General features: G+C 35.4%; 1 protein-coding gene and 1 pseudogene across 1 annotated transcript; one reads left to right on the top strand and one right to left on the bottom strand.

Annotated features, from left to right (window-relative positions):
• Positions 1-54,574: 54,574 nt before the first annotated feature.
• LOC105880945 (zinc finger protein with KRAB and SCAN domains 4 pseudogene) lies at positions 54,575-56,438 on the top strand (annotated as a pseudogene).
• Positions 56,439-65,323: 8,885 nt separating this feature from the next.
• On the bottom strand, positions 65,324-256,571 carry CPNE8 (copine 8). The gene is made up of 20 exons (XM_076007487.1): positions 256,276-256,571; positions 225,367-225,407; positions 224,041-224,087; positions 205,816-205,919; positions 196,719-196,758; positions 188,539-188,615; positions 164,640-164,703; positions 160,391-160,494; positions 155,514-155,618; positions 154,114-154,155; positions 127,476-127,551; positions 122,335-122,388; positions 121,247-121,308; positions 107,865-107,911; positions 98,496-98,677; positions 90,551-90,678; positions 84,317-84,419; positions 82,701-82,758; positions 77,976-78,049; positions 65,324-67,049 (listed from the first exon to the last, which is right to left on the bottom strand). Exons 1-20 carry the CDS (start codon positions 256,410-256,412, stop codon positions 66,861-66,863), a joined length of 1,734 nt encoding a protein of 577 aa, XP_075863602.1. The 5' UTR covers positions 256,413-256,571; the 3' UTR covers positions 65,324-66,860.
• Between the last annotated feature and the right edge of the window lie 31,787 nt (positions 256,572-288,358).

Below are 288,358 nucleotides of genomic sequence, written 5' to 3'. Positions count from 1 at the left end.
AAGGCACATGCAGAATCACATCCTGAGAAAGGTATAATTATCAAAGCCTTGGATCCCTCAGGAATAGAATTGTGGGTCACACCACCAGATACGTCATCAAGGCCGGCTATGGTCAGAGCTGAGGGTGAGGAAGCAACTGCATTGACAAGGGCTATGATTCATCTTACTAACTGCCTACTTGTAAGTCTCCTCTTACAAAGAAGAAAGGCCCCCAGAAACCACAGAGGAGTTGCCCCTTGAACGTGCACAGAGAAGTTGATCTGTGCAAGGGGTGGATTGTGGTGGCACATGAACTCTTCAGATCTTTTACAGTGGGAGGTAACTGCCACCCCTCTGGAATAAAGTAACGCATTCTCACAAAGGCTCTACTGTTGGGGGCTGATTCTGGTGTTACGCCTTATACTGATTATTCACTATAGTCTGTAGTGTACGTGTGCTGCCTGACGCAGCAGTAGTCGGCATTTTCTTCAGACACGGTTGCTGCCTTGTGACTTGATAAGAGGCCTGAGTTGTTGCATATAAGCAGCAAATGCTCCCAACTCCCACACGGAGGGCCCCCGTGGTGGGAGTCTGGAGGCCATAAAAACAAAAACAAAAACAAAACTCTCCCAAAAACTGGCCCCCGATTAATGGTCGATAGTCAATAACGGGTAAGACCCCCCATGGAGGGGGGCAACCTAAAACAGGCACAATCGTGGGGGTCAAAAAAAAAAAAAAGCCACCGCCTGGGATTAAGACCAAAAAGCACTTCAAATGGCTGCACTGTTTTATGTTGCCTATCTCGGCCTTGGCTTTTAAGCTCTGTCCAACATCTTAACTTTAGTAACCGTTTTGAGGTCTGAGACCAAAAAAAGTGTTCCCTTTTAATACAACTCCAAAATTAGCTAATATCGCTGCTATGCTCAGATGCTCACATACACAAAACTAAACTTGGGTCTGGGGGGTATAAAAATAAAGCCACCGGTGCATTGGTCACTCAAGTCATTGTCACGCCTGTGTGCGTCAGTGTCGTTACTTTATGTTCTGTGTCACCCCCTGTCCTATAATCAGGCCACGTCACTATACTTCCCCCAAGCTCCTGCCAGCCAAAGACTGGACAAGGTAAGAGATAGCAATGCTAGCTGCTGTCAGACCTCCAGTGAGTTCTGAAGGTGCCTCCTGCTTATTACTGTTTTCTCCTCTTTATCCTTCATAGACCTTTCTCCTACAAATTATCTTGCACATCTAAGTCCTTCTTGCTGTCCGTATTTTGAGGGCCCAGACCTATCCAATGCATTATTTCAATTAGCTATGATTACTTTGAATGATGACTCTCATCTTCCACTTTAGCAATCTCTATATCAAATCAAGTTATTGAGAATGGCTCTTAGCTACTCTCTTGCAGTTTATATCACCACGGGGGTGAAATTTCTTGTTGTTGGCTATTGGTTTTCAGCCAGTTGTAAATCCACTCAAGTGTCATATACTGCATTTATTTAACTTATGTCTAAAAATGTCATGAGTAATTTGTTAAAAAAAAAAAATCTGGAATGAAAATACAACCTATCTACAATAGGCCGTTAAAATGTCAATGCATTTATTAAAATAAATGTGGCTAGTTTTGCATGACATTTTCCGTAGTCCACTAATGAAAAGTCCTATTTATCATTGTATTATTTTCTACATCTTGTAAATCATGAATTGTTTTACAATGTTTTTGGTTTTCGTTTTTATTGGTGGGGAGGTGGTATTAGCTTATACATGCTCAAATTCAGAGAGTCTCAAAATTCTGAAAGAATAAGGGTGGAAAATCTCTCCTATATCTGTTCAGAGTCAATTACTTCCCTTTTCATGATAAAACAATGTTATTAATATTTGTATATTCTTCCTATTCTTACACACACACACACACACACTTTCATGCCTTGCTCTTTACTTAATTCTGTATCACTGGAAAATTTTCATATCAATACTTGAAGATGTTTCATCCTCATTTTCACTACCAAATGGTCTTCTATTGCTTAAATGTATCACAGTTTATTTAATGTGTTTTATGTTGGTAATATTTATATATTTATAATATATAAATTGTATATTTTTATAATATATAAATTGTTGTATATAATATATAAATTGTTATAATATATAAAATGTTGACAATATATAAATATTATATATTATATATTAATATATATATTAATAATATATATTATATATTATTAAAACACATTAAATTCACTATTTCACAATTATAAGTAATTCTGAAAGAAAAAACATTACATAAAGGTTATTTTGCATTTGCAAAGTATAACTACAGGAACTTGAAATAGAATTGTTTTGTCATAAGCAGTATATTTGTAATTTTGATTGACATTGCTAGATATCCTCCATAGCCGTTGTGCTGATTTACACTACTGCTGCCAATGTAAGAGAGCTTTGTTTCATACCTTCATGAGGACTTATCAAACTTTTGAATCTTTCCCATTCTGATAAATAAAATACATGTCATTGTATTTTTAATTTGCATTTTTCTTCCTAAGAGTATTATCGAACAGCTTTATGTGTATTTATGAGCCTTTCGTACATCTTTCTTTGAGTGCTCTATGTCCACAGTCTTTGCCCATGGTGATAGTGTTCTTTTTTAAATCAGGCTTTAGCAACTTTTTTCATATTTTAAGACAATTAGACTTTTATCAGTCATATGATCTATGCATATTTCCCCAGATTTCATGTATAATTTTTTCATATGTGTGTATTCACATTTATTAACCTTTTTTTCTTTTATGGCTTCAAAGTTTTATTTCATAGAACATATTTTCTCCCTTGAGACTATAAAATAATTTTCCAACAGTTTTTTTCAGTATTTTAATTGTTATATTTTTTTGTACATTTAAGTCACAGGTCCATTGGAAATTTTTCTCATGTAAGAATTGAGTATATCTTATCATGTTAAGTAAGTTTATCTACTGTATTTTATTAAGTTTTAAAAATACATGTTGGATTTTGGAGTCCTAGTCAGAAACTATGGAACATAGTTTTAGTTCACTAATTATTTTTTAGGATTTTAGCACTTGGATTTACAAGTAAGATCGTTGTTACTTTTCTTTTCAGTCAATTCTTTTTTGATTTGATATCAGCTATTTTGGCTTTGTAAAGATAATTCCCAAGGTTTTTTTCCTATGTTTGAGAAGATTTTAAATAATTTTGAAATTATTTGTTCTTCAAAAGCTTGTTATAACTTACTGTGAAACAATGTAAGCCTGTCGCTTTTTGGAAAGTTGTGGGATAGGGCATTTTTACAAATTCTCATTTTATAGTAAGCATAACCATTCGGGTCTTTGTTTTTCATTTAAATTTTGCCATATTCTTTGTAAATAAAATATATTTGTATACAGTGAGTGTATCAGTCATTTAGGACAGATTTGATATGGTTGTTTACCATTTCTTCTTTTGCGTATTTGTGCTTTCTCCTTTTAACAAATGAGTTAGTTTATTATTGCTTTATTTTATTACTACTCCTTTAAGAAATAACTTTTAGATGAATTGGTTTGATTGTTTTTACCTTTTGCAATTTATTAATTCATTTTTTCTTGTATTGCTTTTCTTTTGTTTTCATTAACAATTTTCCTCTAAATTTCCTTAGTTGGATATATAATTCATTTTTTCTTTGTCTTCCTTGGATTTGGCTAATGCCATACTTTAAATAAAGTATTTAAAGCTGCAATTTTTCCTACAAACACAGCATTAATAAATTATATGTGTTGGATAAGTAATATTTTCACTATTATAATTTTATGAATATTCAAAAATTTTGGTTTAGATTTCCTTTTTGAATAAGTAATTGTCTAAAGGAAAGTTTTTAAAAAAACTCTCAGGCTTTAACACTTTATTTTTCTAGTTTTTAAATTAATTTTGTATTCTTGCACAGTGAAGAAAAGATACAATCTATACTACTACTTTTGACCTTTGCTGAGCATTTCTTTTTAATATATAGGCAATTATTGCAAATATTCCATACTCACTTGAAAAGAGGGTCTATTCTCTCTTTTCAGGGCTCATAGTTTAATATAAATCGATTATATTTACTCTTTTACGTAATTTAAATGTCTGTACTCATATTTTCGTCCACCTGGACTGTGATAAACTAAGAGGAATGAACCAAAAATGTTCACTATTAGTAAACCTTTATCTATTTCCCATTGTATATAAGAGGCTTTTCCTTTATAAATGTTGATGTGTACTATTTGGTGAAGACATATTAATACCTTTTGTATCTTTACTTTCCACCTTATAAAGCATTCTATTTTGTCTCATCCAATGTATTTGGCTCTGAATTAGACTTTGCCTGATGTGAAGAACATGATTTCTGCTTTGTTTCTGTTTTTTTTTTTTTGTTTTTTTTGCTTTCCAGTGCACATTTGTCAATTCTTTCTAACTTTAATATTTTTGAGACATTTTTCCTTGGAATGTGTTTTTGTTCATCACAGTTGAGTTTTACTCTATATTCCATTCAGATATTTTTCTTTTAATAGGTGAACATAGCACATTAGGTTAAACAATATGATAAAAATGTTTGGTCAATTCTATTGTACTTTTAAAAAATTAAGATGATATTCACATAACATAAAATTAACCACTGTAAAGTAAAAATATAGTGGCATTTAGTACATTCACAGTATTGTGCAACTCCATTGTACTTTTAAATTTCCTTTGTAGCTTATTTTAAAATATGTTTTATAGATTTGATAAAATCCTTTACTGTGCTCCCTTTGCTTGTATGAGTGTATTTCTATCTTAAGAAGGTTTTAATTTTTGTTCTAATTGTACCTTTATAACTAAAAGTTCGTATAATGCATTAAATCTGTTTCCTATCATTAGCAACATTATATCACATTACCTCAAAATACACATATATTTATGTCTTACTTATGGACAAAGTCACCCAATTATCTTGGTGAGGTGAGCTCATCCTCTTAAGAAAGGCTCATAGGAACCTTTTATTACCTGGTTCTTATGTGATCACAATGGTTGATCTATAACATTTTTTTTTCTCAAAATACATGTACACTTGTTATAAAATCTTTGGCTGATATCAATTAGCCTTTGCTAATTTTCTGGTCAATTTTCATGGGGCACAGTATGTCCTTTCAATATGTGATCCACATCCTCTTTTGTTTTAGAAATTATATCTTCACAGATTTGCTCTGTTCAATCATTTCAGTTAACCTAATCCAAGACCAATTATGAGTACTTTTTAATCTCTTTTTTGCTGATCCCCATAGTTATTATTTTTTTCTCTTATCTTTTTAAACTTTTGTATTACTTTCATTTTAGTTTATCATCAATGTTTTTGTTTTCGGAAATGTTTATTTTCATTGTGTTTCTCAAAACTTGTCCTACTTTTCGTGATGGCTTTATTTTTTTTTCCTTTTATTTCTTCCCTAAGTTACATCAACTCCTTTTTATCTCCTGCTGTTATCATATCATTTTTCCTCGAGTACTTACACTTTTGTTTTAAATATTTGTTTTAGAGAGTGATTGCTTAATTTATGTATTTTAAAAATAAAGTCCTGCTAAATGAAAATTTGTATCTGTTCCATGAGAACATTTTTCTGTTGTGAGTTTGTTTCCAGCTGCATGTACCAGTAAAACCCCAAAGGACTGTAGTTCATATAAAATTTATCCCTTACTCGTGTAAAAGAAGATAGGTGGTATGCAGCCTGGAGCTGGTGACAGTCCACAAAATTGTCAGTTACCTGCAGTCCTTCTGACTCGCTGCACCTCATTCTGGCCAGAAATTCAACCAGGAAGACGAGGGGAGAAGGAAGTACCACTTTCCCTTCAAGTGACTTTTTGAAAGTTCCACCTAACACTTCTGCTTACATCTCTTTGACCAAACTTAGTCAAGGGGCCATGTTTACCTGAAAAGGAAATGGGGAAATAGGGAAATGTAGTTTCTTGGCTGGGTGGCCTTGTGGCAGCTAACCCTTATTGCTTACAAAGAATTTCCAGGAAGAGAAGAAAGAAATGCTGAGTTTTGTCACCATATTCAAACAAAGGTCCAAACCACTACTTTTACAATCTTTCCAACGGTTGTTTTGTTACAATGATATCAATCATTTTGTTGGCTTTGACAGTGAGTTTGCCTCTTTATTTCCACTTTTCTGGTGTCCTTTTCATTCTTTATCATTTCCTAACTTCTTGTCATGACTTTGAGCACTGTTTTGCAAATTCCCTCAGCAATCTGCATTTCTACTGGAATTAGATATCTGAATTCATTGAAAGCAGGTTCCCTCTTGATTCCTTGGCTAACTTGGATTTCAATTTGCTCTACAATATTTGTTCTATTCTTTCAATTATATTTTATCTTTTCTACTCCATTCTTTTGCTAGAAATCTCTTTGCTAGAAATAAAAGCAGAAGCAAAATAAGAACAGAGAGGTCCTGCTTTCTCTCTGTCATCTATTAACACTGTTATCTTTCCCTTGCAGGGTACAATCCCTGTCTGTGAAGAGAAAAAGAAACACTGATTTTAAAAAGGGAACAGGCTTTTCCTTTTCTTTCTTTTTTTTTTTTTTTTAACATTCTTACATTGTTTTCTAGGCACTCATAAAATGAAATATACAGCTTGAAATCAGCTATCCTCCTAAGTATTTATTCATTTTTAATAAATGCTAGAATGAGTATGGCGATTTAATATTTTATACAGTTGAATGCATTTCTACTTTTATCTCAGCATTCCTACCCTAGACCTTTAATTGCACAATGTTTATCATCCATTCTCTTTACTACACCTCTCACTGTCAGCCAGCCTCACACTTGGATTCTTTCCGGACATCAATGCCTTAAGACCCTACCTAAAACTATATTTCCTCGTCTTAATCACATTTCTATTTCTATCTACTATATAAATTGGAGCTCCAGACTACCCATGTTTGAACCACTCATTTGTATCTTTAGAAGTCTATTATGTTGCTTAACTTATGTTGTTTCACTCATGTTGCTAGAAATCATCGTTTTGACTTTCTATCTTTTGCTCTACCTCAAAAAACGCCCTAATTTTATTCACTTTTCTCTATATCAAATTTTTTAAACTGCAAAATCAACCCTTTCTTCACAGGTTTAGAGGGAAGCAAAAATGTGAAACAGCTGTATTTTGAATATATATCCCAAATTATATTCCTTATCCATGAGCAGGTTTGAACCTTTTCTTTCATCATGGTTTTAAAAAGGGGGAGAGAAGATGGTTACTACCTCAACAAGGAGGACAATATGGTGTAGAGGAAAGTTTTGACTACACTGGAAGAAAAAGCAAAGACCTATCCCTTCTGGCCAAGAGATCTTGTGATAGGATGACAGAGACAGAGAAATGACAGGAAGGGATACCTGAGTCTCATTGCCTGTGCAGACTTCAGCTTGGAGAAGTAGAGGCATGTTCAATAAGTTGGAGAGATTCCCAGAGCAGGATGCTTTCCCCTAGATTCAGGTGTAGGATTCTGCAAGGAAAGCTCTGTACCCAACAGTTCTCAATCAACATAAGGCAGCTTCGGAAGAGTTTAGGCAAAAGGAGTGTCTGTCTTGTATGATTGAACTTTCCCCAGTTCTCTGCATGTCTACATGTTGAATTGAGAGCCAGAAGGCCTACCAGGGATTCACAATGGTGGGAGGCACAGGGCTACACCATAGAGGCCTTAGCATTAATGCCCCAGGCCAGGAGGCTAAACCAAGTATGTGGTGGACACTCAGAAACATCTGGAAGACAAGAAGAGAGGAGAGTCAGCAGGATGGGGCTTCTGAGACCTGGCTGAGTCGGAGAACGCACCCTAGTTTCCACAACCACAGACTCCAGTAGCCATGCAAAAAGAATCCCCAGGTATTCAATCCAGCCAAGTGTAGTTCAGAGGATGCCATCAGGAGCTCAGAGCAAGACAAAAGCATCCTCCAATAGCTTGAAATCATGTATTCTCCTCTTTCCCACAGCCCAGTGCCATTTTAAAGAGGAGCAGGGGGGAAGGAGAGCTCTCTGACAGGCCAACCAATCATTTCACAGCTCCTACGTTGAACCAGATAGCATACTGAAATCATTAGACTGGGCTAAATTTTGAATGTGATTTGACTAATTTTGGGTGTGTGTATATGCATGTGTGTATATGTGTTTACTTCTGCCCTGTAGGTAGGAGCCACTCATGAAAAAGGTCAGAGAAATTTCAGAGAAACAAATGAGCCACTTTAAAAAAACATATGGGGTTGTAGTTTGAATAAGTTTGCAACATGTCTAAAAGGATGCTTTTAATCTGTGGTGATGGGTATTTATTTATTTCAATATATTTTTCCAGGAAAACTAAACTATTGCTTTCATTGATATGTACTTTTTAATTTAGATGTATTTTTAAAAGTTCATGAAATATTCCAAACATAAAGAAAACTGAATAAAAAACACATAACAAATACCAATCTTTGTGCTTTCATTTCTATCACTTGGCTGCAGCAATATTATCTTACACAACTTCCCATCAAGTTATCTTCACTTATTTCATTCAGGTAAAGTCATATTTCTCCCATAGTAGTTTTATATTTATTAGAAATCTATGTGTTCTTATTAATAAGTGTCCTTTTAATTTCTAATGCATTCATTGGGATAGTTATTTGTTGGGGTAATTTACTGGTTACATTTTTCTCAATTATGAGTAGTTTAGCCCAATCCTATTTTTTCTCACAAGCTCTGTTGTTTTTAAATATGTGATTTTATAGAATACACATTTGTTCAGTTTTTTTCCCCCAGGAACACTTACTTTACATCATTTAAGAAGTGCCTACATATACGATTAGAGAAAGGGAACTAATTAGGTTGGTGGCCATCTCTACTCATGTCCTAAAACCAGAAAGAAGTAGCACGTTACCAACTCATGCCTAGAGTCATTCCAGTTTGTGTTCCATGTGACTTCTCTATTCTTTTTTTTTTCTACAGAAGTGTGAGTTCCATTCTGTTTTGTACTTCTGTTTTTCAAATACCCCGACAAATGATTCATTTGCTTCTTGTCCTGTTGAATTGCATTTGTCTGTCACCTTCTTCTCTAGCTTACCAAAAGCATGTTTCAATTCATTATGATGAAATGAATATGCTTCAGTTCATTATGATGTTAAGACTCCAGAATCATGTTACAAGTTTTGTTTTAGTAGTTCAAATATTTGGTAAGACCTTAGAGAATACCCAGAGGAAAAAAAATAAGCCAAAGATCTCAGGTACAGACTTCAAGAACACTGTATTCCCGTTTGGTTGGTGTCAATCATAGTCATGGCTCTGGGGCAACAATGTTGCTTTCTTGTAAAAAGTGTGACTGTGGAGTGAGACACTTGGGTTCAAATTCTGGCCTCACTATATCCTGCCTGGGTCACTTCGGACTAATTCCTTATCTTCTCTAAACCTCAGCTATTCTTTCTATAAAAAAAAAAAAAGTCTTCCTCTTAAGACTATTGTGACATCCACTTCAAAATTAATTAAAATAATGCACATGAAACCTGGGAACATACCTGAAGCATAGTGAGGACCCAGAAATATTAGTTATTATTAACAGAGTATGAGCTTGGTTGGTTTAAACCCACAGTTGAGGGAAAAAAAGTTTCACAAACTTCTGAAGAATTCTTTCACTGCTGGGTAAGCCCCAGAACACAAGCACTCGTTAATATTCTAAACACTAAAACACAAATACATAGATTTGGATTGCGACTTTCATTTTATATATAAAATAATTTTCTTTTATGTATGGCTATATTCACTTAAGTGTTCCTTTCATCACATTTACAGAACTCGAAAAGTCTCTCGTGGCTTCATGCCCCCATGCCCCCATGCCCCCACTCATTGTTAAGGGTTCATTTCTCTCGTATACTTGCTTCTGGCTACACAGTGTTTTGCCCTCACCCTCACCCTATCTCTTACGAGCACTTACTCACACATAAAATGGCTTGCTGTCACACAGGCACACCCGTATTAGCAGTTTGAACGGCCGCTGTGAAAGCACGAATGGAAATTGGGGAGATTTTTGCAGTCTTTCACATATGTGTTACCAAGGAAACCATCTATGTGTTAGCTCACAGTCAGGTTGGCTTTTATTTTGTGTCTTCAATTCCGTAGGAAGAAAATAGAAGGAAATCAGATTTCCAAAAGATGCATCACGAACAATAGTTATGCTCTAATTTAAGAAAAAAAAAAAATTATAAACCCCACCAGTACTGGAATTCAAGTAATCGAAGTACAAGTAGATGTTTCAGTACCAACAAAAATTTGTTGTAAACCTTGATAAAAATGCATTTGAGATCTCGTGTACAATAGTCAGTTTACAGAGAGCGGAGAGTTCACATTACAAACAAGAGGAGATGTAACTGATTTATTTTCATCTCCAAAGTGATTGTTATCATGAAGATGCTGTCAGGGAGAGAAGAAAAGGCAAAAGACTGATTTTTATCCTGAATTCACCCCTTAGCAATCAAAGTCTCCATTACTGCAGGTTTAAAACGAGTGTAAGGCTACTTTCTTGTCTATCTCATGGGATTGTTTGGAACCTCAGATTAGAAAATGGATATGAAATACATTGTAAACTGTTGAATTACTATTTAAATATGTATGTTTATGTAACTTTTATAATATAATTTCCCAAGATGTTGGAAAAAACACAAAGTCAAATTATTTTTCAAAGGAATAAATTCGATATTTTAATCCACATTTTAAGAATGAGAAAAATTTGTTATGGGGAGTTCTAAGACCAAAGATTTCCAACTTTATGTTATGTATAATGAAACTGTCTCTAGAGCAGAGACAATTAAGACCTAGAGATCACATCAGTCTCTTAGCTGTAGTTTCAAATTGAAGTATTTCCCTGCTATGCATTATCCTAAATGTTACTAACAGAGCATCCTGTAGTTCTCTTGATAAATCACTTATGTTGTATTCATATATCTCAATGGATTATCATGGCTGTTTTTCAAAATTTTTATAATCTAATTTCAATCTATTCAGCCTCACATCTCTTTATTTTCAACATATATTCTCTGTTTCTCGCCAGATATAGTTTATCTTATCTAAAACTCAGGCCATAATCATGTCTCATGTCTACTTCATTAACTATGGAATATATATCTTTTAATTTCTCAATTCATTGCACATAGAAAATAGTGCTGAACATATATAGAATAGGGTCATCAAAATTACTTAGGCTGGCAGCACCTGCCTTCTCATACCCATTCATGTTAACACCTGATGAAGTCATTGTCAATTTGTCAATTAATATGTTTTAGAAACCTAAGTTGCATATTTAGAGAAAGATTTGTAGAATTAACGCTATAAAATGATGGGATGTATTTTTGCCCAAACTCACTAAAACAACATTATTTTTTTCTAGTGCTCCTTTCATTTTCTTGGATAACTAAAGAATTCTTATTACATATAACACTGGTGGTAGTCATCTTTACTTGCTACATTAATATTTGTTGATAAAGACAATAATTTATAAGCCTAAACAAACAAAATTAGTCACTATAGTATAATATTATAGAAAGAATTTGAAATCATGCAAAAGCATGTGTTCAAGTGTTGGTTCTATCTCTAACAAGATATTTATTTATCTTATCTAGATATATTAATCTCAGACTGGAAGAATAATACCAATTTGATTCAGTGGTAGTGAGCTTTAGTATATGATATATGATACATATATAATTATAATATATACATACAAATACATGTATAGAAAACCACAAAATATTTCATGGCACAAGTTACATAGTCAACAAATTGTGGCAAGCTACTCAAAAATCTTGAATATCAACTTAAATTTTAATCTCAGGATTTTCATAGCACTTGGAAGTTATCACCTTTTTGGAGAAAACTGGCTCTATTTTTTAAATTCTGTAAAAATTTACCCAGCCTCACAGTTTTAAACAATCCTATAGAACGTCAAGCCCACCTCCCCACTTCCTAATTTGGAGGAAGAGCTCATTCTTAATAAACACATCATGTAGTAACTATATATAGAATATGTTCTTATCAAAATGCAGTGAAGTAGTTTGTCATATTTCTTATGCTTTATATTTCCAGTTAAAACCATCCTTTGTTAATGCTAAACTTAACTTTTTAAAAACCATTTGAGTGACCCTGAACTCAAAATTCAGTCCCACTAAGAGGAAGATAGCAAGTCAACACACCACAGAAATACTTTAATAACAAAGCATTACTACCTTGCTCCTATACATGATGCATTCATTTCCTATTTACTGCCATAACAAATTACCACAAATTTAGTGGCTTAAAACAATACAAATTTATTATCTTACAGTTGTATGGTTTAGGATTTTGACATGGACCTCACTGGGTTAAAATCAAAATGTTATTCCTTCTGGAAGCTTTTTTCTAGCTTCTAGAGGATACCCACATTCCTTGTTGCCTGTCTCCTTTCCTCCACATTCAAAATCAGCAACATAGCAACTTTTTGACCCTGCTTCCATCATCACATCTCTTTCTCTTACTCTCTCTTCCACCTCCTTCTACTTTCAATACTCTTGTGATTATGTTGAGTCCACCCTGGTTAAACTAGGATTATGTCTCTATTTTAAGGTCAGATGATTAGCAACCTTAATTTGTCTGCTTTAATTCTGTTTAATTAATTCTTTTTTGCCATGTAACCAAACATATTCAAAGATTCTGGGGTTTAGGACGTGGACATCTTCAGGGAGCCATTACTCTACTTCACACACAGTAATGGAATCTTGGTTAGCCCCACCCATAAACAACATATAGGTGGCAGGAAATCAGGAGTTGAGATAGCCAATAATATTAGGAGGATTTCATTCTGGCCAGGGTCTGCAGCTTCGAGTATAAGGTAAATAGTTATCATAGTTTTTTCCTTTGTATTTGGCACAAAAGGAAAATGTTCCTATCAAATAATTTTTACCTTACCCTAGCTATCTCTTTTGAAAATATATGCCCCCAAAGAATATTTTTCAGGATCTTCGTCATATTTTATTTATTTATGTATTTTTAAAACAGCTTTATTAAGTTATAACTGACATACAGTTTACATACATTTGGAATAAGTATACAATTGAGTAAGTTTTGACTATACATACTAGAAAAACTATACATACACACACTCATACTTATGAACCCATTATCACAATCAGGATAATGAACATATTTATTATCCCTGAAAGGTTCCTTGTGGTCTTTTATAGTTTCTCTTTAGCCCCCTTCATCAGATAGCCATTGATCACTAAATGTCACTATAGATTAGTTTGCATTTTCTAGAATTTTATATAGATGAAATCATAGAATATTTCTTTTTAAATTTTTTTATTTCAAAAATTTATGGAAGTACAAACATTTAGTTTATAAATATTGCCTTTGCACCACCTGAGTCAGAGCTACAAGTTTGCCCATCCCAGACTGTGTGCACTGAACCCATTAGGTGTGCATTTGCCCATCCTCTCCTTCCCCCTCCCACCTGCTCAACACCTGATGGATGTTACTTCCATATGTGTATATAAGTGCTGATCAATTAGTATCAATTTGATAGTGACTACATGTGGTGCTTGTTTCTCCATTATTGTGATACTTCACTTATATGAAGAGTGGGCTCCAGTCTACGGCCATACCACCCTAAACATGCCCAATCTTGCCTGATCTCAGAAGCTAAACTGGGTGGGACCTGGTTAGTACCTGGATGGGAAAAGAATGAGCTCCAGTACCATCCAGGATAATATAAGGGGTGTTAGTTCACCACTGTTTTTTGTAGCTGAATAGCAATATCCCTTATGAATATAGATGCAAAAATTCTCAATAACATCCTAGCAAATAGAATTCAGCTGCTCATCAAAAAAATAATCCATAATGATCAAGTGGGCTTCATCCCCGAGATGCAGGGATGATTCAACATATGAAAATCCATAAATGCAATTCACCACACAAATAGAAGTAAATACAAAGACCACATGATCCTCTCAATAGACACAGAAAAAGCATTTGGCAAAATTCAGCACCATTTTATGATGAAAACACTTAACAAAATAGGAATAGACCAGGCTTACCTCCATATTATAAAAACCATATATGACAAACCCACAGCCAACAGAGTATGTTTTTAAATAAGCCCAATAAAATATTGCAGAAAGATTTTCACTGTTGCCTTAAATGATCTAGAAATGAACTTATAAATTGGTTCTAGTGCTAAGTAGGGCACAAGCAATCATAATTATATTTTCCATCTTCTTGACAGAGAAGTGATATTATGATCATCAATATAAAAATTATTTTTATTGAAGCCATTATTAATTTTGTTTACAAATCTGCTCTACTATATTAAATTGCACTTGAAAAGATTATAGAAGGAAAAAGAGAAGCTTGATCTTCGGAAAGAAACCACAGAGAATTAACAGGGCCCTCCTAAATAAAATCCAATATTTGAGAAATACTATTAAAAGCAAGTCCTAATGCAGGCATAAAGGGAGTTCTTTGGGAGAATTGTGATATAGTTAATCTACAGGGGCTGAGAGCTCAAAACAGTGGCCATGTTTGATCTTGGTTGGCTAAAATTGGATAGACATAGAGAAGGAAGTCCCAAAGGAAAAAAGATATTAGGTGCTGGGAGCATTAATCTCTGTGCTCTGACAAGTAGGCAAGAGCTGGAAACAAAATTTCATAGGTAAATACAATTTTTAAAAATTATTTGACAGATAATGAAATAATAGCTACCTTGAATTGAAATGCATTTATTCATTCAATCCGTCCATTTAGTAAAAGCTACCTAAGAAGAAAAACAATTATTGTAACAATAAAAATATTCACAGCATTTAGTAATTCTATAATGATACAATTATACCATTATACTCCACGTTTCAAGTTAACTAGACATTGGCCCTATCATCACAAAGCTTAGAGTTTAAATGATTTGACCTTAGCATGGAAATGTCATAAGAAAAACACGAAGCTTAATAATGTCACCAGAGATAATGTACCACGAAGAACACAATTTAATATAAATAATAAATATGTACTAGCACATTTCAGACTATACAGAGTCATGCTCTTACTAACTTATCAAGGAGCATTATTGCAGGGAGGAACAAGGAACAGCCTGCAAAGCTACGCATCAAGATGTCTTAAAACATTGAAAGCTCACTCAGATTAATGTAGTGACCTTAGCAACCCTCTAAACCCAGCAAGCTCCCAGAGAGACCTGTCATGTTCCTTACCCAAGTGCCACCACCATGATCCTGATCCAAGTGCTCTCTTTCTCTGCTTCTGTACCCTCTATTTTATCCTACACTGCTATCTTCTGCATGGCTTCTTTTTAGTGCCTTCTCTGCTTGTATCTGGACTTTTGCCTGTGTTATTTTTTAATATAAGCTCCATCATGGAACCAATGCTGTGGAGACAGCTCAAAATATCAGCAAAGTGTTTGGGAAGGATGTGGCTAATGCATAAATAGTATGTCGATGGTTCCAGAAGTTCTTCTCTGATGATCTTAATCTTGAAGATGAGCCAGGTGGGTGATTTGAGACCAAGGTGGACAATGATGAGCTGAAAGCTGTAATGGAAGCAAATCCATCTCAACCTACACATGAACTAGCAGCAAGGTTAGATGCTACTATTCCAACAATATTGAACAATTTGAAACAAATCAGCAAGGTAAAGAAGCTGGGTAGAGGGGTACCACATGAATTAGGTGAGCATCAGAAGAGAAATAGTCTCGAAACTTGCCTTTCTTTGCTGTCATGACATAAAGGCAAATCATTTCTACACTGTATTGTTACCTGTGATGAAAAATAGATTCTTTTTGACAATCCCAAGTGTTTGGCACAATGGTTGGATAAAGATGAATTGCAAAAACACAATCCAAAACCGAATACTCACCAAAAAAGGCTAATGGTGTTTGTTTGGTGGTCCAGTGTATTATCCACTACAGCTTCATGAAACCTGATCAACTGATTACAATGGATGTCTACTGCAACCAATTGGATGAAATGATGAGGATGCTTGTGATTAAGCAGCTGAGATTGGTCAATAGAGACAGGCCAATCCTCTTGCAAGGCAATACCTGATCACATATGGCACAAACAATGCTGCTTAAACTAGAGAGGCTGGACTTGGAAACCTTCTCTCTCCTTCTCAGTTTGATTATTCTCATCAATATTAAAAGACGCTCTTCCATCTTAAAAAAAAAAAATCTTCTCTGAATCTCACATCCCCTTCCAGCCGCAGCCCAAAGTCTATGCTCTCATTTACATCAAAATTCCTTCAAAGGATTGTGTGTATTCACGGTTTCTCATTTCTCTTTTCCTGCCCTTTCTTGCTATCCAGCTGACCTATTTACCATTTCACTGAAACTGTGCTTGTCAGTGTCACCAATGATCTCCAACTTGCCAAGTTATAAGGTCAATTTTGGTTTTTGTCTCATTTGCCTTATCAGCAATATTTCCCCAAATTGGCCACTTTTCTTCTAAAACATTTTCTTCACTTTGTCTCTGGCACACAAACTTTTCTTGGTTTTTCATATTGGACTAGCCATTCGTTCTCTGCCTACTTTGCTGATTCTCCTCATCTTTCCTGCACCAAGTGCTGGCATCCCTGTGGGTCTCTTCTTTGTCTGTACTCTTTGTGTTATGTGTGGTATGCACAGGGATGAAAGGAAATCTAGTGCCTCTCTCCAAGGACTTCATAGTTGAGTGGCACAAAAAGGAAAAATGAAGAATATATCAGGTATTAATGACCCAACTAAATCCTTGTCTATATCTTTACATATAGATTCTATTTTTTCCCAGAATCATCATGGTTTAGACCCCAAAGAAAAAAATTACATGCATATATACATTTGTGCATCTTAGTGAGCTATCTAGACTTCCCAAATCATTTTACAGGGAAAACATGGAGATCCAGATTTATAGTAAAACCCAAAAAACTTCTTAAAAGTTTTTGTTATACAGTTCAGTTTCCCCAAATCTCTTTCATTTGACCAGCTACATGGGCTTTGTGTTTTTGTTGTTGTCATTTGCTTTTATTTCTTTGGCTGTATTTGCATGGTTTTTATATCTTTTTCTTACTCTCTTCACTCAACCCCATTGCTTCCTCTTCTTTCTTTGATTTCCTCCCAAACCTAAATTTTCTCTCTTCTCTCTTATGCAAATATTCAAATCCTCTTGTATTCTTCCCCTGAAACTTATATACCCATCCCCCATCACCTTACACTTATAAAAAAATAAAAAGTATCAGAAATCCATACTCTTAGAAGACACTTTACCAATCACACTTTTCTAATTAAACATGTTTTGTTTTGTTTTGTTTTTTGAGACAGAGTCTCACTTTATTGCCCAGGCTAGAGTGAGTGCTATGGCATCAACCTAGCTCACAGCAACCTCAAACTCCTGGGCTCAAGCGATCCTCCTGCCTCAGCCTCCCAAGTAGCTGGGACTACAGACATGCACCACTGTGCCCGGCTAATTTTTTTTCTCTCTCTCTCTCTATATATATATATATATTCGTTGGCCAATTAATTTCTTTCTATTTATAGTAGAAACGCGGTCTCACTCTTGCTCAGGCTTGTTTCAAACTCCTGACCTTGAGCAATCCGCCCGCCTCAGCCTCCCAGAGTGCTAGGATACAGGCGTGAGCCACTGTGCCCGGCCTAAACATGTTTTTAGTAATTCATAATATTAGTCAGGCTTTTAGTATGCTGCATGTAACAGGAGGATGCACAATAACAGGATGTTAAATAAAATATAAGCTTATTTCTTTTGCTCATAAGGGAAATTTCTTATTTCAGTCCCAGCTGGTTTGCCATGGCGCAGTGATAGTAAACGAACTCCCAAATCTTAGTGGTCTGCCATCCTCCCCTCAGTACACGGCTCCAATTCCATGTTTAAAGATGTTTACTCCAACTACAACATCTGTGTTCCAATCATCAAAATGCAGAAAATACCCAGAGAAAGGCATGACCTCTTCTCCTCTCTTTAAAAATGCTTCCAAGAAATTACACATACAACTTCTGCTTAATTCTCTTTGCCAATATTGCTCATTTAGCCACACAATACCTTCAAGGGAACCTTGAAAATTATTCTGAGCAACCATAAGACCAGTTAAAACCTGAAGTTCTATTAGCAAGATAGGGAAAATGGATATTTGGGGATAATTAGCTTACTCTCAGACCATGTCACCATCCGCTCAAAATGACTTATTGATCTTTTATTCAAAAATTAATAATTTCCTGTGCAGGAAGTCTAGTGAGTGAAATTTTCTGCAGTCTATCTATCTCTGTAAAATCCATCTACTCACCGACACATTCATCTAACTATCAAGTTAGCTAACTATCTATTTATCATTTTTATCACTGCATCACCGCTTCCTGCTTTCTTTCAGTCAATCTGCTTCTAAGATTTTTTTAAAAAAATTATCAGCAGGTGGCAAAGTTGATTATAATGAGTGTAAGAGCTGTATAAACATTGGAACAGTAAGGGGCATTGTTGTTGCTTAATCAACAAAGCTTTGAAATTGTGTGGCAAAAGCCATAGACTTTTTGTCGCTGCATAATGTGCTTGGTACTAGTCATATAAAGGCTTTTGATAAAGCCAAAGCAGTGCATGTAAATCTGATGGGGAAATACAAGAATATCTCATCAGTACCAGAACAGTTCTGTGATGAGAGGCATGAATTTACAGTATTCCCTATTTTGAGCTGTGTAAAGAAATCAATTGATTTCCATTATTATCTGTAAATTTCATATCTCCTTTTATTTGCAACAAAATGTGAGTAATTGGAGGTAGAGATCATGGCTTCAGGGTGTGACTATTTTTTCTTAAAATTAGCAAGTAAGAGCTGAAAGCCTCTTTCCCCACCATTCCTCTGCTTGTTTCTGGCTCATTTAAAGTAAATAATAAATGCATTGGTACAGCCAGATGCCACAGATGCCATAATTCCAGATCACAAAGCATCTATCTAAACACTAAAGAATGAAGAAGATGAGTGAAATTAGTCTGAGTCCGGGTGTAACAGGTATTGTCAATAGAGGTGCTAAAGGTACCAAAGCTGATGGCAAGAAGTTGAACTGGTTCTTTGGATGTATGTCAAACAGAATGGGGACAGGAAGTCTTAAGCAGTAAGTGAAAAAGAGTATTCAAGAATGTGCCAGTCTGCACTCATGGTGAAGCAGAGGATAAAAGCTTTTTCAAGGTTTTCAATATTTCCAGGATTTATTTGCCCAAGCATTGTGCAATGCAGGATTCTAACTATTTAGAAATTTTTACAATAAGTCTGAGAATAATTTTGAAAACATTAATTCAAAGATACAAAGCATCTAAATTTCAAAGAAATGTTAAGAAAAAGAGACCTATCCCTACTGTATTTTTTAATATCATAAACACATTTTACCAATTTATTTGTAAAAAAATTCTTAGAGAGATCTGGACTCTCAAAGTTCAACGTTATTGCCTATGGAATACAATTATCAATTTTGTCTTGCTAATTAATAATATAGAATTCATTCTGTGGTCTTAACACGAAACTAAGTAATTAGCTTAATTGTCTTTATTAAACACAAGCATAACCAATTTATAGAGTCTTTTTGGTATCCCTCTGAAGATTATTAATTTGTCTTAAAACTTTGCATGTGAGAAATTTTGCTTTATGGTTGATGTATGAGAATCATTCTCTCTTCATTCTGCTATAATTCCCCATTTAGCATTCCAGAGTAGGAGCTTCTACTGTTTGAACTAAATGGGAAGAGAGTTTCCATCATCCTTTCCAATTCACTTCTCCCTAAAGAAAGAGAGTCTTTCTAATTGGAAAAGAACTAAGCATATAGAGTTCTGTCATTCATCTTTTTCTTTTGGATTTGCCAGCCTACATAGAGGTGTACATTTGGCTCAATTCCTGATGCTGTGTGATAAGTACAATGGTATCAGGACCCAGGACTATCTTCTAGAAATAGGTCTGGGGGTGTCTATCTTCCTTTTCATGGGCCCACACAGGTATAAGACAGCTTTCCTTAGTGTCCCCAAGATATAGAATTGCCATCACTAAGAAGCCTGATGTGGCTCATGTCTAAACCACATTGGGTACTTCATTATTAGTGGTTTGATTTCCTTTAGTTCCCAGTTGAGAATTATAAGAGATACTAATAATTTCTTTCTTATTTTATGTACATAATCACCAATATTATTTCCTTTTTCTCCCTTTTCCTTACTAATTTATAAAAAAGCAATTCAGTAATGATAAAATTTTTAATTTAATCCTAAGATTATAGGATTAAAGGTGTAATTGTGACAGAGATAGAGCAACTAGGCAAGGAAAAGAAATAAAAACCATTCAAATAAAGAAGAAAAGTAAAATTGCCCATTTGCAGAGGATATGATCTCATATATGGAAAATGCTAAAGACTCCATAAAAAATTAATAGCACTAATAAATAAATTCAGTAAAATTGTAAGGAACAAAATCAATATACAAAACTCAATTGTATTTCTGCACACTAAGAAGCCAAAACGGAAATTGGGAAAACAATTCCATTACAAATCACCATGTTATTCTTTTGAACAAAATACTTGGGAATAAATTTAAGGAGATGAAAGACTTATATACTGAAAACTACAAATTGTTGATGCAAGAAATTAAAGAAGACCAAATGGAAAGACATTCCCTGTATGTGGATTGGAAAACTTAAAATTGTTACAATGTCTATACTACCCAAAGTGATCTACAGATTCAGTGGAATCTCTAACAAAATGGTAGCCTGGCACAGTGGCTCATCCTGTAATCCCAGATTTTTGGGAGGCTGTGGTGAGAGGATTGCTTGAGGCCAGGAGTTCCAGACCAGCCTGGACAATGTAGTGAGAAGACATCTCTACCAAAAAAATAATTAAAAATTAGCCAGTTTGCTTGTAGTCCCAGCTACTTGGGAGGCTGAGACAGGAGAATCACTTAAGCCCAAGAGTTCAAGGCTATAGGGAGCTACAATTGCATCATGTTACTCCAGCCTAGGCTACAGAGCAAGACCTTATATCTTAAAAAATATTAAAAAATTCAAAAATATTTTCTATAGAATATAAAAAACTATTCTACAATTCGTATGGAAACACAAAATACATGAATAGCTAAATCAATATTAAGAAAGAGGGACCTCATATTATCTGACATCAAAACATATTATAAAGCTAAAATAATCAAAACAGTATGGCATTAGCACAAATATAGATATATGGACCAACAGGACAGAATAAATAAATTCAAGGATATATAGTCAACTGATCTTCAACAAGAAAGCCAAGAACATACTTTGGAGCTGGGTGTGGTGGCTTGTGCCTATAGCCTCAGCTACTCAGGAGGCTGAGGTGACAAAATTGCTTAAGCCCAGGAATTGGAGACCAGCCTGGGCAAGACAGTGAGACATTATGTCTAAACAAACAAACAAACGAACAAACAAACAAACAAAAAACCTTACACATTGGGGAAAGGATAGTTTCTTCAATAAATGGTGCTGTAAACTGGATATCCACATGCAAAAGATTGAAATTGGACCCTTATCTCACACCATACACAAATATCAACTCAGAATGGATTAAAAACTTAAACGTAAGACCTGAAGCTATACAACTCCTGGGGGAAAAAAAGATGAAAAGTTTCATGACATCAGTCTTGGCAATGATTTTATGGATGTGACACTGATAGCAAAAACAGATAGCAAAAACAAAAATAAGCAAATGGGACTACATCAAATTAAAAGGTTTCTGCACAGCAAAGGAAACAATCAACAAAATGAAAAGATAACCTATGGAATGAGAGAAAATATTTCTAAAATATATAACTGAGAAGTGATTAATCTACAATACATATAAGAAATTTTTACAACCCAATAAAAAGCATTAAAAACCTGTTTTAAAAATGGGCTAAGGACATGAAAAGACATTTCTTAAAAGAAGACATACAAATGGCCAACAGGTAGATGGAAAAATGCTCATCACTAGTCATCAGGGAAATATAAATCAAAACCACAATGAGATATCTCCTCACATATGTTAGGATGCCTACTGTAAAAAAGTCACATGGCAATAACTTTTGACAATGGTGTGGAGAAATTGGAACACTTGCACCACTGTTGGTAGAATGCAAAATGGTGCAGCCACTATGTAATATAGTGTAAATATACCCCCAAAATTAAAAATAGAACTATGACACGATCCAGTAATTTCACTTCTGGGTATTTATCCAAAAGAATTGAAATCAGGATCCTGAAGGGATATTAGCACTACCATGTTCATTGCATCATTATTCACAGTAGCCAAGATGTGGAAACAACCTAAATGCCTATTGATAGACAAATGGCTAAAGAAAATGTGGTAGCATATATGATGTAATACTATTCAGTCTTTTTTAAAAAATATTTTTTTATTTCAGCATATTACAGTGGTATAAATGTTTAGGTTACATATATTGCCCTTGTCCCACCAGAGTCAGAACTTCAAGTGTGTCCATTCCCCAGTTGGTGCTCACCACACCCATTAGGTGTATGTATACTCATCCCTCCTTCCCCCTCCCATCTGCCTGACACCCAATGAATGTTATTACTATATATGCACTTAAATGTTAATCAGTTAATACCAATTTAATGGTGAGTGCATGTGGTGCTTATTTTTCCGTTCCTGGGTTACTTCACTTAGTAGAATGGGTTCCAGCTCTATCCAGGATAATGTAGGAGGTGCTATATCACCAGTGTCGTTTGTGGCTGAGTAGAACTCCATGGTAAACATATACCACATTTTGTTCATCCACTCATGTATTGATGGGCACTTGGGTTGTTTCCACATCTTTACAATCGTGAATTGTGCTGCTATAAACATTCGAGTGCAGATGTCTTTAAAAAGCAGGAAATTCTACAATATATAGCAACATAGATGAACATTGAGGTCATTATGCTAAGTGAAGTAAGCCAGTCATAGACAGATAAATACTTTATGATTCCACTTATATGCAGTATCTAAAATTGTCAAATTTGTAGAATGAAAGAGTGAAATTGTGGTTTCCAGGGGTGGAAGGAAGGCAGAAATGAAGAGTTACTAATCAACAGACATAAATTTTCAGTTAAGCAAGATAAATAAGCTTTAGAGAGTGAATGTACAAGCTTGTACCTTGCGAATAATAATACATTGTACACTTAAACATTTATGAAGGTAGATCTAATTTTAAGCATTCTTACCACGATAAAATAAAATTAAAAAAAATTTTAAATTAACTTTAAAAAGAGGAATGACCACCACTCCAAGACAGACATAGACACAGATAGAATCTTTTCTATTGGGGATAGCATAAGTTACACGAGAGAGTTGTACTATGTTAGTTAAGATGGTTTACTTATTTTTATTTTTCTCATTCTTGTTATTGGAAACTTTATTGATAGAAAAGTATGCATGAATGCTGAGCAAACAAATAAGTTGACTGTGTTATAAAGTAGGGGCACATCCATTCCATTCTCTCTTATGTTCCCTCTGTATTACAGGGGTTGATAGCTTAAAGTGCTTTTCCCACACAACTGGAATTCTGGATGTGCTTTTGGTCTTGTGAATGAGATTTACTCACACAGGGCTGGGAGAGTTGAAATGAGATGGAAATAATCTTACTATGGCTTCCACAGGTAATAAACATGTTTGGACAGCACGAGTATGTGACTGCATGTGAGGCAGTCATGATGTCAGCAGTGACAGCAGAAACACCAACCTTAGCTTCCTCACCTCACAGCTGTGATCTGGAAACCATTTGTCCCTGGAAGCCCCTAGACTTGCATTTCTCCTACCTTTCCAACAATTTCGTAAGCATCTTTATTCTCTCTATTGTTTGCCTTTCTGCTTCAAACTCTTAATGTGTTTTCTATTTCCTGTATGCGATAGGGACATACTAGGACATTAACTTAATGACATTGAGGAAATGTAAAATGGTGACTATGATACGTTACAAGGTTTATTGAGCGTTAGAGAGAAGGCATATAAAGTGCTGAGCTCTAATCAGTACTTGATAAATCACTTCTGTTTTTACCAACACTCAATAATTGCATGAATATAAAGGACTTGACCATTACCTTTATTACATTGCTAGAACCAGAACAATACTACAGATAACTATCTCTTTAGTATTACAGTCCATTTCAGAAATTACAAGTAAACAATTTTATGATTCCCTATAGTATATTAAGAAGATATTTTCTTTGAGGTTTGTTTAATAATTTTCTGTCCCTCTACCTACCATGCAATCCTTCTGATTGTAAATCAGGTTAGAGAGATTATAAGTGTTCCTGTTTTCACAGGGATTTCTATTCACTTCTCCTTTGTTCCTGAGAAGGTTCTTACTGAGAGGAAAAGAAGACGAAAGTCTGTTATGCTATTCATAGATTTCGAATTTTTCCCTCAGGTAATTTATGTTACATAAATTTATCATATCAAATGGAAATGTCGTTGAATCTATGCTTGGATTGTGTGTGTGTGTGTGTGAGTGTGTGTGTTTATGTGTTCAATACCCACAAACAAAAATTTCCTAAATATATTCCCCTGCACTAAATGAAAGTGTGAAGTTGGAAAGTACAGTTTCTTAATCTTTAACATAATTTCTTTTGAGGAATGGGAGATCCACATTCCTCTGTAATGAAGTAAGAAAGAAAGAAATCTCTCTGGATGCTGCTGTAACCTTTGACAAGTGTCATAGCTAACTGGTCTTAGCGGCAGCAGGATTTATTTCTTTCACAGAGCTTTGTGCTCTGCCAGGTGGAAATAATCACTAAAAATAAATGCCTCAGGGGTTTTTTTCTAAGTGTTTGCCTTTTTTATTGTGCTCACTCTGGCTCTGAACAGTTGATTTGTTGGATACCCCTCCAAGTCTGAGTAAAAGGGCAGAGGAATGTTTGGGATGAGGTGAGCTATGACTAGTTCTAGATTTTGCCTCGTTTACACATTGATGTCAGCTTTGTAAACAAACCACCAGAGGCTTCAAGAATCTACTGGTAATTAAGCTTATAATTCTCATTTCAATGTGTTTTCTTCCTTTGCTCTTGCTTGCTCTGAGAACTACTGAGTCTTGAATTTCTATATACATTTGGTCAAACTGATAATCCAAACTTGTTTAAAGATAAATAAAAATCCGGGGCTCGGCTCTTTAGTTGGAACACATGACTGATGAAACTTAGCCAGATCCATACATTGTGATCTGCAGACGAAGCTATGACTTTGACTCACCCCAGCATTTACAAAAACTGGGATAGAAAGTCTCTGAGATTCCAGTCATAGAAGCAATTATTTTTAGGGTCTAACAAAAATTCATATGTACTAGCATCATTTCTTCATAATAACATCTTGGGTTTTTGCATATGTATAGTTTCTTTAGTCTCCTCATAAATATCACAGTAGTAAATAGAATCCTATATCTGACAAAACTACCCTTGTAAAGTGAGGGAGAAATTAAGATACTCCCACAGGGAGTTTGTTACCACTAAACCTACCCTGCAAGAAATGCTAAAGGGAGTCCGTCAGATAGAAATGAAAGGACACTAGATAGAACTTGAAGCCTTATGAAGAAATAAAGATCTTGGTAAAGGTAAATATATGAACAATTATAAAAGCTAGCATTATTGTAACTTTGGTCTGCGACTTCACTTTTGGTTTTCTCTGTGATTTATGAAGTTGGTGCATTAAAAAAAGTTACGAGTCTATGTTTTTGGACACATAATGTATAAAGATATAATTTTGTGATATTAACAGCTGAAAGAAGATGGGGCTGGAGAGGTATAGGAGCATGTTTTTGTAGGTTATTCAAGTTAGCTGGTAACAATTCAGGTTAGAATGTCTTAATTTTAGGATGCTAACTATAATGCCCATGGTAAGCCCCCCCCCCCCCACACACACACACATACACACAAATTAAGCAAAGTAAGAGGTTAACAACAATAAGTAATAATAAAATAGAACATTATAACAACGTGCCAGCCTCATTACTCTTGCACTTGGGGGATATTATTAAGTAAAATAAGGATTACTTAAACACAAACACTGTGATATTGTGACAGTTGATCAGATAACCAAAACTGCTACTAAGCAAATATGGGCAGGCAGCTTATATAGCATGGAGATATTGGACAAAGGGAAGATTCACATCACAGAAAAGATAGACTAAGATGGTGCAAGATTCCATCATGCTTCTCAAAGCAGCATGTAATTTAAAACTTATAAATTCTTTATTTCTGGAATTTTCCATTTAATATTTTTGGACTGTGGTAACCTTGGATACTTGAAACCATGGAATGCAAAACTGAGGATAAGGGGGACAAGTGTACAGTGAAAACTACAAAACACTGCTGCAAGAATTTAAAGAAGACGGAAATAAATGGAATGACATCCCCTTGGATTGGAAGACTTAATATTGTTAACATGTCAATACCACCCAAAGCATTTTACAGATTCAATTCAATCTCTATCAAAATATCAATGGTTCTGTGCATGTGGTGGAAAGGGACAGCAGGTACAGTGCCCAGAGGCCACTCTTATGATTTATCTGTCTACACCAGGAGTGAGATGGACATGCTCCAGCCATCTAAGGACCAAATCCTTACAGCAGCTATTTTAAATATATTTAGGGTTTAAAGAAAAATGGTCCCAATAAAATGGAAAAATGAATAATCATAGCAAAGAAATGGGAAGTATAAAAAAGAACCAAATGAAAATTCTAGATCTAAAAGGTATACTAACTGAAGTAAAATTACCTGGATAGCCTAATAGCAGATTGGAGACAGTAAAAGAAAGAATTGGTTTAATGATGGAGAATTGAAAATATTAAATCTAGAGAACTGGGTGAAAAGATTAAAGAAAAACTGACATAATCTCAGTAACCTATGCAATAGTATTAAACAGTATCAAACATGTAATTGGAGCTACAGATGGGAAGGAGAAAGAGAAAATGACAAAAGATATTTGCTTTCAAAATTTCATCTTTCTCTTAGATATACTTCAGTTTTACTAAGAGATGCTTGCATGAGAATAGATCTGTTTTTACTAACCAGGTTTTTGAATGTCATTCTGAAAACTCCTAACATTATTTACTATTAAAAATTATCAGCCATTATCTTTTCTTTATTATCTTTCCAACATCTTTTATTACTAAATCTGGAATTTCTATTACTACGTGTTAGACTTTTATTTACTATCTTTCACGTCCACAAGTATTCATCTCTTTATCTCACTGTTATTTTACTCTACATGAGCTGCTAAATCTCTATTCTAATTCACTGTCCTTCTTTACTTGAATTTAATGTTCTGTGTAATCTGTCCATTGCATTAATTTTGATGATTCTATTTTTTCATTCTTAGGGATTTGATTTACCACTGTTCCACATTTATGTTTTTAAATTTCCATACTGTTCTCATTATGAGTTTTATTCCTTCTTGTAACTCTTTAATAATTTTAAACATTGACATTCAATAGTCATGTTTGTACTGTTTTCTAATCCCTGGTTACTCATATATTAATTTTCACATTTGTTGCATTTGTTGATTCATTTTGCATGGTAATTAATTTTCATGTGGAGTTTTAATTGTTTTTATTGTATCTCCTCTTCAGTAAGGGTGGATTCTTTTGTGTGAATCTTAAATATTGTGGGCTGTGGCTCCTGCTGAAACCAATATCAACTTATTAATTTTTTTCCTACTGCATGGGTGGTAAACATTCAGAACTCACAGCCTGTGATTTCGGATTGGAGTTTTCATTTCTCCAAGGTTACATCTTTTTTTTTTTTTTTCCTTTATGGTTCTGAGTAATTGGCTTGTTGCCCGATGCTTCCCTGGATCTGTGGCTTTTCTAATTCAATTTCTGTGGACATTATAGCCAACAGTGACATCTAATTTTTTTAAGAGGGTTACATTCTAGTTAACCATCTTGTGTGAAGCCCAAACCACATCTCCTGTTCCAACATGAGTGAAAATACTCCAATCTCTCAATTTTATCTCAGTTCCCATACCTCCAAGCTACTTCAGCAACAGCTGAAAGTTCTGTCTATATGTTTCCCCTTCATTTATAGCAAAGAGAAAAATCCCTTTTCTTTCCTTCTGGTGCATTTGGCTGTATATTTTCATAATATACTTGTCCTTGGAATTCAGTATTTTTCCTATACAGTGTTTTGTAAGGGGAGTTTTGTAGCACTACATAGCAAGAGAACAATGTTAACTGAATTTCCCGTATTTAAACTTCTTTACCCCCTTAATAATTGGCATAGACATATTCCTATGTCATTGATCTTCTATTGTATCATTTTTACTAGCTTAAGACTGTTTAATTATATTTGTATGTCCTAAGTTATCCAACTAAATCCCTGTATTTGGACATTTTAGTTGTTTTCAGTGTTTCTGTCTCATAGACCTTTTCTCATAAAGAATAATGCATTATATAGTTAATTTTTTCACACATACACTAGGAAAAAATCAAAGGATATAAATAAAATAATAACAAAGTCAAATAGTGAAGAAGGTACTAGATTGCAAGTAACAAGAGTCAAGGAAAGAGTTAATAAATGTGAAAGCGCCAAAATTTTCCATTCCCTATGGCAATGTTTCAACTATCAAAAGGCTTTGCTTGTTTCTTTGTTTGTTGGAAATAAGTTTTATAGCTTGTTTTCTACAGCAATAAAATAGGTTTATTTGGTTTTTACAGCAATGAATGGCCCCCCAAATTAAAGAATTTGTAATAAACCAGAACCAAATTCTTTGGCTAGTACTGTATGCTAGTAGAATAAGAGCTGCTACACTCTTGAAAAAACATTATCACTGGAACAGACATCACTTTTTTATTTTGTGCTGCCTTCTTTCCATTTTTAGGTGCCTAGTGAATAGTAGCAGATAGAATCCTGAGAATCGTTATTTTATCAGTCTTTGAAAGGGGTAGTAATTGTGATTCGGGCATCTCAGCTAAAACCACTGTAAACTTGTTGGAACTAACCCTTCAAAGTGTTTCCAATACTATAAAAGTTGGAGTTTGTTATCAAAACTAAGGCATTCTAGCACTCCTTAAAGCTTCCAGTGTTCTCTTCTATCTCAGAAGAAGTCTATTTCCATTTAAGTTCCATTAAACTGAGTAGACATAGAGGTATTGGTAAAAACCTTCCAGAGGAAGCGAAATAAAATATTAAAAAATAAAATACATAGCAACAAGCTATAAGAAAGAAAACAACACACAGAACCTGAGGATAACATAAAACACTGAAGACAAAATTGCTGAAAGAGACAACGGAGGGTAACAATTTGATTCCTAAAGCTAATTTTCCTGGAAGTCAATGTCATTCATTGGGAACCAGTTCCATCATCTTTACAATCAAGGATTTCTTCATAAACTGACAATAGGTTGAAGGTCTTAATAACATTTTCGGATCACTGTGATCTATGGAGAGCAAATCTTCAATATATCTGAAAATAAAGATAATGTACCTTACTTTTTAATTGGAGGTCCTATTTTTAATCTCACAGATAAAGGAAAACTAAACTGCCTCCATGTCTCAATTGGTTTGATTGTCAGTCCCACAAAATGTTCTTCTTGCTGACTTTCAAGTTTAATTAGGTCCCTGTAGTATTACATGAAATGCAGCACTGCTTATTTCATAGTACAAGTATAAAGACACCAAACAGAACTGAGTTTGATAATTTTGATTTGGTCAATGAAGTTCAGCTAAGTTAAGTGACTTGGTTAAGTGACTTGCATAAATGACAACCAGGTCTATCAGGTTGTTTTCCCAGGTTATTCAGGAAAATTCCCATTGTGAAAATACATCCTGACCCATGTTTGACATGCTGGAAAATATATTTTTAAAGGTAAAGCAGACCATCATAAAAAGAAGAAATAAAATTTAACATCTCTTCAAAGTCAATAATTTTTTTCTAGAAAAAACATAATGAGTAGTGAAAATAACCACTTTAGCCTGAACAGAAAAAATAGCAGGAGAGACAACAATTTTCTCACAACTCACTTGTTAAGTGTGTGTGTGTATGTCAGAGGGTATCTTTGTATAATCTTAAATTGTATAAATTTCATTGGATATTAAATATTAAATATAGCTCATCAATTGGAATATTTGGAGAAAGTGCGGTGAGTGTGGTGGAAACTATTAAGTATTAGTGGAATCGTGTTGGAAATGTATTGGGTTCCTATTGCTGCTAGAACAAATTACCACAATTAGTGGCTTAAGATAACACAAATTTATTATCTTACAGTTCTGGAGAACAGAAATCAGAAATGAGTTTTGCAGAGCTAAAATTAGGGACTCAGCAGTGTGGTGTTTCTTCTGAAGGCTCTAGGGGAGAATTCATCTCCAAGCCCTTACCACCTTCTAGAGGGGATCTTGGTTCTTATTCCTTTCCTCCATCTTTAAAACCAACAATATGACGTCTTTCTTAGACCTTTGCTTTTGTTGTCACATCTTCTCTATCTGATGGTTCTATCTCCCTCCTATAAAGACCCTGGTGATTACATTGGGCCCACCTACATAATATAGAATAACCTTCCCATCTCGAGATGCTTAATTTAATCACATCTGAAAAGTCTTATTCCTATTTGAATGAAGTAACATATTCACAGGGTCTGGTGTTAGGACATGGATATTGTTGGGGAGCCATATTTGTATCACAGAAGAATAAGAGTGTTTAAAATGTTTTATGTCTATCATCAGATAAATAAACTGCTAATTACTTTGTGAATAACAACAAACGAGAAAGTTGATAACACTTTATTATTGCAACAATGTCAGGAATCTGTAGTAACTTAAATGTGTCTTTCAATCATAATCCTTATAAAAATGCATCAACTGTTGGTAGCATATATTGTGCACATCTTTCATTTCTCTTTCTTTCAGGGGTTTTTAGCTTCTTTATGCATTACAGACCACCTAGATAATGTGGCGAGATTCATGCAACCTCTCCACATGCAAAATGTATCTGTGGACACATTCTTTGCATTTCTATAGATACTACCCTATAAAGCCCATTCATGGACCATAGGGTTCAGGTCAAGAATTCTATTTTATCAGCTTTTATGGATTATCCATTAACTCATACATTTCAGGACATTTCTTCTCTTAGAATGAAAAAGATACATGGAACAAATGTCAAGAATGCAGATAATTAAAATCTATGGCTCTTATTTAGGGTCATTCCTTAAATAAAGGCTTTTTCAGAATTCTACATGTAAAATTCAACATCTGTGTTTGCTTTGAAGATTACTTTATCATGGCATACCATGTGGCATGTGTTTACCAGGTTACTCACAATGAAACAATCTAGAATAACACAATTATGGATAATTCAAAATCTGACTATCCAAATCTGTAACATTACAAATAGCTTTCCTGTATTAGCCTCCTTTTATTCCTCCTCTTTCCTCTAATTTCTCCTCTTTTTCCTCTTTCTTATCATTTCTTATCTCCACCTATTTCTCTGGCTTTTTGCTTTAGGGCACCTCCACTGTTTATTAACTTGTATATTGAAGAATAAATCCAGGAATAAAAAGCAATTGGAATGCAAAATTTCCAAATTGACCATTTAAGAATAGCCTGGCTGCATGTTTTAATTGGAGAAGGAATAGATGACATTAGGTTCAGCAATTGTTGAGAGAATATACCAAATAACAATTATTTAAGCATTAGGTTCAGTAATTGTTGAGAGAATATACCAAATAACAATTATTTAAGCAAGATTGAAGTTTGTTTTCATTTCACATAAACATCCTAAAAGTTGATCCAAAGAGGTTGTATTTCAAGGACTTACTACCTTCCATGTTGTTAAAGTTCTGTGCATAGCCTCGACCTCATGGGCCAAGATGACAATATCAGTAATCCTGGGAGTAGGTTAGATAAAGGAATAAAGAAAGTGAATAAAGAGAATGTGTCTTTCTTCCCTTAAGGAAGATTTCCAAAAGTTGTCCCATAATACCTCTGCCTGTATCTCATTGGCCACGGCAATAACTAAACAAAAGGGACACTAAGAAACGTAGTCTTTAATTCAAGAAACAACAGATAAAAACTCAGAATTCTCGTAATAGAAAAATTAGATAATGGATGTTGGGGGACCATTGTTAGATTCTGGAACAATAAACCCTTTTGGCTTTCCAAATACCCAGAACAGTACTCTTCCTTCTCCCATAACAAAATAAACTCCTCCTCAAGTAAAACATCCCCAGTGTTCCATCTTCATACTGCATCCAGCCCAAAACCCAGGATCCTGGGGTGATGCATATCCCTCTCGATTTAATTCAATAGTGTCCAATTCCAATCTATCCCATAAATTGAAAGACAGTATTTGCCCTCATTTCACCTAATATGTAATGCCATAGTCACAATAGAACGGTGCAATAAAAATTTGCACATGGAAAAGAGAAAAATAGGAAAAACATGCAGTCCCTCATCCTTACTTAACATTACCAAATTTCTATAGACAGTCATCACAAAGACTTCCTTCTATGGTAATCAATAAGTTCCTTAGTGATGCCATCTGGTAGCTTCTGGTTCATGCCCTGAGATGAAATCCCTTCTCCATTGCCCTTCATGATCTCTGAATCTGTCTCTGGAAGTTTCTTTCCATGCCATTCTTGGTAACTGCATAATCTGGGGACCCAGTGGTATTACTGGATGGTTGAGAGCTAAGGAATTATTTTAGTAATAAAACAGGCTATTCCAGGCATTTCCTTAGCAAAACAACTTTCTCAAAAATATAATGATCTCTTTGCTTCAACTAATCTCTCTGCTTCTGGTCAGTTCTATATGTGAGTAACTATTATAGTTTAGTTATTTGTTCCTCAAACCTCATGTTGAAATTTGGTACCTAGTGTTAGAGGTGGGGCCTCATGGGAGGTCTTTGGGTCATGAGGGTGTCACTCATAAATGATTTGGGGCCTTCTTCAAAGTAATAAGTAAGTTTTTACTCTATTGGCTCCCTGGAAAGATGATTGTTTTCCCAAGAGAAAGGCACTTCCTCCCCTTTTTTGCATCCTTTCTCACCGCATGATCTCTGCTCATGCTGGCCCCCTTCTCCTTCTGTGAGTGGAAGGTACCTGAAACACTCACCAGAAGCAGAAGCTGGTGCATGCTTCTTGTACTGCATGCAGAACCATGAGCCAAATAAACCTCTTTTATTTATAAATTACCCAGGCTTAGGTATTCCTTCATAGCAACACCAACAGACCAAGATAGTAACCAAATCCAAAGATTTTGTTAGACATCACTTACTATCCTTGAAGTCTGGTCTTCTACTTGTTGATCCCCTGGGCTCTGCCCATTCCCTACCCTCTCACTTAAATTGAGGAAATCTTAAGGCCATCTGACACCATAGACTTGGGTAGGAAAGCAAAAGATTTAATGTTCTTTCTGCTTTTTCCCCTTTTGTCAGAGAATTCTTAAAGGAAGTGACTTTGAAAAGCTTCTTCAGTCTGTATCACCCAGTAATCCATTTATAGCCACCATTTAGAACTGTTTCAATTTGAGTGCTATGGTTTGAATGTTTGTCCCCTTCAAAGCTCAAGTTGGAATTTAATTGTCATTGTAACAGTAGGGATAGCTGGGACCTTTAAGAGGTGATTAAATCATGAGAGCTACACCCTCCTGGGTGGCATTAATGCCAGTAGAAAAGACCGAGTTCAGCCCCTTTTTGTTTCTCTTTGCTCTTCTGCTTCCCACCAGGTAATGACACAGCAAGGAGGCCCTTGCCAGATGCCAGCCCCTTGACCTTGAACTTCCCAGACTCTGTAACTGTGAGAAAATAAATTTCTGTTTATTATAAATTACCAAGTCTCCGATACTCTGTTATGCAACACAAAATGGAATGAGACATTGGGGTACAGAGTAGTTGACTTTTTTAACCATATAAAGCCCCAAATTACAGACTCTCCATCAACTTACATGCAGGTTATAGGTTGAAAGTTTTGACAGTTATTATCTCCCCCATACCTACTTTGTTGATGTTAGAAAGAAACATCCAGCACAGACGATCTATTAATTTTTTCCTATTGTTTCTCAAATGCTACAATCTCAGGGGATATGTAGACTGACTTTTAAGATATCAATGGAAATAGTTTAACTACATTTTTTAAAAGAATCATGAATTTATTGAATTTTTTAAATTTCAGCGTGTTATGGGGGTACAAATGTTTAGGTTACGTGTGTTGACTTCCCCCCACTTCCCCCCTGGAATCATAGCTTCAAGTGTGTCCATGCCCCAGATGGTGTGGATCGGACTCATTATGTATGCATATACCCATCCCCTCCTTCCCCCTCCCATCTGCCCGATGCCTGATAAATGCTACTCCTATATGTCCACTTAGGTGTTGATCAGTGAAATACCACCTGTTGTATTTTCCTGGATAGAGCCCATTCTACTAAGTGAAGTATCCTAAGAATTCAAAAATACTTTAACTACATTTTTAAAAATTGCTATAATAACCACTAGCTTTTCAGTCTGCAATATCTGTGCCTTTACTACTTATTACCTGACAAAGCCAATGCCAAATATTTTAGGTTCTGTGTGGCACCCCACTTTGAAGTTAAAATTTGCTTTCTTTAGAATTAAGATTATCTATAAGTGACAAATAAAATCAAAATAATATGGAACTAACATGTGTTGTCTTACAAAGAACACATGGAAGGTGGTCTAAAGCTAATATGGCTCCTCAAAGTGTCATGGACATTTCGCTTTCTAATGGCACCTCCATCTGTGTCTACAACTTTTTGTATTTGTATTCTAGGTAACAAAATATAGGATGATTCCAGAAAGAAGAGACATAGAGAACATTCTTATGGTCCCTTATGGACATATCTCGTGACATGTTTACTTATATACCTTTTGTGTAATCACATGATTACACAAAGCTGCAAAATGTAATCTTTACTATAGGTGGGAGACATTTTTTTTTTTTAGCTAAAAATCAAGGATTATATTATGACAGCAAAAGGATAGAAATGGATATAAAGATTCAATTAGATATCTCTGCCACATGTTCTAAGACTGTTTAAACTTTAAGGGTTTATGGTTTTAAAATACATTCTGCTGTTCTTTTGAAACGATTGCTTGATCAAGATCTTAAAATATGGGCTAATGATTGTGCCTTGCTTGGGCTATGCATTCCTACTGTCCATTAGTCAGTCTTAATTAAACCCAAATTAATGCTCAATTATTTAAAAGAAAGGAGATAAACACTGACTCAGAACAAATACAATTATAATTTGATTAAGAGAACTACGTAAGTATTAAAGGAAACTTTTCTTTCTTTTTTTTTTTATTTCAGCATATTTAAAAATGTACTTTAGGATCAGATTACACAATACATGAGGAGGTACAGCTAAACCCAATCCACAATGGATAGGTTGAGTTTGGGGTGGTAGATAATGGAATGGCAGAGTAGAAATGCATCATTTCAGGTCAGCACCAGGCAAGTGTCCATATCTTTAATGTTTCCTTATAAAAAGCCATGGGATTAAGGAAATGTATGCATATTCCATCACAAACACTCCACTTTCATCTTTGATCTCATTTAGATTTCTTGGTTTTTGTTTTGATGGTTTATATACAGAGTCTCCCTCTCTTTATGGCCTTTTCACGCAGCAATCACCTGGACATCTATTTTACTTCTCCCCAAGCTTCAGCCTCAAGTTCTCAGACTCAAATTACATACATGCATACATGCAGTGAATCCAAGCCAAATATTGCTAACCTTTGTACCCAAACTACGTTCCCATGATACTAAAACCACCCACCCATTCCACCCCCCACATCCAGGTAAATGGAATGACATAGAAAAAGTTTTATAAAAAGCAAAATTCATCTAATACATAAAGTTTAACCTATAGATTATTGCAACTCTTTTAGTCTAGTTGACTTTATGCAAAGATTTTTTTTAAATGTATTTTTTCTTCTGGTTTGTGGTCTTCATTCTCCATAGACATTATTTCACTTTTATCTGTAGTACCACTCTTCATACTTTTTTCAAGTACCAGCTCCAAATTCCAATTATCAATTAAGTAGTACAGTGCAGGTAGAACATATTAGAAGAATTCCCAAATTGGTAAAACAACACTGTAAATACATCCTCTGGTTATCTGGTTGGCAGAGTATCCCTTTATTATATAGTCTCTGACTTAAGCTCAAAATTACCATATGACAACATCTACTATTTTCTAGAAGTATTTGAAATTTGGTTAATACTTATTTCAAGTAACTTGTTCTCAAAATTACCTTTCTTGTGGATTCAGGTCATTTCATATTTATTCTTTTTCAAATATGCTCCACATTAACTCTGAAATCTCTCCTCCAGAGCTTGGCTAAATAATTACGTTGATTGCATTCCCACTTCTTTATTTCCAAAGTGCACCAGGTAATTGTAGAGGTGCAGCAGAGTCTATGCTAGGTTCAGATTCATTTATTGCACTAATAAAAGGTTTAACCATTTGGCATTGACAGCTTAGTAGCTTTTTCTGTGTATGTGCCTAAATTTTGAAGCATAAAGAAAATTTCTATCACTAGGGGCTAATATAGTAATCAAAACAAATTTATTGATAGAACTATGTTTTAAAGATTAAGATGCTCAGATTTGCTGCTTTCTTTTCCCTTGCCAGCAGGGATACAGTCCCCAAAGCAAACTTAATCAGAAAATAGAGTATTTTATAGGACCAACCGAACACAAGAAAAATCACATTCCAAACATAACAACTTCTAGACTGTACCAGGTACGGTAGATATGACATATAATTTAAATAACAAGCTCTTGCAAGTTAATCATAGTTATAAGTACTGAATACCAGGAATTAATAAAAAGCAAAATTATCAACTATTTGAACTTTTACATATATGTGTTGTCTCTATAGAAGCAGATTATATATATATATATATATATATATATATATATATATATATACACACACTCTACATTCTGAGATTTGTATCAGTATAAAATCTGGCCAAAGAAAATATAACTCTTACCGTATTTTACTTGTAGAATTCATTCAAAAGTATAGGAGTCTAAAATAGTCAAACTCATAGAAACAGAGGGTGCAAGAGTGGTAGCAAAGGACTTGGGGTGGAGGAAATGGGGAGCTGTTCAATGGGTATAAAATTTCAGTTAGAATAGATTAATACATTTTAGACATCTATACAATACAACACCTATAGTTAACACAATATTGTGCAATTAAAAATTTGTTAATAGGTTAGTACAAAAGCAATTGCAGTTTTAGTATTGTTGAAATTTGCCCTTTGATATTGGAATACATTCTTAAATAAATGTGGTTCTGTTATACATCATTTTAATGTGCATTTCTTGCTTTATGATTTTTTTGCTAATGACTTATTGCTTGCTGTTTATTTTATATTTATTTTAGACTATGGAAATTATGTTAGACAAAAAGCAAATTCAAGCAGTTTTCTTATGTGTTCTAAATGAGTTCTAAATGAAATGTAAAGCAGCAGAGACAGCTCACATCAATAAACATTTGGCCCAGGAACTGCTGACAAACATACAGTGTAATGGTAAAGGAGATGAGAACCTTGAAGATGAAGAAAACAGTGCTTGGGCATCAGAAGTTGAAAATGACCAATTGAGAGCAATCATTGAAGCTGATGTTCTTACAACTACACAAGAAGTTGCCATAGAACTCAACATCGACCATTCTATGGTCACTTCGGATTTGAAGCAAATTGGAAAGGTGAAAAAGCTCAATAAGTGGGTGCCTCATGAGCTGACCAAAAATAAAAAAAAAAATCATGGTTTTGAAGTGTCATCTTCTCTTATTGTAAGCAACAATGAACCATTTCTCAATCAGATTGTGACGTTGGACAATAGGGGATTGTATGTGACAAGCAGTGATGACTAGCTCAGTTGTTGGACTCCGAAGAAGCTCGAAAGTTCTTCCCAAACCCAAACTTGCACCAAAAGAAGGTCATGGTCACTGTTTGGCAGTCTGCTGCCCATCTGATCCACTACAGCTTTCTGAATCCCTGCAAAAGCATTATATCTGAGAAGTATGCTCAGCAAATTGATGAGATGCACTGAAAGCTGCGCATGCAGCCAGTACTGGTCAACAGAAAGGGCCCAGTTCTTCTCCATGGCAATGCCCGACCATACCTCACACAACCAACACTTCAAAAGTTGAATGAATTGGGCTACGAAGTTTTGCCTCATCCACCACATTTACCTGACCTCTCACCAACTAACTACCACTTCTTCAAGCATCTTGACAACTTTTTGCAGAGAAAATGCTCCCATAATCAGCAGGATGTAGAAAATGCTTTCCAAGAGCTCATCGAATCCCAAAGCATGGATTTATACACTACAGGAATAAACAAAAACTTATTTCTTATTGGCAAAACTGTGTTGATTGTAATGGTTCCTGTTTTGATTAATAAAGATGCATTTGAGCCTAGCTATAATGATTTAAAATTCAGAGTCCAAAACCGCTGTTATTTTTGTACCAATCTAATAGAAGGAGATCTCATGTTAAGTCTCATGTTAAATGTTCTTACCACAATAAAACTAAATCAAAATAAAACAAAACAAAAACACCCTAAAGAGACACAAGGGAACTTAGAGAGGTAGTGGACATGTCTATTACCTTGATTGTGGTCATGGTATCACAAGCGTCTGCAGATGTCCAAACTATACACATTAAATATGTGCAGTTTTTTGTATATCCTTTACACCTCAATAATATTATTTTAAAAAGTGTAGGAGGCAGAAGCTTTGACTTAAGGCTTATGATCACACATGACAAATCTAGATACACATTTGTATTTATTTGTAGGCCCAATCTGCCATTTAGGAGTCTCAATTTTTAAAAAACAGTTTGTCTTTTATCTAGGCTCAGTATTAAGCTCTGCTATCTCTAACCTGATTTTAAAAAGAGAGAGAGAGAAACTGCAATAAAGGAAGAGTATAATCACAAGATACTTGAGCACATTAAAATGCCACTTCAATTAAGGAAGATTGGTACTGATGTAGAGAAACATAGAGAAATTAGATTAAAAGAAACATGCCCAAATATACTATATATGGAATTTAGCATATAAATGTCAGCAAGAAAAGATGAAGTATTCAATAAATGTTGTTGTGACAAAGAGCTAGCTAGTACATAAATCTGGTTTCCCTTGTCATCTATTACATAATATTAAATTTTACATGCATCAAATATTTAAATATTAAAAAACTAAAAGTACTAGAGAAAGCAAACATAACAATCTTCAGTGGATAAAATACCTACGATGTGAAAGAAAGAAACCAAAGCTATAAAGAAATAATTTTTACTGCATACACAGGTTTAAAGTTCTGTAGAGCCAAACACCATAAAGAAAAAAACCAAAAGTCTAGGAAAATTATTTCCAATATTTGTGGATGAAGCACAGATTCTCTCCCTATGTAAAGGGCTCTTCAAATTAACAGTAGTTGCATAATTTCACATCTAGGAATTTATCCTAAATATGCAAAATATTTAGGACATGCAAATATCCTAAATATCCTAAATTTGCATATTTAGGATAAATGTAGTGTGCAAACTAACTTCATCAAAGCATTATTCATGATAGTAAAAATCTGAAATAAATCTAAGTACCAATTAATAGGACACTGTTAAATTATGGTATAGCCAAACAGCCAAGGAAATAAAGTATTGGCAAATAAATTATGTTTTTTCAGGAGGTAAATAAACAAATAAATAGTGTTTATCTCTATGTGTAGATAGGAAAAGGTGTCCAATATATTCATTAATGAAGGCAAGTTTCAGAAAAACAAACATAATACAATCAAATGTGTGTGTAGAGGGAAAGGATATTTTATATCCTTGTAGAGGAATCGATTTTGTGAAACAATATGAAAGAAACTGCAAATAGAGATTTCCATCTGAGGAGTGAAACTTAAATGGTAGATAGAAGGTGGAGATTTACTGAGCTTCAAACCTACCTAGACCATTTGATTTTATTTAAATGATAAAAACGAATTGAAAAACTCCAAATAACAAGTAAGCTTATTGAGCCTTTCTGTTATTACCCAATGCATAATGTCCAGATATTTCACATAGATCCTCACCTTTTGCTGACCATATACTCTTTGGCCTTGGAACTACTTGTGAGTTGCACCAATGAAGCATGTTTTTGTAGAGACTGATACTTACCTTTCAAAGTTCATATCTTCATTAATAACTATAGTCCAGGCAAACTAAACCAATAGCTTGAGATGAAGGTGACCATAGAATGAGGCAATTAATTTTTGGCAAAACAAATGAATTCATTCACCCTGAGTGCTCAGTACAAGCTACCATTTGCCAAGCACATAACCACTGCCAAGGCTTTGCCCTCTTAGCCAAACCAATAGCTGCTTTTCAGCACCCTCTTGGCTGACATTGAGAATGAGAAAGTGTTAGATCTGGAAAAGACTTTGAAAATAATTCAGTCCAGACCTTACATCTGTTATATTAGGATTCTGAGATCCTTCAATAGTCTGGTCATTCAGCTGGGTGAAAACAGAGATGAAACTGTTTCCTAACTCCTAGCTGACTGCTATTGATACCAGATATAATGGTATTAGAGATCCAATAATTTTCAAAGATGTAGACAGATAACTATTTTGCCTCTTCCTTTTTTTTTTTTTTTTGTCTTTATCAACATGCTGAGTATTTTGAGTGCAATTTCAATTATCAATATGATGACCCATAACAGCTACCCAAGCCTATGCCTTCAGGACAACCCATGGTATCCATCCTTTCTATCAGGAATTCTTTTGAGGAATAATGATTAAGAGAAAGGACTCTAGAATCACAGTGTCTAATTTGAATCCCAGCTCCGTAAATTACTAGCTGTATAATCTTGGGCGTGTTAGCTTCTTAGTATCTCAGCTTCCTAATATATATTAATAAAACAGGAAAAATAATTATGCTATTTCATATGATGCTTATGAGAATTGAGTAAAGTCATTCATGTAAAGGTTAGAAAAGTGCCTGGCACTTGATAAGTACTCAATAAATACTAGCTAGTACTACCACTATTATGATTACTAGTACCTGGAATTTTTATCTCTTCCCCTCTTAGTAGTTTATAATCCAAACTTTCATCTGGATTTTTTAAATAACTTCCCAACTTTTCTCTCCTGACCACAATCTTTCCTCATTCCTTCTCATCATTCTCTCCACTGCTAGCATTGATTTTATACAATGTGAAGTCTGGTAATGTTATTTTCCTTATAAAACCTTTGAATGGCTCCCTCTCGCCTTGTTAAAATCTAACCCTTCTGGCATGGCATAGAAGGCCATTTGTGTTCTGAGTTAACAGATCATCATCAAATATCGGCCCTTCCCCATTCTCACACATGATAAAATTAGAAAGAAGGAAAAACGGTAGCTTATTGCACTTGTTCTATCTTATTATATAGTACTGCCTTTTAAAAAATGTGTTCTTAAAAGTATGGTCTTGTGTAAAACTTTCAAAGATATTCATATTTTAGGTACATAAGTTGTAAAAAAAAGTATACATTTTTCATTTAATTTAATTCAGTGTGTTTAGATTCAGTAGCTCTGCAGATACTGTACAATAACTCTAGTATGATAACACATTTGTTCAGTTAAATAGCAGGGAGGAGGGACAAACTGTATATTTTATAACCTCTTTTGACAGTTTTGGCAGCTAATGTTAGCCCTGAAACCCTTTATATGTTGATATAGTTATTTCTAGCCCAGAACTTCCTTCTCATTTCAGACCTTTATATGAATGACCCACTGGATATCTGCATATAGAAATATCACAGGTATTTTAAACTTGGCAATAAAACACATATTCTACCTCCTTTATTCTCTATCCAGTCAGTCCTCCCAGCCAACATCTGGGATGCCTTTGATATTCCTATTTTTGATTCACCACTCCCTCCAAGCCCAATCAGTCACAGATTCCTACCTGATTGCTTTCGAAACTGTTCTGTCCTCTCCCTTTGTCCAACCATCATTATTCTCATCACTTCTTTCTTTATTCCTCGCTTTTTGCCTGGATGATTACAATGACCTCTCCTCCAAATCTCCCTGCCTCTAGACTCATCCCACTTGAGTTCATGCCCTCCACACCTAGCAAAAGAAAATAACTAAAATATAAATTCGATCCTTTTACTTTCCTGCTCAAGATCCTCAGTAGTCCTCCCAGAAAGCTTTAAGAACAAAATTTAAATTCCCCAACCTCAATGTAAGATTTTTCGTAAATGTTCTCCTATCTACCCCTCTAGACTTAATTCTCTTTCCTTAAATATGCCCTTTACTCCATTTATACCTGAGTACTTGCATTTCCCTAAATGCTCTGTTTCAGGAGCTCTGTGTCATGCTACTCTAAATCTCTTTGGAGTTCTTGCATGTGTGTTTCTCTACTACCTTCTTCATTTGCGCAACTTCTCCCTACACATTTTGAAAAGTATAGCTCCAGTGTCCATTCACCTTTAGGAAGCTTTCCTTGACCTACATGAATTAAAAGATCTGTGCTTTGTTAATTCTCCTATAAATGGCCATTTATAGCACATTTTCCTGAAATAATCAGCTGTCTTGTCTCTCTCTCTCCTAAATGTAGGCTCCTTGAAGGCAGGGGCCATACATTATTTATCTTCGTACACTCTGTTGCATTCACAGTGCCTTTCATTTAGTCTATAAAGAAATCTGAAGGCCGGGCGCTGTGGCTCACGCCTGTAATCCTAGCTCTTGGGAGGCCGAGGCGGGCGGATTGCTCAAGGTCAGGAGTTCAAAACCAGCCTGAGCAAGAGCGAGACCCCGTCTCTACTATAAATAGAAAGAAATTAATTGGCCAACTGATATATATATAAAAAATTAGCCGGGCATGGTGGCGCATGCCTGTAGTCCCAGCTACTCGGGAGGCTGAGGCAGGAGGATCGCTTGAGCCCAGGAGTTTGAGGTTGCTGTGAGCTAGGCTGATGCCACGACACTCACTCTAGCCTGGACAACAAAGTGAGACTCTGTCTAAAAAAAAAAAAAGAAATCTGAAAGTCAGCGTGGCCGTGGCAGCAAGTAGGGAACAATTTCCAAAAGAAAGAGAAGTACGAACATCCCTCCTCTGTAGGGAGAATCTGGGTTTGATTTGTTTTAAGAAAACTATGAGGTTACATTTGTGTGCCTACACTGGCACTCAGGAACTACATGTTGAATGTGTGCATGCATGAATGGCAAGAATTGAGTTCTAGTGGGAAAGCTTCAACTCTCTTCCAATATAAAAGCCCCTTCCCAGACTACATGGTTTGAGGTTCTGCAAGAAGAAGGACACCTCAGAGGAGGAAGGGTGCAATTCTAAACCTATGACAACGCAAACTAGGAGCTGTTATGTGTGTTAATAGCACGTGGAATCGGGTGATTCTAATCCTCCACATGGGTGCCTCAGTGGGCTGCTGCATTTTCAGTCTCTCTCACAGATGACTGTGAATGAAAAACAGACACTATCTTCCTTTGCGGCAATAAAGCAAACCAGTATTTGTTTAGCAATAAAATACTGTTTTGTTAAGGCTCTGCTTGTTTCTTGTTTTTATGCCTACCCTCTCCTACACATAAAAATATCAAAACCTAGAAGTTTAAAGATATTTCTCATTCACCAGGGTTAAATGTGTCCTATTTTTATTTACCCAAGAGGCTTAGTAAGATAAGAGTGCTTTTATAGCAATTACCTAAGCCTTGCTTTGGCACAGATAGCCTTCTACATAAAGTAGAAGAAATAGCTTACGACAGAGTATTCCATCACAGATTTTATGTGATATTGGTACTGGTTAAAACGGACTGTTTCTTTTTATGTACATAAGCCCCTGTGTACTCAGAAAAAAATGGGTGCACTATAAACACTTTTGATGGACTTTATTCACTTAAAGGGAAAAAATGTAGAATTTTTGTCAAAACGCTAATACAGATATAATGTTCTGTAAAACTGACAAAAAAGTGGTAAGCTCCCTTTACGTGAAGAATCTATAGCTCTCAAATAAAAGATGTTAAGGAAAGGTCTGGGTAAGTTAGTCAAAACTTGCTCTTTTCTTCCCCATGAATTACCTAGTTAATTTCTTTATTTTTGACAAATTAATTATCCAAATAATAACTATGTGTCCCTGATATCTTGAAGTGGATCAGGTCAGGGGCCAGTTTTATGACTTCATTATTGTTCTCTGTCATTCCCACCAACAAGTAAGTTCCATGAGAGCAGAAAAATGTTTTTATTTTTTCTGTTTATTGCTGAATCTTTATTGCCTTATGCAGCTTCGTGAATATACAGATAGTAGGTTCTCATTAAATATTTGGTGAATAAATAAATGGCATCTTTTGAGATAAAAGATATGGAAGTTAGGAGAGTAAAAGTCAACCCATCCTATAGAATTAAACAGGCAATGTTCCTTTACCTATTTAACCCAGCCAAAAGGTTAAATAGGGAATAAACAGAAGGTACATAATGCTGTTGACACTAATATCTTCACGGATATGACCTTAGATTATTTGTCTCTCTTTTTGGAAGGGATTAGGCAGCCCCAGACAGGGGAAGGATAGAAGAGGAGAATTTTATTAGGATGTTTTAAGGAGTATTAGGGAGAATTATCTGGAAATACATATTTAACGAACAACCAGGAAGCAATGAATATTTTATAACAATAATTCCTGATTAAAAAGTATTCAGTTTTGATATGTACTGTGGTCTTCAACTGAGTCAGTCTTTGTTGAGTAACTACTGCACATGAAGAAGAGTCCTGGGTGGAACAGAGAGAAGAAAAAAATTATCCTCTACCAATCCATTCCAGGGAGGTTTTTGTTCACCTTTATTAGCTCACCTTTCTTCTCTTACATTGAAAATGTTAATCATTTTTCTTTCTTCTTTTTTTTTTTTTTAAAATTAACTTTGGCATATTGAGATGATGCAGCACTTCTTGAAGTCATCACAGAATTTTATATTAATACATTGTTGACTTCTATGATCAGGACCTTATTTTGATAGGTAATCATATCTGGAACACTTTCAAAGTAGAGACCACACAATACATGTGAAAAATATCATAACAAATTGAATTTTAAACAAAAAGGTTTTAAAGCATTCTTCTCTTCATTGGTGATGGATGTCAAATCTTAATGGATGGTCTTGCCGATCACTCCCTCCACAGTTATTTATGAGTTTGTCCTTTGGATGTGCAAGTGAAGACTCAGTGCCCTGTGACTATAGAGGAGATGAATTTAATTGTTCTGTTAAAGTTAGGCCACTATATAAAGTAATGACAAGCCACCTAACCAATATGGATTCTGAACCTTGAGCAGAATCATTCGTTTTTTTAATTTGATATGGGCTTGAGTACCTGGTATCAGGCCCTGACTGGTCTCTGTGGCTCAGTGGTAAAAAAAAAAAAAAAAAAAAAAGAAAGAGACTATTACTGTACAATGTGACAGGGTAGTTCAGAAGCTCTTAATAGGGTACCTTGGGAGCATCTAACAGGGTGGGTAGGGCCGGGGAGGAGTCCCAAGAGCAAATGATATCTGAAAAAGACTAATCATGCAAAGGGAGAGGAGACAAAGTGATGTCACATTCAAGAAACTGAAAGATTGAATGGATCACAGCATCAAGAGTGGGTTGTGTGTGCGTGCGTGCATGTGTGTGCGTGCATGTGTGTGCTTGAAAAGGAATTAGGGAAGAGGGTAAGGGTGGATAAGACTTGAAGCTGGAGACATAAGCTGGAATCCATTGGCTGTGATTAAAATATGAGATGTTTTCATGAGAGCAATGAGGAGTACTTGTTAGATTTAATGAGGGAGAACAATGTTATCAGACTGGCGAAAATCCTTGACTGTAGGGTAAAGAAAGGATTGTACCCACTGAGACAAAAGGAAAGGAACCAAATTAGGTAACGGTTGTAGTCACTCAAGTTAGAAATAACGGTGGATTTGTGTGGGATGGTGGTAGAGGAAAAGGAGAGGGGTGGTGGATTTGGGACACATTTAAGATACAGAATAGACAGGAGAGATTGAACGACGGGATGTGGGGGAAGAGGAAGGTTTAAAAGTGATTTCTGAGTTTCTAATTTGAACATATGTGCTGTTGTTTACAGAGCTGTTGTTTACAATTATTTCCTTAAATTTGGTGATGGGCAGTACTGACATTGTTCTAACTCTAAAGTCCTAACTAGGCCTCATCAGGAAAGAATAGACATGAACAGAGAAGCTTCAGAATATGTTCTTGTCTCTCTCACAAGTCACCTTTCCTGGATAGATGGCAGTTTGAAACAGTGCTAGGGGATGGCAAAAAAGGAAACTAGAGTTTCAACAAATCAGCTGAGGTATGAGGTATATGAGAAAGTTGAATTGACTAAGGCAATTAAAAGACAAGAAGGCAAATTTTGGGGAGAGTGTTTTTATGGATAATGTGTCATCTAATGATGTATTTCAAACATGTCTCTAGGGAATCCCTTAAGAAATTTCTATCAATCAGGTATTGAAGCACAGACAAAATTGACCTCTGTGTATCTTGATGCTTCAATGTACTGTTAGTATTTCAATAAATAATAAGAGATGTTGATTTAACAAATGACTACTTAATTTCTTACTTCATGTGAGAATTCTATGATTTGAATATTGGGTTTAAAACTAAGACAAAGGTTTTCTAAGCCTTATGAACATGGGAGAGAGGTAAAAAGAAGGTGAGAATGAGATTTGAGTTATGTTTTATTACAGTAACAATGGCTATAGTTCTAAGATATATTGAAAATGCAGATTTAGTTGATGTCGTTAGGATTGTTTTCTAAGAGTTTGGGATGATTGTTAAGATTTACTGCCCATAAAGTGGCTGACGAACTGTATTTTTCTATTAAATGAGCCAAGCACAACAAATATTCCATATTCATTCATTCATTCATTCATTCATTTGACAAATGTCCATTAATATCCAATATGAACAAACACTCAGATCTGAGGGCTAAAAGCAAATAATACATGGTATTTTCTCTTAACAAGCATATGTTTTATTAAAGGAAATCAACCACTGACTCAACAATGACAATGCTATGTCTTAAATACTGTGATCAAGAATGGCAGAACAAAAAAGGAGACTGATAGGAAAAAAAGGCCATGTTTTGGTAATAAGAGTCAATTAGATGAAGAAGAGGGTAGTGAGAAAGATAAAACTTCTAAAGTGAGAAAACTGTAGGTTCACAAGCAGAATGTCCAAGGGAACTACAGAAAGTTCCAAATGAGAACAAAGGCTGTGTAGGGATGATGGTAGTAAATGAGCCTGAAGTAACTTAACAGGCAGGAACTGGGCATGTACTAAGAGCCTGGTATACAAGCAAAGGGGCCAGATTTTATCCTGAGCCCTAGGGGGAATTATTGAAAGATTTTAAGCAGAAAAGTGACATAATCCCAATTGGCATTATTTTATGGAAGGCTGGCAATCCAGACATGAACTGGCAAGCAACCAGTTTTCCTAGATGAAGAATTGTGCTTGCAAAGATCCATCAAATATAATAATACGTGTAGGTCACATTTGATGAAGAGAAAATTTTAACTAAAGTGGAGTATGCAAAGTGCCAATAGGAATTATTCTGACTATGGAGCAGACCTATGTTCAAAAAGGAAAAAAAAAATTCTTAGTAATGGGAAAACAAAATGGAAATGGAAAACAGTCTTTGGGCTACATCCTGGGGTATGATAATTGGCTACAGTAAATGGTTTGAAGCTGATTTGTCCAGAAACTGTTATTAGGCCTGAATTCCCAGCAAATGCCCTGTGGTCTTGTTGTTAATCCAGACACGGAGGAAAGAAATAACTGAAGGTATATTGGGGTTTTTGTGGGTTGTTCCAATTTAATTGCTGGTGCAGAACACTTCCAGACACGATTTTCTACTATAGCCGTCTTGCAACACAAACACCCAAAGCAGTGAGGCTCTAGTTTCACATAATATCTAGCTGAGAGATAATGAGACTCCTTTTAATAATCACGGAAGCACTTATATATCAAAATGAGGCTAATTGCCTTTAATATAGGCTATACAATTATCCAAAAAAATGCTCTCTAATAATTCCATGCACTTATTCAAGCAAGTTACACTATTTAAAATTTTATGAAAACATTCCTGAACAAACACCACAGGCAAAAATGGCTGAAAGTGAATTCAAACAAATAGGGAAATATCTGAAAAAATTGTAAATCTCATATCTTTCGTTTTTCTCTTATTATTTTATTTTTCTTTATTTTATTGCTTTTCAGTTAAAAATAAATGATACTCCTAAATTGTTTAGGAAACCAGCGAAAAGTAACAATTATAAAGAACTGTGAAATTCCATGACGTAGCTAACTTACCAACACAGAAAAAATTGTCATTAGGGATGCTTGCCGTGGACCAAGCAACAATCCGGACAACTTGTGATCTCAGCACACTGGTTTTGTTTCATATCATGTATTTGAATTTAATGTTTGTTAATTTGCTTAGGAATTATACTTTGCTCCCTAATTCATTTTGTCCTTGAAAGTGGGCTACCATTTGGCTCTTTCCGCCAGGACCCTGTCTAAAAACCCTGGCCAGTACTTCTTTTTGCAGACTTTTAATGAATTCATCCCATAATTACTCAATTACAAAAGTAGTGGGCTAAAGAGCGATTTTTGATGAGGTGCTATCCCTTTCAGAAATTTGTTGGCCAAAAGTTTGTTGTAGAAAGTGTGATGGAAGTGGTAAGGAAGATATGCAGTAAACCAAGCAAACCGTGATTTATGGAGCAAGTGATGTTTTATATCATCTATGATAATTGAGACTTCAGGTAAAAAAAAAGGAGGTAATTCTTTTAGATTAATCTTTCCTAAAACACTGGTTCCCACAGAGTATAGCAGGCATTTTTTTCCTAGATTTTAAGAAAAACAGTATTATTGAAGTATAATTTTTATTCTATAAAATTCACCCATTATAAATGTAAAATTCATTGATGTTAGTAAAGAGTTAGAGAACTCACCACAATCCAGTTTCAAAACATTGTCATGTTTTGTTAAATTTATTATTTGACAAACTCAACATGTTTGAAAGCATTAATAGCCCAGGCCAAGTCTACCACTAGTTGCAACTAATACAAGGTTATCTGGTTAATGGGTAGATTGAACCACTAGAGGTTAGTTATAGGAGAAAATGTGGCATCTCCTTGAGGAAAACCATTCAGAAGGAAGAAGAATCTAGAAATAACTTATTTTACCAAATAACAGTATGTTGGTCAGTGGAGAGATCCATGATTCTGCCTCTAACATGGTGTATGTTCCTAGAGATTTATTGCTTGTTCCACTTCCGTATTGAATTTGTGCCCAGAAGCATGTTGCCTGATATATATCATTAGTCACTAAGTAGATATTTGTTGACTAAAATATATATTAAAGGAAATAATTTGATTTATATAAATAGATCAAAAGCAGTCCTGAGACAATAAAAAAAGTAACACAATTTAACAGAATATACAATAAAGGAAGGGGGAATTTTCATCCATTCTGCAATGGGACACTACTGAATGGCCATGGCATCTGTCAGTACTTTGATTGGCTGCAGTATGAAATGAAAGTACCTGCAGAAAGGTACTTTCTGTAGTAATAGCAGCACTGTGGATAAGTCAAACCCTGGAGGGATGGTTTGGTGAAGGATTATAAGAGGAAATGTAAAGAGTGTGACAAAGCATCTTCTTGAATGTATCAACATGTTTGATGAATTTCAAAAACCCGTGGATAATAAGACACCCTGCTCTCCTCTCCCACCTCTGAACCACGCCTGTCCTTGTTGGCTAGGTACCTGCCACAGTGGCCCTCTTTTTGATCTGCTGCTATGACAAAATTATCCCTCCTTAGGGCCTTTTTGCTAGCTGCTCCCTCTTCAAGGAATATTCTTCTCCTCGCTCTTGAAAGGCTGATATTTTTTGTCTTCAATTTCAGCTGACCAATCTAAAGTAACTATTATATACTCTTCTTCATTGGATTTATCAGCATAAGTAATGTAAGTCCAATATTAGAAAATGTCTTGTAAAATTTTATAAGCATTTTTATAAGCAATACAAACTTTATTTGGATTAGAACTTTGAGGTTATCTCATGAAAACACATTGCTAAAAACTTTCTATAACATTCCTCAGAGGTCATCCAGCTTTGCTGTTAGCAGGTTTAGTAAGAGAAGACTTACTGTCTCCCAGACCAAGCCACTCTCTAGTTGAAGGATTCCAAGTTTTTATAAAAAGTTGTTTTCGTTTTTACTTCTGACCTGTATTTTCAAATAGGCTGTCTTCAATCTTACTAATTCTTTCTTCCGCTTGGTCAGTTCTGCTGTTGGCTCTGATGCATTTCTCAGTTTATCAATTGAATTCTTAAACTCCAGAAATTCTGCTTGGTTTTTTTTTTATTATTTCAATCTCTTTGTTCAATTTCTCCGAGAAGCTTTTGAATTCTTTCTCTGCATTGCCTTGAAGTTCACTGAGCTTCTTCAGGATGGCTATTTTGAATGCTTTGTCTGAAATGTCACACATCTCCATCACTCTAGGATTGGTACCTTACTTAGTTCATTTGGTGAGTTCATGTTTTTCCAGATGTTCTTGATGGTTATGTATGTTCATTAATGTCTGGGCATTGAAGAGTTAGGTATTTATTTTAATCTTCACAGTCTGGGCTTATTTGAACCTATTCTATTTGAGAAGGCTTTCCAGATACTCAAAGGTATTGATTCTTGTGGTCTAAGTCTTTGGTCCCTGCAGCTATATCAGCACTAGGGGGGAGGGCGTGGGCAACCCAGTAACCCTATGACTCTTGCAGACTTCTTTTGTTACTGCCTTGGTGGATGTAGGTAAAATATGCAAGAATTCCCTGGATTACCAGGCAAAGTCCCTCATCTCTTCCCTCACTCCCTATGCTAGGCTGTTGGAGTTGAGGAAGGAGTGACGTGGGCACTCCCTCATGGCCACCAGCACTAGGACACACTTGAAGCCAGCTCAGTATCACCCAAAGCCCATGGTGACTGCTGCCTGTCTACCTCTGATGTTTATTCAAAGCCCAGGGGCTCTTTAGTCAGCAGGTGGTGAATCCTGCCAGGACTGGGTCTTTCCATTCAGGATAGCATGTTTCCTTCTGGCCCAGGGTGAGTCCAGAAATGCCTTCCAGGAATTAAGGCCTGGACTCAGGGGCTTAAAATATCTTCTTGGTACTTTATTTTACTGTGGCTAAGCTGGGAGCCTGGGACCTAAATGGCAAAACTAAATCCTCTGAATTCTTCCCTTTCCTTTCCTCAAGTGGAAGAAGTCTCTCCCTGAGCTGTATTGCCTAGAGTCTGGGGCAGAGGCAACACAGGCCTTGGCTTGGCTGATGTCTCACTGAGGCAGCTAGTGTCTCATTGGGTCATGTGCACCCCAAACCCGTGGCTCTGAGCCACCCTGGCTGTGAGAATTGCCCAAGGACTCTAGTTTTTTTTTTTTTTTTTTTTTTGCTCAACTACCTTGTGAATTTAGTCCAGGCCCAAGGCTACTTTTTGTCAACCAGTGATGGTGCTAGCCAGAAATCAAGTTTTGGGGTGGAGGATTTCCCTCTGGCTGGGCTTGTCTGAATGCTCCCTCTGTGGGCATTGGCAGAATTGGGCTTTCTACTGTGTTCCCCTGCACCAGGGTGGCCCTGAGTTTCAATGCACAGTCCCACAATAAGTTTATTCTCCCTCCCTTGGGCACACACATTCTATTTTTACTAGGTGTGCTGGTGGGGCACCGCAGGCAGATTGGGAAGGGGTGGTGTAGATAATGCAAGATTGTCTTTTCTGCCCTCTTTTTAGTGCCTCTTTCCTCGATATGATGTCAAAACCAGGCAGTATGATTGCTCACCTGATTTTCGGTTCTTTGTAAGGTGCTTGCTCCTGTGGAGAGTTGTTGAATTTGGTGTTCATGTAGGGGGATCATTGCTTGAGGTTTCTATTTGGCCATCCTGCTCTATACCTTCCCTTAGCCTTTCATGGGGTAAGGAGAAGTGGCAAGACCCAGCTCAATGTGGGTCTTGAAGGCCATGTGCTTCATATAACTCAGAAGACCAAGCTTAGCCTCACTTCAGAGTTCAGCCATGGCTGGCTTTCATGCAGACTTCAACTGCCCTTGTGGAGATGGTGTCTTACCTCCAGCATGCACTTCATGTATTTAACTTTTCACCCTGGAAAGGTTCCAATGCTACAGACACCAGAGGAGCTCATTCCTCAAGCATTCATTAGCAGCCCCGAACACAGGCAACTCTAACCAATAGAAGATTCGTGTTTACAGATGAATACTCCTGGTCAGTCCTCAGTGGACAATTCTTGGAAGCATTCCATATGATGCTCAGAAATTTGGGGGACAAGGGAGAATCTTGTTACCTTCATTGTGACCTTGATGACCTACTCTTATGATGGATTTCACTGTTTCCTCCCTCTCCAAATCCCTTACTCCCAAGCCAGTAGATTGCCTCACTATTAAACTACATGCACTCGAGTATTTGTCTTGGCCTCTGCATTAGGGGAAAGCACAAACTAAGAATTGTGGATTCTATCCTGTAAGGAAGGGGAAATCCCAGTCAAGGATGGCTGTACAAAGCCTGGCAGGAGAGTAACACTACAGGCAGGGGACTCCTTGGCAGATTGTTGGGGTCTTTAGAGTACAGATAAATCACCCTTTCCTCTCTGAAGCAATGAAAAATAAGACAAAGGAGCAACACAAATGGGAGATAAGGCATTGCGTTTATTTCTGATAAAGATCATATTAGAGAATGTGACTCACATTTTTTTTTTTTTTTTTTTTTTTTTTTTTGAGACAGAGTCTCGCTTTGTTGTCCAGGCTAGAGTGAGTGCCGTGGCGTCAGTCTAGCTCACAGCAACCTCAAACTCCTGGGCTCGAGTGATCCTACTGCCTCAGCCTCCCAGGTAGCTGGGACTACAGGCATGCGCCACCATGCCCGGCTAATTTTTTATATATATATCAGTTGGCCAATTAATTTCTTTCTATTTTATAGTAGAGACGGGGTCTCACTCTTGCTCAGGCTGGTTTTGAACTCTTGACCTTGAGCAATCCGCCCGCCTCGGCCTCCCAAGAGCTAGGATTACAGGCGTGAGCCACAGCGCCCGGCCTGTGACTCACATTTTTAAGCAGATGGGCTTCCTGTTAATGAACTTCAACCAATCATATAGATTTACTCCTGACAGTTTTAGGGCAGCAAGACTTCTCCACTGCAAGCACCAAGCCTGCCCTTAGAGGGGCAGACTAGAATACCTACTTATAAGCCAGGGAAAAAAAGAGGAATTGATCTTAATAAGAGAGAGAATATAGGAAAGCTTTGTTGAAAAGCAGTAATAGAGCTGAGCCTTGGTGAGTGAGCAGAATTTTGACAGGTGTAGATAGGAGGTTGCAGGTGAACTAGTGCTTTCTGAATGATTAAATGCTAAACCATAGCCATTACTATACTGATAGTTATAGAAATTGATTATTCTAATGGAGGATATAAGTAGGATTCTGAATATTTATTCTTTCCTTCTCAGAAAGTTACATAGAATTCAGAGATTATTAAACTGAGCATGCCAATATAGTTCACACTGTTATGAAGACCACAGGGCTGGAGAAAGAAAGGGTTTCAAAGACCTCCATCCTCCCTTATCAAAGAGAGACAAGGAATCTGCCCACACACATAGCTCATCACCACTACAGGCTATAAACAACTAGTAATTGAGAAAACCACCACACTAAGCATATCTATAACCAAGGCGTTCCTCCAAAACCTAGATTGCCATCAAAGAATCCACAAGCAAAGCCAAAAGTTCTCATCTAACATATGCTATAGACACACTCTTATGAATGAGCGCAGAAAAAAAAGCCCCATTTAATCAATAGAAAATCCAAAAATAAGAAGCAACAGCTGCTCAAGATGAAAAAGATCAGAGCAAAAGGACACCATTAAAGGAAACACCATCTCTCTAGCAATGAATACAAACCAAAATGAAAATATTGAAATGACAGATGAGGAATTCCAAATATGGATTGTAAGGAAACTCAATGAAATCCAAGAGAAAATGGAATACTAACTAAAAGAAACCAGAAAAGACAATTTAAGAAATCAATGAAAAATTCACTAAAGAGATCAACATATTAAAAAAAAATGGAACTTCTGGAAATGAAAATTTTCAAGGAAATACAAAACAGTGTAAAATTTTAAGATAGACTAGACTAGACTAGGCGGAAGAAAGGATGTCAGAGCTTGAAGACAACTTTTTTAAATTGACTCACTCAATAATAAAAAAGAACAGAGAGCCTCAACTTTTCTCCTGTGTGTGGAGAGTGATCACTTTCGCCCCGAGGACGTCCTCTGGGTATTTTCATTGTGGGACTGAGTGTGGCGTGCAGAGGACGACGCTGCAAAGGCACGGACGGTGGAAGAGATCTCTACAGCTGCGCCCCACGGGTACCCTGGGCCCCTGGGCATGAGAGGAGGGGACCACTTGCAATTTTTCTGGCTAATGGTGATTTCTCATCTTTCAAGAATCCCTTGGAGATATATAAGTCGCAACTAGAGTGAGGCCCGGGTACGGCCGTGGGTCAGGATGGCTAGAGAACTGAGAAAAAACGCAGCTCTGGATGCCCAGTCCGCAGAGGAGCAGACGGGGCTCCTGACCGTAAAGGTGGAGAAGGAAGAAGCCTCCGCCTCGGTGGCTGAGCCGAGCTCACCCTGTAGCCCCGCTCGAGGCACCGAACGCTCCCGCCAGCGCTTCCGAGGCTTCCGACACCTGGAGGCTCCGGGGCCCTGCGAGGCGCTGAGCCGGCTCCGAGAGCTCTGCCGACAGTGGCTGTGGCCTGAGATGCACAGCAAGGAGCAGATCCTGGAGCTGCTGGTGCTGGAGCAGTTCCTGACCATCCTGCCCGGGGACCTGCAGAGCTGGGTGCGGGAGCAGCATCTGGAGAGCAGGGAGGAGGTGGTGGTGCTGTTGGAGTATTTGGAGAGGCAGCTGGATGAGCGGATGCCGCAGATCCCAGGTGGTGACCAGGGTCCAGAACTGCTGTGTTGCAAAGTCGCAATGTTGACACCAGCTCAGGGGTCTCAAAGTAGCCAATTCCAGCCAATGAAGGCTCTGCTGAAGCATGAATTTCTGGGATCTCAGCCCTTACAAGACTGAGTTTTCCAGGTTTCTAGGCTTGCCCAGAGAGGGCGCTACAGAGAAGAAGCAGTGGTGGTTTCCAGGCTTACTCCAGAGTCCCAGGGGTTGCTTAAAATGGAAGATGTGGCCCTGACCCTCTCTCCTGGGTGGACACAGCGGGATTCATCTCAAGTGAACCTCTACGGAGATGAAAGGCAGGAGAACCGTGGCAGCCTGGTCTCCTTGGGTAGTGAAATACAGACTAAGATCAGGGACTTGCCTCCAGCTGAGGAGCTTCCAGGAAAAGAGCCTGGGCAGAGACCATGCCACCTGGGTGAAGACACTGCCCAGATGCCTACATGTGCAGAAGCTGGTGAACAGGAGGGCAGGTTACAAAGAAAGCAGAAAAACGCCACAGCGGGGAGGCGGCATTATTGCCATGAATGTGGAAAGAGTTTTGCTCAGAGTTCAGGCCTGACTAAACACATGCGAATTCACACTGGAGAGAAACCATATGAATGTGAAGACTGTGGGAAGACCTTCATCGGGAGCTCTACCCTTGTCATTCATCAGAGAGTCCACACTGGTGAGAAGCCATATGAGTGTGAAGAATGTGGCAAGGTCTTTAGTCACAGCTCAAACCTTATCAAACACCAGAGAACCCACACTGGGGAGAAGCCCTACGAGTGTGACGACTGTGGGAAGACTTTCAGCCAGAGCTGCAGCCTCCTTGAACATAATAAAATTCACACTGGGGAGAAGCCATACCAGTGCAACATGTGCGGCAAAGCCTTTAGGCGGAATTCACATCTCCTGAGACATCAGAGGATCCACGGCAATAAAAATGTTGAGAATCCTGAGCATGGAGAGGCCTGAGAAAGTCAGGGTAGGGTAGAAAGTCAGTGGGAAAATGTTGAAGCTCCGGTGTCCTATAAATGTAATGAGTGTGAGAGAAGTTTCACTCGGAATAGAAGCCTTATTGAGCATCAAAAAATCCACACTGGTGAGAAACCCTATCAGTGTGACGCGTGTGGAAAAGGCTTCACCCGAACTTCATACCTTGTTCAACATCAGAGAAGCCATGTAGGGAAAAAAATTCTGTCACAATGACCCATGCTGTACATGGCAAATTTGATGCTCAGGCACCATTGAACTGAAGCCACCCAAGGAACCCTTACTAACTATAGAAGTTGCGGGCTGGGGCTTTATTTACCACTATCATCAGGTGTTAGAAAATATAGTCTGGCTGAGTTGAATTATCTTCTACATTCTAGAAAGTGATTGGGAAATAAATTATTTGGTAGGAGGTCATGGAAGAGTTATCTGGAAGAGGTAATACTGAAATGGTTTGTTCTGACCCATTGGACTTAAATGGCCTTCCAGAATGGCTAATTGTCCTCAGCCAACACTTGGTGATATCTCCTAGTTGGATGGCTCTGATTTGGGGGGCTGCTGCTCTGACCATTCATTTTGCCTATACTGAGTCCTTCACAAATTGTCAGATTCCTTTACCCCTCTCCCTCTGTGCCTTGCATATAGGTGCTAAGAAACATTTATTAGATACTAGTAAAATGACCTTCAGAGCTCTGAAAATCTAATGTTGTCTAGATTTCTGAGGGATTTCTAACTTTAAAAAAAAAAAAAAAAGAACAGAGAATTAAGAGGAATGAAAAAAGCCTACAAGAAATATCCGGTTATGTGAAAAGGCCAAATATAAGAATCATGCACATTCCTGAGGGTGAAGAAGAAAAGGGCTAGAAAACCCAATTAAGGGAATAATTGTGGAGAACTTCCACATTTTAAGGGAATAACTTGTGGAGCTATATAAATATCTCCAGCAAGAACAGGGTACAAGAAGTTCAATGAATACCTACCTGGGAGATTCAATGAAAAGAGGCAGTCACCATAACATACAGTCATCAGACAGGTCGAAGTCAATATGAAGGAGGAATTTTACCAGATCTACAGAAAAAAGCTGCTATGCATACTGCAAAAACAATTCCATAACATCGAGAAGGAGGAAATCCTCCTCAACTCATTCTGTGAAGCCAGTATCACCTTGATATCAAAGCCAGGAAAGGACACAACAAAAAAGAAAACTATAGATCAATATCCCTTATGAATATAGATGCAAAAATCCTCAATAAAATAATAGCAATCTGAATTCAACAGCACACTGAAAAAACAATACACTATGTCCAAGTGGGCTTTATCCCAGGAGTGCAAGGATTTTTCAACATACATAATCAGTAAATGTGATTTACCACATAAACAGAAGCAAAAACAAAGACCATATGATCCTTTCTATAGATGCAGAAAAAATATTCAATAAAATTCAGCACCCTTTTATGATTAAAAATCCTCAACAAATTAGGCATACAAGGAGTATGTCTCAAGATTATAAAAGCCATATATGACAAACATACAGCTAACATAATACTTAGTGGAGAAAAGCTGAAAGCATTCCACTAAGAACTGGAACAAGACAAGGCTGTCCACTGTCACAACTTCTATTCAAGATAGTGCTGGAAGTCCTAGCTAGAGAATTCGGGCAAGAGAAAGAAATAAAGCAGGTGTCCTCACAGGCCACATGCAGGCCGCCTAGCATATTTATTCAGCCCTCCGGGTGTTTTTGCTGCCGCTGCCTATCCTGCTTAGCAGCCAACTCGTCCCGGGCCCACAGTACACACTCTCCAACGGTCTGAGGGACAGTGAACTGGCCCCTTGTTTAAAAAGTTTGAGGACCCCTGAAATAAAGGGTATACAAATCAGGAAAGAAGAGGTCAAACCTGCTTTTTGCTGACAACATGATCTTATATCTAGAAAACCCCAAAGACTCCACCAAGAGACTCCTGGAATTGATAAATTCAGCAAAGTCTCGGGTTACAAAATAAATGCACACAAATCAGTAACCTTTCTATACAACAATAACAGTCAAGCTGAGAGGCAAATCAAAGACTTGATACCATTGACAATAGCTATTATACAAAAAAAAAATACCTAGGAATATAGAATATACTTAACCAAGGAGGTGAAAGATCAGTACAAAGAGAATTATGAAACATTGAGGAAGGAAATCACAGATGACACAAACAAATGGCAAAATTTATCATGCTCATGGATCAGTAGAATCAACATTGTTTAAATGTCCATACTACCCAAAGTGACTTACAAATTGAATGCAATCACCATCAAAATACCAATGTCATATTCACAGATCTAGAAAAAATAATTCTATGCTTTGGAAGCAGAAGAGAGCCCAAAATAGCAAAAGGATTCTTAACCAAAAAAGAATAAATCTGCAGGCATCACATTACCAGACTTCAAACTATACTGTAAGGCTATAGTTACCAAAACAGTATGATATTGGCACAAAAATGGAGACATAGACCAAAGGAACAGAACAAAGAACCCAGATATAAAACCATCGACATACAGCCAACTCATCTTTGACAAGGCAGACAACAAAATACACTGGAGAAAAGAAGCCCTATTCAATAAATCATCCTGGGAAAATTGGATAGCCAGATGCAGAAGAATGAAACAAGATCCATATCTTTCACCACTCCCAAATATTGACTCAAGATGGTTAAAAGACTTAAATATAAGGCATCAAACCATAAGAATTCTAGAAGAAAGTGTTCAGAAAATTCTTCTAGATATTGGCTTACCCAAAGAATTTATGAAGAGGACCCCGAAGGCAATTACAGCAACAACAAAAATAAATAAATGGGACTTGATTAAATTAAAAGGCTTCTGCACAGTTAAGAAAATAATCAACAGAGCAAATAGGCAACCTACAGAATGACAGAAAATGTTTGCAAGCTATACATCCAAAAAAAGGGCTACTAACCAGAATCTACAAAGAACTCAAGCAAATCAACAAGGAAAAAAAAAAAAAAACCCATTAAGAAGTGGGCAAAAGACAAATAAACAAAAAAACAAAAAATAAAAGGAAGAAAGTTAAATAGAATTCAGTCTTATCAACAGGGGTGGGTGAAATTTTGAGCTAAAATGTCAATATGTAATAACTACCATCCTCCACATTTCTTCCCCACAGTCAAATTCATATTCATTAAATCCTTCTCCCTTGTTGCTAAGTAGAGGATGCAAGAATACATTAAAAATAATAAATATTAGCACAGCAGGATTTTCAAGTTAACCTATCCTATTAGGAATGCAGTTGCAAAGTTTTAACCGTCTGAAATCTTGTCCACATTCTGTACAGGCCAAGAACACTTCCTCCAGGATAGATAATCAGCATCAGGAAAGGCAGTTACTGCTTGTAAAGCATTGCCATTTCTTCTCTACCCCATTTCTTGTTTACTGTTCCCACATGTAGTGTTGTCTACACAGAAATGATGGCACATGCATGAGTGAAGGCATGTGTTCATCGCCACACACGTACACACCCACTTAAGCCACTCAGAAATACACACAGGCACAGCTAAAACGCAATAAGTAAGGATTCAGTATACCTTTCCAATACCTAAAATATAAGTTTTTGGCACTTTCATTTTTAAGGGAAAATGTAGGTGAATATATGCTTAAAAGAGTCTTTCCTCTTATTTTGCTTGGAAAAATGGAAATTTCAGAGCTGACATAGTAAAAGATCCTGGCATCATTTGCATACTTTTTTCTCAGCTATCCTGAGTTGGAGCTAACTGGCTCTCAGATAGTGTCAAAGCTTCATTAATCTCTTCTCTCCTGCTGCTTGCCTGCCTTTTGACCATTTTACTGCTAATTAGCCCTGAGAGCAGGTGGGGAGAGAAAAGCTGTTGATCTCTATTCATTTCACTTCACAGGCTGGTTTGGAAGGAAGGATGAATATGGAAAAAGGGAGGTTTGGTGCTGCTTTAAGATGTCGCAGATTTTCCTCTCAGTCTGGATACACTGAAATTCAGCATTAAAATCTTAAAATATCAATTTACTCATGTAGCATTCTTATTGATTAATATTTTGATTCAATTCACTTTCACAATTCAATTGACGACCTTTCTAGAGCCAGCCCCTGTGTTGTGTGTTAGAGACAGATGAGTGAACAAGACTTGCCTGCTTCCTGCTCTTCTGAAGTTCACGGAGGAAATTGAAATAGACAACAAACAAGTAATTGCAGATGTGCTGAATGACAGGAAGCTAACAGCAGGGTGTTGTGGGAATGCAGAGCAAGGAAATTCAATCATCTGACTTTAGGGAAGGCCTTTATGAGGGAAAGGGGAGGCTCAAGAATAAGCAGCAGTTAGCCTAGTGCAGAGGGTTGGATGAGCATTCAGGGCAGCTATCATGCAATCAAGTAAGTTAAATTACCTAATAAGAAACACCTGTTTTGAGGCAACTTGGTATTCTCTAGGGCAAGACCTTAAGAAGTTTTGGTGAAAATACCTGCTGAACATCCAGACGATCACCTCGTTTGTCCAAGGGCCCTCTTTTTGAAGGACACAGGCATGGAGCACATACAGATAGGCTCAAAGACCTTCACAGAGCAATGGGACTTTGACGTTTTTCTCCCAACTTTCCCATATCCTCGGAGTTCTCAGGTGCAGAGAATGGTGAGACTATGTAGCTGACTTGGAGGAATGGCTAAGCCAATAACCTGCCTTTTTAAATAAAAAGCTGAGAGTTTTCACTTGCTACATAATCTTTCAGAAGGTATTTTGATAGCTTTGTACCTCAAGTTCATTTAATAACCTCCTCCCATCTGGCTATTAAAGGGCCAATCTTCAGGGTGTGCTCCAATTAAAGTAACTTCTGTCCTTGAGAGAATTGCAGAAAGGTAGTGCTTTAAGAACCCTTGGAAATGTCACCATATTGTATGGATGATAAAAATCAGGTTTGGATATTTACATGATACTTTCCCAAAATCAGACTGTCAAGATGGAAACTCAGGTCTTTTCACTACCAATATTTGGCATGCTAATGAGTCACACTCCTTCTGGTGAAGCTTCTGGCAGTTTTATAACTAGCCTGTGGAAGACACCAAGCACATGTACAACTCTGGATTTAGGTCAAATCATTGATTTAAAACTACCAAATATTTTCAGAAAATAAATGAAATATAAAAGGTACCTATAATTCTTCATCTTATAATGCTGCCATTTGATGGCCTAATTCAGAGCTTGCAAACTGACATCACAGGTTTTTGTTTGTTTGTTTTTGATTAGGTCCATATATAATGTTTAGGGACTTAAAAGTTGATTCTTGATGAATCCACAATGGTTTCCTATGATTGTCACATTCACATTGTTTTCTCAGGGCTCACCTACTTTCTTTGACACCTTCTGCAGAATTCTTATCTAAAGTGCATGCCAAATTTGCTAAAACCTAAATTATAGAACATGCCTTTTGCTATTGTTGAAAATAATAATGAAATAATTTTGTTAATTTTAAGTAGATTTTCCTTTGAATATTTCTTAAAGATTTGAAAGGTGCTTTATTTAGTGTTTCTTGTACTCTTTAGAGTACTGACTCTCCTGTGGAAATTGTATTAATAAGAGTTAACAAACTCATTGTTCTGTCAAAATTACTGCATCCTTCACTTATGTTGTAAGGTGAGGAAGTTCTCTGAAAGGGTAGCTATTTTTAAGCCACCCCTAAGCATATTCCTTCCTCCTTCCTCCTCATTTGTAAGGTCAATGATATCCACCACCCCTTTGACTGATAGCAAATCCTATCTGTATGAAATCAGCTTATCTAAATACATTAGGAATGCCCAGCAGGCCTGTTTCATGGAAATTAAATCAGTGAATAACTTTGTGATGAGAAAATCATGAGGTCATGGCCAATGTTGCTTAAAAACTTTAAAACCGAGCAAATCTTTGGATCAGTTTGCTTTTGCTTTTTCTATGATAAGAGATCAGGGGTCATCTTTCTCTTACATTTTGATATTCAGAGCATCTCCAGGGCTCAGGATATAAGAGCAAGGTTAATGCTGGGGATGGGAGGTGGATTGATGGCATATGAGGTAAGCAACAACCCTGCCTGATGAGGCTTGAAGATGTTGCTTCAAAAACCGTTCAGTAGTTTGTGGTATGAATTATCACTATTATGTCTTTGAGATAAACTTGGTACATTATTTTTAGAGATTTATGTGTATTATGTTAGTATATTTTGTTTAAATACAAATCAATGATTCTACCCAGTAAAATTATTGCTGGAGAGGGGGGATCATATCAATTTAAAAAAAATAATTTTGTTTTGGGTATTTACCCTACTCTGTATTAGACATGAACTTCTATTTGGTGCATTCTTACTCCAGGTTGTAAAACTTGAATTCTGGGATGTGATCATTGCTAGGATAATCATCTATTAAAAGAGTTCTAAACATACTTTAGGCAATAACTCATGGAGGAAGAACTTACATTGTTGGATCTCTATTTCCCCTTCCCATCTCCAAAGGAAGCTCTTTCAAGCATTTGTATGCTCATGATGTACCAAGTTTTCTCTTTTAAAGCTATATCTTAGGAAAAGATCTGATGAAGAAGGGATTTTTAGAATAAATTTCTTGGTGCAAAGAATTATGTCAATATGTCCTTGTTTAGTCTTAAAAAATGCATGTCTTTTATCTCAGCACAACCTTATATTTTGTGATGTGAGAAAGACTTTGCCTATTGTTAGATGATGTTCAGATATCAGTAGAGCAAATGAAAGAATGTTTGGTGGGAGAATGGAGGGAGGGCCACATCTACGATGAAGAGAAGGGAAAGTCTTCTAGAATTGTCTTTATTCTAAAGAAAAAAAAACAACTTTGAATCCCTTTGACTTTATACTTTGATGCCCTCTTGGTCACCTGGCAATACATGGATTTCTGTGAGTGGTAGGATGTTTAAGAAGAAGGTGATGGAAAAGGCAAGAAAATTTCTCAGAAATTCTGTAATGCAATGTAAAAATATGTACACAGTTAATGTAAACAGAATTCTCATCACACTCATGCCATATTCTTCTGGACCTCACTTTCCATAATACATCTGTCATGGAATTGTATACAGAATACGATTTCAAATTAATTTTAGAACAAATATACTAGGAAAAATAAGTAGAAAAAAACTGAAGGTGGAACCTGTTGTCAGTAGAGGTTATTTCAGAAATAACCTCTGTAATGCAGGACTTCCCTATCTTTCTTGGTCAAGCAATATATAAAAAATGGGAATATTTGTAGGACATTCTGAAGTTAGCCAATGAAGATGCTGGAGACTGGTAACCCAATTACCCCAGGCATTATGCACCATCCCAAGGTGCATACTTGTAGCAAATCTGCAAGGTGTGCATCTATAAACCATCTGTAACACACTGATGAGAAAGCTCTGTACAAGCATGACTTCTTACAAGTAGATTTCCATCCCTTTCGATCTTAATTAGGTGATACCACATGCACTCAAAGGAAACTTATTTGATCTTCAGCTCAGCTGTTTTATCAGGAAATATATCTGATTTGTGCTAATGACAAAAATTATTCTTTACTGTAAGTGAGTTATTATCTTGCCATTTGGGTCAATTCCAAATATAATTAAAATTCATACAAGCCAAGAAAGGAAAAGGCCTGCTCGTCAGTAAAATCTTTGGCAGCTGCAAGTCCTCTAAGTAATAATCACATCAACCTTGTCCTTGTGAGAGATCTCTCTTTATGTCCTAAGCTGATGATAGGTCACAGGAATAAAAAAGTGCATGAATCCACCTAATTATCTTCACTAATTCTGAAGAACAAAATAGCCTATAGTCCAACCCTAATCCCAATGCCCTCCCCTCCCACACATACCACAACCATTCAGAGTCATATCCCTCTTAACTCCTGGTATTGCATGTTGGACGAGAGAATTTTAAAAGTAGCAATTGAGTCATCTGATAGTCTTTAATTGCAGCAATTACACACTCTAGTTGCACATTAAAATAAACTGGGAAGCTTTTAAAATTTACCTATATCCAGGTGCCATTAAATCCTATTCTCTAAGGATGGAGAGACACGATGCCCCAGATAAAGTAAAATAGTTTATAAATAATATCAGGTAATGAGTATGCCAAAATGCAATGAAAAGATAAGCTCATAAAAGGTACTGATTATTGTTAGCTGAAGTTTTAAAAGAACGTGGTTAATAGGAGTTGGGACTTGGGGTGGAACACACAAAGGACATCCTCAGGTGGAGACCAGAGGAGAGGGCCTGCTGAGGGCCAAGAGCATGAACACAGTATGGCCAGACTGCAAATTAACTCAGAGTGGTTGCGGAAAAGGAATGAGGCAGACCTGCATAACTTTAATATTTATTTGAAAAGCAATGGGAATTGATATTATTAACTGGGCAAGACCAGATGATGGAGATACTTGAATAGAAGGCTGAGCATTCATCCTAAAGTGAAAATGGTAAGTAATTAGAAGCTTTCATCTTAGAGGAAGGAATGGCATTAGAAAGAGAAGCCAGCACCCAAAGTCTTCAGGATTCTTGAGAACACTCATTAGAAGTCTGCTTTCCCCCATATGATAAAATTAAAAAAAAAAAAAGTCTGCTTTCTATGGTTTGACAAATCAGATCTATCACTCTCTCAATAAATATCTTTCTTCTTGCTCATTACCTAAAGTCTGAACACCCTGATGCTTGGTTTGTATGTGCAACTATAGGCATTTGTGGCTATTGGCATTTGTGGAAAATGCCTCTGCGACTATTGGCGTTTGTGGAAAATGCCTCTGCGATTTTTTGTTGCACAGTACCTAACAGCGACTCTCACAATTCAAGTGGTTACAACAAAATTTTCATGATGGTAACGAGCTCTTCTCTAGTTATATAGTCCTGGATAAATCACTTAATCCCTTAGGTCTTGGTTTCTACATTTATGCAATGAAGAGACAAGACTAAGAATTTTCTAAACTTACATATAAAATTAACATCACATAAGTTTCTGATTATTATTCTCAGCCACGCAAAGGACAAGATTTGTAACTGAGATTGCTTCATCCCTGCCCATTTATCCCCACTAGATTTGGGCACACTATTCTTTAGAAAAAAATTGTACATCTTTCACTTTCTCTGGTAACTTCAAAGAAAAATAACTGATGTTTGACAAGCAGGAAAGAATATTGATCTTATTTATTTTTGTTTTTCGGGCAGATGAATAGAGATAAATTTTAAAAAGCTGTAGGTAAATAAACTATACTGACATAAATATGTAAGTTCAGCATAGGAAAGATCAGTCATTCATACATGAAATGTACAAAGCGAATAGTTATCCTTTTAAAGATTTTAATATATACTTAAAAATGGACAATTTAGTATTACATAGTTTTGTAACACTGATACTGTTAGATATGTGGACGTATATATTTTTCTTTCCAGTAAAATAGTTTCATGCTTATAAAAGTCACCCTAGGTCAACTTGGGACAAAGAGAACAACATACAGTAGAAATAAACCAAGTAGTAAATAGGGTATTGGTAAGGAAAAAATATTATAAAGCAGTTACATTGTTGACATACACACACACACAAATAAATACACTTTTCTATTATTTGAAGGCAATTCACAATCATTTCCAGGAATTCTGTGAGAATTTAAGGCCATTTGTTCTAAAGAAATGCTTTAATTTAGACACAACTTCACAAAACTGTATTCTTGTAAAAACTGTACATGCAAAAACTCTTTACAATTAATTGTGAACAGGCAGGTCAGTATATAGGAGTAGGTTATTTCACAAATGTGCTGTGCACTAAGTCACATGATCGTATATATTTAATTGGGAATTTCACAAAAAGACTTCCAGCCTGTGCACCCTGCATGGCAACGTGGAACAGTGATAACATGGAATCCCAATCAAGAGAGCCAGTATCCCTTTGAATTAAAATATCCAGACAAGATAGAATGGAGTAAAAAGTTTAAAACATCGGCTACATGGTTCACAGTTAAATATTCTTGGTTTCAGTCTTTCTAAATAACATTATAATATAAGGATGCTACTTTTTACACAAAGTATTTTCTGTGCATTTAGAGTTCACTATGTTTGACTTTTTAAAATTTCCACTTAGCTTTACAAAACACAAACTGGCTGCAGTCTAAATTTAGAACCCAAACTCTATGAAAAATGCATGTTCTTACAGGATACACATCTGCCAAGCTTAAACTCCCAGACTCGGCAAACACTGCAGAGAAACTGATTACTAAGCAGATGTGGCCTCTTAAGACAATCCAGTTACTGAGAAATATGAAAGCATTTTTCCCTCCCCTTATTTGCAATTGTTATTTGTCTAGACAGTCATTCAAAGAGATATTGCTCTTGTGATTATAGCTATTGCAATTTAGAAGACAAAGGATTCAATATGCAAAACTCTTATTCTTAAGAACAGTTATAAAAGTATTGAAATTTAAAAAGTAGTAACATGTAAACATTGATACAGAGAGACTGCTTTCCTATACACAGAGCAGTCAAAAGACAATATTTGAGTTAAAAACATAGCTTGTGCTTTTTCCCAACAATACATTGGAAATTAGCTGTTTCTGTCAAAAGAAAAATTTAAAGATTCAGAAGACATCCATACTTTTCTTCAAGCATTTAAACAATTTTTCTGTTGCTCATGCAACAACCGTATTTACAGTTTTGGTTTAGGAAGAGAGTTAATTTTGGATCCAAGAAAGCACATTAACCAGTACTGCTGAAACCAAACTGAGAAAAGTGTCTTATTCCCTGGTTCATTGCAGAGCACCAGGCACAAGGCATTAACTCAGCAGTTCTAACTGATGTGTAGCTAACCTTAGCATTTGGGAGCACAGTCATATTTGAGTCTGTAACACGTGTGTAGGTGGAGTGTATGGGGGAGGCGCAGGTGATGGCTTGATTCCTCGGGCCCTCATATAGGAGAGAAACTGCTCCGGGATCTCAGCCAGGACATCTTTAGCCAATCTAGCCATGCTCAATATGTGGTTTCCGCTTCTGTCAATATAATCCCTGAATGGCACAAACTAAAACAGAGGTTAAAGAAAATTATTTTATAGACTTTAGCAATCTAGGTAATAAACACAAACATCAGCACATATAAATGTTTGGTTGTAGAAGAATCAGGGAAGCCCAGAGTAATGGTGAGATGGATAACAATTATTATACATTTTAATGAATATTTCATACACTACAAGTAGCTATAACAGTGACCAAACTTTTGTAATTTATGTTTTATGTAAAAAGAAATGTGATTCTTTTCTATGTTTTCTCCCCTAATACCTCATGTCACCTGATCCTGATATGCCCATTATGTTGGTAAATGTGTTTTGCAGTTTTGGGTTCTATATTTACTTAACTCCTAACAGGATGAAGCAGTTAACCTCTTCAGGGCTTGGTTTCTTGTTAAATGGAGTTGACACATGCCTAATTCAGCTTTTGATACAAAAATATTACCCAGTGCTGGGTAAGAAACAAATGCTACTCAATTCGGGGTAAGAAATACAGTGTGTATTATTGAAGAGTCCTAAACACATTATTTTAAATTATTGCTAAGACATGAAATCACATGGAGTATGAATATAAAATTCACACAACTCATATTAAGAGGAGCCTGAAATATTTAGTACGGTGAGTCTTGCCCCAGATGTTGATCTTTTAAATCTATTTTTTAGAAAAGCAAAAAAAAAAAAAAAAAAAAAATCTGGGCATAAGAGTTTGATATATTTCTTATTGAAACATCATCATTCTTATTTTTACATCATATAAAAATGATTTCTCTATCTTTATATGAGAAATTATGTGAGAGCCCTTATCAGCTCAACACCAAATGCTCTTGCAATAGATTGCCTGATTCCATTCTCATTTATAATGCTTACTTAAGTTAATAAACACTGTGCTATTTCAGGGCATTAGTTCAATTTCCCCTTAGGGACATGATGATTCTTGAAGCAACGTGGAAGTGATTGGGACCGTTAATGTTGTGATAATTTGGGAGCACAGTAATTTGAGTTCTTCGGAGAAAAGGCACAGTGAAGACATTAGGATGTTAAACAATTTCTGAGTATAATATTTAAAAGTTTGAATTAAATCATTTTTTTCCTCCCAGAGAAAGAAAAATCCCATCTCATAAAACAGCCATTTTAAATTTATTTTGGAAAACTTGCTTTTGATTTAAAGTTATTCAAGATGTGCTTTGAGAAGATAATTATTATTAGAAAACAGCCTTTTAAGTGGTCAGGTTGCTACAGGTAAACCAAGTCAAAATTTTAAGAAATCAAAGAGAAGGTAAAATACCTTTTATGCAGTAAATGTAGTCTCTTTTAAAGGAAGAGTAGAAAATTATTCCTTTCTTTTTAAAATAGTGTTATAGGCAGAAGAGTATCTATATGACTGAACTTTTCCCTATCTGCCTTGCTACCAGTAGAAAAACTCAGAGAAGCTTTTAGAAATATGTGTTAAAATGGTGACACATCTTTCTCTTACCCTGGGAGGTAGCTAAGGGCAAAAAAATAATAAAAAAATGAAAATAAAAAACCCTAACAGCAAATATAATCTTCAGCTGAGAAGAGAACAAGGAAGATATGAACTTTTTTTGTAAAGTCATACAATCTAGCTATGGATAAGACTTGACATTTTTAACAAAAAAGTAAAAGAGGTGTAAAAAAAAACGTTGAGGTTTATTTTATTATTTTCTCTCTTTAGAAAAGTGAGAAAATAAAAATCAACATAGTTAAGGACTAATGAGAAAAAGGTATCTAATTGTAACATAGTTTACTTCATTCTTATTTTAAAAGGCATAATGCTTTGAAAGTTAACATTTAGTGATGTTGGTAAAGTCAGTAAACATGTAGCTTTCTTTAAACTATATTTTTAAAGAGTTCATTTTTTTCAAAATGTGTATAGCTAATATACACATTTCAGGGAAATGGCAATACCTATGGCAAATAGTTGTTACTTCTCCATGGAAAGAGAAGATCTCATCTGCTTTTGTTTTACCTTTACCTTAACTTTGGTCTTATATTTTATTTGATTCTTTACCTTTCTTGTATATTGTGGACATTAAAATCATTAAATGTTTTATCCCCTATTGTCAAAAACTCAGGCATGAGACTTCCCAGTTTCAAAGCCTGGTTCTGCCACCTATGGCAAGTTCTTTTCTACTCTTTGCCTCAGTTTCCTCTTCTATAAAATAAAGATAAAGACCAGATAGCTTCACTGTTGATTTTTACCAAACTTTTAGTGAAGAACTAACACCAATTCTCCTCAAACTATGTTAAAAAATTGAAGGGGAAGGAATTCTTCCAAATTCATTCTATGAGGGTAGCACTATCCTGATACCAAAAGCAAACGAGGACACAACAACCAACTGCAGGTTGACATTGTGAAGAATATAGATGAAAAAAAAAAACACTAGGAAACCAAATACAATAGCACATCAAAAAGATTATACACCATGATCAAATGAGATTTATCTCAGGGACACAAGGATGATTCAACAGATGCAAATCAATAAATGTGATACATCATATCAATAGTATAAAGGACAAAAAACACATTGTCATCCAAATAGATGCAGAAAAAGCATTTGATAAAATTCAACATTGCTTCATGTTAAAAACTATCAGAAAATCGGTATAGAAGGAATATATCACAACAAAAGCCACATATGACAAATCCATAAAAAATATACTGAATGGTAAAAAATTTGAAAAATTTTCCTCTAAGAACTTGAATAAGGGTGTTCATTTTTATCACTCTTATTCAACATAATACTGGAAGTCCTAACCAAACAATTAGGCAAAAGAAAGAAAGAGTATCCAAACTGGAAAGGAAGAAGTCATATTGTCCCTGTTTACAGATAACATGGTCTTATATTTTGAAAAACCTAAATACTCTTAAAATTGATAAATTCAAATAAAGTTGTAGGGTACAAAATCAAGAAACAAAAATCAATAGTGTTTCTTTATACCAACAATAAATTAGCTGTAAAAGAAATCAGTAAAACAATCCCATTGATAATAGCTATAAAAAATTACCTAGGCATAAATTCAACCAAAAAGGTGAAAGACCTCCACAATGAAAACTATAAGACATTGATGAAAGAAATTGAAGAGAACTCAAAAAATTGAAAAGACATTCCATGTTCATGGATTAGAAGAATTAATACTGTTAAAATGAACATAGTACCCAAAGCAATCTACAGATTCAATGCAACCCCTATCAAAATACCAATTACATTCTTCACAAAAGTAGAAAAACCAATCCTGAAATTCATATGAAAGCACAAAAGGCACTGAATGGCCAAAGCAAGACTGAGCAAAAAGAACAAAACTGGGAGCCTGACTTCAAAATATGTTACATAGCTATGTAGCTACAGTAACTAAAAGAGCATGGTACTAGCATAAAAACAGACACATAGACTAAGAGACAGAATAGAGAACCCAGAAATAAATCCACATATTTACAGCCAACTGATTTTTGAGAAAGGCACCAAGAACATACATTCAGGAAGGATATCCTCTTCCATAATTGGTGCTGGGACAACTGGATATTCATATACAGAAGAATGAAACTAGACCCCTACCTCACCATATAAAAAAATCAAGTCAAAATGGATTAAAGATTTAAATGTAAGGTCATATACCAGTAGACTATTGAAACAAACATAGGAGAAATGCATCAGGACATTGGTCTGGGCAAAGATTTTATGGATAAGACCTCAAAACACAGATAACAAAAGCAAAACTAAACAAATGGGATTATATCAAGCTAAATAGCTTCTGCATATCAAAGGAAATAATCAACAGAGTGAAAAGATAAGCTGTTGACTGGGCAAAAATATTTACCAAGTATTCACTCAGCAAGGGATTAATATACAGAATATATAAGGAATTCAAACAACAGCAAAAAACCAAATAATCCCATTAAAATGGGCAAATGATCTTAATAGATATTTCTCAAAAGAAAACAAACATATGAATGGCCAAGAAGTATATAAAAAAATGCTGAACATCACTAATCATCAGAGAAATGCAAGTCAAAACCACAATGAGGTATCATCTCACCCCAGTATGGCTATTATCAAATAGACAAAAAATACCAAATGTTGGTGAGGATGCAGAGTAAAGGGAGCTCTTATATACAGTTGGCAGGAATGTAAATTATTATAGCCATCATAGAAAACCGTATGGAGATATCTCAAAAAACCAAAAATAGGACTACCACATGAACCGGCAATCTCACTACTGGATACATAGCCAAAGGAAAAGAGATCAGTATGTCAAAGAGAGATATCTCCACTCTCATGTTTGCTGTAGCACTATTCACAAAAGCCAGGGTATAGAATCGACCTAAGTGTGCATCAACAAATGAATGGATAAAGCAAATGTAGTATATGTACATGAAATACTATTCAGCCATAAAATGAAATACTATTCAGCCATAAAAAAAAATGAACTCCTGTCATTCATAGCAATATGAATGAGCCTGGAGGACATTATGTTAAGTGAAATAAGCCAGGCACAGAAAGATAAATACTGCATGTTCTCATTCATCTGTGCAAGCTAAAAACATTTATCTCTTAGTAGTATAGAGTAGATTAGTGGTTATTAGAGGCTGGGAAGTGTGGTGGGGGAGGGATTGGGAGAGCTTGATTAATAGATACAAAATTACATCTAGATAGGGGGAATACGTTCTTGTATTTTATAGCATTGTACAATGACTAGAGTTAATTATAATTTATTTTTTGTTTTCAAATAGCTAAAAGAGAGGATTTTGAATGTTCCCAAGACAAAAAAATAATAAATGTTTGAGGTAATGGATATGCTGATTTGATCATTACACATTGTGTACAGGCATCGAAATACCACACTGTACCCTCTATATATGTACAATTATTGTGAGCCAATTAAAAAATAATAAATAAAAATGATAATAATTACAGCTACTTTGTTGTCTTGTATTAAATAAGTTAACATATAGAGTACTTAAAACAATATTCGACTCATAATATGTACTATATACAATAGCTATCATCATCATTACTATTTCTATTCATCAATTTATACATTTATATAGTCAATATAAAGCTATTTTCATAGTAGTTTTCTATTACATTCACATCAAACATTAAACACAAGGAATATGATTATCCATTTTATCTCTTTCAAATTTAAGGATAATACCAATTAATATAAAACAGTAATTCCTGGACTTTTGTTATTTTAAAACACTTATTTTTCTTTTCCCGTAAGTCCTACACCATGTGCTGATGGTATTTTATTGAGGTAAATTGAAATTCACTTTTAAGAATTTTATGATACTATGGAATGTCAAAACGAAGGCTCACAACCACTGTTCTCATGATACATACAGTTCTACTCATCTTAAAATCATGTTTATAAATAATGGGTAAGAAAGAAATATCAGTTTTAAACCTAGGATGGCAGTGTGTAGCACACTTAGGTTTGTTAGGTGGGGCACGGAATCCGATATGCCACTTGAACATTAGGGGGTCTTGCCCCCAGGTTGGGAATCACTGTCATAGTAAGCCACTGTTACCAACAGTGGGTTGAGTATACTTCATCCCGCATGCATATTTGGAGTAGGAATAAAAAGTTCAGAACTTTCTACTCACTAACTTAGATGATCTAAACATTTTCCAATGGAACATGCATTTCCTCCACCATGTCACAAAGTACTTCATAAGTGAGAAATGAAAAAGACAAGTGACTCTTCATTTCCTTTACCTATTATTAATGTCAAATCTTACAGTTTCATGACACAGTATTCCCTCTTTCTCGGAAGTCTGTTCATATCCTACCATTACAGATTTCCACTCAACTTCTCAGATTACTCTATGTATTGTCTCATTTAATCACACATTTTTGATCCCTGTACCTATGAATCTCTTTTTCAAAATAATTCCTACATACTTGTGAATATATATTGACCAGAAGTTAACTCTGACCTTTATAATGTTCAGTTTAGAAGAATAAATCAATTTTCACTTTGCAGTAATTTATCACATTCATATGAAGAATATCAATAAATGCATTATTTTCTATAGAAAATATGGTATCTTATTACTCTACATCTTTTTTTCATCATCTACCCAGTGTAATGAAAATGTTCCAAATGGCTGCCCTAACGGTTCACTTTGCCTATTTGTGAAAACAAATTTGAATCAGTTTGGGCAAAATGGGCTTTTAGTTGCTGTTCTGCTCAATTTTGCTTGATTGTTCCTACTGTGCAGAGCTCCATTAGTGATTTTCAAGTCTAAGCCTTTAAGGTTATTATTCTCCTTTTAATGGAAAATATGATTTAAATATAATTTTTAAGGAAATGATAGGCTGGCCCACAGCTACATGCAGCCAGGTGGAATGGCATTACATTACACACAATGGCCAATCCATAGCACAAACAAACAAACAAACAAACAGAGAGCCTTTACATACATTGAATTAAGAAAATAATGCTCTTAATTTTAGAATAGCAACCATAGGAACTCATCCTGCTTACTATTTAAACTATAGTCATATGAGATTAAATCTTAGTACAATGAAATATAATCGCACATAAGACTGACTATAGTGTCGCATGTGAAGGCACAGCTACTGTGAAATAGTGACATAAAAAACATCGTCCCATTGGATTGTGCCAACATACTGTACTGATATTAATGCATTTATTGAGCAACTGGCAGTTGGGTGGCCTTTTGCTAAGATATTTAGCATATATTTTAATATTCATAAGTATCATACATATTTTGAATTTACATAAAAGGAAACTGAAACTTAAGAGTGTTTAATTAACTTACCCAAGATCAGATCTTAATAAGTGTCAGAGTCATTATTTGAACCCAAATTAATTAATCTGACTTGAATGCGCCAGCCACTACCATAATATAAAAAGGAGAATAGATCCTAATAATTTTCATTAGAATCTTGCATTGTATGATAGTAGGTGTGTTATAATAGGAAAAAACACAGGTTTTGGAATCAGAACTCAGTTGGAAATCTGCATCTACCGACTTTTGACCTAAATAACTTTGTATAAGTTGTTTAACTTCCCATCTTTGGTCTCAGTTTCCTTTTCTGTAAATAACTACAAGATAAAAAATAGCCAGTATTTTTAGGAAGATATAAAGTGATATGGAAAGAAAGTGAAGAAAGAAAAAATTTGTTCAGGTATGGGGAGTGAGGATTTTAAAGAGGACTTTGTGAAAGGCTGCACAATGGGAGATTTCAAAATGTAGGATTTCAATCAGCACAAATGAGGAAGAGAAGGATTTCAGGTAAACTGAAAAGAGAAAATAAAATCAAGACCTATGGAAATGTGTGATGTAAAGTTCATTGTGTAGTGTGTCTGTATGTGTATTAATATTTAGCTAAAGACAAAGACTAAGTTCAGGTCATAGAAAATCTTAAATGCCATGTCTAGGTTTTAGAATCAAAGTTAAACAGAATACACGTTAAGAATTTTAAAGTCAGATTAAATAGTAGGAGGATTAAATACTAGTTCCAACTTCTCATTAGCTATGTGACGATGGACAGAGGAACTGAGCTTCATTTTTCCTCTTTTGCAAAATGCAGTAATCAATGTATCTGTCAATATGTTAAGGACAGAGTGATGTAATGCTACAGCTCTTAGCCTGCCTAGCACATGAAACACTTAATATACAGTTCAGTATTACTATTATATAAAAAATTGGAAGCTGTTTAAGATTTGATATGATAATAAAAATCCCATCTACTACCCCCAATTTTCTGCAGAACCTCAGCTACCTAACATTATTTGCAACCTTAAGCTTTTATCTGTCCACTTGAGAAATGTGGAATTTCATTTGTGGCGTATTAGCTTAAAAATATAAGAAATGGAAAATAGAGAAAAGATAAAAGAACCTAAACAGACCCTATTCTCTAATAATGTTTTAGCCAGTTTGTTTACAGATATTTTCTGACAATGGGAAGATTGACAATATTCTTGATGTGCTTTTATAAACCCAATATTCTAAATATTGCAACTCATTCTATTCTTGAAAATATCTCACTTTAAAAACGTTTTAGTGACAGGTATAACATGGAGAACTTTGATGGTGGAATGTTTAACCTTATTTAAGGTAAGAGAGAAGGTGCCAATTCTGTTATACAATGTGATATGCAGATAATTGATTTGCTTACTATTTAGAAAGGAAACAATCACCATTTAGAAACTTCTCTATGAGATTAGAAAAGAGTGCATCAAATCTCCTTAACTAAATGTAGCACTGTAAGTCAAGATGTCACTGCCATTCAGGTGACTACTAATTTCCTGGAGACATTTTAATTTCCTGTTCAGTGTATGTAAGCCCCCATAACTCTTTCAGTACAACTTTATGTGACAGAATCTTTGAGTGTTTGCTGTATGTATCCAAAATATGTGGGGATCCCAGTGTTACTTTATGGTGATACACCGGTCTAAAAAATTCTGACTCTTAAGAATTCTGACTCTCTTATATAATTATATTAATACTACTATATATCTATGCTATTGACAGGTAACAAAGTATTTTATGTCTGTTACTTCCTCTGAGACTCACAAAATCCTGAGAAGAGCAAAAGATGAAGGAATTTGGAGTCTACAGATAACCAAACAATGGTTGAGAGAGATTTATTGACTTGTTCAACATCAGAGTGACAAAATTAAAATTTCATATATCATCTGGGTCCTATCTCAATATTCTGTCCAATGTAGTATATTCATTAAGAGACTACTAGTTTCATTATCAAGGATATTTTTTATTTTATAAATACAAATAATTATGACTGTTAGTTGCCACTAAAATAACATATTGGTCCTCTTAAAGGAAAACCTTCATGATGTGATCAATCTCAGCTACTTCCTAAGGGACAAAATAATACCAAGTTTCTCCTAAGCAGCATTTAGATGAAACTAGGAAATATGGGGTTGCCTCTGCTAACTTTGTAAAAATGCTTCACAACAGCAACATAACACATTCTAAAGGACTTCAAATTCATACTTCCATGCAGTAATTTGATTTTTTTGGAAACTGTGAGCCGTGATTATAGAAAGCTTTTAGATAAAGTGTAATTACTTGGATCTATAATTATACTGATGAGGTTAAGGTGAATTATCATGTATCTAACTATGAGAAAAAAATAAAACACCATGAGATTCTGAAATAAATGACCACATGGCCATGTTCACTGTCTTAGTTGCTTGTAACCTAATCCTTTATGTATATGTGTGCTTTTTATTCTACCAAGTGTGTTAGGTTAAAATATTTAAATCAGGGCCGGGCGCGGTGGCTCACGCCTGTAATCCTAGCACTTTGGGAGGCCGAGGCGGGCGGATTGCTCAAGGTCAGGAGTTCGAAACCAGCCTGAGCGAGACCCCGTCTCTACCAAAAATAGAAATAAATTAATTGACCAACTAAAAATATATATACAAAAAATTAGCCGGGCATGGTGGCGCATGCCTGTAGTCCCAGCTACTCAGGAGGCTGAGGCAGTAGGATCGCTGAGCCCCGGAGATTGAGGTTGCTGTGAGCCAGGCTGACGCCACGGCACTCACTCTAGCCTGGGCAACAAAGTGAGACTCTGTCTCAAAAAAAAAAAAAAAAAAATATTTAAATCATATTCAATTATCTTTTTAAAAAAACTATCATACAGATGTTTTTATTTTAAAATTTAATTTTTCTGACTAATGAAGAATAATGTCTTATGATCTTTATCAACATTACTCTTTATGTTCTCATATTTATAGATTATTTTATATCTTTGTGAAATTATTTTAATCATCTTTTGTTTAGTTTTTTGTTACTAAATTCTATTCCAGGAATGTATTTTATATGCATTATATCATTTAGTCTTCACAACAATGCTATTTATCCCCCAGAACACTGAAATTTAGAAGCTTATCCTAGTTATCATAGTGGAAAAGTCAGAAGTTGGGATTTGAAGCAAATTCTATATGATTCCAAATTATGTTCTCTTAATGACTATATTATGAGTGAATATGGGTTGTTATTTACACTGTTGTATTATGACTGTTGGTTGCCACTAAAATAATATATTGGTCCCCTTAAAGGAAAACCTTCATGATGTGAGCAATCTTAGCTACTTCCTAAGGAACAAAGTAATATCAAGTTTCTCCTAAGCAGCATTTAGATGAAACTAGGAGCTATGGGGTTGCCTCTGCTAACTTTGTAAAAATGCTTCACAACAGCAACATAACACATTCTAAAGGACTTCAAATTCATACTTCCATGCAGTAATTTGATTTTTTGGAAACTATATAATATTGATTTTCTGATATTGATTTTTTGGAAACAACATAATATTGAAGTTCATTAGGTGCTCCTCCAAAACTTTGATATCATGTGCTTAAATCATAAGAGACCTTCTTCCTTTTCCTATTTAAAAAAGTATACTTCACAGCCTTTTTCCCTTCTAACATCCTAAAACATATAGAGACTCTATGCAACTATTTAGTTCAATTAACACTTTGTTTTCAATTATAAATTTCAACTATATTTATTAATTATCAGTGTTTTCTATTTATTCACTCCCAGAGTAATATGCTTTAGCTAAGTATTTTTCTTGATTCTAACATTTTCCACATATAAAATTTATATATGTATATAATATATGTAAATATACATATAATTTTTGTATATACTATATATATAATTTTAGGAGCCAGTTTTCCACCTTTCTAACCATAATCTATGGGGGAAATACAAAAATACATACAATATTTTTGGTGTTTTTACTAAGTTCATTTACCCTGAATACCTATCAGCTTGAAATATATTTAGTCTTTGTTGAAGACTAAACAATAGATAAGCATCATTAAAAAGTCTATTATATTTCTAGCTTCTAATTTTGTTAAAGATCCCAATGATATTTTCTGGTAACAGTAAAATAGAAAAAGGTTTAATTTCTTACCTGCACAATGTCCCTTTCAGCATATTTTCCTCTGGAGGAGACTCTTACATCGTCTCCATCCAATTCGATCATTGCTTGAAAAGAAAATATGATCATTTAACAGTACATTTTAGCCAAATACTAAAACAATGCAGGCATTAAAAAATCAGTATGTACGAAGTAGCAATGTTCTCTATGTAAAGACAAAAAACCGTTTGATTCCTTCATCTCTTCATTCATTTCTCACATAAAACTTGACTGTGTACATGTTTTATAGATGTGGAAAGTGAGCTAAGACCTGTGTGACCCTTTGAAATGTGGGGAGAGCCAATACATTAAGGAACAGTCTGTAGGTCCATCTCTCCACCCTACTAGTTCTAAACTATTAGTTATATGCTTATATGACTAATTGAGCAAGTGATATTAATCCATCAAATTTTAATTTTTCTTTCTAATTTAAGAAACTTGACACCATTCATCATAAAATTTTCAATAACAACTTGATCTTGATTCTCATTGAAGCTACAACAAAGCTACATTTATATTTTTATATATCCACATTACCCAAATTTTACTTTATAAATAGATTCAAGAAACAAAGAGACATTTTCTTTGCCCCTATAATGACTGGAGAAAATATGATTTTTCTGAAGTATGATTTTTTTTATTGGTTAAGAAATAATTTCACCATTCCCTAGATCAGCTGGTATTTGGAAATGCTGTGATATAATGAGACAGCTGGTGATACCGTAATGCTATGCTGCAATTAAGAACATTTTCCAGAGTTTATTAAGTTTTCAGTGAGAATTCACTAAATAATTAATTACATGAGGAATGCTAATTTGTGCTTAAAGCATAATTCTATTACTGATAATTCATTTTGTATACACATGACATTCACCAGACTCCAGAGAGCTACTTGCAATTATAATGTTTGCCTCTTCACCCCCCACCCCAATCCCAATATTGCTCATTCAGAACAGAATCCTCACCTACCCACTATTTTCTTCAGTGCTTAAATAAAGTATTTGGGATAAAAACATTGTTTCCAATTTTACCTTTCTACACATGTTCATGAGTCAATGTTTTAGCTGAAATATTGCTAGTATAAGTAATTAACAGAGAGCCGCTAATTGATAATTTGCTTAGATATGCAATATATATCATAATTATGTACAAGGGTGCATTGCCAACAATAAGGTAATTAATTATTCAAAATACAAAAGACCTTTTTTCTCCCATACTTCTTGGGGATATAAATAGGAGAATTCATTATGCTCAAATATTTTCAATAATTAATTTCTATTTAATCTAAATTTGCTTTCACAATTTTCATATCACTTTGAGACATGAATGTACCTCCATAGTGATATGCCAACAATCCCAGAAGCGTCTCCAATATTTTCTAATATGTTAATAACTTGTAACAATTACCCTATACTCAGTCTAAAAGGGGAAACAAGAAGTAGATGATAATTTAGGTATCACCTTCCACAGTCCACTACAATCTCTATTGATTTTTGTGAATGTTTCATTCCAACTAATGAAGAAAAGGACAGTTGTTCAGGTAATAATGTATTAGAATGAGATCCTATAAGATATCTCCCACTTTTCAGCAAGCCATTTGGGTCAAAAGACTGTAGGCAGCAAATATAGGAGGCTACACTTTTGAGAGCAAAGAGAAGAGAGATGGTGTGTAACTGGTAGTGGGGTTATGTCCACTCTTTGGGTTTTCAGACCATCTGGTCCTCAATGAGGCAAAGATTATGGGCCCATTTCCCATCGGTACCTCTGCCTGGAAAGGTGCATGAGCAACAGAGCTGCGTTTCTTTCTAGCCATGGGAGACACAAGGAAGTTAGAATTCCTTCTATTTATCCCCTTCTCTTAACTCAGCCCAAACCAGAGAGTCAAATGCTGCTTTAATTTGACTTCATGACTGTCTTTTCAGGATAAGGAAATCCTGCTTGGAGAAGTATTTCTCCTTAATGAAAGTGCTTTATTTAGGTGTAAAAAGTCACTGGGGAAAATTATGCAGAGAGTTTTTAAATGTTCTTATTAAAATGCAGAATTAATTGAAATACTCATTAATAGTTTATTCTTATTTCCTGTATCTTCAAAGAACAGATGGCAAAATATTGCATTTTTTGCCCATAAAAACAATGTCTTTTGTGTTAAAAATGTGTAGATGTTGGATTTCTGTCTTTACCTAGGCCAGTTTACACGTGTGATATATGAACTTACTCTATGGTAGACTTAGAAGTGCCATGTAAGGCTCTTCTGATAGGAGAGCAGCAATTTGACTATAAGTCAAAGACTTTTCTATATTCAATGTGCGTATTCTGTCCTTTCCTTCTTAGGCATGGATGGAAGAGATGTGTTTTGAGAGGGAAAAAAGAAAAATAAAGAACCATCTATTGTTTCCTAGTAGAAAAGTTTACTTTTCCAGTATTAGGCCTGGAATTTGTTTCCATCTTATTAAAACTTCCACCATGTTGAAAACAGAAACCAGGTGTTGTAGGACCCTAATTCCCTGTCCAGATGTTTCTGGAGGAAAATTTCACCCCAATTTTTGAGAGGAAATTCTCCTGGGAGGGCACCTTTCCTTTTTATCTACAATTTTCACTCCCTTTTTTCTGCATGGAAAGAACAATTCATAGGGTTACTAAGATTAGGAGAAAGAAACAGAGCTTGGATCTTTCTTTTGGAGTAGCTTATCCGAAGGCTGGATGCAGTTTCTCTCTGTGGCATGCTTAATAGGCAAAGCTCTGCCTCTGTAGGGAGGAGGCCTGGAGATAAGAGTGAGGTCATTTAATCTTGGGGGGAAAAAGTAATGAGAAGTGTGACTCTGTCTGCAGGTTAACCCAAATTCTCAAATTCTGCACTGCTAGCAATAAAGCTGATATGCTTGTCTGAGGGATTCCTGTATTTATTATTTTCCAGTTAGTTCAGGACATCAGAGAAGGAAATGATAAAATTATTATACTCAAAACTCTAATGAATTCACCGGGAACAAGAGAAAGGAAGAAAATATATAGCTGTGGCTACTGGGTGAAGATAGTAACCAAGTAGCTATGCCTGCTGCTCTGCATAGAAATACATAACCAGAAACATACAGTGGCTTTTTGTATTCAAGCATCATGTGTGGGGGCTCTTGAACAATAAGAGCCGACTGAGCTTTACCCATCTGAGGTCCTATATTAAATGGTGGACTTCTATAGACATCTGGGAGACCTGAGATATACCCATGAGAGGTTCATCCTTCAGAGCCAAAAGCAAATAGAAGCCAAGGAAGAAAGCATGAGTTATTTTAGCCTAGCAATCGGTGAAGTCCGTGAATCATAGTCTATCATGGATTAATGCAGATCATCAAGCACACAAAGCATTGACAAGAAAGATGTCTTAGCATTCCTGACTCCTGGAGAGGTGTCTCAAATTCCTGCCTGAAGCACAATGCAAATAGATGTGAATAGTCAGAGACAGAAAAAATATTAGCAGAAGCAGTGGCAGTCAGAGCTAAATGACTTTTGCTTTAGAAACTGTACGATTAAAATGATGAAAAGGATGACTAGCCAAGCATAGAGTCTTAGGGAGTTTAGCGTCAGCACTCTTAACTTTGCCTGAGACTGGGTACTTTACCTGAGACTGGCAGATATGTATTACCTTTACAGAGGAGAGACTGCTGGTTAAATAAGAATCACCCCAATAACCATAGTCTAGTTAGCCACTGATGAGTCTAAATTAACTAGTACCTGACATAATGTTCATTCTAAAATGATTCTCATTTCCACACTCACAAACTAAATAATCTGTCATTGTTAATACAAAAACACCTGAACCAAGTGAATGTTACGTGGCCATGCACTTACTGTCCAGCACAGAGTTTTCTTAAAGGAATTTACCAGATGACTAGGAATAGTCTATCCTTTAAAATGTTTACCCAGTTACTTAATTGGCATTTGAACAAAGCCTGAGCCCAAAAGGAAAACTACCCAGTAAGGCAAATTAGCATAATTATATAAAGTCTCATTAAATTTCAGCTGGTCAGTTCCATTTTCATTTTACTTTGCTCTCTCATATGACAGAGCTTCTTTATTTATAAGGCTAATGTCTATCAACTAGCCAGGGTCTGAAAACCCATTAAATTAGCATATTCTGCTTATGCTAACATTTCTTTTCACAACCTAATGATTTATTAATTTAGCACTCATCCTTAAAGGTTTTTAGTGAACCCAGAGGGTGTTTTGCCTTGGGAACAAAAATTCAATTTATCACTCTGTCAGTCTTAAGAAATGTTATTTTGAGGTACAAACTATCTCTAATGAAATAGAAAGCTGCATGCTGAATGAATCTATAAACTAGAGAATGTTTCACTCAAAACACAGGATCTGTTAATTTTCTCATGTTAATAGATATCAAGAGCTATCTATCTGTATGTATATTATGTAGGCTTGATAAATAATTCATTCATGCAACCTATGTTTATTAAATGTCTACTTTGTGCCAAACATTGCTAAACCTAGATACAGATAGGTGAATAAAAACAGTTATAGTTTTGTAGATTACCATCTAGTAAACACAGATTGTGTAGATTAATCTAGAAAAGGAGACAATCACTTAAATAATCTTTTAAAAACCCAAATGCAAGTCATATCCTTCTATATAAAAAAGGATGATAGGAACCTAAGAACATGATAGATCAGATTAAATAAACTCCCAAGGAATGCTATTGAAATTTTACTACTCACCATCAAATTCTGCTGGTCCAACACCTACTATAATTATTGACATTGGAAGTTTTGAGGCCTTCAAAGAGAATACACAATTAGGTTTCAATTAAGAAATCAAGTTCTTAAGAAAAGAATTAGGAAATAATATCCTGAGTTTCATTTGACATTTTTTTCACAGATGTTCTTTAAAATAGTTTTGAACATAATGGTTAACACAGAATAATATACTTGATCATATTCTTATCCTTTCTGTCTATCTACATATGTTAATCCAGTGAGACATTCTTCAGGAACAACTAGCCCTGGATAAGAGCAAACAAAGGTAAGGAGCATTTACTTTCACTTGCTAGTCTCAGCCAAAATCTTTCTAAGCTGGCTTTAAGTATCTTTGGCCTCTTTTTTACGTTCTTTCTCCTTCAAAAATCTTTCAGTTACTAATAGGGGAAAATGGTACCAGATTTTTGAAACAGTAGTAGTACCATACTCTACCTCATTTATATACCCAAGGTTAGAAAAGAAATTTTCATAGTAAATGAGTAAACAGAAATAATTGTTACAGAAAGTTATTATTAATTTATGTGCTAAATATCCATGAGATTGTGAGGGAGACTATTTAATGTTGTAACGTGTTTTTCCATCATATGTATCACTTCTATTATATCATCACTTTAAGTAATTTAATGGTAAGAATATGAGATGTAGCAACAGATAGATGGCACAGTATAGCAACCACATCTTCAGCTATGAAGGTCTCTGAATTATGCATAAGTTATTCCTCAGTGCATCATGTCCTGTTAGTTAAACCTAAATTATTAAGTCCAAAAAAACAACAAACATACAAATAAACAAACTTGTAAATTTTATCTCCCTTTATTTTTATGTTGGTTTTCCTAAGAATATCTATAAAGCATTTGATTTTTCCCCACATGTAACTATTTTTTCATACTCCAATCAGCTCATTGTATTTCTCTATGCTATTATTATGAGGCTTGATAAATAATTCATTCATGCAACCTATGTTTATTAAATGTCTACTTTGTGCCAAACATTGCTAAACCTAGATACAGATAGGTGAATAAAAACAGTTATAGTTTTGTAGATTACCATCTAGTAAACACAGATTGTGTAGATTAATCTAGAAAAGAAGACAATCAATTAAATAATCTTTTAAAAAGCATACAAACATACAATTAGAAATTATGATCAGCAGGATGATTTTTGAATCAATCCAGTCCCTATCAGTTCTATAGAAATGGAGATTAGCTAGCATAGCTCTCTTGTAACTGGAAAGTAAAGGTTAAGAAATAACCTGTACAAATTATAAGATTGTATATAGGTAGATTAGGTAGATTAGACAGAGGTAAACACACTCATGCATATGAAGGTGATGTTACTATCTTTCTTTTTGAAGCAAGAATTTTTTTTTTAACTCAACTATTCATACCCCTGATTAATCCTCACCGATGAATGGTATGGTGTGTATGAGTTGTCTGGATAAGGTTAAGGATACGATCTGCTGCAAAGGCATGGGTGTTCTATTTTAATGTTAAGTCAACTAAAATAGACTCTGGGCTCACTCTGAGTATCACCATGCTGTCACTTAACCAGCCCAATACTGAGTGACCACTACTTACATTAACTATGGATTCCTTAGTTTGAGCCATATCTGAGATAACGCCATCTGTAACAATCAGGAGCACAAAATACTGGGAGCCATCCTTTACAGAAGCAGCATACCTGAAAAGCAATGAAAAGGTAAGGCATATGGCAGAAAACAAAACAGTTCCTCTCCATGTGCTGGTTGCTAGATACAATTTGGAATAGTCAACAAACCTTTTAATCTTAAGAAAATATTTAAACATAGGTTAGAAGCAATCCTATGTAAACTCTCAAATACACATTTTTCTGAATAGCACACGAGAGTGACTGCAGCATTAGTCCATGCCAGTACACAGAAATATCTGTCTTAGAAGTTCATTAACTAATAAAAGGGGAGAAGGAGATGAAGTGCTACTTACACAAAGGAAAGGACATAGCTTTTGGAAATAGACATGTCCTGGCTAAGTGACACACTATGTGAATGATTTCCAGTAAATCACCTAAGTTATATGAACTTTATTATCTTACCTTTAAAACTGAAATAATCACACACCTTCGTATTGTTACATGAATTAATAAATAAATTGCATGTATGGTACTCAATATATAAAAGGATTCTATAAATGGTAGCAATAATCAAAAATGCCTTTTATTTTGGGACCTCATAGAGGTGATGGTTGCACAATATTGTGAATGTACTGTCAGTGAATTATATACTTTTAAATGGTTAATTTTATTATGGGAATCTCACATTAATAAAAAAATGCAGTAGAAGAAGTGTTTTTTGACACATCCACACTCAAGTTCTTAATACATGTTAAATCAATGAGAGAAGAATTATACCAGAGTAAAAAATTATGTACATAATAAAAACATATTCTAGTACTTGAATAAGTTTATCAGAATTCTTGCCAAATAATACTCAGTAATTCAGAGGAGAATTTTATGAATATGTCATATTTTATTATATTTCTCCTTTCCCCTAGTGTTCTACATTGTAGATATCTAGATTATATTTTCAGTAAGGATACCTTTTATAATTTTTGTACATCACTGGTATGCAGTTCATGTCCAGTAATGAGTAAACACTATGGTTCTCTTAGGATAGAGGAGAGTAAACAAGACCTTGATCTATGTTTCTAAAATTATCAAGTAGATTACAGAACAATTGGGTTCCAAAATACTTTCATTGATTGGCCAGTGAAATTCCTTTATGTCCTGAAGGACCCCAAGGGATCCCATCCGAACAGGTTAGGAACAGAGAAATAGCATGTCAGGACACAACTTACTTCTTGGACAGCAGAATTAACAACCATATGAAGAAGAAAAATACTTAACAATTTTCCCATGGACTACAGAAACTAAGATTTGTTCATGCTACTAATAAATACTGGTAATTTTATAGATTGATACAGAGAATACAGTAAGCGACATATTCACATGCTGTAAAAAGCATGTTGAACAGGTTCCACGATGTACTGCACAGTCAAAAATACCCCCAGTGTACTGAACAATTGATCCTGGACATTAAAGAATTTGTATTAATTTGATGGTAATGCAACCAATGGAAAACAATCCAAAGCAGCTATGAACCTGCTTTATTTTATGCTTAATGTTTTAAAGCCAAGAAGTCTAACGATTTCCCTCAGGAATTCAATTCTCATTGAATTGATATTTTAAAATATCAATTATTTTGTTTAAATTCATTTCTTACTGTGATTCAGAAACATAGGGTTTTCTATGAATATTTCATGTGATTAATGGAAGGCTATAAATGATAATGGAAAAGTTCTATAATTTCAACAGTATGTCTCTTATGCTTTACTTACCAAGTGATGCTCTTAAAATGTCAAATTTCTACCAAATTTAAAAAAACCACAGAAAGTTGAGTGTCAAATAAAATACCACTTCCAGTGGTTTAACAGATTGTCTTTGATTCACCAGAATGTATACCCTAAGAGAAGGGGGAGAATATATTCATATTATGAAGGGAGTTGGAGATAGAACATTTGGAATTTCTCTGGTTTGTTGTTTTATCTTAAAAATTCATGATTTTTATATTTTATGATAAATGTATGCTTATAGTAATGCTTTGTATTCCTTAACTTTGAGGAAAACTAAGGCTGTAGAAAGATAGATGAGTTTATTGTGTGTCTCTTGCTACTGCTAGACACACTTAATTTGAAAATAAATTACATTTTAGTTATAAGACCTGTCCAACCCATTTTAGTTTCAACCACCATCAATACCACAAATTAATGTTTTAAAACTATTTATTGTTTTTATGGCACTTGTTCTACACATTGGCATATTGTTGTACTTTGCGAGCAAATCTAAATTTCAAATAAAATCAATTTCTACAAATTTAGCCTTTTAAGAGTATTATATGCTTATGATAAAATAATTAAAATTCTACAGAAATGTATGAAGTAAAAAGTATAAGCTGGCCATACTCGAATCCCTCTTTGAGGAGGTGACACTAATACACAGACTAGCAGATTCAAATTATATTTTAAAGGTATTAGAGAAGCTCACTTTCAAAGGAACCAGATACGTAATCCTTTGTAAATTGCATAATTAAAACTTTTATTATGACAAGCCATATTTTAATTTTATTTTTTTCAAATATAATCTATCTATATATTTAAACACAGTGTTATTAGATATATTATTAAATTATTAAATTCTTATCTGGAAGGTCAGGATATTGTTTCTCCAATTTTAAATTTGCTTCCAAATTACAATATAATGGTATTAATGATACATTTCTTTCTTTTGGTAGGTGGAATAATCATGCTTGTATGTCAATTTGGCTAGACTAACAACACAGTTATTTAATCAAACACTAATCTAGGTGTTGCTATGAAGGTATTTTGGAGATGTGGGTAACATTTACCATCAAATAACTTTAAATGAAGGAAATTCATCCAATTAGTTGAAGGCCTTAGGAGGCAAAGCTAGTTTTCCATAAAAAAACGAATTCTGACTCAAGGTTGGAGTATGAAATCCTACCTGAGTTTCCAAACTATCAGCCTGCCCTACAAATTTCACCCTTGCCAGCTCCTACAATTATATGAGCCAATTCCTTGAAATATATCTCTATGTCTATATTCATATCTATAGCATGTCTACATATCTCTGATTGGTTCTGCTTTTTTGGAGAACCTTGACTGATAAAGTAGCTATCAATCGCAATCACATTTTTCCACAGGCCATTAAGACTGGCTAAGCATTATCATTTAAAAGTGTCTTTAGTTTCCTATTAATCCTTGCTAATTAAAATGCACTCATAATATATGGCATTCAGGTAATTTAATTAAATAAACATGCACGGATTTCTCAGTATATGCAAAATATTGTGCTTTATATTGTTTTATGTATATATATGTATGTATGTACAAGAATAATTAAGACATAATGAATGGTTTTTCCCTTCAATGTGGAAAAGAGATCTCACAACCACATGCAACCACAGAGTAGCACAGAATTAGTGATAAACATATACAAGAAATGATAGCATAGGCCAGAAAAAGCAGTGATTCTGTGTGACTGAATGCAGCGCATCTGGGAGAATGCGGTGGGAAATGACGTTGGATAGGTGGGAGGGGGTTGGATATTGGGTGCTCTTGAATGCCAAGCTAAATTGCACTTAAATTTATGACAAGGCACCAGCAGATGCTGAGTAGGATTTCTATCATTTGAAACGCTATTCCCCAGACAATTCTGGGAAAGGAGACCTGGGAGAGCAAGAAATCAGAAGCAAGGGCTTGGAAATACCCAGAAAAGTATATAAAACCTTCAAATGTTGCAAAGTTGATACCTTTGGTCTTGTCTATTTCACAATATTGTCATCCCATTAATATTACCTAGAAAGGCAATACTCTTATTACATTAAGATCAGTTCTAAAAAAAACATGTGCTTAAAATTATTATTGTTTAAAAGAATAAGCATTCTTCATAATGCCCATAGAAAATGATAACAACTAAGCTTTTACTCATATAGAAAACACACTTTTTAGAGAGAAAAAAATAAAGCAAATAGAAAAAGTATGAATATATATTTGCTTTGACTTTGCTGAAATAATTTTGGTGATAAAATTTTAATATTTAAAGAATTCACTTATTAGACATCTGTTGAGTATTTACCACCTACATGATGGGCATGGTGCTAAGTTCTTTTAAATGCCTTTAAGAATTAAATAAAACAAGAGGTTTTATGTAAGTAGAGGTCAAAAACTATAACTATGACAATCCTCTTAATATATAAACAAATAGTACTTCATCTATTTATTGCATAAAGCTTTTGGACAATAAATCTCGATCATACAGAAATTGTCTGTCTTAATAAAAGCTTAAAAACAAAATTAAACATGACATTCAAAGATAAAAGTGTTTCTTTACAGATCCATAATAAGAGATGGCTACATGGAACTTCCTATTATTTTGGAAAGAAAAAATGACTCTCAAAAAGCCATCTCTTACTGTTCTTCTAATTTTCTTTCATTTAAAAAAATAACAATAAAGAATTATTAGATCATGGCTTATTTTCAAAGAGGCTGAAAGCTTTAACTAGCATCTACCCCTATATTTGAGAATTTACTAAATTCTAGGTAAAACATAAAAAAAATGGAATAGATTTCACCATGGTCTGGTGCACTAATACAGGCTCCAATACTGTGGAGCCTGTAGTTTTCAATGGTATATAGAAATGCATCTAGAAATGTTATATCTATAACTTTCACTTTTACAGTAGAGATATATGAGGAAAAATAATTGGTAAGCACAGATGAACACATTTATAATAATTAGCATGATTTATAAAAATAAGTCTTGTTATTTTTCTCCTATCTTTTTACTAAAATGTGATCTGTATGGTGGTGTGGAAGAGTCAAGTGTAATTTATCTTGCATTAACACGATTTTTTATTTTGCTTTATTTGACAGCCATCGATAAACTAGGAAAACACGTATACATAACATTACTTGTACAGGTGAATATAATAAGCTAGGAAATGTTTTTCAAATTACAGCTAATGACCCATTAGTGGACTGTGAAATCAATTTTGTGAGTCAAGATCTGCATTTAAAAAGGAATAGGAAGGAATAGGATACCATAGAAATAAAGAGAAAATATGAGGTAAAAAGTCTAATTTTAGGAATAACCTTTTTTTAGTTGTGTGTGTAACAGGGTTGAGATGTAAAACTCACAACTTAGTATAAATAGCAGATGAAAATGTATACAAAACTCCAGCCAAAGGGGTCACATGCAGAGAATGATCATCAATGTGTCACTGTCAACCTGAGGTGCAGTTCCACAGGGAAGGTACACTGGGGTCAGCCCTGGGTGCGGAGGTATTTTAACATTTTGTCCATGTCCCAGATAATGAAAAGTAGAGCACATTTAAGTTGTTGGTAATTTCAGTTGTTCCAATAGGAAAGGTGGTAAAATACCAGAATCTTCAAACAGAACTATTTGAATTGTACTGTACATTGCCTTGTAGATTGATAAACTGATCAAATGCAGTGTTTTTTCAAGTTATGGTTACATCTTTGGAAGACTATGAGAACTATACCTTTTGGATTCTCTCAAAATAAGGCAGGGTTTCATGGAATTTGCAACTGGTTCAAGCCAAACTTTTTAGAAAATCTGAAAAGTGGTGTCTAATTCATTTATGCACTTATGGAAAAAATGATAAGTATACACAGATTTTAACATTTTCTCCAGAACATGTACTTGGAGACGTAAGCAATTACATTCTTATTGCAGCTCTACCTGTACTATATACAGGTAGAGCTCTGGGAATTTATAAAATTAGCTATTATATTAATTTCAGAGAGGTCAAAATAATATGCCCTATATATCACTGAAAGCTTCAAATACTCATCTAATAGAATTCAGTCTCTTATTACTTTTATGCTACTTTGGAATGTGATATTACATAAGAATGATTTACGCAGTTGATCACCATTGATCTTGTTATTGTTCTCATGGATGCCTTTTCAAAGAAAACAACATTTTCCTTGCTCGAACCAAGACAGGTCTCCTAACATAACCCAGCTTATGTTTCTTAACTTGAGATTTTGATGTAAAGTTCTCAGCACTGTATCAGGACAGCCTGATGGAGACTGTTTCTACTGTATATCTTTTTCCTCACTTTCTTGGAGGTAAATTAGAAGAAAACAACTTTCGACTGGAGTCATGCTAACAATAATATGATTTTACCACAGTCCAGTGCCCCAGAATAAATACTTTGTGTACTCTCTACTTACCTTGCTACATGATTAATTACAGGAGCAAAGTTGGTTGGCCCATACAGTTGTACAGATTTCAGACTCCTATAGTAAGCTTCCATGACCCCCTCAATGCCATCACAGTAGGGGTTTTGAGGGTTCCCATTCTGCAGAAAGTTACCGGCAAACAAACAAAACAGTCAAATATTAATAGTCTCTGTGAAGATCAACTGACAAAGAAGAAAATAATACAGATTTTTGGAATTACAGGCATTTATAGATTTATAATAACAAAACAATAATTGTACATTAAGTGAACAACAGATTATAACATATGTAGATTACAATATAATAATATAGGATATAATGTGCAATCATTAAAAATGCATACTCTTCAAAAAAAAGGGCCGGAGAAAATTCTAAATAATCTTAAGCTGAACACTACAACATTCTGAAATTAACAGTGTTTTAATTTTACACAGGTTTGTGCACATGTAGAGATGAACATATAAAAGTCCTGAAAAGAAAAAAAACAAATTAATAATAGTGGCTACCTCTAGGTAGCCAGAGAACTAGTGACATTCCTTTCATTCTTTAACCTATTCTGTATTTTTCCAATTTTTCTCCAGTGAACATATATTAAAATCAGAAAAAATAAATGCTGCTGCTTTCAATTCAAACAGTGTTACCTGGTGGAAGAGAAAATGTAAAATATCTGCCACATGTGTATTTTCAGGCCACAGTTGACAACCCCAAGTAGAGAAGGGGTCAGAAGGAATAGAATTTGGTGTGGAAAAAAACAAGACAAGATAAAAGGAAAAGAATCAACGAAACATATCCATGTTGTTCAAGGGAAATGGAGGTTGCTATTAAGAAGCTCTTATTCTTGAGATAGCACATGGAAAGGCATCTTTAACCTGGACACCTAGTCTAGCTCTTTCATACATTAAATGCTCTGTCATTATTAGGTTTAATTCTCCTAGTCCAGATTCCCCTAATAAATAACACAAATAAGACGATGTGTTCATTACCTATTGTATGCTATGTAACAAATGACCCCAACACTTTTACCCTTTTGTAACGTGGTTTAAAACAATGAATATTTATTATCTCACACATTTTGGGGGTGTCAAGAATCCAGAAGCAGCTTAGCCAGGTGTTTCCTGAGCAGGGTCTCTCATGAGGTTGCATATGCCAACCTGGGCTGCAGTCATGTGAGAGCCTGACAGTGACTAGAGGACCTGTTAGTAGCAAAGCTCGCTTAGACTGCTGTTGGCAGGAGGCTAAATGGACTCACCCTAGGGCTGCTTGAGTGTTCTCAGCAACACGGCAGCTAACTTCTTCCAGAATAAGTGATCCCAGAGAGAAAGCAAGGACAAATCCCCAAAACCTTTTATGAGCTGGTGTCAGAAGTTATATATCATTACTCCTACTTTAATGTACTTGCCAGAAATCAGTCACTAAGTCTCACCCACGCTTGAGAAAAGGGGAATTAGGCTCCACCTCCTGGAAGAGAGAGTATCAAAAATTTTGTAGGCATATTTTATTTATTTATATTTATTTATTTATTTTGGGGGGACAGAGTCTCACTTTGTTGCCCAGGCTAGAGTGAGTACTGTGGTGTCAGCCTAGCTCACAGCAACCTCAAACTCCTGGGCTCAAGCAATCCTACTTCCTCAGCCTCCCGAGTAGCTGGGACTACAGGCATGCACCACCCATGCCCGGCTAGTTTTTTCTATATATATTAGTTGGCCAATTAATTTCTTTCTATTTATAGTAGAGACGGGGTCTCGCTCTTGCTCAGGCTGGCCTCAAACTCCTGACCTCAAGCAATCTGCCCGCCTCAGCCTCCCAGAGAGCTAGGATTACAGGCATGAGTGTAGGCATGTAACTAAATTTAAACATATTAGCAATAATTTTAGCAGGTATGTTTTTTTTTTTTTTTTTTTTTGAGACAGAGTCTCGCTTTGTTATCCAGGCTAGAGTGAGTGCTGTGGCGTCAGCCTAGCTCACAGCAACCTCAAACTCCTGGGCTCGAGCAATCCTTCTGCCTCAGCCTCCCGAGTAGCTGGGACTACAGGCATGTGCCACCATGCCCGGCTAATTTTTTTTTATATATATATATCAGTTGGCCAATTAATTTCTTTCTATTTATAGTAGAGACGGGGTCTCGCTCTTGCTCAGGCTGGTTTTGAACTCCTGACCTTGAGCAATCCGCCCGCCTCGGCCTCCCAAGAGCTAGGATTACAGGCGTGAGCCACCGCGCCCGGCCAGCAGGTATGTTTTTACCTGAACAATCACAGTAACTGGTAATTTATAATTAAAATTTTTTGAATTCTATAGACCAAGTTTTATACTAAAATATTTACATATAGAATTTTTATAACAATGGTAAAAATGAAGGTGAAGTACTGTCATTGTTCCCACTTCACAGGTAAAGAAACTGAGGCACTGAGAGCTTAGATACTGTTCCCAAGGTCACAGAACACAAGTAGGAGAGCCAAGATTTTCAGTTTAACTCCAGAGCCCAATCTGGAGAACCACTCTATGCCACCAAATTAGAAAACACGCTAAGCATTTAGCAAGGCTAGGGATCTTAGGAAATCAGGCCAGATGTTACCAATGACTTCAATTTTGTCATTTGTGAGAGTTATTTATACCCATTTTTCCCCTTTTAATTTTGTCTTTTCTTCATTTTTATTAATTAACTCTCATGTCAATTTTTGAAAACATAAAAATAATAAAAGATCTCTTTACATTATAAAATTGCTTATATGAATTGACAAATTAAAACGTAAAACACAAGTTTAATATTTCGCACAAAGCAGTTAAGGGTTGGTTTTGATGTTAATCTGAGCTGACCTATTTAACCTTCCTTTAAATAAGATTTTATGGTGCTCTTTTCCCTTGATAAGGTATGAAGCTAATTAAAATTAAAACTCATTACTGATTTTGGGCATATAAAAATGTATTATATATCTGCCTTAAGGGAACAATTACAAACTAGGATAGTCCTGAGCTACTTTTTTTTTTTTTTTTTAACATTTTGACTGAAGGTTTATATTTCTATGAAACTATATATTACCTCTATTCATCTGGAATTGACATTTCAAGGTCACCATTGTTCTCTCCTTTGGTAGTAGAAAGATAATCATTGGAGGTTCTATTCATCCTCATGGAATGTTTAAAGCACTGATTTCTAAATTCGTCCTAATACCATAATAATTTGCTCCAAAGTTTCTGCATATGCCTTGGATGATAAGAATACTACATCAAATGATGTATTCTTTTTAATATATGCTCTGCATTATGACAGGATTATTTTAAATATTTTACAGCTACTAAAATGAGATTTTCCCTTTAATGACAAAGTTGCAAGGAGTTATAAAAAGATTTTTTTTTAAGTCTGTTTAAAAACTCTTTTCTTGAAATAATTATACAGGGAATCAGTTTTTGCTTATTAAAACAAATTGGAATAAGTGTCTGCGTGGCTCTGGCACAAAAGTAAAACACAGGATGTTTTTAAAAATAAGTGCACTTAATTTTGTTGTTTATTCAGAGGGCAGTGGGTACCCTATTTTGCATTTCTGTTTTCATTAATAACCTTTTCCATTTATAAACTAATAAATGCTAACTTGTAGAACACGTAGAAAAGTATACAGAATTGAATTCAAAATGAGCAGTAATCCCGCTACGCAAACTTAAGGGGGCAAGGGTGTCCAGCTCTCACTCATTTTTCCTCTCCTTTAGCTCCCTCGGGGGTTGTATTGGTGATTTGGATTCAGTTCCATTTCAAGAAGCCTATAGCCTCCGTTGCTGCCTACAGCCTGTGACACTTTTCAGCAGGGCTAACAAGCTGACAAAATACTGAAGAGAAGCTCTTAGGGACTGTTTCTAGACTCCGCTTAGGGTGGGGAAAAGCTGAAAGAATTCTTCCTTTTAATGCAATAAACAAACATCTACTGAGCTTCTATTTTATACATAGCACTGTGTTAAAGACTCTTGGTTATTAAATTGTTAGTGTCTGTTCGGAAGGATAGATACACACATACATATTAAATTGCACAGATGTGTATAAATGCCCAAACAAGTGAAAAGGACGCAAGTGCTTTTAGGTATTTCGTAAGAGAAATCACTTGGATAGGTGCAGCATTTCTCTATTCATCAATGCAGAAGACATTCTTTGAAGGGCCACTGGCCACAAGCTTGTTAGAAATGCCTCTTCTAAAGCTTCACACTATTGCATTTTCAATTATAACCACGAAAAGAGTCATCAAGAATCATAATGACAGGAGAGCAGCAATGACTCATTCTCTTCACAACCAAAAGTCCTAAAATGGCAATACTAGGAAATTCTTCTTTTTCTTTCTCATTCCCTTTTCTCTCCCCATGGTATCTTATACCTAGCGCACATGAAAGGCTGGGGTCTATCTGATACCCTTTGACTGAGCAAAGGTCAATTTCAAAATCTGTGCTAACCAAAACTAGACTAGATTGACATGGGACTGAGGTTTTTGTATTTGCCATTTTCAGCACCTATAGATTATATTAATATATTTCAGCAATGTAAGATGAGCTTGACACAGAATACTTAAGTAGAAATCAAATCAAATACTATTTCATTAAAGACCTATTTAACTCTTACCTGTTTTATTTATCCAAGAAAATAAAAATGCTTTGGAGAAAAACTAAACTAATGTAATCATTTGGTAATATTAAAACAGGCATTATCACGAACAAAATAATCCTTGCTGTTTTCATCATTAGTTTGTGAGACAGATGATTTTACATAGAGTTAAAGGGTATAATCTCTATCCAATAAATGTTTTGGGAATTGGGTTCAAAGAACAGATTAAGGAGAAAATAACAAAAAAATCCTTCCTTACCAGTAGATATACCTTTGGTTACATTGAATGAATGTGGGGTAGGAAAAACAGAAAAGGAGAAAAGTAGAAGGGAAGAGAAAAGAAAAAAATACACACAAGCGTGAGAAGAAATGTACGGAAGGAAAACTAATAAACTTCATTTAGTTTAACACAATTATCTTTTCTTTGGCCTCAAAATAGCTCATGACCTTTTTCCTGAGGCACTTAAGCCTTAGGATCACATGAGTGATTTTCATGGTCTTATAAGTTTCTGGGAGATTTTAATTCTCTGAGACACAACAAAATCCCAACAGATACTTATTTTTATATGACACTGGGAGTGTGGCGTGTGGGCTATTTCGTGGAAGAAAGAATTAAACCTTCCAGCAACCTTCCCTGAATTGCGTGGGCATTGGAATAGAAAAGTAAGACTAAGTATAGAAATAAAAATATAAAACTTTACTGCTCTTAAAATATATTTGAGAAAGATGAAATCTAATCATATAAAAGCTTCTGGAAGTACATATATCACGGTCTTAAATAAAGCCTGTGTCTGAGAGGTGAGATTACGAGCGCTTTTATAAGATGTGGTTAGTTGCGGTTAAGAGCATGCTTTCTAAAACAAGACTGAATGGGGTTCAAATCTTATCCTGGTCAACTTCGGAGCCTCTGAGTTGAGTTATGCAACTCCTGGGGGCATTCTTCCCACCGTAGTCAATGTGAGCGGCAGTTCCTAGAGTGGCGAAGTATGTTGGCGTGATGTATTTATATCCACCACATCAGAATTGTATGAAGATTATACAAGATAATGAGTATACAGTATGTAACTCAATACTCAGTAATTACTGAATATCAAATCAAATACTATAGCACTGAAAACCTACTTAATCCCTGTCTCTGACTTACGCAAGTAAAAAAAAAAAACTGCTTTGAAAAAAATTAAAGGAATATAATCATTAGGTAATTCTAAAGTCGAAGCATTATCATTATCATCCACATAACCATTGTTATTTTCATAATGAACTCGGGAGACTACTTTTCACAGACTTAAAGAGGTATGACCTCTGCCTTCGTCTGTTTTGCACTGGTGTAACAGAATGCCTGAGACTGGGTAAACTTATAAACAATATAAAGCTATTTCTCACAGTTTTAGAGGCTGGGAGGTCCAAGATGGAGGTGCCCGCAGGTCCTGTTGTCTGATGAGGGCTGTGTGCTCTGGAAGGGAGCGCGCTGTGTCCTCACATGGCAGGAGGCAGAGGACAAGCTACGTGAGGCCCGTCTTATAAGGGCCTTGATCCCATTCCCGAGGGAGGAGCCCTCGCAGACTAAACACCTCTTAAAGGCCCCGCCTCGTAATACTGTTCCATTGGTAGCACCTGAACTTTGGAGAGGACCCATTCAAACCCACAGTACCTTCTACGCTATAAGAGTTTTAATTGGGTTCAAAGAACAGATTATGGTGCAAATAACGAAAAATCCTTCCTTGGCAGTACAGGTTGAGTATTCCTTACCTGAAAAGCTTAAGACCAGAAGTGTTTTTTGGGATTTCAATTTTGTTTGGATTTTGGGATATTTCCATTACGATCAGTTAAGCATCCTAAATCTGAAAATTCAAAATTCAAAATGCTCCAATGAGCATTTCCTTTGAGCATCCTGTCCACACTCAGAAAGTGTTGGGTTTCAGAGCATTTTTAATTTTCTGATTCGGGATGCTCAACCCGTATATACGTGTATAAGTTTGGTTACAAGGAATGAATGCAGAGGCAGGAAAAAGCAAAAAATGAGAGAATTAGAGGGAGAAAGGAAAAAAAAAATCATACACAGTGTGAGAAGAAACATATGAAACAAAAAATAAACTTCATTTAATTTAACACAATTATTCCCTCTCAGAGGCTTTAAAACAGATACTAGATTAAGGATAGCCACACATTCTTTGATACTCCTGCTATTAACAGGTGAAGGTTAATTCCTCTACCTTGAGTGGGGGCTGCCTTAGTAACTTGCCACATCCATTCGGATGTGGCAGAAATAACATTCTAGGACTTCTTTTTTTTATTTTTGAGACAGGTCTCACTCTGTTGGCCTGGGCTACAGTGCCTTGGTGTCAGTCTAGCTCACAGCAACCTCAAACTCCTGGGCTCAAGCAATCCTCCTACCTCAGCCTCCTGAGTAGCTGGGCCTACAGGCATGTGCCACTATTCCCAGATAATTTTTTCTATATATTTTTAGTTGCCTAGCTAATTTCTTTCTATTTTTAGTAGAGACAGAGTCTTACTCTTGCTCAGGCTGGTTTCGAACTGTTGAGTTCAAATGATCCTCCAGCCTTGGCCTCCCACAGTGCTAGGATTACAGGCATGAGCCACCATGCCGGGCCCATTCTGGGACTTCTAAAACTATGATATGGAGCCTTGGAGTTTCTGTCCCAGACTTTTGGAATACTCACCTTGGGAAAGCTGACTGCCGCGTAAGAAATCAGACTACCATGAGATCACCATACTATGATGAACCCACAATAGCCACAGAGACAGGCCATCTCTATAAAGAGGGAAGGATGTCCAGGCAACCCCAGCTACTTCAGCCATCCCAGCTCCGGCCCAACACAGGAAAGTGAGGGGCCATTTTAGTCCCAGAAGAAATGGCATGGAGAAGATCTGAGGAATCCAAGCAATAGCCAGAACTGAAACCCCAAATTATGGCACTAATCACCAACTCCAGATATCCCCAGCCATTCAAGCCATCCCAGCTGAAGCTCCAGATGCTGCAAAGAAAAACTGCACTAGCCCCCATTATATTCTGCTTGAATTCCTGACCCGCAAATCATAAGCATAATGGAACAATGTTGTTTTATATCTCTAATTTTTAGGGAGGTTTGTTGTGCAGCAGTAGATAACCAGGATAACCCACCCCCAATTTATAAATCAGGTGCACTTTAAGTAGATTTATGGCTAAGCTATTTAGCTGTCCATTAAAATCACACTAAGTCACTTACTTACCAAAATTGAGCTATAGCCACAAAAGCTTGCTACATGAATGACTAAAGAATAAGCACCAAACCGACATTAAAATTAATTAATATATTAATTTTTTAAACATATCAAATTAGTCTGATGTATTCTTACCAAAGCAAATTCATGAGATATCCTTCCATCTGGAGGCAGTTTTGCACCAAAACCTAGAGCTGGGAACATCTTATCACTGTCATAATCTTGAACGATTTCCCCCACTGCTTTCAGTGCCATCCCATAGGCGTTCAGTTGGTAAGGATTCATGTAGTGGAGAGAAGTGGGCTGAGCAGGGTTGCCTGATGACAGAAAATATATTCACACATACAGAGATTGGGCTAAGGATATTTTTTTTAACAACATTTTTCTTGATGTCTATTTCAGAATAAAATATTCAAAATTATGTTTTTCTGCCTATACCCATAGTGTGTCAAATACTTTTTGGATAGATATTAACATATAAATATTTATTATATTGTATCAGACATACAGAAAGATATGCCAATGCATATGCAGAATCTTTCAGAAATTATTCCTTATTGTCAATGCCATAGCTTATTTTTGAGATTCAGTTCTAGAAGTACAGAAGTACTTTTTAAATAATCTTATTTATCTATAAACTTTATTTTTTAAAAATCATGTGCCTTTAGCTTGAATCCTTATGTCTCTGGTGAGATGACCCAACTGATTTAATGGACTTCAATAATTATGAGTCCTTCCTAAAGTTGTGTCATAAATATAAATTGAATATTTGAAAAATATTCCCATTTATCACTTTTAAAAAGGGCAGCATAGTGATTTTCAAGCTCAAGTTGATTAAATAACTAGATCTGACAAATTATTCACAACTTTCTTACTAGACATTAAGCGAGGAGCCCAAGTCCCAGAGTCAAATCTTGCCATTTGCAGAATAGCATCTGCAAAATAAATCCTTCCACAGTGTCTACTGGAAGGACAAAATGAGATTATGTGTTTGAAAGTGATTAAAAATAATAAAGCATCATAGAATTATAAGTTTAACCAGTGCAGTTATTATTGTCTGGGTCACGCACAAGGTTCTGAATTTACAAAATACTCATACTGATAGGATGTTGCATTTGAAAAAAGATGAAATTGAGAGAAAATGTAATATATGTGCTACCACTCAAACACATTGAGATTCACATCCAGTTGCCCTAATTACCAGCACAAAGGCAGCCTGAAAGTTCATTTAGTTTCTTAAGTGAAAATGGAAAGTTAAATGAGACCTGTAATAGCACATAAAGCTCAATTCTAAACTAAAGTATTGCCTGAAAAAGGAAAGCCTCAGGGCATAGTTTTTCTGACAACGGAAAAAATAACAATAAACACTTGGGATCCAGAGAGAAAGAAAATAAAGGAAATCTCCCTTTGGTTTATTATACATATAATTATACATAGAATATTTCTGTCCTAAAAATAATTCATTGCACAAATGCTTTTTTATATTTCCAAAGGGTTAGCAGCATTTTAGGATGGATTTCACATGACAAAATCTCTAAAAAAGTGCCTTCTGACCAAAATGGCCTTAATGTTCCCCTCAATTTGGCTAAATTTTAGAAAAGTTTGTTTTGTTTTGTTTTCCTGACCATAAACCAGGGACTACTCTTTTCTTAGAGCATTTACTTTAGAACTGGAAACTGGAAATTCTTTCTCTGCCTCTTTGAGATGGAAATCTTTTACAACTAAGGAATACCTTTCTCAAGGACCTGGGAGCCATCCCTTTGAAATATAATCATTAAGAAAGACAGCATTTATTGATAGGGAAAAGAAGCCCTATTCAATAACTGGTGCTGAAAAAATTGAATAGCCTCATGCAGAAGAATAAAATAGGATTCATTTTTCTCAACACTCACAAAGATTAATTCAAGATGGATAAAAGACTTAAATGTAAGGCATGAAACCATAAGAATTCTAGAAGAAAATGTTGTAAAAACTCTTCTAGATACCAGCCTAGGCAAAGAATTTATTTATGAAAAAGACCCCAATGGCAATCACAGTAACAACAATAATAAATAAATTGGACTTGATTAAATTGAAAAGCTTCTGCACAGCTAAGGAAATAATCAACAGAGCAAATAGACTCTCTACAGAATGGGAGAAAATATTTGCATGCTATACATCAGACAAAGGGCTAATAACCAGAATCTACAAATAACTCAAGCAAATTGGCAAGAAAAAAAAAACCTCATTAAAAAGTAGGCAAAGGACATGAACAGAAGCTTTTCAAAAGAAGACAAATGGCCAATAAACGTATGAAAAATGCTCAATGTCATTAATCATCGGGGAAATGAAAATTAAAACCACAATGAGATATCACCTTACCCCAGTCAGAATGGCTTTTATTAAAAAGTCTCCAAACAACAGATGCTGGTGTGGATGCAGACAGAAAAGAACCTTATACACTTTTGGCGGGAATGCAAATTAGTACAACTTATATGGAAAACAGTATGGAGATTCCTCAAAGAACTAAAAGATGACCTATCATTCCATCCAGCAATCCCACTACTGGGTATGTAACCCAAAAGAAAAGAAGCCATTTTATCAAAAGGACACTTGCACTCACATGTTTATTGCAGCACAATTCACAATTATAAAGATGTAGAATCAACTCAAGTGCACCTCAATTCATGAGTCACTTAACAAAATGTGGTATATGGAATGGAATACTACTCTGCCATAAAAAGGGATGAATTAATGCCTTTTTCAACAATTTGGATGGAACTGGAGATGATTATCCTAAGTGAAGTATCTAAAGAATGGAAAAACATACACCGCATGTACTTGCTATTAAATTGGGACTATCCAATGAGCACACATGTGTACGGAGGGAAGTAAAACTCAGTGGAAATCAAACAGGGAGGAGGGGGGAGGGTATGAGTGAAAACTTATTTAACCGGGTACAGTGAACACTATGTGGGTGATGGGCGCACTTATAGCCCTGACTCGAGCATCACAAAAGCGATCCATGTTACCAAAAAAGTTTGTACTCCCATAATATTTTGAAATAATAAAAAAAGAGAAGAGAAATGTTCAAGTAATATTAATCTAAAGGTAAAGTCATCAATTTTGTCCTGACAGATGGCATTGGGTAGTTAGTATTCAAGTGTTACTACATAAACAAAATTGATTTACATTAACTGAGGAAAAGAGAAAAAGAAAAAAAAAAGAAAGAAAGAAAGAAAGAAAGGCACCAGCCTTATCTCCCAATCTCTGTGAGAAATGTAGGGCCCTAACTTCAGTAAGTGTCAATTAGCAAACAGATGGCCTAATCACACAGACAAACCTCCTTGCTAACATCCACCAGTACTTTTCCACTAGCTCATCCCAGCACTTACAAACCATCCAGCCTTTTGTTTTGAAGCAGTAAGTTCAATTTTTGTACTCTATCATAATAGCCTTAACCTCTATTGCAATAGTCCTTCCTGGCCTTTTTAATTTATTCAGTACAATCTTGCTTTGACACTTCCTTCTAAAGTAGAAACTTTGCTACTTAATCAAAAAGCCCACTGAAGTCAGAGATAGGAAGTACCATTACTGGACTAAATGGCTATTTAACTCAACTCTCAACTATAAGAAGAGTTGTTACCCAATAGTGCCAATATGGCAAATAATTCTATTTTATCCAGAAAAATGATAACTTTAAAAAATCATTGATACTTTCACATATCTGTCTTAACCTATCACACATAGCAGGGCCCTACTGCTCCCCTCCAAAGCATATCTCTTTCCAGCATCCTCATCCACACCAGTCTGTGACTATACTACTACTGATATTTTCCCTTTCATTTCTACTTGTCAAGTTGCCACCCTGCCCTGAAATTCTTTTCCTCCAGTTTATGTCTCAAATACATTAGACAACCTTCCTTGTTTATTCCAGCCTTCACAGTTTTTTCTCTCATACCCTTATGGCTCTTGTGTTCTGTGTCACGAAATTTGGCAATTTAAGAAACTGCCAAATTGACTGTCAACTCTTTGAATCTGGGACCATGTTTGTATTTACTCTGTATCTGCAACAATGCTTATGAAGAATGAACCGGTAGTAGGTTGGTAACATTAGGGCTCAATTAATAGCAATAATAATTATAATAACATGGAATCTAACATGTATTGAAAGTATTACTTTATATCTCAATCCTTTCAAAAAGTTATGACATGGCTACTTTTATTATAACCATTTTTCAGGTTAGATAACTTGCTCAAATTCACAAAGTAGTAATTGGTAAAATTAGAATATGAATCTAGGCCATCTGATTCCACAGCCCTTACTCTTAGCTATAACTCTTTAAAGATTTTATAATGTTTTAAACCCAGAATGTTATCAAATTTATATCTGATTTTGTTTCAGAGTTGCACTATGCCTTTGTAAGAAAAATCACACTTGAGTAGATTATTTTCACAGTTTATTGAGACATAATTCACATGCTTACACATCAACCATTTAAAATATATAATTCAATGATTTATAGAATATGCACAGATATGTGCAATCATCACTATAGTCAATTTCAGAATATTTTCATCACCTTGAAAGGAAACTCTACTCATTAGATATCTCTGCAGCCCTAAACAATGACTAATCTACTTTCTACTGATTTGCCTATTCTGGACATTTTATATAAATAGAATCACATAATACATGGTCTTTTGCGACTAGCTTCTTTCACTTAGCATATAATTTCGAGGTTCATCCTTGTTGTAGCATGAATCAGTACCTCACTCCTGTTTATGTAGAGTAGTATTTCATTGTGTATGTATACCACATTTGGTTTACCTATTTATCATTTGATAGACATTTGAGTTGTTTCCATATTTGGGCTATCATGTTGCTATGAACATTCATTACAAATTTTTATGTTGACATATTTTTTTCATTTCTCCTGGAGTGGAATTGTTGGGTCATATGGTAACTCTGTCTAACAGTTCTAGGAACTGCAAAGTGTTCTCTAAAGTGGCTATACCATTTTACATTCCCACCCACAGTGTTATGAGGGTTCTGATTTCTTTACATGCTCACCAACACTTGTTATCTATTTGACTATAGCCATCCTAATGGGTGTGAAATGGTATCTCATTATAGACTAGATTTATATATTTCATGATGCCTAAGTATGCCAAGAATCTTTACTTGGCTTACTAGTTATTTGTATATCTTCTTTGGAGAAATGTCTATTTAGATCCTTCACCCATTTTAAAAATTGGACTATCTGTCTTTTTTATTGAATTATAAGAGTTCTTTATATATTCTAAATACAAGTCCCTCATAAGATGTATGATTTGTAAGTATTTCCCCAATTCTGGAGGATGTCTTTTCATTTCCTTAATAGTGTCCTTGGAAACATAAAAAGTTTTAATTTTGATAAAGTTCAATTTGCCTATTTTTCCATTTGTTGTCTATGTTTTTAGTGTCATATTTAAGAATCAACTGACAAATCCAAGGTCATGAAGATGCATCCATATGTTTTCTTCTAATAGTTTTACAGTTTTAACTCTTAGACTTAGGTCTTTGATCCATTTTGAGTTAATTTTTGTATATGATGTGAGATAAGAATCCAACTTTATTCTTTTGTATGTGGCTACCCAGTTGTCCCAGCACCACTTGCAGAGAAAATATCATCTCCCCATTTAATTGTTTTGGTACCCTTCTGGAAATAACTTAACCTCAGACCTCAGATGCATACGTTTATTTCTGGAAAGCTGATTGCATTTCATTGATGTACATATTCATCTTTGTGCCGGTACTATACTGTCTTAATTACTATTGCTTTATAGTAAATTTGAAAAGTGAGAAATGTGAATCTTCCTATTTTGCTGTTCTTTTTTTTTTTTTTTTTTTTTTTTTGACACAGAGTCTCGCTTTCTTGCCTAGGCTAGAGTGAGTGCCGTGGCGTCAGCCTAGCTCACAGCAACCTCAAACTCCTGGGCTCAAGCGATCCTCCTGCCTCAGCCTCCCGAGTAGCTGGGACTACAGGCACGAGCCACCATGCCCGGCTGATTTTTTTTTTTATATTATATATATTAGTTGGCCAATTAATTTCTTTCTATTTTTATGGTAGAGACGGGGTCTCGCTCAGGCTGGTTTTGAACTCCTGACCTTGAGCAATCCGCCCGCCTCGGCCTCCCAGAGTGCTAGGATTACAGGCGTGAGCCACCGCGCCCGGCCTATTTTGCTGTTCTTTTTCAAGATTGCTTTGGCTCTTCTGGGTCCCTTGCAATTCGATATGAATTACCATATGAATGTTTCCATTTCTTACAAAAAGGGCATTCAGATTTTGATAAAAATGGCTTTAATTCTGTTGATCATTTGGGAGAATACTGCCATCTTAATAGCATTAATCTTCTAATACATGAATATGCCTTGTTTTTCTATGTATTTGGATATTTAATTTATTTCAATAATTTTTTCAAAGTATAGTTTTGCACTTATTTTATCAAATTTATTCTTATGTATATTATTTCTTTTGATATTATTGCATAGAATTGTTTTCTTGGATCAGATTGTTCCTTGTAAGTGTATAGAAAAAGGATTGATCTTTATATATTGATCTTCTATCCTACAATCTTGTTGAACTCATTTATTAGTTGTAATAGATTCCCAGTGTATTTCTTAGGATTTCCTATGACAAGATGGTGTCATCTGCAAATAGAGATAGTTTTGCTTCTTCCTTTCTGATCTGATATATTTTCTTTCTTTGTCTTGCCTAATTGCCTTAGCTACAACCTCCAGACAATGTCAAAGAGAAGAGGTAAAAGCAGGCACTTCTGACTTGTTCCTCATGTTAGCAGGAAGCATCCAGCTTTTTGCCATTTAGTATGATGTTAGCTGTAGGTTTTTCATAGATTTCCTTCATCAGTTTAGGAAGTCCCCTTTTACTCCTAGTTTAATGAGTGATTTTATAACAAAAGTGTATTGGACTTTGTCAAATGCTTTTTCTGCATCAACGGAGATGGTTATGTGGTGGTTGTATTTTCTTCCATTGATAGGATGTATTACATTCTTTGACTTTTGAATATAAAACTAACCTTTTATTGCTGGGATAAATCTTACTGTAGGGACTGTAATTCTCTTTATATGTTCCTGGATTCAGTTTCCTAGTATTTTATTGAGGATTTTTACATCCATACATATAAGAGATACTGATCTGTAGTTTTTCTTTTTTTGTGATGTCTTTGTCTAGTTCTGATATCAAGATAATAAGAGTTTGTGAAGAGTTGGTATTAATTTCTTTTGAGTGGATTATTAAAATTTGGTATATGTTTACAATAGAATATTACTCAATTCTAAGAAATGACAGTGAGCTAGCACCGCTTATATTATCTTGGATTGAGCTTAGGCCCATTATCCAAAGTGAAATGACACGAAATCAGAATAATGGGCTCCACTTGTACTCGCCATCAAATTGGTACTGACTGATTAACACTATGGTGCTCAAACAGTGGTGGTGTTCACCAGGGATTTGGGGGTTGAGGGGTAGTCCGACATCTGAGGGATGTGGTGAGCACTGTGGAGGGGAAGGGCATAACTCTAACCCTTGCTAGGGAGAGGCAGAGATATAAAATGTAACCAAAATGTTATAAAAAAAAACATTTATTGGGTGTCAGGTGGGAGGGGGGAGGAGAGGATGGGTATTTACATACATAGTGAGTGCGATGAGCACCATCTGGGGAATGGACACACTTGAAGCTCTGACTAGAGGGAGGAGGGGAGGCAAGGGCAATGTATGTAACCTTAATGTTTGTACCCCCATAATATGCTGAAATTAAAAATATATATATTTAGTAGGATTCATCAGTGAAGCTATCTGGCCCTGGGTTCAGATAAACTTTGTGGGTAAGTTTTTTTTTTAATTACAAATTTAATTTCTTTACTCGTTATTCATTTATTCAGATTGTCTATTTCTTTTTATGTCAGTTTCAGCAGTTTATGTCTTTTTATTTAATAGATTATTGCTTCTGTTGCTGCGCTAACATTCATCAGTGAACAAAGGCTAGTATTTTAAACCAGTTGGACTTTAGGTGTTATTTATTTCTTATTTATTTATTTTTATTTATTTTTTTGAGACAGGGTCTCATTCTGTTGCCCAGAATGCTAGAATGCTGTGGCATCAATCAGCCTAGCTCACTGCAACATCAAACTTGTGGTCTCAGCCTCCTGAGTAGCTGAGACTAGGCTAATTTTTTCTATTTTTAGTTGTCTGGCTAATTTTTTCTTTTTTCTTTTAGTAGAGACGGGTGTCTTACTCTTGCTCAGGCTGGTCTCAAACTCCTGAGGATTGCTCAGGCAATCCTCCCACCTCAGCCTCCCAGAGTACTAGGATTATAGGTGGTATTATTTCTGTGTTATATATTTTATTGAATAAATTGCAAATAAAAATCATTAACTTGAAGCCATAATGTTGGAGAATAAACTTAATATGTAGTAAAAGGTGAGCTGAATAGGAGTAGGTCTTCTCATCTGCAGTTCTAACTCTAGAACTAATAAACCAATATGTGTTTATTAGTAAAAATGTTTCCCCAATTTGAGTTTCTCATTTGTATAAAAGAAGGGTTTCATTAAATGATCTCTGAGGTACTCTCTTCCCTAAAATTTCTATTATTTTATGAAACGTGAGTCAATGTGAGATAAATGTGATTTAAAGGGATTACAATGTAAGAGCTACAGGCATGATAAACAATTTGAAAAAAAAATCTAGACAAATACAAACTAATGCCAACTTCTGGTAAAAGTTAAATAATGAGGTTCATATTCTTATGATACATAATAACTGATTTCAAATGTTTTTATGTTTAAAATAAAGTTGCTTCAAAATAAAATGGAAAGTTCACAGTTTTTTTCTTTCTTAAAATGTTTGATATATAAATAATGAATTTATTTATTTAATTTATATATATCATACATGGACTATCATATATTAGTCTTGAATGAACTAGATATATATGCATTAACATGAGTAATTCTCAAAAATAAATTATTGAATAGAAATGAAATAATTTATGTAGGATATAGGTATTATTGAATTAAATTTATACAAAAGAGGACACACAACAGTACTATAAAAACAAGTATTACAATTAGACACACCTCAGAATTATAATTATAAATGGAAAAGAACAGAGTGTAAGAGAATGGACAGGGCCATACAATGGGCTTAAATATATTTAAAATTTCTATTCTTTTTAAAGACATGAAACAAAATGACAATATTTCAACAGTTAATAAATCTGAAACAAAATGACAATATTTCCACATTTAATAAATCTGAATGGAACTGTTATGCATTTTTGTTATATTTCTTATAGAATAGTTTTTGCATATCTGAACTATTTCATAATATAAAAAGAAAAATTATATGAATTGCATATAAAGAGTATATAAATGTAGGAATAAAATATCTAACCCTCATGAAAATAAAAATTTATTCTTCACTTAATTGCTGATAATTTTCATCAGGGGATATTCCTACTTACCGTTTGATGCTGTAAAATCAATAGCCACTGTGAAGTTGATTTGTGTTCTAGAATATAAGTAAAAAGAATCAATAATTAAAAAACCTCATTAAAAACTTTGCTTTCTATTTGCATTATATTTTCAATATTACTGATATTCTTAAATGTTAACTATGAGCAAATATATTACAATTCACATTGGATAGCATCAGATAGGCAGTTTTACAAGGTAACAATTTGGAAAAAAATATATTTATAGTCATACAATGAAAAAACAAAAATTAAAGTCCTGGGAATAAAATACCTATTTTAGAGTACATACTGAGTGGCTCATAATGAAGAAGACAAACTGCAAAAAATTATCTGCCAGTCTCAAATGCCAGAATTTATTATTAATTTGACTGTTTCCAAAATCATTCTGTAGTTATCACAAAATTATTATGCCCTTAAAAGTGTAGCATAGCTCACATCATCTCTAATAATATCATTCCTTAAACTAATTTTTTTGACAATCCTGAAAAGACAAGATTTTCTTCTGTTTCCTTCAGAAAACAGAAGAATGAAGTATTTCAGATAAAGCTATATTCATTGCTCACAGCATTTCTCTCTCTATGTATTTATAGATATAGATAAACATAAATATGTAAAGATTTATGAAATATGTTACAAGATGGTCCTCAACTAGGAATAGGGTTATAAACTCATCATAAGATGAAAATATTGTAAGTTAAAAGTTCATTTGATACACCTAAGCTACCTAACACATAGCTTAGCCTAGCCTTACCTTCAACGTGCTCAGAACATTTACTTTAGCCTACAGCTGGGTAAAAATTATCTGACAACACAGTACCCTGTAGAGTATCGGTTGTTGACCCTTGTGATTGTGTGGCTAACTGGGAGCTGCTGGGAGCTGCCACTGCCCAGCATCAGGAGAGAGTAACATACCACTTTCTGCTAAATGCGTATTGCTTGTACACCATCATAAAGTAAAAAATTCACAAGTGGAAGCATGGTAAGTCAGGGACCATCTGTATATACATTTTAAATTTTCACTAACACTCTAGGAGGCCGAGGTGGGCGGATTGCTCAAAGTCAGGAGTTCGAAACCAGCCTGAGCAAGAGCGAGACCCCGTCTCTTACTATAAATAGAAAGAAATTAATTGGCCAAATGAAAATATATAGAAAAAATTAGCCAGGCATGGTGGTGCGTGCCTGTAGTCCCAGCTACTCAGGAGGCTGAGGGAGGAATGGATTGCTTGAGCCCAGGAGTTTGAGGTTGCTGTGAGCTAGGCTGATGTCATGGCACTCTAGCCCAGGCAACAGAGTGAGACTCTGTTTAAAAAAAAAACATTTTTTATCAGCACATGGTAGTTACCCAAAATTAGTTTACTGGGTTTTTTGTTTGTTTGTTTGTTTGTGTGTGTGTGTTTGTTTTTCTGATGGAAACTAAAGAGGTAGCATTCACATATGAAATTCACTTTTTTTGGGTATACCTATGACTCTATATGTAACTCCATTCTTTCTTACCAAAGAAGACATAAAAACACAAATAAATGACAACTATATGATTACTGCATTAACCTGGAATCACATCTAATGTAAAAAATAATTTTTAATTATAAAGTAAATCATTTGAAAACGTGAGTACTTTGACTATGTTTCAGCAACAAATTACTTTTGACACACTGCAAAATTGATTTAACACTCCCCAGTTTGGAAATGTTGGATAAAAGTCGATGATAATGATGAGATTTACACAAAGCAATCTGGCTCTGAGTACTACAGCATAATAAGGTCCCTTGTGATTCTCTTACTAAAAAGTATGGTAGGATTTTCTTCTTTTTCAAAAAATTCAGCCTGAAAAGACCTAAATATAATTCAGGAATTGAATCAAATTCACAGACTTTTTTCCTAAGGAATGAACAATCTTTTCTGCTTTCATTTAACAACTAGTATAGATTCCCTTTATAGCTATATGATAATTTTTTTCTTAGAGTAGAAATCAGGTTTATAGGTTAAGAATATAGGCTAATTTGAAGCATAACACTAAACAGCATGAACCAAAATGAGTACAAACTTTTAGAAAAAGAATGCAGTGAGACATTTGGGAGAATATTTTCAGATAATACATCCCTTTGTGGGACTGAAAAGAATAGTCACCATCAGCATGTTGCTTTGTCACTCTGTGCCAGGAAGAGAAGGAACATGCTAGTATGATATGTGAGGAAGGGTATGGCTTTTGAGTCTGAAAGAACTGGGTTTGAGTCCCAGCAAACCAGTTGGCGACCTTAGCCGAATTTCAGAACTCTTGGAGGACAGATGCCTGGCATATAGTAATAAAATAACTGAAAGGAAACTACATAAAATATTATATATGTATTATATTTTATACGTACAATATACATATTATATATCAAAATATACGAACATTATATATGTATATATGCACATTATATATGTATATATCACATATATGTATAATGTGTGGTTACATAGCTTATATTAACTCAACTAACTGTAATTTTAGAAAGAAGATACTATTATCCTCCTTTTATAGACAAGAAAACCTATGTTCACCAAACTTAATAACTTTTCACACCAGTTAAATGCTGATGCCAGCATTGGAATCTGAATTCATGCCCAACTTCAAAGACTATATTTATAATGTCTGTATTACTCTGTTTCTCCAATTAAATATTTGCATACTACCTGGCTATAATAGGAACACAATAAAGGATATTATGTTGCAAAGCTAGAAAAGAAACTATACAGATATTCTTCATGATAAAGATGTTGGGTGTAATCTCATGCTTGGGCAAATTTTTCCTTCTATCAAGTATGTTATCAAATTCATAAATCACAAAATGATCTGCATATATGACTTTTATGTTATTTTATTTATCATATTATAAAGATCCATTTAGAAGTTTAGTCTTTGGTTCAATCTTGCTTAGGTTATAGGGGTAGACACCTTGTCTCGATTCAACTCTCTTTTAAAACAGTGTCCGCACAATGCTTTGCACATATTGGAACCTCACTGTACTGACTGGGGGAATAAATGTGTTCATTTTATGATTGTTTCTAACTTGTTCTCCAGGGTAGCACAGGATGTGTAGCATACCACCGACTTCTTAGAAGTATTAGTTTCAGAAAAAAGACTTCGATAGTCATAGATTCAAAGGTCCTCTCAAAGCCAAAGTCTGACTAGCAAAGCTACAAAGATATGGCTATTAACTCAAAAACCATATTGTCCCACAAGAATGAAAAAAGAGAGCAGATACTTAGAAATAAATTAACTTATTAAAACTCTAAACAGCTAAATTAAATTACAAAAGCAAACAGACTATATAAAAAAATAATGAGCTGTAAAAAAGGGGAGAAGGAGAGAGAGAAAGGACAAGTAGGAAGGAAGGAAGGAAGGCAGGGAGGAAGGCAGGAAGGCAGGAAGTCAGGAAGGCAGGAAGGCAGGCGGGAGGGAGGGAGGGAGGGAGGGAGGAAGGAAGGAAGGAAGGAAGGAAGGAAGGAAGGAAGGATACTGTAAACCCAGACACTCCAAGACTAAGTATATAAAAGACTAATGCATTCATTTAGCACTAGATGATAAATAAGACCATTTTGTAATAGTGCAACAGACACACTCAAGAAGTAAAGCAGAATCCTTGATGTATATTGGATGGCTGACTGATTACAAGATTTGATTAATTCTTTGTCTCCTTCTGCATTTCAGAAAGAATCTTTCTCCTTTATTGCTTTGAATCAGCAGCAGTCTTCAGATGAGAAGGAAAATCTTATGGCTCACTACATAACGCATTTCATAGGCATGATGGTCCCTTAGGGTACTATCATACTATTGAGATTTTCCTATTTATAAAGCTACAGTTTAACAATTATTTATTGAGCATCTTCCAATTGCCAAGCAATGTGCTATATAATGGAGAGAAACAGGAGCAAATGAAACACTCTTCTTGAATTCACAGAGCTTATAATTCCAGCTTTCTATTATTAAAAGTAATAACAAAAACAGCATAGCATTTTATCATTGAATTCATAATCAATAGCATAACCTAAAATTTAACTGGACATTTACTGTGGGTAATAGCTAGTTCATTCCCATGATTCCAAAGAGTTTTCATTATAATATATACTTACGAAATCAAGTGTCACCTTCTATATATTTAGAAAATATTATCTACCAAAAATGTTAAAGAAAGTTGCTAGCAATACTGTAACTTTAGGCTATAAAACACATTTCTTAAAGACTTTGATAAATGATTTGTGTCATAAAAGTAAACCAAGCATCTTCATCAATAATCCTGTTACCCTATTTCATTCTCTAATATTACCCAAAGCCTAGAGTTAGAAAAAAAGAAATCAATTGTGTGTCAGAGTAAAAATCTGAATTCATACAAGATGACTCCTGACAGAATATTCATGAAACAATCGTATATAAATCCTCAAAACATTTTGCTTTTGAAGTGTTACCTTAGCTGTCATTTTATGTTTTAGAAGGAGACAAGACAGGGTGGGATTTCATGAAACCAAGATAGCAGTACTACATCTTAGAAGATAAAAAAGTTATGCCTGCCAAATCGCATGAGTTAGCACTAACGACTCATGAGACTTCCCAATGCGTATATCCTAGTACTGCTAAAATATACATTTGGATCATGTCCCTATTTTACTCTGCCACCTTTCCAAAAGCTGTGAATGACAGAGAAATCAGATGTCAAGATGAGAAGAATTTACTAGTGCAGCAAAGATCCACAGAAAACAAGTATAAATGCACATGTCAGAGAAAACTACTCACATATACACCCACAGCAATATCATCTTAGATATCTTTTCTACAGCTATTATTATGAATTAATTATCAATAACTAAGAATTGTGATGGGGGTGTGCAGAAGGATTATTCTCCTTCCTTCCCAATTTTAAATCCTGTTCAGTTGTACAAACTGAACATTGAATGCTAACTATGGACTTCTCCCACTCCTCTTTGAATTAATCTTGACAAACACAAGTTCAGATGCACTAGCAGCTGGAATCTAGAACACATAAATGCAGATGGGATTCACTTAATTACAATATTCCTCTTATTCTTGCCATGCTGGTACCCAGCACTATGCTTTCTGCCTGGATTTACTGACATGCATCCTAGTTTATACTTTGGCTCTGGAACCTCCCCTAAGCCCCTGGTTCACCTGCCTTAGGCACTATCATCCAGCCTGGTCCTTCTTGATTCTATATCACCATGGGATAAATTGTGAACTCTTCCTGTCTTATCTTTTCCCTCTTTTTTAAAAGTAACTTAACTGCCTGAATGACAATACAGACAGCTCCCTGATTTCAAACATTGCCACATCTTCAAAATTCCTGCTTCCCATGCCCATAGACTACTCACTGGATTAACTGTCCTGGCAAAGTGAAATAAACTACATTGAGGGCAGATTTCGAGATGTATAAGTGCAAATCCAGACGTAAATACTTTCTTCTACCAATAATGTCATCTTCAGAAAGCTAGTTAACCATCTGTGCTCATCTGTAATAATAAAACCTTCCTTGGATTGTTGCTGTGAGGACAAGTCCTTGTTCTTTAGAAGGTACTCATTAAGCAGTTGATTCATTATTATCACTATTATTGGTGGTAGTTTTTCAGGAACTGAGTTGAGCTTACTCCTTTGAATACTGGACTGTACAAAGCTTATTAAATTTCTGATTCTATCATAGTTTTTTCAGGTAATTGCTTAGAATCTGACCCTCCCATGTCAGATTTCCTTTCCTTCAAACCCACTATTAAGATCCCAACCTGCCCAATCCAAAACCACACCAAGAATGACCTAACCTTGTTAGGTGTTTTCTGGATATTTCCTCTAAGAAAATTCCATGACATGAAGAAATTACAAGATTTAACTTCTGCCTTTTTCTCCTTTCTATCCTTTCAAGCACTCCGAATTTCCGAGGGATCAGTGAAATGTCAAAAATTAGTATAAAAAGAAACTGTAGACAAGTAATATGATTCCTCAACTGTTCATGTTAATACTCTTGGTCCTTTCTGAATCCAGTTTTCATAAATTAGCAAAACTTTCTGCTTTCTCCACACTTTATAGATCAATTTCTGTATGTTTTAACACAACAAAAGTGCTCCAAAGTACAATGTTCACAAGGAACTAGCTCATCTTCCTACAGTTCAAGAATTCCTTGTCAAAAAAAGGTGTACAAGATCGCCAACTGTTTTTCTAACCAATAGTTGGAAAACAGCTTGTCAGTAACCTAAGCAAAATAAGCAAACAAACAAACAAAAAAATCAACCCCAAACCAAAAGCAAGCACTGCCCATCAAAGTCCCATTTAAAATGAAATAGATACTGGAGAGGCAATGATGCCTCGTAGAAAGCCAGTGAACTTTTGAATCATGTAGACTGGAGTTTGAATCTCAGAATCATAACTAGGTAACTGGTTGTGACTCCTTGCAAAACTAGCAACTCTCTGGGCCCCGATTTTCTCATATGCTATATAGGTAATCACTACTTTGAAGGAGTCTTCTGAATATTAGAAATAAAACTCTAAAGTACCTGCACACAACAAATACTCCACATGCTAGAGGGCAAATACCTTGAGCAACCCATCATCTCCTGGTTCATACTAATCCTTTCCTCTATCAGGTCAGAAGAGATAATTCTCTCTTTATATTAATATCAATTTATTTTTTATTAATAATTCCTTCTCGTAGTGTTGGTCAGTGGTGTATCCAGGCTTGGGTAATAATGCTGCAATCAGTACAAGCAGTAGGGGGTTCGTTGTGTAGACCTTAGAAACAATAATGCAGTCTATGAATATGCAGCCTACATTTTAATATCACTACACACTAGCAATTCTAAGCAATGGAAAAGATGAATTCTGTCACACTGTACTCCCATTTGCCCTTGGTAAGCCATTGTTGTTTATTTCTGTCTCTCCTCCTCCTAGCCCCTAACCTTTTAATGGCCCACCAGAGTGAAACTATTTTAGAGACAGCAAAGTGTGTTGTCCACAATAGAATAATTTAACAAAAATAGATGACAAAGGTTTTGTTTCTACAAAAGTTCTTATATTTCAAAGAAAAGTTCTATGGTTAAAGAGGAAATTATTAACCCACCATTAGTAGGAAATTAGTAGAAATTAGTTTTTCTAGTGTCAGTAACAGTTTTTCAAAAATCCATTGCTGTTGCATCACTCAGTTCTTTTAGTCTTCATTTGCTAAGCTAACGGTGCAGACTTTAACCATGCAACATAGCTAAGAAACTGCCCAATATGAAATAGTTTTTCAATATTTTGCCTAAATTACCATTACTTCTGATGATGAAGAGTTTCCTTTGACTTTGAAATGGATAGCACTGAAAAAAATATCTTCAGAATAACATAAACTGGCTATGAAATCACAATCTTAATGTATATAACTAGACATCTCTTCCCAAGCTTGCCTTTTAAATGTACAAAAATGAGAATCAAGCATTAACCACAACAATGTTTATGAGATTCTTCTTAATATTTGTAAAAGTTTCTTTTCTAAATCTTTGTCTAGATGATTTAAGTTTAGATATGATAATGTTCCATGTGAATATATTTATAGAAGGCAGAATGGCTTTACTTTTATTAGATTTATCCATGTTTAGTGCTGCAGGGTTTAGCTCTTCACTGATTTGATGAATGCAAAGCACTTGGGTGCCACAACAAGAAGTATTCTAAAAAAAAATCCTAGATATGTATACCGTTTTCAAGTAAGAAATTGGATTAGGAAAAAAACTTTATTGCATTGCATGGTCTGGCAAGATCTGTTCCCTGAGGCAACATATCCAATGCAATGCCACAAATTTTACAAAACTTTCAAGTATTTTTAAGGAAAAAAAATCCTTTTGGGATTGATGATAAAGGGACTTACTGATACTAAACCAGCCTTTAAAATAAGCAGCATCATAAGCTCACGTTAGCCTTTAAGATTAGCTTAAGGTGGGCAGGTAACTCTTTTTTTAAAAAAAAAAATTCAGACAAGTTTTAGATTTAGGGTTGAATTTGAGTAGAATGAACAAGATCATCTGGAATGAAAGGAGTATCCTGGAGTCATCCTCAAGCAGAGTTGAACTACAAGAAAGTGACATTCACTGATTTTTATAAATTTGAATATATCTTTTTCTCTCCATGCCTCTGATAACTGGGGCAATTACCATCAACAATATTATGATGACCAAATGAGATAAGACATATTAGAACTTTGAACACATTGAGATTTTTCAGAAAAATAATAGCTAGTATTTACTGACAGTTAACTGCATGTCATTTAATCTTCATAACTACTCTATGAGTTAGACATTATTATTTTTATTCCTACTTCACAGAAGCAGAGGCAGATCCAGCATTTGAAGTGTGCAATTAATGCCAGAACCCAAATTCTTGGTCACTATTGACAGTATGCATTACCTCAATTATCAGCAACCACTTCTTTGCAACTGCTCTGACTTTTCACCAAATATTTATTCCTTATTGAGACTCTTTCCCAGAAATTGTCCACTCACTGTGTCCAATTACCTTCTCTAATGCTCCCTTTCTGTTAAGCTATGGAGAAAACACAAGCAGTTCATGCTTTTAATCTTGATTTCACCTTTCCTCCAAGTAACTGCCAACCAAGATATAGTGTTCAGTTGAGATAATTTCAATAGCGGGCAACAAAAATGCATTTTTTTTTATCATCCCAGAAAGCCTGGTCCACCTGTTTTATTTAGTGATTGTGGTATGAGGTATGGAGAGAGGAAGGTCACAAGACGAAGTCTGAGAGAGACAGATACAGGGGTTTGTAATCCAGTTCACCCTGTATTTAAAGCTCTATTTGTTCATAATGTTTTAATTGTGCTAAGAGATTTGGGAGGAAAAAGGATGGAAAGTCGTGCTTAAAATGGCTGTCTAAATAATCCATATTTATTCAATGGCTATTTTGTGTTCAGCCCTATAAAAATATTTTAAAAGTGTGTCTCTTTCCAAAAACAAATCATACAAAGGAACAACTAAAATGACACCAGGGAAGCTAGCAAAAACTAGGTATAACTGATAGGGTCTTGTCCAGCTCATCTGGACTGGCTGGATGACAGCTTGGGCTTTCTTCAGAAGAAGAAAATGACAGTCTGTAGACCTCTAAGTTTCTACTACACTCAATTTTCTGATAAAAGCATAGACCAGAGTTTCCTGTTGACATGAAATTCTACTAGCTCAGCAGGGACTCAGTGTGCAACAGAATTTGTGATCTGTTTTCTCCCTTCACCTGCCAGTCAAAGAGATGTGGAAAACTTTATAGATATTTGTTCCTTACTCATGTTGGTGGTAGAATGGAGTTTCATAAAACTGGAGAGACATAGAGGACTGAAGGGCAGACAAAATGAAATTTATAATTCTGCTCTCAGATACAGTACAAGCTCCTGGGAATATGGAAATATGTATAAATTCAATTCAAAAATAATAATAATTAAAATAATGATGATACTACCTAAGGAAGTATCTTAGATTTCAGAACCGTATGTCATTTGCAATGAATCTGACATTGTCCTTATTCGTGATAAGGAATTTCAATTCATGATAATTGAAATAGTCAATGCCATAGGTTAGATATTATTAATTAAAATTTTTTTGTAGACAACTATGGCAGACATTTAATATCTGAAATTATTTTTAATAAGTAACAAAATAACTAAAGGGATAAATGTACAGAGTATGACTAAAAATAATGGTCCCAAGGTTAATAATCCACAAGTGAAAGTTTTTATTACTCTGTAATAAAGCTCTTTTATAGATATTATTCTTCTATAATATTTAGAAAATACAATTTTTCACTACCTCAAGTCATAGAATGTATCTCATTTTCCAGGAAAAACATGGTACTGCTTATCCAAAAAAAAAAAAAAAAAAGTTTAAAAATTAGATTTTTATTTCAGAGAATATTTGCATAAAAATTGGATCTTGGCTGATTTAGAATGCATCTGTCTCATCTGCTCACTGGGTACCTGAATCCATAAACCTGTTTACTGCAGCTAAACCCAGTATTTTAGGGATTGACACAATGAATGAAAAGTAAAGAGCTAACAACATGGTTCCACAAACAATCAAGGTTGTATTTTCATGTAAATATCTACACCAATAATGACTAAAATAATGGAAGTCTAGAATATCTTATACTAAGAATTAGGCCTAAAAAGAAGTTTCTTTGAAGGTGAAGATATTAAATGGCTATGAAAAAAATTTTGCTTAGTATTTAAATGTGTTCATTCTTAACTCTGTGTAATTTCATGAGAATTACACGGATTCACGAGAAAACAAACAACATTTTTATAATTTTCTATTCAATTTTTTTGTGAGACTAAACAAGAAGAGAGATAACATTTCAAAGTGCAATTCAAGAATTTCTTTCTATGAGTTTAATAGAAATTTTTGACTATTAGCAATTTGCTATGTAGTCCACACTAGTTCCCTGTTTCGCTCCCTTTGTCTAACCCTATGGGCTCAAGCATCCAGTTGAAGAGAAATGGTTTATAAAATTGATATAGAGGACAAAATGAATTCAGAAAAACCTCAACTAACTTTATTTATATGAACCAGAACTGGCTAGAGTGCCAATTTAATTGTGGTTATCTGTATAATAAGGTTTCACCCTTTTTCAAGACCTCAAGCTTTACTTGCCAATTAAAATTCAGCATGAGCATAACCTAACAATGGAAAGGTTGTGGTGAGTATGTCCCTGAATTGATGCCACTCAGAGACAGCAACAAAACAATCCACAAATGCCAATAATCAATGTTGATGTCTTGGTATTTCCAGTTAAAAGTGAGGAGTCACTGTAATTCACATAAAAACAGACACCAGTAATTTTTTTTCAATTGCCTTTGAAACATTGTACTTATTTTAATTATGGTGGAGCCTCTCTTCAAAAAAGTTAACCTTGATTAATTCCACAAATCTTAAAATGTACTAATAAATATGACCTCCAACATCTTGGGTTGTTCTCCATACTACTTTGGGTTGCTTTGTTGATTGCAGCCCAGAGTGTTCGTTTATTTTATGGTTCTTCTTCAATGACATCAGAGGGCAAAAGACAAGGCCAGATGGGCTAAGTTAAGAACAGTCTTTCTGGATGCATGCTGAAGAGGAGTGTATCACAGATCAAGATGTGAATACTCAGGAAGTTGAGCTGAAATATTGACCACTGTAAGGAATGTAGCTGCAAGCTACCTTTCTGTGTTCTTTCTTCAGTTGAAAATAATGTTTTATAATGGGACCAGGGGAAGAGGGACAGAGGAGAAAGTGTTCTGAAAGGCGTTTTTCCAAACACACAGTTGGTTTAACATGAGCTTTTACAAAGAACATAAAAATAGCTAATAAACAGAGGTTTCATAGATTAAAAACTGACAATGACCTATAACTATCTATTAAATTAGCAAAAATGAAAAAGGAGGGACACTAATATTCATACACAGATTTTAAGAGTATATAAATTATTATAGCCTTTTAGCAATACAGTTTAGAAATATTTAATAAATTGTGTAATATGCATATCTTTAACCCAACATTATTTTTAGGAAGTCTACAGACATATTTTCAAGTCTATATGCAAATGGACTAATGAAGTGCACAGAAAGCTGGACATCATGCTTTTACATCACAGCTTTGTTTACTATAAAAAAATGGATGTAACTAAAGCATGTATTACCAGGAAATTTAAATTAAATTATATGCATATATATAATGGAAAACTTAAAAGGCGGTAATGACACAGCAATATATATACACAATATATTTAATGAACAAAACATACAATGCAGAATACTATACACAGGGTGATCCTACTGCTTTAAAAAATAATGACATGTTAGGAAATTAACAGGGAAGAATATATGCCAAATATCTAATAGTGATTATTAGATCACCTAGAGTGTGCGGTAATAGAGGAGATTCCAACTTCATACTAAATGATTTCCAGCTTACATAACTTTTCTTTTTACCATCTTGCATTTTATCTTTATAATGTGAAACACAAAATATAGATATTTTAAAATTTGGGAGACATAATACTTGTTTTCCCAATACCTGAAAATAAACACTAATAAAATAATAAAATAAAATAGAAACATTCCGTGGTTTAGAAAGAAATTATTATGAAGCATACTAATTGTCATTGAGGTGTTTAAAAGTTTTCAGAATATTTTTTTCATTGTAAGAGACCAGATATTCTAAATGATGTCATTCACAAGACAGTCAATAGCCACTGGTGAAGTTATACATAATAAATTGCCAACTATCATAATTGTAATTTTGAAAAGAATGCAACTCTATGTTTTATATTGCTATTATTCAGAAATGTTTATGTAATTAAGTGTCTGCTTTTAATAGGCTTTTCAATCACTGCAGTGCATTTACGTACTTGAAGGTTGAGGTCTCTTAATAACAAGGGCAGAAAATCCCAAAGGCTTACAATGTCTAGAACAGGTAAAAAAAAATAATAATAATATCTGTAGGAAATCTATCAAGAAAAGTGAAAATAATTTGCTGAGATATTTAGATTTTTGTAGCTACTTATTTCTACAGTAATTTTAATATTGTTGTTCTCCATTTCAATCTGATATGATTTGTTATTTTCATAATTAGGAAGTTTACATGAGTGGTATCTCAATTGTTGCTGTATATTGTAATTGCAAGGTAAAGGCAAATAAACTAGGTGGACATTTTATACTGTGAGAATTAATGCTTGTTTTCAATTTCTAGGGGTGCTTGGTCAGGTTAAAAACAGAAACAACTAGGTTAAAGAAAGGAACAAAATTCTGAGGAACGTGGTGAGCATTGTGGAGAGAAAGGGCATACCTCTAACCCTTGCTAGGGAGAGGCAAAGATATAAAATGTAACCAAAATGTTAAAAAAAAAAAACAAACATTTATCAGGTGTCGGGCAAGTGGGAGGGGGGTAGAGGGGTTGGGTATATATATACACACATAGTAAGTGCTTGTAATATGCACACCGTCTGGGGGATGGACACACTTGAAGCTCGACTCGAGGGGGGAGGGAGAGCAAGAGCAATGTATGTAACCTTAACGTTTGTACCCCCATATATATGCTGAAATAAAAAATAAAATTAAAAAAAGAAACAAAATTGAAAAGACTTTCCTAATTACAAGGATATAAAAATTTCCAACGCAGGATCTATCTGGACTTTGAAAAATTTCAAGAATGGTTACAACCATCATTTTTTTTTTTTTCTGAAATGTGTTCTTGCCTGGAAGCCGTGAGGGCAACTAAATGACTATACACCACTCATTTCTGCATTATGATTTACTGACAATGAGAACCCATTCAAAGAAATGTTTAAGCAATGAAACAAATTCAAAGAGTGACTTACCCTCCTTTAATGTAGTCAAGGAATGAAACTTCTGTTTCTACCAAAAAAGACAGTAAAGTTACCTGAAGGGAAAAAAAAAAAGAGAATTACCTGCTAGTACTGGTTATAACCCCAAATGGACTCCTAGCTATTACAGAGGAAATCATATTTCCTAGCATTCTGAAATTCTCTAAAGACATTATGCTTTATTAAAATCTGCTAGGACTGATTGTTCTTACATTTCAAATTATCTGAAGAAAAGGGACCAAAAAAAAAAATTAACTCCTTTCTATGATCAGTTTACTTCCTTTGAAGAATAGCATGAAAATTATGTTCAAGGACACTGTGTTACTTCCCATTTTAGATAAAAGGAAAGATGAAAGGGAGTGGGAAAATGGTTAAAACTAAAAAACCAAAATCAGTGAGCTAAGCCGTAGAAGAAGAGATGTGTGTTTTTGTCTTGGTGCTGTAATGAGGACATCTAATATTTTAAGCGTCTTGCTTTATAGAAATCTTTAAAAAAAACTTGAAGAAAACTTAGATTTTGCTTTCCCTAAGAACAGCTAATCTTAGGAAAACTCTTTTCAGCATATTTTTTCTCAAAAGAGAATGACATCGATTTTTTTTTATAATTTTAGACACTTACATCTTTGTATCCTCCTGTACTGATTTGGTCCATCATTTCCACAGAGTTGTCAATTTTAATGCACTATAAACGAGCACTTTCTCATCCCACAAAATGAATCTTTATAGTTAAGTGTAGCGTATAAAGAGTTTAGTATTTCTTAAATTTTTCATGTCTGCCCAATTCTCTGCACTCTGATTCCACTGAATGAAGAAATCTTAACAAAACTTCAGCTTCCCCCGGAAGCCTTACAAGCCCAAGGATAACCTGCAGGAAGCCAAGCCACTTCTTCCTATAAGGTATTCTCCATTACAATCACTCCACTAGGAAGTTAATTTTTCTATTATATACCTTCATACTAAAATCTTAAGTGAAACATCTCTCCGTTTTCAGTTGCTTGAAATCTGATATATTTTATACATATAAAAATATACTGTTATTCATTAATTTAAATCTTTAATGAATAATGAGAAATTTCACTTACTGTTCCAGAATTAGTATATTTTTTCTTTTTTCCTTTCTTTTTGGGATTCACCACCTTAAAAAGCAGATAAAACAATTAAAATGTATTAAGGGTTTTTTTTATACCAATTTTTTTTAATTGTGTAGTTCAGCATGCTGCCTTCATTTCTTATGCATGTATTCATTTAGAAATGCCTTCAGTTGACACTGGGACAGTCATTTGGCTGAAAGTTCTCTGCAAAAGTTAATAATAACCATCTTTTTAAAAAATCTTTTGAAAGTAATATTCTTCTCAACTTTATGCATTAATTAATTTTAACCATCTGCATCATCTTGACATGACAGAGACCTTTAATATCCAAGGTTCTAAATAATAATAATTGCTTTATAGAAAAATTAGAGGTTGCTAAAGAAAAGTATATTCAAGTGATATTTTATTAGATTAAATAAACTAATACCATAAATCACCTAATGTGTGAATATTTAAGAGATCTATTGACCTAGCTATTGCTTTATAATTGTAATAATTTCCACCAGATACTCATGCTACTTAATAATTGGCAAAGGTCTGGTTTGCGGACATAAGACTAATTTTTGACTATTTGTTCCATGAGGAAATATAACTGCACTTCTGTATTGCACGAGACACTAGGGGATATAGGGAATATTAAGATGAATAAGACCTGTTAATCTAAGAGGATAAATATATACATAAGTGCCTTAAGAGAGAATCCTTCAGATCATCTCAATTCAAAATATGGAGAAAACATTTTATAGGGAAAAAAAGATAGAAGAATTTATGGATAGATATTATCTGAACTAGAATTTAATAATTTAAACTAGAGCTCCAATAAAAAGAAATAAACAAATACAAGATTCTAGAAAGAGGAAAAAGGAACTGACCCAGGTGGACTGGAGCAGAGAACGCATACAAAGAGATTAAAACTGAATCTGAGAAAGTGAGCTGAGCTGCTAAGGAGATCCTTAATAGTAGGCTAGGAGATTTGGGTGTTAGTCAACTGATGTTTAAATGGGAGAATAAAATCAGTCTATAGGATAGAGTTGTAAGGAAAGAAATGGGAGGCAACAGGTAGGGTCCTATTGTAAATCATCCATGTGAGGAGTAATAAAGCATTCAATAGGGCAGTACCATTGAAAATGGCTCACAAAAGAAGTTCAGAAAATAGAGCAAACTGAATTTGGCAGGTTTAAGAAAAAAACAAAGGTGAAACTGACTCATCTGTTCATTCATTCCACATATTGATTTTATTATTTATTTCAAAAAATCCTGACTGCACACATTCTACAGGAAAACGCACAGCACTCAGGATGTCAGGCATCATCAGCAAGGTGGCATATTTTTCCCACTAAGTAAATGATTCAGTGATTATGCCATTAAATATGGAGAAGGTGGTTTGGGGGAGAAAGGTAAGGTTTGATCTTGAGATTTGAGGAATTACTCAGTTCCTCAAGATTACTGGAGAAACACTATACTGATAGGAAATCAGATAATAAAATGAATTCAATCAAAAGTTAAATAGTAAGTTCAGTAATATATTTTTCCTGATAAATTGTATTTCAGCATTTTTTTATCCAAAAATCATCTAGCATTACATCTATTGTTTAGAAGAGAAGGTTTTCCCTGAATTTTAGGAGTGAATTTGGAGTCGAATTTCATGATCATTTTCCAGTTCATATTAATTTATTTTTGCTTTCAGCACATAAAAACTTTATTGTTACACAGGAATTATATCAGATTATTTGATTTTAAATTAATTTACATAAAAATTTGTCATTTCATTGCATAGGATCATTTTAATCATGAATAATGTATCTGAGAGAATAATAATAAAATTATATAATATATAAGTGCAATAGCATTTATCACTAATAAAGCTAAATAAAAGACTAGGGAAGCACTTTAAGAATGATAGAGTATGGATTTCTAAAATTTAGTTCTCTATAAATGTAATGAGAACACTAGCAAAAATTGTCAAATTGAATTTTTTTCATCAATTTAGAAATTAATCAAAAGCTTAAAACAATCTTGATGATCATTCATTCTAGAAAATGGGTGACTCTCACTGTGGCATTTTAATTTGCTTTATTCTGGTCCCACTTTTCCCATATTTGTAGCAGCAATGAAAGCAGCAGCCTTGTAACCACAGTAGTGGTGAAAACCAGCAATCTAAAAGCCACTGCAGGGAACAGAATGGCTATGGAATTCATCAAAAAAGTGTGTGAGGTGATTAATACTCTAATTACCCTGATTTGATCACTATATAATATATTAATATATATGTATGGAAATATCACACTGTACTCCATTAATATATACAATTAATATGAATAATTAATATTAATGGGTATCAATTAAAAACAAAGTGTAACTTTAAACAAATGTCAGAGAGAGAATTTTCACTAGAGAATTTTCACTAATTGACTTGTTTGGAAGCTCCCTTGAAAAGCCCTATTGATGGGTCTTGGGCTTGTCATTATTTCATTGACTCAAAGCTTGCTCAGTGGGAAAAGCCCTATTTCCAGGGCATTTGTTGAAAACAATCAGTGGCAATTGTTTAACGCCATATGTGCTGGAGGTGATAATATAATTTTGGGCAAGTAATAGGCTAACCCCAAAACAAAAAGGAATGTGGGGAATGAGATATCTAATAGGGGGCTTTTAAAAGATCTGGCATATTGCTGGGAATCTGGAGGATCATGCACTTATGATGGGCTGTACACATGTCCAGGAAAGACTTAAGGAAGCCTTAATCTTCCATCTCTGGCTAGTCTCAAGTCTCTGCTCCAATAGCAAGTGAAAGCTAAGGCAAAGTTTTATACTGTTTATATAAGGAGTGCCCCAAAGTACACAAATCTGTGTCAAATCATCTGCTGATCATTAAACTAACCAAGCAAAGACTTTAGTGACTCACACAACAAACAACACAGATTTTATAGAATTAGCCCAAGAAAATCACTAAATAAATAGCAGCAAATGCAAACCCTGGAGAAGGTGGGGAATCTGCTTTCCAGTGCTTCTACATTATATTATTTAAAATTTCCAGCATTTGACAATAAAAAAACACAAGGCATGCAAAGAAACAGGAAAGTGTGCCCCAAAAGTAGTCAATAGAAATTGTCCCTGGGGACTGACAGATAAAGGATTTATTAGGTAAAGTCTTTAAATCAGCTATTATAGATATGTTAAAAAAAGGAATACACGTATAAAGAATTAAAGTTTGAAACAATGTTTTACCAAATAGAAAATATCAACAAATAGATAAAAATGATAAAAAAAAATAGAAATAGAAATTCTCAAAGTGGAAAGTACAACTGAAATGAAAAATTCAATAGAGGGTGCAACAGAATATTTAATCTGGCAGAAGAAATAATCAGTAATCTTGAAGATATCTTAGCTGAGATTTTCCCGTTTGGGGAACAAAAATGAAAAAAAATAAAAGAAATGAACGGAGTCTAAGAGAGCTATGGGACACCATCAAGCATAACAACATAGTATCAACAAGGGGAGGGAGTCATAAAGAATTATTTGAAGAAATAATGGCTGAAAATTTCCTTGGTTGTCCTTGCAAAACTTAATCCCTTACACGAGTATAGAAAATGAAGTTTCTAATGTATTGGACCAACGGCTATCCACACAAATCCCAAAACTACTCATACATAATTCATAATGGTCTAACAGATTTTCTTCAGACTGATCTCTTCTATTGATAATATGTGTAATAAGAAAACAATTTATATTTGAAGTTATGGCCTTCCAGGGTAAACAATCATTTTTTAAGCTTCTTTTTCAACCCATCAGATGTGGCACCAGTCCTCTCATTAAGCAAGCTTTACTGGACAAGAGAAAATGGGGATTGACTGACACCAAAGATCAGAAAACCTTATAAAAGCTAAAGAAACTCGAAGTGGTTGATCTCTGGAGGGTTACGTGGTGACTAGCAGTAGATAACCCCTAAGTACAAGGAGAACTGGTGAGCATGTGTTGTTCCTTCTCAGCCTTGAGGTTAGGCAGATAAAACGGGCATTTACAAATTATAATCTGTATTTGTATTACTTTCATTGCCTGTTTAGAGCCTTAATATTCTTTCCTTGAAAGATTCAGATAGAAGAGATTCATCCATTACTCCATCTTTGTATTTGACTGAGTAACATTTGGGGGCTAAGTTTGGCTCCCGTGTAATAATTTCATAGTCCACTTAAGTATACTACTCTATAGAACACATATTGATCTACTCTAAACATATTTTATGTTTGGCTCTCCTGCTAGACATTTTTATTCATTTTTATTCATCTCTGTATTCCCAGGGCCTAACAAAACATAGAAGATAGAAACCACTTGATAGAAATTTTTCTGGAGTTAATGAATGAAATATAATTGCTTTAGCTCAGTAAAAAGGTTGTACAAGGAGACTTTTCTATTCTCAACTTAAAAGAGATTTTAAGTGTCAACCTGGCAGAACCATTATTAATTAAATACTGAGATATTCCCCTTTGCTGTCCACATATATTGACTTTTAAAATTATAGGGAATGTATGGATAACATAGCTCAAGGATTAACAATGTTAAACATACCATATGCTCAACACATATCTAGTGTTTAACTAGCAAGGGGTTTAATCTAGAAATACGCCCAATGCCTTTGCTTTAATAACTTCGATTTCTTTAATGACTGCATATGACCTTGTCATTCCCTTGTCCCCTCCTAAATAACAGCGAAGCTGCTCAGACATGCTATGCAGGCTACAGCTCATTTTCTAACACTATATTGACACAACTAACATGGCTATTTTCCCATTTTTATTAGGAGAGATTCGGGAGGAGGTTGGTAGGAAGGCAAAACATAAAAGCAGAAGCTTAGGAAACAATGAATTTGTACCTATATTGAATTTTTTAAAAAATAAGAAATTGTTTTCTAAGCAAGAATTTAAAAGTCTCTCAAAACAGATTTAAAAGACCATGTGACTTGAAGAAAAATAATATCATTTAATCTAAGAAACAAGTCTGCTCAATAACTTTAAATGTTCTGACACATATTGGTACTCAGTCAACCTTTAGCAATTATCTTTTGCAAAATCCATATTTTTAAAGCATAAATTTACTTATTCCAGAGGAAAATAATGGTAAAATAAAATGCCTCTTACCTCATATACATTGAACTGTGACTGCCCTCTAGACAGCTCCCTATAGCTTGTTGTAAATTCTCCAATAAAATCATGACTAAAACGAAGAGAAAAAAGTATATAGTATTAGCTCACATATATTTGCCAATTATATTTTAAAGCTTTTTAGAAAGGTATAGTTTAATCATTATGAAAGAAATGCTTTATATTATTATGAACATACTTATATTTTAAAGGGCTAATACCTAACTGAATTGTTCTTTAATCCAAAATCATGTATACTCAATGATTACATTTTATTAATATTCAAATATTTAATTTCTCATCAATATTAACATTTCAAACAAGCATATTAGTTTTAATAATTCATGTCTCAAAAAACATTACATTGTCTATCTATCCAAATGATTAATTATTTATTAGTATGAAAATGGGAGACACTCGAAATGTATTATTATCCATATCTATAATCACAAATATAATATACAAAAATGTTCAAATTTTCTTATGGCCAAAATATAATAGGATGCTATTTTTAAAGGGGTATGACATGTTCACAAGGAAAATAGTCACCAAACCTTTTGTTTTCAATAATAATAGTTAAAAAGTATTTTGTTAAAACCAACAACATGCTAATTCTTAATTACTTCACCTTAAAGCAATCATCACTGCCTTCTCATTGTAGGTGGGGGGGGGTAGGGATTGAGTCAATCAATATGTATCAGTTCTCACTAATCAATGTGATTACTTAGGTTGACCTATACAACTACAAAAAGCATTTTTTTTTTTTTTTTTTTGAGACAGAGTCTCACTTTGTTGTCCAGGCTAGAGTGAGTGCCGTGGCGTCAGCCTAGCTCACAGCAACCTCAAACTCCTGGGCTCGAGTGATCCTTCTGCCTCAGCCTCCCGAGTAGCTGGGACTACAGGCATGCGCCACTATGCCCGGCTAATTTTTTTTATATATATATATCAGTTGGCCAATTAATTTCTTTCTGTTTATAGTAGAGACGGGGTCTCGCTCTTGCTCAGGCTGGTTTTGAACTCCTGACCTTGAGCAATCCGCCCGCCTCGGCCTCCCAAGAGCTAGGATTACAGGCGTGAGCCACAGCGCCTGGCCTACAAAAAGCATTTTTTTAAAAATTCGGCAATTTAGAGCAGACTTATATTCTACTCCTCTGAGTTAATTTAATGGCAAACACTAAGTTGAACACACACTGCTAAGAAGTGCAAGAATGCTAGTATTTAGTGCAATGGTGAAACATATGTGTTAGAGGAAGAAGATATAGATTGTAGGAGCTAAAGTAGTATCATAAACATAAAGGATGTCAGATATAGCTATTTGTATCACATAATTTAGGCTTGGTCCATTCATTTTGCAAATGTAAGCTGTTCATTATCACAAAAATGGGTATTTCTCCAAACCCCCATCTAGTTTAATGTTTAGCTGTGAATACCTAAAATCCATGAATTTTCCATGGACCTGGTTACCAGTAACAAGCAACAAACAAGTTGAGCTTAACTAGCCAAAATACTGATTTCTAAAGATGGGATTTGCATGAGAAAAAAATGCTAGCTTCCTTTAACTTAAGTAGAGTTTTTGCAGTAAGAAATGTTTTTAAAAACTTACCTGAGGTATATTTCATTTAGATATTCAGTCTCCCAGGTCTCCCTTATTAAAAAATCTTGTACGTACATCACCATATTTTATATGGGATATTACTCTTTATACTAGTATCACTTTGACCACTTATAGATTTAACTTTCAGAAGTAGATTTACATCCATGAATATGGAAAAAGCAGAGAAGATTGTCGATTGTGATATATTCATATTTATGAACCCAAAACCCTCAATCTCACTCTTTCAAGTTATACAGGGAAAGTTATGAAATCTGGTGACATTGGTTTAATCAGAACAAATGAAATAATTCTCTTTGACCTTTAGAAGTACAAGCTCATACGCCTGATATTTCTTACTATTCTGTTTGGAATCCACACTCCTCCACTGCTATTCAAGTTTCACATATCTTAGGTAATAATCACTGAGATAAAAGGTTCTATTAGAGAACTTCAAACACAATACTTTGATGTTGAAAGGTGTGGACAAGGCTTTTAGAACCAGAGCTCACTACATCAGTGGTGGGAACCTAACAGAGTGGCCTTAAAAAAAATGCCTGGATCATTTAAGCTCTGATGGTCGTTTTCTGATTGTGCTCATCTTACCCCTGCTTGGTTAATTGTCTAAATCTAATGTTCAGTTCTTAATTGTTAATACTAAATTCCTACCACATAATGCTTATCAAAAACTTGGTAGAGAGAAGTGATATTCACCAGTCTCAAGTAAATCCAACGGCTTAATCAAATCTCAAGGACATGTTCTACATCCATCTGGATAAAGCCAGTCTGAGGAGTGGCAAATCTGGACCCCGCTGAAATGGTTGGATTTATCAAACTACATACTGACATGCCCATCCTGAAGTCATGGGGTAACTTTCTAAGTAGCAGTTCTTTGATATTTGTTCTGCTTTGTTCTTGTTAAATATGTTACTCTCTACAGAACTGAGTAATGAACAACAGGTCTAGAATATTCTCTTTGGTATCAATATAAGGAATATGTGTTTCTGTGCTGCTGACTTGGACTTCCTGTTCTGAAATGACTCTGCTTATCATGAAAGGGAGAGAGCTTTCTTTCTCCTCTGCATTATTTGTTAGAGAGCTTACAGCCAAATGTGTGTGGCCCATCTCTAGAAAGATAATGTCTTCGTGATGTGCTGTCCTTGGCAGACTTCTCACCCTTATTATTCCTATGCTTCAATTTCTTCACACTGTTTAGTTTATTGTCTTACATGCATCCCTACAAGCTGCCTTGGATCCTTTTCAGAATAAGATAGGGCATAAATAAATGAAATGATGAATAAAATACTTGCTCCCTTCCCATTCTAAATCTTGTTCAAATGATTACTTTGAATAAAACACTGAATTTGCATGCGCTATAAATGCAATGCTATCCATGTTGTAGAGAAGAGAGTGTATTGAGTCACAAATTGCATTGTGGCCTCCAAGGCAACAATTGTGTGAGACAAAGAAAACTACATGATTATATTCATTCAGCATCCAGAGAAACAGATGATCCAGAAATGAGGATTCACCAAAAGTCATAAACATAAGGCAGTAAGTAGAGATAACAATAAAATAGCCAACCCTAGATAGAAAATGCTTTGTTACAAGAATAAATCTTAAGAATCTGGGTAGATAGTAGATAGATTCTCAGGTCAATTTTGTTATAGATCTCTTTGAGTATATGGATATTTTTATAATTTCCAACCTTTATAACCTGTCAAAATTCAAATATTATATATTAAATCAGAGATAAGTACTGTAAAGGGAATATTAAAGGTAGCTTTCACTGATTTATTCTTATAATTATCTTTTTCCCTAACATCAACTATTCTAGATTCTAAGATTAAAAGAAAATTTAATTTGCTTTAATATTTTATCTGTTCATGATGTTCAATACTGTAATAGTGAAATGATTCTCACTATGTAGAGAAATATCATGGAAAAAACTTTGATAATAAATCACATCCAATGATTTCCTTGTGATTCAATAATACTGTTGAGAGTTTTGCTATTTCCTGTTAATTTAATTGTAACTAAAATAATTATTCTATGTTCTAAATCCCAAGCTTTCTGACTGCATTCACAAAATGAAGTTTACTTCAGTGTCATTTATCTTCTTTGCGTCTGTTTATACTCATAATTTTTCTCCATACTTTTCATAATGTATATGTGTTATTTAAAGTCTGAGGGTATAAATTCAAGGGATATTTACAGCAAATTGATTACTACTATAGCTAGCAATTTGGCTCTAAAAAAAAAAACCTTGTTTGAGTAAAATGATTAAATGGTTGAATAAAATCTGTATATGACAATCATTTCTATGTTCCATTAATAGTGGAAAAATGTTATTATGCATAGTCACATTTATACTTGAAATGTATACATGGCCTATACATGTAGGACAGTCCCTATATACAAACTTGTCCATCCTCCCCTACTTCTGGCATATTCCTTCCCTGTATCACTCATCTATTTCTTTACAACTTGGCTATTACATCCTCCATGAAGCCTTTCCTGCTTCATGACCTTGTTTGCTCTCAAGAAAAGATCAAACAGTAGCTCTCTATCCTCACAGTTCCTACACTGTATTAAACCTGCCTACTTATATATTTCCTCTCTTCACCTATATCATACTTTAAGGTAAGAAAAATGGTAAATTCAGCTCAGTATTCCCAGCATTTACCTCAGTACCATGGGCATGGCCCAATGTTGCAAATATACTTAGGTTAGTATCATAGTCATACTGTGATCTTACCTTGCCAGTAATATTAACAACTTTGCTTCACATCAATTATATTCAGCCCAAAAGAATGGCAACAGTGCCAATCATAGTAACCCTGTCTCCTTAAAACAACTCTGAGAGCCATGCAGACAACCGTTACCTTCCCATAGAAATGCACCCACATAATCACAACAAAAGCATAGAAAAAAGAGAAACAGAATATTGCCTTTTGTTGGCACTTTCAATGATTTTCCCGAAGGCTAACCTGCCTTGGGCACAATAGATGATGCTTATTTTCCTGTCATTTAACCCGTTTTGCACATAATATGGACAAATGGCAAATACATATTGAATCTATCTCATCCCTTTCTCTACCACCATGTGGTCTTGAGTTCATCAGGCAACCTCAGTCAGGGTCCTTATGTTTTCACCTAAAAACTGGAAGTAATGCCTACTTTCTATGTCAAAAATAAGCCCAGAAAATTCATTTGATTCTTTCTGCAAAAGATGTTTAATTTCTTTAAAAAAGATACTAGGATATAATCTAATTATTAAGAATATGATTACAGACACTTATACATATAGTCAATAAAGAAGCTTTAATCAAAATAGCTTGTAAAGATGTAATAGGCTTATGAATTGATGTATGCAGTACTGTGGTATTTTGGAGTTACACACACGTGACTTGTTCCTTCTGGTGTAAGAATGTTTAATTCATGAGGCACACCTCTCCTCTGGAATACACCAGAGTGTGATATGTTTCAGGTCTGTATTAAAGGATAGCTCAAATGAGGATCTGTAAACAAATTTTGCATGAAAAACAATTTCCTCTAATTTGGATGCTGAAAAGATTTTAAAACAAAAATTGGCATGATCTTCCTTATGGGAATAACGGCCTCATTTTTATTGTCTTCCATTTGTACTTTAATGTAGTGATTTCTCATGTTTCCCTATCTTGCCAAATCTGTTCCAGTCTTAGCAAGCATAGCAAGATTTTTGACAGCAAGAGTTTAACAATGGAAGAGTTTGAAAAGGTAGACCTTTTAAATTGAAGCGACCCTAATTAAATACATAGGTTAACATAGGTTAAATACATAGGTTGCAGACATTTTTACTGCTTAAACCTGTAGTTGTGGGAGGAGAGCAGTGGGTTTTTCCAGAGGTGACTGGAATCAAGCCACTAATTCCATGTTTACAAGTAAGATACACCCACCATGTGACTTGTAGCTTCTCACTACCACCACAAAAAGTCATCTTCATAGGTCCAGAAAACAATGTATCAGCTGTACCTGATTTTGCTAGTTTTCTTTGCTTTTCTTCTGGTCATAAGCATTTGACTTTGACACATTTTGAAACATCTAAGAATGATTTTTTTTTACAAGATAATATCAAATTTCACTGATTGTTAAAGAAGGCAGCTAAAATGTCAATAACATCAAGTATTTTTTTTTCCTTATAACTTCCTCAAATCCTAATGGAGAAACTAGTTTCTTAAACAGTTTAGAAATATGACCTTTCAGTATTCCTATATTATGCTGGTCTGTGTCTAAATATGCAGAACTAGCATGATTCTGAACACAGATTATAAGCACATTCTGACAAAAGTACACGTTTTCTTCATAAAGTCTTGGTTTATGTTTTACTAGTGGAAATTGTATATAAGAAATATATGACTGTATTCAATGTAGAACTGATAATTTGTCTCCAGCTTTGTTGACATTTTAAATAATTTCCAGAGGTTTACATTTCCTTTGATCCCAGGTAGATTACAATAATACTTCTGGGCTTCCAAGAGGCAAATAGACAGATACAATCACTCTCATATGTTAAGAGTTCAGCAGGAGAAATAGGCTAATTTTATCAGACTTACCCACCCCTGTTTCTTAATCTATTTCTTATACAGATAGAAATTTTAAAAGCTACATATATCTTTTCATATATATATATAATAAATCCTATTGTCCTTTTGGGTTTAGAGATATATGTATCATTATATATAATAAAACATAATATAATAGCTACATAATAAATTTTAGTATGTTTATATTTCACCTATTATGATTATTGAATAATTTGTTTATTTATTTGATTTTCACTTATTTATCATATTCACACAAAGCCTTGGACAAATCACATTTTCTAAGATGAAGATAATATTTTAATGTGATTTACATTGGTATAGAAATGATATATGCCATAGTTAAGGAGATATTATACATGATGAATCATCACATTTAAATGAAATTCAAAATTGTATGACTACTGAAATATTCCAAATTTTTTTAAAAAGACAATGTACAGACATATTTTAATGTGTATTTATAATGTTAGATTATTTAAATTGCATGTGTATCTATTAGACATAATTTAAACTCCACATAAAGCCTAACTTTATTAATATAAAATTAGCCTTATTTCTTTTTCTAGCACTTCCAATAAACTTATTGCACTAGAATACTGTTGAGTAAAAGCCATCCATTCAAATTAAAATTTGCCTAATCAAATAAAAAATATATCATATTTAAGATAAAAAATTCTTGACATAAAATAACTTTTACCTAGCAATAGTGTCACAAAAGTAACTTAATTCAATAAAAGGTATAATGTGGTTTCTTTAACCAGCTACAACATCTGGATACTTGTCTAGGATTACATAAATTAGAAATTTTACTGAGATAATATATAAAGTTGGAACCTTTTCCAATTTCATGAATTTTTAAATATTTATGTTATTCATGTTACATACTTTTTCTCTATGTGATTGAATTCTAGTTTTCAGCTTGAACATTAATCTCTAGAAATGAAAGTATGTGATTCAGCACTCTGTTTTAAAAGTTTAAACTATAAGCCAATGAGTTGAATTTTTTCATACTAATAATAATTAATAATTATAATTACTATTAGAATAAGTAAAACAAAATAATAGAAACAGCATTAGTATAAAATAACAAATTCAATGATGACCAAAGGACTACTAAATTCTATTCTTGTACCTTTTTCTTTCTATGGCATTGTTCTATGGCTAAATATATGTTATTTGAGGTGATCATTTCTTACATATTAGTAATAGATACCTTTATTCAAGAATAAAAAAAAAATATATATATATATATATATACACACTTCAGTCATAAGAAGGGAAATTAAATTCAGGGCTTAAAAATTTTTACTTTAGCTTTGTATCATATGCTTTTATAGCTTGCTCATTTACATACTGGAATGATTCTGGGCTAGTGCTAAACACAGATTAGTGCTTATTTATTTTTTACTTTTTTCACTCAAATTTGCCTCAGTTCATTAGGTAAAGTTCAACCTATTTGGATTTGATATTATATTGCTAACTTTGTTTTTTCTCCGTCAGCCATTTGCTTCTATTGTATGGCATAAAGAGATAATAATATCATCTTGATTTGTCTTGCTTTTTCACAGTGATTAAGCCCGGAACACAGGTAATCCATAAATTCTTGAACCAAGGTTCATGTTTTGATAAGAAAGCACAAAACAGAAAGAAAAAAAAAAAAAACCTGGCAGGAGTAACATATACTCTCTCTCTCTCTCTCTTTCTCTCTCTCTCTCTCTCTCATACACACACACACACACACACACACACACACACACACACACACACACACACATTTATACAAAAACCCCAGCCTGAAATAGCAAAAGTTGGCAAGTTGCACGCTACAGTCCACTGCTACCCAAGGGTAGGGTCTTTTCAATGGCGAACAGTCCCTTCTTTGCCTCTGGTGTATCCTCTCCACTCTGTATTTCGGGACACCACTTCCCACTGCCGTGCCAGAGTTGCCAACAGACATCATAAGTGTTCTAGCTCCCTCGCCATCCTTGCTTGTGGAGCCGGCTACCAGTTTCCATGCTCTCTCTGGCCACCGGTCTCCATACTGTCCATTATCTTCCTGACAGACTGAGGGACTCCAAAAAGGACAACAGGGATCAACTGCAAAGGGTAAGTCACAAAGAGGAGGAGATTAAAGTAAATTTGCTATTGAAATTCTTTCAAACCTATGGGGGAAAATGCATTTTGGAGAGCACCCTGTGATCAGTGTCAAAAGTTTTAGATTTAGTAGACTTGCAAGCCAAAAAAAGGTACCTCTACCCAATACAAAGTTATGTGAATTGTTGCTGTTATTGTTTTCAATCAGAATGTAGAGATAATTTAGATAATTCAAGTCTCCAAAACAGTTATCCCAGCTCCCACCAAATTGCCTAGAATATTTACCACAAATAAATCAAATAGTTCACAAATTTTAATTTTATTTTGCGTGTGTAGACAAGGCATCGTTAGTCAAAAATGTATGTTATAAATTTTTAAATAACCATCCCACTTTAAGGGAATTTCAAATTGAGAGCAAATTTAGAATAATCCTGGACATAAATCTCATTTGGCAGCTCAGACCTTTCAGATTTGAAAGAATTTTCAGCCAGTAGGGGCTTGTGTACATATTTCTATATTAACATAAAAATAATAACTACTTATCACCAGTCAGTATTTATTAACTTTGATTTGAATTCCTGTATCATTTTCTTTTTATGTATCAAAACTTAAAATTGCTTTCTTAAACTGCTTACGGGGAAACAAACTTCTTAGATATTTTGAGAGGCTTAAATAATTCCTTATGTGTTTTTTGAACTGTTAATTTTATGAAAATAGTTTTGATAATATAAATATTCTCAAAGTATTAAAATATGAAAATTGAATAGTTCACCTTATAAAATAATTTTTGTTGGAAGTTTTAATAAATTATGTATATATATTTTAACCAAATGAAACTCCATGAAACTATGAAGCAAAATTTCAGAATTACTGAATTCCCCAGAAACATTAAATCTATTAAAAATGCTGAGTGAGCTAGTGTTCAGATTGCTTAGATGGTATAATAACTATATGTGGAAACTCTTTCTGTTAAATAATATGCATAGTAGGAAACACGTCTTTAAGACACATTATAAAAATCTTTGAATTTTCTAGTGAAAATGAAAGAAATATCCATGCAATCCAATAAAAATAACGTCTGGATATTGGTTCTACCTTGGGGTTCTACTGTCATTAGGCTTTCTAGTAAATTTTTTAACTCTTCAAAACTACAAAATATATTTTCCTATTAATTTCAAAAAAAGTTGAAATGATTAATTAGGGAATATCAAAAATTTGCTTTGGGTCCTTTGAGGAAAAGTATTTTCATAAAAATAACCTAATTTCAATGTCTTAAAATTAATTTTAGAGATTAAATCTAAAATTTATAATATATGTATTCTAATGGCTTGATTCATTTAGACTATGCCTTAATATATTCAGAGTTAGCTGTGCTCTAAAGTAGATACAGTAGATATGGTAGACTCTTTTTATATATGTAATATCTTATTCTATACCTTTAGGAAAAATAATAGTAAGGAAATGTTTAGATAATAATGACTTCAAAAAGGCATTGTGATGTCTGAAGACTTAACTATAAATACATTTTTCTATAGATCTAAATAAAAATTCCACTTGTGAATTCACTTTCAAAAACATAAGCCATAGGAAAAATGGCACATCAGAAATTTCTTCCCTTGTTTGTTATATCTATTTTGTTCTGTCTATGTAAACACAAATGTGACTCCAAAACTATAGCTTAACAAGTTTACATCTCTATCCTAGAGTTATAATCATAGAATAATATTAGCAAAACCGGCAACAAAGGTAGTACAACCTATGAATACTCATTTCTTCATGTTTATAATATTTATTTCAAGTATACATCAATATGGAAATTTAAAATATTTGGTTTCTGAAAGAAAAAGTTGTCTGAATAATTCTGCAGTACTATGTAGCACAGCATATAAAATGGTAACTACTATATACCATTTATATTTAACTAAATATATAATTTACCTGAAAGTCCAAAACCATATATTATTTTGACAATCTTAAGGAACATTGTATCATAAATATTAATCATAGAAGAATTATGATACTAAAAAAACCTCAACTTCCATTAAGACCTAATTTACTAGTCAGAAAGCAGTTCCTGAATAGTTCCTCCACTAGAAATTTAATGCCGAATATTATTTTCAATCCATTTAAATATATACACGGAATAAATAAGAAAAATGGAAGAGAACGGCTTACTCAATCAGATATTCTTTGATGATATCTAATCCAGTGAAATGCCAAAGATGTAGATTTTACGGTTTGTTAGCTTTATATTAAAATGCTCTAATTTTTGGTAGGATTAATCTTAACGTAGACTATTATCAGGTTTCACTTGTAATATAGACATTATTCAAAATATTTTGAAATATCTTATGCCGCCCAAAAGTTATGGCTTCCATTTGTAATGATGTGGAAAATTGAGGCAGTTACTCAGATCATTCAAATATATAATTACTTGTATATTTCAAATAAAACTATTTTAAGGCTTTATTTTCCCTCTTAAACTTTCATATGTTGTCATAAATTAAAAATTATGAGTATCCAAAGCTATGCACACAAGCAGGCTGGAACTAAGAACATCACAGCTGAACTCCAGAATTGAAATTTTAAAAACAGAGTAGGAATTCTTGAGGGAGGAGAGCAGAAAATCAAACTTCAGGACATAAAATATTATTTGGGGAATTCAATTCTTACTCATACTAGAAAGGACTGTGTCAGTCATACAGTCAAACATTAAAAAATAAATAAATAAAACCAGCACTGAAATATATTTGAATATGTATCAAAGCTGAACTTTCATTGGTAGTGACAATATTCTATGTGTCTTAGTTTGTGCCCAGATGAACAATTATAAAATTTTCCTTCCCAAGCATGATTTGATTACAACATGAAGAAAGGGCTAAAACATGCTTTTGTTTTGTTTTAATTCTTTCAGGTTGTATCTACTACAGTCAGCATCAAATGCTAAAGGTTAAGAATTCATATTTCAAAGAAAAGACTATGGACTTTTGAATGTCATGGTTCTGTTTTTCTTCATTAAAAAGCAAAGTATGATGAGAGGTAAATGTGGTGCTTAGGATAATTATGACAAAGTAGAATAAGTAGCAATTTGGTTTGAAAGCCAATAACTAAACCATGTAAAATGGACAAGTCATTTCTACATTCTAAGCCTTAATTTTCTTATCTCTAAAAGGAAAAGAAGAATAATAATATTCTCTATTGAGATTTTTTTGAGACTTTAGAAGAAAAAATGTAAAATTGTTTAGAATATCAAATTAAATTTAATACTCTTATAAAGAATGATCATGAAATTGGATTAATAAACTATTTTGTAAGATCAATCTATGTAACAAAAAGACCACACCACAATAGTATAAGTCCCATTCATATTCTCTCTCTCCCTCTCTCCAATACAATATTAAACTTATTAGAAAGTAAAGGTACTTGGCAAGTTCATGTTTGCACTGAGCTTTTTCGCTTAATACATTTTAACGAACTGTATTTTGTCCAAGACGACTGGTGCTATGCCTGTTTTATGTATATTTGGAACACTGAAAGGTGATTAGCAAACATGACAGAGCTACATAATGAACATGTTGATAACACAAAATCTCAACTTGTCATGATGTTTTAGAATCACAGAGAAAGTAGTGGGTGATCACTGCATACCAATAATCATCCTACTGCAAAAAGGACAAGTATCACCACCATCAGAGCTCTTCATCACTCACATCCAGAAGTTTCATTTAAGTTGTAAGACCTTCATGTCAGCAGGACAGGAGTTTCTCACTAATTTTCATTGAGCAAGCGCATATACGTCTATTGTTTCAAATAAATCTTATAAGTACAAGATTCCCCAACTCATACCTTTAATTTATACTTGAGCTTCTCTTTAGCTCCCTAGACTCATATAGCCTGATACACACATTCTCACTGTGCTATATAATTTTAAAAAGAGGAATTGGATGTGTGAAAGAGAAAAAGAGGTATAGTGATTGGTAAGGCAATCTTGGGAGACATAAAGAGAACAGGGGAAATACATCCAGGCCTTTTGTGTGTTAGGAAGTGTGAGCTGACTCTTACATAAAAAACCACACTAGAATCACACTGGCATTATTTGAAATGTTTTTGTTCCTCTAGCATGAGGTCATCACAAATTCCAGTATTGTCTGGATTGCAAATATCCATTAGGTTTATTTACATGTGGGACTTTCCTCATCAAAACTAAACAAAAGCTAATATTAGAATTTTAAATTCACCAATTCAAAACCCAAGTCCATCATATCCACCCCTGTACCCCAAAACTGATGACAAGCTAGCAACTTTTTAGCCCCCATTTCCATCAATAGTGCACATTTTTCTTTGTCAACTACTTTCAGAATCCTAGAATTGTGTTTCACTTCAGTCTTCAGCTAAAACAATTCAGTTGTTATTACAAACCCATAGACTCCGTCTCTTTTAACACCGGCCCTAGTATCCAGCTTCATTTGATGTGGAGCAATGAAAAGCTCACAAATGTGAAATCTGAAGGCTCCATATCCTGAAGCCATCAACTAGGTAAGCTCAGGCAAGAAACTTAACCTCAATTCATTTATCCACAAAATTGGAAAGATACTAAGTTATGAATGCCCATCAGGATTTTTGCAAGGCTCAACTAAAAAGTATGTGAAAAAGTACTTTGTAAACTGGAAAGTTCTATGCATATTCAAGGTGTAATTTCATTGTCATTCATAGCAATGGTTTTATTATTATTTTTAGTGCTTTCACTACCAACCTAACATAGGTTTTCATTACTATCCTAATGACCTCTGTAACCTTCCAACTAGTCATTGTGCTTCTGTTTCTCTCTGATTCCAATTCATTCTACAGACATTTCCCCCATACTTCTGATTATGCTGAAATGCCCTGGTTCAGGGTCAAAATTTCTCAAAAATTCCAAAGATGGGATTCACCATATAATACCCAGTCTGTTATTAGAGACCATCTGCCATACGATCTTGATCTACTTTTTTTATGTCTGTATTTCTTCATTAATTCCCTCTAATACATTATAACCTACTCAGAACCATGTGGCCAAACAAAAATCCTGCACCCAGTGTGTTCATAATATCCCTTCTTTTTAAATTCCCACTCTCCTTTCAGATAATCACATATCATACTTTATCATGAATGCATCTGGGATACTCCCACCCAGATGTGAACTTATTTTCTGAAAAACAGTATTACATTATAACCCTCTCATGGAACATCCATGCTCACCTAGTATCTTGTTCCTGGGATTCTACCACACACTCTGCAGAAGCATACCCTTCTTCAATCCATGGGCTGGGTGTCAAATATTTTTTAATTCCCTGGCAGTAACTAGTATAGTGACTTGCACTTAATAGATGTTCAAAAAACATTTGTTAAGAAATAGCAGTTTCACTAAGTGAGGTTTTTTATTATCCTATTCCCGAGTGTGCTTCTAACAGTGGTTCTTAACCAAATCTGAGTCAGGCTGACCTGGGAGATTTTTCAAACACTTACAGTTAGAACATATCCTAAGCATACTGCAGTAGTATCTGGAGAGATGATATTTAGAGAAAAGCTCCAGGTAATTCTCATGCACACCTCAAGTAGAGATCATTGCTGTAAATGGCCCACAATGAATATTTCTGGCAGGCAGGGAGATAATTTCAATATATTTTGCTCTTGATTACAGAAAAAGGTTAAGGTTTTCTATTTCATAGGATGGAGATGTCATTTAAGGTCATTATAGAAATACACAAAATATTCTTCAATATAAGAAAAGGAAATACCCTTTTGAATATGCATCAAAAATCTTTTGAGATGCAGATGGTAAAATTACCTAAAGTCACAAATATGTTAATCAATGAAATACTTTATCCAGTAACTTCTTGGTCAAAAAAGATTTCTATGAATAGGGAAAACAGGTCAGGCTTTCGCTTTTTTTCTGTGGAAAATTTAATACATTTCTCATGCATGTTATAATATAAATAAGCTACATTTTTTAAGACTAATTTTTTTTACAAATTTACAAACTGTAAGATAGTCAAAGGACACTATAAGATGCTAACAAAAATGACAAAAATAAACAGTGTTGAAGTGCTTCAGAGTCAAATGAATATCTTGTTGACACAAAGGTCAGTTTTTTTTTTTTTTTAATCAGGAGACTGTTCCTTGGCTGAAAGCATCTTTACAAAAGAAATTATTCTTGGCCGGGTGCAGTAATCCTAGCACTTTGGGACACTGAGGTGGAAGGATCGTTTAAGGCCAGCAGTTTGAGATGAGCTTGGGCAATAACGAGACCCCATCTCTACAAAAAAATTTTAAAAATTAGCCAGGTGTGCCAGTGCATGCTTGTGGTCTCAGTACTCAGGAGGCTGAGGTGGCAGGATCACATGAGCCCAGGAGTTTGAAGTTGTAGTGAGCTATGATGATGCCACTACACTCTCTAGCCTAGGTAAAAAAGACCCTGTCTCAAAAAAAAAAAAAAAAAAAAAAAAAGGAAGAAATCATTCTTGAGTGTTTTAAATATAACAGAAACAGAAAGATTTTCTTCTTAAGGACAAAAACAAATATCCCATGGAAATGCTAACAGGAACATGAATCAAAATCATCAGCAGTAAAACAGGTATTAGCTTAATTTTTAGAGAGAATAAAGTACAATTAAAAGTTTCTTCTTTGTTACTGCTCAATTTTAATACAGGATCTAGACTATGATTTATGGAAAACAGAGACTGATGTGGAATCAACCCGAGTGCCCATCAATTTATAAGTGGATTAACAAAATGTGGTATATGCATACCATGGAGTACAACTCAGCCACAAAAAAAGGACGAATTAATGCCTTTTGCAAAAATTTGGATGGAACTGGAGACCATTATCCTAAGTGAAGTATCCCAAGAACAGAAGCAAACTCCTCACGTACTTACTATTGAACTGGAAGTAACCAATGAGCACATATGTGCACAGAGGAATGTAAAACTCAGTGGAAATCAAGCAGGGCTGGGGGAAGGGAAGGGGCAAAAACTTATCTAGCAGGTACAATGAACACTATCTGGGTGATGGGCAAACTTACGGCTGTGACTCAAACATTACAAAAGTGATCCATGTAACCACAAACATTTGTACCACCTTACTACTTTGAAATAAAAAATGAATAAATAAAGTAAAAAGTATGAATTGGATTATAAATTGAGTTCTCAACCTGAGTTACTGTAGAATGTTGGATGAGAGAGCTAGAAATTTTAATCCTATATCATGTCTGCAGGTCAAACTAAAAACTAACATTTTCAGATAACTTGAGTTCTTTTACTGAGACAGAGTTAACCTTAACTCAGTGGCACTGGAGATTTTAAAAAATGATTTATTTTAGAAAGCTGAACTTATAACCCAAATTTTTCCAAAAGACACTTATTAAGCCTCAATTCCACACATCTGCCCTCTTTCTAGAACTTGTTGGAATATTTTGTCCTGTTCTCAACAGTCCTTTCTCTGTAAGTTCTCCTTCTGCCATTTCTATAAGTCAGGCTATCTTTAGTTCTGATTTCTTTTTTCTTTCCTTAGGTTGCATGTAAAAAATGTTTTCTACTCCTATGCTGCTCTACTTACTAGTCTATTTTTTCAGTATCTGTTTACTTTTTTAAATCATTCTTGGTATTTTGTTGTATTCTGATACTATCGCAAAATAAATTTAGCCTAGTAACATAAACATCCATATTTATTCTGTATTTTCACATCATGAAAACTAAAAATAATTACAGAATTAATTTCAGGAAAATCATTCATTCTAGTGACAATGATGACATCATTTCATGATTTCCAACAGAGGCAGGAGTTGGCAATTGACTGAATATGGTAGAACAGAACAAGGGAAGAGTCAATATCACTATGATTTTTCAAGTCTTCAAGTTTAGGATTATAGTAATACCAAAGGTTTACATTCAAAGGGTATAAATCAGCAGAGCCAAAGTAAATATCAAAATACAATGGTGTTTATCTACCACCCATTGATATCTAGTCACTGTTCAGAGTCTCTCAGGGCCTTCCTACTACCCCCGCTTCTGAGGACCTTACCCTGGGGTCTCTAGTCCACCCAATAACCCAGGAAATAAAAAGTTGACCCTGGCAAAGAAAACGGCTTTCAGGACGCTTTGCCCATTGTACAGCTCCCATCTATTATCATGGTCATCTCGCAATAGAATAAAACCTGAGAGAGGAAATAGTGGTAAACTGACAATCCATTCAAGATTGAAAATAATGAAATATGCTCTATCTCCTCTTTGCAAAATAGACAGTTACCTCTAGTGGCCTCTTCCAGACATAGGATTCTAATATGACATTATAGCAGAATTAGAAATTATTTTGCATCCCAGGAGAGGGGGCAGAGCAAGACAGCCAAATAGAAACCTCTAGCAACCATACCCCCCGAACACCAAATTCAACAACTATCCACACAAGCACCTTCAGAAGAACCAAAAATCAGGTGAATGCTCATACTACCTGGTTTTAATATTATATCAAGGAAAGAGGCACTGAGGAGGACAGAAAAGACAATCTTGCACTGCCTGCACCACTGCTTTCCCATCCCCCAGCTGTGCTGCACCAGCTTGCCAAGTGGAGAGAGAATCGGTGTGCCTAGGGGAGGGAGAGTAAGCGGATTGTGGGGCTTTGCGTTGCAACCCAGGGCCACCCTTGCACAGGGGAACACAGAACAGGGCAGAATTCTGCACGTGCCCACTGGGGGAGCATTTTGATCAGCCTGGCCAGAGGGAAATCCTTCATCTCAAAGCTTGAATTGCAGCTAGCTCCACCACCAGCTGACAGAGAGCAGCCTGGGGCTTGGACTGAATTCATAAGGCAGTCAGACCACAAAGACTGAAGCCTTTGGGGAATTCCTGTGACTATGCTGGCTCCAAGCCAGTGGACTTGGGGTGTATGTGATCCAGTGAGACTCCAGCAGTTGCAGCCAAGCCAGTAGCTGTGTCACTCCTCCCCCAACTACAGGCAGCAGGGCTCAGGGAGAGTCTTCTTCCACATGGGGAAAGGAAAGGGTAGAGTTCAGAGGCTTTGTTTGCAACTCGGGTACCAGCTCAGTCACAGTAAAATAAAGTATCAAGCAGAATCTTAGCTCCTGAATTCAGGCCTTAGCTCCTAGATGGCATTTCTGGACCCAACCTGGGCTAAAAGGAAACATGCCACCCTAAAGGGAAGGACCCAGTCCTGGCAGGATTCACCAACTGCTGACTAAAGAGCCCTTGGGCTTTGAATACACATCAGAGGTATCCAGGCAACAGTCACCATGGGCTTTGGGTGAGCCTGGAAGGCTTCATGTGCGATCTGGCACTGGTGGCCAGGAGGGAGTGCCCATGTCACTCCTCCCCCAACTCCTGGATCCCAGCACAGACGGTGAAGGAAGAGAGAGACATTGCCTGGTATTCAGGGGAATTCTCCCATATCTTACCCTAGTCCACCAAGGCAGTAACACCAGGAGTCTGCAAGAGTCATAGCATTACTGGGTTTGGGGCACTCCTGGTGCTAATACAGCTGCAGGAACCAAAGACTTAGACCATAACAATCAATTCCCTTTGAATATCTGGAAAACCTTCTCAAGAAAGAGAGGTTCAAACAAGCCCAGACTTTGAAGATCAAAATAAATACCTAACTCTTCAATGCCTAGACATGGACAAACATATACAAGCATCAAGAACATCCAGGAAGACATGATCTCACCAAATGAACTAAATAATGTACCATTGACCAATCCTGGAGTGATGGAGACAGGTGACCTTTCAGAGAAGGAATCCAAAATAGTTGTTCTGATGGAGTTCAGTGAAATTCAAGACAACACTGAGAAGGAATTCAGAAGCCTCTCGAGAAATTTAACAAAGAGATTGAAATAATAACAACAAAATCAAGCAGAAATTCTAGAACTTAAGCATTCAATTGACAAACTGAGAAATGCATCAGAGTCTTTCAACAGCAGAACTGACCAAGGTGAAGAAAGAATTAGTGAGCTTGAAGACAGTCTATTTGAAAATACACAGCCAGAAGAGAAAAAAAGAAAAAAGAATAAAAAAGAATCAAGTACTCCTAAAAGATCTAGAAAATAGCCTCAAAAGACCAAATATCCAAGTTATTGGCCATAAAGAGAGGTAGAGAGAGAGAGAGAAAGACTGGTGCAGAAAGTTTATTCAAGGAAATAAAACAGGAAACTTTCCAAACTTAGAGAAAGATATAAATATTTAGGTACAAGACAGTCATAGGATGCCCAGCAAATTTAATCAAACAAGGTTACCTCAAGGCATCTAATAATCAAGTTCCCAAAGGTCACAGATAAAAGTTCCTAACAGAAGTAAGAAAAAAGAAAACAAAATAACATATATAGTAACTCTAATACATCTGGCAGCAGAGTTCTCAGTAGAAACCTTAAGGCCAGGAGAGAGTGGCATGACATATTTAAAGTGCTGAAGGAAAAAAAAAAAAAGAACCTGAACCCCAGAGTATTATATACTATACAAATATCCTTCAAACATGAAGGAGAAATAAAGACTATCTCAGACAAACAAAAGCTGAGGAAGTTCATCAATGGGAGACCGATCCTAAAAAAATGCTAAAAAGAGTTCTTCAGTCTGAAAGAAAAAAACTTTAATGAACAATAAGAAATCATCTGAAGATGTACAACTCACTGATAACAGTAAGGACACAAATATAAAATATGCTATTTCTGTAGTAGCATATGAACAAGCCACTTCTACATTGAGGAAGAAGACTAAAAGACAAACCTATCAAAAATAACAACAACTTATTGAGAGATAGATAATGTAAAAAGACTTGGATGGAAACAACAAAATGTAAAAAGTGGGGTGGGAGGGATGGAGCTAAAGGGTAGGATTACCATTAGATTTCTGTTTGCTTGTTTGTTTGTAATATGCTCATCAGATGCTTATAATAATTGGCTATAAATTGTTTTTGCGAACACCATGGTAACCTCAAATCAAAAAACCTACAACACAAAACACGAAAATTAAAATGCAAGAAATTAAAACATACTACCAGAGAAAATCACTTTTAACAAGGGACGACAGGAAGAAAGAGAGGACCACATGACAACCATTCTGAATGGGGAAAACTGAAAGCCTTTTCTCTACGATCTGGAACAAGACAGGGATGCCCATTTTCACCACTGTTATTTAACTTAATACTGGAAGTTATAGCTAGAGCAATCAGAAAATAGAAAGAAATAAAGTGCATCCAAATGGGAAAGGAAGAAGTACAATTATCCTTGTTTGCAGATGATATGATCTTATATCTAGAGAAACCTAGACTTCACCCAAAAATTATTAGAACTGATAAACAAATTCAGTAAAGTTTTAGGATACAAAATCAGCATACATAAATCAGTAGCATTTCTATATGCCAAAAGTAAACAATCTGAAAAAGAAATCAAGAAAGTAATCCCATTTATAATAGCTACAAATAAAGTAGCTAGGAATACACTTAACCAAAAAAGTAAGTTCTCTATAATGAAAACTATAAAACACTGATGAATGAAATTGAAGAGGACATAAAAAAATAGAAAGATATTCCATGCTCATGGATTGGAAGGATCAATATTGTTAAAATGTCCATACTATGCACAGCAATCTACAGATCCAATACAATTCCCATCAAATTACCAATGGCATTCTTCACAAAAATAGAAAAAAATAATTCTAAAATTTATATGGAACAAAAAAACACCCAGAATAACCAAAGCCATCCTAAGCAAAAAGAATAAAACTGGAGGAATCACATTACCTGATTTCAAATTATACTACAGAGCTATAGTAACAAAATAGCATGGTACTGGCATAATGAATGAATGAATGAAACTAGACTTTTATCCCTTGCCATACTCAAAAATAAAATAAAAATAAATTAAAGACTTAAATCTAAAAACAAACTATGAAATGACTAAAAGAAAACACTAGAGAAACACTTCAGGACATTGGTCTGGGCAAGAAATTCTTGAGTAATATACCCAAAGCAGAGGCAACCAAAGCAAAATTGGACCAATGAGATCACGTCAAGCTAAAAAGCTTTTGCACAGCAAAGGAAACAATCAACAAAGTGAAGATCCAACCCATAGAATGGGAGAAAATATTTGCAAACTATCCATCTGACAAGAGATGAATATCTAGAACATATAAGGAGCTCTAACATCTCAAACGGAAAAAAAATCAAATAATCTGATTAAAAAATAGACAAAAGATCTGAATAGAGATTTCTCAAAAGAACACACAGAAATGGCCAACAGGTATATTAAAAAATGCTCAACATCATTAGTCACCACAGAAATGCAAATCAAAACTACAATGGGATATCATCTCACCCCAGTTAAAATGGTTTTTTATCAGAAAGACAGGCAATAACTAATAATGGTGAGGATGTGGAGAAAGGGGGACCCTCATACACTATTGGTGAGAATGTAAATTGTGTAACCACTATAGAGAATGGTATGAGGTTCCTCAAAAAACTAAAATTAGAACTGCCATATGATTCAGCAATCCCACTACTGAGTATATAATACAAAGGAGGGGAAATCAGTATATGGAAAAGATATCTGCATTCTCATGTTTGTTGCAGCACTATTCAAAATAGCCAACATATGAAATCAACCTAAGTGTCCATCAACAGATAAATGGATAAAGAAATTGTGGTACATATGCACAATAGGGTATCATATAGCCACAAAAAGAATGAAATCCTGCCATTTGCAATAACATGGATGGAACTGGAGCACATCATGTTAATTGAAATGAGTCAAGCACAGAAAGACAAATCCCGCATGTTCTCACTATTATGCGGGAGCTAAATATTAAAAACAATTTATCTCATGGAGACAGAGAGTAAAATATTAATATTATGTACCCATAATAATTAAAAAAACAAGAAGGAAGGAGAAAGAATGCCTTAATAAATGTTGAATTTTCTAAAAAAAAATTAACTTATATTCCAAACTTGACTGATGATATTCTAATGGAGACAAATGAATTTAAATAGAAAGGTGATTAAAAATCAAAATTTACATTGTAAATGTAGTCAGTGATTTGAATTTGAAAATTCTTTTGTTGAGCTGATGAAAGTTACCCATATTTGGACATAGAATAATGCAGAAAAAGTAATCAATCTGCCTGATAGATACCTAAACGGAAAATCTAAGATGTCTGCAAATGGTAAAACAAGACTGAGGAAATGACAGATGGATTAACTACTCACTACTTGAATTTTCACTGGAGAAACAAAAGCTCTAATATTATTCAAGATAATTTCATAATTTCAAGTAAAGGGTAAGAATGAGGAGATAAATAACAAATATTGATGCAGGATTGATTGTTCACTAGATAGATAACAGAGCTATTTCCTTCTATAATATTGAAATAACACAGCAAGAATCTAGATTAAAGACACTAAAATCCATATGGCGGGGAATAATATTATAATAAAACAGAGCCCTTGACCTCGGGGAGTTTACAATTACAATAGTAATTAGAGTGTAATTAAGGGAGACCCCTTATCTATGGTTTCACTTTCTGCAGTTTTAATCAATAGTTACCTGTAGTCAACCATGATCTGAAAATAGGTGAGTATAGTACAATAAGATATTTTAATAGAGAAAAAGGGACTACACTCATATAACTTTTATTATGACATTGTTAGAATTGTTCAACTTATTATTAGTTATCATTGTTAATCTTTTACTGTGCCTAATTTATAAATTAAACTTCATCATAGGTATGTACAGATAGGAAAAAATAGTATATATTAGGTTCAGTATTAGTCACGATTTCAGGCATCCACTGGGTGTCTTGGAACATATCCCTTGCAGGTAAGGGGGGATTATTGTATTATGAAAGATAAAGCAGAAGTAAATGATTTCAGTATAACTCATAATGGGTTAGATATGCTAATAAACATTCCTAGGTGACAAAGTAAACACACAGGAGAGAGGAATTAAATGCATTTAAATGCATAAGGAAAGATTTCACACGAATGATAGCATTTAAATTGGGCCCGAACAGAAAACTAACAGACAAAAATGAACACAGAAGGGCTCTCTAGGTGGTGAGGCTAAGCAAATTCATGGTGATGGAAGAGGACAGGACCAACTCTGAAACCACATAGTGAAATTGGCTCGAATAACACTTTTCAAAATCTACTCTGCAAATATCTTTTAGTGAAAGGCCAGTGTGAAAAGTTTATATAATTTTCTTAAAAATCTTATTGAAAAGGAGAAAAAGCCTTTTTCCCTAAAATATATATCTGAAAGAATCCAAGTCCAAATTCATTCATAGTAGGTAGAATGACATAAAAAAAATTAAATCAAATTAAAATATTATTGTATAAAGATTGTTTTTAATTAAGTCGCATCACCTGGTAAACCATTTAATGCATAATAAGTGTTCAAGAACAACATCTTCATCAATTAATTAACAGAATTTCTATTGGGACATAGAAATGAATATGCCCCAATAGAATAAATAAATGAAGATGTACAGAAGTTAAAAATTGATTACCACTTCAGGTATCTAATCCATACATAATTAAATCAGTCTTTCTTGAGGGCAAAACTTATAAATAGAAGGGAAAGTGTACAGAAAACCTCAGGGTTAATTGCAAGCAAATTGTGGGTGATTGTTAGGGGAAGATTAAATAAAGTGAGGGAATTTTAAATAATTGAGAAAAATGTAATAGGTTTACAAATGCTTCCCCTAAATGAGTTTGGTTTAGATAACTCACAAGTAAATTCTTAAGCACTGGGCTAAGAATCACTTGGTCATATGAGGCATAATCCCAGAATGAAAACATTAAATGCATTTATTGAATATATCCAAAGGTGACATCCTTTGAAAATAATAGCATTTGTAAGGCATTTCACAGATAAATGAAGTTTGCACTTAATTACAATAAGTATCATTCTCTGAAATGACAACCTTTTATAAAATTGCAGAGTGGCAAAAATGAAACTTTGACTCTCCCTGTTCAACAGAATTCACAAGCTGGCATTTTATGATTGGCAGTTCTCTAGCTCTGTCTTCTCATCAAAGCATTTTACTGGTAGACAGAAAGCTATTTGGTGGCCCATTTGCAATCATTCCTACATTAGAGCCATATGATATTAATGCGGAGCTATTCCACTAATGCTCTATGAATTTTAAATTAAGCTACAAATTCAGCTGAAGCAACCTCAAGCAATTGAAGCTTTTCAAGGATACCTCCACTGATTGCTTTTTAACCCAGAAAAGTCAGTTTCTCAGCACTTTAGCTTTTCAATTGTTAAAATTAGTTTTAAGTATTCTTCCTTCCCATCCGTTAAAGAAATGGTGAGAATTAGGGGAATGTTTTTAGTAAAGCAGTGGTTTAACTTGTTGAAAATTAAATACATTTAAACTGATTATTCATACCAAGGTCAAACAATGCTTCTGTATACTCAGATCTTTGTCAATATGTTTAAATAAAAAAGACAGCTAACTATATTTCTTCTATTCTAGATCAGCTCAAGATCCCTAATTTAATGTCAACTGGTTACTCAGTCAACAGCATTATCACATTTTTGTATGCTTCATAGGTTCACTAGATGTTTCTTACAGAATTAATTTCAAGTTGATGAATTGAGTGAAAAATACCATCTGAATACTGATGGAGTACACCATTCCCTAAAGTTCCCAGTCTGTGACTATCATTATTACCACAATTATCTGAAGCAACCTATCTAGTAAAACAACATGTCATTGTAAGCAAGTATTACCATCAAGCATTTTCCACTTTAATTTTTGACTCACATTCTGTCTAGATTGAAAGAGACTACTTTATTGGTTTTCTATGGTTAAATTTCTACATAAAATAATACAAATATCTGGCCAGTTTTCCCCCATTTTATAAGGGGACAATTAATTGTAAATTTCTATTAAATGTAGATAAAACATTCCATTTGATTCAAAGTTACTTATGATGCATATTATATGGACTTCATTAAAGTTTATGTGGTGCTGTCCAATATGGTAACCATTAGCCACATGTTGCTACAGGGTACTTGAAATGTAGCTAGTCTGAACTTAGATCTGCTGTAAGCATAAAATATATACTAGATTTCTAGGACTCCCCAGACGTTGAGGAGAGCTTGCAATGTGAATGAGAGAGGCCAAACCAACCAAACTATAAAAGGAAACAATGCGGGGAAGAGATGAACACAAAAAAAGAATCAAAATAATAATAATAATATTAAAAACCAAACTGTAAAACTCTCAGAGAGTATCATAGAGTAAGGCCAATGTTCATGGATGCATGATATCACATTATCCCAATTATCGAAGAATCATAGAGTAAGATCAAGTGAAAGGACTTTCACTTAAGTGCCAGAATTTACAAATATAATGCTAATTATAATTGAAAGAAAGAAAGTGCATTAGTTATGAGTGCAACTCACCATTCAGAGGAAGATAATGCAATAACTAACTTCTGCAAATTTAGGATTCAATGTTCATGGATGCATATGAAATCTGAACTTATGCCCCTCATTTCTAAATGGTCAAATTAAAAGCATTTCCCTAATTCTTTAAAATTACTAGGGGAAGGCCACCGTTTTTCTCCATTCTCGATAAAAATTTAAAATACGGTATACGATATAGGGCATAAAGTCTTCCTTTACTCAGACTGGCGTTATTTTCTTTCTATTATTCTAAGCAGAAAAACTCATTTTCTCAGTGAATCAAATTTAATGAAGCAATGGAGCATAAATAAGTTCCTGGGAAAACATAAAGTTTTCTGATAAGATTTCTTCAGAATGCATGTAGAACCAAATAATCAATTAATCAAACGGATACCTGGCAGAAATGTAAAATTCAGTGGTAGTGTAGATTATCTCTAAGAATACACTTTAATTATTGTATTGTATTATGACTCCTTACCATGATCATGTTTGGGATACAAACTGGAAGACTGAAACCCTTGGGTCTTTTATAGTTATTTAGTAGATAAGTCTTATATATTCATTACTTCCTGAAAAGGAAAAAATACTAACTGGGTCAAATTCAGGACACTTATTGGACCATCTGTGGAGGTGAGCATATGGGCAAATGTCATACACATGCTTGCATGTGATCTCCAGTTGGGTATTTTCCTGCCCATGCAGAATGGAGGAGAGGGGGTCCCCCCTCAGCACAGGCCAGGCTTCTCCAACTTGTTCCTATATTCACAGGAGTGCTCAGCTATTCCTTTGGGTTTGGTTGCTGGCTTGTATATGAGGCAGAGAGAAAGGCCTTGCTTAGATCTTGAGCTTATTCCTCACTTTTCAGCTCCATTTATCAGTGAAACATAGGTTAGAGTTTTGGGCATTAGCTATGTGAAAAATTATAAATACCCTTTGCTTTCCCATTTTTCTTTCTCCTTTGGTGTCTGTAATTTAGTCCTTCCCAGAGCTACCTGGAGAGGCAGTTGGCTAGGACAAAGTGGGATTTGAACATTTCTGGTCCCTTGGTTTATCACCATTAAAAAAAAAATCTCAATATCAATCCTACTTAAGACAGTAAAAACTCTTGGAAAAAATGCTTCAAGAAGAAAAGAAAAAAGTAGCGTGTTTCCTCTCTTTCAGTCTTTAATATCTACTATGACAGGCAGAGGGAGATTGTGATCGTGGAGCCCTGAGGAACTATTTAGTTTGGTAATCACCAAACATAATTCTAGAGTTTTGTTTTGTTGTTTGTTTATCTGATATGTGTCTGTCTTTCTTTCTTTCTTTCTTTCTTTCTTTCTTTCTTTCTTTCTTTCTTTCTTTCTTTCTTTCTTTCTTCCTTCCTTCCTTCCTTCCTTCCTTCCTTCCTTCCTTCCTTCCTTCCTTCCTTCCTTCCTTCCTTCCTTCCTTTCTTTCTTTCTTTCTTTCTCTCTCTCTCTCTCTTTCTCTCTCTCTCTCTCTTTCTTTCTTTCTTTCATTTTTTTGGTGGGAGTTGTGAGGGGGTGTGATGCTCAGGTGTACTCTCTTGAACAATATGGGATACACAGGTTATAGGAAATCCTCAGAGAGATGGTGAGATGCAGAAATTCAAGAGCCACTGCTCTACAACTAGGAAACTAGATATCTCTAAGGGACACAATGAGAAATCATCACGTCTGAATTGAAAATCTTTACTATGTAACTAAAAATAAGGAAAACCTCTATTTTTTATCTCCAGGTTGAAAAAATACACTCTTTTTAAAATTCCATGTAAACACCTCAATAACATTTAGAAAAACAAGACAAAATAGGCACTCTGGAAATTACAATTTAAAAATGTTGTCATTTCAATGTATGTACGTGTTAAAGTATTTTAAGTTTCAAGAATACAAATGAAAAAAAATGTCTTACCTTCCATCTCGATCCCAGTCATATACTTCTACTTTGATTGTTCTGTCCATGGGAAAAACACACACATAAAATGACTTAGTATAAAGATCAAAATAATATATGATTGAGAATTTAAAAATAAGTTCATTTTCTGAGATAAAATAATGTATGCATGTAGGTTCTACAAATTAATTTGAAGCTGATTTTGCTAATTTTATTAATGTAATTTAATTTACATCTTAAAGCAGGCTTCTAGAATCTTTATTATTCATTAAAGGAAGTAGGGAAAGTATATGAGAAAGGATGTGTAGCTTGATCTAACTCCTCAATGGGGAGGTATGAACCCACTTCTCCACGCATGAAAACCACTGTCTTGAAGCAGTATTTCTCAAACTCAGCACTGATCAGAGGCACACAGAGGGCTTGTTAAAACACAGATTACTGGATCTCCTTCCCACACTTTCTGGGTCAGCCAGTCTGGCGTGGGGTCTGAGAATTTAAATGTCTACAAGGTTACTAGCTGATATTCATTCTGCTAATCAGGAAACATTGTGAGAACCACTTTTTTACGGAAAAAAAAATGAGTCAAGTTAAATAAAGCTATGATCTTATTCAATAAATAAAATGAGTCCAGTGGCATGATAAATTTCAAAGTAAATGTAATAACATATTGGTAATCAATAGTTTCTTCAATATATTGGTTAAATTTCTATTTTCTTCTATATAAGTAACAAGGTGAGTAAAATAGCAAAGAGATCGGGTCACGTTTTATTTGCTTTTGGGGGGGTGAGTGGGTAAAGGTTTTTATATTATAACCTTACAATCATGTTTCATAAGGAAAAGAAAAAAATTGATATTAAGAAGTCATCTGTTACATCGTGGGAAGATCTTCAGGCCTGCCTTACCCAACTACTTGTAGAATGCTAAAATCTCCCTGTTACACATCAATGAAACTTTTACAAATCAGCAGTTATCATAGTAGTTATGCCAAATAACATTTTCAAGAGTATGTCAGGGTTGATAATATATCTAGCCATAGTTCTATTCCTTTTATATATTTACTTATTCTACAGTAGGACAATATCACATGAAAGCCTTGAAGTAACGAAAATTCTGAAATAACTTTTGAATAATGAGTTAAAACTTAAACTAATGTTCAATATGTTTTTATCACTCTGCAATTTTTTTTGAAAATCAGTCAGTTTAGCCAAATTTTCATTAGTCAAATTATCCCTCTTCCCGAAGTCATTGTGGATTTATAAAAAAAGTTATTTAAAAATGTTTGAATAAGCCATCCATGTTCGTATTTACACACATTTACATAGGTAAAGAGCCCAACTTAATTTTTTAAAAATCTGATTTAGGGTATTAGATATATAGTGAAAATTCAAAATCCTCAGAAAAGTTGTCATTTGTTTTACCTGTCATAATCTCCATTACATAATGCTCTGACTGAGATCTTGAATGCTTGCCATACAGGATTTAGAGTGTTTTTGACAACTTCTGTTTTATGACAAATTGTAAAACTGTAAGAAAAAAAGTTTTCAGTTATTTTCATGACTCAATTATTTTAGTTGACCTATTGTTTTAATAGTCATTCCTCTCTTTTTATGAAGAATAAATGTCAATTCCTCTGTTGCTGCTATATCGTTTAATGAAAAGAGATGTGCGATTTTTACAACTTTAAAGGGTAGGTCACTATAATATATTTTGCAATAAGTTTACCAAAAGTAATCTGAAAATTTAACAAATCCTAAACCTGTTTTGTAAGCAACCTCTCTAAAAATTGCGAAGATATACTGAACAAGTAAAAAAATATGCATATATCATCAAGAATATGAAGATCATCAGTTACTCTGAGAAGAGCAGTTTGTTGGAATGCTGGGGACAGAAACATGGTTGGATTTAAGAAAGAGGAGAAACTGAGGCACAGTGTGTGAACAACATTTTTGAGTCTAGCTGTGAAAAGAAAAAGAGAAACTGGTGTAGCTGAAAGGGAAAGATTAATCAAAGAAAATTTGTTGTTGTCACTATGAATTTTTTTTAAGATGGAAGAAATAACAGCAAGGTTGTATGCTAAAGGAAAAAAATCTTGTAGAGAGGTAACCATTTTTGATGCATAAAAGGGGAGGAAGGCTGGAGATATGTCTTTTAAGTAGATGACAGTTGATGGCATCCAGACATCAACAGAGGAATTTGTCTTGAGAGTACAGATGGCCATTCTGTAGGACATTTTGGGAAGGCTGAGTAGCCTAGCAGATGTGATGGGATCACAAGGAAGCCCTCCCACTGCTTACGTTTTCTTATGAAATAGGAAGTATGCTCATGAGCAAAGAATGAGGAGGGGCAGAAGTTGCTCAAGGCTCCATTTAAGATTAACATAATGAATATATAGTGAGACCATGAAGGGTGTGGTTCTGTCTTTATCTAAACTGTTGGCTGTAATATATCAGAAGAATTCTTAAAAGGAAGGAAGATAGCAATACACAATAAGGGGTAGAATCCAAGCAGCCTTAACCTTGGTTTTCTGATTCAAATTCCAGTATTGTTTTCACCAAACCATTTAGTCTCCAGACATCAATCAGCTCCTGAAAATGTTCTTTCTTAATGTAAATTTATGTAGCAGTTTATGAGCTAGAAAATGTTTAAAATGGTTTTGGTTAAAACATTACCTAGATCCAGCCTTCCCAAGACCCTAGTCATGAAGTGTCCCAAATGCAAACATCTAACAATCATGAATCAGGAGACTACTACATAATTACCATAGTAATTAGTATTACCATAATAATTACCATACTACATCTGACACCTACAATAAAATATACTTTTTTCGAGTCCATTTTCCTCCCTTCATGCAAGAGAGATTGGTTTCTAATAAAAGATTAGATAGAAACATAATGCTGTATAACAGGATCAAGTTTTCATTACAAGACTTAAGGCATTAGTGCTTCCTACTTCCTGGTAGGAGGCACTCCTAGGCACTCCTCCTACTTCCTCCTAGATCCTCCTCTATCTAAGGAAAACTGTGTCACTAAATTGACAGGGCTCAGGTGAATGTATTTGTGGCCAAATGTTCTCAGAGTTACTCACCTGAAGCAATTTAGGAGCCACTGGGGCAAAAGGCATTGAAAGAAATAGGGAGGGCAGGCAGAGAAAACTCTGAAAAGGAGGATTATGATGTCCAAAGCAGACAGAAGAAAAGCAAAGGAGATGGGGAGAAGTGTGGGTGCAGGGGGGAATAGATGGGAACAGAGAGGGAAACAAATGAGAAAAGGTAAAAGTACAGAAAAACAGTTAAGAAAAATTCATAGGGACCAAATTATGGGGGGGAAGGCATAGTGGTATGTTGTTTTGTTTCAGAAAGAGGCATCTGCCTCCCTTCATAAATATATAATACATTCTTAGAGATCTACAAGGGATGGCCGGGTGCAGTGGCTCATGCCTATAATCCTGGCTCTCTGGGAGGACGAGGTGGGCGGATTGCTCAAGATCAGGAGTTCGAAACCAGCCTGAGCAAGAGCAAGACCCCATCTCTACTATAAATTGAAAGAAATTAATTGGTCAACTAATATATATAGAAACAATTAGCCGGGCATGGTGGCGCATGCCTGTAGTACCAGCTACTCAGGAGGCTGAGGCAGGAGGATCGCTTGAGACCAGGAGTTTGAGGTTGCTGTGAGCTAGGCTGACGCCATGGCACTCACTCTAGCCTGGGCAACAAAGTGAGACTCTGTCTCAAAAAAAAAAAAAAAAAAAGATCTACAAGGGGTATTTCTCTTCTCCTGTATCATATTCTAATATATAACAAGTCTTTGGTATAGTGTTAGATACAGATAGACAGCTAGAGAGGTGATAGCTATATATCAATGAGAGAGAGAGAGACAGACAGAGAGAGAGAGAGAGAGCATATGCAACCAATTGACCATCTCCAAATACATGCTCAACAATCTACTAACTTTTTGGCCTCTTTGCTTATGGTTAAATCAAAATTTTTGTTATATTCTTAGTATCACCAGCTGCAGTAATTAAATACTTTGACACTCAAAACTTTTTCTCTTAAGAAAGTGACTCAATTTAGTGAGATATTTATGAGCCAGGTAGTCATTTGTCACCTATTAATCATTCTCATTTGTAATGCATTAGATATGATATGGGCGGCAAAATCTCACTCATAAGAATTCCAGGGCTGTAGTAACTAGAAAAAATTCTGACAGGAGTATGATGTAGCTTTTTCTAACATTCAGGAATATTTTTATATAAATATAATGTGTGTGTATTACAAACAGTATTATAAGAAAATATATTTTATTAAATAATCTGTACGAACATGAAGCCATTTACCTAAAATAGCTAAAGAAAAATTATTACCCACTTATAAATACATATCAAGTTACTAAATCAATGTGAAAGAAAATAAGAATTTATAATCACATATTATTAAAGTTTTTATTAATGCTTCTAGTAGAAATTAAGAATGTCTACTAATTAAGAAATTATTTCTCTTTCTTATTTATGATTATATGTATTAAAATAAATGTTAAAAATAAAGCTAAAATCTTTGCAGTTAAAAATAGAGACATAAAAAATAAGGAATAAAAGCATTTTTACACATTCAAACACTCATCAAAACAAAACATATATATGTATATATTTGGATCCAGCTGGTAAACTGAAATTTTCCTAAAATGAGATTCACCAAATTTTAAAAATAATTGTTGATAAATTATTTGACATTTCTCAATTGTACTTTTTTTCTTAATATTTAAATTTTATTTAATGAGTATCATTTTCACAAACATAATAAACTTTGTAATAAAAGTATCACTAGTAGCATTAAATGTGTGATAAATTAAAATTCTATAATTATACAACTAATCTTTATAAATAAAGAAAACTAAGAAGAATAAAAATAGAAAATCCAGGAAACAAGTAGTTCATACAGGAGACATAAGAACACTGTGACTCAAGAAATTTTGAATCATTCTTTAGTTTTCCTCTACCTTTGAAATGAATGGCAAATATGATTTTTTCTCTGTCCAATATTTTTCATAACAATAAAATTAGTGTTCAGATGCAAATGATACTCTGACATTTTTACCACCAAAATAGAAGGGAAAAACACAAAAGCCAATAATATGACACCATAACCAAAATATCCAACAGTTGCCAAGTAGCTGTATCCACAAAAATCTCATAACAGTAACTCATCATTTTAAACTGCCTAGGGTATTCACTTTAAATAAAAAACTTTTTATTTTTATGTAACATTATATATACTTGTTATATAATGTTACATGTTGTATATTTTTTCATTTATAAATATAGCAGTAGTGACAGATTTTTTTTTTCATTCTATTCCCCTCATTTCTAATTTCCAAACAATGTTTTCTCTTTAGCTGATATTTTATTACACGTTGTTAAGGAAAACAAAACAGGAAACATCATACTATAAGATAATAATAGCTAATGTGTAAATTCTTCCTATGAGTCAAGCAAACTTCTGTTTTTTGTGTAGTAACTCACTTAATTTTCTCAACAACCCCGTGAGGTAGCCGTGATTATTACTCCATTTTACAGACGAGGAAATGGAATTTCACATAGGTTAAACATTTGCCCATGGTTCCATAGCTATTAAGTAGCAAGGATCAGGATTTAAATCTAGACAACAGAAATTAGCCATATTTTCAAACACTAAGCATTCTCAAGAATACTGACAATATAATATAAATCACAAAAAACACTAGTCAAATATATTTATGATAAAGCCATATGCATTAAATTATACTGTATAACCCATGAACAAATATTCAAAACACATAGAAACCAGACTAATCATGACTGGCAAAATTATTCAAGTTACTAGAATGTAATGAAAAGTTTTACTGAAGGTTAGACACTGACGTTATTGGAAAAAAAATGTAGCATAAAAAAAAAAACCCATAAAATCCATATCCTTTTCTAAGAAAATGGTTCAAGTTCAATTCTATAACAAAATATATTTGTTTCAGCATTTTAGGTTTCCACAAAATATAATTCTTCCATACTATTAAGGCAATACTATAATATTATACAAAAGTAAAGATGAAATATTTCTATGAAAATGGAAATCATTCATTTTAAGTATCAAATGAAACATATAAAATGCTCATAAGTTTACACATTATGCTGAGATTGAAAGATCACATCAATTTTTAAAATACCAAAATATTTTACTCCAATTATCAATCTTCTCTGAAATAAAATGATAATTCGATATCATCCTTACCATAGAATTAAAATGCATGAAATATAAATGTACCTGCCATCTTCATTACTTCGATAAAATACAAGAAAAGGATCTGATTTTCCAAAGAAGTCCTTCTTGTCCAATTTGTTTGCACAAAATTGCATCAAAACAGCATCCTAAAAACAAAATTAATAAAATAGGTCAAAATCCAGGCTATAAATAACTAGAAACTGCAGATCACCAATGAGACTTGATAAGAAAACAAATATGCCACTTTAATGCAAATGGCCAAGAGTGGGAGAGTCTCAGATAGCATAAAATTGATTTTTAAAGGACTGTGCAACTTCAAAAATTTCACTAGAAATTTTCATTCTAGTTACAAAACTATTAATTTTCAAAAACTTTTAACATTTCACCCTTAAAGATGATATTAAGCTATACAACTCTAGATAATGTAATAGACAGGATCTACATTCAAATCTTCAGTTATTCAGATACACATTTTTAGAATATAATTTTTTTTTAATTCTTGTTCACCCAGGAAACATTTACCAAGCATCTAGTATGTAACTACTATTTATTGCATGTTGAGATTTATTAGATGATTGCATTGGGGAACAAGACAGATAAAATTCTGTCCACATAGTTTACAATTGGGGGACAGGGAGTTTCCTTCTTAATTACATACAAATGTGCCACAATGTCTCAGCAACCATATTTAAAAAGAATTTCCATGATATTAGGCTTCAAGAAAGTTTTAAAGCACCTTCATTTTCATCTGTAATTTAAATTACATGTTTGTATGTTAATTATTATGCCAAACCAGTCATTTTTATCAATTTATGCACTGGAGCGCTCATAATCGACAGGATTTTAAGGTAAACATAAGGAAGTTACACATTATTCAAGTAGACAGGACAAGCATTTTTTAAAAGGTAGAAAAGGTATAGTTAATCAATACCTCCAGAGTTTGGGTTTTGCTTTTTATTTATTTTTTAACTGAAAGAAAATACCAAAAATTTTGGAAGGAGATGGAGTGGCAAAGTAATGTAGATTATATCAACAGGTCACAATTTTGAAGACTGGGTAGTGAAAATATTAACAACATCTAAAAAAAAGTTTTCTCTTATTCACCACTTCTTTACTTTGTGGAGCCCAGCAATACTTATTTGGCGTCCACCTACAATTCTCATTATTTCCTTTCAGTAATTCCAGAAAACTATACAAAACATGATGCTATCGCTCCTTTTCATCCATTCATTCATTTACTTACTTAGCAAACATATCTTAAGCAATACTCAAGCTCGAATCTGGGGATAGGGCAATGAACAAGATAGTCCCTGCCTTTGGAAAGCTCAGATTTCCAGATTTCTCATTTTCAAAAGTTTTGGTATAGTATTATTTTACTTTGCTTTTTAGCACATAGCTGTTGTCAGAGAAACATTCATAATAGAGCAGGAAATACATTCTAGCCAGGCATAGGTGACGATATCCATTTTAAAGAAAAAGCAGCAAAGAGGCAAGAACAATACGGACACCACTATTACCTCAAACCCTTCAATTATAATCATGTTTCTTTTCAAACTTGTGGTATACAGATCAAAAGTTTCTATACTATCCATTAAGGAAGCAGTGAGAGAATAATCCTGGGTGTTCAAACTGTAGAATCAAGGACAGGATTGAGAAGGAAGGGCTGTTTTGTTTGTTTTGAATGCCTTTTCAATTCCACATGTATTAAAACACCCTTGGGAGAGAGTGGCCTTCTAAGAATATGGGGACATTCCAAGGACATTGTTCTTTTTTTTATTGAAGTGTATTATGAGGGTACAAGTGTTAAGGTTACATATATTGCCCATGTCGCCCTCCCCACTCGAGTAAGAGCTTCAAGCATGTCCATCCCCCAGGACATTGTTCTTGATGCAGAAAAAAATCACTCCTTTTTAACACATTCTTCCAAAGCATCTGGACCAAAACACCAACTTCCAAAAAACATTCTGATATACTTAAAATGCGTAATAGATAAATAAGATGTGTATATTTCAAATAGATTGTGAATAAAACTTCAAAGAGCATTATTATTAAAGCATGAATTTTCATATGACCATTAGTAAACTTAATACTAAGTTTTAGTTTTAGTTTTTCAAATTATATTCGTTAAGGCTCACAAAATGAATTACAGATTCAAAGTAAGGATTTCTTTCAATCCAGTAAATTATATATCCTTGGGAAAAATATGTTTTTGTAATTACCCGGGTTAATAACTTAGCAGAGATTCCATCTGTATAAAGCACAGAAGAAATTAAATTTATATATATCTAATTGATGTATATAAATCTAATTGAGTTTATATACATCATTACAAAGTTGTTTTGTTGTTTTCATCTCTTATGCTTAATGCCACCTGATAGGGGTTTTTTTTGTTGTTGTTGTTTTTTGAGACAGAGTCTTACTCTGTTGCCCTAGCCTAGGCTAGAGTGCCGTGGCATCAGCCTAGCTCACAGCAACCTCAAACTCCTGGGCTCAAGTGATCCTCCTGCCTCAGCTTCCTGAGAAGCTGGGACTACAGGCATGTACCACAATGCCTAGCTAATTTTATATATATATATATATATATATATATATATATATATATATATATATATATACACTTTTAGTTGTTCAGTTAATTTCTTTCTATTTTTTTAGCAGACACAGGGTCTTGCTCGCTCAGGCTGGTCTCAAACTCCTGAGCTCAAACCATCTGCCCACCTCAGCCTCCCAGAGTGCTAGGATTACAGGCATGAGCCACCACAGTCAACCCACCTGACAGATTTTTGAGACCTTTCTACAATACTCCAGGTCAGTATAAAGACCTTCCTATGAGTAAATCCACTTGGGTAGTTCACAGCCACTTCTAACACATTCAAATCTAAGCACCTAATGTTTATCCATAAACTTGTTTCTCCTTTTCCTTTAAATATGAAAAGTAAACCTCAGAGTAGTCAAATGACTTGGTAAGACAAAAATACAAGTTAATAGCAAAACCAAAAACTCAGCCTCATTTTGATGATCTTTACCAGCATTATGCTATTAGTAGGTTCTGAGTATTTTACAGATGAAAAAACTGAGATTGAGATGGCCATGACCTGTCCCAGAGGACAAACACAATGGTAGGAAGAAAAGGAAGGCCTCAATTTGCATGTATTTTTTAGCTATTTATATTCTAATATTAGTGTTTAATTCTTAATTCTCTCCACAAGGCTGTTATAGTTTCCTATTATTATCTCATTGTTTCCACAGCCCCAGAATCCCAAAAGTATGTAATCAATTGGTATACTCAGTTTCTATCATTTGCTGGCAAAATAATATCATATGGTTTTCTGACCATATTGTGCTTGAAATATATGATGTAAATAAAGCCACAGTATTTATCTAAAATTAAAAAAGAAAACCTCTTGAGATAATAAAATAAACTATAGCTCTCTATGTAAAAAGTATGGCCAATGTCAAAGTTTTAAGGTTTTGGTATTTGGGGAAAGCTACTGTTCCTAACATCATCAAGCAATTAAAAATAAAGAGCCCTACAGGTATAATCTAGGACAAGCATTTTTCCTCCGGAAATAACAATTCCCAGAGATCCACAGGACCACATTAAACAGATGATATTGACTTCCGATTCAGCAAGCCATCATTACTTCCAATGTGGAGTGTCACAGCTAACACCTCATTTCTTACTGACAGTGAAATCATTGAATATGAGTCAATGGGTTTATCAGTAAATCACAACCAAATATAGCAATTTTCTAAAAATACAGAGTATGTACTCCATGCAGTCATATTCCTAGTTGGAATGACAGCTTGTTCTTCCTTCAACTATGGGCTTTCCAAGCTAACAAAAGATGAAACCAATATAAATTCTGGAGTAATTCAACTAGAAAAACAGGGGAAAGTATGTTATACAAATGGCTAAACTCAAGTGACTACAAATATTCCCTTGGAATTAACACATAAATCTTAAAAAACTTTTTGCATAAATTGAACTGATTGGTATAACTGCAATTCATTATACTACCGCTTAAAAAACAATATTGATATTGGGTTTTAGCTTAATACTTTCAATTCCTTAAAAAGATTGTTAAAATAATTCATCATCCTTTTCAGACTATGAAATATAGTCCCTGGTTAAAGTGCTAAGTAACTAAAGAGATATTTTACAGATTATAGAACTGTATAACACCTTTGCTAAAATTACTTAAAAATTAATTATTTAAGTATAGTTTCAGAAATAGCTCTTCAAAGAAGTATCACAAATTTTTTTAAAATCAAAGAAATATTTACTTACCCTGCAACAGTTTAATTCCTCTGCTGTAAGTATGATTGTACCACACTTCTTCCCTGGAATTCCTCTAAAACAAAAAATATATATATTTATATACATTAATAATTTATATTAATATTATATATTGTTTTTTATATAATCAAATGACAGCATACTAATAGGTGGGTTTTTCCCTAACAAAGGATAGTCCTAGTCTCAGCCTTTAATTTTTCCCATAGATCTACACTTCTCAGTGAAGTTAAACTTTCAACATCACTTTAACCATGTCAATCCTCTGCTCAAGAATCTTTAATACCTCAATATCATCTAACATATAAAACATAATAAAATATATTATAATGTAATAGTCATGTGCTACATAACGACATTTCAGTAAACAATGGAATGCGCATACGACCACAGTACCATAAGATTATAACACAGATGAAAAATTTTTACGGCCTGGTGATGCAACATTGTAGTACAATGCATTACTCATGTGTTTGTGGTGATGCTAGTGTCCACAACCCTAGTGCGCTGTCAGTCATACAAAAGTATAGGTGTATGATTACAAAGAGTACATAATACTTCAAAATGATAATAAACAACTATGTTACTGGTTTACGTCTTTACTTTTTATCTTTATTTTAGAGTGTAATACTTCTACTCATAAAAAAAATAAAAGTTAACTATAAAACAGCCCCAGGCAGGTCCTTCAGGCGGTATTCCAGAAGAAGGCATTGTTATCATAGGAGATGGCAACTTCACAAGTGTCACTGTCCCTGAAGACCTTCCACTGGGACAAGATGGGGATCTGGAAGACAGTGATATTGATGATCCTGACCTTGGGTAGGCCTAGGATAATGTGCATGTTTGTGTCTTAATTTTGAACAAAAAGTTTTAGAAGTGGCAAAAAAAATTAAAAATAGAAAAAAGTTTATAGACTAAGGATATCAAGAAAGAAAATATCTTTGTACACCTGTACGATGTGTTTGTGTTTTAAGCTAAGCGTTATTACAAAAGAGTCAAAAAGTTAAAGGCTACAGTGTACAGCAATGTCCTAGACCTTCACATTGACTCACCCAGGGCAACCTCCAGTCCTGCAAGCTCCATTCATGCTAAGTGCCCTATATAAGTATACAACTTTTTATCTTTTATACCATAATTTTAATTGTACTGTTTCTATGTTTAGATACACAAATACTTACCCTGTGTTACAGTTGGCTACAGTACTCAGTGCAGTAAAACGCTGCACAGGTTTTCAGCCTAGGAGCAATAGGCCATACCATAGAGCCTAGGCATGTAGTAGGCTACACCATCTAGGTTTGTGTAAGTACACCCTACGATAATGTTCGCACAGTGACAAAATCGCCTAAAGATGCATTTCTCAGAATTTATCCCTGTTGTTATGTGATGCCTGACTCTAAAACAAACTTTCTCCTATGATTTCCAAGTTTTTTTACTATGTCATTAGAACCTCTCTAAAATCTTGGATTTTACTATTTCCCTCTCATCTCATCAAGATGATCACTTACTTGTGCTCATTTCTTTTTTGTGTTCATTTCCATGCCCTGACATACCATTGTTTGTTAACTGTTCCCTATTTCACTTCTATCTTTTAATATCCCCAGATGAAGTTCTATTTGTTAAAAAAAAAAAAAACCTCGTGTGATGTTTTCTCATCCCAGAAAACCTTACACGAAGCTCAGCCTTTTCTGCACTCCTATTGTACTTAAAGTCAGTACCAAAAGGTGTAGAACTTAATTATTTCTAAAGTGTTAAAATCACACTCTTACTTTTTATTTTCTCAAGTTGATTATAAGCTCTGTAAGAACAATATTCATAACATAAACCTTTTGTAAACACGGAGTTAAATATCTGTACATATCAGGTGTTCAGTACATAAGCAAGTATGTAATATGCCATCATGAATTGCTTAATACTTATTTCTACCATCTCTTTATTCTCAATTAGGGTAATTATATATGTCAGAATCTTCCAATTTTCTCCAGTTCCTTATAACTAAGAGCTCAATTTATTAAACTTTGCACATTTTTTCTAAAAATATCATATACATCATTTTTAGCATCATTCCATGATTTAACATCCTTAATCAGTTATTTTTTGTAATCCAGCTTTCCCTCTTCTTTCCATTTATGAATCATGAGATTTATGTTTTCAACATTATGGAAAACATGCTGACTGAGATCTACCTGAACACACTTCAGCTGAATCAAATGAGCAAAGGTTTTTATAAATGCTCAGATAATTTGGCAGGAAAGCAAGGACCAATCAGAAGCTGAAGATGGAAAGTCAGAAAGCTAAGCAAAATGGAACACTGGAGAATGCCATCTCTGACTTCTGTCTTTTATGGTTACCTAGGGATAAAGACTAAAGAGAGAGAGAGAGAAAGGGGAATTCACAAGGTGAGGAGTTTGATAAATAGCCTACTCACAGCATAAAGCTTAGAACCCAAAGACTAGCTTGCCCAATTGTAGCATGAATTACAAATAAACATTCACTTTAGGGGCCTACAAAATAAATCCCTGTCTCAAAATTTGGTGATAAATGAAAGAGAAAAAATGTATCTTAATAATTCAGTTCTCAAGAAGGCTTGCTGCCTTAATTAGTACTATTTGGGTACTTAGCAAAACTTCAAACCAAGAATTCAGTTTAATTTAAGTGACCATGGGTACCTAGTAAATGCAAATCCTCTCTAGAAGATTTTGCCTGCAAATTATATCTCAGACTACCTCACATTAAAAGTTTAAAAAGTATATATGAGGCTCATTTAAAAATACACAAAATACTCAAGGAAAAATGCACCCACCATGAGTTAGAATCTCCAAAACAATAGGCTGCAGAATCAAACACAGACTTGCAATATTAGAAATATTATGCATAGCATACAAAATATAAGTATGTATAATGTATTTAAAATTTAAAGAGGAGGATGGAAAATAGGAGTAGCTAGCAAAGGATTATAAAAATAAGAATATTTGGAACAGCACACAGAGCTCAGAAATAAATTGAATGTTCATTGTCAAGGCCAATATCCAGGTGCTTTTCTCCTATGTTTTCTTCCAAGAGTTTTATAGTCTCTGGTCTTATACTTAGGTCTTTTACCCATTCTAAGTTGATTTCTGTATATGGGATAAGGTAAGGGTCCAATTTTATTCTTTTGCATGTGGAAATCCAGTTTTCTCAGCATCAATCATTGAAGAGACGACCTTTTCTCCATTGTGGCCTCTTGGTCCCCGTCAAAAATTAGTTGACTATATATGTTTGGATTAGACAAAGGAGAAGAGACAACTAATTAATTGAAAGATGGATATAAATAAATAATCCATAATGTAGCATAGAGAAGCAGACAGGAGAGTTATTATCAAGAGGTTTAGAAACACAGAGTGCAAATATAAAAGGTCTAATACATGTTTAATCAGAGTTTCTCAAGAAGATGGAATAAATAGAGGAGTGGCAATACTGGAAGAGATAATGAGTGGGAAATCTCCAGGACTGGTGAAACACCTCAATTTCCTGATACAGAAAGCCCAATGAATCCCAAGCAGTATAAATAAAGATAAATTTAAACATAGACACATGATAGAGCATAGAAAAACACCAAAGATGGAAGAGCACTATCTCCAAAGGAGCCAGAACAAAAAGATAGATGAACCACAAAGATAGGAATAATAAACTAAGAGTTGGCTACTCAGAAGCAACATTAGAAACTGAAAGACAATTGAAAAAATATCTTCAATGGATTGAAAGAAAATAATTGTCAATCTAGGATTGTAAACAATGAATGTATCTTTTAAGAACAAGCAAAAACTATACATATTTTCATATAAATAAGAACAAAGTAAATTTATAGCCAAGCATCTTTGCTTGAGAAATTTACAAAGGATGGACTTCAAACTGAAGTAAACGATCATAGATGGAAGATCTGAGATGAAAGAAGAAAAAATAATAGAAGCCAAGGATAGTAAATATAAATAAATCTTAATATTGACTATAAATAAATAACATTAATGTTAAAAACTAAAATAATAAATATAAATGATGATAGCATTAATCCACAGGGTGAGAATTAAAGTTTTCTGATGTTCTTTTATTGTTTGGGAAGGAAGTAAAGATGCTGAATAAATAGAATTTGATAAATTAGATTATTAAAAATATCTAGGAAACTACAATTATTTAAGTACTTTATAACATTAAAGTTAGAAAAAAATTGGAATTATGCTTTTAAAATGCAATCGATTCAAAAGAAATGACAGAAAGAAGAAAGCATGGGACAGATGAGAACTAAGTAGGTGATGGAAATGAACCCAGAAGAATAGCTACTCAAGTAAATGTAAATGAACTAAATTCTCCAGATTAAATACAAAGATTGCTACTCTATATTAAAAAATCAGCCATAAGCTATTTATTAATATAATAGACATCAAAATTTAAGGATTCAGAAAATTCAAAGGAAAACAATGGAATTATATGCTAGAAGAAAACTAACCCTAATAAAAATAAGTGTACCTATAAATCTAAAACTATTCTAAAAGAAAAAGTTTATTGAAACAATACGAAGCCAAGAAAAGACAAAGATAAGCTAAGAAACTATTCCATGTTAAAAGAGACTAGGAATAAAATAATTAAATTGTAATTCTTGATTAAATTTTAGACTAGGGAAAAGTAGCTAGAATGACATTATTGGGATAATTATTGAAATATGAATATGGAGGAATGTGGATTATATAACATCATTGTATAATTGTGAAGTCTCCTCATTTTGATTTTGATCATCATATTGTGATTATATAAGAGAACACTCTTACTGTGTTTCCTTGAAAATAAGACCTACCCATAAAACAAGCCCTAGCAGGATTTCTAAACATTTGCTCAATATAAGCCCTACCCTGAAAATAAGACCTAGTGATGGATGTGGCTACGCAGCGCATCTGCACAACCCCATGCATTTCCTCGAGGAGTGGTAAAAAAGACGAGCAGCCCTTCTCATCTGCCCCATCTTGACAGCTACTATCCCAGACATGACCGGAAAGGTGTGGGCAGCCCCATTAACAAGGTTGGCTCCCCTTGTCAGGTCCTGGCCATCCTGTGTGTGCTGCAAGCTGAAGCTTTGAGGGGAAAGTGTCCTCAGTGAAGTGAGGGGTGGCTAGGCTTTAGGTATTGTGTGTCTCCAGGGGGAAGAAGGAAAACTGTGGCTGCCATTTTACTCACCACTATGGGCCTCTCTCACACCCCACAAACACCGGAGGATAGGGGAAAAGCTTTAGCAAGCAGTCTCCTACTGAGCCCAGAGAGATCATTTGTATCGTACTTAAAAAGAAATAACACATCCCCTGAAAATAAGCCCCAGGGTGTCTTCTTGAGGAAAAATAAATATAAGACCCTGTCTTATTTTCGGGGAAACATGGTAGTAAGAAATTCACAGTCAAGTATTTAGAGGAAAGAAGACACAATTTCTCCAGCAGTGTCTCCAACTTGTTCTCAAATGGTTCAGAAAAACAAACAAACAAACAAAAATAGAATACGAAACAGAGAGAGAGAATGATTAAGTGAATAGGACAAAGTTAGTTCCTGCTGAAAGTAAACAGAAGGTTCTGGACTGCTCCTGCAACTTTCACATACAACTGAAATTACGTCAAAAGAGAAAGTTACCAAAATAGATCAATTTTGAAGATAGTTTCTCATACTTGTATTCTTCTATTATATCTTTTGACATATAGAAAAAATAATAAAAATTATCCCAAGACAGCTGAAAATCATCTCGAGACAATTATTAGAAATGAGTAATCCTTTTCAAAATTGAGCACATGAAGAATAAACAGCGTTTTGAGGGACTGAGTAATTTGGTTTTTTGTTATTTTGCTTGTTTTGTTGATTGTTTGCCTTTTGTTGATTGTTTAAGATGTTTTATTACTATAACATCCTCAATTTCTATGTTTTTCTCTACTTCTCCATCTCATCTGCTACTGCTTTATATCAGACCTTTATACTTTTGCTTGAATTACTGCAGTTTTTTTCTTCCTAACTGGTCTCAGGGTACTACCCCATTAATTTATACTATCCATTGGTGCAAAAATGATACAATAATAAATCCTAACCATGTGGCCTTCCATCATCCAGTGTCTCCATATAGATTCTACAATAATTTTAAACTTATTAAGACATGCCATCCTCCATAAAATACACCACTGTTAAGTCTCTAGTTTCATCTTTGCCACCACCTTTCAATAGAGCCACCTGAACTAATAATAGATGTTTTATTTCTCCCTGGCTTCACCTAGAATACTGACCCTACCAACTACTCAATGACTCATTTTCATCTCAGTGATTTCTATTTCTTCTTCAAAATTGGCTTTAACTTACAGAACACTGACTAAAAGTGACCATATACTATGTTATAGAACATTTAGTAAAGTATATCACCTTTATTGACCAAAAAAAAATTGAGTTAGAGATTGATGGCTAAGAAAGAAGGCATAAAAGTAGAAAAGAGAATAATTAGAATTACACAATAATGAAAAGAATATCCTTGAGATTCTACTAGTTGAATTAATAAGAATGCAAATATGTAAATAAAATAGTATCAAAAAATTCTGAAGTGTGTCGATAACAGATACTATAACAGCAACAAAATAATAGGAGGAGATTTCAATATCACACTTTCAATAATAGAAAAAACAATCAGACAAAAGATCAACAACGAAATAGAGAACATGGACAACACAATAGACCAATTACGCCTAAAAGACATATACAGAACACTCCACTCAATAAAAGTAGAATACATATTCTCCTCATGTGAACATGGAACTATCTCCAGCATAGACCACATGTTAGGCTGTTAAACAACTCTTAACAAGTTCAAGAAGCTTAAAATCATGCAAAGCATATTTTCCAATCACAATGGAATAAAATTTAAAATCAATAGCAGAAGGAAAATTCACAAATATGTAGAAATTAACACATTGTTAAACTACCAATAGATCAAAGAAGGAGTTACAGGGGATACTAGAAAATACTTTGAGACAAATGAAAATAAAAACACAACATACCAAAACTTAAAGGATATAGTGAAAACAGTACTAAACGGAAATTTTTATAGCTATAAATGCATATATTAAAAAAGAAGGCTCTCAAGTCAACAACCTAACTTTATACCTCAAAGAACTATAAAAAAACAAGAACAAACTAAACTCAAAGCTGGCAAAAGGAAGAAATAATAAAGATTAGAGCAGATATAAGTAAAGAGAATAGAAAAAAATACAAAAATATCAATGAAACTAAGAGTTGGTTGTTTGAGAGATCAACAAAATTGACAAACCCTTAGCAAAATTAACTAAGAAAAAAGAAAGATGACTCACATAATATTTATATTATCCAAAGGAAGCTACAGAATCAAAACAATCCCTACCAAAATGCCAATGTCATTTTTGCAGAAATAAACAGAAAAAATTAATCCTAAAGGAATTTCAAGGGACCCTAGCCAAAACAATTTTGAAAAGTAGAGTAAAATTGGAAAATTCACACTTCCTGATGTCAAAACATATTATGAGCTACAGAAATAAAAGCAGTATGGTACTGGCATAAAGGCAGACAAACAGACCAATGAAATAGAATAGAGAGATAAATGAACCCTTATGTATTATACATAACCAAATGCTCTTCAACAAGAGTGTCACGACTTCTCAATGAAGAAAGAATAGCCTCTTCAACACATAGTTGTGGGAAAACTAAATATCCACATGCAAAAGACTAAATTTGACTCTTATCTTACACCACATACAAAAAGTAACTCAAAATTGATTAATGACTTAATATAAGACCTAAAACTGGGGGACGGGGCGGCAGGGGCAATATTCGTAACCCTAACAATATTTGTACCTCCATAATATGATGAAATAAAAGGAAAAAATAAATAAATTAATTAATTAAATTAAATTAAAAGACCTAAAACTGTAAAACTTCTAAAAAAAAACAGGGGAAAAGCTTCATGACATTAGTGTTGGCAGTGATTTCTTGGCTATGATTCCAAAACCATAAGCAACAAAAGCATAAATAGACAAATAGGGGCTGCATAAAATTTAAAAACTATTGTGCATCAAGGACACAAACAACAGAGTGAAAAAGAAATCTTCAGAATGGGGGGAAATATTTGCAAATTATATATCTGACAGGGGGTTAATATCTAGAATACACAAAGAATTTCTTTAAATAATCTGACTGAAAATGGGCATAGGATTTGAATAGAAATTTATCCAAATATGATATACAAATGGCCAACAAGTATATAAAAAAAGATGGACAGTATCACTAATCATTAGAGAAACTCAAATCAGATCCACAATTAGCTATCACCTTATATCCATTAGGATGACTACTATCAAAAAAAGAACAGAAAATTAGTGTTGGTGAGGATGTGGAAAAATCGTAACCCTTGTACGCTCTTGGTAGGATTGTAAAATATTACAACTCCTGTCGATACATTATGCAGTTTCCTTAAAAAATTAAAAGTAGATCTACCATATGGTCCAGAAATCCCACTCCTTGTGTATATCTAAAATAATTGAGAGCAGGGTCTTGAAGTCATATTTGAACACTTATGTTCATAGCAGCACTATTCATAATATTTAAGAGGTAGAAGAAACCCAACTATCCATCAACAGATGAATGAATAAACAAAATGTGGTATGTACATATAATGGAATATTATGTAGTTTTAAAAAAGGAAATCTTATCACACGTTACCACATGAATGAATCTTGAAGACATGCTAAGTAAGACAAACTAGTCACAAAAAGACTAATACTGTATAATTCCACATATATATCTAAAGCAATCAAATTTGCAAAAAGAGAAAGTAGAATGGTGATTACCAGCAGCTAGGGGGAAGAGAAAAAGGGAAGCTATTTATGGGCCATGGAGTTTCAGTTTTGCAAAATGAAAAAATTCTAGAGATCTGTTTCATAGCAATATGAATATACTTACCACTACTACTAAACTGTACACTTAAAATAGTAAAGATGATGGGTAGAAAATACAACATGACCAGTTGAGGTTACTCCAAGAATACTAGATTATATAAAATTTTAAAATCTTGAACTTAAATGCAAAAAGCAAAAATATAATTTTTACAAAATAATATGACTTCAGGGTAATGAAGAATGTCTTTAACAAATAAAAGTACAAATGATAAAGGAAAAGATTGAAAATTTGACTTTGAAATTAAGAATGTTTATTCATCAAAGCACATCACATAAAAAAAAAGAGAGGGGAAAAAAGTTATATACTAGGAGATGTTTTCAAAACAGCCAAACAACAAAAGAATATATAAGGACTCTTCAAAATCAGTAAGAAAATGACATACCCCCTAAGAGGAAAAAATGGGCAAGGTTATGAACAGATATTTTACAGAAGATGATAAATAAACAGACTATACACATGAGAAAAGATTTTCAACCACAGTGGTAACCAGGGAAATGCTAATTAAAATACATGCCATATTGACAAAAAAAAGTCTAAAAAGGAATGTTGAGTTTTGACAAGAAGTAGAAAAAAGTGGAATTCTTTCATACTGCTGTGAAAGGTAAATTAGGCATGACCATTGGGAAAACAATTTGGTCATTTCTAATAGAATCCAAGCTGCTTATATTAGCTTTCTATAACTGCCATAGTAAATTAAATCAAATTTAGCAGCTAAAGTAATAATCATTCATTATTTCATAGTTACAAAATCAGAAGTCTAGTGGGCTCAGCTAGTAATTCTGCTCAGGTTTCACAAGCCTGAACTCAAGGCATCAGCCATCTTGGGTTCTTATCTGGAAAGTTCTGAGAGAGTGGCTCAACCTCAAGCCTGTAATCCCAGCACTCTGGGAGGCCAGGCGGGCGGATCGCTCAAGGTCAGGAGTTCAAAACCAGTCTGAGCAAGAGCAAGATCCCATCTCTACTAAAAATAGAAAGAAATTAATTGGCCAACTAAAAATATATAGAAAAAATTAGCCGGCATGGTGGTATGTGCTTGTAGTCCCAGCTACTCGGGAGGCTGAGGCAGGAGGATTGCTTGATCCCAGGAGTTTGAGGTTGCTGTGAGCTAGGCTGACACCACGGCACTATAGATGGGGCAAAAGAGTGAGCCTCTGTCTCAAAAAAAAAAAAAAAAGTTCTGAGAGACAATCTCCTCCCAGGATCATTCAGGTTGTTAAAAGCACTTCGGGACCAGTGTCGACTGTAGTTGACAGCCACAGATGAATGAGCACAGCCACTTTAGCCAACAGCCATGGTATGACTTTTCTAATTTTTCATTTATCAAAATAAAATTGTGAACATTTAAAAATAACATAATGAAAACATATATGTATATGTTACCTATCCTGATTTACATTACGAGTAAAGCTGCCTGTAAAGTAAAACAAGCTTTCAGTGCTTTAAAGCTTTCCTCATCACACAAGAGCAAAACGGATTCATTGTCAACACACGACACAAACTATCGTGTGGACTAGGAGTGCCAGCTGTGAGCAACGTTTCGAGGCCAGTGAGCGCCGTACCAAAGTGGTTAACAGGCAGAATTTAATTCTTTCTCATGGTTTCCATGTGGCCCCCCCTATCTTCAAGTCAGCAACACGTAGGTTGAGTCCTTCTCACTCAGTAGGTCTAGCTTTCTCTTGTGTTGTATCTCTTCTGCCTCTAAGGGTTCATACGTTTACACTGTGTCTACCCATATCATCTAGGACAATCGTCCTATCTTAAGGTGAGCTGTTTAGTATGATTAATAATTTTAATTATATCTAGGAAGTTCCTTTTGCCATGCGTTGTAACATAACCAAAGGTGTGACAGGTTGAGGATCAAGGAAGCAGAATCTTGCCTACCACAGTCAGCCCTTTGGCCCTCATGACTCACAGTCCTTCCATATAAAAACACATTCACACCCTCCTCCAGGTCCTTGAAGATCTCATCCCATTATAGCATCAGCTCAGTTCAAAAATCTTATCAGCCAAAATGTTTCAAATTTCATCATCTAAATCAACTAAATCAGATGCAGTTGAGGGACCTGTGTCTCTAAGGAAACAACTACCTGCTTCAACTATGTGACAGGTCAGGCATAGGATAACACTCATAGACATTCCAGTTCATACAGGGAGGAAATAGAAGGTAAAATGGAGTCAAAAGTTCAAAACAATTTTGAAATCCAGCTGAGCAAACTCCATTACTTTGTTTTGGGTTTTTTGTTTGTGTGTGTGTGTGTGTGTGTGTGTGTGTGTGTGTGTGTGTGTGATTCACAGCCCCACTAACTGGGTCATTCTTCCTTTTTCATGAAAAGTAGCAAAAGAGTGCAACTGGGTAGTTTTATCAGCCTGTTTCCTGCCAGTAGATTTTGGAGGGTCTGACAACCTACTTTCATTTGTTCACTCTCTTTGGCCTCTTTCAGTCTAAATTGGTGGCATTTCTCCTCGCATAAAATTCTCAAGATCTTTGTGGGTCTCCTTCATATGTCCTAGGACTCACTCCAGCAGACAACAGGTTCCTCCACAGATCATTCTTAGATAATACAATCTCTATTTCTGGCTCCTGCTGAGATCACTAAGGGTGCCTATTGATCACATATTTAGTCTCTCCAAAGAGCCTTCTTTGTGACTGAATACTCTGATTTTTAGATCTCTTGACATTTTAGCAGGAGTAGTAGAGTCACATCCTCATTTTTCTTTCTGGAGTACATTTTCCCAAAACTTCATCTCTTCATTTAAGAATCCTTTGCCATTTATGTAGGTGGAGGGTTTCCCATCTCATCGAGTCTATTCAAAGCAATCTAGGTTTTTTCTAACATGTTCTTCAAGATTCTCCTATCCTCCACCCACTCCTTGATTCAAAAACTACTTTCAGACTTTTAGGTGTTTATGATAGCAGCACCCCACACTTCCAGTTATCAAAATATGTATTGCTTTCCTATTGCCATAACAAATTGCCATAAACCTAGTGGGTTAAAACAGCAGCCATTCCTTATTGGACAGTTTTGTAGGTCAAAATTTCAGCAGGCTCAGCTAAGTATTCTGCTTAGGGTTTTACAAGGCTGAATTCAAAGTGGCAACTGGCCTGGGTTCTTGTCTAGTGGATCTGGGAAAAAATTAACTCTCAAGTTGATTCAGGTTGTTGGCAGAATTCATTTCCTTCTTGTGATTTCCATGTGGCTCTCTACATCTTCAAGCCAGCAGAGGTAGGTCAAGTCCTTCCCACGCTTTCAATCTCTTGGACTTCCCCACCTGCTGCATCCCTCTGACTTCCTCTTCTGTTTTGAAGGGTTCATATGATCACACTGAGCCTACCTAGATAATTCATGATAAACCCTCCATCTTGAGCTCAACTGATTATTAGCAACCTTAATTACATCCACAAACTTCCTCTTGCCATGTAAAGTAGCTTAACTATAGGTGTGACACCACACAGCAAAGATCATGTCCTTCTACCCTGCACATAACCTGTGACCCTAGAATTTTATTCCAGGCATATGAGACACATAAGTTTTATTGCAGCATTGCTTATAGAGAAAAAATCTTTTAAACTATAGGAAAAGAAGTCCACCAATTTGATTCTAGGTAAATCTGTTTGTAATTCATAAAATGGATTCCCATACAACAATGAAAATAAAACAATAAACAATAGCAAAAACAAAAAAAAAGCCCATTTACTAGATACAAGATATGAGGTAAATCTCTTTATAATTCATAAAATTTATAAAGCAATACAAAAATGAATAAACTACAGCTCCACACATTCTGTGGATGGTTCTGACAAAATATTTTGAGGAAAAAAATCAAGTCACAGAAAAATATAAATAGTATGATTTCAGTTATGTAAGTTGAAAAACCTCAAAAATGAAACATCACATTTAATAATATTATGAAGAGCTGCTATAAAATTAATCTGCTTATGCTGAGCTAGAAGCAACAAGTCATATCCTTAATGGGGTATGTCTTCAGAAACAAAAAATGTTTCCTGCTTCAAAATATCTCCTTCCTCAGCCTTTCCTAATATTGAAATTTTTCAGGTTCTCAACAGGTTGGGCTGTTGACTTGGTAAACCTGATGTTCACCTGTTTTCATTTCAAAGCCCAATTCAATGCCACCTCTCTGACTCCTGTAAATAGTTAATTCCCTCTGTCTCTCTACCTTGTAGATAGTCCTACTGTGGTATAGAAAGACCTAGTACATAGAGTTTGTGTTTGAGAGTTCCTCACAGCTAAGTTTAAATCCCAGGTTCATCAATTAATGACTATGACCTTAAGCAAGCTGTTTAACTTTTTTGAAACTCAGTCTCCTCATCTGAGAAATCAAGATGATAATGCAGCTTCAAATAGCATATGTGTACTAAACATAGCACAGATAAAGTATTCAATAAATTATAGTTATTATTATGTGTTTGCATGTATTCTTCACAAAGGTAGTGAGTTCTAGAAGGGGAGAGAACATGCATTATCTCTGCATGCCGATATCTAAAGATGCCTGGCACTTATTAGATGCTGTCTAAATATTTGTTGAACTGAATTGCATTTGATTTAAGAGTAATATCAGAAGGTCCCAGCTAAATAATCTAACTCAAGATGCATATACAAGAAAAGTTAACAACTTAACCCAGCACAGTATGCCTTCCATATAACCTTAGTACTGATTAAACTAGCTCTCTGGTAAGGGGGCTCAGGAGACAATAGGATTCAGTGCATGCACTGAATGGAGGCAGGGAGAGGGAGAGAGAGGAAAAAGAAATGAAGAGGGAGTTCATGACATGGAACACTAAGCAGCCAAAAGGGCAGAATGAGAATCTAAGTGTTTCACATGTAAAGAAAATGGAATTCAGGGATAATCCTCAAAACAGTACTTACCAACCGGACATATAATTTGTCCTGACTACAGTAACAAATTCCCAAATTGGAAAAGATCAGGAAGTGGACATAGGCTATAATAAGGGGTAGTTGTTAACTGGGTAAAAGACAAACCAATATCTTCTCCATGCCAAACCAATCTATTTCAAATGGGGCAAGAACAACTCAAAACTCTCTAGATTATTCTTTTTATAAAATTAAGAAAACATTAACTTAATTTTCAAAGTTACCCAGTGGCACAATGAAGTATTTATGTAACATCGCACTATAATTTGGTAACACCTAAATAATTAATGCACAAGAATTTTGTTTATACTTGAATTGCGCAGGGGAAGAGATCTAGAGCTTAGAGGGGAAACAAATCATACAAATAATCGAATGAAACTGGCTCCTGCAGGGAAATGCAAAACATGTAATACTGAAATAAACATGTAAAAATTCATTTGTTATCCACCAATGTTAATGATTTTAATCTAGAAAGTAAACCTAAGATAAAACTGTAGTTTTTCCTTGTTAGTGTATGAATACTTCTTTAATCCCAAAATAAATTATTCATGTGATCTTATACTTGGACTTTATGGTACTAATATAATATATAAAATTAATATTTCTTGACTGTGAGATATTAGTGAAAATAAAACCCTGTACTTGATATTTATTTATAGGTCCAAAGAGCAAAACACAAACTAAACAACAACAAAAAAACACTTAGCTTTACAGACCTGTAATGCAAACAGAATATAATTAATTTGCTTATTTGTGCAACAAATACTTATTGAGTTATCTACTGATATGTTAGGCATGGCAACTAGCACCCTGTAGGTTCAACAATACAATCATTTAAAAAAGATGTATCAAGTGTTTAACCCTTTTATGGGCAGTATGCTAGGTAGTAAGGACACAGATAAAGTTGAAGAAATGTGGTCCCTAACACACAGGAGCTTAGTTGGAAGGAAAACAAATAAACACACAGTAAAGACGCCTTAACTGATGCCATACTGGTGCAATGACAATAAAGGGTGATGAATACTATAACTGAAGTAAGACAAAGGTGCTAGGACAACACCCAAAACAGGGAAATAGTCCAAGTTTGGCAGAGATAAGGGAGATTTAGCAGAGAAGGTAACAGGAACTGAGTCTACTAAAAAAGGTGAGTATAAGTGGGCAAGTGGAACAAGGTACAGAAGAACTGCTGCTGTTTGAATGTGTACCCTCCAAAAGTCAATGTGTTGGATACTTAATCCCCATTGTAAGAGTATTAGGAGGGGGAGCCTCTGGGGAGATGTTTCGGTCATGAGGGCCCAACATCTCATGAATGGATTAATGTTGTTAGAAAAAGAAAGGGCTTGTGGGAGTGGTTTTTCTCTCTTCTGTTCTTCTGCCATGTGAGGACACAGAGTGTGCCCCTCTCTTGCCCTTCTGCCTTCTGCCATGTGCAGATGCAGTAAGAAGGCCCTCACCAGATGCTGGTGCCTTGATCTTGGACTTTCTATCCCCTAGAACTATGAGAGAATAAATTTCTGTTTCTTATACATTACCCAGTCTCAAATATTCTGTTATAGCAACACAAAACAGACTAAGACAAATTCTCTTCCAGACAAATGGAACAGATACATTGTTGTAGGAATATGGGCCATGGGAGGAAATACAAGTAGTTGAGAGCACAATGTGTGTTAGGGAACATGAGAGTACACAGCTGGGTCTCAAGTGATATTGTAAAGAGCTAGGATTATTTTTCCTCAAAGGCTATGGAGAAAAATTGGAGGATTTCAAACAAAGGAAAGGGATGAATTTTAAAGATTCCAAAGATGGTGCTGGTAGGAGCTGCTACATGCAGATAGGATTAATGAAGACTAAGGCCACAGATGTCAAAGCTGGCCGGGAGAGTCATATAGTGATCTAAGTAAGAAGGGTTGCTGCACAAGGGTAATGGAGGAGGAGACAGACAGAAGAATCTGATACAGTTGGTCACTAACTGGGAGAAGGAGGGACAGAGAAGGAGCACAACATGACTCCTGGCTGTCTCACTTAGAAAACAGTCTAGTGATGCCATCACAGAGAAGAACAGAGCAGAAGTGAATCTATCATATATCCAAATGATAGATTCACTTCTGGGCCATGTTCAGCTTGAGATTTCTTTGGGACATCTATGTTCAGAAGGCAGTTGTGCCAAGAAGAGAAATATGATAAAGATGCAAGCACTGATGGCATAAAGTGACAGTTGAAATCAGGGACATGTAAGAGGTCACCCAGGTTAACACACACTATAGTCTATAGGTTTAAATTCAGTTGGTTCACAGACACATTTGAAATTCAACGAAAGCTACAGATATGTTCAGGAGAAGAATGTCACCCAGAATTTTGCATGAAATTTCAGGTCATTCTCAGGCCTGTAAAGGAAAGAAAGAATGCAACCCAGAGAGCCAGGAGGAAAGTTAGGAGGTGGTGTGATGAAAGCATAGGGAGAGGAGATTCAAGGAGGAAGTGATCAAGAGTACCAAGAGCCACAGAGAGGCCAAAAAAGATGAGAACTGCAATCATACAGCGGATATGACACAGAAGAGGGCCCTGGTCCCAGGCAAACCATTTGAGTGGAATCATAAAAACTGAGTTGAAGATGAGAGAGTAGTTGAAGAGAAGAACAAGAAGAGTCTTTGAATATTATTTGCCGTGAAGGGAAGGATGGAGGAAGAGCTATTGCATAAGACAGAAGCAGAGTAGTGAGTCAGGGCTGGCAGGGAGGAAGTTGAAGGTACAGGCAAGGTCCCTAGAAAAGTCTGTGTGGAGTGAAATCCAGAGTTCACATGGGCACAGCTGCTCACGTGAAGAAGAAAAACGTATGGTCAAACAAGCCAGGAGGGGAAGGTGAAATAACTCTCATCTGCAGTGAGACAAAACCAAACCAAAACAACAACAACAACAACAACAAAATAAACTGAAGAGAGTTTAAAGGGCCAGACCCACTTTTTAAAAACCATTTTCACTCCTGACTTCCTTCCTCTCTTGATGTAGGGTGAGGCCTTTAAATTATCTCAGCCTCACTCACCTCATCTGAAAAATGTGACTAATAATCTAGGTTGAGAAAAGATTGAATGATACAATATAGAAAAAGCTCTTGGCACAGTCTGATAGTGTTAAATAATAAATGCAATGGGAAATATTTAATATGATATTATTTTCTTTGAGAGTAAAAGGTGAGGTTGTAAAAAGAAAAGGCCGGGAGTGAGGGGGAAAATGGGTGTGTGTTGTGGGGCTTGAAGAAGGTTATTCATAACCCTTTGGAAAAGATATAAGCAGAAGGGGGAAATGTGCTCACAAGTGTCACAGCGCATTTCAGGAAGAGCCCAGGAATCAGTGGTGGCCCTGGCTTGTCTGGTTCTGTACCAAGACACTATAGTGCTCATGCCTTGTGGGTACAGACGCTGCCGAGAAGGTAAATAACTGAAGTTGATGACACTATAGAAGGTGAGGCCAAGGCTGGAAGAGTGCCAAAGATGTGACTATAAAATTAAATGAAATGTTCAACCATGACATCTAAACTGGAAGGAAGTTTAAAAATCAGGGGAGTAATGAATTTGCAGATATTGTACATTTCATGTGGCTAAAGAGAAAAATAAAGGTAAATTCAAAATTGTCCACATATTCACTAGAAAAATAGAATTTTTACAATAGGGTCAATGATCAATCAATTAGAGATTCTAAGAGGATACTAAATAAAATATAAGAAATGATATTATTTGCTAACAGTTATAATCAGTGTTCCTGGTGCTTAGAACACAGTACAGAATATGAAATGCTACATGTCAATAGCTGTATACAGAATATTCCAGACTGTCTCAAAGCATAAGATGTAGGCCTGCCAAACTGACATTTTGCCATAGGATCTCAAAAGTCTTTTGTTAAGCAAAGAAAAATAAAAGATACACAAATGGCCCAATATTTGAAAATTCTAACACTAACATTCGAGTGAAGAGAAACTGACTTTTAGTATGCTAGTTTGTTTTTGGGTTTTTTTGAAGTCTAATTACATAAGGATATTGTGTAATTTCCAAAGGCAAAAATAAAAGATCCATGCAAATCCAGTTTTTCAAAACTGATGATTCATTTAATTTAGCTGATGCATTTATCTTTCTGTGCAATATGTCTTATCTCTATATTATTAACAAAATATCATTTCTAAGATTTTAGTAAGTCAGTTATTACAAATGAAACACACTATGTTCATTGTTATATCATATGCCAGAAAACTAAAATTGCAACTTTTGTTTAAAATTTAAAACACTATGCTCATTAAGAAATCCATCTGTTACCCTGTAATTTTTAGCATTGTAATTAAATTAAATGGGATATCATTTTATAGTTAGAATGTAAATGTTGACATTAAAAGGAAAGCAAGATAGTTATTATCACAGTACAGAATGAGAAGGAGCACAATCAATGATGTAATGATGTGATTCACAGTTTTTCAGTAACTAAAGCAAAGTAAACTGCTCATAATCTCTGGAGATTGAGATTTTCTTAAAAAGCAATTATTGAGTAGAGTAGCATGAACCTAGCTCTTAAATAACACATAGGTTAAAAATGTTTCAAGAAATTACTTCACTGTGTTCTGATAAGCTAAATCAATGTATCTATCTACAGAAATACTATGTTGCTAATATTACTAAAACCACACTGCATTTGTAATGTAGTAAGTAGCATATGTAGCCAGGCTATGATAGTCTAAAAATGCTGTTCCAAGTCCTGGGAAACAAGCACAAAGTTATAATGTGCAGGAGAGACATTTAAAATATTTAACAAAAAAGAAGTAACATAAATGTAGCTATTGTTCTGGAAAATTCAGTTCAATAAGCATTTATCGAATTCTTGCTATTTACAAGGCACAATCCATCACTACAATACAGGAGATATAATGGTTTCTCTTCAAGTCTTTTCACAGTCGTTACATGAAGAAAGGGATGGGGGAAAGCTATTCAGCCTCTTCATTGAATGTTAGAAGGCTATTCAGGTGCTTTGTTCTAGCATGCTGTGGAAACCCCATGCTCAGATTCAAAAAATGAATGGAAGAAAGTGGTCAGCTCAACGTGTATTAAACTTCGCAAGCTTGCGCATGATATATAAGAAAATGTACTAAAATTCCCTCTAGCTTTGGCCTTTAGAGAATATGGAATTTTCAGATAGGCTCTCCCAGAGGTAAAAAAAAAAAAAAAAAAAAAGCTTCACTCCAGGTTGACAAAGCATCTAACATCTCTCTTAAATGAAATCAGTGATTTAATTTTCAATGTGTTGAAGCATATAAAGGTTACCGACATGTAGACACATCTGTGTGATCTTTGCAAATGAAAGAATATAAACAATTCTTAATTGTCATTGAACTCCAGATTATTTTTTCCAATTACATATGAACATGGCTTCAATGCTCTAAAAATTCAGGACATCTTCAATAAAATAATAAAACTATCCTGTAAAACCCAAACTAATGAAAAGCATAAATCCAAGTCAGTTCCCCAATTTGATTCTTTAGCTACATACTGAGAATAGACAAATGAGTTTAAATATTTATAACTGGATAATTCTTAACAATTTATATTTATGTAACCAAGTTTGGTTTAACATTGTCTATTCCTTAAGTTTGCTGAATTCCTAGCTAAATAATTCTCTAAGGAAAAAAGAAGGATGGGAGGGAGGAAGGAAGGGAGGGAGGGAGGGAGGGAGGAAGGAAGGAAGGAAGGAAGGAAGGAAGGAAGGAAGGAAGGAAGGAAGGAAGGAAGGAAGGAAGGAAGGAAGGAAGGAAGGAAGGAAGGAAGGAAGGAAGGAAGGAAGGAAGGAAGGAAGGAAGGAAGGAAGGGATTTGATTTTAAGGTCTTTCCTAAAAGATATTGGCTATTTTTAATAAAAATATTAATAATAGTCACTGTGTGTTTATTAAATTCTAATGTTGTCCATGACAAAAATATTATATAAATTATTGTTATTTCTTACAACAATACTCTTGATTCATATGTCTCAGATGAGAAAACTGGAGTTTGGGAATTTGAAACAATTTGCTCAAATTACACACCATATAAACTGTGAAATCCAGGTCTGATGGCCCCCAGAGCCCATGCACTATATCAACTCCATTACAGTGGCTGTTTTTTATCCCTAGATTAAGTTTTTCATGTTACAAATGTGACCTGCAGATGTAGGATCTTAATAAAGTAAAGATGACTTTGAGGGCCAAAATTTCCCCCGAAGTTTACATTTTCACACACAAAACGTTGCACACTAAAGACATGCCCTGTTTTATGGTGTTTGTATATTTCTCACCTTCAAGATTACCCATCTTCCTATCCCTCTTCCACCTCCCCTTCCTTCTCACACTGACAGTTGATTTCTACATGCATTGACAGCCAAGACATCACTTTCAGAGTAAGTCCATGTTTGAGTTGGATCTTTTAGCCAAAGAATTAAGGCTCAGGTTCAAGCCCTATGCTCTTATTTTTGTTTTCTTCCTTATTGTGAAGCTTTCTTTCTGCTTTGTTCATTTCCCCACATTTCTTTTGTTGAACTGCAGCACTTACCTGGCTCTGTCCTTGAACCCTTAAGCTGGTCTTCCAATTATCCCCTGCTTGTAAGTCCCTGTCCTCTGCACAGATAAACACTTGCGCCTACTATCCTACCAGCAAATGCCCCTGGCCAGCGTCAGGACACCTGACTCATCCACGATCCCTCCCTTTACCTTCTACCCATTACCGATTGCCTAGATCACAAACTGCTTCTCCCAGCCGCCAAAGAACACAGCCTTTTCCCTCCTGAACCTCCTTTAGCCAAAGCAGCTGCTGGCACCCTTACCCCTGGGGTTCCTGCTCCTTCCTAGAGTAAGAATCTAACTTTCTAATCACAACCCCGGTAGTCTTTGCCTTCTTGCCCCATCCTTTTCTATGGACACAAACTCATGCCTGGCTGAGAATAACAGGAACAAACAGGTCTGTTACTTGATGGACATAATAAATGTTTTCCTCCCAGAGGAGAGAGTGGCAATCTTTCTTAAACTAGTGCTGATTCTAGCATTTTGGAAGGCTTCTGCTGAATCTATCACTGAGATCCCTAAAGATAGAAGATGTAAGACTCTCTGACAGCATCACACAGAAAATTGGATACAATCTCACAGCATGAGAAAACACACTGCTGAGTGGGTATAATGCTAAATAATAACAGGACACTCTAAAGAGAGGAGCCAGTGAGTCACAGAAAGACACAGTAAATGTTGCAGTCAAATTAAGTTGCACAAGACTCATTTTAGGAGGGTTCAGAGAAAAGACCAAAAGTGTGGGGTGGAATTGAGATACAAGAAATGTGTTTGCTCAAACTTTAAATCCAACAGAACAGACTGCTAGAAATTGCAAAAATCTTGAGCTGCTAATAAAAAATAAATTAAAAATTCTTGAGCATCAATTTCAAATCATTTTGCCTTACTTCCTACAAAATTTTTAAAAATAATTTGTGAAAATTATTTTTCACAAATTATGAAAAAATTTTTCATAATAAAATGAAAAATCGAATTTAAAAAAAAAATCACAATAACCAAGGCACAGAAAGTAAAGAAGAATGAGTTAAAATTTGAAGTCTGATTATCTAATAGGGCATGAGGCTATATTTAAGACACCATTTTTCCTTTGTAATAAACCTAACTTAGTTGTCAAAGGCTTGATAAATTATCAGTAATTTAAAAGTATGGTTTCTTTCCTTTAAATCCCCAAAGTTTGCAGTTATCATCAATTTCAAAAGACTATCTCTGAGGAGATATTAGAACACAACTGCAATAAAAATGCTAGAAGAAATTATTCAGAGTATCATATCAGAAAATAATTTAAATTAGGCCATTTAAAGGAAAGAAAACAAGGGAATATTTTGAATAACTCAGAATATAAATGGGAAACTAATTGGAAAATAAATCATTAATCTGAAACAAATTAGTACATAAGAGCTAAATCACTTGGATAATGCTATTTAAGATAAATAACACTTGGGATACAGGAAGTTTTTTAATTCACCCTAAATTGACCATGTGTTAACTGTGGGTGGATTATCTGCCTCAGGAGGTGTCCTTTGCTGCAATTGGAAGCCTATACCCATCCAGATAGAGAAAATCACCTTATTATTCTGTAACAAGATGGCAAAAAGTAATGTTTGCAAACAGGAGAGTGTACAAATTCAATTTCTAGCTCCAGCTATGAAGAACAAAGCATGAAAAAGTGTAGGCTATTTAGTGACTGTCCTACAATGTTATCTTTAACTAGACAGCTAAGGCCTGGCCAAGGCAAGTCCACACACTGGGGTGGGTGGGGAAGGTGAACAAGACAGGCCATGGAGAACAGATGTAAGATCTTAAATACCTATTGTTTCCCCATTGTGAACCTCATCATTTCTGTCATGCCTTATAAGGTTCACTACTTTTATATATTATGTGATAAAACATGGCATCTTAGAAGTTGCATTTGTCACCGAGCTTCCTGGAACAACCCTTCCTGATTTTGCAGCATCTCCAATATTCTCGCTGGCTCCATCCTTACTTCCAAAGCCATTCCCTCCCTCGTCCACTGAAATATCTCATATTTTCCAACCTTCCCATCTCTCCCCAACGTTTGCCCATTGGATTGATTCAGGAAAAAAGTAAAGTACATGGAAGAGGATGTTACTGAGCAGGGGTTAGCAGGGATGAGTGTGGATCTAAAAGAATCCACAGAGTGAACCATCTGACTGGAAGGGCCACTTTGACATGCGGGCAGATCAAGCTCTTCCATGCAAACAGCACTTCACTCTTACCCTGTACCCAACTGTACCTTTTCAAACAAAAAAATGTGAATGAGTTCAGTTGTTTATCATTTGATGCTGAGGTAAGGAAGTAAAATGCTATTTGCATAGAAACTGCAGCTTCTGTCAAAGCACTTGAACATCTCATTCAGCCCAGCGGGCCTTGTTCTCCAATCCACATGTTCTTACTCCAGATGCATGCCTCTCTCACATCCAAGTTTTTCACGAAAGCCAGTCTTTTCTCACGCAAGAGAATGGGTGACTACAAAATGTTTTTTCTAGTCTAGTATTCACCTGGGTTGAGCCAATTGCTCAGGTATCACCGTATGTTTTAATCAATAAAACCAAAATTATCCTTCCCTTAGTAATCACATTCGATTTTACTCTCTTATTTTTAAATAAACCCTCCTGTTTGATTCGCCTCTCTCATTTCCTTCCTCTGTTCTATTTATCTTAAGTCTTAATTTAGTTCCCTCATGTTTAATGAATGTAATTGTCACCATGCTACAATTCCTATGCTTTTGTTTCTTTGCTTGTTTCCTTTTTTGTAACCAATGTCTTTGCTATATTATACCTCTACATTTCATTGCCCACTTACTATTAAAACTTGCCTAGCTAAGCTTTCTTAGAAGAATTTAATAATCTCCCACTGCTCAAATAATAAACCTACCTCTAAACCCGTTTCTTAATGTTTATTTGCCTAAGAAGATGGTCTAATAAGGTCAAAGGCTGAATAAAAGATTAATTACGTATATTTAGAAAATGAAATGAATTGTATCTTTTTCAATAAGAAAAATGTAACATGAACATCTTCAATAAAATTGTCTAAGTTTCACTTTTGTGGTAAAAAATTATTATTGAAATCTTAATCACCAAAAATTAATGTATTAAACACATACTATAAAAGGTGGTACTACATATAGTTCCTAACTCAAAAGAGTAAAATCCTCTTCAAAAAACACCAACTCTAACAACTAATAGTACAACTAAAAGGAAAACAACACATTTTCTTGTTTAAATCTGCTCATTTCATCTTGTGAACATTTTTAAGAATGGTGCATGACAGCTAAAATAGAAATTATTTTTTACAAATATGTCAAAATTATTTGTTGGAAGAAAAAACTCCAACAAGATTTGAAAACCCATTTTTGGTTTACACCAAGCATTCATCAATTCCAAACTGCCTAAATAGAAACTTAACAGTTAATATTTCATTGTCTAAATTAAAAAATACTTACACTATTGGTTTTTCCAGGCGACTTCCCTGTGAACCAACAATCTCTCCCAACGTACAAAACACTTGTCCCAGAAAGTCCTAAAATAGACAAAAGGATTAAAGCTCATAAGTTCCCAAACTATCTTTACAGTATATATTTTGTATATCACACATTTGCATTGTTTTCGTTGCTGAAATATGGAATTTTCTAACTTCCAATAATAAATAAAATAATTTCAATAGACATTAATTTTAGCATGTAACTTTCACGTAAGTTTGCACACTATTTTGTGCTTTTAATCACAAAGCAGTTTTGTTATTTTGAGTTTTCCAATATTGCACCTTTTTTCTTTTTATGTTTTAAGCTAAAAGGTAATGGAAAAAAGTTTGAGGTTTTGAACACACAAAGTAAAAACTATGCTATTCAGTGGCAGACAGAAAAAAGGAGTGGGGCTGCTCTCAGTGAAAAGAGGGTAAAGAAGACCTGTGTAGACCAGGACAGTCAGGAGGGTATTTTCCCAAAGCAATTACTTTCTTGAGAGCCAGGTAGGACTCAGAGCAGATAGTGGAGAAAAGATAATTGGACATTCTAGTCTTGGAGAACAGATCACTTGCAGGCGAGAGAGTAATGAGAAAAGAGAGGAATTCAAGTAAAGGGCAGACACGGAGACAAGGAGCCAAGATTACAGAGGGCCCTCTTGGCCGGACAGAAACCTTGTCTTGGCACAGAAGTAAGCAAAAGTCTTTCAGCAATTCAGGGACACTAGAACAGAGCATTTAGAAGATTACTCAAGTGCCTGTTTGTAGAATAGACTAAGCAGTGAGTGAAAAAACTAGAAGCCAGATCAATCAGAAGGCTGTAGTAGTTAATAAGAAGCAAAATGATAAGGTCCAAACTGAGATTGTAGCAAAGAGGAGGGAACAGTGCACAAAAAAATGACAAGATTTGGTGAAAACTGTTCCTGTACATGAGAGAGAGACAAAAAATCACCCTGAATCTGGTACTTGGTTACTGCCAGAATTGACTATGCTTTCATAAAAATGCAAATCATTTTAAATTTGCTTTCAAGTATGTAAAAAGAAGTCAAGGCAAAACTTTAGCATATTTAAGCTAAATATCCTTAATGACAGCATACCTATATCAATGTCAAAACAGATTCTACAAATATGTTTATGGGATTTTAATAAACCTAAATTTCTCTGAGCCTCATGATAGCTAAACAGATCTGAATACTGAAGATTTGGAATGTATCATTACTCTTCTGAGTCAGCAGCAAAAAACACACATGACTATAGACAAACAGTATTCTTTTCTAAGCATTCTTTTCTAAGAATACTTATGTTCATGGGCAGCTGCAAATACTACATATTAAATGGGTTTGGCCAAGGGAGTAGCAAGTCTCAGTAAAAGCAGTTGATGCTGAAATTACTCAAGAGAACAAAAGAGAAATATTGGGCAATATTAGGGTTGGGACATACTAACAAATACAAGAGAACACATAAACATCATCATTGCTGAACAAAAATGAAAATTAAAATAATCAAATCAATAAAATGTGCACCAAAACATTACGCTATGAATCTATGCACATTATCTTTGCAGTTATTGCACATTTTCCTTCCATGTATTTGTGGCATTTATGTAATTGTTTTACACCTCTGTGTGTTTGTGTAGGCCCTATTAAAAAACAGACTTACTATTCACAGTGGAAAAATCAGCAAATTATATTTATCTCCTACTCATCATGTCGGAAAGATCTACCAAATCCATTTTTTAGGCATCTTAATGGGTGATGTTTCCTATGGATTTTACACACTAATAATACAGTGTCTTTAATGGATATTTTTAGATATTTTGGTTACATAAAGATGGAAATAAACACTAGCTGTACTATGAACTGCTTTATCATTTCTTTCTCTGGTGTTGTGTTTCAGTCGATGAGTCATTATAATTAGGTCATGATAGTATTTCTAGTAATAAAGCCAAGCACCTTTCCACAACTCTAACCCACATATAGACCAAATCTAGCTTAGAGTGTCTGGCAGTTGAGAAATGCTTCCATTCATTCAATCTTTTTAACTATTGGACTCTCCTCAAACTGGTCATGAGATCAATAAATATTTATGGAGTGAGTGAATTATTACTTTACAATCTAAATAACAGACTGAGAGAAAACTTTTGGAATCTGTTTAAATGTACATAAGCCACATTGTTAGTACACAGAATGCACTCCAACACTCTTAAAAAGTACCCAGATATTACCCTCAATTCAATATGCTGGTATTAAAGCTGGAAGACCTAACAGTAAGAGAAAAGCAGAGAGTACAGTAACACAAAACATTACAGCAATAATATGAGTTCCACATTGGATAAGTAGTTTAAAAAAAAACAACTAACCAGATAATCAGAGAGAATGTGTTTGGATTATTCCCAGAATGACCTAGATTTATTACTAACATATGGCTCAAAACTGAAGGAAGTTTTGCTATACCATCAGGTTCCAGCTGATTAATATGTAAACACATTTATGTTTCTCTTCTATTTCATGCTAATATTCAGAGAAATGTCTACTTTAACTATATACATAACATTCTTATTCCTTAAAATTTATTACTTTATTATTTCTTGTGTACCAATTATTTAGTGATCAATTCCCTCCATCTATATTTTATTATATAGTATAGTTTGTTACTTGTCTATAGTCCTGAAAATTACATTAATATTCTAGGCTCTAATAATTCTACACATTTTATAAAGGGAAATTTGCAGCAAAAGAACTGGTTTTGTCAGTTGGTTTGTTTGCTTTCTATCTTGCTTGCTAGGTACAATTATTAATGGTTCCTATGTAGCTTTTCAAAAAAATCTTACACATACATTTATTTATTTTGCAAAGTAGTATAACATATTCCTTAAGAATAAGAATTATGAGGGATGAATCTGCCTGTGTTTATATCAAGACTGAATAATTTACTCATGTCTCTATGCCTCAGTTTCCTAATGTAGAAAACGGACATAAAAATAATACCTACCTTACAGGTTGTTGGGTGAACTAAATAAGTTAATACATGCAGAGAATATATATGCAAAGCACTCAGAACAGATGCTTGGACTACAATAAGCAACTAATAAAATGACTCCCTCATCTTTCCTACTCCCCTTGGTTAAAAGAATAGTACTATATGTTCAAAATGTACTACTTGCTATTAGATTCCAATACTGAGATAATATAATTATCTAAATAAGATATTTTCTTTTCCAAAGCCACTTTATAGTCATGGCCAATATTTGTTTATTTTTTAAAAATGCTCACTGTAAATGCTATTATAAAACCCAAATATTTCTTATATACCAACTCATCTTACATGTTGACTAGTATATATATATATATATATATATATATATATATATATATATATGGATGACATTTTGAAAATAATGGTATGATGAACCAGGAGGCATTATCTATAAGTCAAATTTCCAATTTCTATACTACTATAAAGGAATCAATACATGTAGTTTATCACTAACATCATCATAAACAATTTCATAAGCATTCAATTGTCCTTCTACTCAAGATAATATAAATGACTTTTCAGTTTTACGAAGTGATCAATAAGCATCTGAAAACAATTTCCCTAACTAACAGATAATTTAAATTAAAATACATTAAATAGGTTTACTGATAGTTCAGTTTTAATACAGCACAGTAATTGTGTGCACTCAACTGTTCATCATTTGATTTCTTCATAAGATAGAGTCATGACTTGCGTCAATCTATTGCCTCTACTAATTTTATTGTCATTTAACTGATTTTTAGCACATTCAAACTATGTTTAATGCATGAAAATATGCTAAAAAAATATACACCTTCACTGAAGGCTAATGTTGTGTGGCCAAAATAATCCAGTAAGCCATTAATATGCCTAAAGCAAAAATTTTAGCGGTGCCTTCTGAGATCAACCAAGTGATTAAATGCATTTCGGATTGCCTTGTGGGTATGAAAATTTAGTATACAAAGTACAGTTTCAATGTCCTCTGGTCCAGTACACCAAGTAGAATCCTATGCACACCAATTATGAGACTGTCATTAATCTTTTCATTAATGATTTGGCTTATGTAATTAAATTATGCAAATGAAAGCACGCTATGGAATTCTGCTAATGGCATTAAGATGAGTAGGTTCACTAGCACCTTAGAGAACAAACCTGGAATTCAAAATGCCATGTTTTATTCACAAGACATAGCACTTATGGGAAAAACTAGTTTTGTAAACATATTTCCTCAGAGAATCATAAAAGGCATAAATCTCTAAAAGATATCCCTGGATTCCATATGTCTTTGCCTGGAGCACAATAATTTCCCACTTGAAACTTTTCTCTCACTATTAGAATCAATTAAATTAATTCTGATCCTTTAGGTCTCTCACCTTGTATTCATTTGTATTGTTAGAAATCTAAGGTAAAGTTTCATATTATATCTCCATTTTTCCCTAATACTATCAAAAATTAGGAATTTGACCCCAAATCCTTAAATACTGCACACCAAATAAAGTCACCCTGAAAGGGAATTCTTTCAAAATTATCAGAAATGAGACTTTTAAAAATATTTTATTAGTACTAATTCAAGGAATCTCTCTTGCTACTAAATCCCTTTTGTAAAAGATAACTAACTGCCTTAACTCCACACATGAGCCTGTGTGCTTAGCAATCTTTCCTAAAAGGTTCCAGTTTATACTTCACTTTGCAAAATTGGCAGCTAGACAACCACACTCTTAAAGAATCATAGCCTCAGAAAATAGACCTATCTTATTTATTAGTTCTAGCCAATCTTCCAAATGCCTTATGAATTACTTTTGGGTTGAATGAATTATATGTTCTTTTTACCTAAAATCTGTACTTGGATGCTTTCAAATAAGGAAGACCTTTTTTTGTTGTTCATTTCTAACATAAATTCAAGGCAGTCATCTCTAACGATTCTTGTAATAAGTCAAAAATGTATTTCTTCTCTCTTTTGACATGCTTCACCCTCTTACAAGCTCATGCACTTATTGACTAATTTGTATTGTCAAGCAAATATACTTTAAAAATATAACACAGAGAGAAATGTAAAAGATAGATAAAATTGTGAGATAGTATAAACCTTGGGAACTGTATCAGTAAAAGGTAATAAGAATCTGAACTAAGGAACTGCAAGAAGAAGACAACAGAAAGAGAAGCTGTTCTTTATTAGAATGAACAGGGTTTGGCGACTCATGAAACGTGGAATGTGAGACAGAAAGTGGTTAACCATGCATCCAAGTTTTCTAACTAAGTAAACTGTGTTGATAAATTATTCTCCAGACAGGTAATAGAGATAATAGAGACGGAGGGACAAGATTGGTATGGAAAATACCGTGCATTTTAGATACATTTGAGTTTTAGACTTCTTAAGTATATCTACTAAAAAATATTAATACTTAACAAGCAATTGACAACCTGGATTTGCTAAGATACACAGAGGCAGAGACACTTGAGAATTGTCAGGGTAAAGCATGAAAATGGCGGACCTCCCCCAAGAAGAGGTTATACAGTGAGATAAGATTAAAACTTAAAAATAAAGCTATGGAAAACACTATTATTAAGGGGTAGGAGGAGGAAGAAAACTACCTATGTCAGAGTAGTTTAAGCAGAAATGGAAGTCAGAAAACAGTAAGTTGGAGAGAGGATGAAAAGGGAGGAAGTCATAATAGAAACTCAGGCTGTTCTTGGAAGAAGTATGGTGATGAGAAGATAATAAAAGAGATATTATGAGGATAAAGCAGTGTCCAGATAAAATTTTTGAGGATGAGGGATCCATGAAATTTTCTTGTGGGGGGGAAAAAAGAAAGCTTTTCTACAAAAGAGAAACATTTGAAAAGATATATGCATTCACAGCTTCTAGGAGGCATATCTCCTACATAATAATGCTTGGTCATTACTGACTTTTGAAGGAAGATGTAGCTAGTCATTTTTGAGATACCTTCCCATCCCATACAATATTCTCTGCCCTGAACTCAAAGCAACTACATTGGTGGGAACCACACTTTAATACTTGCCCTCAAAATAGCCAACCTCATGGAAATGCCCTTAACTGCCCAGTTACTATGCCATTTGAAAAGTAGTTTGAACTAAGAAACACAGAAATTATATTCAGGGAGAGTGAATACTTGTAAGTCTTTGTACAGTCTGACTTAAGGGGGGGTCATTTTCCCATGTGTACAATGAATAGAGAAACTTGGTCTTCAGAGAAAAGCAGAAGCTCAGAGAAAAGGCCTGGCAAAAAGAATAGCTGACCTCAGAGAGAGAAAAAGAAATAGAGAAAGTAGCTATCTCAGTCCCAACCCATTACCCTGTTTTTTGGCTCCTCTTCCCATAAAGCCAAGCTATACTTCACATATATGAGTTACCCCTAATCCCTTTAATCAACCACCTAAGTAGAAAATAAAAGAATACATTTCTTGGCCGGGCGCGGTGGCTCACGCCTGTAATCCTAGCTCTCTGGGAGGCCGAGGCCGGCAGATTGCTCAAGGTCAGGAGTTCGAAACCAGCCTGAGCAAGAGCGAGACCCCGTCTCTACTATAAATAGAAAGAAATTAATTGGCCAACTAATATATATACAAAAAATTAGCCGGGCATGGTGGCGAATGCCTGTAGTCCCAGCTACTTGGGAGGTTGAGGCAGGATGATTGCTTGAGCCAGGAGTTTGAGGTTGCTGTGAGCTAGGCTGACGCCATGGCAGTCACTCTAGCCTGGGCAACACAGTGAGACTCTGTCTCAAAAAAAAAAAAAAAAAAAGAATACATTTCTTTCCTTGAAACTAAACAATTTTGACTAGAAATTTCCGTTTCTTCTAAGGACATTTGGAAAACTTCCAATACAAAGCTATGCAAACAAATTCTAAACATCCTGTACAATGCTATAAACTACCATGATCAGGAAGATGGCATGGCAACCCCCATTAATTTGACTTATGGAGAGAAATGAGTTTGTTACAGCAATCTTTTTTCAATTTGTATAGAAGTCAATCACTTAGACTGTTCTTTGAATACTTCTTCACATGATTCTGCACTGTGCTTCATAACACAAACAAATATCCTACCTCCTTTCGCGAAGGAGGAATAGTAAATTGTGATTTTTACCATCATACTTAGGCTCCCAGTTTACTAAAATCTGTCTTCTAACTTGTGATTCCCCCTACATTTCCTCTCTTCTCTGAATTATGACACTCCCCCTCTCCAAACTACACTGGAAATCATATCCCCATCTATTCTAGTTTGACAGCCTACAACAATGGAAAGGTGAAAAAAAAAAAATCTCACCCTACTGAGTCTCTGGGCACGATGAGCCCAGCTGTCTTCCCAACCCTGACATAGCTGCCAATTTCTACATCTATGTACTTGGCACCTCACCGAACCCCTTTCAGAATGCTGTTTTTACCCTCATTCATCCCGTCCTACCAGGTGTGGCCTAATTCCAACCCCACAGGTCAATAAACAGGGTGATGGACCAGCAATGCCTTGCCAGATTATCTCACTCTCATCCCTCCCTTCCCACCATCCCCTCTTCCTCTGTCTCTGATGCCCAACTGCTCCTGCACCTGGAAATTTCCCAGGTGACTCTTGTTGCCTGGCAAGTAGAGCCTTTGAGAAAAGAGGAATGAGTAGAAGAACCCAAAAAAGAAAAGAAGAAACTGTAAGTGATTTGAAGACAGAAACTATCTGTCTTGCCCACATTATAGCCTCAGAAATCAGCATGGTGCCTGGCATATGGAGGTATTCAGGAAATATTGGTGAACAAATGAAAGGAATGCAGAAGCATAAATCACTCTGCCTACACCCAAGTACTTCCTCTTCTCTCAGAAGTGAAACCTTCTAAAAAGATACAGGCTTATTATTTCATCTTGTTTAAACTGATCCAACTTCAAACTTTACAAGGAACTCTCATCATTTCTTATAAAAAAAAAGATTAATCTATTTCACTTACTGAAGCCATCTTTCTTTTAATAGGTTCTTTTTAAACATTTTTCTAGGATTCTTTAAAAACATTATTTACTATGACAATCACATTACATGAGAAGTTATAGGCATATAACTTTAATATTAATAAATCAGTGCAAATATTAATCATAAGTCATATTATAATGTCTACCATACAATCATCATAAAAACAAAAATATGAACTTACATGTTTGGACAAGTTGGGGCTCTTTGAATCAACATCATACCTAAAAGATTGAAACATAAAACTCAAATTATTTCCACAAAGTACAGCTAGAGAAAAATAGAAGTATTTTCCAAAACACACAAATCATGTAAAAATGAATCAAAAACAATACCAACTGGGAGAAAACCTCAGCAAATTTAAAAATCTCTCTTAAGCTGCAACCTGGATGTCAATGGTAGAATTCACAAGTACTACTAGGTCCTTTCATGCCTACAAACCTAAGAAAGCCTAGGATTTTCCCAATCATCCATTCTGCTGTTTGATAAGTTTACAATTTCTTCTTTTCTGTGAATCAGTAGTATCCTGGTACTGTTCAATTGACTTCTGAATTCCCTAAAAACTGAAAATCCCTCTTTTAAGAAGGCAACATGAGGGATCCTTGTGGTAATGGAAATGTTCTGAATCTTGACAGGATCGATGTCAATATCCTAGTTGTGATACTTCCTGCAAGATGGAGCCATTGGGGGAAACTAGGTAAAGGATACCCAAGTCCCTCTGCATGCTTTCTGTATTATGTTTTACAGTTTTCGTGTGACTAAATCTACATTTAACTCAAAATAAAATATTTTATTTAAAAAATCCAATCAATCAATAAATAAGCAGATCCTAGTAACAGGCTATCCTTTGTATATATTTTACTTCTTCCTTAATATCTTAAGTGCTATTGCACACTTTGAAAACTGGCTGAAGTAAATGAGACACTATTTTTGCCCAATGACAGGACTTAGGGAAACTGTATATTTTATGAAAACGGAAACCTATTTACACAGGACTACTATATATTCTGGTTTTGACCAGTTGGTACTAGAAATAAACTCTCATTTCTTACAGGGATTCTGGATAACAACATTCATTACCACTTTGTCCCCTTGTTTTCAAGTGTTTTTAGAAGTAGAGAGATTGCTGACAGTCAAAATAACCCCAATTTACCAAATTCTTGAATAGGGAAATATTTGTACTAGCTCTAGTCTTTCTCTCCAATCATATTCATTTCACATTCTTTGTGTGTAGCTTCCTACAGAAAATTAACTACCTTTTCTTTAAGGTTAATTAAAGTCTTCTTTCTCACATAACAAGAATATTTACACAAAGAAAGAAAGCATCTCAATCAATAAAAGTTCATGAGTATACTGATGCAGGCAGAAGTGCACTCACCCTCTAACAAAGAGTGTTTACCACAAACTGGCTTTAAAATTGCATGATGCAAATACCTGCCTCAGAAGAATTTAAAATTACTCTCCTTCACATCAGGGCATTCTGAGCACTGTCAAGAGCTATAGCCTAGAACTTTAAATTAGCAAATTGCCAACATGTATGGTAGAACTACAGATGCTAGTGCAAAGAATGTTTCTTATCTGATATAGTTTGGATGTGTGGCCCCTACAAATCTCAAGCTGAAATTCCACCCTGAGTGTTGAATGTGGGGCATCGGAGGAGGTGTTTGGGTCATGAGGGCGAATCCCTCATGAAAGGTTTGGTGCCTTCCCCACAATAATGAGTGAGTTCTCCCTTTTTAGTTTATGTGAGTGCTGGTTGTTTAAAGGAGCCTGGAACCCCCTCCTCTACCCTCTCTTTGCTCCTTCTTTCCACATGTGACATGCCGGCTGCCCCTTCGCCTTCCACCTTGACTAGAAGGTCCCTGAAGTCCTCACCAGAAACAGATGCTGGTGCCAGGCTTCTTGTACAGTCTGCAGAACTGTGAGCCGAACAAACCTCTTTTCTTTATATAAATTACTCAGCCTCAGGCATTTCTTTATAGCAGTACGAAATGAACTGAGACATTATCCAAGCAATTTTTCTTATTCGAGATGATTATTTCTTAAAGACAAGATTGAAATTATCCATTGTAACAATATCAGAGGTGACACATAGCTGTGCTGCCTCCTACTCAAGAAGCAACCCTGGTGTCCTCCCTAGTAGACAAATGATTAGGATTCTGTGCTCGCAAGAATCAACCCTGGAAACCATCTTCAATAGATGATCGAGTCTGGACTGGGGAGAAATGACATGGTATATTCAGTTCAGTTCAAAAGAATAAAAAAATTTAAAAAAAGGAAGAAAATTTTAAGCCTTCACCACAAAAAGCTGAAGTATCTTCAAGTACAAACCTCATTTACTGTATTTAACAAAGCTTTTAAAATACTATTATTTCATAAATGGGTAATTTGCATCATACCTCTGAAGACTTCAGATAATGTGTTAGAAATTAGCATTTTTCTTTTAATGGAATTTTTCTTTCAGCTTTTCTGAAAATATCAAGGCTACTCTGGTCCTCCCTCTCACAGGTCAGAACATAAACACTACATACGTCCTAAGTGGTTATAATGTACATGTGTACGTGTGTCTGACTATGAATGTCATGTTCTCCTTAAGGAAGAGAGAACACACAGCAAAGTGGGAAGCTCAGTAGTAGTTTCCCCCAAGAGGGTGCATCCCACTGTGCCTAAATTTACTAAGGACAAATTTTGTGAAAAACTTCACCTTGGTATTGAAACCTTATTACTAGAGTAATGAATTGGCAGTAACTAATTTGGGTGCATCTTATGGATTATGTTTTCTATCAGAGAGTAACAGATGTTGACTGGACATTTTCTTGTATTTCTAGAATTGCAACTAAGGCCCAAAGCATAAACCAAAAGATGCTAAATATCCCCTCATGCTCAGAGCTACCGGTGTGTCACTCCAACGAGAGCGAGAAGCCTTCTCCACAACGCTTCAGAAACCAGCCCGTGGCCTGGTGATGAGCACAGTACTCATAAGGCAAGGACTGTTCTCTCCCTGCCCTTAAGCCAAGTGAAATGTAGCTCCAAAATCTGAGGTGCCTGCAAGAAGGTGAGCACAGCATCTGGTTCACCTGTCAGCTACGTAGCCTGCCTGCAGGTCTGCCCTGGGGCTGCCAATGGAAGAGTATCTCACATGAAAGTTCTAGAAAGGATTTTCTGAGAACTGAGGAACAAGGAGCCATCCTTTTTTAGCCTCTCTTCCACAATGACAAAACAAGCCAGGTGCTTAAAATGTGTCCCCTGACGCTGGCACCCTCAGAAGGTCTATGTTTTTCAGAAGGTAAGAGACCCATATCTCTACCCGCAACACCCCTTTCCTGCCTGTTCCTCCACCTCCCTTCCCTCCTGCAAGGAGCTGGGGTGATATCGTCAGTTGAGGCGAGAGGATGTAAACGGATTTGAATTAAGTTTGAGATTAAAGTTTTAAAATAAAGACTCCCTAACAACTAATAGTATGAGATGGTTCTAATAAACAAAAGCCACTGAAAGGGCATGAAATGAGACCTTGACACTGTTAAAGGAGTCCTTGATCATACATGTTCAAAGCTTCTTTTTTACTGTTCTTTTTTTAGAATTTTATAAAATCAATGGACATTAAATAAATCCAAAACAATTCTGAAAATTACTTACATCTATCTGTCTGCCAATTTACACTAGTGCATCTTTCAGGGCTGTTGTTCCCCTCAAGGGATCATATTACTGCAGTAAAAACTGATCATACAAAATGGAGTCATTTTGTCATAACCAACTAAAATAGAGTCGGGGCTGGAGACAATGGGAAAAAAAACTCAGGGATCACAAACGTCTATTCCGGGAACCGTTTCACAAGCCCAGTTCAAAAATCACAATGACCTGCTCTGACTGAGGTAAGTTTTACCGTAACTGCTGCCAATCAGAGCTCTCCAGCGTCTGCAAAACACTGCCAGCGCCAATGAACTTTCCTTCAAAACAACCTACACAACTTTTCTCTTTTCCAATAAAACCCCCGGCTTTCCCTTCGTTCTTCAGATACACCAGAAGCTACTCTGTTCTGTGCAGACATGTCCAGACTTGCAATTCTAATTCCTGTACATTATTCCCAAATAGACCCTTTGTTTGGAGATTTATCTCTCCATATTTTTACTTAAAAGTTGACACTGCCAATATGTTGGAATATTTATAATAGTTCTCTGAGTGATGGAAGTTAGTACTATAGATGATTTTATTGCCCATATTATCTTTTTTTTATTTTCCCAATTGTTCTACAATGAACATATATTACTTTTACTAGGAAGAGCACATTGTTAAGACAAATTTCAAAAACCAACCACAGGTATGACTATACACACACATATATATGTAACTAGTGAACTATTACACTATTTCCACACTTCCTTAGATAGATATGCTGGAAAAAATCATAATAATTGAGAAAAAAAAAAGCCTGTTCTTACAGGTTAAAGGATTCTAATAAATGGGAAATCAAAAGTAATTAATTAAATGATAGGAAAGATAACTACATGAACTAAAAGGATGTACTTGTTTCTCTTCTTGATAATCTTCCACAGGTAACCCTTTATGGCTCTAATTGTTTGAATTCTTCAGAGATCATATAAAATTGAGATTTTTGGAATCAGATGTCTGACATTAAGCAAATACATTCAAAAGATAAAATGATACTTATTTAATTCAGCTTTGCAATATGCTTTCACATTTCAAACAGGACACTGTTTCTGTGAAAATTACTATGAATTTTAGGATGTTAAAGAAGCTAAAATATATCAATTTACCTACACCAATTTTTGTAACTTTGTATTTTCTTGTCACACTGACATAAATGTTCCTGGAACAGCTAAGTTATGAGTATCAGGTAATGAGTGATGAGCAGGACGTGGATCTAAAAAACCAGCTAAAACATATACAGGGAGTTCAGGGAAATAACAAAGATTACACGATCTCCAATGGTGAAGTCAAAATAAAATGTAAAGACAAATCTCTAAACTAAATGTTTTATTTGCGAATCACAGAATTGCATTTCAGAGCATAGACACAAACCAGGGTGATCTTTGGGATGTCTGAAGAACAAAAGAGAAGCTTGGGAGTTTTGTCAGAAAGAAAAATGTTATGCACTGTTCGGAAAGAAGGCTCATTGGCACTAGAGAAGCGTTTGGGAGCTGGCAAGCTCTGGCTGGTGAGTGAAGGCAGCAGGTAAAACTAGTCTTAGAGTCATGGCATGTCGTGACTGGTCTTAGGGTTACAGCAAGAGATCTCGGCAGCTTGCCTTGTGGAAAATTCAATTCCTGGAGTAGGTGCTGTGTGTCCTGAGTACAATTTTTTTTTTGCATTGGCCCCTTGATTTAGTTGGGCATGACAAGAATGACCCAAATTTGTATGATCAACTTTCACACCAAGTTGATTTCGTAGATTTAGAACTACACAGCAGGTAGTTTTGTCCATATCCTATTATCCTAAAATTTGACTGAGTAATGTATCCTCTGAAAATGCAAAAAATTATATATATACATATTAGAAAAGATTTGCATAAAAAGATACTCACTGCAGGATTACATGTAATGCGAAAAATGGAACCAGCCAAAATGTCTATCAGTAAACATTTGGTTAAATAAGTAACAGTTCTTTCAAACAATGGAAATTATGTAACCATTAAAATGAATGTGCTATGAGTATATTCAGTGGCATAGAAAAGTATCTGCAAAATATATTTATTACAATTCCCATATGAATATGTACACGTTTATAGAAACAAGTCTCCCAGTATATACATTAAATCATTGACAGGCTTTTTTTTTTGGGGGGGGGGTATTGGGATAACAGGAAACTTTCACTTTTTAAATGTCTATGTCATGTAAAGCTTACAATAAATATTTATTACTTTTAAATGAGAGAAAGTAATGAAGATGAATGAGAAAGGGAGAAATAGAAAAAAGGTGAAACAGACAACAAAGAGTCCTGACGTAGTGGCTGGTTTAAAGGTAAAATTAAGTCTGAAACTAAAGGGAAAAAATTAAGGGCTACCATGCTGTTCTGAGAGAAACAAAATTCTTTAAAGCAATTGCTATACAAGCGTGAACAATGGGAGAATTAAAACACATTCTACATGATTTATGTCTGTTTTTGAATGACAACATTACATGCAGCCTCTACGATAAACATAGTAAAGAGGTCATTGCATTCCATTCTGTTTTTTCTTCTCATAAGCCACATTTTTATTGTTTGAAAAGCGGTTTCTAAGAACAAATAACCAAACATGCCAGCCTGAGCAAGAGTGAGATCCTATCTCCACCAAAAAAAATAAAAAAGAAAATTAGCCGGGCATGGTGGTGCCTGCCTGTAGTCCCAGCTACTCGGAGGCTGAGGCAGGAGGATCGCTTGAGTCCAGAAGTTTGAGGTTGGAGTGAGCTATGATGATGCCACTGCACTCTAGCCTGGGTGACAGAGTGAGACCCTATCTCAAAAAAAAGGGGGTGGGGGCGTGGTGGCTCACACCTATAATCCTAGTACTCTGGGAGGCCAGGCGGATAGCTCAAGGTCAGGTATTTGAGACCAGCTTGAGCAAGAACAAGACTCCGTCTCTACTAAAAATAGAAAGAAATTAATTGGACAAGTAAAAATATATAGAAAAGAATTAGTCGGGCATGGTGGCGCATGCCTGTAGTCTCAGTTATTCGGGAGGCTGAGGCAGAAGGATCACTTGAGCCCAGGAGTTTGAGGTTGCTGTGAGCTAGGCTGATGCCATGGCACTCTAGGCCGGGTAACAAGAGCAAGACTCTGTCTAAAAAAAAAAAAGAAAAGAAAAAAAAACCACCAAATATGGACATAAACTTTGTTTGATAATTATACTTGGTAACCTTGAAGGAAAGGGGCTGGCAAAATATCTTTTTAAAACAGAAGCACTCCAAGTTATTTTACTGCATATATTTTAGAAGAAAGTGAGAAAGACTATTAACCGTAAAGAAGTTTTGGGTTTTTTTAAAAACATTTGGAAGCAAATCATGACTTTTTCAAATAGGATATTGAGAGCTTTTGTTATCAAAAAAAGTATTTGTTGAGTGTCATTTGATCTTTTTGGTAGATGCCCAGTAGTGGAATTGCTGGATCAAATGGTAGATCCCATCTACTTGTATCGCTTTAAGGTATCTCCATATTGCTTTCCACAGAGGCTGAACCAGTTTGCAGTCCCACCAGCAGTGTAGGAGTGTTCCTCTCTCTCCGGATCCATGCCAACATTTATTGTTTGGGGACTTTTTGATAAAGGCGATTTTTACTGGAAATAAGTGATATCTCATTGCAGTTTTGATTTGTATTTCCCTGATGATTAGAGATGTTGAGCATTTTTTCATGTTTGTTGGCCATTATTCTGTCTTCTTTTGAAAAATTTTTGTTCATGTCCTTTGCCCACTTTTTGATAGGGTTGTTTGATTTTTTCTTCCTGATTTTCCTGAGCTCTAAATAGATTCTAGTTATCAGCCTTTATCAGATGTGTAGCTTGGGAAAATTTTCTCCCATTCTGTGGGTTGTCTATTTGCTCTCTTGACAGTTGCTTTGGCTGTGCAGAAGCTTTTTAATTTGATCAGGTCACATTTATTTATTTTTGTTGCTGCTGTGATTGCTTTTGTGGTCTTCTTCATAAATTCTTTGCCTAGGCCAATGTCCAGAAGAGTATTTCCAACATTTTCCTCTATAATTCTAATAGTTTCACACCTAAGGTTCAAGTCTGTTACCCAGTGTGATTTGATTTTTATGAGAGGTGAAAGGTATGGGTCTTGTTTCAGTCTTCTACATGTGGCTGTCCAGTTTTCCCAGCACCATTTATTGAATAAGCATTCTTTTCCCCAGTGTATGTTTTTGTCTGCTTTGTCGAAGATTAGTTGGCTATATGAGGATGCTTTTATATCTGGATTCTCTATTCTGTTCCACTGGTCAATGCCCCTGTTCTTGTGCTAGTACCACCAAGCTGTTTTAAATACTATAGCCTTGTAGTATAGTTTTAAGTCTGGTAAGTTGATATCTCCTATTTTGTTTTTATTGCCTAGGATTGATTTGACACTCTACAAAAGGGACACCTGCACTTGAATGTCTATAGCAGCACTATTCACAATTGCAAAGTTGTGGAAACAACCCAGGTGCCCATCAATACATGAGTGGATTAATAAAATGTGGTATATGTATACCATGGAGTACTATTCAGCTTTAAGAAATAATGGTGATATAGCACCTCTGGTATTTTCCTGGATAGAGCTGGAACCCATTCTACTAAGTGAAGTATCTCAAGAATGGAAAAACCAGCACCACATGTACTCACCAGCAAATTGGTATTAACAGATCAACACCTAAGTGGACATATAGGAATAACATTTATCGGGCGTTGTTCAGGTGGGAGGGGGAGGGGGGATAGGTATATACAAACATAATGAGTGAGATGTGCAATGTCTGGGGGATGGTCATGCTTGAAGCTCTGACTCGAGGGGGGAGGGGGGCATGGGCACTATACGTAACCTTAACATTTGTACCCCCATAATATGCTGAGATTTAAAAAAATGTGATACCATGGAATACAATTATTTTCAGCTATTTAAAATAAGACATTTATCTTTTTAAATATTTTTGATGTTCATAAACTCCCTTTAATTATTTAGATATATAACATCCTTTCTTTCTTAATGGCAGCGTCCTTCTTTCCTCTCCATGCCCCCCAAATAGATTTCCTCTTAACCCTATCCAGATACTTCAACAATCACACAGTTCACCTCTATAGAACAAAAATTTTACAATTAATTATATCTTATAAACACACTAATTCAGTATCAAAGTAATAAGAATATTCAAAATATTAGAAACGCTGACTCTATTATTGTGATCCTTGTAAATACAGGCCATCCAGGGATAAAAGGAAGCAATCGTTTAGCAGAGATCCATGTAGCATGCAAAGAAAAACTTAAAGACCTGAGAGACATCAGTCATGGGAGTGGATCAGATCACTTTGGAGTTTATATAGAACTTGTAAGAAACCCACTGAAGCACAAGGCATTTGGAAAGAATGTGCACATATACTGCCCTGCATAATTAAACTGCTTACTTATTTATTCAACATTTATTCAAACCTACAAAATGCAAAACAGTACTTGGGATTCTGCATGAGCCACACTCTGAATGGAATTAATCTGGTTTCCTGCCAATATAATCCAGATTCAGGGAAACCATAGGACCCCATCTTAGGTTACTAATATTATCTTTAAAAATCAATTTTAAAAAATGCAGGTTTTAGTAGAACTTACAAGTCAAAACGAAGATTCTCTCTTTCTTCAAAAAAGTAGTCCAGAATAAATTTCCTTACAAAATCAGGATTTAAAGTATTATCAATTACTTCGGTTCTTCCAAACTGTTGAGAGAAATAAAGGGGAGGGAAAGAGGTGATAATCAAGCCTTATATTGTGACCTATTGCAAATACAGTACTTAACATGGCTCCTTTAAAACATAAGCAATAAATATCCAAATGATTTTTATCAAATAAAGCCTTATAAAGAGGTTTTTAGAGATCAAATCATGCCTCTTATTAACTCAGGGAAATCAGAAAATGAGCTCTGAGTTCATTCAAAAATCAGTTTCTCCTCAAAATTTATATTACAAATTCCAATATTTCCTCTCCTCTTCTCCCTACTTGAAAGCCAAATCCCCTTCTAATCAAAAGAAGTCATTCATACCTTAAATTTAAATTTACTATAAATTTTTTTCCTAACCTTATATATAAGTAGGCCAGGCAATACATACTCTTAAAATTGCACAGGTCAAAATTCTCATAACCCTCTTCCCTAATGTTTATAGAAAACAGTCCTCCGCACAATACAGTTTATTATCCATGTTTAGGGAGGACTTTCTTATAATCTACTGCACACTATGTCACAAAAATCAGTTGGTTTTGTTTTACCTTGTTTTAATTCTTATGGTATCTAGACAGCTAAAATGGGATCTACCATTTTCACATGTTTTTAAGCTAAGTGCTGCACTTTAGCTTAGAAAAAATAGTTTATTCATCTTAGGGCAAGTGGAAACCAAGAAAGAAAATTCCACTTCTAGTCCTCCCTCCTTTCACTGTGAAAGGAGGTCACTAGGCACTGCTCCTAAAGATAGAGCACAAATATAAACTTTATATCTCTTTTTTGTCCTTGGCTTACATTCCTCCTTTCCAATTCTCATGGAATCCTAATGAGGGGATTTTAACCTTAGTTCTCAAAAACCCTCTGCAATCAAGCATGCTGTTTTATCAGGGAACTGACATTTATTAAAGTTCAAGGAAATACTATCTTTTTAATAGAAAAAGAGAACTGTGTTAATCCCTTAAAATGTGAGGCTTATGAACTTTCTTAGATTTTCATAACAAAACTATGGTATAAAATATTGATGACCAAGCATTTACTAGGGCTATGAATCACACACACACACAGAGAGAGAGTGAGAGAGAGAGAGAGAGAGAGAACTAATTTTCAGAGGCTTCTGCCATCTGACAATGTTTTATATCATGGACCAATATCATACAATAAAACCATAACCCAGGTAAGTAATTAAAGATATCAAATATGTTGAGCATTTACTTAGAACAACAATAATAATTACAGCCAACATTTATTGAGTACTTACTTTGTTCCAAGCATGTCTCACATATTATTTTAAATATTTACCATAACACTGCAGGGTATGGCTAGTATAGTTATTTTAGAAATAAGAAAATCGAGGCAGAGAGTTCCAACCTAAGTCACTTTGGTTACAAAGTATACATCCCTTCTAGGACTCTCCTCTATTTAAGCATAAAACATGTTAGGTCCTGAAGAAGAGCCAATAACAAACTTATATATTTTAACTTTCCAATTTTTAGGGAATGGGAATAAGAGAATGCACCCAAATAACCAGAAGCTGGCAGTGCCCATGCACTCAAAAGTGCAGTGCAGAGGTCAAGAAGTTTAAGTGTAAACCAGAGGGGGCCTGGGCCTTCCCAGCCTTCCCACTGCTAGGAGGCAAAATGGTCTCTAGACCACAGTGGAGAGCACCCAAGTAGCAAATGCACAACACTCTCAAACAGAAGCTCAGCCAGTACTCATATTCCCAAATATTTAGATTTTAACCCAAACCCACATTCAGAGGGAAATTTACAAAATAAAATGAGCTTCCCCAGGGGAAGCCCCATTGATGTGCAGGCTAGCAACTCCCCATGGCCTATGAGCCACTGAAACACCCACAAGCCTGTTTCTTATGGAGCACTGGCTTGTCAGCAGGTGGGGGGAGGGGGAGGCTGAGTAGACTCTGCTATCTCTAGTGAAGATTAATTTGTAGCCATTAAATTTCTGGTTTTAGCTAGTCATCTATAAATCATGACTATATCTGTTATAATATGTCTTCTAACTCATAGCCCTGAAATTGCTTTTGGTACTATCACCAGTGACCTTCATATTGCTAACTCCAGTGGTCACCTTTTGGCCATCATCTCACTGGAACTCTCAGCAGCATCTGACACAGCTGTCCACTCTTTCCTTTCTGAAGCACTCCTTCCTAACCTTTTAACAGCACATCCCCCTGTGTTTCACCTCTTCTCAGACTCTCAGGCATTCAGTCTCTCATTGTCAGAGCACAGTTCTAAGCAGCCTTCATCCTCTCTATAGTCACTCTTTTATTAGATTATTTCATCTGTTCCTGCTATGGTTTGAATGTGTTGCCTCCAAAATTCAAGTGTTGCCAGTGATACTAGTAGTATTAAAAGTGATACTACTACTTGTTTAACTACTACTTGTTTAACAAGTGATTAGGGCATGAAGAGTCCTCCCTCGTGAATGGGATTACGGACCTTACAAAAGAGGTTTCATGTAGCATTTGGCCATTGTTTGCCTCCCTGTCTTCTGCCATGTAAGAGTGCAGCAAGAAGGCCTCCATCATATACGAGCACCTTGATCTTGGACACCCCAGCCCCCAGAACTGTGAGAAGATAAATTTCTCTTCTTTATAAATTACCCAGTCTCAGGTATTCTATTATAGCAGCACAAAATGGGCTCATACTGTTCCTTTGGTTTTAAATCCCATCTACATTATCATAACTTCCAAATGTATGTCATTAGCCCAGACTCACCTCTGAGCACAGACTTGTACATACAACTGCCTTCTTAACTTACGTATGTGGTTGTCTTACAGGCCTCTCAAAATTATCATCCAAACACAAGCTATTGATTTTATACCACAATCATCAACAATCACGGTGCCCTCCAAGTCTACCTCTTCTCAATGAATGAATGATACCACCATCCATGTGATTCCTCAGACCATAATGGAAGTCATCGATCTCAACTCCTTCTTTTTAACCCACCATCTTCTATTCATCAGTGTCTCATAAATTATCAATTTTAACTCCAAAAAATGTCTCACAGCTGTCTGCTTCTCTCCATACCTTCCATAATCAGCATAATTCAAGCTTTTTCTCTCTCTCATGGACTATCCCAATGGCCTCCTAACTTACACCTCTGCTTCTACTCTTGTTCTCCTTCCAATTCATCCTCTATATAACATCCAGAGTAATCTTTGGAAGAATGTAAACTTGGTCACATCATTTCACCAGCCTGAATTTTTTCAATGGCTTCCCATAGTACACAGAATAAAATCTATTTTCTCTGATCTACAGGACCTGGCTCCTGTCTTCCTCTCTAACCTCATTGTAGGCAATATCCCCTCCTCTTTGCTCTAGCCTCCTCGCCTTATTTTAGAACCCTTTACACAACAAATGCTTGCCCACCTTCTGGCTTCACAACTGCTATTTTCTCTTTCTAGAATGTTGTTAACCCCACTCTTGCATGGCTATTTCTCATTCTTTAAGCCTCTGCTTAAATGTCAGCATTCCAGCTCTAAAAATGCAATCTAAGCTTGGTCCTCCACTGCCACAGTTATTCTCCCTCATACCACCAGCTTTTCCCCCTTCATAAAACTTATACTTTGGAATTATATCTTTATGTTTGTTCATCTTATGTTTCCCCTAATAGACCTTAAGATCACTGAAGGCAGACGAAATACATGTGTTTGATTTACACCTGTATAAAATTGAACAAATGGTTAAATAAAGGATGTCTGCAATATATTGTTCAGAAAAAAATCAAGAGTAATGTATACTATACTGCAAGTTTTAATTAAAATATGTGTTTATATATGTATACATATGTACAGATAAAATATAAGAATATATAATTATCATCTAATTATTTTTTAATTTGTTATACATTTCTGAGTTTTCCTAATTTCTTGCAATGAATACTATTTACTTTTAAAATCAGAAAAAAAAATTTTCAGGCCGTATTCCTGTTTCAAATTCATTCTGTTATGAAAAGTGAAAACCGCAATAAAAGAAATCCACAGATACATTATGACTATTTCTGCTCATGGGAAATATGTTAATTCTTTCCCAGAGGCTGGAATATATTAGCTATCAACCAAGTGATTAATCTTTTTGACTTGAAATAAAATTTTTCTTGGCTAATGTCATAAACTACTAAATAAAAATTTTCTAATTCTTGGGAAAATGTACAATAGCATATTATTCTATGTGTATCAGAGGGGTTTAAAATTTTGAGGAAAGACAATTAATATTTGTTGATGGCATATACCCAGAAATAGCTACATTTGAAAGAATTTGTAATTTGTGCCCTAAAATGTCTCATTCTGAATATCAATAATATTAGATTATCAAAAGTACCAATAAACCTGATTATAATAATCTTTGGCATAATAAACATATACAAATATGGGACAGTCAAGCACTTTTACATAATGATACAGTATTAAATTTTCATCTTTGCCTAATTAGGAAACTTGTTCTTTTATTTACCAAGTATGAAAGTTTTCAGTTATATGAAAAAAGTATGTAAACCCAAATTGATTAGAACATAAAACACTGTTTCTCATAAAACTCTATGCAAAAAATTTTTTTAAAATTCACAATCAAGTCTTTGGAAGTTTCCCTGTGTTTTATGCTTGAGCTAATTGGATAAATAGCTACTTTTCCAATTTAGGAACAAATCTTGCAGAAAATGATAGAACAGAAATACTCCTGATTTCTAATTCAACTAATTGTTAAACTGCTTCAGAGGAGCAATACTGGAAAGAACATTCAGTCATTTCATCTATTTATGGCACCAAGCAGATGAACCTGTTTTGATGAAAATGTTCAGAAAGTTTTAATATATGATGAAGGCCCAGCACAACCACCCAGTCTCACATTCATTTGTCAACTGAACTGAAAGTGATGAAGCGAAAAGGTCATCTGAAATAGTGCATATCTTTAATTCAATTATTGTCTTATAATTAGATCTTAGTAGCCATGATACACAGAGGATAGTTTCTAGAGATTAGACAAGAAGAGTAAATTAACTGTGTAGGGCAGACAGAATGGTAATAATATGAAGATAAATTCAACAAGAAAGCTCAATTTAGGACTATAAATATCCAGCTTGTATAAAAGATACCAAATACACACACACACACATACACACACAAAGAAGATTTACATTCTCATTCACTTTCTCTTGAAGTAAAACACTGATCTCATCAGAGAATCCATGGCCCTCTTCTAAGGTAAAGAGATATATTTCTGTTATATAACTTATTGCCAAGGAATTTTTCCCCTCAAACCAATGGTCTGAAATTCAAGACAAGTAGAAAATCTGAAGACTTTATCTAGATCTTACATTATTATAGATCGATGAGATGTAGCTATAGACATAGATAATATAGACATACATGTACACATATACACCCCACACACACACACAGAAAGAGAAGTAAAGTGATTTCCTTCTAATATTCTTGGTTAAGACAGAATATTTCACATACGGTACTGTCATTTAATTTTTAGGATCTTCTGTTCTTAGAAACATAACTAAATCATTGATCATCAACAAATGGATATCTTAATGATGTCTCTGTAATTTTCATGCATAAAATATAGAAAGGACTAAACCAACAGCTTTTAAAATTATATTACAGCATTTTAACACTTTAGTTAAGACATTTTTTTTAATTATATCATACACTTAAAAATAACAATATTTTTGGCCCGGTGTGGTGGCTCACATCTGTAACCCAAGCACTCTGGGAGCCAAGGAGGGAGGATCACTGGGGACCAGGAGTTTGAGATCAGCCTGAGCAAGTGGCAGACACCATCTCTACTAAAAATAGAAAAAAATCAGCCAGGAGTGGTGGCACATGATTGATTGTAGTCCCAGCTACTTGGGAGGCTGAGGCAGGAGGATTACCTGAGCCTAGGAGTTCAAGGTTGCAGTGAACTATGATGATGCCACTGCACTCTAGCCTGGGCAACAGAGCAAGACTCTGTCTCAAAAAGAAAACACCTCCAAAGCAATAATTTCTCAATTATTTTAGAATTATTAAATTCCAGGGCAGGAGGGTGAGTGTGGAATAAAAACTTACCTATTGGTTACAATGAACACTATTCTGGTGATAGGCATACCAAAAGACCTGAATTCAGCATTATACAAGATATACACGTAATAAAAACAGTTGTACTGCCTTTAATATTTTGAATTAAAAAAATAAATTCCATTATTGCCTTTTTAAAGATTTGCAACACACTCTTTTTCTGAAAATATAATATAAAATATGACCGTTAGGCATAGTTTTACCACTGATATTTTTTAATTTTCATTGCTTAATTTTGTGAGTTTCATTAAGCTAATTTTGTGGTGATAATTTTACAGGAAAACAGAAACACTGTAAAACTAAGCCTAAGTATTATTTTAATTCAAAAGTGATCATAACAAACTTTTACTTTTGCCAATGGCAAATTAGTTTGCTTCAAACCAACCCTTCCTCCCTCAGAACAACCAGAGAAGTTGTACAAAATGTTAAAATAATTTTTGGAAGCACCAGAAAGCTAAAATAAAGTTACACTTTATGGAATTAAAAAGCTGGAGAAAAGAGAGGCCAGGATAGGAGCCCTGTAGTACCCTGTTTTGAAAAAAAGAGGCCAAATTAGGCAGAGATTTCATCAGTCTCATGAAGCTAGAGGAGACAAAAGAGTTGAAAAACACAAAGAAGGTATATGCATATTCACTCTATATTTCTTTCCATCTTTCAGTATTTATAAACCTTAACACAAAAGTTTAGGCTGGGACCTAAAAGGCTATAATTGAGGAATAAGGATGAATGCAAATAATCCTCAGGAGGAATTAAAGTCAGCTTGGAGTTTTTTGAATTTTTTTAAAAGAATGAAGGTAAACTTTTTCTAGCTTTCTTGTCTCTCCAGAAGTAAAAATAAGCCCACTCTTGAGAAATAATATATATATTATATATATATTATATATATTATATATGATATATATCATATATATTATATATATGAGATATATATATCATTCAGGCTGAGCATAATGGCTCAATCCCAGCACTTTGGGAGGACAAGGTGGGAGGATCATTTGAGGCCAAGAGTTCGAGACCAGCCTGAGCAACATTGTGAGGCTCCATCTCTACAAAAACTAAAGAAAATTAGCTGGGCATGGTGGTATGCACCCCTAGTCCTAGCTACATGTGGGGCTGAGGTAAGAGGATCATTCAAGCCCAGGAGTTTGGGGTTGGAGTGAGTATGACCACGCCACTGCATTCTAGCCCAGGTGAACAGAGTGAGAAGCTGTTTCAAAAAAAAAAAAAAAAAAACATTCAAAGCTTCAAATTATCTCTAATTTTTCCTATACAATATTCAGCAATTATCTGAATCAGATATGAGGAATTCTCCTTCTAGTTCTAATGGAGTAGCATGTAGCAGACCAATACTCCTGCTGAAAAAAAAAATAGATAAAATACAAAAACTAATTACTTGATATTATTTGAGAGATGCACAGGCAGCCAAAACTTGAGAGGTCCAATTCTGAGGAGAAGGGAGGTTGATCAGTATAAACCCAATTGCTATGTGGGACAAACAGCAATGAAGAAAAGAGAAAAGTCTAGAATAAACTGGAGATAGGAAAAAAAAAAGACAAAGCCAGGAAATCTCAGCAATATTTAGCTATTGTTCTGAAGACTACATGACTGAACGGAAGGAAGAGCTTTGTGAAGTTAGAAAAACTATCTAAACCCAGGCTCCTTTAAATTTCAGGAACACTAAAGAATAAGCCAAAGTGCATCCAAAGTTACCCTCGAAAAAGAGATTAGAGAGTAGAATAATACCCTTACAAGAAATGAAAGCATGCCAAAAGATACACCCAGATTGGTGACATCAGCAAGATTGCAGAATAGGAAGCCCCAGGGCCCTCCTTCCCCTTTGGAGACACCAGCTGAACAACAATACATGGGCAGCTTCCCTTTGTGACAAATACAGAAACTTGTTAAAAGCCTCCTGTACTCCAGGCAAATGCAAAACCAGCCACACTGCCGCTGGCAGGAAAACTGGTGGCATTCACTCTCTGTAATCCCTGCCCACGGCACAGCATGGTGCAATTCTGAGAAAGATCTCAGCTCCCAACTTGAGAATATGGGAGTAGATCATGCGTCAAACATTCTGACTTTTTGGAGGGCTGCCTGAGAAATTGGCTTCTGTCTTGCCTAAATCACCATGTTAACAGGAAAGGGCACAAAGTTTGGGGCTGCAGAGAGAAAAAACAAAAAACAATAATTTGGATTAACCCGCATTCATTCACCATATTCCCTCCCTCCGTGCCAGCTTGGGAAAAGAGGGAGAAAACCCCAAATTCCCAGCTTTTCCATAAAGAGGAAAGCAGTTGAAGTATGCATCCAACATTTTGGCTTCTTGGGGTCCACCCAAGAAATGGTTTCTGTTTTGCCCGTCTCAGAGTACTAACAGGGTCTGGCATACTCTAGATGCCTGAGGGTCCCTGAGACAAAAAAAGAGATGTCTGTGGCTTGCTGCTGGTCCCAAGGACCCATGGCACAGCAGACAGAGGCTGATATAACACAATGGCCTCTCCCTGGAGGGAAGAAGAAAAGAGTGGAGCATTGTCCAATGTTGTAGCTTTTGGAGCGTGAGGGTGCTGGTTTCAGTCTTGCCCAATTAAGAGTGCTGATGGGATGATGGGACCCAGCATACCCTAGCAGCAGGAGGTGTGGGGGGTGTGGGGGTGGTGGGGATTGGGGGGAACACTCTGCTGAGAACAAAAGAGGATCTGGTGAATTGTGATAGCTCCCAAGAACATGTAGTACTTGCAAACAGACATCAGAGGGAGCAAAATATTATGACAGCCTGAAAAACAAACACACACACACACACAAATACAAAGGCAAATCCCTTTAATTGGAGAGTTAAACACTCAAGTCTAGAAAAGATATATCCAGACAAAGGGCTTTAGAAGACCCAAGGATCTCTAGCCAAGACCACTGGTGAAGGTCTTTCCCTATATGAAGCCAGTCAATAAAAACTGGGAGAGGTGAGAGTTTTTTCAAATACTCAGTTCCCGATACAAAGTTACAAGGTACATGAAAAAACAGGAAAGCATGACTCAATTAGATGAATAAAATAAGTGTCAATGAGGATGTAGAGAAATTGGAACATTTGTACACTATTGGTGGGATTATAAAATGATGCGGTCATTATGGAGAATGGTATGAGAGTTCCCAAAAAATTTAAAATAGAATTATCACATGATCCAGCAACCCTACTTTTGAGTACATATTCAAAAGACTTGAAATCAGGATCTTGAAGAGATACCTGCACTCCCATGTTCACTGCACCATTATTCACAATAGCCATGACATGGAAGCAACCTCACTATCCATCAATGGATAACGGATAAAGAAAGTGTAATACACACATACATACCTTGGAACATTATTCAGCCTTAAAAAGAGACACCCTGCCATTTGAAACAACATGGATGAATCCAGAAGACATTATGCTAAATGAAATAAACCAGACACAGAAGGACAAATACTACGTGATACCACTTGTATGAGGAATCTAAAATAGTCAAACTCATAGAAGCAGAGAGAATAGAATAGTGGTCCCCAGGGGTTGAGGAGAGGGGGGGAAGCTGAGAGGTATTAGCCAAAGGGTACAGTTTTTCAGTTATACAAGATGACTAAATCCTAGAGATCCACTATACAGCATGTTGCCTATGGTTAATAATACTGTATTGCATACCTTAAAATTTGGTATAAGGGTAGATGTTAGGTTAAGTGTTCTTTCCCCCTGGTATAAAGAACGAGACAAGGATGTCTCCTATCATCACTTTCATTCAACACTGCAAGAGGCCCTTGTCAATACAATAAGTATCATGGTTAGAAAAGAAGGATAAAACTAATTTAAGAAGTTTAGTTTAATAGTTTAAGAAGAAAATTTTTAAAAATCTATAAACTATTATTAGTAAGTAATTGAGTAAGGCCACTTCAGGGTTATTATCCAAAAAATAAATGGTATTTTATATACCACAATAAAAATTAGAATTAAAAATGATGACTTATATCAGCATCAAAAAAATCAAATAAGTAGGGTTAAATCCAATTAAAGATATATAAGACGTCTACATAGAAAATTGTAAAACATTACTGAGAGAAACTAAAGAAAATCTGCATAAATAAAGGAGTATCCATATCTGTGGATTATAAGGCACGCTGTTTTATAGATTTCAATTGTCACAAATTGATCTCTAGTTTCAATGCAATCACAACTTTCATAGTACATGTGTGTGCACATGCATGTGTGTGCATGTATAAACTGACAAATAGATTCTAAAATTTCTGTGGAACTGTACAAAGCTATGGCTACCCTAGAACAGGGTTCAGAAACTACGGCCAATGGGCCAAATCTGACCTGCTGCTGGCTTTTGCAAATTAAATTTCCTTGGAGCATAATCCTAATCATTCACTTATGTATTGTCTATGACTGCCTTTGTGCTACAATGGCTAGAAAGACCACTGGGGGTCCCCCAGCCTAAAATCTTTATCCTCGTCCTTATTTATATTTGGCCTTTTACAGAAAAAGTTTGCCAATTCCTGACCTAAAAAAAACAAAACAAAACAAAAAACCTACAAAGCACACATAGCTGGCACTAGTTATTAAAAGTGTAAGATAACACGATAGAATCCTCAATGAGGTCCTCATATACACAGTTATCTCATTTATGAAAAAGGTAATATGATTATGCAATGGAGGAAGGAGATCCACACAATCAATGTTTGTGGGTCAATTAGATACCACATGGCATCAAAGTAAATTTGATCTCAAACAATACCCAAAAATTAAACTCAGAGGAATTATAGATATAAATATAGAAGGTAAAACAATAAAACTTTTAGAAGATAACACTGGGAAACATCACAGGGGCCTTAGGGTAAGAAAGATTCCTTAAACAGAACAAAAGCACAGACCATAAAGAATCTGTTATAATCACAAAGAATCAGATGGTAACATTGCATTAAATTAAATTTAAGAATGTTTGTTCATCAAAATATACCATTCAGAGAATAAAATGTCACACTACATAAAGAGAGAAGATATTTGCAAGATATGTAAGCAACAAAGAATTCCTATCTTGAAGATATAAATAACTCCTAAAAATTAATAAGAAAATAGGCAAAGCATCTAAATATGTACTTCCTAAAAGAGGATAAACAAATAGTCATTAAGTCTATCAAAGTGTACTCAGCCACATTAATCATCAGGAAGTTAAAATCTAAACAAGATATCATTACACAATAACCAGAATAAAAAAAAATTTTTTTAACTGGCAATACAAAGCATTAGCAAGGATGTACTGTAATGACAGTGGCAGATGGAAAATTCTAGAAAATCATTTGGCAGCATCTATTGCAGATGAAAATATGCCTACCCTGTGGCTCAGAAATTTCATTCCTACATATACAGACAATAGGAATATGTAAATATGAGATCCAAAAGATATGTACAAGAATGTTCTAGACAGATAATCATAATATTCAACAACTTAGAACAAGCCAAAAGTCTACCTAGAGTAGAATATAAAAATAAATTGGGGTATATTAATAGCAAACCACACAGCAACAGATACGAACAAACTATTGCCATAGGCATGGATAGATTTCACTGAAAGAAACTTGGCACAAATAAATATATACTCTATGATTCTATTTATATAAGGATTAAAAATAAGTAAGACAGTTCTATAGTGTTAGAAGTCAGGATGGTATTTTAATTTAGAAGGGAAGTAGCACAATCAGAATTCCTGAATTGCTAGTTATGTTTTAATTCATTGTGCTGCATGATTTGTGCCTTTGAGTATGTTTTATTTTGATAAAAACATATATTAAAAACAGAACAGGAAAAAATAATTCAAGAGACCAAAACATTCTGGATTTGCTTTTCAGCCAACAACCAACAAAGTTCTGTCAAAAGTGTGATTTGTGCTCAGTTGGTCACAGGATATTCACAGAGCTAATAGACTTCAACTGAGGCCTGTAAACCATGGACAACTTATTACATTAAGCCACAGCTTCTAATTATCTATGGCCAGGAATACCTATAAAACCATTTTATGTCCTTTTCTAAGCAAAGAATTTCAATGTCAATCTGTAGACATCTCTCCAAAACTGGTAGGACTGATGTTGGGAATCCAGATGGATCTACATTTTTCTTAGTGACACACAATACATTTTTGCTAAAATAGTAATGTTTCAACACTGACCACACATTCCACAGAATATACTGGTCTTACCAAGTGCTTTCAGCTACCTGTCACACAACTGTTTTCAGGAGAACATCAAATGTCTTCTGTTACAATCCCCTCAATCAATCACAGAAGAGAAGTCATGACACACATTGTGAAAATCCTTCATGTCTACTAGAGGAATAAAATCTCTGTGTAGATTGAATACTCAGCAATACAATGCAATTAAAATATTTTTAAAAGAAAACAAAACAAAACAAAATAAAAATTGTCAGTTGCTCTGCAACATAAATCCAATAGTGAAGACAGTTAGTAGTGGTCATGCAGAACCCTTTAGCAGCAGTTATTGCCTAAAGATTCTGGAAGGAATAACTCACATCAATAACTTTAGATGTTTCACCATAATATTTCTCTAGAACAAACAAAAATGAGAGAATGAAATGAGTGTCCCTAAGCCCTAAGAGGTTTATAACATGTATGCAATGGATGCTATAATTTAAGTTCTAAAATACGTATTAATAGTGAAAATTATTATGAAGAGCAGCAGACAAGGCTTAAGCTCTCAGACATAGCATGCCACATGAATGTCCTCACATAAAAAAAAATGTAACTTATGTACCAAATGATCTACAGGAATTCTTCCAACACATAAATTCTGAAATCATGATAGTTTAAATATGTGCCTGTGTTTAACAGCATCCTCCAATTTAGCCTTTTAACAAATATTAATTAAACACCTTCTAAGAACAAAGAAAGCCCCATTCTAAATGCTGTGCAGGAGGTTTGACCTTTAGAAGCATAAAGCTAAGAGCTGAGGCTAAGATGTGTATGACAGTAAGGTGACCAAAAAAAGTCCCTGATGTTTGTTGAACAGTATAAAATGTGTATTCGTGTTTATGTGTGTATTATACATAAAACAGGTAGTATGCAGTATGGAAATGAGTAAATATTAAAATAGCACAATGTCAATGGAATGGAGCAGAGACAATTTCAAATTGTAGCAATCAGCATTTGAATGCAGATTTGTTTGCCTCTAAACTACAATCACTGTGGTTCATAAACAACTTCAGCTTGCCTTCTTCCATCACACACTCACTTAGGGAATCTGGAACCACCTTTACAATTTTAAATGCTTAAAAGTAATTCATAGAATGAATTACCTATAGATAACTACAATCTAACTCAGAGAAGTTAATTGCAACATTTTCAGAACTCTCAAAGTATGATTCCTTAGAGATGTTACTTTGATATTTCTGCTTGCCACCAAGAGGTTTGCATATTTTCATAATTCATGGCACTTAAGTATCATTTCCAGCTCCAAAGTTATTATGCACTGAAAAATCATTTTAGTTTTAAAGATCTGTTACTTCAATAGTTTTTCATAATTCACAATCATTAGATAGATTTATTGGAGATATAGTGGTAATTCTAATAGTGTCAGATACAATTTTTAAATTGCAGGTTTCGACTACAGAATAATTTTAAATAATTTTTCTAGTGCTTTATTTGGAGCATTTGTTTCAACATATTTTAAAGCTCTTTTTAACTTATTTCCTGTTGCTATCTAATAATAATTCATCTCAGAACATAAAATCATACAGCTAGTTACTACATACTTTTCCAAATTATAACTGAATTCAAATACAAATACAACCACTATATTGTTGGGATAGTGCTGATACCTACATCAGTAAATTGATTGTACAAATGTACCAAAATTGGAGAGAAAACTCTCCAATTATATTGCATGATCCCTGAGGTAGGAACACTGTCTATTTTTAAATTTTATCTACCACTGCAGTTACAAAATAGGCACCCAATAAATATTAGCCAAATTGATAAAAGAATGGATATATTTAAAATTAGAAATAAGGTGTCTATATTTTTCTTATCTGATTTCAAGTAACCCTGACAGTAATTATCAGAGTGGTTTTGCTATTTTTCATCCTTTTCAAATAATGTTCAATACTTAAAAGATATTTGGAAGAATTGATAAAATAATTGGAATACTCTTTTTTAACTCCATAATATCATAAAAATCACAAACTTGCAAGAAAATCAGAGCCTATCAAATCCAACTTCTTTCCTGATGAATCAGTGCAGCCCATTTGAATACTTCCAGGATCAAGAAATACATTATCATTTCAGGATACAGTTCCAGGAAACCTAATACTGTGGGATACTCAAGTGTTACAGAGGTCTTTCTCACAGTGGACTTAATACTGCCTCTTTGTCTCTTCAACCTTTGGGTTCAATGTTTTGTTTCCTACTGAACAATATCCCCATTTCTAAATGAAAAATATTTTAAGAGTCTCAAGACAAGTACTGTGAACTATTCAGAGTTTTTGCACTTTTCAGATAAATATTCTCTTCTTAGTATGGCATAAGCTTCTATACCTTTCTTCAAGATGGTAGCCCTCCTCAAATACAGACTTAGATTTTTAATGTTTAAAATGTAGACTTTAAAAGTAATGTTCCAAATGTACTCAATCAGAGCAAAATACAATAGTATTAAGTTGAATCACATGAAATTCCCAACACTCAACCATTCTTGACCTACAAAAAGTAACAATTTCATATGGTTCCACATAATAGCATTATCTTACTTGATGTAAGCACTGCACATCCATCAACACATCCTCAGATTGCATTAGCTTTTTAGCAGCTGTGTAACATTACAGCTTCAGATTAGGTTTGAGGCCAAGGAAATCCCATAGGTCGTTTTCCCATCAACTGCTGGGCCTATGCAAAGCATTTTACAGAATTTTATAATGCACGAATATACTTGCCCGCTACTTGCTAGTTTTGTTATCCTTATACAAGTTGTTTAATCTCTTAGAATCCCAATGTATCCTTAATTATATAGTGCTTCCTATGTGCCCAGATACTGTTATCACTGGTTCACATTTAACCCTCATAACAACCATATGAGCTAGAACCATTATCTTCATTCCTTATATTATGGATGAGGAAACAGAGCCACTGAAAGATCAAGTGCATGCATGCCCTTAACCACTACATTATACAGGCTCTCAAAATAAAGAAGCTATCTTTTTCAAATGGTATTGTGAAGATTAGTAACACATACACTGTATTTCATTTTTTGACCCCTTTCCTTTGTCCAGCAAGCTCAATTAGTTGCTAAATGCTCCAGAACTCTTGTCTCTTGCACCTGACACTTCCCTTCTATTCTTCCAAACCATTCTCTTATTCTTCAACACTTTTAACTCTTGAAACTCTGTCCACTGAAATTGCCTTTTAACTGCTATTTCCCCATCTTGATCTGTCTGCTCCCACCCACTCTGTGTAACTCTGGGTTCTATTATCATCACCTTCTCCATTTTTATTTTGTTTTCATAACCTTCTTGAGTACTATTAGTTATTACCAATGCTTTCTACTCCTTTAAAAATTAAAAATAAACAAAATATTGTTTTTTCTCTATTTTGTTTAATATTATGTCATTTTCCCTAAATAGGATTCCTCTTTCTACTTGTCTCTCTTTCAAAGTCAAGCTTAAGAAAATAATATAGCCCCTAAGATCGATTTATAAAATTTCTTTCCATTTATAAAAGAAGAATGTGAAGGTGGGATCAGGTAAGAATTCTGCATAGCAAGGTGATGGACTAGTAAGGGCTCTGGAGCCAGATGGTCTGGGTAGAAATCCCCACTCCTTCATTTACAACTGGGTAACTTTAGTCAAATCACTTAATCTTTCTGTGCTTCATTTTCCTCATGCATAATATAAGGCTTATATAATAGCACCTACCTCTTTGTGTTGCTATGAAAACTAAATTCATTAACATATATAAAGGGCTTGGAACAGTCATTAGCCATTATTATAAAAACATTGAAATTAAATAAATTTATATTTCATTGCTTGAGCAATAGAAAAGTATGAGAATTTTTTTTAAGGGAGGGAGATTTTTTTTTTTTTTTTTGAGACAGAGTCCCACTTTATTGCCCAGGCTAGAGTGAGTGCCGTGGAGTCAGTCTAGCTCACAGCAACCTCAAACTCCTGGGCTCAAGCAATCCTCCTGCCTCAGCCTCCCGAGTAGCTGGGACTACAGGCATTCGCCACCATGCCCGGCTAATTTTTTGTGTATATATATATATATTAGTTGGCCAATTAATTTCTTTCTATTTATAGTAGAGACGGGGTCTCGCTCTTGCTCAGGCTGGTTTAGAACTCCTGACCTCGAGCAATCCGCCCACCTCGGCCTCCCAGAGAGCTAGGATTACAGGCGTGAGCCACCGCGCCTGGCCAGGGAGGGAGATTTTGAGCTGAGCCTGCCCTTAATCTAACTAACCAATGCCACTTGGTCAGCACCCAGTAAGGATGAACTCCTAGCACCCTGGTTCAGTTCAATACTTTCTATTCTCCTTCTTCAAACTCCCCTTATTCAGTGAAATTTCAATTGTCTCATCACTGAGGCTTTGCATTGGCCCAGATTCCTGGAACTGTAATTTAGGTAATTTATCTTAGTTACTTTACTGATCCCTGAAGTAATGTCATATTTTTCTGGATGTACTGGTCAATGCTCAGCCCCATCTATGCTGGCACCTACAGTCACTCAACAGCTCCACTGGACTGTCCCAGGCCCTTGAGAAAGGGAACTCGAGAACGAGTGACAAGAAACAACATGTCTCTTAGGAAGATAATCAAAGAAATGAATAAGAGAGAGAGATGCACAAGAGAGAGAAAGGGGCACAGATTCATCCAGGAGACTGTGGCAACAGAAGAGACAAAAGATAACATGGGTCTGAATAAAGGAGGTGGCTTATTGGAGAGTTGTTGCATTTTTTTATGAGAAAGAATTCATAGCCTTGGATAACTGATTAAATTATGAAGGTCAGGATGACCGCAAAAATTGCAGTTTTATATTTTGGCTGGTGATGTTATTGGCCATATTTGGAGCAAAGAAGGAGCAGGCATAGGGTAAAGACAATGAGTTTACATTGGGATCTATAGAATTGAGACAAAAATTGAATTCAAAATGGAAATGTGCAGAAGCAATTTGATATGAAAAATTGCTGCTTTGTACCCTACTGATCACTGACCCATTATCAGTAGGGAAAATTTTCAAATGTTTTTCTCCCAGTTTTGAGAATAAATTAAATGATTTATCCTTACCCTCTCCTTACAATTGAAACACATTGGTCAAATGACTAGCACAGTGCAATCTGTGGCAACAAACAGCAAAAATCTCACTAGGGAAATCTAGCCAGAGACTGTAACCCCATCAAAACAATGCACTAACTCCCTGAGATAACCACAACTACAGGCAGATGGAAAAGCCTTCTATTTTAATATGACCCCCACTTTCCAGCGATCATTCATTCATTTGAATATGGAGATACTCTAGAAAATAAATTAGTTAAAATAACAATTCATCCTCCTAGCTTTTGCTTCATTAAACAATGTGTATTTGCATTAGGATACCGTTTCTATTTTATTTTCAAATAAGTTACAAAAAGCAGATGATATTTGATATCAAGCACCATAATTAAAATCTTTTAAAGTGGCATTTCATAAAAATCAGCAGTTGACTTCTAAAAGTAAGACTAAATCCACAAACTTATATTATAGAAAGAATCATGTCAAATACATCGCAACACATTATATTTGTGTTTTGCTAATGAAAGTAAAATTTTCAGGCCCAGAATAGTCCTCCAAGAAGGTCATAAGTCAGCAAAACATTTCCTATTATTAAAAACAAAACCCAAAGATAACTTTCATAAGATAAAAAAGAAACTGAATCTTGAGATTGAAAAAAACCTTAAAATAACTAAAACTAGGAAAGTATCATCTTGATCAAATTATAACTTACATCTTCAGCCCAATGATGAAAAAGAAAATGAATCTTACCTCTCTCCATTCTTTATTTCCAACTCCTTGTACATATAAGACACAAACTACAAAAGATGAAAAAATATACACACATATAAATGTCTTCTATGAATATCAGATATGAATGTATACAATTTATTTTTCAGCTGTCCAAAAGCTATGTGAAAATTAAGTGCCTAATTCTTAGCCTTACCATTGCAAGAAAATTGCTAGTAAATCATCAAATGATTAAAAATTATTTAAGTAAACAGAAAATGAGCTATATCTGATCTTTAGAACTTAATATGCAGAGAGCTTATCACATAAAAATATAATAAGTATATGTTAATGTCTTCATCTACATTATACTACAGATGTAGATAAATTTTAAAACTATAGTTTACAATTTGAAATATTTCAGTATGTTACCAGATAAGAGTCAAGCTCTTCTTAAGATGTTTACAGTGCTCAAAGCCATCACAGGAAGGACAACCTATGTAAATGTAAACTCTACATTTAATATTTACAACCCCTATTCAATATTTGTAAACAGGTAAGAAATCCTGTCAATTTAGTAATGAAGTCCCAAAAAGGAAGATTAGGGCTTTGGATAAAGATTAAGGGCTAACAAGAGTCCCACCCTGCCCAACTCCTGAGCCCCAGGAGTTTTTAATCCCCACAAATTATAATGCCTTTTCCCCCAATGACTACCTGAAGAATTTCTAACAACTGACAAAAACCTTTCCCCCATAATTAAACCACATTTGTTCACGTATTTGTAGAGATGGAGACCTGCTAGATACCAAGTTCTAAATATTACAAGATTTGGAAACACTGATTGATTTATATCATGAATTCTGCTGTTTTATAATCCAAACTACCCTTTTCACTTCACAGTTTATCTCCAATTTTCAATATCTCTAATTAGGAACCAAAAAATTCAGCTCATAGCAGAAGATGTTATATATTTCACTTAGTTGAGTATGCCTTTTTATAGGCCATTTTTATTTTAAAAAATAAAAGTATTAATCTGTGACTAAATCACTTAAAATTATGGCCTATTATGATTGTCTTTCAAATATAATTTCTACCATATGGCCATATCATGAGGTTTGAATTTCAAAGTGAACTATCTTATACTAGAGTCATCTGCATTTTTATCTTACTCTCGAAGTGCTTAGCATGTCCCCCTTTGACCCTAGAATGGCCCAGTAGGTGACCATGCAGGGATTGAGCCATTCCCCTCTTGCTTTCTAGGCTTTAAAACAGATGTTTAAACAAGAACTATGATTTTCATACAATTTTGGCAAAATCAAATAAGTACAAAAAGTAGGCTGTTTCAAAAAGCAAGTAATACATACTTACTTGGATCAGATTTAGAAAATGTGTCTCTGTCAAGAAGATTTCTGTCAAATGAAACAGAAAATGTTACATGACTATAAGGCCAAAATATTTATATTCATATAAATATAGTACAATGTATATAAACATACACAAATGTGCATATGTATATACATACATACATACACATACACATAAATATATGACTAAATAAAAATTTGCTAAAGGTCTGCTTGTATTTATTCAGACTGAACATCACTGGACTACAGGAAGGAAGGGGCAGCTTTATTTCCTCAAACTTGCATTGAAGTTGACCAATAACATGACTCTCCACATTTGAAGGTTAAGACCTCTTTGAGAAAATTAACAGTTTTGGGTTTCTTTTTAACCATTCATCAAGCATATAAAGATGTCCAGAAATGCTTCTTAAACTGAGTTGTGAGTTGTAACTAATGCAGAGTTGTTTGGAATTCAGAGCACTTGATCATATTAGTCCATAAAATTAGAATGCAATAGTGAAGCACCACCCATTAACATTTGTGTTACATCAACCCTGATGATTTTCATATTGCTAAGACAGCTGGGGAATTTAAGATGAACAACAGATCTTGCATGAAGATTCTTTTCACTAGAGGAAAAGATTAAAATGGTAGAAAAGGCCATTTCTAGCACCTATTTTTTTTTTTTACAGATATTTCTCCATCTACAACAGTGTAACAATGGAAAATCAGAATGTAGGAAAGTATGGATTCCTCTGGTATTGGGTATTAAGTTACCCTCCATTGTAGTAAGGCAATCCTATACTTTATATTCATAATAATAACCTTGTGTAATCATAAAATGTTAAACTAAGTTCAGTATGCCCTGATTCATAAGGCAGGCAATTATTAGAAAAATTCCCCATCTAAAACTGACTCCCTTTTAATGTGATGATTTGAAGCTATAACCTTTTCTGAAAATCTTGGTTACCTAGAATTATAACTTAAGGGTTCCAAAAGTTCAAATTTGTGCTTCCTATTCATCCTCCATTAATTAGTAATAATTTGTAATACTTGAATTACATTTCTATGTTTAATACTTATAATAAAAGTCTCGTGTTCCAGCTGTCTCATTTCTCCACCAGGACTACTATTCATGTGCATTTATCTCTACTGCCCTTGGTATCTGAAAAGTCCTTTTTTTCATATCAAGCTCACCGCCCTCTCTTATCTCAGGTTCTCAAAAGTTATTGTTTCCATTGAACCACACTGGACACCGAAAAAATAAAAACATATTCAACAGAACATTGCAGCACAGACAATAAAATGAAATCATGTCTTGAAATATTCATAGAAAGAAAACATCAGACACATTTATATTTGGAATTAAGTCAGATTCAAAGACCACTAGTCAGTAATCAAATCATAATAATCCTTTCTGTCCCCTGAGCAGACACCATGACTCCAGCAATGGCTGGCAAACAGTAAATTAAAACATTTCCATTTGAGAAATTATTGCAATATTACATTTACAAAGGTAGTTACCATGTAAGAGGAAATGTTCCAACCCTTCCTGTGGCTCCAGATTTCGCTCATTAAGTGTCCTAAGAAAATATTAATTAAGCTGTTTCTTTCAGAGTTCACAAAAAAATCAAGGAGAGACAACAGTACAAAATATTGCAGTGTGAATAGAACTCAAAAGCTATGCTATATACATATTTAAAAGAAAATAATGTAATGTTAATGCCTTAGTCATGTAAGAAATAAACTACAATTTTGAACCACAAATATAAAATAAAGGATTTCTATCAACAATAGACAGAGATTAATATTCTTAATCACAGATTTCACTTGTCATGTTGACATTGTTTCTTCCAGCCAGTATGATCCATAACACATAAGGTAAGGTCAAAAATAAAACAAGCAAACACACAAAAAGCTCTTTCTATGATGAAAAATGCAACTCTATAAACTCTTCATAATATCCCTGAAATATACAATTTAACTTTGCATTTCTGTGTGACAACTATTTCATCTATACTTTGGTCATATTCCATCTCTGATTAGATTTAATTCCCAGAAGACAACTTTACTCAAACATATATGATTGGAAAGTTGGAATAATCTAATGGCGCCAACCCTTCTAAATCTGACTACCCTGTTCTTTAAAAGATACCACATTGTGTGGAGAGGTCCAGAAGAAATGACACAATGTAAGTTGTTTTCTTACAACTGTTAGAAATGGTGAAAGGCTTCCAATTTTACCTATTAGTTGAGACACAAGAATATAAAATAAAATAAATTCCTGTTCATAGACTAGTATAAAGAGAGATGCTGCTTACAGAACAAGGAGAGAGAACCAGAAAGTGAGACAAAACCTACTATACTTACAGAAAAATATCTTTATTTTATACATGATGCACTTTGAAAAAAAGATACACACACCCCTACATCACCAGCTTGTATATGGGAAGACCACTCTTCCCTCCATGGGGTTATCATTTGCTTGAACTAGGATGCCTATAACTTTATGCCTACACTTTTATAATATGATGTTGAACATCAAGACTAGGTTAAAAATCCTGAATGTGTATTTCCATTCTGCAAATTTAGATGTAGCCAAAACATGGACGAGAACAAATTCTTGAAAAGAAATTCTGGAAAAATACAGTGTATGAGTTAGGAAAATTACCTGAAGAAATACCTAATCAAAATTACAACCTATATATTGCCTGAGTTGTTCTAGTAACCACTCATGCTCAAATTTTGATTAAAATTCCTGAACTATGGACTTAAAAGGGGATGACTGAAATAGCCTAACTAAAGCTGAGGCCCAGCCAATTAAACCTGTATGAAGAAATACTGTGTTAATGGAACAAGAATATTACACATGAAGACTAAAATAAGAGGGTAGATAAGCAAGAATTTAGCAACACCCTTGGAGGATCACCCAAGATAAAGGATTCCCTGCCTCCTATTCAATCCTCAAGGATATTAGTCCCTTGTAACTGAGACTGAGGCACCAAGCTACCCTCCCTTTATGACAATAGTCAGTCAGCTCATCTGATAACCCTGCCTGCTCTGATTTTATGCTCAACAAGCCACCTTCCAATTTCAAGATTGTTTACCATATAGTAGTTACTGAGAAGCCAAAATGAATATCATGGTTTTATTGGCTGATGTAGGTTTTACCGTCAATTGGCATTCTGAGACCCATACTGAACAGCCAGCTAGACTCTTAAAATGACATTTCAGGCTCGTCTTTTTCAAACTAGAAAATAGCAATTCTCTTTAAACTTCAGTGCAAATCTACACGTATTTTTCAAGCAAATAACCTACGGCCAAGACCAAACTAAGTACTACTGAAAATACAATAAATATTAAAGATATATTCCCTTACTTCAAAAATTGCTGGAATTGTACCTAGAAGACAAACTCACAGAAATAACCAAATAGAAATATTGGATGTCACATACAATAACAGTTTATTATGGGGAGAAGGAACAGTAACCTAAAAACAGAGGCAAATTGATTCAGCTACAAGTAAAACAGAAATCAAGTACAGTGGTTAGCTCTTATTCCAACTATTTTTAAAAATATATACTAGAAAAAACAATCTATAGGTGTGTATATATATTTAAAATAATCTAAATAATCATATCTTGAAATAGGTATTTTTAAAAGCTCCAGTACTCTTTTCTGTTTTATATATATATGATAAAGACTTAATAGTAGAAAATATAAACTTTGACTACTTCACATGTAAAATGAGCATAATAACATGATCTGTTTAAGGTAAAAAGTGACTTGTGAGCTAACCCAAAAATTGCAGGTCTGTTGTTCACTCTTTCCTAATCAGTAAATGATAAACCATTCTAACTACTATTCGTGTAAAAAAAAAAAAAAACCTTTAAAAGGGAAACAAATATCATTATCCTACCGCAGATCCAATTTGGAAAAGAAAACATACTTAGTATACACATGAATTTTAAAGTTAATAGTTCCAGAGTAAAGGCAATTTTATTTTTTATGACCTTTTAAAGTTCTAACTTAATAACACATCCAAGATACTTGTTTTAGAGAATAAGTCCTCAAATCGAAGGCATGAAATGAGTTCCCCAAAGCACTGTTACTTGTGGCCAGCAGAGCTCAAACAACACATAAAGGATTTCTACTCCTGTTCCTGAATGTAATTGTTCTATTTAGTTTTCGCTAGGAATAGAAATACAGCTTATTAATAGAGCAAAATAGAAAAACGATCTATTTAATTTTCTATAGGGACAAAAATATAGCTCATCAATGGAGCCAAACAATGCTTTATCATTTTGCAAACACTGTCCAGCATAAATTTTCCACATGTGGACAGAGACCAAGCTCTCAGTATCGCACAGTCTCCCCTGAAAATTGTCCTGGTCAATAAGAAGAATGATTCTGGTTTTAATTAAAATTTTGGAAATAATTAAAGGCCTTTTATTTACCTATTATTCAGCATAGTTTCTGGACCACCAATAGCCTGCAAAGTCTTTATCAAATACTGCTCAGGCAGCTACAGAAACTAGCACACGCTTGCAACATAAGCAGGGACTCAACAAACACACGAAGGAAGAGTTTTAGTATCCAGTGAAAAGCATCACCATTTTTCACTTTATCTAGGTGAGGTGTTTTATTATGGAAAGCAGAGTAGGAGAGGAAGGTGGCATTTGGGGCCTTTGCCCTAATAAGTAATCCATTAACTCTAACAAAACCTGAGAGAGATGGTGTCACTGGAATTGTAAACAAGACCCATGTCACTGGCCCATGCCCAAAGCCCTAATTGGGGACATTATATTATCATATGGACCAGAATTAGGAAGCCCCTGGTGCATATATATACATTTTTAAAGTGCATATGCACACAAAATTGTTTTCGGAGATTTTTTTATAAAGATAAGGAAATCCAAATTTTTCCTTTGAGCAACTAAAGAAATTTATTCAATCTTTGGAAGTTATTTGAATGTACTATTAAATTCTTTCTGATTCATTTATCCATTCCTTTATTCATTAAACAAGCATTATCTCTGGAAATTTAGCATAAGGAAAAAATAATTTACCCCAAACTATAATTTCTATGGCAAGGAGAGATAGATTGTATACAGTCAAAAAGTGAAAATTTAGAAATGAAAAGAAGAAGTATTTTAAAACTGAAACTTATTGAAAGGCCAAAGCCAGCTAGAATGTAAGATACCAAGTCATTCTGAAGGCTGGGGTCATTGGAAAGTACATAACAAGATTATCTGGCTTTCAAGAAAGTAAGAATAGACTTTCAGATGGAAGTTGCACAAACAGACTAAAACTTCAGCTCAACAGCTTCCTCTGATAGCCTGAGTATACAGGGAGAACTTTATCAAAAATGACAGATATTACCCAACAAACACTGGGAATGAAAGAAACTATAGGTTATTTTTCAGTTTTTGCTGAAATTGGCTGTTCAAAGTATTTATTTATTAGTACTGCTAAGCTGCAAAGGCAGGGATAAAAATAGTTTCAACCTTTGCATGGGTGAATTTGGTTTGGATACTTACAGCAATTTGAAGGGAAGAGAATCAACAGAGTAAGTTTTTTATATTTCTTCTGAGACATTTAAATTGTGATTGATATTCTTGGAAATTACTTAAAAAGAAATCCATGCTTTGTCAGAACCTGACATGTCAGAGCCCTGGTTGGCCTGAGATAAATAACAGAACCTACTGGTTTGAAGTAATGTACAGTTAACTCAGGGTGATGCAGGCTTTCAGGAAAAAGTAGAGAATGCAATCCCCAATTTCAGCTGGAGAAGAAAAACATAACATTTATGCTTAGGAACATGGGCAGAAAGGAAAGAGACCGAGAGCAGGATATGGGTCTTCTTAAAAACTTGAAACTCAGGTACAAAACTAAATTCATTATCTTTTCCCTAATCTTATGCCTCCTTTATTTTCTATGCTAGTGAATGGCAACTGTGGAAGACAAAATAATGGCGACCCAAACCTATCAGGTCCTAATCCCTGGAACTCATAAATGCGACCTTATTTGGAAGAAAAGGTCTTTGCAGATGTAATGAAACTATGAATTCTGAGATGAGGAGATTATCCTGGATCAGCTGGGTGGGTCATAAATGCAATAACATGTATCCTTATAAAAGGAAGGCAGAGGGCAATTAGACACTAACAGAGGAGACAAGATGGCGCTGTGAACAGAGCACAGACAGATTTGCAGATTCTGGCCTCAATGATAAGAGTGATGCCACCACAAGCAAGGCATGCCAGCAACCCCCAGAAGCTGGAAGAGACAAGGAATGGATTCTCCGCTACAGCCTCCAGAGGGAGAGCAGCCCTGCCAACACCTGGATTTCCGCCCAGCAATACCGATTTAGGGCTTCTGGCCCCTAAAACTACGAGAAAATAAATTTCTGTTCTTTTAAGCCAGCAAGTTTATAGCAATTCATTACAACAGCCACAGGAAACCAATACAGGAACACTGTCCAATCTCCTTCCCAATGAGACTTTCTGGGGCCACCCTCTCCTTCTCTCTCTCTCCCTCAACCCTAAAGCTTCTATCACCTTGGCTTCTGCTTCCAAGTCCCAACTACTATCTTGACCTTAGGTCTCATAACAGGTCTTCCTACCTCCCATCTCTCGGTTCATTCACCAAGATGCCTCCAGGAGAACGCTCTCTGCAGTAAACACCCGAGCAAATGGTACCCTGGACTAAAGCCTGCTACCTACAGAAACTCCAAACTCCTTAACAAAGTACTAAACATCTGCCACATTCTGATCCCCAGCTATGTCTCCAGTTGAACCTCTATCCATATTATTTCTTAAAGACTTTGCTCCAGATTCTAGACTCTTTGCAATCCTTCAAACTAATCCTGCCTCACACTTCTCTATACTCCTATTTTACTCACAGCATTCTCTTTCCAGAAATATACTCAACAACCCTTTTCCAGCTAGGAAATGTGAATTCTCTTGTAGCATCTCCCATTGCAGTGCCCTAGGCAGGCAGAACTGATTCTTTCCTTGTGTATGCCCCATCACACTCAACTTGAAACTATATCACAGATTCCACACCTAGTATTTATTTACTGAGCCAAGTGCCACCAGGTGCAGTACTGAGTACTTTAAATAAATTGTTTCATTTAACCCTCTCCGTAATCCTACCCAGTAGCAATTATTAGCAGAATCCATTATCCAGATGAGATAATAAAATTCAGAGAGGTTAAATACAGTGTCCAAAGTCACAGAAATGGTAAGCACTTAAGGAGCATTTTTAATTTTCAATGTCTATATTGGTTAAACTGATTATTTGTCTACATTATTGATAACAAAATTAAATGAGCAGCAAATAATGTTATTATTTAGTATCATTTTGGAGACTCTTGGGAATAAGATATAAAACAAAACAGTATTGAAAAGATAAAAATTAAATTATCTTTACTTGCAGAAGATTTCATTTTGTGCAAAGAAACGAGAATTAACTAACAAAATTAATAATAAAATTCAGTAAAGTGGTTGGAGGCATGATGAATATATAACAGTCAATAATTTTCTTGGGTATCATCTGTTAATAACTGTCCTATCCAATCAAGCTTTTTGGTAGTTGCTTTCAGTTGTTGAAGTATATAAGGGCTATACCGCTCTCACTATAACCTCATATGCACAAATGGTATATGCTACCATAAAAGGAGGTCTCAGACCAAATTTTGCCAAAGTGACAAACTCATTAGCAAGTAAGACCTAAAACACAATATGCTCCATAAGTTTAATCAACTTTCAGCTCCCTGTTCTTTCAGGCACTCCAAATAGCACCTTAAGATGATATTCTGGTGACAAGATTGACCTGACTTCTGGTCAGATCAGTGTAGACAATTCTCTACACAATCAGTACCCATGACCTAAGAGGTCCCTGAGCCTAAGGCACACTCTAAATGACATAACCACAGGGCTCACTAGGCATGTATGTCTTGTTCACTTGGGCAATATTTCTAGCCAATCCACAAAACCTTTCTTTATAAAAGCTTTATTCAGATATAATTCACATACCATAAAATTCACCCTTTTAAAGTGTACAATCCAGTGGTTTACATTATATTCACAGAGTTGTGCAACCATCACCACTATCTAATTTTTCCTCTCTCCCTTACCCAAACCACCCTGAATCCCTTAATAGTTACCCCATATTACATTCCCTCCAGCTCCTGGTAACCACTAATCTTTCTGTCTCCATGTATTTGCCTGTTCTAGACATTTCATATAAATGGAATCATACAATATGTGCTTCTTTAAGTTAACATGATGTTTTTAACATTCACCCATGTTGTAGCGTGTATCAGTAATTTATTCTTTTTTATTTCCAAATAACATTCTATTGTATGGATATATCACCCCTTTTGCTCATCAATTCATAAATATTTGGTTTATTAATATTTGGGCTATTATGAATAATACTGCCATTAACATCATGTACAAGTTTTTGTATGGACATACAGTTTCATTTATCTTGGGTATTTACCTAATGGTAGAATTTCTGGGTCCTATGGTAACTCTATTATTAACATTTGGAGGAACTATCTAACTAGTTTCCAAAGTGGCTGCACTATTTTACACTCCTACCACCAATGAGGGTTCCAATTTCACCATATCCTCTCCAACACTTATTGTTGTCAGTCTTTTTTGTTATAAACATCTATAAGGGTATCAAGTGGTTAATCCACATATCTGATCAACATATGTTTCACCAGTTAAAAAAAAAAGTCATTTCTAACATCCACAGTAATTACAAAACCCTCTGATGTTAATAAAAGGTAGTATAACAGTTTGGAGTAGCCACTTCCAGAGTGTGAGGTACTGATTAAACTCAAATGCTAACTCACCACATCCAAAATATGTAGATTTGATTGAGATACTTGGGATTTAACTCTACAAACTAACACACACATCTATATGACACTTTCTGCTGAAATATTTTAAAGTAAATTAAAGAAAATATATCATCCAGAACTAATTGAAAAAAACTACAAGAAATGTAAGAGACTCTTTTAAAATTTGAACAGGAAGGATACATTCTAAGCTTTACGCAAAGCTTAGAGAAAACATTAATTTATATAATACTGACTGCATTTTAAAATTCTATACAGAAAATGACACAATAAAGTTAAAATACATTTGTCCCACATATCACAGATAAAATGTTAAGGCTATAAATATACAAGGCATTCTCTAAATTAATGAGAAAAATATAAACACCTCCAAAAGGAAAATGAGGTAAAGGAGTAAATAGGCATTTTATAAAAGAAGAAATACAGTTGGTCACTGAAAATATCAAATAAAGTTCACCTTCAATAATGAGTGATGACAAGCAAATGAAATAAACAATAATAGAGTGTTTTACTGTGAGATAGACAAATATTAGCTGCACAAATTGGGCTCATTTAGTAGTAAGTGACAGAAAAAAAGGAAATTTATGGTGAAAATACAGAGATGTTTCATGAAGCCTAGACTCAGGCATGTAGCTGACCATAAGAGAACTAAAACAAGGACAGAAACATTAAAAACCTGTTTTTCTATATGCATCTACTATCCATTTCAATATTTGTTAACTGATTCCGCTATCTCTCTGGTCTATATGGTGGGAAACATAGATGCCTAGAGTTCTTAAGTTTTACATTTTATAATTCTATCACCCGCTTCATTACAATTACCAAATATCATGGGTTTACCCTCCCTTGGCAGAGTGCCCACCTTTGACCCAATCAACTGTGGTTGAGTGTGTAAATCCCTAAATTGAGTGAAGTAATACACTGTGATCAAGGGGAAAGGTCACATTCATTCAAAAATATTTATTTTTTCTTTCAATGCTGTTTTATTAGACATCTATTATGTGCCAGGCACTGCTCTAGGTACTAAACATAGAGCAGGGTATGTCAATGAGTTTACTTTATAGAAGAAAGGAGAGATACATTCTTAGAAGACAGCCAATTACATTTCTGTTAATGTTAAGAATAGCCGAGACATTGAAATCGAGTGATGTGAAACAGTGCTTGGGAGGCTCACTTCAGGGAAGTGAGAAAGTGACATTTGAACCAAGAATTGAGAATTCAGTAAAAGAAGGCAGGCATGGGATAATCTGGTCATAGTGTTCCAAGAAGATAGTATAACAAGTGCAAAGGCAGGAGACAGAAGAAGAAAGTCAGATAGTCATAAGAATTAAAGTGAAGAAGTAGAGACCTTACTTTTACAGGGCTGCACAAGATGTATGGTCACATATGAATTCACAGTGAAATCTTGTGAATGTCATGTGGAATGTCAGTGTCCCGAAAAAGAAGGCCTATGCAATTTTTTTTTTTTTTTTTTTTTTTTTGGAGATATGGTCTAGCTCTATTGCCTGGGCTAGAGTGCGGGGCATCACCATAGCTCACTGCAGCCTCCAATTCCTGGCCTCAAACAATCCTCCAACCTCAGCCTCCCAAAGTGCCAGGATTACAGGCATGAGCCACTGCTCCCAGGCAAGGCTTGTGCAATTTGGGAAAAAAAAAAATCTATTATCCACTTTACCAATATTGGAGAGTCTGGAGTCTGTGAGAAGACTGACATTCTGCTGAAACCAGGTAGAAATCTATTTTCATATATTTTCCAGGGTTTAAAAATATTTATCAAGGCCGGGCACAGTGGCTCATGCCTGTAATCCTAGCACTCTAGGAGGCCAAGGAGGGTGGATCGCTCAAGGTCAGAAGTTAGAGACCAGCCTGAGCAAGAGCGAGACCTCATCTCTACTAAAAAAAGTAGAAAGAAATTAGCTGGACAACTAAAATATATATAGAAAAAATATTAGCCGGGCATGGTGGCGCATGCCTGTAGTCCCAGCTACTCAGGAGGCTGAGGCAGAAGGACCATTTGAGCCCCAGAGTTTGAGGTTGCTTGAGCTAGGCTGATGCCATGGCACTCTAGCCTGGGCAACAGAGTGAGACTCTGTCTAAAATATATATATATATTTATCAAAATGAAAAATGTGCATTCTTTTAGATATGTCAATCTAGTTTCTGGAAAATATAGTCTAGGATTTTAAGCATAGGAATAAAAAGATGTCTAAACAATGATATTTTTCTCACTTATATAATTATATATTATATATGTATTATAATTATATGATTATAACCCTTTTGCTTATAATTAAGAAACCTTGGGGAAAATGAAATAGTCATCAAGTGAAGACTGATTAAAAAGATTATATTCCAACTAAATTAATGTTGTAAATGAACCATCTAAGTGATAATTTAGCATCTAAGAGAAAGCAGAATACAGTCATTACAATTATAGACTTGGGAACCACCAGTTCTACCGCTTACTAGCTGTGTAACCTAAAAGTCTCTCTGCCTCAGTTTTCTTATCTGTAAAAAGAAGATGACAATCTTATCTACCTCAGAGAGTTGTTTAAAGAGTAAATGAGTTTGTAAATAGCACTTAGAACAACACTCAGCATACTGTAAACACTAGAAAAAATATCTAGGGGAAAAGGTAAACAGAATATTGTACAGTGGTTGTGTAAAGCCCTAAACTGAGTGAAGTAATTATTGTGGTCAAGGAGAAAGGTTACGTTCATTCAAAAATATTCATTCATTCTTTCTTTCAACACATATTTACTGGACATCTATTATGTGCCAGGCACTGTTCTAGGCACTAAATACAGAGCAGTGCCTAAGAACAGAAAAGCCCTGACCTCAAAGAGTTTACTTTTTAGAAGAAAGGAGAGATACAATGTGAGCCTTAGGCTAAGTGGGCAATGCTGCTCTTCCAAGTCCCTATTTGCCTCCATGAAATCAAAAGGGGCCAAAGAGCCTCCTGGCAAAATTAAAAAGGAATTCTTATGATGTATTTCTGCAATTGCACTGTTGGCCCCAGCTGGGGTCTGATGGAAGGAAAATACAACAGGAGCCCCTGAGAGGAATCTGTTTCTAGAAGAGGTTGAAGCTCACATTGGAAAACCAGATTCAAACACAAGGCCCTGACCCAGACATTCCGGAACCTGGAACTGTAGGGTGTGCAAAATAAAGCTGTGAATATGTGGATTTAAAGAACTGAGAACATCCAGAGAGTTTTCACTGAGGGAGACTCTTGACTAGAAATGCCCCTGAAGGGACCATGTAGAACCACAAAGATCTGGTAAATCAAGAAAGACAAGCACCAGGAGGCAATGAGCAGTGTTACAGAGACAGCAGGGACAGAAGGCAGCAAGACCCTGCGCCAGGCCTGCAGCAATAGGTCATTACTGCAGCTTCCCCGTGGCACTGTCAACAACGACATTTTAAGAACAGCAGTGAGGGCTCCATGGAGGCAGAGAGAAAGGAAAAGGGGTTTACTGAGCTCACAATTGAGCTCATTCACTTGGAGAGGTGCTCTCTAGGCAGGGGCACAAGGCCTGCAAAAGGGAAGTCAGGTTCCGATATTAATATCTGGAATGGAAATCCAAGGAAAATCTAGACTTCCATCTTTTCTAAGTCATTGTACCATGAATATGAATGAAAATATACTTTATATATATCTAAAAAATGCAGAGAGAGATCTGCTTGGCATGACCTATCACTGGGTAAGGAAGCTGGGGTGGTTTGTACTTTCTCCTCTGTTCATTTCAACATAGTTTGGTTTGTTTTTCTGTATATTTTTACAACAATCAGGTTGCACTTTTCTAAAAATTACAGATTTTTTTCTTTAGAAAGCCTTCATTACCTTCATGATGTGAGCCACCATTTTCCAACTATTTCAGTTGAATGCCAGTATAAAAATAAGAGTCCCTTGCTAAGTGACAGAAACTTTCAAAATACTTTATTGATCTTATCTCATACAATCCTCATACAACTGTATCAGAAGGAATGTATAAACAGAAGCACAAAGAGATTTACTGACTTATCTGAACTCTCATAGTTGATAATGTATGGAGCTGCAGTTTAAATCCAGATATTCCTAGCTCTAAACTTTTACTGTGCCCCAAATACATTACACCATTTCCCTCGTTACGCTGTAACACTTGAGATTACACATCATTTTTCTAAATCCCTCTTCCTGCCCATTCTAAAAGTAGTAACCACATTTCATTTCAACTCATTTGCTAACAACTAATGGAAGATGAGCTTTCACATATTTATACAGTTAGCTGGATCAGGTGTCTTTTAGAGTTTACTGCTTTTCCCAGAGTGAATGTGGTGGATCACAGGTCCAAGAAGCAAAAACTGATGGTTGTGATGGGTCCGCAAATCAACATGAAGTAGAAAGCTGGACGTTAATACCACTCCACCCAACATCAGTTCAGATATTGCTGCCTTCCAAGCATCACTCCCAAAATACTGTATAAAGCCAGGATGAAGGAGACATGGCTAAGCAACTGCCTATACCTGTTGCATTCAGTTATTTTTTTATATGTATGATTTTTTATGATTTGACTATACGACTAGGTTTCCTTGCTTTTTGTTTCTTTGTCTATTACCTATTAAGAAATAAGCTGCTTCTACAAGAGGGGAAAAGTCATGCATCTTCAGGCTCAACATTTCAACATTTCAAAAGAAAATCTTTACCTGCACAGGGTTGTCCTGAGTCAGCTCTTTTTAGGATCCGCAAATCAAAACACAGGCAATGCCAATGAGAACGATAATATGTCTACCAAAGGTAAGGCTAGATTTGGCAGGTTTGTTTTTTTTTTTTTTTTCCTCCAGATTTGAAGCAATATATTCTGTAATTTCTTTGCATCATTGAACAACTCAAATGTACCTAAGAGCAACCTGGGCTTTGCAGACTCAACAACAGAATTTAAACAAGAGCAGGAACTAATCTGGAATGGGAATTTGTAGGTAAGCATAAATGGCTAGCTGAGATGGGGACAATGAAAATAATTTTCTAATATTTATCTGTCATCCCCATCACAGGTGATTAAACAAGAAATGTGCCCCTGACTCAAAGGCTCTCATCTAGATCTAAAAAAAAACAAAAACAGAAACAAAAAAAACAAGAACAAGATCCTCAGTTGCAACTATGAACCCTTGCTACATACAATTCTACAAATCATAAAAAATAACAATGCAATGGGCATGGGCAGTTGCTTAGCCATGTCTCCTTCCTCCTGCCTTTATACAATTGGTTTTTGCAACTCAGTTGATACTACACCCTTTCTTGCCTTTAGGTCTTCCAGTCACAGTTCATCGTTCATGGTTTATGTCTTCACTTGAGACATTCCGCTTTGCTTTTTTCTGCTACCTATTTAATATATAATTATTAAGCACTTTCTATATGCAAGATACTGGACTAGAAACTAAGTGGAATGCAAAGGTGAATGAGGCAGAGTTCCTGTCCTATGAGCAGGTATAGTTTAATAGCTGTCTGACACTCATTCAAATGTTTATTCAATAAGCACTAAGTTACTAAGGGCCAGAAAAAGGATTTGGTGTTGGAGACTGTGCTATGAACACATGGGCTCCAGGCCCTAGATAATTTATATTCCATTAAGGGACAGATTGGTAAACAAATATGTGCAGTAAACTGTGGAATATGTATAATGAATTTATTACAGATTAGAGAAAGGGAGGAGTAGTTAATTCCATCTGAAGGATCAGGGAAACTCTTCTTAGTTAGAGTGATGCTTGAACTGAGTAGAGTCCATCAGGTGAGAAAGCAACGTGAGGCAGAACTATTCCCACCACACAGAACCAAGGTGTGCCCACCATGGTTTTCTCAGGAAATGCAAATGATCTGAAATGGCTGAGCATTTATGAGAGCATTTAGAGGGAACAGTGGAGCAGGAGAGGGTGGTGGGACACAAAGAGAAAGAGATGAGGCTGAAAAATCAGGTCAGGGTTTGGAGGATCCTGATGGACTTATTATACAGGCAATTAAGGGTTTTAAAAAAGAAAGTAAGAGTATGGTGGTACTTGTCCTTTCTGAGTGGGCCTCTACCAGCGCAATGCACAGGGTTCATGGAGAGGAGGAAGGGGGTTGGCTAGAGTAAGATTTGAGGTTGGAAGAGTCAAGGAACTTGGTCTCTGCAAAGGTCAGACTGGTCTGAACATGGTCAGCAGAACTGTCAGTGTGTTAAAGAGATGATATGGGGCCGGGCGCTGTGGCTCACGCCTGTAATCCTAGCTCTTGGGAGGCCGAGGCGGGCGGATTGCTCAAGGTCAGGAGTTCAAAACCAGCCTGAGCAAGAGCGAGACCCCGTCTCTACTATAAATAGAAAGAAATTAATTGGCCAACTGATATATATATAAAAAAAAAAATTAGCCGGGCATGGTGGCGCATGCCTGTAGTCCCAGCTACCCGGGAGGCTGAGGCAGAAGGATCACTCAAGCCCAGGAGTCTGAGGTTGCTGTGAGCTAGGCTGACGCCACGGCACTCACTCTAGCCTGGGCAACAAAGCGAGACTCTGTCTCAAAAAAAAAAAAAAAAAAAAAAGAGATGATATGGAAGCAGAAGAAACAGGAGGTCAGGGCTTGAGGTTCAAATGATAAAATTGTATTGGGGGCACAGAGAAAATGGTAGGGAGGACTTAGTCCTTTATAGTGAAACAAACTGGAATTTTCAGGAGTGTCCATAGGATAGAAAAACCTGAGGCAACTCCGATGACACCCGTTGTTGAGAATAGCTGGTTTAGACCATGCTCCCAGAATGAAAATGATACAACCACACAATAATTGCATTTTTTAAAACCACAGCATTGTATATGTATGCTGGGAATTGTTCATCAGTCATTATCATTATCATCATCACCTTGTATTAAAGTACTTTACCCATTTATTGCCCTCATTAAAACAAAGTGCCTTTATAATTTTGGTTTTTTTCTAATTTTCTAGTTACTGCCATTAATGAGGTTCGTGTCTCTGGGAAAACTTGATGTAATCAGGCATGGCAACATTTTTAGGCTAAATATAATCAATTAAGCACTTAGATACTTCAACTGTATTAGAAGCACTTAGGAAATTACTTAGACAATCCAAGAAAACTTGATAGCCACACAAGTGTAAGAAATGACATGATTTATGGATAGTGAGGTGACTTAAGTGAACTTGCTCATTTTTTACTTAGGCACATGAAAACAAGTTGTTTTCATCCTTTTTTCTATAGAAAGCATTGTTTTCTCTTCTATCTTCTCATTATTGACACTTTTTTTTAATAGTTGGATTTTGGCTTTTCTAAAATTTTGTTTTGTACTTTGTGGCCCCAAATTAAAATTAGTGGCACAAATACATAGGGTCTGGACAAAAGTGCATTAGCACATACGCAGCTTACTGCTTCCTCAAGAAGCCAGACCACCAAATGGCTCTTCTTACCCTAAATGATTCCCAAGTGAAACCATCATGTGCCACTGCATTTTATCAGTTCACCAAGTAATTTATTAGAAATATTTTTCCCCAAGACAAGATCTTTTTTGGGTAAAAGATTTTGTTCATTTATTTTCCTATTTAGATATGCTATATGGGATATCATATATGCAAATTCTATTGCTTCTCTTTTTGTATAGAATTCATCCCAGATTAAGTAAGAAAACCATCTGTCAGTATTTACAAGGCACTGTGTCCACTTCTAAAACTAGCTTTGCTCTGCTTGGAGACAATGTAAGTTAATTCAAAGTTATTTGTTTCTCTTTTATTCACAAATAAAACTTTGTAACTGTAAACTACAGTTAAATAATTATATTTTTATTAAATTGCATTGGCAAAATCATAATATTCTTACTATGTATGTAAACTATATATATTTAAAGGTCTAAACATATCCAAATTCAGAGATGCGCAGGTTCATTCTTCCAATCTGTCTACTAAGAGGCAAACATTTATTGGAGATATCTTATGTGCAAAACACAAACTTTCATTTTGTAATAATCAATGATAAAACAAATAGGCACTTTTAAACTTGGTTGGGGAGATAGACATGTAAAAACTAAATAACCTTAAGTCAGAATAAAATAAAAGGACTGTAAAAGAAGTGTGGTGTGGAAACTCAAAGGAAAGAATAACAATTAACCTAATGAATCTGGTGAAACAGCATGGATTGCAGGAATCTCATGAAACATCAAGGGCTGTCATAAGTGGGGTAAACCTTGATGACCAACCAAGGACAGACACAGAAATGGGGGGAAACCTTTTCAAGCTCTAGGAAAGTACCAACAATGGTGGGAAGTGGGAATATACATAAGAAGTTTATGGATTAGCAAGTACTCCACTTTGGCTAGTGTCCCTGTCTGAGATGAGACTGGAAAGGATGTCTGGGCAGGATGAGAACGTAAGATGAACACCATGCCAGGTTTATTTTGTGAACATTGAAGCATTGTAAGTTTCTGCAAAAGGAAAACAATCACCCAATTCAACCTTCCTTTAGGAAGCTAACTACAAAACATGTGAAGAATGGACCAAAGAAGTTCATTTTACAGTCACAGAGAATAATTCAGGGAACATTTTAATAGTCTGGGGGAAAATGACAACTTTCTGAACCAGAGTGGTGGCAGCAGAAATGGAAAGGAGGTGACAGACACTTTAGAGAATGGAATAAACAAGGCTCAGTGACTAGTAAGGTGATTTACAAGGGAAGTACTAAAACCATTCATAAAGTTTATGAAATATAGTAAGTCAGGAGTTATAGTGACAGAGAAGGAACAGCATATGTGCCACATGGTATTGGTTTACTTTATTCCAAAAGTCAATTCTTCTCCACAAAGTCCCCTAAATCCTTCCAGACAATACTTCAGGCAGCCTACACCTAGTAGCAAGTGATCAGAGTTAGCACAGAAGATTAAAACCATTTGACATCTCTAAACTCTATATTTGTCATGTAGACATAAATAATAATTAAAAACTCACATATTATAAAAGTAAATTACATGAAAGGCACAGATATCTATCAGTATCAAACACCATTCATTTCTATGAACAAAGCTCGCTACAGATTCCTGTCGAGAGGAAAAACTAGAACAGCAACAGCAGAACTTGACATCCCTTTGGGAGAATATTAAGAAAATGAGGACTTTGAAATAGTGAGTGCTTCGCATTAGAAATAATCTGCCATAATGTTCTCTAAAAAAAAAAATTTCAGATACTAGAATTAAGGCCTAAGTTTTCAGAGTCTCGAAATTGTCACACTAAGGCTTAAGAGCCTGTCTAGAAAATCATGTGTAATATGGCAAGAAAGTTATATTGTGTTGGGGGAAATTAAGGTTTTCTAAATACACATTAATAATACTATACTCTTCCCTGTTAATTTTTCTTCATTCACTTCCTTTTGTTAAAATAGAAAATTCAAAGTTAATAAATAATTTTCCATGGTCTGAAAGCTATTCATTAAATAGTACTATATATCATTTTACTCTATATGCATATTATTTGAGAAGATATTCTGATTAAAATTTGTAAATCAATATCATTTTAAATACACTAAAATGTATTCATCAATAGAGGAACTGTCTATTTAAAACACATCCTAAGATAAATGGTGGGATTTAATTAAACTAAAAAGTTTCTGCATAGCAAAGGAAATAATCAACAGAGTAAATAGAAAGCCTATAAATTGGGAGAAAATATTCATAAACTATACATCTGACAAAGGGCTACTATCCAGAATCTACAAAGAAAAAAAACAAATCATCAAGAACAAACAACTCACTCAAAAAGTGGGCAAATATATGAACAGACTCTTCTCAAAAGAAGACAGGCAAATGGCCAAGAAATACATGGAAAATGCTCAACATCACTAATTATTAGGAAAATGCAAATTACAACAATGATGAGATACCACCTTACTCCTGTCAGAATGGCTGTTATTAGAAAGTCAAAAAATAATAGATACTTGCACAGTTGCTATGAAAAAGGAACATTTATACCCTGTTGGTGGGAATGTAAACTTGTACAACAGCTATGGAAAGCAGTATGGAGATTCCTGAAAGAACTAATAGTAGACCTACTATTCAATCCAGCAATCTCACTACTGGGTATCTACCCACAGGAAAAGAAGTCATTTTATAAAAAAGACACCTGTACCTGAATCTTTATCACTGCACAATTCACAATAGCAATGTTATGGAATAAAATTAAGCACCTATCAATTCATGAGTAGACAAAGAAAATGTATACTATGGAGTACTACTCAGCCATAAAAAGGAATGAAATAATTATTTTGCAGCAACTTAGATGGAACTGGAGACCATTATCCTAAGTGAAGTATTTCAGGAATAGAAAAACATGTTCTCATTTTTAAGTGGGAGCTAAATGAAAGATATATGTGGTCATAAAGAGCAGTAATGGACATTGGAAACTAAGGGGAGGGTGAGGGAGGGTAAAAGCTAAAAATGTACCTATCCAGGACTGTGTACACTATTGTAATAACAGGTACACTAAGAGCCCTGACTTCAGCATAATACAATTTATCCATATAACAAAAAAAACCACTTGCACATCCTAGATCTTTTGAAATAAAAAAATTAAATTAAAAAAATAAAAAACTGTATTCTAAGATAAATGTGGTGAAAGGTAAAACATACTTTTTGTTTGTTTGTTTTATTATATACATAAGTTAAACCTGGTGTAGCTAGTTTTCAAATGATCATTGATAATCGCAAGACTTCCTTAAATTGGAGCACACCTACTTTTCTTATCAAGGTACAGCTTCTCGTGTCATAGAATTGTAAAGCTCCAAGTAACATCACAGCTCATCTAGACTAGGAACTCAACCTTTCTATAGGAACTAAGATCCAGAGAAATGGCATGATTATCAAAGGTCACAGAGCTGGTGTCAGAAACAGAATGAAAGCGCAGGTATCTTACACCACACCTTGTTGGAGTATTCCATAAGGAAGCAAGATGCCATATAAATGACATTCCAATGACAAAGCAATTCAAGTGGAACAAACAAATCATTATAAGTCAAATCTTGAGTTAAAATCAATCACCCTTTAAGTAGTATATTTCAGACTTGTCTCAAAAAATTATTTTTAAATTCACTAATTTAAGTTACCAATTAAGAGAAGAGTTCACTAATAACTTTATATTGATTATGCCTCCTTTTCCCAATGCCTACAAAGAGGCTTTGGATGAAACCACAGGCATAAAAATCAATTGTAATAAACTTTGTAATAACTCTGCTTCCACAATTAATTTGAAAGTTGAGATATCAAATTAAGTCCAATAATAAGCTGTGTCCAAAATAGTAGGTAATTTAGATGGATTTAGTAAACAAAGAGTTATTATTCTGGTGTAGCTCTCAAGTATCTTTTAGTCTTGCTCACCTGCTCTCATTCTAGCTCTCTCTCATATTCTTTGCTATCATAGCTGGGAACCATGAAAATCTATTGAAGACATTAAAGAAGAATTATTAAGTTACTTCCAATTACTTAGAAAGCCACAAATAATGTGATACTCTTTTTATAGTGGTCCACTTAGATAGATTTGTAGAAATGCTCACAGAGTTATATACATTGAGATGACACAGTAACAAGCGCCTGTAGGCAGTGATAAACAGTAATGTATCTCAAAATGGTTCTAAAACCACTGTTACGCCAACTAAGGCTGAGAAATGTGTTGGTTTCAACCAGTAATGGCAATTATAATCATATCTCTGGTTCATTACACTCTGACATTTGAGATCATTCTTAATAAAATTAATGTGTCACTTGTTACTTATTTTACACATATATATAAAGAGAGAGTGCACAGCTAATTAGCAAGGTAAAAAATACTGACTTTTACGAACTCATGTCACAATTCATACAGCTCAGAATAAATGTACTGACATTTTTCAATAACTAAGTAATTATTTTATTTGCATGGAATTCTGAAGAACGAGTTGGTCGTGAAGGGAAACTCTGCGATTAAGTATTACCGAGAAGCTAGCAAGTTAAATGGTCACTTCCCCGTTATTAAGAAAGCAGTGGACTGAAATGGTAGGGCCTGAGGTTACTTCTCAACTCCACTGGTAAATGTGAATGTCACATAGTCAATTCAATTAATTTTTCCCTTTTTCTCATTTACCCCAGTCCATCACCTTTCTCCAGCGTTTAGCTTTCATCTCACCCGGCCTGCTTGTTCCTAGTTAAATGGTCCTCTCATTACTTCATTTCCATAGCTTCATTAGGTAACTGAGCGCCAGTAAAAAGATAAAAATCAATACTTGAAAATTAAACATCCAATCATTAAAGTTTCTGCCCCCACTCCGAATTGCTCTCTTCAAAGCTCTCACTGATGAGGACAAAAAAACACAAAAGAATTCTGTGATTCCCATACTCAGAGAAATATTTCCTTTGTGGTACAGTAGTGTTGATATCATTTATTGTAATTGTGTCCGCAAGCTTTGTTAGTTTCTTTTCCCTTGCTAACACACTGATTTTGACATAAAATAAAACCCCACCCTTCAAGCCTAGCTTAAAGATTTTATGGAAGAGTGACACTATAGCTAGTGGGTATACGCACACACTAAGAATTAGACACATATGGATTAGAAACTCAACTTCACCATTTACTAGATGCATGACTTACACCGAATTACTTAAACTCTCTCTGAACCTCAATTTCACCTGTAAAATGGAACGTAGCATCACCTGTCTTACAGAATTGGTTGTAAGGACTGAGTAAACTAGCCTATGTTAAGTGTTTTACACATTGTGTGACACAATTAGACGTTGACATTAATTTAAAATAAAATATATTGCAAATGTCCAAGGCTTTCATGTTTCTTGGCTTCATTAAAAGAGCTTACATTTGAAATCTTTTACTGTCTAATAAATAGAAATATTTCCCAGGAACTATCAATGTGTTTTGTTTCTTCAGAGTTTTAGGAAATCAATTGGTGATTCCCTCAGAATGTTTGGAGCATTATTCTTCATAGAACAACCTGACAAAATACTTCACAATTTGAAAAAGAATGTCTAGTAGCTGTTGTGTCTGGCTGGAGAGGCAATAACACTTACGGATGTCGTAAATTTGCATAGGGTATTGTGTGTCAGGCAGTGAACATCAGCTATTGGGCCAAGGTACCCTCTAAATGCACCTTATTTTATTACTGGCAATAAATGCCACCCTCCTTCAGCCTATGTTGTCATCTACTAAATATCTGTTCTATCACATGGCCAACATGAAAGAGGTATGGTAAATGACAGCCCCTTCATTTCATTGGTCAGATACAATAAAAGTGCTAGAATGTTTTTTCGTTCCAAAACCTTATTATGATAGACTACTTCCTACCTGTCAAACCCCCTAAAGCCACCCATCCAATTGTGTGTCTTGGCAAGGGTGGGTCTATGGGGTTTAATCTGTAGAAAATAAGTTCATTTCCAAACCCACACTATTCTGACCACTGTTTTATTCTACACCCTCTCCACGTTGAATTATTCAGCCTGGGAAGACAGGCAGCTTTGTAATTGTCACCTTGTTTCTATGTTTCCTTGGCTCCCCAAATTGACTGTAAATTTTTCCAAAGCACTGGTACCCTCTTCTATGTTGCTTGTATCCCATGCAGTAAAACAGACTAGCAGCTTTGAATCGCTTTTCCTGTGACAGGCATTGTGCTGGGCACTGTACAAGACTTTATTTCACTTAACTTGTCCAACTATCCTGAAAATTTGGTTTTTAAATCATGTCTATGTTACTGATTAGAAAATGATATTCCAAAAGTTGAAATGAATTAATTAAAATAACATTCCAAAAAGGTATAAAAATGGAATTTAAATATATCTGTCTGACTCCTAATTCCATTTTCTTGCTGCTGTACTCTGCTGCCTCGAATTCTCGCTAATCTCTAAATGCAACTTTCTAATGGGGGAATAAAAGTATTTGGAAAGGTGCAGCCACTAGTTTAGCTTTGAATCTGCTTATTTGAATAGGAATAGGGGCAGGGGGAAATAACCAAAACAAGCCATTAAAATCCTCTTGAGAAGATAGCTTATTAATAGCTTCAGCTCTAGAAAACCATCCCCAAGAAAAAAAAATCAGAGATGATATTAAAATGTTTCTGAATAAGAATACTCAATTTAGCATTGCTTTGAACAGCAACTTTGTGAATTAAATTTTGGAAAATATAAGGTAAGTTAAATAAATATGTATACCGATAAAATAGACTACACAGACATGGAAGGTTGTATTTTCAAAGACTAATGATAGCAACATATTCATGATATAATATTAACAAAAAAGTACAGAAGATATATTGTATAGAATTATATTCTATATTATATTCACAATATTAATATAACATTACACATTATATATGTGTATATACACAGAGACTATAAATGTGATATAAATGAGAAAGAAAGGAACTCATTTACTCATAATTTAACAGAATAGTGGGTGATTTTTATTTTTGTATTATATCCTTTCGTGTTATAATTGCTGAGTGCTTAACTAATGTGATAAAGCAGTGTTTTAACTCATTTACATGCATTAACTTATTTAACCTTCAAAACAAATATAAGTAATAGAGGCTATTATTATCCCCACTTTACAGATGAGGCAACTGAGGAACAGAGAGATTAAGTAACTTTCCAAGGTTTCAGAGACATTAAGTGGAAGAGCTAATCTAACTCCACACCCATGTTCTTCAAGGTTTAGTAAAACTGGCTCAAATAAGCAAGTGAAAACACAGGCTAAGAGCTGAATGAAATGCCTTTGGGGGGAATTGTATTTCTTCTCTGTCCCGAGTAAACTGAAGTGGAGATGCAGACTTCTGCCTATTAGACCACAAGCGACTCACCTAAAGGAGCACAAGACAGCTGTTATCACCCTCTCTGTGGGGCCCTGCCTTGTAAATTGCTTCCAGACTAGCATTCTCCACACACCAGGGCTGTGTCAGAGCCCTGTAGGCCCACAGGCTAAAAAATGCAAGGCAGACCGAAATATTGGTGAAACAACCACCCTAAGGCATCTTTCTGTAAAGTTATACCTGGGCAACTCTCACATTTAAGACTTCAAAGTCACAGTTCAGAAATGCTCCTAGGTAAAATTTTCCTGAAACTCTGGGGCTAAGACAAACCTAAATATGGCCCAAAAAAGCACTATGGAGTGACTACAGTCTTGAACCACAGGATCGCAAGAACTGCAGAGGAATAGGATGTTATGGTCCACAATTTCACATCGGTGTACCTGTCGTATGCCTCATTAATAGTGTTAATAGGCATTCTAATACCCCTACCTTACAGTACCATTATAATTTATCAGTTCAAAACATCACTTCAAAGGTAAAGTGTGCCTAAGAGATGAACCAATGTGGACTAAGGTAGAACCCCCAACTGTGTTTGAACATTTTGATTCTCTTTCATCACAGATAATTAGAACATCACAGGCATCTGCTTCAAAATCAGCCAATTCTAGTTGTACCTGTCAGATTCTGTCTCTTGGAATCTGAATTCGCTTTCGCGGGCAGTCAGTTAATCACTAAGTGTAACCTGTAAACTTGCAAAGGATAAGCCATCAGTGGACAGAGAAATAAGTAAAAGAAAACAACTTCAAAGTAAGAGAAGAATAAAGGAGAGGGAGAAATTAAAAAGGATATAAGATTTCAACTGCAATACACTTGCTGTCACAGACTTTCGTGGATAATAAAATCATGGGATCCCACTTAGCCCGGTAGAAAAGCAAGACCAGAGACAATGCTAAACTTGACATATCACTTCCGACAGCAGCAGCCTGAAAAACAGTATTACAGACTGAATGCTTGTGTGTCTCCTAAATTCATATGTTGAAATACTAACCCCCAATGTGATGGTATCAGGAGGTACAGCCTCTGGGAGGTGATTAGGTCATGAGGATGAAGCCCCCACGAATGGGTTTAATGCCCTTATAAAAAGGACCCCAGAGAGCTCCCTCACCCTCTTTCTGCCATTTAAGGGTACAGCGAGAAGTCAGCAGCCTATAACCTAGAAGAAGGCCCTCACCAGAATCCTACTATACTGGCACCCTGATCTTGGACTTCCAGCCTCCAGAACTGGGAGGAATAAGTTTCTGTTCCTAACAGGCCATCCAGTCTATAGTACTTTGTTATAGCAGCCAGAATTGACCAAGACAAACAACAATTATTTTCCTTTGTATGATGCTTTACCTTTTACAAGAAGCTCATAAACAGTGATGGGCAAGTATATATTTAAAAACATACTGTCAAGAAAAAAGTGGAATGTGTGTGTACATTTTACTGATACATTGGACATGGAGCTTAGCACACAATCTTAAATAAAAGATACATAGTACTTTTTATTGTAAATTCCAGGGAGCCAATTGATTCCCACAGAATGCTTTCTTAAGTGTAGATAACAAAACAACATATCAAGCCTTGATTTGCAGTGTTTGCCAATTTCCATGGTGTAAATATTCCCACTATGGCAGATTTCAAGCTGCCAATGTAATGTATATGGATTGGGAAGAGAAGAACAGTAACACACCATTGCATAATATTTTCACTACATAGATAAAAAAGATAGAGCATAGATGATGGCAAAGAACACAGATAATAGTAAAATGTAGTAAAATAATTGGGGAGTGATACTTTTGAGTATTTCTTAACTTTGTTTTTAATATATAAAGTGTATCTAATTTAATTTTTAATAATCACTTTATTTAACCACTGGCTCACAAATTCCTGTCTCAAACCCATTTAAGCCAATTCCAGCATGCCATCAAAAAATATCCTCCTAGGCCAGGCACAATGGCTCGCACCTGTAATCCTAGCACTCAGGGAGGCCGAGGCGGGAGCACTGCTTGAGCTCAGGAGTTCGAGACCAGCCTGAGCAAGAGTGAGACCCCCATCTCTACTAAAAAGAGAAAGAAATTAACTGGAAAACTAAAAATACATAGAAAAATTAGCCGGGCATGGTGGTGCATGCCTGTAGTCCCAGCTACTCGGGAGGCTGAGGCAGAAGGATCGCTTGAGCCCAGGAGTTTGAAGTTGCTGTGAGCTAGGCTGATGTCACAGCACTCTAGCCCAGGCAAGGGGGTGAGACTCTGTCTCAAAAAAAAAAAAAAAAAAATCCTCCTAATATCTTAGTGGGCACATATTCCTAACACAGATCAAAGGACTACGGTCACAGAGCCACTTACTTATAAAACCAGTAGATTAAAAATATTAACATGTATAACCAGCACATGGTGAACTGTTAAAAGTCCAGATTCCTGGATTCCATTCCCAGAGATTGTGATTCAATAAATCTGCTATGGCAGGGGTCCCCAACCTTTTTGGCACCAGGGACCGGTTTCATGGAAGACAGTTTTTCCATGGACTAGGGGTTGGGGCATGGAGCTCATGCAGTGGTCCATGGCCCGGTTGCCATCAGAAGGCTGACCAGTACCAGGCCACAGTATGGGGGTTGGGGACCGCAGGATCTATAGGACCTAGGAGTGATATTTTAACAGGAAAACCATTGTCCCCACATCGGATGATTCAGTTAGAGAATTACAAGTAACAAACATTTATTAACTACATATTCTGTACCAAGCTCAGAATACAGTACATGGACATAAAAGGGACAAAACTTGCCCTCAAAGAGAACACAGAGACCAAGAATTATAATACACCTACGATACTGGCACATACTAGCTACTTACGGAATACAGAAAAACCCAGAGTTTGGTCCACTAGGATAAGCACACGTGCTTTGGGACTGTCCCTCTTGTGCATGTGTTATGACCACATCCATTTTGCATGAGTCTGGGCATACAGTAAGCACCAGTTTGTTAGACTATATTCAGTCACAGAGTTCACGTGAGGAGTAATGGATACGAGGCAAGAGAGTTACGCCAGGTTAGAAAGGGCTCTCTAGAATGCCTAGCTCAAAGTAGGCACTCAATCAATTTCCACTTCATATTCTTCCTTCCACATTAGTGTTTAAAACCACTGTTATTACCACTACAGGATTATTGCTGTAAAAGGATATGCACTTGATAGCTAATATACCAAGCCTAGAAATACACAATGCTCTCACTGCTTTTATAATTGATAAACCGATTTCTCAATCAGAGAAAATGACAACAATCACCAAAATAGTGCAATAAACCAAGGCCCCAGGGAAAACAGGTTATTACTGAGTATTTTTCCCATCGATTTCACCTCATATACTATATTAATCTGTTTTCAAAATAAAATGGAAATGTTATGTTAGTTTATCTTTCCAAGGTTGTATCATGTCAGCCATGGACATGTTAATTAGGTGAATTTAAAAATCAACAGATTTGTATCATGAAGGAAAATGAATGCAAGAGCTAGATAATGGGCAAAAGAGTAAGGAAATCAAATAGTAGGAGCTTGCCTGGAGATAAATACAGCTATAAAAGTATACTTGTCACCATCCCAACACACCAAGTGCACAGACACTACAAAACCTCCATGTGTACTGCCCTTTCCCTAATCCAAATGGCACCCATCCATCTTGTCTCTGCTACAGCCCCATTTCCTCCTTGTAAAATATTCCAAGCAGTCTGCTGCTCCACAGTGATCCCTTTCCTCCTTATGCATGAGCCTCATCTTTTGAATTTAGTCCTACGTTACCATGTCTTATATAATGTTTCTCTCCCAACCAGATTTTACATGTTCAGAGAAGAGACGTTCTCTTGCCTTCCTCATGGAGCACAGCATAACCCTAGACATGTCAAACACACTCAGACACTTGGTGGGTGAGTGGATGAAATGATTTCCATGAATTATATTTAGCTTCAAGTTGTAAATGTTGATCCTTCTCACGTTCCCCAAAAGGAAGATGAAACCCTGGGGCGGATGATGGGAGGTTGCTTGGTGAGCACAATATGCATTGCTTCAGTGATGGATGCACTGAAGACCCTGACTTTACCACAGTGCAATGTGTCAGTGTAAGAAAACTGCACGTGTACTCCATGGATATATAGAATAAATTAAAAATAAATGGGAAAAAAAGAAAACTTTGTCATAAAGCTTTTGATGATAGGGGACCGTGAAAGGAGGTTATCAAAACAAGATCTTATTTCTGAGATTGTTTCTGAAGTGCCAGCAAACCATCAGAGGTCTCTGATAGAGTAAGGCAAGGGAATTCCTTGCTGTGCTCGCCCATAAAAAGACTGGGAGGCCTACGACTGTGCTTTATTGCTAAGTGAAATCCCTACAAACATCCTAGAAAACATGTTCTTTATGTACATCGAAGAAGAAATAGAAAGAGGGAACTGGTATCCCAGTGCTGACTCTATCCCTGTTTTCTTTAACCAATAGATTGCTGTTCAAAAGAGAGGGATTATTTTCAGAAATCCATAACTAAATCATATATGATACATTTATGCAACAAATGCTATTTCTAATATTATAGCTAACATTTTTGAAAATATTCTTTTGTTTCATGCAATGTCTGAGCACTTTTCACATTTTTAAAACCCTGATAACACTCTATGTAACTTAAATACCGTAATTAGCCTCATTTTTTGGAGATCAGGAAGCTTCGATGAACTAAATAAGAACTTACTGCAAGTTAAGAGGAATAAGTCACAAAGCCAGAATTCGTACTCAGGTCTCTGATGCCAAAGCCCAAACTACACTACCTCCTGTGGTTATGAGACCCAATTCTCAACAATATACAAATAAATTAACCCATCTTTTTAGGAACTACTGAACCTATTCCAAAAGCAGTAACTTGGGAATTTAATTATGTTTCCGTTTGCCCAAAAGATGCCTTTTACATCAAACATACCAACAAGTAAATGGTAAGTTGGGTCAGGAGAAACTCAATTAAACAATAGACTAGGCCGGGCGCGGTGGCTCACGCCTGTAATCCTAGCTCTCTGGGAGGCCGAGGCGGGCGGATTGCTCGAGGTCAGGAGTTCGAAACCAGCCTGAGCAAGAGCGAGACCCCGTCTCTACTATAAATAGAAAGAAATTAATTGGCCAACTAATATATACAAAAAATTAGCCGGGCATGGTGGCACATGCCTGTAGTCCCAGCTACTTGGGAGGCTGAGGCAGGAGGATCCCTTGAGCCCAGTAGTTTGAGGTTGCTGTGAGCTAGGCTGACGCCACGGCACTCACTCTAGCCTGGGCAACAAAGCGAGACTCTGTCTCAAAAAAAAAAAAAAAAAAAAAAAAAAAAAAAAAAAACAATAGACTAAGCACCAGTGGCTCCGGTAAAGATGCTTAACACTACTTGAGTTTTCTTTCAGGATTTTTTTCTTATTTAAAATCTTAAAAATGATAAACAAGTTGCCAAAGCAATGGTACCAAAAAAAAGGCTGGAGGAAGGGGATCTCCAAGGTCTGAGGTAGCAAGCTGAGACAAACTGTCCGAAGTCCATTGGCTTCAGCATCCCGATAGCAAACAAGCATCCGAAAAAGAGGTGGTTAAATGTGGACCCTACTGGCAAAATGACCAGCTAAGGTATAATTTCCTCATCACTCCAAAAGAAATTATAAGACGTTCAGATTTGATTGACACTATTCTTTTATCTTCATTCCAAGAATCGTCCACATGCCAAGCAGACTTTGCAGGATGTGGAACAGAGAATAAGAACTCCAGAAAATGCCGGGATTGTAGGACTTTTGGCTAGCTATTATCTATATATATATCAATAACTTCCCTGTAGCATTCAAGCCAGCTTCAGAGGGAAGAACAGTAAATTGTCTAAAAGGAGTTTTCTGCATAGCTTCACTTGTTCAACTGACAGAAATCTCAGGCAGCACTTGTAGCAGGGAGCGCAATAAGGAAACCGCTTAGTGTTAGCTATCATTATCAGTGCTATATTCCCACAGTCTGAGATCAGCCTTAAGAGGAAGCAAGCAATCAGGTGACAGTCTGAGAGGTCGCTAAAGGCTATCCCATATCCCCAAATACCTCCACCGGAGTTGCTGGTGATTGAATTTCAAAAAAACAAAAACAAAACATTCCTCTGGTTTTTAGGCTTAGTTTATGAAAATACAAAATCAAAGTTGGTGAAATTCTTAACTTCAGGGTTTGTGTACAACGAAAATTAAACCCAAGTTTATTAGATTTCTTCAAGGCAAGTTTTGCTAAGGAAAGGAAAGGGAGGATTCGAGGGCATAAAAACAATCTTGGCACGGAAATGGATAAATGAGAGAGCTTTCCACTGACTACAGACCGGAGCATGCAAACAAGGGAGTGGGCTCCAGAATCAATATACTTCGCCAATTGGCTGCCAGGACCCATTTAGCATAGTCCACCCACCTCCTGCTCACAAGCTCCTGTGGTACAGCAGTTGTCGCTGCTTTATTTACAGGGAAATTGACCCAAAGAGTGTCGGGAAAAGGAGTTTGGAATTTACAGCCCCTTGGACGGGGTTGAGAGTCTGCTGTTGTGAGCACTCACTCGCGTCTGCCTGCAAAAAAAGTCATGACTTCCCAGACCGTAGGTAAAGGCACGGATTTGCCCGCAAGGAGAGCAGGAGCTCCAGCGTCTACCTATCGGGCACCAGGCGACAGCCCGGAAGGGTGGCGGGGAGCCCGCGGAGGGCTCCAGGAAGTGGGTGGGGAGGAAGCTGCGGAGGCTGGAGCCAGCCGCGGCAGCAGCAGCGCTGCACGCGCCCAGCGCAGGGAGTCCCAGGCCGCTGCGCGCAGGGTCACGAGCGCTTTTGGCACCGCTGTCCCCTTCCATTCCCGTCACCACCCACCCATGCAGATCAGTTTTGGGAAGTTAAAAAAAAAAAACAGGGCTCGCAAAGTGGGCGGTGGCCGGGATTCCCGCAGCTGAGTCACAGCGCAGCCAACTTTTTTTTTTTTTTTGCAGCGATTCCCAGAAAGAAAATTTAAAAAAAGTCTCAGTTCCGGAGCCCACCCGTTCGCTTCTGATTCCCGCTGCCCGCTCTGTGTCGCTCGACCCGGGGCATAACTCGAGCCCCGCGACGGGGGTGTTCCCCACACGGCGCGCAACTTCCCGACGGCGCAAAGCCGCGTGGCGCCCCGAGCGCAGCCCCGGGTGCAGCCACTAACCCCGCAGAAGGGACGACTGAGGCAGGGGAAGGGCTGCGTCCTCACCTGCAGGACACGGACACCTCCACCCGCGTGGCCGGGATGGCCGCGCTCAGCTGGTTCAAGTCCCCGATGCCCGCGGTGCTGGTGTAGCGGCTGTCCATCTTGGGCGGGGGCGCCTGGCACTCGTCCGGCGCCCACATCCAGGGCTCGGGCACACTGAGGGCTCCGAGCCTAGCGCCCGTCACTCCGGGATGGGGGTTGAGGGTGGAGGCAGGGGAAGGAGGCGGAGGCAGCGCGCGGGAAGGGGGAGGAGGGAGGAGGCGGACCTCCGCGCCGAGCCGCGAGGGAACCGCCAGCCAGTCCCGCGTGAGGCTGCAGCTGCCGGGCAAGTGGCGCGCGGGGCTCCCGGCTTCCCTGCCCCCTCCTTGCAGGCGGCAGCCCCGGCGGAGGACACACTCCCCGGTCCCCTCTAGGCTCCGGGCGTCAGGCTCCGCCAGTCCCCGGTGCAGCCTGGAGAGGCAGGTGACTGGCACCAGACGGAGACCCCTACCGTCTAGGTGGGCAAGGCGAGCGGTTTAGGCTTTGTCTCCGCCCCTGCACGCCCACGCCCGCCTCCCGGGCCGCGACTCCTTCCTCCTGTCAATCAGGTGTGGACGGGAAAGTCACGCAGTTTCCTCTCCTGGGTTGGAAGCTGGGAAGTGCGGGCGCCCCTGCCAGGTCCTAACTGTCCCATTGAAAGTGCACCCCTCCCCACCACGCACTGGGTCCTCGCCCCACCCTGGGAGCCCGCAGGGGTCCCTCCCACCGTGTCCTCGGGCAGAAGAGACGGGTCCCCGCTCCAGTACTGTCCACCCTCCGCCACTTGAAACTTAGAGGCGAAAGGACATGGTGACGATCTCCAATCTTTGGTTCGCGGTGGCAGAGTGGCAGATCAATATATGGGACAATCGGGGGCGGCAGTGGACTGTAAGGTGGAAGGGAAAAAAATAACAATTTGGGATTTAAAAGGGCTCAATCTGCATCCCGTCCTCTCTCAGTTCTTTGGAGCTTGCGGGTCTAACGGAGCCAACTGTGCTACAGTCAAGGCTCTTCTGGGTCCCTCGTTTGCAAATGCATGGAAGTTCGGCCCTGAAAGCGGGAGGTCACAAGCGACGCAGCTCCCTCAGCCCGACTACCACCTTCAAGACCTGAAGCCGGGCGCATAAAAGCTGAGAGGAGTCGGAGAGAGCGCCTCGTTTGAGGGGAGCTGCATTCCAGGGCAGCAGGACGGATGCCAAGATGCAGACGCTGCAAAAGCATCCGGAGGTAGCCGCGGCGCCTCTCCTTTGCAGCGAGCGACCTTATTACCCGCACCTTGCCTCCAGCCTCGCCCGCGCGCCTGCGGGTGCCGGGACGCTCCCACCAGGGGGCGCTTGTGAGCCAGACGCCGCATGGTTGGGAGGAGGAGGAGGAGGAGGAGGAGGATGGAAACGGGGCGGGTGTCCCCGGGATTGAACTCGCCAGGCGCAGAGTTTCCAGCTGGCTGCGCTAACTCAGGGAGGAGCAGTTTTTGTGGTTGAGGACTAGCTTTACGTTGCAACCTTTTAAACCACTTGGAGCCACCTGCGTAGACAATCCATGCAGTTGCGGGTGAGAATGCGTAGGGGCAGGCTCGCCACTTCCCCCAGTCGAGTGTACTTCCCCTGTTCCACTTTTGTTTCCTTTCCTCATCTCCCCCACCCACCTCTCCTCACCCCTTAAATTAAAAAATTCTCTTTTCCTATTACAAATTAAACTGTAGTTCATTACTGTCTGGAAATGTCCTAAAACTCCAGGCATATTTCTATGATGCTGCCCAAAATTAATTTGAGAAAGAGTTACAGATGTATTTTTTTAAGCTAACCAGAGTTTTATTCTATAGAAGCCTACTGAAGGAAGAAAAGTTGAGAACTTTAAAATAGTAGTACTTAACATATGGAGTCATTTCTTCTTAATTTTTTCCACTTTACTGAAGTATAATTGATATATAAGTAACTGCACAAATGTAAGGTGTGTCCTTTGATAAATTTTGACGCATGTCAATGTTGACGCATGTATACCCCTGCGATGCCACTACTACAATCAAAATAAAGAACCATTCCATCACCCAAAAGTTTTCTCATGTGCTTTGTGTAATCAGTGCATCCTTTTACCACCATTAATACAAGCAACCCTCTAGACTGATGTTCATGTCACAATAGATTAGTTTGTAATTTTTAAAATTATATATGTGGAACCATACAGCATATGCTATTTTGGGTCTGGTTTCTTCCACTCAGCAAAGTTCTTTTGAGATTCATCCATGTTATTGAGTGCATCAATAGTTCATTGCCTTTTTTTTCTTTTCTTTTTTTTTTTAACTGAGTAGTATTCCATTGTATATATACATGTGCTACAAATTGCTTACCCATTCACCTGTTGATGACCATTTTGGTTGTTTCCAGATTTGGACTTATACAAATAAAACTTTTATGAACAACTATGTATGAGTCTTTATGTAGACATATACTTTCATTACTTTGGGGTAAATAGCTGGGAGTGGAATACCTGGGTCATTTGAAATGTGTACTTTTTAAGAAACTACTAAACTGTTTTCCAAAATAGTTTTACTATTTTTCATTTTTATAGCGGTATATAAGAGATCTGGTTCTCCACATCCTTAGCAACACTTATTATTGTTAGTCTTTTAAATTTTAGCCAGTATATCAGGTATATGGTAATATTACCTTGTGATTTAATGAATAATGATGCTGAGAATATTTTCTTGTGGCTATTTGCTATCTGTACACATATCTTCTTTGGTGAAGTGTCTATTCATATCATTTGCTACTTTTTATTGGGCTGTTAGTTTTCCTATTTCCAAGTTTTGAGGGTTCTTTATATATTCTATATCCAAGACATTTATCACAGATGATTTGCAAAATATTTTCTGCCACTAGTGTTTACATTCTCTTAACTACCTATCAATGAGCAGAAGTTTCTAATTTTGAGGAATCTATTTCTTCAACCTTATTATCATAATATTGGTACCAAAACTAAGAAATATTTGCCTAATCTGAGGTCACAAAACTTCTGTGTTTTCTTCCAGAAATGTTATAGTTTTGGGTTTTACATTTAGGTCTATGATTTATTTTGGGTTTTTTTCCATCAAAGTGCTCATTTTTGCACATTGCCATCAAATTTTTCCAGCACCATTTGTTGAAAAAACCAACATTTCTTCATTGAAATGTCTTTGTAAGATTTGTCAAAAGTCAATACACTGGCCAGGTGTGGTGGCTCATGCCTGTAATCCTAGCACTCTGGGAGGCCGAGGCAGAAGGATCGTTTGAGCTCAGGAGTTGAAGACCAGCCTGATCAAAAGCAAGACCCCATCTCTACTAAAAAGAGAAAGAAATTAGCTGGACAACTAAAAATATATAGAAAAATTAGCCAGGCATGGTGGTGCATACCTGTAGTCCCAGCTACTCAGGAGGCTGAAGCAGGAGAATTGCTTGAGCTCAGGAGTTTGAGGTTGCTGTGAGCTAGGCTGACACCTCAGCACAATAGCCTGGGCAACAGAGTAAGCCCAGGCTTACTCTTATTTTATCTGTCTCAAAATAAAATTTTAAAAAGTCAATGCACTGTATTATGTATGAGTCCATTTTGGACTCTATGCTATCCCATTGACCTGTGGACCAATTAGAAAAGAATTTACATCTTATCAAAATTAGTCTTCTGATTCATGAACTTTATATACCTTTCCATTTATTTAAGTCTTCTTTAATATCTATTAATATCAGCAATGGACTGGTGTCCTTAAGGAAAGAGATTTGGAAAAACATAGACACAGAGAAGAAGACCATGTGAAGACAGGGGCAGAGTTGGAGTTTTGCTTCCACAAGCCAAGGAATACCAACTATTGTCAACAACCACAGGAAGCTAAAAGAGGCAAAAAGGAATACTGTCCTAGAGACTTTGGAGGGCGCATGGCCCTGGAACACATTGATTTCAGACTTTTCATCTCCAAAAATGTGAGAAAATAAATTTCTGTTGTTTTAAGCCACCTAGTTTGTGATAACTTGTTACAGCAGCCCTAGGGAAACTAATACATATCAATAATCATTATTTCCATTTTGCTAATTTTTTTCAAGTTCAGTGCTTATAAGTTCATCCTATTGAAATAAGCTTTAAATGATAAAACTTTTTAAGTATACTCGAACACTCTGTTAATAGGACAATACATAAAGAAGTATAATTTTAAAAAATAAATTTTAATAATATAAATACCATGAATCATGACATGTCACAAGTAATTATTTTGGAGAATTTTCAGTACAAAGTTTATATTTGTTAAAATTCACTTAATAATATGTGACCTTAGAATGTGCTAAAAATCAAAGATAAATTAACATTTACTAAAATTTATGAGAAGCCATCACTCACTTGAGTCAGTGATTTAGCAAACATTAATTCAATGTCTGCTATGTACTAATAAGTTAAATCTAGGAGATAAAACTCTTTCTGGCACTTATAAACTAAGTAAAAGTAAGAAGATGCATGATTAGGTAGAGATCATACTGACTGAATCACTGAGTTCTTTTCATTTCTGAGATTTCATTATTTCACAAGATGAAAGAAGACCTCAGTTTGTAAGTTAAATTGTCATTATCCATTATTCAGAAGCACATAGTTACAAAATAATATGGCTAAGGAGGAGCTAATAAGAAAATAAACATGAAAACAAGACAAAAAATCCACCATCCCCCCCCAAAAAAAGCAATTTTAAAAATATTATTGAGGCTCTAGTAAAAGCAAGAAAGTAGCAAGAAGGGAAAATACTTGGAAGCATGTGCCTGCAAGAGCATATCCTTAGAACATACGGACAAAGTTCACTTACCTTGCCTGGCAAGTAGTTTATCAGTTCACACAGAAATCCAAAACAAATTTGAGTGTTTCTTCAAGCTATACCTACATCATGGAACATTTGCTCTCAAATGTCCCAACAACTCTCCTACCCAAAGATAAGTCAGAAATGCCAGCAATGGCATGTGATCACCTTTAATATCCTCAGGAAATTGAAGCAAACATACAACTATGTCATCACTTAACCTCTGTGGATAACTTTATAATCACTTTATAACTACTTGGCCTGCTCTATCACAGCTTTAAATAAAATAATATCATATAATAGCAAAGAATGAGCTAGATGCTCACTTACAGAGAAATGGCAGATGAAGGAGAGACAATTTGATGAGACCAAAACATGTTCTCTTGAGTACCGGCCTTATCACCGGACATGATAACCACTTAATTTTAAATGACCCAAAGTGGATCAAATCTGCAAATAATTCAATAATTTCAGACATTAAAATAGTCAATATCACTAATAATTTCTTTCCACTCACAGTTACCCTTGTGACTGAATAAGATTAATATCTCACCAATCTTATAAATTACTATCTTTCTAATAGCTATGACAGTCAGAAAAATGTCATGTTTAAAATAAACTTTAAAATATTGCAAATAATAGCAACATTAAGATGTCATGAAAAAGTGTCTAGGAACATTAAATCTAATACTTTAATCAAATAACATCTTTCAAAGAGTATGGCTATTTAGGTAAACCTAGTCTCAAGTAAATTTTTCTTTCCTGTGTTTGATATGTTTTACACTTGAGAACATTTAGAATGCAGGACCCTTTAAATTTCAGAATTTCAAACTTAATATTTAAGCATATAAAGAACTTTTTTTAAAGGCCAGCATGAAAATGAGGTTTATTGAGGAGAGCAAGATAGGATTATATAGCAAGAGCAAAATATAGGTTTAAAGAGCAGGATACTGCACCACAGATGATGACCGGACCCACTGTCACAGCAAAAGGAGGGCAAAAGGAAGGATACAAAAAGGGAATTATATGAAGAACTTATTGCAAATGATGTTTTGAAGGTCTTGGGTGGGTTTGAATAATATTTTTTTTTCATTATCGAAGAGTTATTTGGCTCTAACCACTGGCTATTCAGTAAAGAGACACCATCAACTTCTCAGGAGTCAGGGAAGGGGTAGATCAGGGAAGTGACCAAACTGAGGTTAATTATCTTCCTATAACTGGATCTTCAAGTTTTTTTTTTTTAAATGATAGTATTTCACTTATCTATTGCTGTGTAACAAGCTATACCAAAACTTAGTTATGCAAAACAACAATGATTTTAGTATTTTTCATGATTCTTAGGGTCAGAAATTAGGGCAGGGCTTGGCCAGGTGGTTCTTCTGCTCCATGTAGCATCAGCTGAGGTTGCACACATGTCTGCATTCAGCTGAAAGCTGGCTGGACTGGAAAGTCCACAAGGGCTGCATTCTCATATCTGGCAGCTCTGTGCCTTTCTTCCAGGTGGCTGCTGTGTGTTTTCCCCTCATTCAGTAGTATCTCTTAATCTTCACCACAGTATGGTGGCTGGCTATCCTGGGCCAAAGTGGAAGCTGCCAGGCCTCTGAAAGGCTAGTCCTGGAACTAGTTTAGTGTCACTTCCAGTGATTTCTCTTTGTCAAAGAAATTCACAGGGCTAGCCCAAGGTGGGGGAAGGGAGGAGTGGTGTATCTGTGTTGACTTAAAGGGTAGAGTAGCATGCACATATTAGGAGGGAGAAATTGATGGCAGGCATCTTGGGGACTACCAACTTAAACAGTCAATCCAATGAAGGCTACATTTAAAGATATATCTCTCATTTTAAAATACCCACTGATCTAATTTTTCTACTACTTTAGACATTTTTTGTTTGAAACAAATCTGTATAATGAACCATAAATCTCATAGCATGTGTTGTAATGAGTAGGATCACAGTAGTGAGCAAGTATTTGTCTTCAAGAATTGCTATGCTGACTACATGCCGGACAGTGGTAGTGGAAGAAGAAATATAGAAAACATGAAGAATATCTTCCCTGCTTTCAAGCATCTTAGAGTTTATTGTGAGACCCAGTTTCAATTCATTACACCAATAAAAAAATATGAAAGCACAAGAAATAAGTAGTGACTTGTCCCAAGGCAATGTGGTATAGACGAATGTGAATGATGCTCAAGGAAAGACATATTAATGAGAAAGAATAGCTATTCAAAATTGCCTGGAAAAATAGGACTTGACATTTTTCAACAGGTAAAAAGAGAAAACAGAGCAATATAGAAGAGACAGGGAATATGAGCAACTAAGGAAATAAAACTAAGTACTGAATATGTTTTTACAGTAGAGGGAAGACCAAACTCACCAGAGAAGTGTGCAAATTTGGATTGACAGAGTGAGGTTATCATCGTAAGAGATCTTGTGATCAAAGTGAGAATAAGTAAAAAGAGAGTAAACTAAAATTATACATTCCTGCACTGTCTAATAGAGTAGCCACAAGTCACAGTGGCTGTTTAAATTAATTACTATTAAATAAAATTCAAAATGCAGTTCCTTAGTTGCACCAGATACATTTCAAATGCCCAATATCCACATGAGCTAGAGGCTACTCTATTGGAGAGTGCAGATTATAGAACATTTCCTTCACCTTATACAGTTCTATCGGACAGTGCTGACAATCTGTTGTACTTCCTGAATAGTTCTGAAATCAATTCACCTTTCGCTTCCCCTTTGCCATTACCATTAGTTCAGTCTGTCATCATCTTTCACCTGGGTTAAAGCAACACTTTCTCACCTTGTCTCCCTGTTTCCCACGATACCCTCCACCAATCTGTTCCTCATTCCACACCTGGAATGCTCTTTATAAAACATTAATCTGATCTTGTCAAAGTATTTCCTAAATAATTCATGACATTCTCTTTGCCTAGAATACTGTTCTCTGCCTCTTCCCCTAGCTGACACTTATGTTTTAGGTCTCACATTAGATGTCACTTCCTCAATGAAGCCTTTCCAGATGCCTCTGAGCCCCAGTGTTCTTATCTGTAAAATGATACCATCATCTCTGATATGCAGTTTATCAGCATTAGAGATAATGTATGTAACTGATTTAACACTTAGCACTTAAAATGAGATAGCGATAATGCCTATGGTGATGATAATAATTGGGTGGTGATCGTTAAAACTCTCTGGCTCTATTTTCTTATGTGAGCTTCCCATAGTAGCATTCAAAGTACTGCCTATCTCCCAACTAATAATTTAAAATTACTTATGTGGCTCATAAGGGGGATCCACATTCACTACAATTAGGAGATATGGCCTTTCCTCAACTATTCTACCTGCTCTGCACCTCTCCTTCTCAAAGCTTTTAAACTATATTTCTTCCCAACTCCAGCTTTACTTGGCCAAACTCTTGAATAGTCCACATGGCCTGTCTCAAATATCACTCCCTCGTGGAAGTGTCCAATATTGTTGTTTGCATTGCTCATTAAATTACAAATCTAACAGGAAAATGTACTTTATGTACAGAGAATAGACAAAGGTGAAATTCACAGATTCTTTTATCTAATAAAGAAAATGGCAGATTATATTTCTTCAAGAGTTATAGACATTTATTTGAATCTGACTATCCAATGACAACCAGCTAATATTGAGAACTTTTCTAGAATAAAACCTATATTCCTTAAAATCCATACATCTTTAAAAGGGACCTGTCATAAGAATTTTACAAGGACATCTTTTCATGGTTGCTATACACAGAACAAGACTTATTTTTTATAAATGTTTTCAGCCTTTAGATTTATCAAAAGTTTCTTCTAAGTAGCTTTTCACTAAATCTGCTAATTCAGAGGCTGCTGAAAGAAATCCATTTGCAAGAGATGAATCAGAAAGAACAGAACCTAAAGAATTCTGAGACTTATCAAAAGAGTATAAGAAAGAACACAGTTTTGTAAAAGAAAAAAGAAGTCTAAAATGTTTTGCTCCTACAGAAATCTTCCTAACAATAGCCAAAATAGACTAAGTCATACACTATTTTACTTTTAACTATCATAATTAAAGTAATTATTTTATGACAATTTGATTAATACCTGTTTCCCCTGCTAGACTTTGTGCCCCAAAAGCACAGGGGCAACTGTCTTGTTCATTATCTCCTGCACTCAGTGTTCACGCTGGTGTGAGTCCGGTGCTCTGTGGCCAAGGACTGCTGAAAGTGTCTAAATTCTCCTTGATGTGCTGAGTTCAAGTGAGAGCTGAGCACTCGGTATGTCCAACAGGCATTTGGGGCTGGTGAGGGCACAGGATTGTTGAGGCTGGAATCAATAGCTTAGAGTTAGTAGTTGATGCCAAGCATCTAGGTGAACAGTCCAGGAGAGAAGAATAAAAATAAAGATCAAATCTTATGGGAAAACAGAATAAAGAAAGGTCTCCCCAAGAAAATGGGTCAGGAAGAAACACTTGGACAAATAAGGAGGAAAAACAAACAAACAGGATCAAGACACTAAAGTAAAAGAAGAGGCTTGTAGGGGGAAAGAGGCTAATGGAATCATTGTGGCAGATGCATGTGGCAGAGGCCGAGTCCCTGCCTTGTTTTCCTTATCCCTGTGGGTTGCCTCACTCTCTTTTGTGAGCAGTTACCAATGTTGCAGACTCCTCTGAAGATTTTCAGTTATCTTCCCAGGTTTGTCTTTCAGTTTCTTTTGCTGAAATGTCCTTGGACATGCCCAATGTTAGCCCCTACGTTGCTATCTTCAGCATAACGCCCACCCTGCTTCAGAAGTCATCAATGCAAGAAATAGGCCCCAAATAAGCAGTCACATTGCTGAGGACCTCACGTGGAACCATCCCCTCTGGCATGAAAGGGCCATGATATATGAAGAACTAATGCCTCATTTTTAAACCTGATTTAGATCACTGTTAGCAAAAGGCAGGTAAACATTAATTAGTATGTGGTCAGAGTCCACTTTGGTTTCTTTCCTGCGTGGGCAATTAGAATGTGCAACCATGCAAAAAAATAAAAATTTTATTGGAAACTAGGGACATAAAGAGAGAGAAAGAGAAGAATATAAATCTTGGGTTTTTAATAGCTTGGTATAATTGGTATTCTTCTGGGTTAACCTAGCCTTTTTGGTATATGTGAAAATAGTTATTTTAATCATAAAATGTTAAAATGCTACAAAGCCCTTCTCTAACTGTCTAAGATTTAGACAAACCTCGTAATTCACAGAACTGTTTTTCATAACCACGATACTTGTTATTATATTTACCATGATTTATCACAATAGATGGGGTATTTTCTATTGGAAGTTCAAATAATTAAATAATTGTTTTCCTAGTAAGTTCCTTAGAATGTTGAAAGCTTTATGGAAATAAATCCAGTTTTTTGGTTGTTAAATGTTGAGGAAAAGTTTACACTATCATTGAGAATGGTAGCTTTAGAAGGAATAACATTGCTCGTTAATTCTAAAAGAATGTGTTGCGGTTTCCTTTCTTTATTAAGCTCTCTTTTGTTTAAAATTTATCCACCAACAGCTGTCCAAGGAACAATTGTCTTTAAGTTTCAATATCATAAAATCTTCCTATTTGTGCCTATGGATGTTGAGGGACCAAACCTTCATGGACAATACTTTCGCTGAATAGTGTTGAGAAGAGACACAGTAGGAAACCCTTCTGTTGGGACTCACATATATTTTGTCAATTAAAGCCCAGTGTTTGTATTACATGGTTTTGTTTTTCGTTATTTAAAAAAAAAGAGAGACCTGGATTCTTTGAGTTCATCTATAATGCTTTCTTCAAAAGATCTTCATGAAAAGGGGGAAATCTAAAATTAAATAATTCAAACCTATATTAATTCAAAATTAAAGCTTTTGCAACTTTAAATGATTCTGAGCCTTGATAGGAATATGGCTATGCAACCCAGGTCATGTGGCATGCAGCCAGAACTTCTTTTCCCCCTTGTATTAATAAATAATTAAGACCAAATGATGGCAGAGATGGGAGCTCCCTCAGATCACTACCTCCCCATGAAGGTAACTGTCATTGGAATGTAGCAATCTGTACCAATCAAATCACTGTGGTGTATGCACTAGTCTCTCTTGGAAAATGTTGTAATCCTGCTAAAATTTCCATATAAGTGAAACTTTGACTTCTCCACTTTGGACTGATGATGCCATTCATTGGAGTTGGTGTTTCTAGGCAGCCATCCTCAAGTTTTGTGCTCAAACTCTGTACTTAATGTATATATGTGTGTGTGTGTCTATATAGACACAGAGAGAGAGAGAGAGAGAGAGAGAGAGAGAGAGAGAGAGAGAGAGAGAGAGAGAGAGAGATTTCTAAAAAAGTAAAACATTCTATTTTAGTAGAATCAGGCTCTTCACAGCAGCCTTACTGTGTCTCTGGGCTTTTTAAGTTCTAGTCTAGTTAGACCACTGAAAATTTTCTTGGTGAATTAGGTGATTTGAATCTTCACATTCAACTTAGCAATAGTTTTCTAATAAAATAGTTTGAAACTTCCTTTAAAAACACTATTTTAGTGTGTCAAAAGTTCAAGAATTTCTCTTAGACAGTGCTCAGTGCCCATGTGTTATAATCTGAACTATATTCTATTTTTTCAAAAGCAACAAATATAATTCAACATTGTAACTCACTAAAACGTAAGGAAAAACTACCAACAACCCAATAGGGCTCACAAAAAGGAAATGCAAATAACTCTAGGACATATGAAACGATACATAATTTTACTTATAATGTTTTTAAAAGCAAATTAAAAAAATACTACTTTTTCTAGTGGGTAAGTATTATGAGACCGTGTTGAAGCTCAGAAAACAGTATGCTAAAATGAAAAACTTAGAAGCAGCCTCAGAAACAAAAGTTTTCACTGACCCTTTCCTGTCCTCCTGCCTCTCTGTGCCATTCTTCCCTGAGGCTAGCCACAGAAACTAGAATACCTCTTCCCTCAGATGGGTCATAAAAGCCAGAACCCATTTTCCCAAAAGCCAGCCACAAAACCTCAAACTTTTCTGTGTAAAAACTGGACTTAAAGAAATTATCTGGGATGGGCATGGTGGCTCACACCTGTAGTCCTAGCATTCTGGGAGGTTGAAGTGGGTGGATTGCTCAAGGTCAGGAGTTCAAAACCAGCCTGAGCAAGAGTGAGACCCCGTCTCTACTAAAAACACAAAGAAATTATCTGGACAACTAAAAATATATAAAGAAAAAATTAGCCTGGCATGCTGGTACATGCCTGTAGTCCCAGTTACTTGGGAGGCTGAGGCAGAAGGATTGCTTGAGCCCAGAAGTTTGAGGTTGCCATGAGCTAGGCTGACACCACGGCACTCTAGCCCAGGCAACAGAGTAAAACTCTGTCTCAAAAAAAAGGGACAATTCTCGTATGTCTTTGAGTCTTTATTCCTAAGGCTCCCATGTATACACGCTAAATAAATTTGTATGCCTTTTCTCCTGTTAATCAATCTGCCTCCTGTCAGTAGTTTTTCTGCTAACCTTTAGTGGGTTGAGGGCCTTGGTCCCTACAACTGCAAAACAGATACCTTCACACATTACTAGAAGTGCAAAATGGTGTAAACTTCATAGAGAATAATCTGGTGATATTTATCAAATTAAAAATGCTTCAACTGGATTTCATTTTTAAAAAAATAACTTTGATTCCTACCTCAAACCATATACAAAAATGTACCTCAAATGTATCATAGACCTCAATGTAAAACCAAAAATGATTAATTTTGCAGAAGAAAATACAGGAGAAAATTTTTATGACCTTGGGTGAGGCAAAGACTTCATAGGTATGAAACCAAAAGCATAATCCATGAAAGAGCAAAGTGATACTTTAGACTTCATCAAAATTAAAAATTTCTATTCTTTGAAAGATGTGAAGAAAATAAAGACAAATCACATATCAGAGGAAATATTTTGCAAAGCATATATCTGATTAATAACCAGAATATGTAAAGAACTTTCAAAGTTCAATAAGAAAACTAACAACCCAGTTTGAAAAGATGGGCAAAACATTTCCACACACACTTTACCAAAGAAGATACACAGACAGCAAATAAATACTTGAAAAAATGCTCAACATCACTAATCATTAGAAAAGTGCAAAGTAAAATCCCAATGAGATATACTAGTGCATAGTTTTTAGGTAGTACAACTAAATTCAAAGAGATTGATCATACCAAGTATTGGTGAGGATGTGGAGCAGCTGTAACTCTCCTATACTGCTGGTAGGAATTGGAAATGATCCAGCCACTAGAGAAAACAGTTCGGAAGTTTTTAAAAGTTAAACATACACTGACCATATGATCCGGCCATTCTACTACTAGTTATTTAGCTAAGATAAATAAGCATATGTCTATACAAAGATGCACAGATGAATATTCACAGCAGCTTTATTTGTAACAGCCCCAAATTGGAAACTACCCAAATCTTTACCAAAAAACAAATGAATAAACAAATTGTGAGTGTATAGATACAATGGACACTAGTCAACAAAAAGAAAGGAATGAACTATTGATACAGGCAACAATGTGAATACATCTCAAAATACTTATGCTTAGTGAAAGAAGTCAGACAAAAAGAGTGTGTGATAAGATTCACATAAGATTTTAGAAAATGTAAACTAATCTGTAGTGACATAAAGCAAATCAGAAGTTGTCTAGGAACCAGGAGGTGGCAGGAGCTGGATAAGGAGAAGCAGGAGAAGGAAATTACAAAGGGACAAAAGGAAATTTTGAGAGGTGTTGGGTATGGCCACCATCTTGATGGTTGTGATAGTTCTGTGTTTGAATATATATGTCAAAATGTATCAAAAATGAACATTTTAATTATGTGTAGTTTATTGTATGGCAAATAACACCTCAATAAAGGCTTGTTAAAAAAATGCACATACTATTTGGCCTGGCAATTCCAATTCAGGAATCTCTTTTACAGAAATGTTTCCAAATGTGTGAAATGGTATTTGCCTGAGGTTATTTATTGCACCATGGTTAATAATACCAAAAGACTGGAAATAAATTAAATGTTTATCAGTAGGGAATTTGATAAATAAATCCTGTTTCACAGTTGAATATTAACCAAGCATATAAGTTCTTATTGTACTGCTAGGGGACAATCTCCCATTGATCAAGTAATAAAAAAACAGATGTAGAACAGTGTGTATATCATACCAATTTTTGTATTTGTAAAGAGGAAAAATGTATAGTCATAGTACATGTTTGCAAGAGGTAAAAAATATGTCTTTGACAATCCACATAAAATAAAGAATAAATTGGTTTCTATGCCAGAATGTGGATGGTTTGTAGACAGTAGCATGAGAGTGTCTTTGCTTTAAATCCACTGGTTTCTTTTGAATTTTGTTCATTTCTTTGTTAGAGCAATCTCTGTATAATGCCAAATCTAGTCATTGCATTTTACTCCCTTTAAGATTATTTTACTTCCTATTATATTGCATACCACTACTAAAATGCAAAGGACTGAAGTTTAGCAGAATTGTATTAGGATTTCTTTACATATTATTCAAATACTTTTTCTGCAGACTCTCACCTAATTAAGCAAATCTTTTGGTGTAGTTAGACTCTCGCTAAATAAGGCAGTAGCTGAGGTTATCCAAGAGGGGAGGTGACGTCATCAATAAGAGAGAGAAGAAGAACATTCGTGTCTCTTAAAGATTCAGTAAAGTGGTGCCTTCATGGCATCAGAAAATGGCATCCTCCAAGGCTTAGATATAATGATTACTGTGTGACTTTCTCACTCAATTAAAGGCAGATAGCTTTTATTCCCAAATCTTTGTTATGATACATACATTTAGCCAAAACTCTTACTTCTTTAAATAAATATTTCTTAGATCTTCGGAAAAATATTCAAGCAATTCAATTGTATTGACTTTTTTTTTTTTTTTTTTTTTTTTTTACTGCAGCTGGGATCCTTTCCAATCCCACTGACCACAGGCTGACTATAAAAGCATGTTGCTTGCAGGTGTGTGTTCTCTAACTTTCTTTCCTGCTTCCTTCTGTTTTCTTTTCATAAATTATTAATATCACACTATGCCACATTGTTTTTAGTGCCCTGTGGGATACTCTGGATTTGGGATATAGTGGAGCTCTGCAGGGTAGAGAGGAATGAGTGATTCCTATGCCTTCTATCTGGTATTTACTGGATCTCAAAGTCCTGTGTATCTCTATTAGAGACTTCTAAAATTAGTACAAGTAACCTCATGGGTATCCTAATAATGTCAACAAACATAAAATAAAGATTAACAATTCAAATGATCTCTTCATTAATTCCTTGTATATTTTAGAATGGCTTGCCTTTAACAAGGGTCCATTAAAATCATTTCCCATTAAATCTTAGATTTTGGTGATGGAGGTGGTGCTATTGTTGGCATGCTTGTTTTAAGAAGCATTTCTAGTATGATTTGTTGCATTAATTGGGCAGTTAATTGTATACTAAGATTGACAACTGCACTAGGTTTACAAAAGAAAAAAAATCTTTTCTTTCTTGACAAAGTACTAACATTTTAAAAAATTGCAGGTTGGAAGGGCACAATATTCTTATTCTTTTCAGGGGACTTCATCCTGTCACTTTGTTTTTATTATGACTATGGCTAAATATAGCAAGATATTATGTAATCTCAATAGTGAGAATGCTAGGTACTTCTTCAGAGCAAAGCCCTTTTCATAATCCTGGTTTTTCTCACACAAATGGTAGATTCATGACTCCAGCATTTGCAAGCAAGTGGTAGAGTTCCAGATGGTTGTTTAACAACCACACAAAAAGTCCACATAAATAGATTTGCTTAAGGAAGCAAACAGTTGTATGTGGTTCAATCCACATAGTCAAACCAGTGGGGAAAAAATTAAGAAACATTAATACTTCAAATAAATCCTCTTCCTGTTTCTGGTTGAAACTGATCTCTGCCCTCCACAACTACAAAAACAAAACATGTTTTCACCAAAAACTAAATGGCCCACAGGAAATATTAATAGTTAAACCGGCCTCCAAGAGACTGTGGCTATCAGCTGAGAGTGAGCCTAGACACCCAACTTTAAGGCCAGGGCCTGGCTCATTATTAATGGTAAATGTGTATTGAATGGATTAAAAATGAGAGATTTTTTTTTTAATGTGAAGAAAAAGTGGCAGAGTTAACTAGGAGTCAGTATTATTTTTCAATCCAAATAGCTTTAAAAATCTAGAATGCTAATTATGAAGGCGTTTGCTTCCTGTACATATATATTATAGGATGCTGAATGGCATTTTAAAGAATATACATTAAGCATTTTGGAACCTTAAATGAAATTCATTGTATCAGAGTATTTCTTAGGCTATAAAAACCAAAGCTCAAGTATATTAAATAATATAAATAACTAACATCATTTAATCCTCACCCAAACCTTGTGAAATATTATTTAAAATAGGTGTCATTTTATCTTTTTCAGATAAGAAAATATAGACTTAAGGAGCCTTAGTGACTTACGTAAGGCCACGTATCTAGAGTAAGTGGCAAATGGCTCCATTCAAATAACACCAAAAGTTGAGTTCTTCTCTGTATAGCATATTATTTTCTCTTGCATCACAGCCAGTCTGTTACTCTGAACTCCTAGAGCATTTATAACTGCTCATAATCATTTAACTCTGCTGATGCTGCCTGATCTATAACGTAATTTTGTGTGTTATCTATTTATTATTCTATTAATTTCTATGCTTATTTTTATTATGCTCTTTCTTATGTCCTTTGTTTTTACTCTATTTACAGTTTTTCTAACTTCCTAAGTTTAATGCTTAGTTTTTAAAATCTTCTTTGTATTATAATAAATGGGGTTAAAGCTATAAATTTCCCTCTAGCACTGCTTTAGCTGCTTGCATCCTACAAGTTTTGACATATAGTACAGTTGCCCCTTAGTATCTGTGGGGCACTTGTTCCAGAACCCCCATGGATAACAAATTACTCCAGTCCCTGGTATAAAAGGGCATATTATTTGTAAATAACCTATGTACATCCTCTCATGTACTTTAAATCATCTTTAGATAACCTATAATACCTAATACAAAGTAAATGCTATGTAAATAGTTGTTCTACAGTATTGTTTACGGTATGACAAGAAAAATGTCTATACATGTTCAGTGCAGACAAAAATTTTTTTTTTAATATTTTCAGTTTGCAGTTTTGGGTTGAATTCTTGTATACAGAACCTACAGATAGGGAGGGCTAACCGTACTTTGTTGTTCAATGCCAGATATTTTGTGAATTTAATTTTAAGTTCATCTATAACAAATTGATTATTTAGGAGTCTTTCTTTTTTTTTTTCTCCCAATAGTTTCTTTTTACTTTGTTTTATAGATATAAATAAATATAAATTAGATATAATCTAATGGCAATGCTGTCAGACAACATGAGTTATATACAATAACAGTTTAGAGTGTATGAAGACTTCTTTTATGGCCTTGTACATGGTTAATTCTAGAAATTGTCCATATTCCTTTGAACATGACTATAAGAGATCTTGATAGGCCACTTAGTCTTTATCTTTATCTCAGACTATTAATGATAGGTGAATAGGTAAGTCCTCTCCCAAGGATTATTTCTATAATTTGGTTGAAAATCATCCTATATCTGCATTGGTAGAAATGGAGGTTCAGTAAGTAGGGAAAAACAGCAACATCAAAGCTAAGTTTGTTTGTTCAGAAAGTGGATTTTAATTCAAATATGTAACAAATATCATTGCTTCATAACTTAAATCTACAGGCATTGAAAGTCTGATTTGAGAATTATGCTACAATATAATACCTCCTTTTGGGATACTAAAAAAATAAATAAGTAGATAGATATATAGATAGATAGACTTCCAACAGGTTTTGCTTTGTAAAATATACCTGCACTCTTTAGGCTCCTGACTCATGCATAGTATATTAGGAATAGTCACAGCTCAAACTGTCTGGCCAGCAGGTGGCACATGCCTACCTGCTAGTGACTACAAATAACCAGTAACTACATATCCAACAGTGCCTTTTATTCCTGCTGCTGTGAACTGCTGTGACTGCTCAGATTCTGATTTTTATATTACTTTGTTTTTCCTAAAGATTTTTTTGCCCTTTCTTCCACTTAAAGTCTTACTTGATTCAAATGGAAGTCAAGATTTTATTTGTAAAACAATTAATAGCATTTATTCTTTAATGTATTGTTTCCCCAAACTCTACTCTTAAAAAAATTCAATGTAATAAGATTAAGTTATTTACAAATTAATCTCACATTCTTAAATAAATGATTAAATCAATAATGTAATGATGTGAATTGCAACTTAACTGTCATAAAAATTGATTTTCTTTTTGTAGATTAGAGTTCATCAGAGATTTTTTTTAACATGATAATCAAGGACCCTAAAAAAGGATTAATAGATGGACGCCAAGGCAGCCATGAATCTCATAAAATTATGTACAAAATGTTGTTTGTGGGAGTGTGTTTTTTGTTTGTTTGTTTTGTCTTCTGAGAGGAGGTATAGCTTTTATTATTAAAATCTCTGGGACAAAAAAACTTAAAAAATGACATAGTGGTAGACAACTTTCCTTTAAATCACTGTAAATCCTAACATAAATCAAAATAAAGAATTTGAACATTTTCTATTTTTTCTCTTGTACATGCCTAGTACCTCTCTAAAATGTCATTTTATCTTTTAAAAGAGTTTGTTTTAGGATCAAGTTAATTTTAATAAGCATAAAGTATTTAGCTTTTTCTAACCTTGGGTAGCTCTCATTGATCCTTTCTGTAACAAATATACAGTTGTTTACCTTCTTTTAACTGGTGTTATTAATAAATTTAACAATCTCCAAATTTCTAAGCTCACAACATTTAATTAAAGGTCCTTCTCCAGTTTTATTTAAATAGTCTTCTTGATATTTGCTCTCTCACAGTGAGCCAAAATCTTGATTAAAAATAAGATTTTATAAGGCATTGAGAATTTTTAAAAATTTACATAATCAAGATGGCGGATGAGAAACACCGCCAGACAGAGTGTCTCTGCAGAAAAGACAGATTCTAGCAGAAATTAGAAGAAAGAAGCAAGAAGACGAGCATACAGCGGACAAGGGTTGAAAGCAGGGGTACCTGAGACCACAGGAGACACCATGGGAGAAGGTTGAAGAGGAGAACTGGAAGTAGAGACCTCCGGACCAGCCTGGAGGCCAGCGGCAAGGGTAGGTGGATCAGTCACCTTTCCTCTCCCCTGTATCTGGGACTGCTGGTGGGCTCCCCAGCAGGTGGAGAGAACTATGGACACCAGCCCAGAGATGGCCACCACCAGTGAGCAGTAAGCCTGTAGTGGATGCAGCACCAGGCTCCCAACTCCCGTGGGGCATTTCCCTGTGCTCAGACCTGAGCCACGCTGCAGGTGCCATATTGCCTCATTCTCCCCTCCCCCGACCCTATCTGCAGCTGCCGAGAGAGACAATATAGACACCAGCTGGAGGCACCTCCAGGGAAAGGGGCCTTCCCTTTTGGGTCCCTACAGCTGACTGAGGGGAACTCAGACTGTGAGCTCCCCACCCACCAGCCCTCCCAGGAGCTGCTGGCCCGGTGATCCCAGGGAATGGGGCAGACCCTGAGGCTGAGAGACATAGACCCAGCTTGGGCTCCCCGTGGGTGAATTGGGACTAGCACTCCTCTCCCTGGTGGGGATATAGTTTGAACTCTGGGGCCCAGAGGTCAGACCTGTAGACAAGATCCCATGCAACCAGGTCTTGCATTGCCCGGGACACAGAAGGGATATTTGTGAACAGCCTACTGAGGTGTGTGTGCCTTCAGAGACAGATCAGTGTCCTAGAGGGCAAACCTCCTCCCAAAGGGAGGCTGTGCGCCCAGCCCAGGTGGCGTGTTCCTGTGCAGGAAACCTCCTGGCCAGCATCACAGCCAGGGGAGGCCCATTGGCAGTGGCGTGAGGTCTGGCCTGCTGGCAGAGGCCCAGGAGTAGCCGAGGAGTTCAGCAGGGTGGAAAAAAGTGAGGACTGCTCCAGACTGCGAGTCTCAGACAGCCCCACCCCACACACAAACTTTCTGACTGAGTGGGGCCATTTCAGCCCTTCCCTGACAGTGTTTCCCAGAAGCAGAGAACAGAACTTTGAGCTCTGCTAATGGCATTGGTGGTGCCTGAGGGCAGGCTTACCCAACCCAGCTCTGCCCAGACTCACTCCCAGAACAGCCCTCACTGATGGGGAGAAAAGGACACACCTGGAAGTCCCAGGGTCCCACCGACCACCTGAGGCACTAGAGTGCCTCCCTACAGGAACAAGAGCTGGCTACAGGATACAAAAACAACAGCGTAGCCTGTTCCTCCAAGCAAGCGCCACCTATTGACAGGGAAGACATTCTGCACACCCTTTTCATGGCACCTACTTAATCATCATACAGGGAGTGGTTGACTCTCACCCACAGACATGACCACCCGGCTCAGAAACTAAACAAGGCATGTGAATACCCAAACGAAAACCTAAAGGAAAGAAACAACAACTGATCGACATGGGAAGAAATCAGCGAAGGAACTCAGGAAATATGAAAAACCAAATGAAAACCACACCCCCAAAGAGGAGCACCAGCCCCTTAGAAACAGACACCAACCAAAATCAGGCAACCAAAATGACAGAAGAGGAATTTCAAATGTGGATCATAAGAAAATTCAATGACCTGCAAGAACAACTCGATAACCAACACAAAGAAACCACAAAAAGCCTCCAGGACCTGAAACAAAAATTCACTAAAGAAATCAATACAATGAAGAAAAGTTTAACTGAACTCCTGGAAATGAAGAATCAATTCAGGGAACTACAAAATACAGTGGAAAGCCTCAAGAACAGGGTAGATCAAACAGAAGAAAGAATCTCAGAGATTGAAGATAACACCTTTCAATTAAATAATGCAGTCAAAGAGATAGAGCAGAGAAACAAGAGAAAAGAGCAAAGCCTACAAGAGATGTGGGATTATGTGAAGAAACCTAATGTGAGGGTCATAGAGTTACCAGAAGGGGAAGAAGACAACACTCAAGGGTTGGACAAGCTATTTGAAGATATAATAGAGGAAAATTTCCCAGGCCTTGCTCAAAATCTTGATATACAAGTTCAAGAAGCTCAGAGGACCCTTGGGAGATTCAATGCAAACAGGAAGATGTCACAACATGCAGTCATCAGACTGACCAAAATATCAACTAAAGAGGCCCTTCTAAAAGCTGTAAGATGAAAGAAGCAAGTAACATACAAGGGAAAGCCAATTTGAATAACACCAGACTTCTCTACTGAGACTCTATAAGCAAGGAGAGACTGAGGCCCCATTCTCACTCTTCTGAAACAAAACAATGCCCAACCTAGAATCTTATGCCCTGCAAAACTAAGCTTTATATATGAAGGAGAAATCAAGACATTCTCAGATAAGCAAAGACTGAGGGAATACACCAAGACAAGACCAGCCCTTCAAGAAGTACTCAGAACAGTGTTACCCATGGATCAGCACAATAAACACTCATTAATGTAAATCTACTCAAAGCTAAAGATCAAAGCCCAGACACTACAATGGCTCAAGAGAGAAAGAAAAGCAACAAAGTTCAACCCAACATAATGAACAGAAATCTGCCCCACCTATCAGTTATCTCAGTAAATGTGAATGGCCTGAACTCCCTCCTCAAGAAACATAGGCTGGCCGAATGGATAAAAAAACACAAGCCAAGTATCTGCTGCCTTCAGGAAACACATCTAACCTGCAAGGATGCAATTAGACTAAAGGTAAAAAGGTGGAGAACAATATCTCAAGCAAATAGAAGCCAAAAGAAAGCTTGTGTGGTGGTGCTGATTACAGATAACTTAGTTTTTAAATCAACAAAAGTAATAAAAGACAAAGAAGGTCACTATATAATGGTGAAGGGTACAGTTCAACAAGAAGACATAACAATTCTAAATATATATGCACCCAAACTTTGTGCACCCAGATTCATAAAGCAAACTCCACTGGATCTAAGCAAATGGATAAACAACAACACCATAATAGTTGGAGACTTTAACACCCCACTGACAGCATAGGACAGATCTTCCAAACAGAAAATCAACAAAGAAATAATGGATTTAAACAGAACCCTAGAACAAATGGGCCTGACTGACATTTACAGGACATTCTACCCCAAAACCACTGAATATACATTCTTCTCATCAGCTCACGGGACATTCTCTAAGATTGACCATATCCTAGGACACAAAGCATGTCTCCGACAATTTAAAAAAATAGAAATTATACCATGTATCTTTTTAGCCCACAATGGAATAAATGTAGAAATCAATCCTACCAGGAGTCCTCATTTCTACACAAAGTCATGGAAACTAAACAACCTTCTGCTGAATGATCACTTCATAAATGAGGAAATCAATATGGAAATCAAAAGATACTTTGAACTAAACAACAAAGGTGACACAAGTTACCAAAACCTGTGGGACACAGCTAAAGCAGTCCTAAGAGGAAAGTTTATTTCCATAAATGCCTATATCCAAAAGTTGAAAAGATCACAAATAGACAACCTAATGAATCATCTCAAAGTGCTGGTAAAAGAAGAACAGACCAACCCCAAACCCAGCAGAAGAAGTGAAATCATTAAGATCAAATCAGAACTAAGTGAAATTGACAACAGGGAAACTATACAGAAGATTAATAAAACAAAAAGTTGGTTCTTTGAAAAAATAAACAATATTGACACACCATTGGCTAGACTAATGAAAAGCAGAAAAGAAAAATCTCTAATAAGCTCCATCAGGAAGAATAAAGGAGAAATTACAACTGCTGCCATGGAGATACAAGATATAATTTACGAATACTACAAAAACCTCTATGCACACAAACTGGAAAATGTGGAGGAAATGGACAATTTCTTAGAAATACACAGCCTCCCTAGGCTCAACTAGGTAGAAATAGAATTCCTGAACAGACCAATCTCAAGTACTGAAATTGAAACAGCAATAAAAAACCTTTCTAAAAAGAAAAGTCCTGGAAACAGATGGTTTCACATCCAAATTTTACCACACCTACAAAGAAGAACTGGTGCCTATCTTGCAGAAATTATTCCACAACATGGAGAAGGATGGAATTCTCCCCAACACATTTTATGAAGTGAACATAACCCTGATACCAAAACCAGAAAAGGGTGCAACAAAAAAAGAAAACTACAGACCAATATCCCTTATGAATATAGATGCAAAAATTCTCAACAAAATCCTAGCCAATTGAATCCAAGTGCTTGTCAAGAAAATAATTCATCACAACCAAGTGTGCTTCATCCCAGAGATGCAGGGATGGTTCAACATACGCAAATCTATAAATGCAATTCACCATATAAACAGAAGCAAAAACAAAGACCATATGATCCTCTTAATAGACGCAGAGAAATTATTTGACAAAATTCAACACCCTTTTATGATAAGAACGCTCAACAAAATAGGCAAAGATGGGGCTTACCTAAAAATGATACAAGGCATATATGACAAACCCACAGCCAATATCATACTGAATGGGGAAAAAATTGAAAGCATTCCCACTTAGAACTGGAAGAAGACAAGGTTGCCCACTATCTCCACTTCTGTTCAACATAGTGCTGGAAGTCCTTGCTACAGCAGTCAGAGAAGAGAGCGGAATTAAGGGCACCCAAATGGGAGCAGAAGAGATCAAACTCTCACTATTTGCTGATGACATGATATTATACCTAGAAAACTCCAAGGATTCAACCAAGAGACTCCTTGAACTGATAAATGAATTTGGTAAAGTCTCGGGATACAAAATCAATACACAGAAATCAGAGGCATTCATATATGCCAATAACAGTAAAAGTGAGAACCAAATCAAAGACTCAATTCCCTTCAAAATAGCAACAAAGAAAATAAAGTACCTTGGACTATATTTAACTAAGGAGGTAAAAGACTTCCACAGGGAGAACTAGGAAACACTGAAGAAAGAAATAGCAGAGGACGTAAACAGATGGAAGAATATACCATGCTCATGGGTCGGCAGAATCAACATTATTAAAATGTCTATACTACCCAAAGTGACTTACAGAGTCAATGCAATCCCTATCGAAATACCATCATCATTTTTCGCAGATATAGAAAAAATAATTTTACACTTCATATGGAACCATAGAAGACCCCATATAGCAAAATCAATCCTAGGCAATAAAAAAACAAAATAGAAGGTATCAATTTACCAGACTTTAAACTATACTACAAGGCTATAGTCATTAAAACAGCTTTTACTGGCACAAGAACAGGGACATTGACCAGTGGAACAGAACAGAGAGCCCAGATATAAAACCATCCTCATATAGCCAACTAATCTTCGACAAAGCAGACAAAAACATACACTGGGGAAAAGAATCCTTATTCAATAAATGGTGCTGGGAAAACTGGATAGCCACATGTAGAAGACTGAAACAAGACCCACACCTTTCACCTCTCACAAAAATCAACTCATGCTGGATAACAGACTTGAACCTTAGGTGTGAAACTATTAGAATTCTACAGGAAAATGTTGGAAATACTCTTCTGGACATTGTCCTAGGCAAAGAATTTATGAAGAGACCCCAAAGGCAATCACAACAACAACAAAAATAAACAAATGGGACCTGATCAAATTAAAAAGCTTCTGCACAGCCAAAGAAACTGTCAAGAGCGCAAACAGACAACCCACAGAATGGGAGAAAAATTTTGCAAGCTACACATCTGATAAAGGGCCGATAACTAGAATCTATTTAGAACTCAGGAAAATCAGAAAGAAAAAATCAAACAACCCTATCAAAAAGTGGGCATAGGACATGAACAGAAACTTCTCAAAAGAAGACAGAATAATGGCCAACAAACATAAGAAAAGATGCTCAACATCTCTAATCATCAGGGAAATGCAAATCAAAACCACAATGGGATATCACTTAACTCCAGTGAGAATGGCCTTTATCAAAAAGTCCCCAAACAACAAATGCTGGCATGGATGCGGAGAGATATGAACACTCCTACACTGCTGGTGGGACTGCAAACTAGTTCAACCTCTGTGGAAAGCAATATGGAGAAACCTCAAAGCTATACAAGTAGATCTACCATATGATCCAGCAATTCCACTACTGGACATCTACCCAAAAGATCAAAAGTCACTTTATGAAAAAGACACCTGCACTCCAATGTTTATAGCAGCACAATTCACAATTGCAAAGTTGTGGGAACAACCCAAGTGCCCATCAATTCATGAGTGGATTAATAAAATGTGGTATGTGTATACCATGGAGTACTACTCAGCTTTAAGAAGCAATGGTGATATAGCACCTCTTGTATTTTCTTGGATAGAGTTGGAACCCATTCTACTAAGTGAAGTATCTCAAGAATGGAAAAACAAGCACCACATGTACTCACCAGCAAATTGGTATTATCGGATCAATACCTAAGTGGACATATAGGAATAACATTTATCGGGTGTCAGGAGGGTGGGAGGGGGGAGGAAGGGATGGATATATACAACCGCAACGAGTAAGATGTGCAACGTTTGGGGGATGGGCACACTTGAAGCTCTTACTCAAGTGGGGAGGGGGGGCATGGGCGATATATGTAACCTTAACACTTGTACCCCCATAATATGCTAAAATAAATAAATAAATAAAATAAAATAAAATTTTTAAAAATTTAGAGGACCCCCCAACAGAAAACCCCAGACAATTGCATGTAAGAAAACTTATATTAAAGGTAGGAAAAAAGCAATCTAATATTTAGGAAACTTAAAGTACCCTTAAACAATATATTCTTAAATGTTATTGGAGACATGTTTTTTGTGGGTTTAATTTAGATATGGGAAGGAAATTCCAAGGCTCATATTTAAAGAAAGAATGTAATCAGGAAAGAATGAAGAAATCCTTATTGTCAGAGGAATTGACAAAACCTCTCCTTGACCCCATGTACCTTTCTCTGTCAGAGGAGGGCTTTAAATCAGCAGGTCTTATCAGTCTTATTTGATTTTAAGCAACCAAAGTTGCCTTTGCTTGATTTAAGCAGAAAGCTAATTACTTAATTGCATGTTGGATATCTCCCAGAATTACCAGGAGTTCAAGACAACCAGTCTCAAAGATAGACTTGCATTTATCCTGTTATGGTGTTAATGTAAGCCTCAAGAAAATCAAATGTCTAGGGATATCAGACAGGAAAAGAATAACTATACATTAATTGAGTTTACTTTACATTTACAAGATTTAAATTCCCCACTAGTGGATAGAAAAAGAACTTGAGACTGAAACCAAGTTCAGCTATTGAAAAAATTAAGTTACCTTTTGGGACATGAGTTTTGTAGAATGAGAAATTTGTTCCTTCTCTGTATTAGCAGTTTACAATATGATACTTTTTTAACAAACAAAATTTCTTCCAGTCATGCTTACTTATATAGTTAGTTGCAGACACCAAATTTAAATGATCAATAACTTAAAATTCCCCGCGGGATATAAGGGTTATATTTAACCCCCACTAGACTGTATTAATTTCTGGAGAACAGGACCAGACTATGTCATATTCACTTCTTTATTTAATCTTAGCATCTCTAATCGTATACTTAGCATAGAATAAATTCTCAAAAATGTTTAATGAATGAATGAATAAAGTAGGGAAGAAACACACTAACAAAATGGCTCTGTTAGTTGTGCAACATCAACAGTAATGAACTGTTCCACCCATCCCATTATCTTACACATATAACCTTACTCAGAGAAAATTAAGCTGATTAGAGTTAAGAACATTTCTAAAATTAAACTAAAAGTCAGTAGGCTCCCTTCTTCCCAGTTCCTAAGTCGTTGGTTATCAACTCTGGAATTTAGACCAGAAAATGTAACCATGTGGGCCACTTCAGAGAAAAAAACTAATATCGTAAGTCTCGTGTCTTGATATGGCAACCTAATGATCCATAAATGCTAAAGTTAGGGACTACCCACTTCATATTTTCCTTACAAGATGAAGCACTATTTTTTACTTCGTGCTTTGGTTTTAGCATTAAGTAGCACTGTGTAACTATGCCTAAAATTAGATGGAAAGTACATGCCTTATTCCAGGACTTGGTTTTATTGCAAGACGGTGACTTGAAAAGTTCTATTCATTGTGTTTTTTTTAATATAATTTCTACCAAGTAGTCGTAGGAAATAACACAGTGATTCTCTCTATTATGAAAAGCAGGAAATGTTAACACAAGAGGGTTTACATGGAGAATATTTCTTTAGAAAAACATATTTCCTACCATGTTCCACATTATGGCACTTGCTCCAGAGGATCCCATGCATGTGACTCGAGGAAGCTTCACAAATGAGGTGGAAATTGAGACAAAATTAATTTTTGAATCAAAAGAGATATTTTCACATGAACACATGTTTCTACAGTAATATATTAATACTAAACAGTACTTAGAGAAATATTGTGTAAGTGCTATAATGGTAGCTGTAGATGACAAGGTATCATCACAAATAATAGACTCAAAATGCTGATTTCTCACCTACCTTAAAACACAAAGGCCTTTTCCCCCAAGAGCCTGTAAGCAACCTACAATTCTCCAGAATAAATAGAGACAGAACATTTAAGAATATGAGAAGTTGATCTTTAAAGCATTACATTGTTCTAGGTTTCAATGGTATAATTGAACTCAGCTACCACAGGATGTAAATATCAATCACTCCCCCACAACCTCCTTCTTTGTTTCCATTGGAAGTCATTAATTAACACATCTTGGAGATCTTTTATGACTCAGAATCCAAGGAGAGTCCTAACAACTATTATTTGGTGGAAGGGGTAGGAAAATCCAACAGTTGTCATGGCAAGAAGGATTAGTAATCCATCCATTTAGGGGGAAAAAATCTAAACAAGTAATAAAGAAGTCTTGCCATTAGAACATTAGAAATTTATGACAAAAATATGCCTGTAATATTAGCAGAAAAGTGCTACTTCTCTAATCATGAAATTCCCATTTTCAAAAAGTATTTGTAAGGTATTTTAGTGTAAATTCAAGTGCGAGAATATCTACATGAAATAAAAAAAAAAACCAACATTTGTCTTCATATCAGGATCTTGAGGGAGAGATTAAAACCGGAGACCCAGATTCAAAAATTCTCTGCCTAAAGCTTGTAGGCACTCTATGTAAATATTATCGATCAGGTTACCTTAGGTGCAGTTTCAATATCTTTCTCTACTTTCCTTTGTCTTATACCATTTCATTGGCCTGAATTGCCCCTGTCCCTCTGCCAAAATTTTATCATCCTTTTATCTTGCATTTAAATGCCACCTCATTTATAGCTTCCCTAGTGTCTAATGAAGACCTAGACACAGACACATCTTAGAAATAAACTCTCAGCTCTCCTAACACTTTTACATTTGACATGATAATTATAATGCATTCTCTCTTCTATTTTAGTTATTTGGGTAATATCTTAAAGACTTCTTCCAGATCAGGGGCTCTCAAACTTTATCATCTGGGTCACTTGTAAAGATTCAAATTGTTGTGGCAAGGCCTTGGAATCTGCCCTTTCAATATGTTCCCTATACTCTAAGTATTATTCTTCTTAGTGTCAAAAATTTTCTACTTTTTATTCATAGCCAAACCACAAGCTCTCTCTTAAAAACATTTTGGCTATATTCCAATGTTTTAAAATTTTGTCCAAGGTTCCCCATTCAACCATCTATCCTTTTGGGCATATTTGGATATTAGTAAGATTGAATAGACTGTAAGTAACAAATTCTCAAAACTCAGTAGCTTAACATAACAAAGGTTTATTTCTCCCTCAGCTCACAACCCTGTGCAAATCATGCATCTTACCTCTGTATTTTAGCCATGCCATCTGAAACTTATGACCTACAAGTTTTTTATGACATGGACATATGACATTTCTCATATTTTGTTGGCCAGAACTAATTATATGGCCCAAACTTACTGCAAGGGAGATGATGAAATATGAGATATTTGGTTTACACTAAGAATCTCTGCCCAAATTAAAATGTCAGTTGTTTGACTTTTAAAAATATCTTCTAAAAACTTCAACTCAAAATGTCCAAAAGAAGATTTACCAGCATGCAAATCATCATAAGAGCTATTATTGCCTGAGCATTTGCTATTTTACTGTGGCAATCCAAGACTATCAAATTTAATTCTTACAACAACCCAATAAGGTAGGTATTATTAGCTTCAATTTTTGAAAGGCAATAAAACTTAGAAAGTATGGTAATATAACTTGCCCTAGTATACAAATCTCATAAGTTGTGAAGCCAACTATTAAACAAAGCCTGTATCTCACAAGTTCATTTTTTTTTTTGAGACAGTCTCACTCCATCACCAGCAGCGTCAGCTTAGCTCACAGCAACCTCAAACTCCTGGGCTCAAGTGATCCTTCTGTGTCGGCCTCCCTAGTAGCTGAGACTACAGGCATGTGCCACCATGCCTGGCTAATTTTTTACATATATATATTTAGTTGTCCAGCTGATTTCTTTCTATATATTTTTTTAGTAGAGGTGAGGTCTTGCTCTTGCTCAGGCTGGTCTCGAACTTCTGAGCTCAAACAATCCTCCCACCTCAGCCTCCCAGAGTTCTAGGATTACAGGCGTGAGCCACCGCGCCCAGCCAATTTTCTTAAGGGACTGCTTTATATCTCCTTGAAAACCACTAACCTGAAGTGATCTTTCTTCACTATTTGTGGCAATAATATTATTACCCACTAATTTTAGAATACAGTCCAAAAAGTCCTACATGGCACAAAAAGCCTTTTCTGACTATCTTTTTTAAATTCTTTAGTCTACTTTATCATAATCACGGCTCTTTAACAATTTTAATTCAGCCATACTAAACAATGTGTATTTCCATACTATCCCCAAGTCTTTTCTCACTTAAATCACTTTTTCTGCTATGCTCCATGTCTTATATAGCGAATTCCCATATATATGTTCCTTTACACCTATTGAAAAATATTAAGATAATAAAGAAGAGTTGTAAAAATTTAGGGAAAATCAACATCACAAGTTACAGGATTCAGTCAACGAAACAACTAACATCTGAGGGGAAAAAAGGATAAGCAAAAGAATACATTAAAACACATTAAAATAAAAATGATGTCCTAAAAGAAATTTTAAAAGCTATTACAAACATAAAACACTAATGGATTTTTAGGAAAAAGAGTTTGTGGAAATGTCAAAAGGGATTGTTAAAATAGAAAAAATTCAACAAATGAACTTAATAGCAATATAAGTATAGCTAAAGATTACATTATTGAGATGCAAAATGAAGGAATTCCTCCAGAGAGCAGCTTAAAAAATAACCTCAAAAACTGGTTAAAAACAACCTCCCTTAATAAAAATATAGTTTATGTTGAAGTTGACATTTCAAATCAATAGGGAAAAGAGAGTTTTCTTTAGTAAGTGCTGGCAAGAGAATTAGTCATCAAGTTGGAAAAAAAATAATCTCAACCTTTCAACCTCAACACCCTATTCAAAAATAAATTGCGCCAGGCACAGTGCCTCACACCTATAATTCTAGCAATTTGGGAGGATGAGGCAGGAGGCTTGCTTGAGGCCAGGAATTTGAGAGCCCATCTCTATTAAAAGATAGAAAAATTACCAGATGTGATGGTGCATGCCTGTAGTCCCAGCTACTGTGGAGGCTGAGGCAGGAGAATCGCTTGAGTCCAGGAGTTGAGTTTGCAGCAAGCTAATATACTACCACTGCACTCTAGTCATAAAAATAAATTATAAAATAAAATAAAATGCAAACTGTTCATTGATGAAATATATAAAACAAATCTATAATATTACTAGAAGAAAAACCTCAAAAAATATATATATATAAAGATTCAGCCAGACGCGGTGACTCACGCCTGTAATTCTAGCACTCTGGGAGGCCGAGGCCGGAGGACCACTTGAGCTCAGGAGTTGGAGACCAGCCTGAACAAGAGCGAGACCCTGTCTCTACTAAAAATTAAAAAAAATAGCCCCCCCCCCCCATGGAGCACACCTGTAGTCCCAGCTACTCAGGAAGCTGAGGCAGGAGGATCACTTGAGCCCAGGAGTTTGAGGTTCCTGTGAGGTAGGCTGATGCCATGGCACTCTAGCCCCCAGAGTGAGGCTCTGTCTCAAAAAATAAATTAAATAAATAAATAAACTGAAAGATCCCACAACAATTTTAACTTGTCTATGTGGAAGTTTACTACAATCAAAATTAAACACAAAGGACTGAAAGAGATACCTGGAATTAATGTAATATAAAAATAATATCTGCTGTATAGAAAGAGTGTCTACAAAAAATGTCTTTTATAAATAGTAAAGAATAAAAAGAGAAATTCATGATAGAAATAGAAATCATCCATAAATCTATAAATTTCAACTGACTAGTAATCAGAAAATATGAGTTACCAGTTTTTGTACATAAAACTGAATTAAATTAAGTAAATTGACAGTAACTATTATTACCATAGATATGGGGAAATGGGCCTTGAAACTCACTGCTGGTGAGAAAATAATTTGTATAGCCTTTTGTAGGGCAATTTTATAATACTGAATACAATGTTAAACAGAACCATTGACTCAGTAATTCCACTTTTGGAAATTATCCTACAAATAGCCATTTATCCAATGGAAGCACTTTCATATGGCAACAAAGCTGTATGTACAAGGATGTGTACCCCTATACTGTTTGTAATACAAACACTGGAAACAACTTCAGTATCTATCAAGATGGAAATACTTAAATTACACTGCATCCATCATGATCACTAAAATAAAGTGGCTAAAGAGAATAAGGTAATCTATATTAGCTTGCAGAGTATTATACACTAATGAAGTTTGTTAAGGGAAAAAGCAATCCACAGGAAAAAACACACTGAAAATTCCCATTTATGTAACTAAAAAGCATATATATGTACAAATATATATAAAGATATAAATCCATAGAAAATTCTGAATGGATACACACTAAACTATATATAGTGGATATTCTGAGGAGAATGGCTTGTCAGAAAAATCAGATTTTCTTTTTAGCTCTCTACATTTATTGAGTTTTTTTAAATCAGAATTCATGTATTTCTTGAGTAATTAAAAAAAATTTCCTTGCCTCATGATAAAATTGCTCAAAGATGAAGCTTTTTATTTGTTTAAGTATATACTGCTGCAACTTGGTCAGGACTAAAGGTAGAATAAGGTACTTATTTTATCATTGTTAGTTAATCAAATAAAAATTATTTTGATACACAAGATTA

Source organism: Microcebus murinus, chromosome 10 (genome assembly GCF_040939455.1).
Source record: "Microcebus murinus isolate Inina chromosome 10, M.murinus_Inina_mat1.0, whole genome shotgun sequence".
NCBI lineage: Eukaryota > Metazoa > Chordata > Mammalia > Primates > Cheirogaleidae > Microcebus > Microcebus murinus.
This window is presented reverse-complemented; position numbering and strand designations above follow the sequence as displayed.

Coding starts and splice junctions, on each gene's coding strand:
- CPNE8 (XM_076007487.1), bottom strand. CDS start 256,412: ATGTGGGCGCCGGACGAGTGCCAGGCGCCCCCGCCCAAGATGGACAGC. Junction 164,704..188,538: donor CGCCTGGAAAAACCAATAGT/GTAAGTATTTTT, acceptor TTTTTGTTTTAG/AGGAATTCCAGGGAAGAAGT. Junction 98,678..107,864: donor TGATTTTACAGCATCAAACG/GTAAGTAGGAAT, acceptor TTCTGTCATCAG/GCAACCCTGCTCAGCCCACT.